This window comes from Haliotis asinina, chromosome 4, assembly GCF_037392515.1.
Source record: "Haliotis asinina isolate JCU_RB_2024 chromosome 4, JCU_Hal_asi_v2, whole genome shotgun sequence".
NCBI classification, from domain to species: domain Eukaryota; kingdom Metazoa; phylum Mollusca; class Gastropoda; order Lepetellida; family Haliotidae; genus Haliotis; species Haliotis asinina.
The window spans coordinates 11,997,248-12,248,798 of NC_090283.1; the positions used below are offsets into that span (position 1 = coordinate 11,997,248).

The window sequence follows — 251,551 nt, forward strand, 5'->3', positions numbered from 1 at the left end:
TATATAGTACCTTTGTTGACACTCGGTTCAAGGACTATTTCTCAGCAGCTGTTGAGGACTTGACTGCACAGGTTTACATGACATGGTTACACACAAACAAGAATCACTCTCACACTTAGTGACAGTACAGTTTGTAAGCGGAACCTGATATACCACAGTACACATCTGACCTTGAACAAACCTATAAAAATTCCCTTCAAACAAGAGCCCGTTTCACATCGGTGCTAGAACGTAAACAATCACATTACAAACTCTGCATGTGCTTCACATGCCCCTGGGCCCTGGCGGGCTGGTGGGTAGCCAAGTGGTTAAAGTGTTTGCCCGGGTTCCATTACCCATAGGGGCACCCATTTCTGGTGTCCCCCGCCATGATATTGATGGAATATTGCTAAAAGCTGTGTAAAACCAAACTCATTCACTCACTCTGGGCCCTGTTTCACAAAGATAATGAAGAGCTACGACTGTCATGAGTCTATGCTACAGTATAGGAGGTACAGCAGCAGTAGCACTACGATAGCTTTGTAAAACATGGAATAGAACTACAGGAAGCACTTGCAGAATTTGTCATGTAATGGCTACCAGTACACAATCACTGTCTCCATTAAAGCATTAGGTTTGAATCTCTTGGGTACAAAAAAAATTGCCTTGAGAAATTCCTCAGGACCACAGTATAACTGTGTGTTGTTACCCAGTGTAGGTTTTCAGCTTGTGACTACATACATGTCTTAACAGGTATTTTTGTATTGACTGAATGCATGCAACATAAAGGCCATAGCAGTGAATAAGGCATCCTCATGCTGTACCTTGTTGGTTTTTTTACTTTCACATACAGGGCCCAACTTAAGCATTTAGAACCTGCACTGGTGCAGCCTGAAACTGCAAGACCTTATATATACTTATATATACTTCTCATCAAAAGTTAAGACTCACCAATGTAAAAATAGCTATTTCTTCAGGCAACTGTTCTTACTTAAATTTTGCAAAATATGCCATGCAGTTTACAGGTAGTGTTTACACATGAACTGATGTATTGCAAAACGAGCTCATTATGTTGAAAACATTATTGTCTTGAGTTCAGTAAATGATAAAATCAATGAAAACTGGCGAATTCTTAACAAAACTTTATACAATAAGGCAGCTGTTCACATGCATGATGCATGATGCTTGAGCAACTAATCTGCTTGAAGTTTGCAGTTTGTTAGTGAAGAAATAAATCATATACTCAATGTTTTAAGTGAGTCTAAACTTTTGGAAAGAAGTACATGTATTTATTAACTTGCAGTAAGCGCATGTATATAGTAAGGGATACAAACAAGCAAATACATGAAAGCAAGGATCCCCTAGGTTACACTGCATCACTGATTGTGAATTGTAAACCCAAAGTCACTGTGTTCTGTAATCTGATCGGTTGAAAAACACGATCCAATGGTATCATATTCCCAGAAACTGCAAGACTATTCACTGCGTATTGACTTGTAGAAACCTCACAAACAATTGCTTTGTTGTGTCATCAACAGTGGTGACGTCATTCAAATCATATTGTGACATAAAGTTAGAATGATGTCACAAATGAGCAGCTCCAGATGCTACCTTGTGTGGAAACCAGCAGAAACGGCTAGCTGATGACACTTCACTGCCGTACTCGTAGTCAATGTAAACGAGTGCAGACAGTAAAACCCTTTAGTTTACATTTTTGTCTACAGTGTCAATAAACATCATGTGTTGGCCAATTTCCGGGTGTTATTGAGTACTTGAAGTACGGGAATGCATTTGGAACCGACGGCGTCAGCCAGAGGTTTCAAATGAAATATTCCTGTGCTTCAAATACTCAACAACACCCGGAAATTGGCCAATACATGATGTTTATCTCCTAACTCACTAACAGATGTACACACACAAACTGTCTGTTTGGATCTGCTTTATTTAATGGGTAAAGCGTTTGCTCAAAATGTCGAAGATACGGTTTCAATTCCCCACATGGGTACAATGCATGAGGCCTTTTTCTGAGGTCCCCTGCCATGTTATTGCTGGAATATTGCTAAAAGTGCCATAAAACTCATTCACTCACTTATTGTGTGCTGTTCATGAATGGTGCGAAACTACACTTAAGAGTTCACCACAACATCAGTTAGATTCATATCATGCTCTGCCTATTATGTAACCAAACATTAGATAAGGCCTGACCAATTTCTTGTTTTACGGATTCGTCTGCTGTATTTTTTCAAGAATAAGAAAAAAAATGAAAATTAATTTTCCCCGCTCAAAAAAGTTAAATCCTATTTGCTAAAAATGTAAACTCACAAGAAAATACTTTTTAGGTTTACCCATATTCACTTCATAAATTACCAAAAGTAAAATACTTTGAGTATTTAGAAGGAATATTACATTGATTGGAAATTTTATCTGTATTTTTTCCCCACCTGCCTTTAGGTTCTCAGAGGACAAAAATCCCTAAAATAACACTAGAACTAGAATACATAAAAAAATCAGCCGAAATCATCCCTGCTTCACTGTCTCAGAATGTCTTCTGTAACTGCCTTGGTAACTTGACACCTACAGAGAAATAGAATAATGCTTTCTATATAGTAAGACTCGATGCATTATGTTGTGTAGAAAGAAAAGCAGAAAAATTAACAAACATACTGTATTACATTTTAACATAGCTTGGGAGAAAAACCTCATGACAGTAACTAAGAACAGCTCCTCATCACTAACATTTGATGTGGGTAAGTAATAGCTGACTGGTGAATTCACTGAATAAATTGCAAATAAATTCTGAATGATGATCAAGCAATATTCAGCCAATCTCAAATATGGGTTAAAGATTTCTCCACAGTTAATTAGATCATATTTCAGTGAGATGTACTAATTACGGATGAGGCAAAGCAGGATTTTGCAGACCAGCAAAGGTGAACCAGCTTCTATAACACATGGCTGTGTAGTAATTAACTAATTATGTAATGATGCATAACTAGGAAGTGAAGATAGATTAAAGACAACTGATGGAGATACAATGTGTTATCAGATGCTGACTGAATGACAGCAGACACAAGGTTGGTATATTTAATGGAACTTCAGTTGGTGTCATTTGAGAAGCTGGTGCCTTCAGTAGATGGCTTGAGATGGTTTGTTCAAAGCAGATTTCCACAGGTTTGTGACTAGACCTCATACCTGACAGGTAGGTAGTAATCAAACAGTCCACCCAATCTGATGATGTTCAGGTGAGTGCAGAGAATACTTATCTAAATATCATTTACAGGCCCCCCTAAGTAATGGAAGGAATTACAGCAAATTTGAAGGAATTGCATCTCAAATGTAAACAAACGCAGCCCACTTGCGAAAAAATTGCAGTGATATCGGTAGTTTAGTGGTAATAACAGAAACACAACGCCCCTATCGGAAGCAATGTCGGTAATACTTGAAACAAGCTCGGCAATATTCAGAGATTTCTCAGCTCCATTCCGTGATTTGTCGGTTGCGCCCTGAAACTCATACAGCAAAACATGGCGTGACTGGAAGGAACAACCGTCTCAGTGAGTTTTGTTTTTAGTTTCTGTTTCAATTTTTATAATTATTCATCTTTGACCACCTGTGTTGAATGCGTTTAGGTGTGAGCTGTTGTCAGAGCTAGAGACTATTGTTTTAGGAAAAGATCGTCATTGCAGAACAGCGTTATAAGTCGGGGGTTGTTTACGACTGTCTGAAATTGGGAAGTTTCTGGGGACATGACTTGGCTAATTATAGAAATAAAAACAGTAGAAACTAAAAACAAAACTAACCGAGACGGGTGCTCCTTCCAGTGATGCCATGTTTTGCTGTGTGAGTTTCAGGACGTGACCGACAAATCATGGAACAGAGCCAAGAAATCTCCGAAGATTGCCGAGCTTGTTTCAAGTATTACCAACATTGTTTCTGATAGGGGCGTTGTGTTTCTGTTATTACCGCTAAACTACCGATATCACTGCAATTGTTTCGCGAGTTGGCTGCATTTGTTTACATTTGAGATGCAATTCCTTCAAATTTGCTGTAATTTCTTCCATTACTTAGGGGGGCCTGATTTAGAGATAGTTAGATATTGTGATTTCAGTGAGTTACACATTTCGTTTGTCTCTCTCAATGTGTATTAAGTGCATGCATTAGAGTAAGTTGATAGGGTTTTCTGGCCCTGTGATATCACGATGGGTAACATTGTTGAAACTGAGGCAGGTTCTAACATGACAAGCTGAGTTTTCAACCACAAGTCAGTATTAATCGCCTTGACCAGGAAAATATGCTTACCAGTAGCAATCTGGTCACAGAATATGATTGCTTTAAGGTGAGAACTGTAAACCTTGATTCATAATCTCCCCACAATCTGTTCTCCATGAAGGACTCTCCAGGTAAGTGGTATATTGTGGTCCTTAACAGTCCTAAGATTTGTTATCCATCTTTTCCGGAGTGCAAACAACATCAAGCAACTTTCCATCAAATGTGGGAATGCCATGTGGAGATACCACGAATAAATGCTGGAAGGGATGTCATACTTGGATGTCAAACAAGGATGTCACGTGAAGCTATCATGAGTGGATGTCACGTGAGGATATCATGAGTGGATGTCACGTGAGGATATGAGGGGATGTCACATGAGGATATCATGTGTGGATGTCACATGAGGATATCATGAGTGGATGTCGTGTGGATGTCACGTGAGGATGTCACATGAGGATATCATGAGTGGATGTCACGTGAGGGTATCATGAGTAGATCTCATGTGTGGATGTCACATGAGGATATCATGAGCAGATGTCATGTGGGGATGTCATGTGGAAGATGCCTTGTGTGGATGTCATGTGTGGATGCCATGTGGGAATGCCATGTTGGAATGTCATGAAGGGATGCCATGTTGGGATGTCATGTGGGATGACATGTGGAAATGCATGGATGCATGTGGAAGATGCCTTATGTGGATGTCATGTGGTGATGCCATGTTGGGATGTTATGTGTGGATGTCATGTGATGATGACATGTGGGAAAGCTGTGTGAAGACACCATGTGTGGGTGTCATGTGAGGATGCCGTGCAGGGAATGCTATGTGAATCATTGTGGCTTCCAAACGATCTGTTTAGTCACTCTCACAAACACCAAAGGTTGCTGGGAGTTACGAAACTGGTAAATGACAAGGGAGGTAGCTCACATGAGACAGTAATACAATACATGACGCAGTGAATCAAAATCTTTTCTCAAAGTTGGTACGGCATATTACAGCTGTTACCATCCGCAAAATTAAATTTTGCTTATTCTCAATACTCATATTTTCATAAATTTGCAGAATCATGTGATATCTTTTTTTATCTTTTCAGAATGTAACATTTCAGAGCTCAAGAAAATTGACAAACAAAACTAAGAAATCCAAATCAGAACTGTTCACGAGATGGAGCTGCTAAAGCTAGCTGTCACCTTGGTAGTATGTGGATTCTGTGCTCTCATCCATTCTGCTGTTGGGCAACATGAGACTGAGGGTCTTATCATCGGCCCACGTCCAGATCAATCAATCAAAGTAAATGAAAATGCTGCATTTTCATGTTCAATGGTAAACAAAACCATCGAATGGACATACGAAAACGGCACGAAAATATCGATGCTCAATACCTCCAGGATATATTTCAATGGCGGTGATCTCTACATCAACTCTGTCAACTTGAATGATACAGGAAATTATATATGTTGGACAACTGATCATGCTTTGAACAAAACAGTGGAATTCAGGGCGTACATTATGCCAACATATTTCACGGAAGGGATGATAATAGTTGGTGTGAACTGTGGACTTATCCTTCTGTTCATTGGCTGCGGGATTAACTCACTGATTCAATCGAAACGCCAGAGAAGGAAACGCAATGAAGACACCTACAGAAAACCAGCTCCGATTTAAAAAAATTACACCAATTAAAATCTAATGATATTTTATTCCTATCTCAAAGAGTTCAGATTTTCAAAAAATAAATGCTTGTCAGTAATTCGGCCATGAGCACCAGGTTCTATAGCTGCCAACATGTCCTATTTTGTATTAAATACCTAATGTTAACAGACACATGACAGTCTCATCCTAATGGGTACCCACAACTGAGTGAACATGCACATTTTGATTCATAGCTCACCTCTGAACATGCTCAAATATCAATTTGATAAATATCACACAATTCAGAATCTAAGGATATCCAATTCTCATCTCACAGTTTTTAAAAAAATAATCTGGTCAGCAATTTGGAAAGGTGAGCTACAGTATCCACTTCATACAAAATACCTGAAGATGATTACACTATATGATCTACTTACTTCCCCTAAAAGATATGAATGGAAGAAAGATAGATGTGTAAGAACCTGCCAGTAATTTAGGCCAGGTATTGTTCCAAACTGGGTGAAATGGTAAGCTTCTACCATTGTGCAGTACAAGACCTTTGGTTCATTTCGTTCCGGTTTGGTATATGAGATAATGATCCTATTGTCGAAAACTAGCAAGAACCAAACCCTTGTTTAATAACATGGGAAAGAAATAGCCATAATACTTTTTGTTTGAATGAACAAAACTGTCATTTTATGATGAGGCAGAAATGAAATAAGCAAAAACGAAAATACCGAAAGCTTTCATTGCATCATTGTGTGTGGAACCAAAGGCAAAATACCACAGTTCTACTATTACCATGATATACCATTTCACCCCTTATCAAATGCTTATGTGGCTTTTGGTGGTCTTAGTACTTGGATGGGGCCTAAAGTAAAATGAATTTAATCAAGTCTGAGGATGGCTGTTACAATGTGATCGTAGGCTTGGTTAGCTGTATAGATCTTAAACCAAGTCGTGGTTGTACCACTTATATTCCTTCACATAATGAAGGATCCTACAAGAGAAAAAATGCTACACAGAAGAGTTAATATTAACAGACAGTACATACCTGTGGTGTTTGCCCTTGGCATGACAACTTAGGAATCATCATGACTCCCTGGTGTCATGAGAGGAAGTCATGGACATGTTTTGGGGAGTCAACTTCAGTATGGAACTTTCATCACGACAACAACCGTGATTGTTTACTAATGATGAAAAACAAGGTAAAGCAGGTCAGGTATTTAATCAGCACTGAGCAATTAAATGGCAACTAAGTTTAGATTATCATAACTGAAGGCCAAGTAACACTGTGTCAACAATGACTGAAGCTTTTAAATTTACTGTGTATTTGAGACAATTCGTGTGTCAAGTATGCAGGTTTTCTATGTCAGGGCAAACACTGCTGGTTCATAAAATCATGTTCAGAAAATGCTACTTTGTAACTGGATGATACCAAACAAGTTAAAAGGAAGACTGTTTAGTGAATAAATGGTATCAATTTCAAACCATTTCCTCACAGGAGACAGAACAAGGTCATTTTACGCATCACTCGTTATTTTAACATGTTTGAGAGAGACAATGTAGAACATCAGCCAATGCTACATACCATATTTCCTCTAATAAGTGCCCGGGCACTTAATTTTTCCACAGCCTTCCAGACCTGGTGCTTTTAGTTTTAGAGGCCTGGCGCTTCCTGTGTTGACTGGATGTAACGAACTACTTCTTAACCGCTTTTTAGAGGAAATACTGCACTTTACTTTTGGTAAACTACCTTTGACCAATCAGTAATGTGAATCACTAAAATTAATGAGAAAGTGCAAATACCATATTCATTACAGGCAATCATTCAGTACTATCAGTACTATCAGTACTATAATATTTCCTTCTGCTGTTTTTGTTTAGGATCTAGTACTGCAACATTTGATAATCAGTATTTGATGGAGTTGTGAACTCACGGTGTGTATTGTGATATACTGTGAGATGGAGATTTTGGTTGTGATTGACGCAGACTGCACAGGCAGATGCTATTTTCCACATACTAATATAAATATTATATCACAGTAATTGTTTATGATTTTCACGTAACAGACACTGGGCAAATAATGACAGCAGACAAAAACAAATCTTTGACATTCATGCTTTTTTGTCAATTTGATTGAAAATATCAATGATTCAGTCAAGTGATAATAAGAAATATTGCGATACATGTCATTAGGAAAGCATATTTGGATATACAGGTAATATTGTGATGGCTTAGTAGATGTAGTTTCATAATTACCAGATGCATAATGAAGTCACACATGGCAATCAGTAGATGTTTATTTTGACTGCACATTCAATGCATAATTTTTTTTAAAAAATTTAAAATAAGAAAAAACATTTGTTTAGTAGCAGAAACTGTATAGCCTGCGATTGTGTTGTATCGCTGTACTTGACACATCTGTAATTGTAAATCAAATTGTGAACTTATGACTTATTTTATCATGAAATCCAATTAAAATGACATTTAATCAGCAAATTTGTGAACAACTTATTTCTTTAACTATGACACTGTTTCAGCGAAAGAAAAAAGAAAGAAAAAAAAGAAAACAATGATGCTTGTTAGTATTTACCAAAGGAGAGAACTGCCTCATATTGCGGTTAATAATAAACTGTATTGTATATATAAGTTGCCTAGACAAAGTTTTGTTGAAAAATGAACAAGAAAATTATGAAATGCATAATTCTCATGTTTCCTTAGAGGCAAGACACTGTATAACATCATGTTCCATTCTGCAATAATGTGAATACTAATCTAATGATATTCATACATGACATTTTTTTCAGATAAATACTCAGAATCATTTCAGATTTTAAATAAAGATATTTTTGTACATTTTAAAGCCTTTTGTGTTGTTTTTAAAATAACAGTTGCTAAGAAAAAAGAAAAGTGTGTTTATTACACACTATAATGAAAGCTAGAAGATATTAGCTCCACCTCAAAGTTGTTTATTTTTGTTTGCTTGTTTGATGTTTAATGCAGTAATGAATGATATATGGTAGCAGTTCACAAATAATGGGACTCCAACTCATACAGTGCAGTGATCAACAGCATGAGCATCGATCTATGCAAATGGTATGTGATGACGTGTCAACCATGTCAGTAAGCCTGACCATCCAATCCCATTGTCGATAGGCATGCATGCTAAGTAAGAGAATGAGTGAATGAGTGAGTGAGTGAGTGGGTGTATGGGTTGTAATATATGGACTATATTGCCAGCCACCTCACTACCCCCTTTGGTCAGTACCATTCCTGGTGTAGGAATATGGCACTACTTGTACCATGCTTGTAGATCAGTAAACATGTGACTTAACTTGCTCTCCAGTTCTCTGTGCATACAATACGGAATTCCAGGTTCATACAAAGTACCAATACATGAAGAATCATTACATGGTGGCAGCAGGGTACTAGCCTACGTTCCAAGGATGGACGTACACAAAAAAGTGGATATAGAGGGAGAAAAGGGCTACTGAGAACTGTAAGTTGGAAACTGGAGTAGACAAAGGAACTTTGCTGATTTCGTCACCCTGTGCCTTGGCTTAGGTTTAAAGTGTCGGTATCACATGCAAATATAAGGAATTGAAGTTAAAAGGAGAATAGATGCAGAGAAACTGGTGTTTATATGTTGGTGTGTCAATTATAAGAAGACAAAGACAAAGACCCCAGTTGTAATCCGATCAGCCTAAGCACATGTCCTAACCAAGATGACAGTGCCCATGCAGTAAACATCCTGTCTCCAGACTTACTGTTTACATCTCTTGGAGTAAAAGTGAAAGAAATAGGAAGATAATGGATCCATTAGCAATCCCTAAGCTTAACTGGGCAAGCCAAGACATTGGAAGTGAGTTTAAACTGTTCAAGCAGCGATGCCAGCTATACTTCTCAGTGAAGAATGTCAAAGCTGATAAACAAGTTGACCACATACTCCTGTTCACTGGTGATGAGGGCTTGAAAGCATTCAACTCGTGGTCACTTACTGATGAGGAAAGTAAAGACCCAGCTGTTATCTTCCAGAGATTTAGTACACACATACAGCCAAACACGAACTTCAGGGTGGAAAGATTCTACTTGCAACGATATAAACAGGACCCTACTGAATCAGTTGACACCTACATGACTAGATGCAAGTTGCAAGCATTCAAGTGTAAATTTACAGACGTTGAGCTGAAAGAAAGGCTGATCGAGCAACTAATTATTGGTACTAGAATACCGGAACTGCAAAAAGAATTGCTAGGAAAGGATGAAAAGCTTACCTTAGAAGCGGCTATAGACATAGCCAGGGTCCACGAGGCATCGATCACCGACATGGCCCAACTTCAGGGGGTACAGACAACACAGACCGATGTACACCACATAAGGAAGGAGCAGTCGTGTCGGTACTGTGGAAGATACCACCCACCCAACCGTTGTCCAGCTTATGGCAGTGAATGTGAAAATTGTGGACGTATGAACCATTGGAAATCTGTATGCAGACGGAATTATGGCAGTAACACCCAACAACAAGGTAGAGGTGGAAGTAACAGTCGCAGCTACAGCCGTGGCAGAGGACGAGGCGGAACACCTCCTACAAGACGGTACAGAGGTAGGAGCAGATCACGATCACGTGGTAAACAGTCGGTCAACTCTCTTACACAAGACCAATCGAACGATCTCGAGGCAAACTTTGAAACTCTGACCTTTGAATCCCTATCCTTCGATTCCATCAGTGATGACCAAAACAATGACACGCGGGACGAAGTATTCGCAACAATCAATATTAGCCTCGAGGATCGACCTCTACAACCGGCAACTCTTAAGGCGAAAGTCGACACTGGAGCCCAAGGGAACCTCCTACCACTTCATGTATTTCAACGCATGTAGCCAAGAAAAGTTGACAGCGTAGGAATCCCACTGCCAGGCACAACTAAGCCAAGCTCAACTGTACTCAGAGCATATAATGGTTCCAAGATTGCCCAATATGGAAGAATAACAATTCCGTGCAAATACAATGGTAACAACTGCCAAGATGAATTTTTCTTATCCGGAGCTGATGGACCGGTTATTCTTGGACTTCCTACATCCAGGCAACTCAGACTTGTAACCCTCAACTGCGAGATCACAAGCTCATCTCCCACATCAAAAATCAACCAGAGAGGAGACCTGGTCAGGCAATACCCTGACAGGTTCGAAGGGATCGGCAAGTTCAAGAAGGAATGCCACATCACAGTAGACTTATCCGTACCACCAGTAGTACATCCACCGAGACGGTGCCCTATTCACCTCAAGGAGGAAATAAAGGCAGAACTTGTGGATACGGAAAAAATGGGCGTGATTACCAGAGTTACTGAGCCTACAGATTGGGTGTCAAGCCTAGCTTACAGCAGAAAGTCTAGTGGGAAATTACGTGTATGCCTGGACCCAAAAGATTTGAATCAAGCTATTAAGAGGCCCCACTACAAAACACCCACTCTAGACGAGATCACCCACAAGTTCTCAGGAGCAAAACTGTTCTCCAAGTTGGATGCTAGACATGGATATTGGTCTGTTACCCTTGACAATAACTCTAGCAAGCTGACGACATTCAACAGCCCATTCGGACGATACAGATTCCTCAGACTCCCATTTGGACTCAGTCTGAGCCAGGATGTCTTTCAGCACAACAAGGATCTGATCCTCGAACAGTGCCCTGGGACAGTTGGCATAGCTGATGATATTGCTGTCTTTGGAAAGAACGAACAAGAACATGACGACAATCTGCACAATCTCATGCAGGTGGCCCGTCAAAATGGCCTTGTATTCAACCCAGGAAAATGTGAGATTAAGACCAATCAAATTAAGTTCTTTGGACTTGTATTTGACACGGAAGGCGTTCATCCAGACCCAGACAAAGTCAAAGCCATCAAGGAGATAGACACCCCCACTGATGCAAAGCAGCTTCAAGAATTCCTTGGCATTGCCACATACATGGGTCCATTCATACCTCATCTCTCTCAACACTCAGCACCCCTAAGAGAACTCATTAAAAAAGACGCAGAATTTACATGGTCAGAATCTCACCAGCTGGCGTTCAACAGCATCAAAGAACTCATCTGCAAGGAAGTGACACTCACCTACTTCGACCCTAGACTCGATTCCATCCTCAGAGTGGATGCCTCAACCAAAGGGTTGGGAGCCGTCCTCCTGCAGAAAGACAAGCCTATAGCCTTTGCCTCCAAATCCTTGAGTGAAACGGAGCAGAGGTATGCCAACATTGAGAGGGAGATGCTAGCAGTAGTGTATGGGTGTGAGCGCTTCCATACCTACTTATATGGCAAGCAGTTTACAGTCGAGTCTGATCACAAACCCTTAGAGATGATCCACCTAAAGAATCTATCAGCTGCACCACAGAGACTTCAAAGAATGCTTCTGCGCATACAGCCCTATGATCTGACAATTAAATACAGGCCAGGCAATATGATGCTGATAGCAGATGCACTGTCTCGTTCACCGACAAAGTACCAAGCAACAATTGATCTGGACATGAGAGTTGACATGGCCCAATTTTCTACAACCCAAATCCAGGCATTGAGAGATAAAACAAGCAAAGACAAAGAACTACAGGCCTTAAAGGAAATCATAATAAGAGGTTGGCCCGAAAGTCGAAAACAAGTTCCAGCACCCATGAGACCCTACTGGGCATACAGGGATGAGCTGTCAATAGAAAATGGCATACTCCTAAAAGGTGACAGTGTTATCATCCCAAGCAGCATGACAGAAGAAATCTTGGAAAGACTGCATGAAGCACACCAAGGGATTGTTAAGACAAAGCTAAGGGCCAAGTCATGTGTGTTTTGGTGCAACATGGGAGCTGACATTGAGAAAATGGTGAAAAACTGCCATGTGTGCCAAGAATTCCAACAGTGCCAACCATCAGAACCCTTGCTTCAGCACAAACTGCCTACTAGACCATGGCAAGTACTTGGAACTGACCTGTTCTACCTGGATGGAACAGAGTACATCATACTCAGCGATTATTTCTCCAAGTTCCCCATCATCAGAAAACTAAATGGAACCGGAAGTCAAGGAGTAATCAACATTCTGAAATCCATCCTCGCTGAACAGGGCATACCAGAGAAGATAGTAAGCGACAATGGGCCCCACTTCTCTTCCTCAAAATTCCAGGAATTTGCAGAATCATGGGGATTTGAACACACCACATCCAGCCCTCACTATCCCCAGTCCAACGGCTTTATCAAACGTCAAATTCAGACAGTCAAACGGACATTACAGAAAGCAAGGATCACCAACGCAGACCTCCATCTAGCCTTGCTCATCCTCCGGTCCACGCCAATTGATCACCATCTACCATCACCTGCAGAACTTCTCAACCGAAGGAAAATGATGACAAACTTGCCAACAAAGATCAGATCTGAAGAAAACGGGAAGGATGCTATAAAACAGCGGTTGGAGGAAAGACAACTACTACAAAAGCAAAACTTTGATAGACGAGCCGGAGATGAACTTGCACCACTCATCTCCAACCAACCTGTCCGAGTACGAGATCAGCAAACAGGTAGATGGAATGAGGCAACAGTCATTCAACCATCACCTGAGCCCCGTTCCTACCTTGTCAGAACACTAGATAGTTCGGTGCTCCGTCGGAATCGACGAGATCTGAGAGAAACATCTATACCAGAGACAAGTATCAGTACACAACCAACACGTACAAGTCCGCCAAACATGCCCACTCAACAACAAAGGCATGTAACCTTTAACTTGGACAGCTACCAAACCGACAACCAAGCCAACAACTGCAGACCACTGAAGTCCCCAGTCCCACAAGATGAAAGGCCAAAGCAGTGTAACTCTGGTTCTAGCTCCAACACCTACAGAACCAGATCTGGGAGAGAGGTTAGAAGACCAAGATACCTCACTGAGTGACATTAAAAGTGTAGCTCTAGTATTAAGTGACAAATTATAGTATAGTCTGTAGAATAGAACCCAGTGACTACAAACTCTCACTCGTGCCAAATATAGTATTAGCATCAGCTAAAAAGTGAATACTCATCTCTGTCCATTTGTAGCATAGCATGTGCATATTCCCTACATCCTTAATTCTTATTAAAATAAGGGGGATGTAATATATGGACTATATTGCCAGCCACCTCACTACCCCCTTTGGTCAGTACCATTCCTGGTGTAGGAATATGGCACTACTTGTACCATGCTTGTAGATCAGTAAACATGTGACTTAACTTGCTCTCCAGTTCTCTGTGCATACAATACGGAATTCCAGGTTCATACAAAGTACCAATACATGAAGAATCATTACATGGGTGAGTGACATCAGGCATTGTACATGAATATAAATTTCAACCTCATATTTTGTTATTATCCTAGATTACACATATCATAGATTGCATTGTAAGTTTATATAACACGTAAAAGCATGGACAAAGACAGTCAAGCACTACATGTTCCCCACGGAACAGTCTGTAACCAATTTATCATCCTCGGCAGATGATATAACCAGAGCTGCCTATCAGGTTAACAGACACATGACCATCTCATGCTACCAGGTACCCAGCCACTTTTGGGTGAACGGACATTTTGACCGAAGTCACTTCTGGAGAGGATCTTGTTAACATGGTGACTACCACTGGTATAATCTTCATTATCCTAAATCATCTATTTGGTCATGCATGACACCCATGTGCTAATTACATATCACGATGATCTGAAATTATAACCGATTTCAAGCACCATTAAATCAACAATGGACTGTACCAAGTACTTTACAAAAACTGACAGTTTGGATATATCTCGACCTGCACAAGGCTGAAATTTAAAATCCAGGGCTGATGCACGACACATATTTTAAAACTGGAATTAAAAAACTTGCCAATTCAGGTTGACATATATAACAAATAGATATGTTATGAATTTGCCAAAATACCTTGTATTTCACTGATAACAGACTAACTGAACAATAATTGTATTTCCCAGTTACATAATGCACATAATGCACATAATGCAGTATCTAAATACAAAGTCACAACAGCTACAAATGTAGGAAAATAGAGCTTCAAAAAGCCCAGTTTAGAACACAATAATTGTTATTTCCTAATTTTCCTGCCAGGCTTGCTCACTTTAGAATCCTTGTTAATATTAAATGTCATGACATGCAGTCTTGGGGCAAGCAAACGATTCTATATTAGGCACATTATCAATAACCTGCTACTTGCCTGTGGTCATGTCCTCATTATGAGTAAACATAGCTCTAATCAAAAATAATAATAAGCAACCAGGTCATGTGGATGTAGAGTGTTAGGTTGGTTGGTGTTCAGCGCCATAATTAGCAATATTCCAGCAACATGGTGGCAGTCTGAAAATAATCAAGTTTGGACCACTTATCATTGTATCCCATTTACGTAGATCGATGCTCATGCTGTTGATGACAGGGAAGTCTGCTCGAGAAGCGATTATTTACAGACAACTGTCAAATACCTGGAATATTGCTGAGTGTGGCATAGAGCTAAACTCATTCATTCACTCATCCACTCACACACACTCACTCAAGCAAAAAGTTAGCTCAGTCCCATTAGCCCATACATCTTTGCCACTCACTGATCAGTCAGTTGTTTACACCATTTTATTAACAGCAGGGGCAAAGCCAAAAGTAATGCAGGTATAGCACATTCATCACAATTGATGAAGATTCATTCTAACCAGGATCTTCAAGGATAGCTTGATGTGGAGGGAAAACCTAAAGTGATCACATTGATGAAACAGAAGCATAGGGACACTACCGACATATCGGTAAACCATAACGACAGACAACTGGGGATTCAATCCATGGGTTTGCTATTTGCTTGAAGGGATGAAATTCTACACACTAATCTGAGTCAGTGAACGAGTTTGGTTTATTGCCTCTCCAACTGTATTCCACTATTTCCAGCCATATCGTCTCGTGAGAGTATGATGGAAAGATGAGATAAAAGTTTCAGGCATTTGCTACTTCAGTGTAACCTTTAATCATGACTATGAGGCTGACAATTGCAGGAATTTAGAACTGAAACCATGTATACAGGGTTCTGGTATGCCCAAGGGAGGTAACTCCACACAGTACCTGTTAAACATGTCAAGTACTAAAAATAGAAACTTAACCAATCCCATCAAGATTCTGACATAAGTTCAAGGTTGTCCAAATTATATCATTCTGCTCATATTTGGACAGCACGTGCCATGTCATTCTATCATACTATTCAATCTGTCCATTCCAGGTACCTGTTCACACTTACTGGCAAACAAGAGTAAGTTGAGCGTCGACCTGACAATTGATCCATATTAGCATGTATGAGTGTCACCCACTGGCACTTGTCCTTGTGAGCAAAGGGGCTCCACGTTGCCCGTGATTAGGTATAGTGCAATGAGAGCATGCAGCTACACATGAAATCAATTATATCATCATGCACTGCACATGCTCTTGCCAACATCTGTTCTACCCTTCACATACCAAATGGGTTTGCTCACTGCCCTGCACCATCTACTGCTCGTAAACATATTTTCTGTGCCTGACCAACTTATCGTTGTTTGCCTGTAAAATATCATCAATTCAGGAAGCAATATCACAACTGTCTGTAAATATTCCAGCATGGACCAGAGAAACCAATGATCAGGAATGATACATGTCACCCAGATGGAACAAAGGATGAACAAAGGGCTTCTTACCTCTAGCAGATTTCATCTGGTTTGCATATCGGGAATTGCTGAAAAGAGATAAAATGATAATTATCTACATTTTTTCATTTGATCTTGCTGCATCAAAACTAGTCTGTCTCACAGTCCCTGAACCACATTATTTTGCCTACTTCCAAGCCTACTCGGCAATGCTAAAGCCCTAAACAAAGCACGTCTAGATTTCCTCAGGTACAGGGGATCTCTGGTCTCCCTGGGGTTTCTTTTCAATTAAAATGGGTTTGTTTGTTACAATCAAAATTACATATATTCACAGACTAAGAATTTCTCTACATGACAAGAGTCATCAGAAGATGACATATCCCCCCGGCCCCTACATATCTGAAAGGACAAATCATCTGACAGTTACTTATTGTGTTTTTTAGACCAAGTCTAAATTGTTCCCATGGAATTCATGAAAAATATACATGCCGTATATCTGTAATCAGAAAAAGTCACCATTTCAAGATTTGTCTCATATATCTGTCAAGATCTTTTGAAAGATATGAAATGGTTTTCGAGTTGTGCTCCAGAAACAAAGTCAGCAACATGTTCATGGAACCGAGAAAATAATACATCATAAAAACCTGTAAATAGCTAAAGGCACCACTCTGCTACCAAGTAACACTGACAGATATTAAGAAGTTTTTGAGTTCTGCTCCGGAAACAGAACACACCTCTCACTTTTGAGAGTAAGTCCGAAACGTTTCCATGGAAACCAATAAAACAATAAATCACAAAAACCTGTAAGTAGCAAAAGGCACCACTTTCGGTTCTGACTGATATATCTACCAAGTTTTGAAGAAAAATATTGAACGGTTTTTGAGTTCTGCTCCTGAAACGAAACGCATCCCTCCATTTTGAGACTATGTCCGAAACGTTTCCATAGAAACAGAGAAAATAATATATCACAAAAACATGTAACTACCAAAAGACACCACTTTGGGCGTCTGCCACACATATCTACCAAGTAACACTGACAGATATTAAGAAGATTTTGAGTTCTGCTCTGAAACATTTCCATGGAAACGAAGAAAATAATAAATCACAAAAACCTTTAAATAAGAAAAGGCACCACTATAGGTTCAGATTGATATATGTACCAAGTTTTGCAGAAAAACATTGAATGTTTTTTCAGTTCTGCTCCAGAAACGAAGCCCATCCCTCTATTTTGAGACTATGTCCGAAACGTTTCCATGGAAACCGAGAAAATAATAAATCACAAAAACCTGTAAGTAGCAAAAGGCACCACTTCAGCTTCTGACTGATATATCTACCAAGTTTTGCAGAAAAATATTGAACGGCTTTTGAGTTCTGCTCCAGAAACGAACCAAACCTCTCACTTTTCAGACTATGTCCGAAATGTTTCCATGGAAACCGATAAAATAATAAACCACAAAAACCTGTATATAGCAAAAGGCACCACTATAGGTTCTGATTGATATATCTACCAAGTTTTGCAGAAAAATATTGGACGGATTTTGAGTTCTGCTCCAGAAACGAAGCCCACCCCACCATAAGATTAACACCAAAATGTTCCATGGAAAAACAAAAAAAATAAAAATGCCAAAACTCAGTAAATAGCAAAGGCACAACAATAGGCTGAGATTACTATATCTATCAAGTTTGGTCTAAAAATATTGAACGGTTTCTGAGTTATGCTCCAGAAACAAAATGAGTACGGACAGACGGACAGACGAGGCATCAGCTATATCCCCCCGCATTACATTCTGGGGGGATAAAAATCATCAATGCATCACACTCATCATAAGGTCGTTTTTATCAAACACTACAGACTCACATCCTTCTACCAGGGTTTGTTCCGACTCAGAGTAGCAGTGTAACTAATAATACTGAGGCTTAGCTTCACTTAGACTGCTCTTAAGACCAGGACTGAATGCTGTGTACCTGTGGGGACATGGAACATACATGGATATACTGATGCTAACACTCTCTGGAGTGATCCCTTCTGGCTTACCTGGATTCAAGAGCCTGTATCTTCTTCTCCCTCTGTTTCTTGTCCTCCTCGTTAGACAGAATATCGTTAGATGCAATCAGGGCCTCGAACTGCCTCCTCATCATCTGCAGTCACAAACGAGTGAGTGAAAGAGAGTACGAGCGAGCAAAGCAAAGAGTAAGTCATTGAGAAGATGATGAAAAAAAATTACAGATATAACAAAAAAAATTTTCTCCAATCCACAATGATGAAACATACACTTGATGTACTTTGGTTATAACTGGGATGACAAGGCACATCACATCAGTATGGATTTAAAAAGCTGATAATTTAGTTTACCGAAAGTACAGGGCGAAAACACTTGCTTGAAGGGTTGTGTCCCCTTTGACCGAAAATTTGTTATAGCATTTCGTAAGAGAAAAGATGAATAACTGAACAATCTGACCTCAGAATGTGTTGTAAACAATTGTTTAAGGCCACCTTTCACACAAAAAAAGTAAATAAATATCATCAAACATCGAATAGTTGACAAAATGAAGAACGTGGCCTACTTCTGCTCCTTCCAGACTGTTCTTCAGGTTGAGGATCTCTCTGTCCTTGACCTTCAGCTTGGCCTCAAGGTCGACACGGGTCTGTTTGAGTGGCTCTGTGCTCTGCAGCGATGCCTTCAACTGCGTCTCCAACATCTCACAGTCTCTACAGAAACAACATCCACAACACATAAGACTGTATTTCCACTTTTGGTATTTGTGTCTCATTTCAGCAGGTGATAGAAGTTTTCTCCATGGCGTCTCAGGTCAACAGTAGCAATATTAATAGAACCATGGTATTTTGCCTCTGGTTTGTTATACAGTAATGCAATCCAAAACTTCAATATATTTCATACCATCATTTCTATCTACTCATAAAATGAGGGATTTTGTCCATGTTATTAAACATTGTAAGGTTTGGCTCTTGTCAATTTTCTGCACTTAAATTATATCACTTACACCTAACTGAAACAGACAAAACCAAACAAACCTGTATAGCAATACACACTGTACCATGGTAAGGAGTAAACCATATTACCCCCGAGTCAGAAGTTCAGCCATTGAAGCCATCAGTTCACTCATTCAGGATGTAAAGGCTAGTTCCATACCTATTTGCAGTCTGTATATAACCCAGTATGGACCTGACAGTCCAGTGATAAATATCATGGGCACTGATTCAAGTGAAAAAAAAAGGTACACAAGTCTGACAAATTGATCCCTGCAATATTCCAACAGCCTGTAAATAACCCTGCCTGCAAGAATGTCCAGCAGATAACTTTAGTTGTATCTCGCACCCAGCTGAAGTTGCTGAAGACCAATTCTCACAAGGATCCTGAAAAGAGGTGCTTAGACATTTAGAAAAATACTACTTTCCTACTCACAACTGAGATCGATCCAGTTTCCTTGATAAGTCCTCTAGTCGCTTGTTCTGGACATCATATTGTGGGATGGTTAAAGAAAAAATCATAGAATATTAATCATGCCACTACAATAATCTAAAACAATACAACAATCCTCAAAAGGTGAGAAACCCTGAACAAAAATTGAAAATGAACACACACAAAATACAGAGTGTATTCAATGAGACACAGAAATTGTACGTTTACATTAATGTTTAGGAATGAACGAGTTATGTCACTTTCAGCCATACTACAGCAATATCATGGCTGAGGACACCAGAAATGGGCTCCACACATTCTACCCAAGTGGGGAATCGAAAGCAGGTCTTCAGGGTGACAATGCTTTAACCACAAGACTACCAGTCAGCCCCTCACATTTAGGAATAAGCTCTGCCATCATTCACAGATGGCATGCATTTGGTATGCTTAAATTTCTGTGTGCATGTTTGGTCTCTGAGGGCTAAGTAAGGCCAACAAAAATCTGCATGGTTTGTTAGCAAAAACGCATGAACACCCAATGCCTTTTAACATGGTTAAATAATACTGAATCAGGGTGTTTTTAGGTCACACTTTTCTGTTCAAAAGTAAATGCACTATTGCAGTAAGAAATCTGACAAAGCACAATGAGACATGAGGACTTGGCGGTGAAAAGGACTTCAGTAAGTCTGACTGACCAGTGAGTGAGTGAGTGAGTGAGTGAGTGAGTGAGTGAGTGAGTGAGTGAGTGATATCACAGTAACGGGTCACCAGATATCGGCTTCACACATGAGTGGGGAATTAAACTCAAGTCTTCAGCATGATAAGTGAACACTTTATACCCAAGGCTATCCTCAATGAATAGATAGGATTAAAGGTTGGACCTTGCGTGTTTGTTGATGCCACATCCAGCAATATCTGACTAAGTGATTGCTGTCTGCAATACCAATCTGGACCAAACTATCCAGTGATCACCACTACGACCAGTGATCAACACTGTCAGGGTACAATAAAATACTATCAACCAAGTCACATCACAAACTCTGAGCACTCATTTGGACATTTGATCCATTTGGCTGCATCTTATGACCAGATTATTATTTGATGATTTTCACAAGGAATTCATATTTGCAATCATCACAACAACCTTCAAAAGGATATCTTCACACTTGGTTCTGTACTTCCTGATCAGCAAACTGAAAACAAGACAGAACAAGGTCAGTAATATTGCATAGAATTACAAACATATGTAACATAGAACTGCATAGTTCAACCCATTAGGGTGTGATCAAATGAAGTAAACAAATACTTAACATGCTTAACAGTTGTATGGTAGACATAAAGAATCTCACCCTAGTCTACTGATATCATTTATATCAATACCAGTTGATTAAGTCACAAATATCTGAGGTTTCCTCTTTTGATAATTAGTTCTATCAATAAGTGTTGACATACTTGATATCAGAAGACACACGGGTGTGATTCTATTAATCATCCAAAATCACTCATCATTAGATTTCAAAGAGTGAGTGAGTGAGTTTGGTTTTACGCCGCTTCTAGCAATATTCCAGTGATATCACGACAGGGGACACTAGAAAATGGGCTTCACACATTGTACCCATGTGGGGAATCAAACCCGGGTCTTCGGCATGACGAGCGAACGCTTTAACCACTAGGCTACCCCACCGCCCCTGATTTCAAGGAAAAATGTAAATCTCTCAATATGGTACTGTCATTAGACTTGCAGTGTGGCATTGTCAAAGCATTGTGATGTCATCAAGTTCATGACATCATAGCATTGTCAAGGCATTGTACATAATCTGAAGTCTCCTAAGAGATATGGTCTATCTAAAATTAGCAATATCTCCCAAGGAATAGCGTTTTGGATATAATGCTTTCAAATCAAAATCTGCCTTAAAATATGAAACAATGAATGAGTGAATTTATACTACCACTGATTATGATAACAATTAACATGCAGTCATTGAGTCTGACTACTCCATTCTATCTTCAGTCTCTGTATGTGAGAGTGAGTGTGAGAGTGAGTGAGTGAGTGAGTGAGTGAGTGAGGGTCCGTGCAATGTGCACATGCATATGTGGATGAGTGTTTGTACATGAGTGCATACATATGTGGGAGTATGCGAGTTTTAGTTTTTGTGTGTATTTATCTGTGTCTTTGTGCTTGTATCTATCTTTCTGTACTTCTGTGCATGTGTCTGCATGTGCTTGTCTGTTTGTCTCACTCAGACCTACCGAAGAAAACTCTCCCACTGTGAACAAAATGCAGAAAAGCCCACATCAATCAGTCGTGGAAACAGCAACATAAGGATTATCTCGCTACGCTCTCGATCAATGTGGGCTCTTCTGATTTTTTCTGCACAGTGGAAAAACTTTCTTTGGTAAGCCTGTCCCTGGTGCCTGTCCAGATATCTACTCACTCAGTGGAAATGATCTTCTGCTTCAAAGTCTGGTAGTTGATGGCGTGTTCCTCCTGCAGACGCTTCACCTCCTGAATACAGAAGTGGATCATCAGTATACAGATACAGGCAAATACATGTGTTAAAAGTACTGTAGCTCACCCATATTGATCATTTTTCTGATAATCGAACACAAACAATTTTGGCGCACTTGCTTGCATTGACAATATCTTTCACAAGGTTGGTTTTGTCTCTTACATTCATAAGCACTACTAGATCATTCCAAGTCATGACTGAACTTATCTTAACATTATGTTCCTAAAACACTAGTCATCCTGTAAAGATACGAGATTTGTAAATGCATTGTGTGCAATTTACAGAAAAAAAACAAACAAACTTGAAAGTACATGTTGTTTCTTCGTTTTTTCTGCACTAAGAAATACAACAAGGAAAATTTGACAAATTATGCAAACCAATAATTTTCGATGACTGGATAGGTGTAATGAACCAATCATGTATAATGAGATTTTGACCAATTCCCTACACTACACTTAGCAAAACTTGTTATCAGCAATGATGTTCAAACATCGCAATGGTGAGGACTGCTACCTAAAACTGTAAAGATTTTAAAAGGTTTATCATCATAAAAACAAACCAGAGTCATCAGAAGATGACATATCCCCCCGGCCCCCACATGTTTGAAAGGACAAATCATCTGACAGTTACATACTGTTTTTTAGACCAAGTCTGAATTGTTTCCATGGAATTCATGAAAAACATTAATGCCACATATCTGTAAAAAGGAAAAAGTCACCATTTGAAAATCTGTCTCATATATCTGCCAAGATCTTTTTGAAAGATTTGAAATGTTTTTCGAGTTTTGCGCCTGAAACAAAGTCAGCAACGTGTTCATGGAACCGAGAAAATAATCAATCACAAAAACTTGTAAGTACCAAAAGTCACCACTCTGAGGTCTGTCACACATATCTACAAAGTTACACTGACAGTTATTAAGAAGTGTCTGAGTTCTCCTCGGGAAATGAAACACACCTCTCACTTTTGAGACAAAGACTGAATCGTTTCCATGGAAATCGAGAAACTAAGACATCACAAAAACCTGTAAGTAGCAAAAGGCATCATTTTAGCTTCTGAATGGCATATCTACCAAGTTTTGCAGAAATATAATGAATTGATTTTGAGTTATGCTCCGGAAACGAAGCCCATCACTCCATTTTGAGACTGTGTCTGAAACGTTTCCATGGAAACCGAGAAAATAGGAAATCACACAAACCTGTAAGTACCAAAAGGCACAACTTTAGGTTCTGACTGATGTATGTAACAAGTTTTGCAGAAAAATAATGAACTGATTTTGAGTTATGCTCCAGAAATGAAGCCCATCCCTCCATTTTGAGACTAAGTCAGAAACTGAAAAAATAATAAATCACAAAAACCTGTAAATAGCAAAAGGCACCACTTTGGGGTCTGCCACACATATCTACCAAGTTCTGCAGAAAAATATTGAACAGTTTTTGAGTTTTGCTACGGAAACGAAGCCCAAGCCACCATTAAAGTATTTAGACTAACACCAAAATGTTCCATGGAAAAACCCAAAAAAATAAAAATGCCAAAACTGTGTAAAATGAAAAGGCACAACTATAGGTTGAGATTATCATATCTATCAAGTTTGGTCGAAAAATATTGAACGGTTTTTGAGTTATGATCCGGAAACAAAATGATTACGGACAGACAGACAGATGAGGCATCGACTATATCCCCCTGCACTACATGCTCCCTTCAAACAAATTATCAGCATGATTGGGAAAAATATTCAGATAAAAGCATGGTACACCGTACACCGTAAGAAAACAAACAAACTCAAAATGTGTGGAAAATATTTCATCCAACAGTTACCTGAGTTATGGCAATAAATAGTATTGTTGTCAACTTTGCAGCTGTGACAGAGTAATTTTGAAAAGCAATAATAATACTCTTTTTTTACTATTGAGAGACACAAAGTTGAAAAATAGCACAAGAAATTTCACGACACACTGTGTTTATGGCAGTGTGAGAAATAACTGCTGACCCACTGTCTGGCAGCTGCTGACTGGTTTGTTGTTATGTGCATTTCAGTCAACCTCAGTCTCACTAATTTCAAAGCCAGCTAGCTAATCTGGTCAGTGACATTTTGAAATTATTTTGCACATTGGTTCACGGTGATGCTAAATAACCCTTAGTAGCAGTAGAAACTGCTTGCTAATGGATGACGAGAAAGTGCATAAAGGCTCTTTCAACCACGAGGACGCTTGCAGTACTGAACACCCTTCAGGTCAGTGAGCCTGGAGAGCACATCATGGCAGTCACCTCTTACAAACTGTTATGGCAAACATGAGTTGCAGATGACAAACTCCAACACAGGTTCATTTACTGTTTAATGTTCTGAAATATGAATGATTTTTTTTAGTGTAAATGTATACGTTGTTTGAACTGTTTTTATTCAATATATTATATATATCTCCTCTGATCGATCAGTCTGAACCAATTTCTCTGCCTCTGGGCTTCATTGGGTATTTACCTTGCAACAACACACACAAACACTAATATTGTGTCGCAACATCACCTTGTTAACATTTCAAACAATGACAATTGATTTATCAAGATGGTTACATATTGTATGTAACAATGCATAGGGTAGATGACAGTTGATAATTCGGAAATAGAATAAACGATCACAATTAAAGCTACCAGTTCTGTTTAGCGCAGCAAGCTGAACCTACTAACCTGAAGCAGTCATATGACAGGTGTAACAATAACCTGTGACAATGATGTGGCAGTGACAACTACTGCAAGTATTGATTTATCTCTAATTGCATTACCTGACAGGTGAGGATAACTATCAGGCTAAAAGGAATGATGGTGTATTTTTCCAAAAGGATCTATGACATTAACTAACGAGGGAAAGATTAACTATCACTCGGATAACGAATAATTCTCAAGTTGTTCTAAGTCATCTCTAGATGCCATCCCTGACCACTTTCCAAATTTCTTTGGCTGTAACTATGGTAACCCAAAACCAGAGGTATCTCTACACAGCAGTAACCAAGCAACCCTTTCACAGCTCACTAGATTGTTGAAAAAAGGGCTTTTTGACCATTCAGATTAAGCATATGTGTGTCACTTACATCATGTACACTCACATTAAAACTTGAGGAAACGTGATGCTGCATTTAATTCCTTGGCACTAACACTAACAGCTACAATAAATGCCAGTCGTGGCGGTAACATTAGAGCGACTCAGTCAAGCATGTTTGAAGCTTTAAACATGAACACTCATGATCAAGTTGATCCAGTAGTGAGTAAATGGGGTAAAGAATTTGTCAGCCAAATACATTATAGCATCAATACAGTGACAGTTCTGTTGATATGGGACAGTAAAAAACAGTTGCATGGCATCTCACATTTCTGTTGCTAAAAACTAACCATTTCCTTTTAAAATTTTAGCTTTACACTCAACCTGTTCATCAATATTTCATTTATTAGGATAAAAAATGGCAGCCACAGGCCACTAGCAACCAGGACCACCTCACTCAGGATCAGGGTCCACATGCACAAAGCAATCTTAGTGCTAAGACCATCTTAAGCCTATGCTGGAGAATGGGAGTTACAACAATTGTAACGCTAAGATTGCCATGTGTAAGTCAGCCCTGGGCAGTTTGCCAGCAAATGATGAAATGTTAACAGAAAAAGCAAAACAAATGGTGCCAAACTGCAAATTTCTGACTTTGCCTATTCAAAGGCTGGTTCATGCTTTTCAAAGATTGTGCTAGTATCAACAAGACGACAAAGTCATCAATATCCCCCTCTATGGAAAAACATTCTTCATGAATATGTCTAAAAGTTATGATTATGCCAAATGTTTTGGTGTGTACGTGGAAAAGTGGAAGGAGAGTAATGAAAGGTTTTTAAAGTTCTGCTCTTGAAAAAAGCACAATCACAAATTTCTGTCAAAGTCAAACTTGTTGCCATGGAAATGCCAAAATATTTTCATCAGAATTCAAAAATGACTAAAAGGCACCAGCACACCTCTGGACCAAGCTATCTGGTAAAGAAATAGAGAACAGTTTTACTACTTTTAGAGTTCTGCTTTGGAAAAGAGCACTACCACCAATTTCAGTCGAAGTCAAATTTGTTGCCATGGAAACACCAAGAACATTTTATTCAGAATTCCAAAACCAAAACAACCAAAAGGCACCAGTACACCACCAGCTTTATCTGTGTGCCAAGAGTCAAAAAGAAATATTGACCGGTTTTAAAGTTCTGCTCTGGCAAAAATACATGTGACGGACGGATGCACAGAGTGCATTTTAATATCCCCCACAAAACGTGAAACAGATAATGCTGACGATTCTGTTGTAAAAGCCTAGAAGAATTGAAAAGTGTGCTAAATGAATATGACCCTGCAGATATATTCAACACTGACGAAACTGGACCGTTCTACAAACTGGGACCTAATGACACATTGGCGTCACAAAATATAAGTGGAATAAAGCGATCAAAGGAAAGGATCACAGAAGCATTGTCTGCTAATTTAACTGGAACTGCAGGGCTCTACATTGCGAGTGAAACAGTCGCATATGCGAGTGAATTTTCGAAGTAGCGACTAAAAATAATAAAACAGTTATGAAATGGCGACTGCTACATTTGGTGTCATTAACTTCCATCCTTAAACAGTTTGCCTGAGATAATAACAACACATTATTCTTAAAACGATTGCAGTTTTCATTCATCATGATAATCAGTTCATTTCCACGTTTCCAAAAATAGACATCTAGGTCACACAAAGGGAGGTAAGTGAATGCAAATGAGATCCCAAGATTCATTGCTCGAGCATGTGGAAAAATGCTAACCTAGTTTTTACACTCTATATATAGACATCTTGTCAAAAATAGGCTAAAGGCGTAAGCCATATCCAAAATAGGTTTCCCAAAACTCAATTCGTCTTGGTGAACATGCGCAAAGCTGCAACCTTATACTTCCGTGTTTAAACATGGCAACGAAGAAAACAAACACTAGACCGATATTGGCCTATGTTTCCAAACCCCAAACAACGAAAATCTTGAATGAACAAACTCAATTTGACAGTGAAAAGAAACAAAATGATAACCAGACTAATGTTGAAACACAGAAAGAAAGTAAGCCATCAGTTAATGTGCGTGAATTCAGACCACTTTGGCTGTCAATTTTTTCATGGCTTCGATATGACAAAGAACAAAATACAATGCATTGTGACTTTTGTCGACAGGCCGGAAGTCATTCTCAGGCAACACAGACTTTGTAGATGGAACTAACAAGTTCAAACGGGAAAACATTCACGCTAACAGCAACAGCGTGAGACATGGAAAGTGCCATGATCATATTGTTAATAAATCGGGCAAACTATCATTTGAAACCTCAGCCATTGCAAAACAATTTTTGGAGGCTGAAGTGAAGTCTAATGAAAAGGATCTCACAGATCTAACAATAAAGTTTAACACTGTGTATTGCATAGGGAAGGAAGAGATGTCTTTTACTAAACTAAAACCTTTGCTGTTGCTTCAGCATAAAAATGGGCTCCTGGTGACACCTGCTTACAGTAATGATGTTAGGTGTGGAGAAATATTGGCAACCATTGCAAGTACAATCAGAGATGAGACAATGGACTTTACCAATGACTCACATTACTTATCAGTTATGATTGATGGTGCCACAGACACTTCTGTGTCAGAAAATGAAGTGATCTATGTAAGAACAGTATTGAATGGCAAAGCAGAAAACAAACTTGTTGAAGTTATTGCCATCAAACATGGTCATGCTGAGGGTGTTATCTCTGCTACTAAATCAGCTCTTTCGAGAGTAGGAATCAGTGATGAAACATTGACATCTAGAATTGTTGGGTTTTGTGCAGATGGAGCGAATACCAATATGGGCCAGACGAATGGTGTTGTTTCACTGTTACGACATGATATTCCCCATTTAATAGATTTCCACTGCATGGCACACAGGCTGGAGTTAGCCCTTTTGAAGATTCAGAAACAATCCCCTATTATGCAGTCAGTCAACGACTGCCTACATCTCATTTGGAAGACTTACAACTTCAGTCCCAAAAGCAAAAGAGAACTCAAGATGATAGGAGAGGAACTTGAAGCCAGGATATATTCACCAGCCCCAGTGAAGGGTACCAGATGGGTTCCCCACTTAGACAGGGCAATGAGGGTCTTTCTACAAGGAAAGAAGGATGAAGATTTGGCCACAGGTCATGGACAGTATACAGCAGCCTGTACACATATGGAAAGTCTGGTAGCATCATCATCTAATGCAGACATAGCAGGAAGAGGAAAGAAAATACACAAACAAATGAAAGATTTGGTGTTCACAGGGTTTAGTCATTTCATGTCTGATCTCTTTGGTGAGGTGGCTTTGTTGAGCCTGAAACTACAGTCTAGTACTCTGATTCTTCCTACAGCAGTTGCATCCATCCAGGATTGTCTGGAAACCATCACAAGCATGAAACAGGATTACATTCCAGGGGGACTGTACGAGAAATTTGGGCTGTGTATTGAAAGCCAAGAAAATCTCCCGGTTCCAATCAAATTTCAAGGCATTGAAATGACTGGTAGTGTTGGTGTGGCCAAAGAAGAACTGAAGAAACATGTGGCATCTACCGTTGACATCACCATCAATGAGTTGGAGTCCAGGTTTGAGAATCTGCTTGGTTCAAATACAAATGAAGGGGCCAAAGGCGCTGTGAAGAGCTTCAAGGTGTTTAATCATGACACCTGGCCAGAGAATAAAAGGGAACTTGTACACTTTGGAAATCATGAAATAGATGTTCTATGTGATTGACCAATGTGACTGTCCATTTCCTGTCACCAAACACAACCACAAACATCCAACCAGTGGATGCAGGGATCATGCAGACTTTTAAAGCACATTACAGAAAATACGTTGTTTAATACTTCTTGGATTGAAAAGAACATGACGGCAACCCCACTGTGAATTTGAGACAAACATTGCACATGGTTAAGTTGGACTGGGAAACGGTCACTTGAAAGACAACTGGAAATTGTGACAGACATAAGCATCATTCAGTTGATGCTGGTGGGTTAAGTTTTAACACCAGATGCAAGCAACAGCAACAATGAACCAGAAGATGACACGGTATTGTCAGAATTGGTGGAAACGCTTTGGGCATGTGCTGACCAGAATGAGACCATGCCCATCACTGTATGTGAATATGTTGATGTCAAGCACAATGAAGAAACTGGCCAGAGCCTCTCACTCAGATGAGGACAGTACCAGCATTGTTTCACAAGAAAATCACAGTGGTAATAAGAGGAGGAAAACTGTGTGAGAATACACCAACCAGCCAGACATTAACCTCAACTCAGGGAAACCTCACACTGAAGATTGTATCTATCCCTCTGAAATTGTCGGCAACCTCACAAACCTGTTAAAATCCAAGCTGCAAATAACAACTCTGTCTATCAACAATCATCAATCAAAGACTTTTTCAAGCCAAAGTAATTTATATTATGTCATGTTAAGCAAAAAGATATGTTAAATAAAGATGCTCTTGTAGGTATGCTTCAATGTTACTTTTAGTTGTTTTGTTTTCAAGTGCATTCGACCATCTGTGTGCTGATTCAGATATTCAAATGATAAGTTTGTCCAAACAATTCAACAAAATACAAAGTGTTCGCATAAATGAGGTCTGACTGTTATACATGTACATCGATATATTGCTATGGTTACTGACTAACTTTGCCTTGTCCATTACTCAAACAAAATATACTGACTTCATCAGTTCTTAAGTCTTTTTTATGAGATATGATTGATGAAATTACCCTGTCGCGAACTAACTCTACAAGAATGGTAGGTGGTACCCACCCTGTGATCCTCAAAGCATGTTTGATCCGTAAAAGGGCACCAAGCTCTAATGATCATCAACAATCAAAGGGTGCTAACAACAGAGCTAGGGGTGACCTGCCCTAAACTGGGATGCGGTGGGCAAGCTGGCTAAAGCGCCAGGCTAGTGATCCAGCGAGGTTCAAGTTCAGACTCTTTCAGTGTTGTTACAACCTCTTGTGTGCAGTACACAACCCTGTGCACTTAAAAGAAGCAATGAATCTGTCTGCATATGACCAGATGGTGGCCACTTGAATACGTGCATACACCTAGTTGCGGGTACAGCAACGTGCAGTTTACTTGGACAAATAAGATTGAGAGAAGATTTAGACAAAAGCGACCCCCCCAACAGCAGTCTGATATCAAAGAGAATTGCCTTTGGCAACAACGTTTAACAAATTACATTATAAGGTATTGAGAACTAATTTGCAAGGATCGAAATTATATATTTTTCAATAGTGCCTCATGGGCACTGTCACGATAATTTAAGTGTGCCATTACAATTTCAGGTGTCATAAATTCATGGTGAATGTTAAAGTTGTAATTGTATTGCAACATTCATTAATAAATCATGAGTAATAAAACAATGCTAGGCATGTATTTTTCTTTATTTACTGACATCAAACTTTGAAAGGACATTGATGACTAGCTGGGTGTCTGACCTGTGCACTTTATCATTTCTCATTGTTCAAAATGTCACTTTAAATCATGAAAGCTAATAAGAGTGAAAATATGCTTTAATGCACTTCCACTAACAAATCAAGTGTGCCATAGGGACATGATCTTAAGAATTTAACTGTGCCATTTCAATTTTAGCCATGTCATCATTACGATGGCACTAATAATTTCAATCCCTGAATTTGTCAATTTGTAACATACACATGGACAATATTTTGCACGTGTCATTTTTTTTATCGAAACTATCATACTGTTATATTTGATAAATTTGATTGCATTATATAAGAAGTGACCATACACAGTAACAAATATTTTGCAGTTAACAACAACACTAGCATTAGTAGTATTAACTTAAGTGGAAACAACTACAGGGTTGTGATATATGAACTCATCTGCCATGTAGGGTAATGGATACATTTCTATATTTTCACTTTGTCTTGGGAACATTTCTGAATACAGAAACGGGTGCAGGCTAAAATGTCACCACAGCAAAACGGCACCTGGCGAAAACGTCACCGTTTGGACAGAACGGAACCTTCCCTTGGCGAAAACGGCTACAAATGTTATGGCGAAAACGTCACCATATACAATTTTAAAAAGGATGAACATTGATATGATGACTTTATTGTATTGTGAACTTTGGATAAACATTTAGTGTTTCGTAAATAGACTTTGTGAAATAAAAACAGATATATTAGGTAAGTAGACGTTATTGGATTGTGAACTTTGGATTGGGTGGTGGTGACGTAAGAAACAAAGGTGAGAGGCATTTGGTGTTTGCCACTGACCGGCAATTACAGCACTTGAGTGTGAGTAGGCAGTGGTTCATGGACGGTACTTTTAAGATTGTCAAGAGGCCGTTCCATCAGCTACTGACTATTCATGCTTTTGTGTGGGCTGGCAAGGACTTTAAGCTGGTGCCTCTTGTGTTTGTTATCATGTCAAGGCGGAGGACATCTGATTATGTCAAGATTTTCAAGACCATCCTAGAGGCTCTTCCGAAGAAACCAACAGTGAAAACAATAATCTTGGATTCTGAGTTGGCTGCCTGGAAAGCTGTACGGAAGTCTCTGCCCGACATCCGTATCCGTGGGTGTTTGTTCCACATGACCCAAGCAGTTTGGCGGAAATGTCAAGAACTGGGTCTACAGGTACGTTCATATATATAATATATTCGTTGCATTTGACATTTGATAATCTTTATGCGTTTTATATTCACGTTTTTCATGAATAATCATATTCATATGTTTATGTACTATTTCAGGTAGCTTACATGGAGGATGACAACATTCACAAGTTTGTGAGGAAGCTAATATGGCGCTCCCATTTCTTCCTGCGGCTGACGTGACAAGACTATTCCACAGAATATCGGATAGGGTTCAAGTGAATGAGATGTTGCGTCAACTCACTGACTATTTTGAAAGTCAATGGATCACCCACCCTATGTTCACCGCACGCACCTGGTCCGTCTTCAACATTGCAGTCAGGACTAACAACTTTGTTGAAGGTATACATTTCATTTCAAAATACATACACGTCGACATTATCATAATAATAAAAGTTACCGATATTCTTATCCCAACGGTCCTTTTCAGGACCACCAAACAACCCAAAAGAATGCTTGATAACTTGATAAATAAACATCTAAACATTACAAACAATTAAACAATAAAGTCAAAATAATAATAAAGTCAATATAACAATGTTTGATATATGGTGACGTTTTAGCCCTTTAATCAGTAGCCGTTTTCGCCAATTTGGTGCCGTTTTCACCAAACGATTTTGCTGCCGTTCTGCTGTGGTGCCGTTTTAGCTATAACCCACAGAAACATACCTGTTATATAGCGTCTGACCCTCTGACAAATCTGGCAGATTCACCAACTGTCAGATAGAAATCACCAACCTGCCAGCCCCAGTGTCTGACTGATTATTTCACAATGTCTTTGTGTGAAGTTGTTATTTGCATCATGTGACACTCGCTAGCTGTTTAAAAATTTTATGTTTGTTATCACATAATGTTAATAATTTCAATGCCATTGCCAATTATGAGAAATGTTAAATCTGAAATGTTTGTTTAAGTTTATTCTGTGGGTCCTGTGAATTTTCAGTGGGAAAATCTGGAACTTACAGGACCCAATGTCCTGTTACTTTGAAACACCATCGTATCGTGAACTCTGCATATCTGTACCTGTGCCCCTTCAGCTTAACTAACAGGTTGGGATCAAAGACAGACATAAGAATTCATAAAGCGAGCGCTACAGTCAACAATATCAGAGAATTACTGCTACAGTAATCGTTAGGTAAACTGCACTTTTGCAAACTATTTTGCAACTATTTATTGAGACAAGTCGGTTGAAGAAAACGAAAACAAATATTTATATTAGATTCTTGATAAGTGGAGAGATATTCAGATATTCAGATACAGGGCAGATGTTTGTTTAATCACTGGCAATTTGAAGACTTATTTGAAGTCCCCAAGCTTTTAGACATTTAACTGGCCATGATCACAGCCCTGATCACCATTATCACGAAATGTTAACCGCACCTTAGGGAAAGTAAATAAATACCTTTTTCAGTTTTCGACATCCTTCGCACCAAACCGTTTCCTCCACATCAAAGGGTGGTAGTCCTTCTTGGCGATCCATGTCACTCTCGGAAGTATACTCTAGAGCGTATTTAACTCAATATTCATCCATCCTTTTGATAAACATCATTCATCGTTGTTGACAGGTCGCTCAAACAATGTTTATGTTTAGGGGACCTCATTCTAATGTTTTCATTTCCCGTACCTACAACGTGGAGGAAATCAGGGGCATTGTGGGATAATTTGCATTAGACAGGACAGAGTTATTTCCCTTCAATCAGTACGTGTCTCCACCAGTGGCCAAGAAACCGGATTATAAGACTCACTTGTGACTAGACTATTTGTGATTTTTTATAAGTTATATTAATACCCCCCCCCCCCAATAATGTTTTAACAGAATGAAACCACGAGTGAATAAAAATATGATCGAAATTGTCAGAGACCGATTCTAATGTACACGTAAAATCGGTAGATGGAGATATTACGATGCTTCGCACAGTCGCTGTTCTAAGGTGTTTACAGCCGCGTGCGTTGAAAACTAGGAACAGTAAACGGTACAAATAGTAAACAGGTAATAGGAACAAATCCGGAATACGAACGGAGCAGACATAGATCTGTGAAGTTCGAAAGGCGTCACCTGCAAAATTTGAATGCATAGCTCAAGCGTCGACGTTGTCAGGACGTCGTCATTGTCACGACGGCACTGTGATTACTGCCGTGCATTCATTCGTCGACACGTCTTCCTTTTCCAATCACGTTGAAACAGTTCAAGGGACACGAGGCATATGCTAGTCTGTATCCGAAACACACTATTTTCCGTATTGCCGAGCCCTCTCTTTCATGAACCATTAAGTTTAGAGGCATTTAATGTACTGAGAATAGACTGTGTTTCTTGGTAGTTTGGGTTGTGTAATCGCCTACCCAATTAAACAATGGCGTACAGCCACCAGCCTAAAATTTCAGTGAAATGCCTCCCAAATTTACATTGACATTAACCAGTGGTGATTTTGTATATGGTGTTATCGTATCTACAGTACTGAACCTTGCTAATCCTACTCCAGCCATTACTCATACATCCGATGATTAGTTAAATAAAATTAAGTTTCATCTCTACGCCACATCATGGGTAAATCAGGCTAAACAGGAGTGCAAAGTTTGCATCGCGCAAAAATCCAAAATGCAAGGGGAGGTAATTACAACAAAGCCCACTATGTGGCGCTGACCACGTTGCCATGACGATTCCATCATTGTCACGACGCCATTGTGGTTTTTGACAGTTGTCACTTTTAATCGTCGACATATGTTTGCTTTCTGAACACATTTATACAGTTTTACGATCATGAGACCATTGCATCCTCCCGGTAAGACAATGAGGATATTTTCGGAGTACTGACTGGTTGTTTCTCCAGGCTTTTGAGTCTGTAGCCAATTGCAATATAAACAACAAGACATCACTATCCTATGGGATGCATCCCATCCTTTCATTTGTCACAACGTCGCTACATGATATGTTATGTACTAAATCAATATTATATACATTAATTTTGTGACTATAAAGGTGTATATTAGATTATCTAGTTGAGATTATATTGATTATCTCGGAACAGTCTCTGATGTCAGTACTTTAGGGTTAGGGTGACGTGACACAAGGCATCCGGCTATTCTGTAACTGTACTCTGACAGATGTGTCTACACCAGTGTTCACGAATGGTGTTTTAAAGTAACAGGCCATGGGGTCCTGTAAGTTTCAAATGTCTGTCTGACCCACTGAAAATTCACTGGACCCACAGAATAAAATTGAACACACATTTCAAATTTAACGTTTCTCATAATTGGCATTGAAATTATTAGCATTATATGATGACAAACATGATAAACATAAATTCATAAACAGTGAACAAGTGTCTCGTGCCACAAATAACAACTTCAGACAAAGTTATTGGGATATATTCAGTCTGACACCGGGGCCAGCAGGTTGGCGACTTCTGTCTGACTGTTGGCAAATCTGCCGGATTTGTCAGAGGGTCAGACACTATTCGTGAACACTGCTACACAATTTCTTCATCACATCTCTCAGTTCTACGAAAACGTCAACATCTCTCTTTCTCACTCTCTTTTTACCTCTCTCTCATTTTCTTTTATCTCTCCATCTCACTCTCTCTATTTTCTCACTTTCTCTGTCTCCCCCTCCCTCTCTCTCTAAAATGTTATAGTGAAGTAACTGTAGATCTTCTACTTCTTATTCCTTTGATATCCTTCAACAGAACCTAGTCGAAGGTCCGGTGGGCGATTGTCTGGATCGATTCAATATGCCAAGGATATGTCAAAGGTACTATCTGAATCACTGCTGACACATTACGATTAAAGCGTTGATCCACAATGTATCGAGATGGGGTATAACTAGACTGATACATGCGGCATAAAGCTCAACCAGAGACCATATAATAGATATATATTATACGGTCTCTGGCTTAACTAAGTGGATGACAATTGTAGATATTTTGAAAATATACATCTTGTTAAGTGAAACTAAAACAGTTGAACGTTTGAGATGAGATATTAAGATATACATTATTACATTAAGTTAGACAATATCCTCAACTGATTCACCCACGACTTGTTAATTCCTCTTCTCTCTATATCTTCAGTTGACCTGTGTCAACGAGATGCCAGACCAAACGGTTATTGTTGCTGGGGTGAGATCTATATTCATTACCTTTACCTCTTCATTTATCTTCTAGATTACATATCTATTATCACCTCCAAAATTTCAATAATAATTTGATTTCTACCATGACATTTAAGTATGCTCGTTTTTGATTGGCTGTTATTAAAAAATTAGAGAAGTGAAAAAATTACAGTATCCACTTCTGAGACCCGGTTTCTCTGCGCGTTCTAACATAATGCACTCATTAATGCTTACAAAGATAAATAAAATGTGTTCCGACAATTTTGCAAGGCAGTCAGCTTTAAAACTGGTAGACTCAACATATAAGTCGAATCACACAATCACTCCGGCTCCCTCATGGACGTCTGGTCTATTCAAAATTGACTACACTGAATCAGACAGTCATATACATCTACTTTCGGAACTAAGCAATTTAAAGCACTGACACGCATCCAGGACAGCCAGGTTTCAAAAATAGCACACGCCAATGAGAAAGAAGGTCATAGCAGAAAAATCAATTTCTGAAGTAAGTAAGAGGTGTTTCTTATTACACAACTCATTCCATTAAAGTTGTCCACAACATAAAAACTAGAATGCCCCTAGAAATGTTGCAGCTGGCAATGTATTTGAAAAAAAAATCATTGTGGAAATAATTAAAACGAACCTAAACGCGTTCGGTTTTAAATGGCATTTAACAGCGTCCAAACAACTAAAATCACTTCCTCCGTGTAAACATAACAGAATTATCTCCTGAGTACTTACAGAAAGCGTGTTTTGCTAGGTCCGTATACTAGAGGTCTTCCTTTAAAACCTCGGTTTAGAAAAAAAACCCAAAAATATTAATATAGATAAATGTTCTCAGCATATGCTTCCAACAAATCTAAATTTCCATAAACGTATTTGTGTACATTACCAACAATTTGTGGACCTGCAGTATAAACCTTTTAGTACTGCTGCAAAATATTACAATCCACAATAAAATTTTCTCTGTAATTAATAGATATATAATCAACCTCTTTTCTCCCTCTTATTCAGTGTCCTGTAGCTCAGCCCAAGGTTGGTGGTAAGAAGACCCGACGGGGCAAGAAAGGCGGACGGAGACACAGAAAACGGGTGAGTGGACCAGTCGGTATTTATTTGTCAAGGAAGATTCTGTGAGGATGCTATCCAACATCACTTTCGCCTTCCACGTACTCAAACTTGTTATGTACACGTTACGGAATTCAGGTAATGTCTGTCTGGTCTCTGTTGAACAAACCCCGCGTTGCTGAGGATCCTCAAAGCCGCTGCGAGATTATTCAGTAAAATATCTTAATTAAAATGTTTATACTGGTTTTACACACAGCACATTTTTCGTCATCACAATTTCCTTCCATCTTTCCACTAAGTTGTTAACGATGTTGTCTACGTTACAGCTGCAGGAGAAGTTGTTGCTGGGGTCGTTGGGGGATGAGCGAGTCCAGAACATCAGACGGGGCGTGGAAGGTAGAGTCTACATTGTCACAGGGTTACTCTGTATTCATACTATTCTGCACTGATACGGATCCTGCCACACATACTGACAAACTGATTTCCTACGCTAATATTTTTCTCTTTCTCGGTGATACTTTGACAGGGTATCTATGTCATCTTTTGTTCTGTCTATTCCAACGCATCCTTTGGCCAACGCTTCATCCATTGGCCAACGCTTCATCCAATATCTCCACATCTTTTAGACTTTTGAGTTTTATGTATTGTACTCTTTCACTCTGATTTCCGTCCTATCTTTTTATGTTTTGTTCGTTTATTTTCTTCTGTTCTGTACCACTTGCTTTACCCTCTCCTTAGCCTTGCACGTGGCCCGTTTGAGTGACGTCAGTGATGGTGCGGGTCATCACCTCATCAACACGTCTGTCCACACCAGGTAATACAAGCTGAAACAGGTGTCACGGTGCAGTGGTTCTTTGTTCTGTTACTGAGTCTTTAATAATCTACCGGTCTAAGCCACCTTACTCATATCTATGTACTAGTGTATGTCCCATTGTCCGGCATCCTAAATTGATTCACTGATGCAACATCTTTATAAGAACTAACTGAAACAGTGTGTACACTCTGCAATATTCCAGCTATATGGCGGTGGTCTGTAAATATAGACAATCCAGTGATCAACTGCACATATAGACAATCCAGTGATCAACAGCACGAGCATCGAGCTGTGAAACTGAGAACTGATGAAATGTGTCAACCAAGCCAGCGAGCCTGACCAACAGATCCTGTTAGTCGCCTCTTTCGACAAGCATGGTTACTGAAGATTATTTCTAACCTGGATCTTTACAGGTGGCATTTCGAACAGAGGTAGTAAGGTTAAAACCCATCCAACAATGTTTCAAGGCATCTATGTCTTTGTATGCTGGATCTTACAATCAGTGTACTTGCGCTCAGCTCACTCTGTCACTGGTCCTGGACGGAATTGTGGGGTCAGGCTTGCTGACTTGGTTGCCACTTGTCACTGTATCCCAGTTGCGTAGATCGATGCTCATGCTGTTGATCACTGGATATGGTCCAGATTCGATTAATTACTGACCATCGCCATATCGCTGAAATGTTGGTGAATGCTAAACTAAACTCATCCACTGTTCCTGGAGTGCTTTAGCACGCAACTATCCACCGTTTGTTTCAGCCATGCCGATAAGGCTGAACAGACTCGCCAGTTTGAATACACACAACAGGTTGGTCACAGTTTTTTCGCACAGAATAAATCCACGCTTGTCTTTAGACTCTGATCACACAATATTGTGCATAATTTAATAAACGCTTCACCTAGCGTCGTGTTGTTATTATATATTTGTAGTCCATCAGGTCGCACGATATATTTTCCGCGAAAGGAGTTTCCATTTTGCACACCATGTCAGACAAAATCATACTTTTAATCACATCCTCATCAAATATCAAGCGGTTGGTACCTTTTGTCAAAACTGACAACCTTTCAATGATGGCTTTTGACCTGCGCGTTTGGTCACATGCCGGTGTCACGTGTCCAAAACTACAGTCCGTTTGGTACCCATAAAACCTGCCATTTTGCTATCAAAATCAAACGAGGAGTGCAGCAAATCAGATTAGAGCTAACACTAATTGATGCCTCCTTAGCTTTAGTTTACGTAATGTCTGCATTATTTCACAGGTAGCTCTCCCCTGTGGCTACAACGCCACCTACAACATCAACGAATATGGATATTACCCAACTGAATACCGATGTGTCATTGACAACTGTGCATATGTCCATGCTGGATACGGATATGGAAATTACAACTGTGGATATGCTCAATATGAATTCGGGTATGGAAATGGCAACGATGGATTTGTTCAGTATGGCTATGGATATGACGATGGCAACTATGGATATACCCAGTATAGACACAGATATGGCTATTGATCGAACTGCCAGATTTCTCAGATATTTCCTCATGGTGCTTTCAATATGGAACGTTTTCGGACTCCGCTCGATGGAACTCGAATTTGATGCACACGAACTTGGATCTCAGTCGAAACTGTGTTTTCCTGATCACAGTTTTATATTTATATATTATCTGCCTATGCCCCAAAATATTTTGGCAGTTATTTTGATGTTATTTTGTTTTTGTAATAAATTGTATTTTATTTCCCCCAAATGGTCATTGTTATTGTATATAAGAACCTGTAAATAACGGTGAGTTCGGATACAGGTCCAAAACACTCACCGACACTGTCAACACTAGCACTCATCACCAAAGTCGTTTTATGTAAACTCCCCACGTTAACAATGGCATGGCAATGGTCGCTTGCAGAATGCCACCAAACACCACATGAACACGCTGTTCGTTACCATACGTGACCTAACATGTTGAGTATCTTTCGTAGCACGAAGACGTGCTCATGCTATCCACCACTGGCATGTCAGTTCAGGCTGAACCACACTGACAAAATGATACTGGGATTGTATACTGAAAGCCATTATAAACGCAATTTGACATACTTCCTTTACTCACACAAATGTCACCATATATAGATGTAACTGGCAGATATAACATCTGTGGATAACTTAATAGGAAATGTCCAATCAACAACAACGTCATTGATGCAATAACGACATCAAACAAAGGGGTCACTTGAAGTCAATATCGCATGTGTCCACCGTGTACTGCAAGTTTCTCAGAAACAGCTGTGGATGGTCTGCCAATAATGTTGAAAGGTCGGCGTCAATTCATCACTTGTTCTTGGTCATGGCACCACCCCTTCCAAAACGACCATGTTCAAAAACACGTCGTTGATAAATCCGTTGAAGTCCGTCTGCAAAGGGTACTTTAAACCTGCGTTAAGGCATCTTCGCACCGGTTTGGCACAGACATGACGTTGTCTTGTCCCAACTGCCCTCTTTGCAGTATCAGCAGCTGTCTTGAATTGATTTCGGAAGTGTAAGACTCGGATATTGCGGTCCTGTCGAGAACTTCCGGTGGCCCGAAAACGTTGTCTGAGTTGACCAATGGTGTACGGATGCACATCACAGTGCCTGACAATCATCACATCTGAAGAAACGCCGCTAACCGTAGCGAGAACCCGATTCTTGTCGTCATGTGTCAAGCGTGGCATTTTTTCAACGTGATTGAGTTTCACAATTCCTTGTGCTTTTATAGGGCCTGGGTGCAGGTAATGCGCGTGCACTACGTTTTTCATGAATGTGATCGTGTTTACGAGAAATGTCCAAGGTTCATTTTTAAGCATCGAAGTTCATTAATAAGGAAGTTTCTGACTCAAACTCGGAATGGGCAAGAATGTCAGCCTTTTATCCCTACATCCCTTGTATCGCAGGTGAAAACCTTTCAATAGAAGTTCTGAAAGTTCCGGGACAACAAATACCAACTGCGATTTTCATGACTTTCAGTATACATTTGCTCTTTTCTTTTGCTAACTAAAAGGCTATAAAGAGCGGGTTCAAATCCCACAGATTGGCGGCCTAACAGAAGCTAATGCTGTCACATGCATCAACCAAAGTGACCAGTCGTTACTGCCCAACCTCTACAGTCATGGTATTGCCTATGCGAAAATGACTGCTGGAGGCGAGTTCTAACCCCAATCATCACAATTTTAGCATAATACATGATTTGTGGGAAACAATACAAAAGACCTAGATGGTTTGGCAGTAACAAGATATTGAACACCCAGAAACTAGTCCAACCGACTGAAAATAAACATGCAGTCCATGTACATCCGTGCAAACATTTTATGCCATGGCTCACTGGATGAAAACATATTGAAACAGTCACTTGAACTGAAACTGGACAAGACAATCGGTCTACATTCATATATAGACCAGAAGACTTGCATGATCTGTTTGAACGTGGCTATAGTAAGAGGGTTTACAAAGATCTATTGAAGCAACGAAAACAAAAGACCCACACACATTTAGGTCGTTGATACATCGGATCATTGCTTGCACGCTGTTACTGAGGTCTGCACTTATTCCTGAGCTGTATATATACGTGTGTAGCGTAAGCTTCACGACACTGTGGGCTGTTTATCACAGTTCTTGGCGCTACAAGTGAGACGTTTGGAGTGGAAAAATTGAATACACAACTATATGCTCTATCCACATACCCACATACTTGTTCTATTTACACAATGCTACTACTGATAAGGAGATGAAAGAGTACAAAAAAACCAAACACCCCCCCAAAAAAAACAACAAAGAAAAAAACCAACAACAAAAAACCCAAAAAACCACACACACCCCACCCCACCCCACCCCCCCCCCCCCCCAAAAAAAAAAAAAAAAAAAAAAAAAAAAAACAACAACAAAAACCCAAACAAACGCAGAAAAGACGCAAAAGCAAATAATCGTTGAAAAAATTGGTCTTATTCAATCACAGGTGAAACAAGAAAAATCAACGGTTCCTCTGAGCTTCGTTCTCTCTTCTAATTATGAAATCTGAGCTGTGGGTTTTTACCGAAGTGAAGCAAAATTGAGGACCCTGCACTTTTACAGTGCTTTTTGTGCCTTCTTCACGTGCAGGCTATGCCTCAGTGGCTCAAAACGACAGCAGTTGCGTTTCTGTGATTTGTCACTGTTACCCGTCTGTGTTCAAAATCATCGATTTCCGAACGATTATTGCGATTAAAATTTATTTCGTAAGCTCCATAATACAATATATTTATATATGTGTGTGTGTATAATACAACACCGTTTATAACAGTGAATTTCAACATATCTACATTTATGAGGAAACTGACACTTCTGCGTTACTTTTCTTCAAGAGTATATGTTGGATTTGTCCGTTTTGGCGACTGTCCAGGGGAGATTGGCCAATAATACGTCCGTGGGGCTAGTCAGTCCAGACTGTAATCTGATCGTCTAAATCTTACACTGAGGTTGATTAGTGAGCTGTCAAAGGTTGTCAACTGACATTGTTACAACCTTTCTCCGATTTGCACAGATCAGACTTACAAATATTTGTTCATTTGGAGGTAACTGCGACCTCAGAAGATCAGAAGAGGTAAGTGCTATACCATACAGTATATACCTAAAGTCGTATTCCATTATGTTTGTTTGTTGTTTTGTTGTGCCACTTTGTGGCACGTTGTTACTGACCCGGATGTGTAAGGAAGATTATGTGCTCTCTTCGTTCAATAGTTTGATTGTTAGTCAGTTAACGTCACACCAAACAGTATTCCTGCTAACTGGTGGAGGTCTGTAAATGACGGAATCTTGACCAACTATTAGAAAATTATAAGGGAGCGGTGGACTAGGCAGGTAGTTAAAGCGTTTATTCGTCACGCCCACGACCCGTTTTAAATCCTCCGCATGGGGGGTACAATGTGTGAAGCCTATTTCTGGCATCCACGGATATTGCCGGAATCTTCCTGAAAGCGGCGTAAAACAATATTCATTCACTGATTAATTATAAACGAGAAATTGACTAAATGAGGAAACTAAATGTGACCTAACCTTCGTCTTGTCTGTACGGAATTCACCATCCATACGCCATGTCATGTCTCACCGACAGAGGCATGGGTTTATCAACTGAACAGTTCATGCAAGACAATGTTGTCATTGTGATCTACGTATCTCTTCTAAATACATATAATCAACCTGAACTCTCCACACTACTAGACACTAAGCTGCACTTAATAGAACCTCATGGGCAGATCAGTTGAAATGTGATGCTTTCATAATAGTAAACTCAGAGTCACACCTGAATACACCTTGAGTCAAAATGGTGTTCGTCACGTAATGAGTCAGTGGTATCCACTACGTGTATATTGCCAGTTAGCTTGTAACACTTGAATGAGATAGAAATGCGTTCCGTGATTATGCGTCACAAGACGTTACAGGCAATGGCACAGGGAATGATACACATTGCCCTTAAAGGCTGCACAACATTTACAGGTCGCATTTCAACCAAATGAGCATATTTCGGACACGCATCAATAGTGTCAATCACACTGCCATCAGATGCACTCAAACGTTTTGTCGAAGCTGAAGGACCGTCTACATGTCATCGTATCCCAATTGCGTAGGTCGACGTTCATGATGTTGACCACGGGATTATCTTGTCCAGACCCTATTACTTACATACCGCTGTCTAAGAGCTGGAAGTTGTACACGTGACAGTTAGTTCGTTAGGGTAGAATTAAAGAATGTTTGTTCCCGAGAACAGAGATTAGGCAACACATTATGTATTGTAGCTGTTGCACTACGTTTTTGTTTGTTCATTAGGAGTGGCGTTACCTCGAGTGTGGCGTATGAATACAGACACCTGCCGGAACTGCAACGTCGCACATGACACCTGAGACTGTTTTATTGTTTGTATTGTAGACATGGATCAAGAGAATGGAGCAAGTGGTAGGATGATGATTATTATATGCATAGATATATGATATATGATATAGCGCTCATATCCACGCACTAGTGCATGCTCAAGGCGCTATATAGAGATGGCCAAATTATTTTAGATTTAACGAAGTAGACTATCTGACTTATCAACATGAAGTGGTTACTTCCATCAGTGTTCTCTTCCATTGTAATCTCAACACTAACTATATGACAGCCAGATGACCATATTTCTGCTAAGATCAAACAAACATGTGATTGATATTACGAGTGAGCCATGCCGCCTGGGTAGATGACATACTATCAACCAAATTTAACGTGACCAGCGTAAATTGCTTGGGATTTATTTTACCCTTGAATCTCCCAGGGAAGTATGTTCACCTGAATTAGTATATGTTTGATGTCTGTGGAGGTCTGGGATTGTTATAAATGTAAGCACACGTCTTACGTGTTAATGGAAGCAGTTCTGGACATGCTGTAGGAAAGATAAACGAGATGTTTAAATATTCTGACAGAATTATTTGAACATCGCTTAGATTTTATTATGTTTCACGGAAGAACGTTCAAACATCTTTGTGTCGAAGGTGATAGGACTTGCGTTTTCATTTCGAGCTGTCCGAGGTTCGACACAACAAAATGGCGATAAATTAAGAGTAAGTGACCAAACGTTTAAATCGGTTCGAGACAAAGGTTTATTGACGGTGTGTTTTATAACACGAGTGTTGATGCTTTAAGGAACTTCAGATGGAGAAAGTCATGGGGCAACCAGCGAACCAAGCCACACAGCACAGCAACATGTGAGTATGTCTATATACTGTATATATACACGTATATAGAAAATCTGTGTTGTGTTATTTCGGAGACTAATTCTTATATCTACACGTATATATACTGACGTATATTACTCCCTCCTGTAGTAGGCAACCAGACAAGCTATGACTACAGAAACTCCGATAATTTCAGCCAACCGTGTGCAAGACTGCAGTTCTCAACATCATCTTTTATTCCATCAACAGATAAAATATGGAATAATATAATCCATTTAACTATAAGAAATTGCAACTCCGCTGCACTGTTTGAATCTTCTATCCAAGGGAAAGGAAAACGCGCACCTACATATTGTTCATATGGAATAAGGAAGTTACATGCTCTGCACACTAGATTAAGATATATGAGGAATACATTTAATTATGATTTATTTAGAATAAATGTGAAAAATGACGAATCATGTCAATGAGGCCACAGATGTGAGAATGTTTTGCATTACTTCCCTGAATTGTTTGTATACTATTCAGAGACGTAATCTGTTAAAATCTTTAAAAAATATTGTTAGCAATAGAACACTGATATTGAAACTGATATTAATCTGATTTTACATAGCAATGCAGGTCTCTTAATTACTGAAAATCAGAATGTTTTCAGATGTTTATATGTCTATATCTCTCAACAAAACAACCCGTGAAGGTCCCGGGGTAGAATAGGCCTTCAGCAACCCATGCTTGCCATAACAGGCGACTCAGCTTGTCGTAAGAGGCGACTAGCGGGATCGGGTGGTCAGACTCGCTGACTTGGTTGACACATGTCATCGGTTCCCAATTACGCAGATCGATGCTCATGTTGTTGATCACTGGATTGTCTGGTCCAGACTCGATTATTTACAGACCGCCGCCATATAGCTTTAATATTGCTAAGTGCGACGTTAAACTAAAACTCACTCACTCACTCACTCAACAAAACACTTCCTCACATCTGCTGTACATATCCCGGACTATGTGTGTCAAGTGTATCTACATTGTTGTAAGGGGAATTGTGGTTTAAACATATTTATTTCATGAAAAAGCAACGAAAGAATTTTCATGAACTGGATTGGTCAACAAGATGAATTGTGCAATTATCGGGAGAGAGCTTTTCTAAGTTGGGCAGCTTGTGCCCAATCCTTTCCTTAATGAATAAATATGTTTAATCCAAAATCATATATACTGAGGGAAACAAAATAAAGCTCACTTGAAAGGGCAAGTTTTCCTCTGTTTTTTTCCAGGTTTATTCACAGGCTTTGTATCACAGAGCTTGCGAAAAATAAAACTGGAAAAAATAAGGGAACACTTGCCTTTTGAAGTGATCCCTTATTTTTTTCATCAGTATATATATATGCATGTGGTGTAGGACACTCACTAAGTCAATTTCTTACGTAGATACTACTCGATGATGAAATTAGTTTCATGAACATTTTCTGAACGCTACACAAAATATACTTTACAGTAGTGAAAGTGTAATCGATGGGACATGGCGATTGTGTTTATTCGTATTTAGTCGACCTTCACCCCCAAAGAAGTTGTAGTAGTAGCAGCTGTAGTAGTAATTGTAGTTGTAGTCGTGGGGTACTTAGTAGCAGTAGCAGCAGCAGTAGTAGTAGTTGAAGGAGGGAGGGGGGGTTCTCAAAAACAACCGTAAGGGATTATTGCAAGAAAATCACAAAAACAAGCGACCATAAAAAGTATAGTGATTTGAGACAAGGTTGGGGATAAAGAGTGCTTTGAATAGAAGACATGTATCATTTGGTGATTATTCAAAGCAAGCGTTTTTGTAGCAATGTTATTTCAGTGAGGTTTAAAACAAAGGACAATCATGCTGTGAGCATAGGTAATAACACCACCAAAGATTATTGTATTGAAGGATTTAACACTTGGCGCAATTGTCTGATAGTACTCATACACTGAAGTGTGTTTATATTGACATGTGGCTGACACCAGGAGGGACAGGGTCTGTGGTCATCACGGAGTGATTGGCTGGAACAGGAAGTCAGAAGTCTGCGAAGAAGTAAGACCGTTTGATTATGAACAGGTCATCTAACAACTTGTATTCATAGGAGTCACATGTGCAGTTAATAACTATTAACGGAACATGACAATTAGTGGAAGTCTCGCATAATTATGAAATTGATTTGCACGTCGTATGCCATGAGGTGAGGTGAGGTGAGGTGAGGTGAGGTGAGGTGAGGTGAGGTCAACAAAAATGGACGTTTAGATTTCCATAAAAATGATTATGTCTTTGATATGAGATGAACTTGGACATATGTGCGTGCGTGTGTGCGTGTTTGCGTGCGTGCGTGCGTGCGTGCGTGTATGTATGATTGTACAATTCGTGACTAAAGTCTGTTTCTGGCGCTGACCATCTGTGATACCATTCCGCATGTTATCATGGATACTCCCCTCAATCACAGAATACTGACTCGGTCGTTTTTATAATAAACGTTTTCACAGATAAGATGTGCATAAATGGAAAAGCGAAAGTCTTCAAACTGAATCATATATGTATCATCTTGTTGACAGTGTTTCACTAACATATGATGTTCACAAGGTGGGAATCTGACGATGTTTCACTAACTATACCTTAACATCTAGATTTCGTATGGAGCGTTTTGTATTTACATTTCAGTTGTGGAGGATCTTCAGAAACACCCACAACTAACACCAAGGGGTTCCAAGAAAAGCAGAGTGAGGTTACTTCCGTGAGATGCAATCGTCGGATTTGTAGATGTTTTACCAAAGTCTTGATAGATCATATACATATGCATGATACCTATCTTATGGTGAGATGTACAGAAGTACTTCAAAATGTACTAAGTCTTCAAACAGAAAGTATTTTTTAAATGGTGAAGATTCCAAACAAAGGCATGTGTTCAAATATTATACATTAAAAATAACATTATTTTTCAAATTATGAAGATTTTTAATATACAACATCATTCTGAAAGTAGTCAGATGTAAGACATGTTGGATTTCACTGTCTTAGTAGTAAAGTATAGAATTCTATACGTTTTGTTGGGTTGAGTTCCGTCTGGAATTTCAGCCCACTCCCTCAGAGTCAGGCAGCTAATAGCTTTCACATAAAAGGACTAGAATCTGTACTTTACAGAGAAAGTGTTATTCCTGATATAACATGTATTATAAACAGCATGACAACGTAGATGTACTTTGTTATAAAGGACATAGTGACGGAGCTGAGATGTACTTTGTTATAAAGGACATAGTGACGGAGCTGAGATGTACTTTGTTATAAAGGACATAGTGACGGAGCTGAGATGTACTTTGTTATAAAGGACATAGTGACGGAGCTGGAGAGACGTGTGAGCGAGCTGGAACAGAACAGGTCGGCGCAACACGAGAAGCGTGCACAAGCACAACCCCGACAGCGTCCTGGAGGGAAAACAGTGTTTCCATATTTGGTAAGAATATAGAACAGGCGATCTTTTTTTAAAAATATATATTTATTTCAGACACACCTGTTACAGACCGGGGCTCCAGCCCAGGAAAGCAGAAACACCACTGAAAAAAACAGAGGTTGAAGCAGAAGGCTTGTGTTTGTTTTTTTCAAGACTTTAGACAAGCGCACTGCTTTCAGTCACACACTCACACTGACAGAATAGGTAGCAAATGACATGAATTATGTAGTATATAAGGAAACATGACTAGTACATGATGGTCGAAATGACACTTTGATGCTATATACTGTGATGTACATTGAACAAGCAATATTTCCAGGTTTACACCAGGGCCCACTTGTACAAAGCAGTCTTAGCACTACAATGATTGTAACTCCCGTTCTCCAACATAGGCTTAAGATAGTTGTAGCGTTAAGATTGCTTTGTGCAAGTGGGCCCAGGGGTCTAAAGTTTATGAATTTCATGGGAAATCTTTAAAATATTTTATAATCAGGATAGAACTGAATAGAACTTGATACCATTCATGTTCTCTGTATGAAAATATAGAATTGGCATTTTGCAAGATGCTAGACCGTGTAGTTTGGAAGTCACACATTTATCCTAGTGGTAGTGTCTCACAGCTTGTCCAGTGACGTTGGACTGGAAATCATCTGAGGGGAAACAAATGCAGTTTAGACACAGTGCCAGATTAGAGAGCTAATGATAAATGTACAAGACTCGGGTGGGACTGAGATTTTACGCCGGTGATGACAACCGGATTTGACAGACGCCAGTTCTGACAGATTCCTGTTTTGACGGCTGTACATGCTTTCGACCCTATGTCTCAGGATATAGAGAGGAGGGTGAAAGGAACGCTAGGGAAGATATCCGACCTGGAGATACGGGTGGGCAGACTGGAGGAGGCCCGATCTAAGATGGGGGATGCTGTAACACCACAGATGAAGGGTACCCGGGGACATCGTGCAACCAATAAACAAGAAATTAGCAATACCCGTCCGGTATGTCATAAAGATTTGAACCGTAGATGTGATGGTCAAAATATGTACAGTATACTGACACAAGTCGAAATGTTTTGTTATCGAAAAACCTGTTGTACTAATCCTGTCGTAGCCATCCTCCAATCATATCCCATCCCCGAACTGTTCAAAGGGGAGATGTTTAGACACATAGCCGACCAACTAAGCAATGGCATATGCAGTGTCCAAAAAATTGTTACAATTCGGTTCTTGAGACATTTAGAAGTTGGTATTCAAGTGAAAGGCAAACATTATGGTTGGCAATACAATAGAAAAGTAGTTTTCACCAACAATATTTGCCTTTTAAATTGATATGATACCGTTCGTGCAACATGTGGGTGATCATTGCAGTTCTTGCTGCAGTGTTCCGGCCCTTGGCCTAGATTTCGGAAGGTATCTTAGCGCTATGATAGTCGTAAGTGCCATATACATGTATTAACATCCACTTACGAGTATCTTAGCACCAAGAGAGCTTCGAAAATCTAGGCTCTTGATTATCACAGAGAGGAGAACCTGATTTTGAACTACCTCGACCCGGTAGTGTACGCCTCAGTATTAAAAGTTGTATGCTTCTCTTAATGGTAATACGGTCTGATGTACGCCTCTTTGTACCGTTAACCTCCTGGCAGGGTTGACACGGGAACTTGTTAAAGCATCATTGAGCAATGAAATTAAAATATATTTGATAAAGGTAAGATAAGCCACTGTGTTCTCTCATACGTTCTGATGACACCCTAAGACCAGAACACCCCCACCTGGAAATCGGCAACGGCGAGTAATGCTAGAGTTCCTATAACGTTCTCCTGGACGTCTGTAGATTCCTTGAGCAACCACCAGAGGAGGATGAAGTTCATTCTTAAGTAGTATACTGAAATAGTATCCCAGTTTTGTCCAGTGAATCCCAGATGCTGTCTATACCATGCTAGGATAGAATGGTATCAAGAGTGTACCAACAGCGTTGTTTTTTTAGCAAGCCTTAGCTCTCCGTAAACATTATTTACACTTTACAAACGTGTTTCCATGAGCGTGGCATCAACAGCGTGCCAACACTCACGTTGATTTTGGGCAAGTCGCGTTCCGTGAACATATCTTAGCTTCCGTATTTGCAGATACAGAAGAGTGCTTTCCAGGAGCATGTGAACGAAAACGTTATTGTATGATATTCACACTAAAACCGCGTGTGCATGCATCATGCATCTAACGAACTCCCCAAAGGTGAAATATGGTAAAAAAGATGACTCAGTATGATAAGCTAATGGTTTTATTTTATTCATTTAGTTTAATCTCGATAGGAAAACAAAAGGTCTCCTCATGTCATATTTTTTAAATCTGCATTTAATAAAATCAAACAATCAGTATTATTTTTTATGTCAATTCATATATCTTTCAGTTAAAACTTACACGTGTCCCAGGTTTCATCAAGAATCCTCAGTTTATGAACGTCATTTTGTCTCTTGGAATCTATTTCTGCAGATAGCTGATACTTGTTATTTTCTGGCGTTGAAGTTCTATGTATCTGTATGTATTTCAATGCATACGTTTTAAAAAAAAGCAACAACCGAGGAATGAGACAATGAGATTTTATCAAATGATGTTAGCAATATTGTTCCAAACGCATCAGGATCTAGGAGGAGAGGTCAAAGGCACATCAACAAGAGTATCTAAAATAGAAACACGAATGGTCAGACGGGAACCGCAAGTGAAAAGGACCGGTAAAACTGAGGGGAGACTTGGAGTGAGGCACTTTGGCCAGGTGAGCGGCGCCAAGAACGTATCTGTTAAAATGAAGGTCAATCTAAACGAACAATGTTTCATTTCAAGTTTGGTAAGGCCTTGAAATTTCTTCAGACTCAGTAGTATTCCAGCTTATATGGCAGTGGTCTGTGAATAATCGAGTCTGAACCAGTCAGTTCAGTGATCAACATCATGAGCATCGATCTACGCAACTGGGATACGATGACATGTGTCAACCAAGTCAGCGAGCCTGACCAACCAGTCCCGTTAGTCACCTGCTGCGACAAGAATGGGTTACTGAAGATCAGTTTTAACATGGAATTTAACGGGTCTGATAAATTTTGATTTTTATTGGACTTCAAAGTTTCATTGAATGGGAAGGACATTAATGTCCCTTTGACTTCTAGGGTTTTACGATGACATCAGCTGATATGTACATTTATCATTCAAGGGATAGTGTTCTCGTCAGGATAAAGCCAATGGATATATTCGATATCCGTCATATACGGATATCGATGCAAATTAGAGAGGTCATGTGCAAATTTTCGGGATTACTTTCACAGTGTAAACAAACATGACGTCAAGGGTCAGTGATCGTGTGATGTGAACTGAATACTGCGGATGAGAAGTGAATAAGAATATCAGTAAAAACAACATCAAAATGGCTGTAACTGAGTGATAGTGAACCACGACTTCAACGTACAGTGGGTGACATAGTGTTATCATCAAGAGTAAGCATTTAGATTTGTCTCCAAACCTTAAGGATTATGTTGTATTCTGTTAGATAGGTTGTCTTTATTTCCTCCACGATTGAAGATTACAGTTTATTGAATAATATTAAATATGGACACATATACGATTTATATAGCAGCATGAGGTGTGCACATGATATCTATACGAGGTTGCAAAAGATGATATCATGTCTTAACATACCGTGCTGTAAGGAACATACAGTCTCTCCAAGTTTCAAATGGAACATCCGAGAAACACTCAGGTACACCTCCAAGCATGAAAGACATAATGACATCGTCATCATTAGACCACCAGTCAACAAACGTATTCACATCAATTACATCACACAGGCTGTCAAACAGTTCATTTCTTTCATGCATTGTGTTACGGCAGAACATAAGGATGTGTTGACAATGTCGTTTGCTATTCTTCCACACTTACATTCACCAGATTTGATTTTGCTGACACCGAGTTTTGCAATTGTTAAGTTTCTAATTCTATCGGGAGCATGTATAGCTAGTTTCCATATACTCAGTGCACCATGTCCGATCAAGGAATATCTACTCAAATCCTGTCTGACAGATATTTGCCTCTGTAATGACTCAGTCTCCACTTGCTTTATCCGCCCGGTGATGAAGCGATTCGTAGCTAGTTTTGATGGTATGAATAATCTATGTAGTCGTCCAGCAGGTTACACATATCATATTTCTTAATGAGTCGGAGCACATTGAAGAGTGGAGATTTTTTACATTTAGAGGATTAAGGATTATGTTGTATTCTGTTATGTTCTGCCTTTTTCAGCTGTCACGTGATACAGCTGCGTTCAGATCTGCCAGCAGCAGCAGCAGCGGTAAGTGATATCATCCTTAAACATGTTGACAGAATACGAGCAAAAGTCTTGAAAAATCAAGACTGACTTTCAGTTCTTTCCCAGTGTTTAAAATTGCAAAATGTTATCCAGCCTCATGTAAGAATGTCTAGTTTTGATTGGTCCACGTGACTCTGATAAAATACCATGTATATTCATCACGATCCGCCAGCGGGAGTATAAAAGTCGTATACTCCCGCTGCGAAAGTCATATCCTCCCTCTACGCCTCGGTGACGACGCGAGAAGTGAGAAAAGCGTGCATCGACAAGCCTTTAGTAACGTGCGGTGCATTGAGGTCAAACGATCAGCTGGTGTCAACATGGCAGCAAGTCGATTCGATGCGTGTTGTTTTGTTTTGATTTAGTGAAAACATTCAGCTAGATAAATGCGTTATCACATCGTGTCTCGGTAAATACGGGGTTTTATCAGTCAAGAGTAAGGTTGTATTCCCCAAGCCTCCGGCACAACCTTACTCGGGACTGACAAAACCCCGTATTTCCCTCGACACGATGTGATAACTTATAATGCCCAACCCAGACTTTCTTCAGAGGCAGATTTCTTTAGGCGTTTGTAGGTTAGAATATACACATTCTTTTTTGAAAAAAAATAAAATAAAATTTTCCAAATGGTAAAATATCTTAATATTTTCAAACTTGTCTTTTAACATTTACACAAGTAAATGCAAGTATGAACAAGTACAGTTGCAAGTTGCTGTATATTTTGGTTATTTGGGGATCCGATTAGCCTCTTCATCCACGGGACATTGGGGTAACCCACTGGATAGAGCGTTCGTTCTTGACGCCGAGGAGCATGGAATATGTATTTATGTCATATTGATGAAACACATAACAATTAGTAGCTTGACATCCATACTCATTCACAATGTTACACATAGAGTGTTCCTATACACCTTGTTTTAAAGATGCTTCGGACAACGATGGAGGTGTGAGGGAGATATATCTTAGTGGCTCATCCAGACCAGTTCTCTGTGAGTACTCACTGGCATCACAGCCACTGCTAGCATCAAACCAGTATTTGTAGGTTTGAATAAATTACATCGGAATGCCGATGGATGCTCATGTGCTGGTCACTGGATTGTCTGGTCCGGACACTATTATCTAAAGATCACCTCCATATAGCTGGAATACTGCTGAGTCGGGCGTTAAACAAATGGACCCAACAACAACAACAGACAATATAAGGAACAGCAAAACAAAAAAAAGGTTTTTTTCGCCCATAGAAATTGTAAGTAAAAAGGAACTCAGCGTCTTTTGTTTCTTCACACAACAGACTTTACAGTCAGTTTGAATAATTATTTCATGTGTTTTCACATATTTCAATAATTATTTCCTTGTGATTTCTTAAATCTTGTGAGTGTTTGAAAAGTGCCATCTAAATTCCTCTTTCAACACATAGACTGGACGATTTCTTCATTTACAGGTCCATTACTCGACCTGAATGAACAAGAACACAGGAACAGGAAAGGAGAGCATAAATCGTTACTCAGACACAAAATGTCCCTCGACAAGCCCAAGAAGATGTGTGCTACCTCGGACATTCCCTATACTGACAGTCCACAGTACTGGGAGGTACAAGCCGCTGTCAAGCTCCTTGATGTTCTTAAGCCAGGACACACCATCTTTGAAATAACCTTGAGCCAACGAACCAAAGAGGCTCACAAGACCCTTAACCAACAGGAGGCTGTGAGGCTGAGCCTCTCCTACTGCAAGGACCATGAAAGGGTCTGCGTCATGACGACGACGGGGCGGGACGTATACGTGAAACATGACACTGATCTCATCAAGAATATCAAAGACGTACACACGTGGATCAGATTTGAAATTGGTGTTCTTGTCGACAGAAAGAGGAAAAGCGCAGTTTTTCTCAATCTCCGTCAAAATGCATCATTTGCGGTTGTCAAAGATATTGGTTTCCACGAGGATTTGTGGTCAGTGTTTGGTATCGTGATTTATACCACTGGAAACAGGTTCCTGGTGAATATGACACTTGTAAGTGGTTCAGATATTGAAATTACAGGTCGGAAAAAGAAACTGATTGAAAAAGTAGTTGAAAAATAAACGACCCTCTACCGTACGTGAAGATCCGGGGTAGATCTGTCTCCACCAGCCCATGGTTGTCGTAAGCGGGCTGGCGGGATCGGGATTCTGTTGGCAAGACCTGCTAGATTCTTGTTTATATATAGTTACATCTTGTATTATCTTGTGTCCGCACTATTTGTATACATACCTGTTGTGCTAACTGTTTGATAATTGACACTGAGATCTCAACAGTGCTGCAATAATATGATTGGGAAAATAGTGAGTGTGTTTGGTTTTACGCCGCTTTTAGCAATATTCCAGCAATATCACGGCGGAAGACACCAGACATGGGCTTCACACATAGTACGCATGTGGGGAATCGAAACCGGGCCTTCAACCTGACGAGCGAACGCTATAACCACCAGGCTACCCCAACCCTCCAGGAATATTACGTTTTGTACACGAATATTACGTTTGGTTTAAAAGAACTGTCTGCCCCTGAACAACACAACGCACCTGGCAATGAACTTTAAATATGATCAAGAAGAAACCTGGCCAATCAAGCTGGGGTATGACAGATAACGAAAGAAATATGAATTAGATAAGCAGTAAATATTAACTTCTATATGGGAAAACGGATCAGTCAATATGAGAATCTTAAATACTGTAAGAGCGAAACGAATAAAAATGTGATAAATGGTTGAAAATGTGATAAGGGATAAAAATGCGATAAATGGATAAAATTGAGAAAGCTCATGTTCTTGAGTGATATACACTATCAATAACCGATTAAAGTGGGTATTATATATACTACAATAGGAAATCGGACCAATCAAAATACTGAAAAATAGTCCAAAATTGTAGGGACGTTGGGAAACACGTATCAGTCATACATGGATGTGATAAATAAGAAGAAAGCGAAAAATACCCTCCGAACAAGATTTACTAAGCATGGCATCCCAAGAGGTCATAATATCTGATACCAAGACATCAGCCTGAAGCAACATCCTCTGGTGCAGAGTGAGTGTACTGGGCCAGTTTATTTTCACGCCGTTTTATGCGATGCTCCCGTAATGCCACAGCTGGGGACACCAGGGCCTAGATTTTCGAAGCTGTCACAGCACTGAGATAGTCGTAAGTCTATATTAATGTTTGGCACTTACGATTGTACGTCTTAGCGCTAAGAGAGCTTAGAAAATCTATGCCCAGAAATGGGCGTCACACCACAGGCCCTCGTGTCATTTTGTTTTAATATAAAAAAATTGAGATGACCCCCGACTTGAAAATATATCTAGATATATTGTACTGTGAAGCTTTTCAAGTCGGGGGTCATCTCAGAATTTTTATTTTTTTAAAAATCTTTAATCCTGGAAGTGGCACGAGGGCCTGTGCCTCACACTTGTATCCATGTGGGGAATCGTACCTTGGTGTTCGACGTGACCGTGACGGCGTGACGGCGTGACGGCGAAAGTTATATTCACCAGGCTCCCCCGCCACCCAGCAGTACATAGATTTGCACTGATCCACGGAGGAAGACACGCAGATAGCCACCAGTTATGCTCACCACATAACAGGCAATAGGTTGTAAACACTGGTTTTTGTTAAACACTGTCAGCTGATATAATACAAAATAAAAGACGAATTCACCGGTCGCATACACGAACGCAGGAAAGTGTAACACAGAGAGTCTAGTCCCTGATTCATGTCCATGACTTGCACAGGGCGACGAATTTCGTCTCAAGGCCGTTGTATTGAAACCCGACACTAAACTTGACCTTTATATCACGTTATCTCACACTGGTGGGTCGCTAGCTCGGACAGCCGCTCTTACGTGATTCACAGTCGTGTGTACATATCAACGGGCTGGTCAGGCAGGAGTGACCACAGACTGGACAGTGACGGGAAGCTGGAGCAATGGCTTGTTACTCCTACGGAAACATCTTCCTGACTGTTTTCTGTATTGTGGGAGTGTACCTTGGACTCCCGTGTGTTGAAGGTAAACATATTATCAGCTATATTCACACTGGTGTCTCGTGTTTAGAGGTCAGGTGACTGGTGTGATGTAGGCGTCCAAGTTTGTCCGTGCTCCTGTAAGATCATACAGAGTGTATGCATTACACGCCGTCGTGTTTAAAACATAAGGCTAGGTTTAATGCCCACAATCGTCACAATAGACTGAAAATTGACACCCATTTTTATGACAGTAAACGAACCACAACTTGCTTAGTGAGTGTGAAGTTATGTATAGCTGTTGACAACCATGTTCTGCAGCATGGGACAAATTATGAAGTGAATCCGTCGAGGTTGAGTTTGCTTTCAGGAACTCACGACCTCTCGCTTCCTAGATGGTTGGGTTGAGGTCGGTGGTTCGATTCCCGGGCTGCGTCCTAGAAAACGTGTCGGTGTAAGGCAGTTGAGGGTACAATGGGACGGGTCAAAATCTTCTACCTGGGTACCCCACTACTATTACCCTACCCGGATGTTAATTCCTGACATCAAATTTGGAAGAAATGGCAATATATTCTTCAGGTCTGTGGCTAAAGTTCCGAGCTTTTCAATACCTTAAGCATGAATATTATTCAAAAGAAGTTACTGCAGTTCTGTCAAAATCTTCACAGACAATACGACCTATTAATCATGAACGAATAACATAAAACTTTCCTTAATATGTTTTTCTAAACCTAAACCAAAGTTTAAAGAAAAACCATGTCGCATTTCAAAGGGAATGTACGGGCAAAAATCTAAGGTTGACATAAGATCATCTGAGATCTTCTCAAATCCACTACAGATGTCAACCAACTCCCTGATTTGTTCATCTCCACACTGTCAGATCTGCTGCATATACATGTGAAGTCGGGGTTGGTTCAGAAGGGTTCCAGGGTCAGACTGTTTATTCAATACATGGATTCAATGTCATACAAAATCATTCAACCACAATGATATAAAATGTCATCGATGCACTTGAGAAGAGTAGAATAAACATTTAAACCTTTTTTTATATAATAAATCATTATCAATTTAAGTTAAACTCAATACAATGTCCATTACCGTTACGACGGCGTAATACAAACAAATTTAAAGTTATAATTAACAACTGCATGTCTGTACTAACAATATCTGATAAAACATAATCTGTAATCATTTATCATGTACATTTTACTCATAAACATTCTTGAACAGCGACCACTTTTCGATATAGGGGTGTCCTTTACCTTAAATACGGTACGCCCGTACAGTGTTGAACGTGCACTGTTATAATCCGCTGTACGGTAAATTTAACATAATAATTATAGATGAGCTGTGATATATTTGACAAATAAAAATCTCTGGACCAGTTCAGAATATTCACTGACACACAGCTATATAAAGGCCTATGTGACTGATAATTAGAGCGCACTTAGACTGACTACGGTACGTTACGTCACAAGTAAACAATCTATCCGCGTAGTAGCTGTGCAGACCAGTGTGGCGGCATGCTAATGAACCGTGACCGTTGCGTTGCTGCACAGATTCTACAGCGTTAGCCTTTATTTATTAAATCCACTGAAGTGCTTTAAACTGACAAAGTAAACAACTCACTAAAATATTATACGACTAAACTGTTAGCAGGATAAATATAGAAAGTTATGAAGAATATATCTGTAAGTTTGGAAATCTGAAAAACCCTGGTTCTTTACGAACTGATCTACAATACACATAGACTAAATTTCGTAGCTTCCAAATGATTGCTATTTACCGGAGATTTTCCGAATTAACAAGTCACGATAGTGAGGGACAATAGCGTATATCAAATGGAAAATATATATTCACTTAGGCTTTGCTAATGCTGTACGCATTTAGTCAGAATAACTTAGCGTTCAAGTATTTCTTCCGAACATATATGCAGTCACAACGTTAACTTAGTTACCTAAAATTACAATATCTACGAAAGCAACTAGTCACAATATAAAACATATACTTGCGCTGACTTGGTTTTTGGTTTCGACAATATGCGATGGTAAAACATCTCAACTGAAGTGAACTAATAACTCTGTCTGTCAGGCAGGAATTGTACATGAAACTGAACAGTGAATTGACGCCGGAAAGTATGGGTAGAACTAGCGCTTCATGTTATTCAATATTTTCCATTATATTTGAAAAGATGAATTCTACACATATGAATATTACAATCAGTGCCAGAGTGGCGACTTAAACACATTCTCGCAGCGTGCAACCTGCACATATTCTAAATTACAGAACGCACGTATATACATTGTTAACGAAAAACTTCCAGGACACATATTGCGATAGTTTAAAAAAAATAATAGAAGCCTAACTTGTAAACCATATCTGTCATACAGCCGAATTGTGTGTTTAAGTTATAACTATGTTAGTCTTACAAAGTGACGGCATACAGATCTTACAAAGTGTCGGCATACAGATCTTACAAAGTGTCGGCATACAGAACTACAAAGTGACGGCATACAGAACTACCGTAGTAATGATACCAAATTACATTAATCATAACCACGCGGCCAAGGTACAAGATTAGAACATGACTTTGATAAAGTACAGCACTAGTTCATTGTTCAAGTAAGGCGCATTTTAAGCAAAAATATGAAAACAGAGAAGCATAAAGTAACTATGGCTTACCTTGATACAAACAGAAGGGTTCCAGGGTCAGACTGATGTATGTTTCAGACCCTGGTGCTTATATAGCTGAACCCTCTGCTTGTATGGTATAACCAGTTTCCCTAAAATGGAGACGACGCTTTGTCTATCTTTTGAAAAGTTATGGCACCGAGATATTACTCAATTTTGGCAGATAGCTTTCGAGATTCTAATTGCTTTGGCCGTGTGTTGTCGGAAAAGTTGAGTAATAACCAGTAATGTACGTGGTTAAGCCTCCACATCTACATCTGTCTAATTTGACAGTGTGTACAGGCGTGAATATTTGACCATTAAGTTGTGGTCGGAGCGGTCAGTACAAACACTGGAGTGTATACTCCATCAGGCTTTTAGCGGCATGGGGCGATGCCAGTAGCATAGACAGCTGTCAGTTACGCAAGTTACCGATAACAAGCCTGCTACAACGTGAATACTTTAACAAAATGTACAAAATATAACATTGACTTTGGTGAGAAATATCTGAATAATTTTAGGAAAGAATATGCACATTTTTGCAACTGTTATACATGCACCAACCAAACCTAGAAATGAGGTGAACAGGGACACATCAGAACCCCTGGTGTTCGGGTAAAGTTCATGAGGCTAAAAATTAAGAATATCAAGGCTGAAAGGCGGTGGCGAAAGATAAGACTGACAGACATATTTTCAATTCAGCTAAACTTGTGAACACACGTCTGAAAAGACTGAAATCTGATTATTTCAACCAACTGATTGTCTCCCAATTGCAGAATTCAAAGGCGCTTTTCTCTACCATGTCTTCTCTAATTGGTGAAACTGAAGAGGTTGTTCTTCTAGATTCTGGAAACTCTGATGAATCTCCAGTAGTTCAACGAGAAGTTCTTGCAAGATACGGAGTTCACGACTTGCAAGTGGTCCAAAGCCTTTGCCTCACACTGGCAGTGCCCCGGTAACCATGGGTGTATTCACCCCATATCACTCCACCGAAATACTTACGTTGATTCAGAGTTCGAAAACAACATCCTGTCAGCTTGATCCCATACTTACTACGGTGTTACCGGGAGTTCTGGATTGTCTTTTACCTGTTATGACAGATATTGTTAAACCTTAGTTCGACTTCAGAAGAAATCTCAAAATGCATGAAAACTGCTGTTATTACACCACTGTTTCAGAAGCCTAATCTTGATCACAACAAACTGCAAAGTTGCCGAACGGTATAAAATCTGAAATGTTCATACAAGATCATCATTCTCAGGGTCTGCTTGATAAGTATCAGTTGGCTTACAAGAGCGGATTCATCACAGAGACAGCTGTCAGCACTGTGGATGAGGGAAATGTTGCGCTGTTGCTCCTGTTAGAATTAACAGAAGTTTTTGATACTGTTGACCATATGTCGCTAATGAGACCGACTTCACAAAGAATATGGTTTAGACGACTTTGTATTGGACTGGTTCCACTCGTACCTAAAAGACCTTACTGCTATATTATCTGACAACACTCTTTGGACTTGTGTACCCCAGGGTTCAGTACTGGACCCAGTACTATTTACGCTTTACAGTAAACCTGTCTCTCAAATCGTTAGTAACTGTGCCTTCAATGATCATTTTTTATGGTGATGACACGCAACTGCACAATTGTTTTGCTGTTAATGACTAGTCACAGAGGTCAGGACTAAGTGCAATAGAAGACTGTACATCTAAAGTTAGTGCCTGGATAAACGCCAACCTGCTGAAGTTAAACAGCGATAAGACAGAGGCTTTGCTCATAGGACCTGGCAAAAGGCTGCAAAAGATGAAAGCAACTCATATCACAGTTGACAATGATGAGATTAGTTTTTCGACAGATGGTAGAAATTTGGATGTGAAGCTAGACTCATCAATTACGCAACATCGACAAGCACATCAATGACCTCGTCAAGAATTATTACTTTCACGTACGAAACACAGGTAACATAAGCCACATTCCCACAGACCAAACGACTGCAGCACTTTCACGTTCAATGGTCGTCGCCAGGATTGTTTATTGTAATAGTCTGCTTGCAAGGGTTCCAGCGCAACAAATCAGAAGACTGCGAAACATCCAGAACCCAGGTGGGGAGAACTGCCACAATGTCAAAAAGATCCTGTCGCATCACTCCAGTACTTAGGTATCTCCACTGGCTGCCTGTTGAGTGATCTAGCGGAAGACTATGATTCTACAAGAACTCCGTTTCAGAGATCAAAGGCTACTAAAGGTCACCAACACCAGGCTCAAGACATTTGGTGGAAGATCCTTTGCATATAAAGCTGTCGTTGAATGAAAGGACCGCTCTCACATTTGGTCAGGAGTCAGCTCCAACTCTAACTTATTTCAAGAGGCATCATAAGATCTTTTCTATCCATGAATCCATATTGAAACACAATCATGGGGTACTGGGGATCTTTTCTAGCCATGAATTCATATTGAAAGACAAACATGGGGTACTTGGGATCTTTCCTAGCCATGTATCCATATTGAAAGACAAACATGGGGTACTGGGGATCTTTTGTCACCAAATCTATGTTGGTAGACATGTATGACAGAACGGGGTTCTTTTCTGTCTCTGAATATTTGTGGGTAATGAAAAAAGATGACTGAAAACTGTGGCGCAATCGTCCCCCATCCCCATGGCCGTAGTTTGTTAAAGATGGACTAGTGTTGATCGGATTGTGTTCATAGCTCATTCATTCCATCACTGACTAGACGAGATGCAGTAGTGTTGATTCGGTCGTGGTCAGACCTCATCCATACAGACCGCCATGTTTTGCTTGTAGGTATCGGTGACAAGGGCGAAGTGTTTTGGGAGTCAAGAATAATATCCGACTTCCTCAGATCTGGTTATGTGAGGGAGGCCAGGCCTGTGACATCCCCCAACACAACAGTGGACGTCACGATGTATCCCATGCTGCTGAGCATCAACAATATCGTGAGTACCCGTATGTGACGGTGGTATTTCCGGTTACGGAATACTGACAAGTACTTTTCCTGCTGCTTTTAAAGCTAAACCTCTGTTTACCCGCTACCGGTAGACTAAACTAATGCTTACCCGTTACTCGAAAACTGGGTGGTACATCTTACTTTCAGTATTCCGTTCATATAATTGGCATATTTCTGCTGTCCCCCGCCGTGATGTTGCTGGAATATTGCTAAAGAGTCCGTTCAGTTTTATGCCGATTTTTAGCAATAATCCATTGACAGCAATGTCACGGTGGGGGACACCAGGAATGTCACATTCATATGGATGGAATACTGAAAATAAGCAGTGACACCGAATTTTCGTGTAAGGATACACTATACATGTGTGGGGAATCGAACCCGGGTCGGCGTGACGAGCGAACGCTTTGACCACTAGTCTTCTCCAAAGCGTCTTCTTTATTTATATACAGGTAGTACCAAATTTGTTGAGTGTGCGGATGTTAACGTAATGCTGTCAGAAATGAGCTTAAACTCCACATCCGTCAGATATGTACCGAGAACACGAGGCAGGTTCGCTCTGCGGTACATAGTGGAGTTGGGGCTTTGGGGTTAGTGGTTAAAGCGGACCCGGGTTCGAGTCGGCACAAGTGCGGAAGCCCATTTCTGGTGTTCCCCGCCGTGATATTACCGGAGTATTGCTAAAAGCGGCGTAAAACTAAACTCACTCAGTAAAGTGTTTGAACTAAATTCACTCAATCATAAGGTGGAACTAGGGTGCAAATCTGGCGAGTGATTAAAGTGTCTATCCGTCCATCCATCCATCTATTCCTTCATCCATCATTATTTATCTATTTAAAGTTGATGATGAAATTGCATAGTTATGTTAATTCCAGAATGAAGCGGAAAATACCCTGACGTCAAGGATTATCTTGTTCCAGGTGCGTTCCATGGTATTATTATAAAATAGAGGACAAATGTGTCTTGATACCTATTTGGATATGTGGAGCAATTTCATTTCCCGTGCTTAACCAAACATATCACCAAATATGTCTTTCTTGTCTTTCTTGATTGTTGCATTTGCTCTGATTAATAATTATAAATCATACATTTTCATTATAGTAGAATTGCATTGTAATAGAATTAGTTGCATGACACGATAAACTACGATTCCGTGTTCGTCTTGACCCCATTTTGGAATCTGTTTAGAAAAGTCGTTTTATCTTTTACTAAAACAGATATTTTGCAGCCTGTCCATATATACCTATTTTGTTTAAGCAATGGGTCGACATTCGACTGAAATGGAATGCATCAGATTATGGGGGTGTGACCAATGTCAAGCTTCCGTCAATGCGATTGTGGCTGCCAGATATTGTGCCTTTCAACGCGTAAGTTACTAAATAGGAAGGGCCTTTGTGTGGGGTAGTCTAATTGTTAAAGCGTTCACTCGTCACGCCAAATACACTATGTGAAGTCCAATTCTGGTGTCCCCGTGATAATGCCGGAGTATGGCTAAAAAGGGGGAAAACCATACTCAATCATTACACTGTGTAAGGATCAGTAGTGTAACAGATGAACGAAAACAAAGTATCGCGTCCGGTTTGCTGAGAAAAAATCGGGGACACACGAGGTACATTTTGACCTGCATTCAATAATCACACAAGATTACAAGCGATAGAAAAGCAGTTGCAAAACAAAGGAATATACGATAGGGATAAGCCCGTGAACCGTTAATCAAGGTAAGATTTGTTTTACAGTCAAACAATGATTTGGTAACTTTCAGATTTGACATGTCCAGTTGATCCAAGGGAAATAAACCCACTTCGTACTTTTCCGATTGTGATAGTTTCATGTACTTGTATTACAGAGATCCCACGCCGGTTTCAGATCCCGTATATGAAGTAACGGTTGACGTTTCCAATGACGGCACTGTACGATGGGGGCCATTGATGGTCGTGTCATCAAAATGTCCTCTTGATGTCACCAACTTTCCCTTCGATACCCAGTCCTGCACAATCGTATTTGGTTCTTGGTTACACTCACGAGAGCAGATGGACATGAAATTCTTCACGCCAGGAGCTAAAGAGATGGATGTTAATTATTCGGAAAACTTTGGGGGTATGCCGATTGCTGAACATCCATATTGGACCATCAAAGACAATAGGGTGAAGGCTAAACTCTCAGAGGTGAAGTATGGGACTTATGAGTTTTCTATACTAAGCGTTACAGTGGAGGCGGAGAGGAGACCTTCCTTCTTCAAGAACCTGGCCATAGGACCTGGGGCTCTTCTTGGGTTCCTGGTTCCCGTGTTGTTTCTACTACCTGCAAGATCCAGAGAAAAGAACACTTTTGGTAAGAGTGAGTTAGTGAGTGGGTGCTTGAAGGGGTGAGTGGATTGGTGGTTGAATGAGTGGATGAGTGAGTGAGTGAGTGAGGGAGTGGGAATTGTGGATGAGTGAGTGGATGGATGAGTGAGTGAGTAAATGGGTGAACGAGCGCATGGCCATGGGTAAGTGAGTGAGTGAGTGTAAATTGTGGACCAGTTAATGAATGAGTGAGTGAGTGAGTATGCATTTACGCTGTTTTTGAAAAATATTACAGTATCATGGAGGGGGACAATGGGCTTCACATATTGTACACATTTGAGGAATCGAACCCGTTTCTTCAGAATGAGGAGCGGGAGCTTTAACCATTAGACTATCCCATCGTCCCCGTTTGATAAGAATTTTAGGTGTTTGGGTGAATTGCGTGTTCTATTAGACCTCACAAATCTATAACACGGATATATGCGAATAAAAAAGTAGGGGATATTTGCGGGCACACCACTGGCCAGTGCCAATACATATGAAAAAAGTAATATTTATCCATTCAGATGAAGTATTTCCAAAGGAATGGTATACATTGTCACATTTTCACTTCATCGTCATTTCTCTTCATCATCTGTTTCCTTCTTCGCCTCATGGTGTCATCATTTGCATGTCATCAATCTTGTAAATGCAATGTCCCTTACTATATTTTAATGGGATATATAAACGGGAGGTGGGGAGGTAGAAACACGTGTTTTCAAAAACTGAAGTGTGTCTTTGGCATTGTTTCTATTCTCCGTGAAATCATTAGACTGTGTATGGGTAGACGCAGTGAATGGGGACTAGGCAGGAATGAAATGCGGAACCGTCAGGACACTCAGTAACTGTAATAACAATAATAGTTAAATGCACTTTATGGAGATTTTGTTTGGTGTTTAACACAGTTTATCACACGTCAAGCATGGGATGCTGAACACCTGGTGGTGCAGTAGCTTAGTGTTTAAAGTGTTGTGTCGTCACGCCGAAGACCCGGAGTTCGATTCTCCACATGGGTTCAATATCTGAATCCCATTTCTGGTGTTCCTCGATGTTATATAACTGGAATCTTGCTAAAAGTGGCCTTAAAACTGAACTCACTCGCCCCTGAAGATCAATTCTAACCGGGATTTTCCTAGATGTAAATGTGCCAGAGAGGTCTGTACATTGTCACACGGGCCATGACACTTGTTTTTGTGGTTGGGGTACACGGGATCCGAAACACCGGATTGTTCACAAAATGTCCTGTTGTCCGCAAGACATCGAGTTGCAGATGTTTTGCTTTACTCCTCCACTTTTGTTTATATTAGAGCAATACTTTCCCACAGGTATGCTGATAATCGTCGGACTCGTTCTTCTCATCTCAGTCCTAACTCAGGCTGTTCCCTTCAACCACAGCAGCACGCCACGTGTAGGTGAGTATCTGTCCTAACTCAGGCTGTTCCCTTCAACCACAGCAGCACGCCACGTGTAGGTGAGTATCTGTCCTAACTCAGGCTGTTCCCTTCAACCACAGCAGAACGCCACGTGTAGGTGAGTATCTGTCCTAACTCAGGCTGTTCCCTTCAACCACAGCAGAACGCCACGTGTAGGTGAGTATCTGTCCTAACTCAGGCTGTTCCCTTCAACCACAGCAGCCCGCCACGTGTAGGTGAGTATCTGTCCTAACTCAGGCTGTTCCCTTCAACCACAGCAGCACGCCACGTGTAGGTGAGTACCTGTCCTAACCCAGGCCATTCCCTTCAACCACAGGAACACGCCACGTCTATGTGAGTATCGGTCCTGGCCGTGGCTGTTCCCTTCAACCAAAGCAGCACACCACGTCTATGTGAGTATCGGTCCTGGCCGTGGCTGTTCCCTTCATCCACAGCATTACGCTTTGGGTGAGTATCGGTCCTATCTGTGGCCATTCCTCTCAACCACAGCAGCACACCAGGGGGTCACGTTGTACCAGATTGATTATAATGGTACAGGCATGCAGTATTGTTCTACCTTGCAGGTCACTTCTACTTGATCACCCTGCTGCTGACCTGCTGCAGCATAGCTATCTCTGTACTGGTCAACAACATCAGCTACAGGGGAGCCAGGCGACGACCTCTGCCCAAGTGGATTCACCAGGTGAGTGAGTGAGTGATGGTGTATGAGTAAGTGAGTGAGTTAATGAGCGAGTATTTTGGTGTATGATGTTGAGAGTGAGTGAGTGAGTGAGTGAGTTTATAGGTTGTGACTAAGCTAAATAATCAGCGGGTTAGTGAGCAAGTTTATGGGTGGCTGGCCGAGTTGGTGAACGGGTGGATGCGTGATACTTGTGAATGAGTGAGTTAGTTTGACGCTGCTTTAAACAACAAATCAGGACATGTCAGTTAGTGAAGGAGGAAGTAAACGGCCATACAACTTGCTCACCTGTTGATAATATTGTATATAAAATGTGTCAAGTTCCAAATATTAAAGAAAAACAACACTGCTTTAATTATCCCGCAACATATCAAATGCTAAAGCTTCTTGGATTTAACAAACCTTGTGAGTTCCGAGTTTTTTTCGACAGGCTTGTTTAAGCCGAAATGGTCTGCGGAGAATCTTGTGCATAGACAAGTACTCGCCCGTGGACAATTTGTTCGCGGAGACATTGCGGGAGACAGAGGACTTATCTACGCATGCGCAACCGGAAGCTGCAGCAGGGAGGGAAATGGATACACTACAGACGCGGGAAATGAGGGATGTTACCAGATATCTTAAATATATTTGTGGCAAACTGTCGGCAGACGACTCGTACAAGAACGTAAACCAGGACTGGGAGGAACTTGCACGTGTCGTCGACCGCGTCCTGTTCGTTATCTTCTTCATTATGTACGTGCTCACCGCAGTGTCGTTGCTGACGTAGGGGGACGCTGTAGAGACGCTGACTGGGAGGAGGGTCTGTTCTGGAGAACACGACACCACATTCACTAAGCACCATAAGAAACGTTACACTCGTTCCTAAATGAATTTCGCAAAAAATACTCTAAATGAAGTGACTGAAAACTTTCTGCTGCATTGTGATGCGTGAAGGTCGACTTCTAGGTCTGTCTACTGTGACTATGTGTTAGGACAGATTCTCACCTGTCTATCTGTAGCCCCGAATGAGTCTTATAATCGTGATGCGTTAACATCCGGGGGCGTGGGCAGCAGTGTTGTATGTCGACCCCATCTGCAACATTCCGTTGGCTCTTTCTCTACAGCTATTAATTGTGACAGATTTCTCTTACTTGTATATCACACCATGCATTCTAGGCCCTCTTTATCTGTTGCTAAGCTTTCGTGTAAACTAATACCTTCTAACATATGTTTGATAGTGTTAAGTAATTCATATAGGTATGCGGGTAACGTCACTTTTGATGTTTAGTGTGTACCTATCATGTTCAGCTGAGATCAGGCATGTCAATCAGAGATTAATCATGTAGTTTTCATTAATCACAGGAGACGCTGTTATCGTACATATTTCTCATTTGGACCACGTGATCACCTCCAGGGTATGCGTTATTATAAATCTCTACCGTGGAAATTTATCAGAAAGCATTCCCTGGAGATTATCGAGGATGTGACCACGTGGCCTCTTGGACTACATCTCGTGTATTTTTTCAAAGTGTCATCTTGCTTTCGTCATGGTGAAATGTACTTTGCATATTTCATATTTTGTCAATAAACAGATATTTACTAACAAGTTCTTATTTTATTGTTGTGTTTTGATCATTGCTGTAAAACTTTATCCACATGCACTTTATACAAATGCTGTATGATCTTTCTAGTGACTATATTGTCGTGTCACTGATGAAGATCCGGGTTAGAATTGGTCTTGAGTAACCCATGCATGTTTTAGATTACACTAACCCATGTTTGTTTCAAGAAGCCGCTCGCGGGATCGGTTGGTGCGGCTTGACGACTCAGTTGACTAGTCATAGGATTCAGCTGCGCAGATCGATGCGCATGTAGCTGATCACAGGATTGACTGGATCAGACTCGCTTATGCATAGACCACTGCTATATGTCTGAGATATTGCTGAGTACAAATGAAAGGTTGTCGTGCAAGTGTACACTATCCCGTTGATGAACAAACGTCAAACAGTTCACTCCCCTTTCCTAATGCATTCCACAACTCTATATATAAGACACAGACAAAGAAAGATATATTGCCGGGCCCATGCCTGATCTGATATCGAGACCTGCTGTCTAATTGGACCAAACAAAGAAAGCAGCACGTTAACGACTATTGACAAATGATATACATAATGTACACAGAGGACAAAGAACACACCAGCCTTCGAACTGATTTTAATCCATTTCGTCAATTATAACAATTTGAAAAAATAGAAACTCAGTACCAAAGTACATAGAATCAAATAATCGATACAATCAAGGATAATTACAAATACATGCCAAGTAAAGCAGTTGTCTCGTGGTAGTCTGTATTTCAAAATTTGTGGATGAATGGGCAACATCGTTCCAGAACAAGGAAACAATCAAAACGCAACCCCTGAACGGCAATTTACTGAAACTGAAATTACTTAAAATCAGATCAGGCCCCGATTTCTCGAAACAAACACAATTTCACAATTTGAATCAGCTGATTTTTTAAAACTCAACTGCATTTTTGAAATATAATAGCCCAAACAACTTAACTAATCTAACCATCAAACTCAAATTGTCCCATATATTTTGTGTTTTTATATTTTGTCAATTTCAGTTCAATCTGTGAAATGCATTTTCTCAAATTTGAGTGAAAAACTCAGACTTAAGTTTGTTTCGAATAATTGGGGCCAGATCCAGATATTCCTTTGAAATTAGAAACATAATGGTTGTGCATATAAACCCTCAGAAAACCTACAGAGAAAAGTTACTGAGCATAAAATATAAGGCATCACGTCGTGTCGAGGGAAATTTCCCTCGACACGATGTGATAACGCATTTATCTAGCTGAATGTTTTCACTAAATCAAAACAAAACAACACGCATCGAATCGACTTGCTGCCATGTTGACACCAGCTGATCGTTTGACCTCAATGCACCGCACGTTACTAAAGGCTTGTCGATGCACGCTTTTCTCACTTCTCGCGTCGTCACCGAGGCGTAGCAGGAGGATATGACTTTCGCAGCGGGAGTATAAAAGTCGTATACTCCCGCTGGCGGATCGTGATGGATGTACATGGTACTTTATCAGAGTCACGTGGACCAATCAAAACTCGACATTCTTACATGAGGCTAGATAAAGATTATTATATCATATTTAAGTAATTATTCGACTTAAGTTAGCTTCTTCTGAAGAAAATGCACACCAAGTACAAATATAAAAAGCCTCAATATTTCGTTACTCTTGCTGAGATATGACGGAGGAACAAACTGATTTGGCTGATCGTGAATCACAAAGAAAATGTTTCATTCTTCTACCCATCGAGAAATAAATACGTTTTATTTGACTGCCTCTAACTGTAGTAGGTATTAATTACCCAGTGACCATTTTATTACCCTTCCGTTGCATTACTCTGGTTTATAATTACCCTTTTGGTTCTATACACAGATACCCAATATCATAAAGACATACAACACGTTAAATGAGGGAGTGAATGTAGTTTTATGCCGCTCTTCCAGTAATATTACGACTGGGGACACCACAAATGGGCTTCACACACCGTACCCAGGTGGGACAGGTGATATGAAGTAAGAATGTGTCCCTGTTCACTACATCGCTCTGATATTACCTGTCAGGACACAAACAGGTGTAACCTGGTTCTAGGGGAATTCCAGGTGATCAGCCTTCGTGCCCACTGAACCAATGTAGAGGTAAAACATCGGCCATGTTGCTTGATCGGCAACACGATACACGAGTAATACCGGTCAAGAAGTAACAATACTGGTAAGAAGATAATAACGTAACATATACGAACATCAATCTTTACCAACGTTCATGCCATATTCATAATAATAATCTGGGCCCTTCTTCTCGAAACGTTCGTAGCCCTAAAACTTCTTAACTTTGATCGTAGTCAGTGTGTTAAGAATGGGCTTAAGAAGTTCGTAGTGTTACGTACGTTTCGAGAATAGCTAGCCTGGGCAATATCCCAGCCATTACGTAATCTCATCAGGTGAGCACGGTGATGGCTATAAGCTTACTTCATCCTGTGGGCCAGAGCATAACGTCTGTGTTCCAGCTTATTGGTCATCAATGTACTTAAGGCAATGGACCTAAACATAAAACTGATTCAACATGCATGTCAAGTGCACGCTTCAAATTGGCACACGCATTCTAGCAAACAAGCATCCTGATAGGTGAACATGGTCAAACATGAGTACAGCAAAGGTCAAGGTCAACCAGATCTGCACTGTTAAAGAAACAACTGACATAGAAATCGTTATGAAAAAAATTAAGAGATCTGTTGAGTGACCTTCTTCATGTCAACTCTTCCTTTTGATCTGTTGTTTATGATGATGTCAGAAATCCAAAAACGGCCAAGTATGGAAGGTTAAAAGATCGGTTCTTTGAACATTTCACACCAACTTCATTTTCGAAACTTCTTGTTAGGAATATAAATAGTCGTTCAGAGGAAAGATGTTTTTAGGTGAACTGGAAATGTCATACTGTCATGACCATGCCATTCTCCCATGCAGAATTTCTTTCAAGGAAGGTGTAAACATCAATATGATGATACATACATTTTTCTGTGATTAGTGTTCAGACAATGAGCCTTGCCATGAACTTGACAATCAGAGGTCCAAACTTCCATGTTTGAGAAAGAAAACAGACCAGCTGTCTGTAAATCTCATATAAATAATTTAAAGCACTTCATCACCAAAACTCTTCCAAACCTTAAGTAACCATGGCAGCGTATCCTATCTAAAAGATAAGTCACTGAGACTGTATACAGCTGTACAGAAATAAATGATTGCCAATTAATAAACAAATTGCAAAAAATAGAATATCAAAATTCTAACTAGGTCTTTTTCCAGTAGAGAAACCTCTGCAGAAAAAACAGGGAATATGTCTACCAAATTTAATGACAAAATGCTTTGATCTACTACAGATGAAGTAGTGCAAGGCATCCAGTCACAGAAAGATCAGAGTTCTTGTTTTGACACGCAATATTCAGCTGAACCTTAAAAGCTCCTTCATGCTTATTTCGAATTGACAGGAATCAAGGAGAATGAGCTAAAAATGATTTGAAGTGGCTTGCCTTTTTCATTCTCCTTCAAATGTGTTCATAATTCTTAGAACCCCAGTAAGAATTCTTAGACTGCAGTTAGAATGCTTTTCAAAAGCTATTTGATATTTGTCCACTTTGAATATACCTGGAAAGACTTGAACATTTGGGCATGTTACAAGAAGGAAAAGTTTTACAATGCAGTTCCAATTTCAAGGAATCTTCAGGAATTTTTATTCTGGTTCATTCTCCCTCAAGTGTGAAGGGAGCATGATACTTGAATTTGAACTGTAAATCAAGAATACCCAGTCTCACTTACTTAAAGGAGTGTATTGGGAATAAAAGTGCCAGTATTGAAAATCTAATAATAAATTATTGAAAAAAAGTGGAGACACCATGTGTTTAAAAAAAAGGCTGACTGGGTTAAAATATAAACTACCAGTCACCACCTCCCTTGTATATCACTTGTCAGCTTATTTCAGATAAATCAAATTCTTTCAAAAAGTATTTAATATATACAACAAAAAAACTTAGTCATAAAAATCTAAAAAAATATGACATGCATTAAAATATGATTAAATGTATTAAATTAAAGCAAATATATTAAACATCTTAAATTCAAAGAATGTAAACAAATATATTACATGCTTTAAAATATGTTCATACAATGAAAATAAGTCTATCACATCTCAGTTCAACCTGCCATATATTATGAGAGACAAAAACATTTTAGACATCAACATATACATCACACACAGTAGAAACATATTTATGTATAAAACACACAAGACTTCAGACTGATACACAATTTTTTGACATTGAGAAGAGTAACATCATAAAGTGTGGTTGCAAGAGAGCTCTAACACAACCATACTGATTGAATAGAATAGTTTTTATAGTAAATATACATTCTTTATTTAGCACATGTTTACTGTCCAACTCACAAAAGCTGAAAAATGAAATAATTGCAAATCTGTAGTGGTGTTGCCTCTCTCTGTCTTGTCAGGATTCACAGAATTAAACTATGAACCTTGATCCTGGTGTTCCAGTTATTAGGTTTTACCAGTCACATCTGTGACTGTAGTCACTTGTTTTTTCAGCATCAAGCTCACACGCACACTCAACTTGATCATGCTCAGGTCACCTACAAACCTGAGTCCTGGTACACACATTGTAGAAGACACTTAGCAATGGAGATTATATATACTTTATAACATGCTGTATATCACAGTAAGCTTTAGGCCTGGTTGACCAGAGGTCATATTATACAAACACAACCAAAGTTTATTTACAGATACACATAAACAAACCATTCTGAAAGACTTGAAAGAACAAAACTGGCATCCCTATTTCATATCTAGAAATGTATCCAGTCATCAGAGTGCTTTAAGACAAGAAACAAACTTGGGAGTTTCATATTACTTCTATAAATAATAAGTATACCCTTTCATATGTGTATATACATTTAACAACAGTTTCTGAGAACCAAATAAACAAGTTAAAACACTGTAATAGCATATATACACACAAACCTGGAATGCTGACACTGTTAATATCATATTAACTCTGAACCAGATTCAGCTAAAATGTATGGGTAATACTGGATAATGTCAACAGGAACAAAATATGCACAATCAGCACTATTACACACCATCACAACATGACATCCTTCTCATGTAGTATGTCTTCCGTATTCAGTACTAATGATTCAGTAACCAGAACTAGATTGTCATTTCACATGATTCATTATAATCATCAAGTATTGCAAGATAATTTATTCACAATGTAAATCCATTCCTGCTTGACAATAGGAAATACACAATATGAATTTAATCCTACCAAACCTTGATTTTCATGTTAGTCATATCTTGAGACAAAAGGTTTTGCTTTTTACCCAAAACACATTAAAACAGTTGAAATTTATTCCATCTCTACACTTTCTGGCAAAAATACACACATTTTTATTGTGAAATAATTGTAAGTTTAAACTTTCTAACATCTTTATATTGCTGTTATTTTCTTTGTTCTTGCTGGACTAACACAGATATACTGAACAGCAAAATAAAAGCAACACTAGATTTTAGTCAAGATTTGTAACAGAAGGCATAAACATGAACACTTGCTTTTACGAGATTTCAAGTTTTCGAAGCTGTTTCTTTTCATGTTCAGCATATTAACCACATACTCATGGACTCACAGTTAACCTCATACATCAATGTAAACGCTACATGACAATATTTGTTGGTGGAAAATTTCCCCATGAAAACACTTCCTAACTGGAGAGACTGCGCATCATGTTATTCTAACTTTGTCTCAGCATGACATCATACTTCTTATCAGCACATAATGTCTAACTTCACATTAAACTAAACATAATATTTGCACATTACACAGTTTCAGCATGACATTATTTTTGCATCATAATATTGCAATATCTCTGCATGACATTGTCTCTACTTGACACCATTGCGATTTGACAATATTTATGCAATATCTGCTCATTCTATCTCAGCATGACGCTTATTTTGCATGACATTCTGTCAGTCTCGATCTGACATTATCTCAGTCTCATACTTTTTCAACATGGCACACTCCTGGCATGACACAATGTTGGCATGAAGCTGTCTTGTCATGATGCTATTTCGTCATGACGTTATCATGGCATGATGCTATCTCAGCATGACATTATCTCTGCATATAATCTCAGTATGGCATTTAATTTGCATGACATTATGTCACAAGAGATGCTATAGAGATCTCAGTCTGACACTACCTCAACATGACACTACCTCAGCATGACACTACCTCAACATGATGCTGTCTCGGTTGATGCTGTCTTGTCATGACAACCTCCAGCTCTGTGATGTGTTTACTTTTTGTCTGCCTTGAACTTAGCCTCCCACTCCTTCTGTCTTTGTTTCTCCTTCTCTCGTTCCTTGGTCGCTTCCTGCACATACAAGATACATAGTTTTCAAACTTTACACCAAACCTATGACAAACAGAATGACTACCTAACTTACAATATCTGCACGATTTGAAAACTGTACTTCTGAACCTGTTTGTATTCCGTATTGAATATTATTGATAGTGAGTGAGTGAGTGAGTGAGTGAGTTTAGTTTTATGCCGCTTTCAACAATATTCCAGCAATATCACAGTGGGCGACATCAGAAACAGGCTACACACATTATTCCCATGTGAAGAATTGAATCTGAGTCTTTGGCATCACGAACAAAACTTTTAACCACAAGGCACCCTTACTGATACAGAGCTCACGACAACACTCTGTGGAAGTTACCAGTTCAGTTAACATTCACTTTAGTGAATGAATCTAGATCCCTTTCTGAATTCAATTCATTATTCGTCGCCAGTAGAATAAAATATTTACAACTATTTTAAGGGAGTGTTTTTACCTTGCTGTTAATTTGTTGTTTATCTTACTGTGCTACACAAAATGGAATAAATCAAGGGCAAGCAGTACAATAACTCATTTTGCCAAGGTTCCTGTAATAAAGTGATAAATGTCCTCTATGAGTTTCACTTTTTGCTTTACAGAAAATATTTAGCTTCAACTTCAAGGCACTGTTTCACACCATGTTTCTTTGAAAATCGATAATGCATTCCTCTCAGTAATACTATCAGCCCTCAGGGAGGCTTAGTAACCATTTAATTTATTCCCCCTGAAATTACATATTTAGGCTGCAATATTAAATTTAAAATTTTGAATGAATGAAAGAAAGCTGCATTGAACTGACTGGTGTCCTCTTCCAGCCGAACATTATTTCAAGCAGAAATCATTGAGTCATACCCCTAGGAACACTCTTCACGAACATCCGCCTTTGGAGACAGAACTGAGTCTTAGATAAAACATACGTGTAGATTTTGATTGAAATCAAAATCAAACACCAACAACACTGCCTGGGACAGTTTTTGATGTACGGAGCAAATTGTTTAAGATTCCATATATGCCAAGTGTTCTCTGTTTGGAAAATACATCCTTGTCATATTGATGTGATGTCATGAACAACGTTACATTTTTTTCCTGTGAATATTTTTCGTTCTATATGCGGCAGAGGCGGGAAGAAAGCCCATATTTGAAAGTAGATTTGGGTGTATTTTCCTTAATTCGTTGACTTTGATAATAAACAGAGTATCATATTTGTTACGATGTCATACTATGTCTACGACACTCATGACTAAACATCGGTATAACCCTTGCTTTTGCGAAATACCAACATTTAGGCACTCGTGTTATAAACACAGTATGACACGGGCACTCTGTTTTACGAATACGCCATGGTCCACATGATATGTAGCAGGAACAAACCTCCTCCTTCATCTTGTTGACGAGGTAGTCCACCTGGTCCATCAACGTCTCCAGCTTCTTCTCGTTACTGTCTTCTTCGTGGCGCAGGCTCATTGCACGGTTCAACGGGAAGAAGTCAAAATTGTTCTGCTCCAACTGAAACAACACAGCATAGACTAGATCGTTAAGTCTCATGACAAGTGGGAATGAGAAAATCTAACAAGACTGTCATGTTTAATGTCAAATGACAATACAAACCAGTGCTAGATCATTGCATCTCCTGTTACAATAACAATAAGACATACGTACACCAGATCATCAAGTCTTATGAATACAGGTAAAAACTTAACATCGTGTCTCATATCATGTGACAATAAGACATATCAACTGTAGATTATCATCTCTCATGTCATGTGACAATAAGACATATCCACTAGATCATCAAGTCTTATGAATACAATTAACAAGATAACACTAATGTCTGATACAAACATGAAAACAAAACAACTCAAATTCAAGTAAAACATGTGAGAACAACAAAGTCCAAATGCTAGTCCATCGCCTCCCTTGCTGTTGATAGGGGGCGGTTGGGTTAAAGTGTCTGCTCGTCATGCCGAAGTCCTGGGTTTAATTACCCACATGGGTACAACATGTGAAACCCGTTCCTGGTGTCCCCTGCCATGATATTGCTGGAATACTGCTAAAGGTGGCAAAAAAACATACTCACTCACTTCTACTGACAACAGTGAGTGAATTTAGTTTGTGCCATGAATTCTGCTGCCATAGAGAACTAGTGCTGGGACTACACATAACTCTGAACTGAACTACCATTGAACAATGCAGAAAAGTAATTACTAAAATAAACAAATGCAAAATGGGTAATATATAAGATTATTATGTAAGCATATATTACTGGCTACTCTTTTTGTCTATAGGCAGTCACATGACTATCGAGTCAAAGTGTACTGACGCCAATCCAGGTCCGACCAAAAGTCAGATTGACTACAAGTATCATAGACGTCATTCCATCGTTTACATGTCACATTATTGTTTACATAAAGTTTTCGGTTTGTAGGGAAAATCAAATGACTTTTCTTGATTAAATGGACATATTTTGATTTGTAGAAGCTTTTTTTGGTAATTACATAATAAAACAATTATAGACTGCTAAAGTTGGTCAAACCTTGTTTTCATGGGCCCGTTTAAAGTAATATTGCTTTTTGTGGGGCCATAAAACAGTTACTGACCCCATCACCAGTCTATAATTGTATAATGTGAAAGGAAAGCACTGCTCTGATATGTAGTGATGTCATCACCTACCAAATTTGCAATGTAAAGCTCCAGGGCGGTGTAATCATTGGGCCTTGTCTCATCCAGATGGATGAAGAAAAAGAGGTATGCCCACTGATTGTGTTCCATCTTTACATGCTTCTCGAAACCCTGAAACGACATTTTGAAATATACATATGAAACATACATGTAGCCTGCAAAGGTCACACCACAATTTTTTGAATACGTCTTCCACTGTAATACAGTCTTGGATGAGAACATACTTGATAATTTTTTCAAATAATGATCTTAGTCCAAAAGTACACAATATTGTCTGTCGACGTAAGAATCGGCATGTCGACCTGACAGCTATTGTGTGTTGACAGTTTCATAACTATGCAAAATCTGTGATTACACAATGGCATCTAGACAATAGTCAAATGTAACATACATCATATTTGGGATTGCACTTTCTTTGTGAAGTACAAATTCTCGAACTTTTGTGATTGAGTCCCATATGGGAACCTTACCGGCACCGCTTGAGCCAGGCTTCTAATCGCCAGCACACAAAATCATCTGAGCATGTTAGACAGCAAACTTTGTGTGCTGGCCGTTAGGTGTCTGACTCTATGGGTGTGGGACTCAACCACAAAAGTACTAGAATTTGTATTTCACTAAGAAAGTGTAATCCCAAATATGACACATGTAACACAAAATCTACACAGGGATACTTTCTGGAGTATGACCATAGTTCTTCTGCACAATGCAATTTTATCACAGTTGTGTACGGCACTCACCCCTGCTTGACGCTCAAAGTCGTAGCTTTCCCTGCTGCAGATGAAACAGTTCGACTTCATGTCATTGTCGATTTGCCACTGGAAAGAATACAAAGTTGTTCAAAGTCCTATGATGGAATAACATTTCATATGAAAAGTCCTGATTAATTATTACCACTAAAAGCAATATATTTCCCTAATATATGAATCCTAATATATATCGTATGAATTATTAATTATCATGGAATAGTTAAGCATATGACTAGTACAAATGAGCATAGAGTGGAACTGTTTGCTTGAAGCTGTTGATCTTGACATGCTAGATACTTCATTCACAGATTTATAAGAACAATTCCCAGATTGAAATTGGAAATTTCTTAATAATGTTCTCACTGTTTAGCCAAATGTTATGGCTAGAACAGATGACTTGAACTATGGTTACCTTATTGTCTCTAAGCTCAGAGAAGGTGTCCACAATGATACCGAAGATGATGTTGAGGCCAATGGTGGTGATGAGGATGAAGAAGACTGTGTCAAACACGGTCACACCCAGATGAAAATGGTAATCTCTTCCTGCCAAGGAAGGTTCCATCACCTAGTCAAACAAGAATGAGTAAGTTTACCTCCAGTGTCAAAATTAGCAGCATCATTTGAGAAACCATCCTGGGTTATCCTGGGGTTAAAAGTGTTTCTTTTTTATACATACCCTGGGCCATTTAACTATATGTTTGTTTAGAGTCTACTTAAATGACACAATGCTTGGTTCAAATGACTCATTACTAGATCAAATCACACAAAGTCTGATGGAAATAACACAATGCTGGATCTAAGTACTGTAAATAATGAGATTAATGCATCACACATTTAATGCAAATACAGGGTCCAGTCTAAAGTGTGTCAAGAAAATAATGCAAGCTCAGGTGATGATAAAATGTGACACCCTGAATATTTGATGCTGCTCATTTACTTTTCACACTTGTCATTTGCCATTTGAGTAACACAATATTTAATTCAAATGACACTTTGCTTGCTACAAATGACAGAATGCTATCAAACGACAATGTCTTTTCAATATGGAAAAAAATGGCATGACCAGTAATATACATTTCCAAGATGTCTTCAGTATAACTGGGAAGTCTTGTAACAAGAAAGCCTGACGCTACTTAAAACATTTTTCCAAGTCTCACTCAGATGGTTCATATCAGTGCAAAACATGATCAGCAGATTCTAATATAATGGCTATAATACACCAACATTTCACCTTTTGTAGAATCCATTTTACAATGAACAGGGGGAATAAGTGGGGTGGAGTGGGGTGGAGTGGGGTGGAAGTGGGTTGGAAGTGGGGTGGAGTGGGGTGGAGTGGAGTGGGGTGGAAGTGGGGTGGAGTGGAAGTGGGGTGGAGTGGGGTGGAAGTGGGGTGGAGTGGGGTGTCACTCAAACTGTACATGCCTCTCCATAAAAATCATCATCTATGCTCCCTAGCCATGAATTATGCTAAATTATGAACGTTCTGTTAGGGTCATGACTTGTGTAGATGCATGTACACATCCACATCTGAGCATGACAACCTCCATGACTTACGTTGTACACCCCTTCAATGAGGCCATGGTGAATCATGGTGGTGAGGCACTCGTAGATGGTGCGGCAGTGACGTCCCTCCGCTGCAGTGAGGACGTTTCTGTAGAAAGCGAAGGAGATGAGGGAGAAGATGTACATGATGGCGATCCCGAGCAGTGCTACCAGAACCAGAGACCAACCTGTAGTAAGACAATAACAAGGGGAGGTGAAATCATCGGGCATTCTGGGTTGTTATGATAGCATACGTAAATTTAGAGCTTACATGCAATGCAAAACACAACTTTGCAGATTCTTACACCTTTCAGTATGGACTTACAATAACAATTTGTCTGAAATGCAAATTCAATTTAAAAAGTTGAAAAATAACCCTTTGAAAAAAATCAAGTGAAACTGAGTTCAGATGATTCCCTTAAAAAAAAAACAGCTGGGGTGAAAAATGGTTTCAACAGCTGCACTCTGCAGAAAAGCGCACAATAGCTGCACATGCAGTGAATTGGTTTGCACAGCTAGAACCAGGATGCCTATACATACACGAAGAGCCCTGAAAGTATCATCAGCTGTGACTCAGCCAATGAAAGTCTTTGCTATACTTAATTTCATATCTACCCACTCCGACTGAGTTTGGTATCCTGGGTGCCTCTTTCTCGAGAGTAGTATTGATTTGTAAGTGCATGCATACAGTTTTGTTTATTTGTTTTTTCATAATCTGCAATGCATATTATATGTCATGAATTAATGATATGTGTGTTTTAATTAAGTTTATTTTGTTGGTTACATCTAAACTTAAGCTACTGCAACAAGTCATCATCAGCATTCAGTATGACAGGGTGCAACATGCACTGTCTGATGTAACTGTTCACAGTGGAAAGTATTTGCAATGAGTACTTCGTCCAGATGGTTCAAAGCACAACAAATGAACAGTACTTAGGGAAACAAAGACGCACTTCTACAGTGATATATACATTCACGTGTGTGTGCTTGTGTGTCCATGTGTTTTTGCCGTGGGTGTGGTGCTGCTTGACGTAACATTGAGTGAATGATTGTAAATTTAGTTGTATGCTGCTTTCAGCAATATTCAGTATCAAGGCGGGCACACCAGAAATGGGCTCCACACATGGTACCCATGTGGGGAATCACACCCAGATCTTCAGTGTGATAAGCAAACACTTTAACTACTTGAATGTGCCACCACGCCTTGACATAACACACTCAGAAAGGACAGCTCTTCAAGGCATTTAGCAATACAAAACAATATTACAAAGAGGAACACCAAAAATGAGCTGGATCTTCAGCCTTGACTCAACAAGACATGACTGTAAAACAAGTATCACATGTAGACCATCTGTAAAGTAAGTATAATGCATGCCAACCATTGCGTGTGACGGCCTGGATGACTCGCTTCAGCAGCTGGTTGAGCATCGCCATGTGGAGGAGATGCACGGAGAAGAAGTAGCCATACAGGGCGGTACCGCTCACAGAGAAGCCAAGGAAACACTGCAACAGAGGACTCATATGGAAATACTGACACTGGAGTAGTGACACTGGAATAGTGACACTGGAATAGTGACACTAAAATACACATACTAAAACACTGATACTAACAAACTGCAATACTGACAATATAAATAATAGTAATAAACTACTGACACGACAATATGTAACACATGTTATATTTGGGATTACACTTTCTTAGTAAAGTACAAATTCTAGTACTAGGACCCACACACTCCTAATTGCCACTGACAAAGTCAGCCGCCTAATCCGCTCATTAACCACGCTTTCCATGAAATGAAATTTGGACAACTGGTAGTCTAGACTGTAGGCTTTGTGTACCCCTCTGATTAGTGTTAATTGGCATGGCTCGCCCGACCGAAATGGCATTGTTTAATCATACTGACACTAAAACAAAATTAAACTGGAACATGGACACGATAATATTTATCAATGTCTCTTAAATGTAAGGCCAGTGCTGGAATTGATTCTATAATACTTTGTTACCAGAATACTTATAGCAAAGTGCACAGACAGCAGTATGATTACAATATGTAACTTATATATAATTAAATACCGATTATGAAATTCTAGACTATTGGCATCATATACAAATGTGAAGGACACATACTCATAATCTCATTAGACTGGTATAATGCTACAAAGTTGATACTTAAATACAGGTATACCAAATGTTAATTTGTAGACTCAAAAGTTAGATGACAACTGTGGATAAATACTCCACAAAAAACATGTTTAAAAGTGTAAAAGACATATTTTCTGCTGTGAAAAGAAAAATACAACTGAATACAAATACAAGCTAAATAAAATCCCTAAACAACAAAAGGCATAAGATGACATTCTGTTCTTTGTGCAAAGTTTCAAGAAAGAACACCACTTACTTTTTTTAATTTGATCTGTACAATATATAATGGAGAATAATAAGGTCAAAGTTCACACACTTACAATGTAGTAGAAAGTGAGAAACCCGAAAAACTTCACTTCAAGATGGCCGCCCTTCTTCTGTTCCTCATCCTCATTTTCTTCCTTTGCATGGCTCCGTTTGGGTGTGATCCGCCTAAAAGCAGAATGTTTCTCACATGTGACACACTGATAACATTCAACATCATGGCAAAGCTTTGTTTTCCACTTTGACCCAACCAAGGCTCTCGGCCTACTTTTCATTCAAATGTTCTTGATTTCCCCTACTCTACCAAACACAGCCTTACCTGCATGTGTCCACGACTACAACATCCAACATCACCAAAACCTAGCCTACAAGAGTCTACCACAAACCTATCCATGAAACCTTGCCTACAAGTGACTACCACCACGCGGCCCTCCCTTTAACTAACCTAGACATTGTTTGTCCCTACTGGCACATTCCCGTTTTCTATCTCATCCACCATTATTCCCTTCAGCTAGGCTGCTTCCCATTTCTCTAACTCCATCTAACTGTTGCTCTACTAGCTCTACTCTCACACATGACCTTTCTCACAAATACATATTTCCTCATTAAAAACCACTCTTCACAAACACCTCACTTCACAAACACCTCTCTTCACTAACCTCTCTCTTCACAAACAACTCTCTCTTCACAAACACCTCTCTTCACAAACGACTCTCTTCACAAACAACTCTCTCTTCACAAACAACTCTCTCTTCACAAACACCTCTCTTCACAAACACCTCTCTTCACAAACGGCTCTCTTCACAAACAACTCTCTCTTCACAAACACCTCTCTTCACAAACAACTCTCTCTTCACAAACACCTCTCTTCACAAACGACTCTCTTCACAAACAACTCTCTCTTCACAAACATCTCTTTCTCCACTAACCTCTTTCTTCACAAACAATTCTTTCTTCACTAACCTCTTTCTTCACAACCAGCTCCCTTCACAAACAACTCTCTCTTCACAAACACCTCTCTTCACAAACAACTCTCTTCACAAACACCTCTCTTCACAAACACCTCTCTTCACAACCCACAGTCCTGTCATACATAATGAACAAGCTACGTCTCATTTGTGAACCTACTTCCACAGCCTCTTGAAGTCCTTGATCCCAGGGAAGGTGGGGTGGTTGGAGAGGAAGTAACTGATGAGGATCATCAAGGAGAGGATGTTGTGGATGCCGCCCAGGATGAAGGTCATGTAGTAGGCCCCAGGCCATTTGTCCGTTTGGGGGACAGCACTGGAAGCGAATCAGTCAGTTAATAAACAGACATTCTGTGGGGACACACTTGTATCCACATTAAAATGAACATGTCCGCAGGCTCGCAGTAGAGCAAGAGATGGTATTGGCACGAGGTGATATTGGTAGAACCTCGAGTCTGTCTCACAGTCCCTCAACCACATTATCTTCTCTTTGACTCAGTCTCATCTGTAACACAGATGCTTTTTCTTTCTTTCTCATATTCCTACTGGACACTTGTATGTGTCAATGTTTAAAAGAAGAACATTAGAACCTGGCAGTCCTTGAACCACATTATCTTATCTTTAGCTCAGGTCTATTTGTAATGCAGATGTTTCCATTTTTATCTCCCATCTTAATGAGCTCCATTTCAAAGCAAATGAAATTATTGGTTTCTTACAAAATTATGTATTTACTCAGTGACTTTCATCCTACTTCATGAATGAGGTGACAGTTGTTTAAATTTCTCTGTAATATTTTAGGGTCAATGTATTTGTAAAATGGCATTAAAAATGTTACATTTGATTGTCTGTTTGAAAACAATCCCATGAAAATAAGGTTTTAATTACATTACCAAAAACATAATCATAAATGTGTCTCTTTCTTGCAATTTCAGACATTCAATTCAACTAGGAAATTTAGTTGATCAGGGTCCCTAAACACAAAGCTAAAGTAGCATGTCTAAGTCCAAACTGTCATAGCCTTAAGACTGTGTTGTGCAACTAGGCCTGGCTCCACTTACACAAAGCAGGTTTAGTTCAGGACTTTGGTAAGCCGATATATAGACACAGTTACACATAAAGGAACAAAGCTGAGGAGGTTTTCATCAAACTTACGAACCAACTGAAGATATACTTTAGGGTAGGGTGGGTGAGTTTAGTTTTACTCTGCACTCAGCAATATTCCAGCTATATGGCAGCGGTCTGTAAATAATCAAGTCTGGACCAGACAATCCAGTGATCAACAACACGCCCAGCGATCTGCGCAATTGGGAACCGATGACATGTGTCAACCAAGTCAGCAAGCCTGACCACCCGATCCCGTTAGGCGCCTCTTATGACAAGCAGTCGCCTTTTATAGCAAGCATGGGTTGCTGAAGGCCTATTCTACCCCGGGACCTTTACGTGTCAGATATACTTTAGATATGATTTCAATATTTGGTATTTACTGTTGAAATGATCTGGGGTGCGAAAGGTAGCTGACACTTTGCCTTGCATGCACAATACACGTGCTCTACATGTGCTACCCGTGTCCTCCACATGCGCTGCCCACACTACCTGTCTGACAGCAATCCATTGTAGCCTAATGGATAAAACTGCAAAGGGTTGCGGGCTTGAAACCAGGCATCGACAATAAGTATTGGAAGTTTTTATCAATGTGATAGCAAGTTATATCAATCTTAAAAACTAGTAGTAATTCAAAGTCAAGGGCTATTTCTTGGGAAATCCCTGGGAGGAGGGCAATTCTTTTGAAAATCCATGGGAGGGGGTCAGATTTGATGTGCAAGAAATGATTGTCTATGGACGAAACTGCTCGTAGAGGTTTACTTGGTAAAAGGAGAACCCGGTGAGACAAATGCATGACGTTACTGGAGTGGGTGAGTGAGTTTAGTTTTACGCCGCACTCAGCAATATTCTAGCTATATGTCTGTAAATAATTGAGTCTGGACCAGACAATCAAGTGATCAACAGCATGAGCATCGATCTGCGCAATTGGGAACCGATGGCATCAACCAAGTCCGTGATCCTGACCTTCCAATCCCGTTAGTCGCCTCTTACGACAAGCATAGTGGCCTTTTATGGCAAGCATGGATTGAAGAAGGTCTATTCTACCCCGGGACCTTCACCATTTTACATCACTGGAGGTTTATAAAGGACTGTAGTGCTAGGCTCCTGGGGAACATCACAGAATTAATATCTTTCATTGTAAAAAACAGACATAAAAACTGAGCAGTAGTAGTGCTAGGCTCCTGGGGAACATCACAGAATTAATATCTTTCATTGTAAAAAACAGACATAAAAACTGAGCAGTTACGCAGAGTACAGGAATCAAACTGCGACAGGTAGAGTTTTTTGGGCAACCATGGTAAAAGTGACACTTTTCACTTACTCTGCAGCATTGGCAGGGTTCTCGTGCCATGTGATCATGACAAGAAAGGCAATGGCGACAGTTACAATCATCACTAGTATGTTCACCCACGGCCTGCAAAGAAATAACAGTCAAAATATGAAGGGACTTTCAGGTAAGGACACAATAAAACATACATACATGCATGCAGTACCAGAAATATGCCATCAGACTTTGGATTGGCTGTTTGGCATGAGAGTGCAGGTGAAAAAATATGTGATGAGTCAGCAAATATCAGACTGACCCAGTGGGAAGAATTCATGTATATATAATCTGCTGACTTGGCACATTCAATATTGAGCTAATGGCAAGTATTCATGTATATCTGCTGACTTAGCAGTTTCAGTACCTAAACAATGGCAGGTAATCATGTATATCTCCTGCAATCAACAGTTTCAGTCTTTAGAAAATGGCAAGAATATACTGACCAGCTCTGGACAAAGAAACGGGCCAGTGGGTTTGCATGAACCTTCCGCTGGTACTTGATGTCTGCGATAATGTCTTGAGACCAATCCATGAAGTCTCGCAGCTTGTTGCTAGGCGATGACCTGTCCACATCATACTTGAACTTCTCCTTGATTTCCTCACGGAGTACATTCTATACACGGAAAAATAATGTGTAAAACAAATGTTCACATGGAATAATCAGGACAACATAGCAAATGGCTGGGCCAGACAATCCAGTGATCAACGCCATTTGGATATGATGACCTGTGTGTACCAAGCTGACCACTTGATCCTGTTAGCCACCTCTTACGAAAAGCGTGCGTTGCTGAAGGAAAATTCTCACTAGGATCTTCAGGGGTATTATCAAATACTGGAGAGGTATTATCAATCACTGAACAGGAAGCAGCATAACTAGCAGACATGAAATATAGATCAGTAGTTCAGCTGTTGTCTGTCTATACACTTCAATGACAAAGGGCAGATCTGAGATATGATCAGCATATGGCATGCTTCAAATACAATATGTCACTATCTTTGGCCTTCATCTTGTTTTGATCTGAAGATGACATTTTCAGATAAGGAGAACTGCCTGACCTTTACACTTGGATTCACTAATTGTTTGTCATAACTCTGAAAGTTGCCCATCTGAGATATGATCAAATACAATATGTCACTATCTTTGGCTTTCATCTTGTTTTGATCTGAAGTTGACATTTTCAGATAAGGAGAACTGCCTGACCTTTACACTTGGATTCACTAATTGTTTGTCATAACTCTGAAAGTTGCCCGTCTGAGATATGATCAAATACAATATGTCACTATCTTTGGCTTTCATCTTGTTTTGATCTGAAGTTGACATTTTCAGATAAGGAGAACTGCCTGACCTTTACATTTGGATTCACTAATTGTTTGTCATAACTCTGAAAGTTGCCTCTTACCTTGTCTTTGACATGGAAGTAGATTTTCTGGAGGATGTCCTCCTTCAGGACCTCAATGGAAAGAGTGTTGTTATAGAAGTACGTCCATGCAATCTCGCTCTCTGGTGTCTTGATCAGCACTGCAACCAGAAACACAGACATGTTGAGACAGATGCAATGATAAGCACGTAGACGATGACAACAAAGAATGTGTTTCAGGCATTAAGATATTCATCATGTGAGAGACACAAACAGGGAAATGGCAGACAAGGGGTTGACTTACTGGGTTTCGTGATCTCCTCGTGAAGATCCATCATACGACACAGGATGTGGTAGTATGCAAAGCCGACGTCACTCACCAGGTTGGCAAGCTGAGCTGTTTCTGTTGTCTTCTAGATAACAATGATGATAAAATAGTGATAGTTATGATTACAACCAAATTTCTCTCTTCTGCATTTTGTTTGGATCTGTAAAACACGATGATGATGATGATGATGATGATGATGGATACTTGTAGCAAAGCTTTTTTATTTGAAAAAATCTCTGCATATTCCTCCCACGAAACAATATCAAACAATGACTCAGTTGACAATGTTAGCCTCCATACAGAGGTCAGTGACACTTGTTAAGTCCATATAAGGTAATATTTGTGAAAGATGAACATTTATCATCTGAAATTATGATGTATTTCATGATAGAACATGATAGTGAACATGATAGTGAACATGATAGTGAACATGATAGTGAACATGCAATACACTTTTGACCATATTCCAGCAATACACATTGGTGGACATAAAAAATGGACTTCATACCATGTAACCATGTAAGAAATCAAACCCATGTCTTCAGTGACATAGGTGAACACTTGAACAAACTCTCCCACCCTTCATTGTAATGCAAACATCAGCGCTATATCTCACCTTTTAACAGATCTGAACTTATGAAGTTAGTTGTAATCAAACAGTAGCTGCATGCACTAGTAACACAAATAGTCTGAGGAGGTCAGGTTTGATGTACAAAAATGATCGTCTATTTCAGACTTCATTTGACTAATAATTTGCATAAAATATATGAATTTCTATGGTATTTTTTTATCAAACATTCAAATATGAATGATCATAGTAACTATTACCTAATATTATGATTTTCTAGCATATTTTAAAACACATTCGCAAACAAGCAAACAGATACATGTATCTCGGTAATCATCTCTCAAACAGACTATTTATGGTACAACCTATATACACTGATTTCACATGCTTTGTAAACTCCACACAACACGACAAATAGGAAAGGCACAGCAGAGAGTATCAGATTACAAGGAGGACTGGACCACTTTTGCATGTACAGCAAATGCATGACTGGACTAATGCTTAGTCTCTATATATATAAGTTTGATAAACAAAGCCATTTTAAATGAAAAGGAGCCCCAGAGATACCAGTGATTCTGACCCTGAACCTGGGGAAATCTAGACTTGCTTCATCTAAGGCTTTAGCACTGCCGAGAAGGCAGTAGGCCAAATAGTGTGGTTCAGGGACTGTGAGACAGACTAATGCATGACATACATTGATTCAACATTGATCAGTATATTGTGACTTCATGCAGTTATCAAAACAGTCACACAGTAGTATACAACTTCCCTGACCATATTTTCTGTAATCTTCTTTTAGAAAAGTTGTTTATGAAATACCTACAATAGTGCAAAGAAATAGAAAAAAAAAATCTCAGTAGGAATTTATTATTAACATGAAGAAAGATTGAACATTTGTAAGAATTTTAAGTTACAAAGAAGCTCATGTTTGCAGTATTTTCAGAACAAAGTTTTAGGATGTCTTTTAGCAGAATTTAGTTGTTATGCATGGCCAAGATATGTTATGGATTAATCTTCCTTTCAATTCATAAAATTTTAAGAGTTAAAAAGACGTTTAATCCATAACAGACCTTGGCGAAAGTTTTAGGAGTTAGCTGAGATCAAGACCAATTCTGTCAGTCCATCATTCCTCCTTGTAATACATGATGACTCTATCAATAGAAAAGGTGTCTCAGATTTTGTAAGGATTAAGTACAGCAATGACATGCAGGCTAAGTGGAGGCTAAGTGCAAGATAAGTGTACCAAAGGAGTATGCCAAACAGCATGTTGTGATGGCACAGTAGTTACAGGGAAGGTCATGCATCGTTGAAATATAAAGTCAATGAGTGAGTTCAGCAATATTCCAGCAATATCATGGCGGGGGACACCAGAGATGGGCTTCACATATTGTACCAATGACAGGATCGAACCTGAGGCTAATGGCATGATGCATGAACGCTCTAACCACTGGGTACCCTACAGCCCTTTTGACACATTAATATACTGAGACTCAGAGCATTTCAGGATTGTGATTTGAAAAAATGATTTTATGGTGCTTTTACTGAGAAAAATCTTTGATCAGTGAGTGAGTGAGTTGGGCTTTATTGGCTTGTAGCAATATTCCAGCAATATCATGCTTGGGGAACAGCAGAAATGGGCTTCACACATTGTACTCATGTGGGTATCATACCCGGGCCTTCAGCTACCCCATCTCCCCTTACTAGAAATGACTGGATCTAGTTTTGATGAGATGATGACAATCAGTAGAGGCTGACAATTCTCCAACAAAACAGACAACTTCATGGCATACACAAAGATGATGCTGACAAAGACAACATGAATGCTACAGGATGAATACTTCAGACGAGGACAGCGATTACAGGATGTAACACACAAACAAACATATATCTAGACACACGCCATTTTCATTTGGAACACTGGGATTAAACTGACATGTTCTTGTATCAACATGTGGTGGGGACAAAACATACTTTCTACATCTCCTTGACAGTTCCAATTTGTTGGAAAGTTGAAACACTGAAGATGGTTCAGACAAGTAACCCTTAATTCTCCATGCCACTGAAGACTACCACTGGATTTTCACTTTCCCCTAACACTATCAGTTGTCTTTGGCTAACAGACAAGCATGAATTTCAAGGGCTGTGGTATGACAAAAATATTATGAAGTATTTGACATTTAAGGTTTTCTTTAAGATAATAACCCCAAATCATACTGACATTTTCATTATTATTTTGTCGTCAATCAGATTATTGACACTGGAATTGTTTTCTGTAAACATGATATCCAGAGTTCCTAATGAAAGTGGCAACAATACACAGCTAAATGAATTAATATCTGTTTTTACCTCTCTGACATGCATGGCAGAAGTATCCTACATGATGGAAAAACATATACACAACGATCAATGATACAGTCAAGACAAGATAATGTTTCCTTCACAACTAACAATCCTGATGATGAAGTCATGACGTGTACACTTAGACTTACCACCACAAGTTCTAAATCCTACCAGCAACATGTATGGCCGACAAAAGGATATGTTAGTACAATTCACAAAAATACCACAAAATAGTCAACAGAATTAAAAAGTGACTCATTTCCAACTATTTCTGTGCCACGGCAAGAGTATTAAAATTAAAATTTCAGTCAATGTTTTTTAACAGTAAACTTTTATTTCAGTACTTACAACCTACACCAGAAGATGAAACAAAAGATAAATAGGATAAATACAACAGAATAAATAGTTAATAGAAACTATATTATTACATATATTCCTGTATAATACAATGTAATAAGCTTTCTGTAAGAACATTTTTATATATTTCATGTGAAAAGAGTACCGTATGCATGTGATTAAAAAAAAGTCTTAATTACTTCAATAACATTTAATTAATCATTAGATTGAGAAACCTCGAGCTCACCTTGATGTCGCCGTATGCTACCACCATGGCTTGTACAATGGAATCTCTGTCAAGGTACTCCATCACCTCCTGGAGAAGACGATCACATGATTATTTTAAAATAGGTTCAGTTAGAATACAGTGCACCAGCTTATGTGAAAGGAAAGACTAAGTGAAAAAAGTGAAATTTACCAAAAAGACTACATCATCAATTATATGGATAGGGTGCTGACAGACAAATGTATGAGTGAGTGAGTGACTCTGGCTCTATGCCACTTTAAGCAATTTTCCAGCAATACCAAAGCAGAAAACATCAGGAACGGCTAAATGACAAGAATTCTAATGAGTAAGAATCTGGGATTAGAAGCCATGATTATTAGATCCTGGAATGGTGATGGGAGGCAACTCTGCATACTACATGAAGAGGAACCCTTCAGCATTTCCGGAATCATATATTCAGTGCATGTGGCAGCTATTTGCTATGCCTCTATAGTTCTGTATAGGGAGGAAACAGTAATACTCAATACTACAGTAGTGTAGGTGAAACAGGTGACGCTTATGTAAGTTACACACATAATGTATATATAATTTCTAAAAATGACACACAAAGATTGTCATCCAAGCAATGAATCTTAAATATTTTGTCAATATGTTAACAACCAGTTACCATGGTAACTACTAATCAACTATAACCATGGTAACTGCCACTGAAATGCACAAAATTGATGTTTTGAAAAGATTAATTCAACAGAGAATCACAGAAACTTGGACATTTTATATCTTAACAACATTCTTTGTTCAGAAGAATTAAAATGAAAAAATATAGTGTTGCTCATTGTTTCTATGACAACCACATTGATATATTTTCTAGAAGAGAAAAAGTGTTAGTTACAGCTGACTGCCGTGTCACAAGCAGATTACTGTTGAACAACTAAACATCAGGAAAACCACCACAATATAATGTAAGTGTAAGTCAGTTTTAGTTTATTATTAAAGACATAATCTGCTCATGACACAATTGTTAGCAGTAAATACACAATAAAAACAATGTTTATTTGAAATGCAGAGAATCTCAATAGCGGTGACTTTTTGGTCTTCAGTATCTCAGAGTTAATTGTTGTAGTAGACTTATTTCCATCACAAATTATGGCCAGTGATTCAGAGTGAGTAAGTATGACAGCCTTTTTCCAATATTCCAGCAATATCATAACAGGGGACCCATGTTGAGAATCAAACCCAGGTCTTTGGTGTGGTGAGCAAGCACTTTAACCATTAGACTACCCTACCATCCCTTCAAGGCTTCTGCAACATGGAGTGCTCATCAGAGTTCTATGAGTGAGTGAGTGTAGTTTTACTCCACTTTTAGCAATATTTCAGCAATATCATGACTAGGGACACCAGAAATGGGCACCACACATTGTACATTGCAAGGTTTATGAGGCTGATTTGATTTGAAATAAGTCATAACATGAACTGTATCCAAAGCCATCCAAGCCAGGAGATTCTTGCATTCGTATTGAATCTAAAATACCACACAATTGACTGCAATTCTGAAGGACTGGAAGCAGGTAAGCATATAAACAATAAACCAAGTATGGTTAGAGAGGAAAAAACAGCTAACTACAAAGCTAACATCAAGAGGTCAATATACAAGCTATACACAACAACTGACTTCAGATACAGTGTCATACAAGCCTAACAGGATACAGTGAAAATGATTTACAGAAATGATTTAATTGTTTGGACAAAACAGTACAAAGCCACAACATCAATGATATTGAAATTTAGCGCAAGTAACATCAGCTACATTTCTTACACAGAAAACAAAGGACAAAGACATTTTAAGGATATTTTGTTCATGAAACAGGTCACAAAAATACACTGAATCATGGTAACTGAAGTCAATCATTCGACATGGAAACTAAGCGTAACATTTTCTGCAAAAGTAAGCAATTAGTAAACATTTCAAAATGCCATAACCAACAGATCCATGCCCAACATGGCAGATTATTTGCCCATCTCCAACATCAAAACATTGACACAAAATTTACCCAACACGTCGGCCGACGGAATCTAATGTCACTGCTCTGTAAGTGAACACAAGGAAATGTGTCATGGGGTGCATGATAACGGTGGAGGATACAATGATACTGTTAATGAATATTGCTTAGCCTTTCTGTTTTGCAGCTACTTGCAGCAAAACTAGTAACTGAGTGGCTGAATACTCATGTTGTGTTTGCTGTTCAGTGCAATATACCAGAAAAATTATTATTATCTGTAAATAACTGACTCTGAACTTGACAGTCCAGTGACTGACATCATGTCCTACACTATGAAGCTGAATACAACCACAGTCCTACTTGTCAGATGTTGCATGTTGTGTATTGCCTAACCAGCAATATATCATGAGGCTAAATAATTACTCCTGGACCAGACTATCTAGTGATTGACATCATGAGCATCAATCAACACTAGGAGGCTGAATACAATAGGAGTCATATCTATATGTAGTATTTGCTGTTCAGTGCCACTCAATACTCCAATTACATAATGATCAACTGTTTGAAACTGAGTCTGGACAAGATAATCCCGTGATTGAAATCAGGAGTACTGATCTACACAACTGAACTACCAGTGTTATCTTGACCAGGGCCTAGATTTTCGAAGATCTCCCAGCACTAAGATAGTCGTAAGTGCCATGCATTAACATTTACTTATTACTATCTTAGCACTAAGAGAGTTTTGAACATGTAGGCCCCGGTGAGGAAATCTCAGTAATCTGGACCCTGCTGTTACAGGTTGTATCATTTAGACTGATACACATGGGGAATAATGGAATCATAGACAGCTTGGTAATGGTCCTATCTACATACAAAGTTGTCTGGATGACTAGGTGTCCAACAGGGACCTGATTAACAAGGGTTCACTGTAAACTGTAGAAAGGACTGGAATCAAGATGGTTAAATATATACTCTTTTCCATTGACATGGTGTGTTCAAAATGCATGAAGACATCTGAAAACAGTCCATTTCCTGATTTTTTCTTTTTTTATTTCAGTTTTCCATTTTCATTGCATATTGATTGTTTTATGTCATCACTACAACCCTCAGACTTGCTGTGAGTGTTGTATTACACCATGATCTTGCATATATCATGGCAAACTGTCAACAATTGAGTCTGGACCAGACAAACCAGTGATTAACAGCATCAGCAATAATCCAAAGAGGAGGAAGAGGTGGAAGAAGATTTGTGTGAGTCATCACATGAGCATTGAAGGGGGAGAACTCGTAAATTATGTCACTTAAAGATTAAGGAACAGGTGATACTTTGGTGTTTCATCATTGACAAATTGTTACTTCCCTGAAAAGACAGATGCCATCACCTTTGTTTGTTTGGTAGTTGCACTCAGCAATATTCCAGCCAAATGGTAGCAGTCTGTAACAACTAAAACTGGACCAGACAATCCAGTGATTAACAGGACAAGCATTGATCTACTTTAGTAGATGACAAATTAACATAGTATGGTCAATGCTAAGTATGTAGGTGGTCACTTCATGTTTCAATCGTCAGCATGTATGTACATGTTTGTAAGAAGCTCAGTACTTGAGAAAAGTGATCTGTTACAGGTCTGGCAAAGTTGTGGAATAGTTGAGGGGTAGGTCTGGTGTAGTTGGAGGACAGATCAGGAACGGTTCGGGCATAGCTCTGGAACAGTCCATGTTGACAGGTCATGCCATCAATCCAAAATGGAGAGCGAACAGTGTAAGAGAAAAAGTATTCATGATTCATAACATCACTCCTAATTGATGGATAACAACAATCAACCCAAATCATCAAACCTTCGGCAAAAGACAATAATCAATCATCAACTTGTTGAGTAAATAATAAGCCAATCAATAAAACCAAACAAGCTCATTAACAATAAACATATTATCAACTTAGTTACTAAACAGGAAACCAACCATTAGATCATGCAACCAATCTTCAACCCATTGGGAAAATAGTAACTTATCTTCAACTTATTGGATAAATAATAAGGGTAAACAGTAAACCAATCATCACATAGGGTAAACAGTAAACCAATCATCACATAGGGTAAACAGTAAACCAGTCAACAACTATTGGGGGAAAAGTTAAACAAATCATCAATATTCATTGGGTAAACAGTAAGCATACCATCTCATAGGGTAAACAATAAACCAATCGTCAACTCAAGGAAACAGTAAACCAATCATCAACTCAAGGAAACAGGAAAACCAATCATCAACATGACAAGTCAAAAGGTAACCAATCATTACTTTCTCAGGTAGAAAAGTCAACCTTCGTGTACAACATCAAATACCACCTCAGTGGTTGTTCATCACTTTTCAATGAAGCCTCACTTTATCAATTGTTTGGGATACATAACTTTGACAGCCTCAAGTAGACTGACATAAACTGGCACATCAGAATATTTGATCTTTTAGTTTGACATGCCCTTTAGATATTATAGCTTGCATGTAAATATTTTATAATAGTTATCTCCCCTTTACAGTCCAAATCTTTCACACAATCTTTTCTTTTACAACCCAAACTACCAACAATGTGAGGCCTGATCTGGGAACACAACACCAAACCACATTACCTGGACATGTAGGAAAAACACTTAAGAATCAGTTCAGACATTCAATGTGACATGAGACAAAGAAAGCTACTGGTTGATTTATCACTTGAAAAGAGAATTTATCTACTGATTCCTTTTTTCAAACTGTATTTACAACATGTACAAATACTTACTACATGAAGTCCATATATCTGGGAAAACTATCTCAAGCATCTCGACCTCTAAACAATGTCTTACAATATATTCATGTTTGTGCATGAGATCTGTGGCTGGGCTGTAACGATCCCTAGGTAGTTGAAAAAGTATCGGAAAGTAGGATAGTCTCCTATGACTGGGCATGCTAATGTATGGTGTGAGCAGTCAGTGTGGCTGGATATGAGTGCCATGTAAGTGGACCATTATCATTACTATTGCTAATGCCATGTTCAAATTTGTAATAATTTAGTCACGCAATAATCATCAGTGTAAATTCCTTTGTCACTGACTTTTGTCTTCATTCTCAAACAGACTGAGCCAACTTTTTCCAAGGAGATATCAGTGCTCCCACCACTACAGTCCATGTTGAATAGTAGGAGTTGTAATAATCTAACACTGAGACTGTTGGTCAAGACACACACTGTTCCTCATTGCATCAATTAATCAGAACTAATGACATTAATTCTTTTTAACTTGATGTTTAATGGCAATCAACAATATTCAACCTAGGTGACGTCAATCTGTAAATAATGTAGTCTGAACCAGAACATCCAGTGATTAACATCAAGAGCATGCATCTACTTACATGGTGCAAGTCTGATCATCAAATCCTGATAGTCGGCTTTTTAGACAAGAATGTCTTTTTAAAGACCTATTCTAATTCAGGTCTTCCCGGATCTTAGAACCTGACAGTCATTGCTACGTTACTGTTGTTAAATAGAAATTTGTAATGTCTAGATACATGTAATGTGCAGGCTCATTAACTGACTGACTAGAGTACAGTTATTGTTAAAAGACACCCATAGTGACGCACTACAGATGACACTACAGATAACACTAAAACACTAAAAGCATGAAACTACCAGTAAACTAAACTGCACGTGTACACTGAAGTCGAGGTGCACAAAGTTTATCCACCTAACATTTTACGGAATGATCCTCTGTTTGAATTAATGGTTGCTGCTGTGGAAGATATATTTTCAAACATTGTCCACACTGGATTTTTAATGATATACTGAGGAAAAAAAAATAAGGGTTCACATGAAAGCACAAGTGTTCCTCTATGCTTTTTCCTGAGGTTTTCTATTTGATACACACCTTGTGAAGAAACCTTGGAAAAAAACAGAAGCACTTGTGCTTTAATGTGACCCCTTATTTTTTCCCTACGGTATATATCAATTTAAGGATAATAGGTGGAACAGATGCCAACCCCAATTGTTCAGAATTCAGGAAAATATGTACAATATATTTATGATAAGACCATATTGCAAGAGGCTAACTATCCTCTACACAAAACCATGTGACTTACACTTGCGAGAATATCCTCCTCATCGTCTTTCTCTGGTGGGTTTTCCTCGGTCAGAGATTTAATCAGAGTTGCGATTGACTTCTTCAAGGTGTACACCTGGACAGGGAAATAGAAATGGTACACATTATACAAATCTGGATTTGAACCCACTGATGGCAGATCTAAAGGGAGGCAACTCAGTGCAATACAACATTTGGTATGAGCATATGTGTGGTGTTTATGCTTGATAGTCTAGACCAATGGTAGTTTCATCATGCTAGTCCATGGAAATACCATGTTTCAGTTTAACATTATATCTAATTCAAACCACATGAGGTGATTACCTGAGAAAACTTGCCACTGCCACTCGGTTCGGCGAGATCTGTTCATTATGTGATGGAGGTATAATGAGAAAAATGTTAAGAGCTGTCAGGAAAGTATTACCTGTTCCAGTGGGCAGTTCTTGTACACCCCTACTCTGAGTATATGGTTGATGTACTCGCAGATCTTGTTGTCAAACACTATAGACTGGTTCTGGAAGTTACCCTGGAAACGTATCACAAGGTAAGTTACCATAGCAACACACAAATACTGAGACTAAGCAACAAAAATGATTAGTTACCCTGAACACAAATATGTTATATTTTGGGTACAGAATACATGGTTTACTTTTTTAAATTTTAAGATGAAAGAGGTCTTCACTTAAGTAATTTTGTCAAAAACATATTCCTCTTTTCTTCAACAAACATTTAAGTTTTCAAAAAATGTAGACCAGGTAATATATATGGTGGAGTACAAATTTTGCAATTTTGTTAAAGTTTCCAAATATTGCCTTCTAAATTTCACACATGTGGAGTTTCTGACTCCTTGAAAGAGTCTAGATTAATAGTTGTTTCATAGTGCTAGCCCACTGAGGGTGTGGGTTTTACACTGACCACTGACTCACCGATGTGTATTCCACAAGCGTGTCAAACAACTGCACTAAAAGTGGTGCTGTCTTGTCTGAAATACTTGAATATAGTATATTGAGAAACCTTGTTGTCTCAGCAACTAGATTCACAGACTTGATATTGTCCGGTTGTTCCCTGAGGTAGTTCTGAAGGCCCTTGTGTTGATTGTCACACATGAGTCCGAGCACACGTAGCACAAGTTCTATAAAACCATCATCCTTGAAATCCAGCTCATCTGACATTGAGATGGCAGCATTTGTCAATGCTGTAAGTTCCTCTTCATCCATGTCCTGTGAAGAATGGATGCAGGAATGAATGGCCATCAGAACAAATACACGAACAAAGGAATGACGGACCGAATGAATGAATTGGGTGTGAACTGCTGTTCTGAACAAATATGAGACAATTTGTTTTCAAACCTGACTTAAAGGCAAGATGTTGGTGTTGACACTTAACTTTAAGTCTAGTTTGAAAACACAAGCAGTGTTGTATATCTTCAAACATACAGTTTATTTGGGCATGGGGTTATCAAGACTCATATTTGAATTGTCTCGGGTGGAGATCAGCTTGAAAACACTAGCAGTGTTGTATATCTTCAAACATACAATTTGTTTGGACATGGGGTCATCAAGACTCGTATCTGAATTCCTCAGGTGGAGATCAGTTTGAAAACACAAGCAGTGTTGTATATCTTCAAACATCCAATTTGTTTGGACATGGGGTTATCAAGAGTCATATTTGAATTGCCTCAGGTGGAGATCAGTTTGAAAACACAAGCAGTGTTGTATATTATCTAACATATAATTTGTTTGGGCACTGGGCTATCAAGAGTCATATTTGAATTGCCTCAGGTGGAAATCAGTTTGAAAACACAAGCAGTGTTGTATATCATCTAACATATAATTTGTTTGGGCATGGGGTTATCAAGACTCATATTTGAATTGCCTCAGGTGGAGATCAGTTTGAAAACACAAGCAGTGTTGTATATCTTCAAACATCCAATTTGTTTGGGCATGGGTTTATCAAGACTCATATTTGAATTGCCTCAGGTGGAGATCAGTTTGAAAACACAAGCAGTGTTGTATATCTTCAAACATCCAATTTGTTTGGGCATGGGGTTATCAAGACTCATATTTGAATTGCCTCAGGTGGAGATCAGTTTGAAAACACAAGCAGTGTTGTATATCTTCAAACATACAATTTGTTTGGATTGCCTCAAGCGGAGATCAGTTTGCATATGGTACTAACATCTGCTCTGGTGCATGGTGTCTATGGCTACATCAAGCTCTGACCAGGGCATACCAAAGATATCAGGATGAACCATAATATAACATTTAAGAAGAGTAGGTGATTTTCCATTCTGTAAGCATACCACTTGCCAATGCCAATTCATATGATAAAAAATAATATATATCTACAAAGATGAAACATTTCCAACGGAAGGGAACAAAATTTTAACATTTCTCTTAGTTTCCCTTCATCATCTGTTTCCTCCTTGGCTTCATCATCTGCATTTTATCAATCTTGTAAATCCAGTATCCCCTACTTTTTATTTATGGTATATCATGCTGCCTCAGTGTTACTTGGTGCAGTACAACAGAACTAACCTCTATTTTGATGTCCACCTCATCAAGTGGCGCCACTTCTGACTTCTTCTTGGACTTGACCTTGCTGACTTCCATCTTGGTTGGTGGTGGACCACTTACCCCATTCATCATGCTACCATTGACAGCGACCTTGGGGGGTCCCAGACCCTGGGGGATCATCAGGGTGTTTCCCCCCTTCCCCCCACTCATACGACTTGCTCGACTGATTGGCCGCTTCATAGAGCCACGAGACCCCATCTGTAGCAATAACAGTCACTTTATACAACAGACATCTATTTACGCAAGAGGCAATGGCTGGTTATACATACCACTAAGGCAGCTAGAACAAGCAGACAACAAGGATTCTCTGTTCATCCAGATTCTCCAAAGGCAGAAGAGTAGGAACACTAGCATTCTCTGTTCCCCTCTAATCCCCATGGGAGGACCAGAAGGAACACTAGCATTCTCTATTCACCTCTAATCCCCATGGGAGGACCAGAAGGAACACTAGCATTCTCTATTCCCCTCTAATTCCAGTGAGAGGACCAGAAGGAATACTAGCATTCTCTGTTCCCCTCTAATTCCCGTGGGAGGACCAGAAGGAACACTAGCATTCTCTGTTCCCCTCTAATTCCAGTGAGAGGACCAGAAGGAACACTAGCATTCTCTGTTCCCCTATAATTCCTGTAGGAGGACCAGAAGGAACACTAGCATTCTCTATTCCCCTCTAACCCATGGGGAGGCCAAAAGGAACACTAACATTCTCTATTTCCTTCTAATCACCAATTGAAGATCAAAAGGAACTCTAGCATTCTCTGTTCCCCTATAATCCCCATGGGAAGACCAAAAGGAACACTAGCATTCTCTATTCCCCTCTAACCCATGGGGAGACCAAAAGGAACACTAACATTCTCTATTCCCTTCTAATCACCAAATGAAGACCAAAAGGAACTCTAGCATTCTCTAGTCCCCTCTAATCCCCATGGGGAGACTAAAAGGAACACTAGCATTCTCTATTCCCCATGGGAAGACCAGAAGGAACACTAGAATTCTCTATTCCCTTCTAATCCCCGTGGGAGGACCAGAAGGAACACTAGCATTCTCTATTCCCCTCTAACCCATGGGGAGACCAAAAGGAACACTAGCATTCTCTATTCCCTTCTAATCACCAAATGAAGACCAAAAGGAACTCTAGCATTCTCTAGTCCCCTCTAATCCCCATGGGGAGACCAAAAGGAACACTAGCATTCTCTATTCCCCTATAATCCCCATGGGAAGACCAGAAGGAACACTAGCATTCTCTATTCCCCTCTAACCCATGGGGAGACCAAAAGGAACACTAACATTCTCTATTCCCTTCTAATCACCAAGTGAAAACCAAAAGGAACATTAGCATTCTCTATTCCCCTCTAATCCCCATGGGAAGACCAGAAGGAGAACAGGACTCATTTCTTCCCATCAAATCCCCAGTGGAAAACTAGGAAGAGAACCGAAATCCTGTCTTCCCCTCAAACGCCCATGGGAAGACCAGAAGAAGAACAGGAGTCGTCTATTCCACTCAAATCCCCACTATGTGACAATATTAAACATTCATGTATAAGACAAACTCTGCAAGCAAATCTAAAGTCATTTGTATAATGTTTCTCAACATACAATTGTTAACACAGAAAAGATAAAATATAATAACATATGTATATCAGGAACAGTGATATATCTCCACACTGATGTAGAAGCTAGCAAAGTCTTGAATTGTCTCTAAGTTGACAAATTACAAGTGCAGGGGTTCAACTTTTTAAAAAGCCACTTGCCAGTGGAAAGCAAGAAAGTGTTTGTAACTTGTCTTGACTAATTTTCCACTTGCTCTGTTTTTTTTGACATAATCATAGCGCATATTGATGTAATTATGAAAGAATAAATCAAAACGGTATTTGAAGTTAATGTTTACTGGACTATTTATCGTGAAGAGATAAATAGCAAAGAAAGATAATCCTACTCTATTATCATTGTGTAAATTACTTCATTTCATTCTTGAATCATGTCATGTTTCAATAGCTACACTTTCAGCAGTTATGAAATGAAATCTAATTTTTCTTGCACCTTGAAACCGTAGCAGAAATTATGTAGTAATAATTTACCAATATCTGCTTGTGTAAAAATGAAAACTGACTTGTCCCAGGTGTCAGACCATGGGAATTTTTAACTCCTTCAGTGACTGATGATATGAGCAATGTCATATGTGATCAGGTTACAGTGAAATCATCCAGGTTTCCAATGCATTACAGTATTAAAGGTTTAAGTATTGTAAGGATCACAATTAAAAACATGATAATGTTTTTCATGAGAAATGACCTTAGAGACAACCCAGGGAGAAATGTAAGAAGAAAAGTTAAAGTACCGGATTTCGAAGGTTGACCATGGAATTTTTGGCAAGAGATAGCATAGATCCAAGCTGGTTGGCCATCATCAGGTCCTACAAAACATACAGTAAGCAAAGATTGTGCACACAATCACATGAAGATATAAAAAGACTAGGACATACAGAACACACACGAGTAAGCCAATTGGACACAGAACACAGATACATTGGCTGCAGACATACAGAACAAATATCAGGATAGTAAAATGTAAATGTGTAAATATAACAAATCTTTTCTGAAATCAAACAGCATCTTTTAAAACACATTATGAAGACAATTGTTAATGGCATTGTATAATGATTGGGTCCTTTCACGCCTTGGTTGTTTTTTGACATTGCACTCAGCAATATTCCAGCTATATGATGGCAGTCTGTAAACATTCACATCTGGACCAGATAATCAGTGATCAACAGCATGAACATCGATCTACATGACAGGGATGCAATGACATGTGTCAACCAAATCAGCGAGTCCAATCCCATCAGTCGCCTTTCATGACAAGCATGGGTTACTGAATACTTATTCTAACCCTGATTTTCTTGGGTTAAATTGCCTCATGTGGATGGTATTTAGATGACACTTTAACCATTAGTCTACTACACCACCCCAGGGAGGAAAGAGTTAAGTGATGGTGCATACAAACCAGGTTCCAGGTGTCTGGTCCATCCAAGGGACACAACTCCCTGAATCGCAGCACCCAAGCCACCATCTCCTCTAATTGACAACCAGATTTAGTACTTACCATGCCCTTCATATTGCCGGCCTTCATTGCCTTCTGGAGGGCCTTGGTTTGGGCCACCATCTCCTCAACCTTAGCTGTGTGCATCGCATGGAGCAGACGTCTGAAACAACAAGAAGCATTCAGAAAAACAGAGGTTTAACTGCATATTCTTATAATGAGTTGAAGTATAATGGGGAGATGAGGGTCCTGGCTGCATGCTTGCTATATACTGCTTCTTGATGACTTTTATGGATGAGATCTGCTGCTGTTAATGCTATACCCCCACAATAACAGACTTGAAAATACATGCCTGCCTGGGACAGGTTATATTCAACACAGACTGACAGATTCTTTAAAGGCACTTGGTGACGATCAGGTTGAAATTTACACAAAGTTTTGAAGATATTTTAGGCAGGTAATTTTTGGTTAAGGCTGGCAAGTTTTACATGTGTGGTCTGGCTGAAAGTTTGGGGAATTTCATTCCCTGACAATGACCATTGTATTGATGCCAGGCTGGGCCATCTGTTCATCCCATAACTATGACAAGGCCAAGGGAACAAATCACTGACTTTTCTCTCCCTAGGCACTCTATCACTACACCACTGCTGGGACCATGTCTACTTGTGAGATCTGGTGGGTGCTCGGCTGCCATTCCAGATGGACTTACAAATGGCAGAGGATGCACAGTTCAAATGGCACAGTTCATGCCTCAAGCTCATCTTTGTTTTGGTTGATGTTATTTTTGTCAAAAGGTTTTGTTTTAAATAAATTTTTGAATGCAGTCAAATGTTCTCAATAATTGTAGTTACATTCCACTTGTACTCTTTATATGAATGGAGATATGAACTTACTTTTCCCGAGTTGCAATGCTGGATAGCTGCATGCGGTTCTTGATGGCAAAAAAGAATGTTTCCTCTCGAGTGCCAGTGAAGTAAGCTATCAAGCTCATCTGAAACAAAACACATAAACCTCACAAAAACATGAACCTCACAAAACTGTCTCTGTCTAGATATTCCTTGTTTAGAGCATTTCAAGTGCACCAAGTTGCTGAGGTTTTGTGCAGAGCTGTGTCCCTTTATCAGTTGTTGTGTTCTTTTTTTTTTAAATCTGTACGAACAAACATCAATCTGGAATATCAATACATTTTCAAAGATAACAACTTCCTTTTATTCTTTACACAATATTTCAGAGATGAATTTTCAGCTTCTGAAGGCCTTTCAAGAATGGAATTAGTCTGCAAACTATGACTTCATCCTGCATCAAGCAAGGATAGAGTCTGGTTTTAAACAGTATGACAATCAAATACGTAAACTTGATTTATGAGGACTCTAGACCTCCAACAAAGCATCCATACCACTTAGACACAGGGCATAGCTGCAGGTCCACCAATGAGACCCTGGATCAGAAGTCCTGTATCGTCTGCTCACCTGAACTGCTTGGTTTCCCCCGAATAGTAGCGCCGCCAGGAAGGCTAGTAACTCTCGTATGATGTTGTCTTGGGGTCGAGACAGATGGTTCAGTGTGCTCTCTATCACATTGTAGGAGTTAAGGGCAAACTGGACCGACTCAATCACCTTCAGCTGCCTGTACAACAGAAGCAGAACGCTACCATATATATTTCCTGATACACCATTATGCCATGGAAGCACATACATGTCTTAACCTACTGCAGATGTCAGTGTATGAAAAATGAAAGACCTCTGGACTGGCAACTTCAAAATGTTACCAATCCAAAATGTAATCTAAACAGACAAGACACCAAGATTTAGTGAATGTAATACAGCATGTAAATGTTTTTACCAGACCATCGGGCTGGCTTGCTGTAAATTTTGACTGTCCATCAGAAATCTAGCCCTGTTGTGTGGTTGGATGGGTCTTGTTTCATACACTGCAGATGTGGATTTCAAGGCGAGATTGGATCAGAGTCACATTCTGAGAGTATTTCTTACAAGAATGATAGAAGCCTCATCAATATTTTCTAATGCACAGCATATTTGCAAATCACTTAACCGCTGAGCCACATACAGACAGGGATTTCAAGGCCAGACTGAGCTCCTGACACTCTAGATGTGTATTAAGTTGTCTGAGCGAAATTCCCTACAGGTTTCTCCTGTTACAAGTAGTTACACTTTAAATTATTCCCATCCAATCACGATTTTTAAGATTTTACATTGGTTTTATGGTTTGACATTCTGGCAGGAGAAATAAGTTGATGTCGGAGTTATCTATCCTTACCTTTTATTGCTCTTGGTGTTGAGCTCCCAGTCGAGGGGAAGCTTGATGATCTCATTGTGGATAAGGCCACGCAGAAGCTGCAGGCACTTCTCATCCAGCTCTGTCTGCTCTATCTTCTCCTTCTCGCTCAGGTTGTTCAACGTTGCCGAGATACTGTAAATAAAACACCTGTAGATGAACTAACCTGACTCTACAGAATGAGGCTGTTTGTCAACTGCATAGAGTTGAGTTGGGTTATACACAGCTTTTACAATACTCTAGCAATATAAATGTAGGGAACACCAGAAATGGTGTAAACACATTGTACCTAAGTAGGGAATCAAGTTTGGCTTTCAGCATCATAAGTTAACACTTAAACCACAAGGCTGTGTTCTGTGTATGTCCATTGCATAAAGTGATGTTGCTGTCAGCATCATTCTAGTGTCACAATTCACAGATGAGTGTACTGCCTTCTTCTCAGTAGAAATGATCTCATATCTCATGCCAGTTGTGATCCCTACATCTAACAAGTACTAAAACACTTCAAGACAATGTAAGACTGGCATCCCTTCATATCAACAGAACCTGCTGACCAAAGATTACTTTCAGATTCGTCACATGATGTTTTACATTTATTGGCTACTTACAACAGCTGTTTGACTAGTTTTTCTGCCATTCTGTACTTGGCCTCAGGGGTCCTTGCATGGGGGTCAATGAAACAGCGCAGGTGCTCCTGGAACTCTATCCCCAGTGGGAGCTCCTCATCTCCTCCAATCTCAGAGTACTCTGGAGTGGATGTAGTATGTTGTAGCAGACAGTGGTATCAAATGACTGAGGTGTTGTAAACTGCTGAGTGAGATAGCAAGTGATAGAAAACAGTGTGTGATACTGACAGTTATCACCCTTGTAAACATAAAGAAGACAGTGAGTGATATTGACAGTTATCACCCTTGTAAACATAAAGAAGACAGTGAGTGATATTGACAGTTATCACCCTTGTAAACATAAAGAAGACAGTGAGTGATATTGACAGTTATCACCCTTGTAAACATTAAGATGACAGCGAGTGGTATTTAGAGTTATCACCTCTGTAAACATAAAGATGGCAGACTTGATACTTCAGAACATTTGGGATGGGATAGTTTCCAGGAGGGTGACTATATTAATGTAGGGATGACAACAGAGCAATTTCAGCCACTTCACGACCTCATTGTGTGTTGTCTACTGACCATATGTTGATCCTAGGGCTGTGAACACCTCTAGCCTGCTTCTTACACTGCTATGGATTCAAGAATTGGCCCACATGTACTGCTGCTGTCAATTATTTGGCCCACATGTACTGCTGCTGTCAATTATTTGGCCCACATGTACTGCTGCTGTCAATTATTTGGCCCACATGTACTGCTGCTGTCAATTATTTGGCCCACATGTACTGCTGCTGTCAATTATTTGGCCCACATGTACTGCTGCTGTCAATTATTTGGCCCACATGTACTGCTGCTGTCAATTATTTGGCCCACATGTACTGCTGCTGTCAAATATTTGGCCCACATGTACTGCTGCTGTCAATTATTTGGCCCATATGTACTGCTGCTGTCAATTATTTGGCCCACATGTACTGCTGCTGTCAAATATTTGACCTCACTAAACTGCCTTGTTTGGTTGCAAACCTAAATCTTTCCATACAAGTTGATGACCATTCCTTGATCTGTAGGCAGTATGTTGATCCATCTTTTATAATTTTTCATCGATCTATCTGCACTTGTATCTTTCTTTCCTTCCATACTTTCATCTTTTGACTTCTTCCAACACCTACCTTCTCTGTTGGGAAAGCCAATCTGTGTCCATTCATCCACACCTTCAACACCTACCTTCTCTGTTGGGAAAGCCAATCTGTGTCCATTCATCCACACCTTGAACACCTACCTTCTCTACTGGGAAAGCCAATCTGTGTCCATTCATCCACACCTTCCAACACCTACCTTCTCTACTGGGAAAGCCAATCTGTGTCCATTCATCCACACCTTCCAACACCTACCTTCTCTACTGGGAAAGCCAATCTGTGTCTGGACATCATTAACTCCTCCGTAGGCCAGATGCATGTTGACGGCAAACACGTTCAGCTTTGTGTTGATATCCTCCTCTCCATCAAAGTAGTCCTCGTACCTCTGCACATACAGCACAGTTTGGTCACAAGCACTCAGGAAATAACACAAGAAAATGTTGGATATTCTCACTCCAGTAGCTGGACTGTACCTATTTCACAGTGTCCAAACCCTTTCTTAAGGATCTGGCTTTCACTTCAAATTTAACTATCCACAAGACAGTTGCTCAAGGATGTACATGTCTATGTTTGTCAGGTCCATGTGCAATACTCCAGCACTGTTCTTGTCAGTGATTTGTGTTAAGGGAGCCAAATATGGGCAGAAGGACCATACATATACAGCATATAGTAATGCATGTTCCTGACAAAGCACAGGCCTCATCATGCACTACTGGTGAGGTGGGATGGCAATAAAGATACAATGTTTCACCACACACCTAATGCATTTCTCCCAATAATACTACCTATTATCCCATGGGGAAGCTACCATATATATTATAAAAAATATTACATGTTCAGATTACAATATTATATCAAAACGTTTCAACGAATTAATGCAATGTTCCATTACATTGATCCTTGTGCCTTCTAAGCTCCCAGTAAAAAAATATAGGACAAAATATTGTCGAAAATGTATGCCATTGTTCTTTAAAACACTATCTTCGAGATTATTGCCGTAATAAACCCACAAGCATGTGTGCGATGCTTCACATACTATTCTGGACTCATGTTCCAGCAGTATCATGGTGGGGGACAACAGAAGTGAGGAACTGAACATGTGTTTTTGGTGTGACAACTGAGTGCTTTAACCACTAAGCTACCCACCACCTGGTCTGTTACTGAGGTTCATCCTGAGACGGTTACTTCCGACATCTTACCTTCCTGGCTTCACTGCGGACATCCTGAGATCCCAAGCCACCTCCGTACTTCTCATGAAACTCTTCCATTTTCTAAGTTCAAATATACATCTGTTTACTAGTCAATTCAACATTTGAACAACTTATGCAATGGCAAATAAGCAAATTTTGACAATCTTTGAAACGGTTTTAACCAGGAAAGATTTGGTACGTATAATGCATAATGTTTTGTACATAAGTTTAGAAAAAAGGCTTCAGAATGTCAACATTTGAAAGGACCTGTTTTCAGCGAATGAGTATATTTGTTAAATGCATCATGTTGCTCACATTGACCGAGATGGCGCCGGATGCTGTGATGATGGATGTCATGGCATTGATGAGAAGTTTCATTTGTCTTTGAATACTGATGTGTGGCGCCACAGCATCCAAGAACGCCTCCAAGGACTTGGTCAGCGTCGACAGCCTCTCTGGCTCCTTGGCCTCCTCTGGAAATGGGCAGGTGTCAGGTTGGAAGTAGCTTCGGCAGAACACCTGTAACAGAGTGTATCTTTAATATAGACAGGTGTGAGATTGGAAGTAGCTTCGGCAGAACACCTGCAACAGAGGGTATCTTTAATATAGACAGGTGTCAGGTTGGAAGTAGCTTCGGCAGAACACCTGTAACAGAGGGTATCTTTAAATAGACAGGTGTTGGGCTGGAAGTACAGGTGAACACCTGTAATAGATCTTGTCTTTAAAATAGACAGGTGTCAGGCTGAATATAGCTCCAGATGTAGCAGAGGTTGTCCTTATCAATGGAAATTCATATTTCAGAAGAGTTAAAGTGATTGATCAACAATCTTCGCAGCAACATCCATATATGTTTTTGATCATCATGAACATCAGAATCAACCATGTGGTGTTTGATGATGTACCTTTGGGAACAATAAAAATATTATGAAAAAATAGACACTGCCAAAAAAAAAAAAACATGTGGTGTTAATTTTGGATATCACTTACAGAACTGAACACAGGTAGAGTAGCTCACCTGCAGGAATGGCATGACAGCATCGAACAGATAGTGCAGACTTCCTCTCATCTCCTCAGCAGCAGACCGACTCCGTTCTCTGTTAAAACACAAACATGCATTCAAAAAACATTACATTTTAAAATACATGTGAAATAATACCACATAAATAATAAAAAATATGTTTTAAACATTAAAGTCAATTTATGAATTTGAGAACCACGTAGACAGAAAACAAATATTAATCCAAATAAGAAATACATTAATAACAATGAAAATTAAGAGAACGGAAAAGCCTTTTTAAAAATTTTCCAACGATGTATAGATTTAATGAATTAAAGAATTAACTTAAAAGAGAATTTTAGTAATAGCAATGAAAGCTGATGGTTAATTCTTTGACTTTTTTGTGTGATAAATATGAACGGGTTAATGATACTGATGTTATTCAAGAAGTTATCAACAAAAAAGACAAAACTTCAAGTAGGATTAGTACGGTAACTGCCATTAATACATCAACAGTGTTAATAGGTTAGAGTAAAGATAGATGAAGCATAAAGCAATTGACAAAATATTTCTATAGGTAGGGTCATGAATATTTAACTAGATTTCCAATTTTAGTTAAATAACTGATTACAGGACAAATGACGACTGATATCATTTCAGCCCTGTCTGTACATCAGTTTAAAGCATTTGTCAAAATATGTCACAATTATATTCTTGTCAGTACTTAACTGGTATTATATACACTGTCATAGACTGCATACACGCTACAGACAACTCATGCTAGGGTCAGCTTAGAATCACTTGTCTCATGACAAACAAGTGGTTGATGTTATGAGCAACATCTCAACACCACTTGGGGTATTATGACATATATCAAGCAAGTTAAATGATACCTACAGTTTTGGGTACTTATTCCACCCTCTAAAGGCCTCAGTCAACTGGAGAAGCCATCCATATCTACCCTTGACCTCCCTGACAAGACCTCACAACATTGCCTCAACTGGAGCAGCAATCCATATCTACCATCTATCCAAGACCACCCTAACAGGGCCTCACAGAGTGAGTTGTCATGCAGTGCTTGCATCACAGCAAGTGATCTGTTTACTATTAGTTAGGCCAGATTAGCAGTGCAAATTATCATTCTTCTCGAATCATTTTTCCCATTTTTTCTCTAAAAGATTTTGGTGGCAACAGCATTAGGCTAGATAATCTTTTCCATGAAAAGCGGTCCAAAGGTTAGAATAGGAAAACGAAGAAAATTTTTTTACCTCTGAACGCTACAGCCATGTATTGTTACAGTCATTCACAAACTAACAGCACCTTTGATTTGTAAAATTTGACTTATAGTTGCATATGCTGTACAAGCAATACATTGTCAGTATAATCAAGGTTATTTACTAAAAATGAATACCAGTGTATTTATTAGGAGTTAACTGGTGATTAAATGGTGCTTAAACCCTCAAAAGTGAAGTATTATAAGTACATCTGACAACTGCAGGGAATAGTGCATTAAGTTCTGTGAGTGTTATAGCCGGTTGTGGGTATGATTGTATGCAAGGGAAGACCATGTCAGCAGCTGCAAGTGGGCTCAATTCAAATTCAGTGAGCCCATTCTAAGTCTGATCTAAACTTAGTCATCTTTTAAAACACAAACAGGGATTGACTTGTTGATTAACAATTGGTTAGGCTGTCACACATATCATACAAAACATGGTTATTCAATGTTACCGTTCGTTCAAATCGTCTACAACCCCTTCACCTCCACTCCCAGCACTGAATCAGAGAAAGTCCACACATGGAAGTCGCAGATTTGAAGCAGAGGAAGAAACATGGGGATGCAGCTTGACATGAAACAGCCTGAACAGTGTCTGTCTGTATGCAGATTTCACCAGCCCTCAGACTACTTACATCAGACACTCTGAGTCAGTTTCGTTTTCTGCCACCTTTAGCAATATTCAAGCAATATCAAGACAGGGGACACCAAAAATGAGCTTCACACATTGTACCCATGTGGGGAATTGAACCCAGGCCTTCCGCATGATGAGCAAACACTTTAACTGCTAGACTACCCTGATTCTCTTAAAAGACTGAACTAGAATCAAGCTGCATCCCTTGAACAGCAAACAAAAATGTCTATACTACTCAATAATTCAATGAAATTGCCACGTTCCCCTGAGTTAGACATAAATGAATGAGAACAGTCATAGCCTAATGTCAATAATAAAAGCTTCGGGGAATCCTGGATTAAAATTAGAAAAGAAACCCTAAAAAACAAAGAAAATACGCTACAAAAAAGTTCTACATGGTGATTTTGGTATGGCATTTTGTGACAGTCTTAGCACGAAGTCATAGGGCCTGAAAACCTGAGGGCCTCTGATAGAATGCACAAGTTCTTCATATGACATTACTTCAAATTTGATCTTCGACAGGACATGTATTTTCTCGGGTTTCATTTCAAATCCACTTATTATTTTCATGGGATATTTAAATGAAGATGACATTTGCTACCCTATTAAGTGTAAGTTAGTTTTGGTCTCAGAGAACAAAAACGTCCGAAGGCACCACTTAAGGTTCTATTTGATATATCTGAGTTTTGTTGAAAAATATTGAATGTTTTTTTAGGTATGCTTCTGAAACAAAATGATTTCAGACAGATGGCCTGATGGATAATGTGTTAAATATATCATCCCCTGCATTACATGCTGGGTTGATAAAAAAAAAATATGTTTAATTACAAATCATGGAACACCATTTCAAAGATAAAGGGTAGTATTTTGAAAGCCTTGTTATTTTGGAAATGAATGAGGGTTGAGTGGGTTATGATGGTGGGTTATCTTGGATGGGTTATGTTGGATGGGTCAACTTCTGGATGGTGTTGGTACTCGAACACTATGTACTCGAACTAAAACTATCTAGCGTCCATTTCTATCCTCTAAACTCTTATTACCCTTTCGCTGTTTGAATTCTACCAGTTGTACTGTAATAAAAATCAAAAGAAAATAGAAACAAAACATAACATATGTGACGTGTTCATTAATTTAGATACTAAGAAAGAGCCATGTGCACGGAAAATGTGAACAACAATTCAATAAAATAACATGAATACACAATGCATTTTTGAAAGAGGTCAAACATTTTGTGGAAGCCTTGATTTTGAGAGGGTTACATTGCTGACTTTGTGATGCTAGTTTGGTGCCTCACCTCAAGAGTGTGGCTATAATCAAAGGTCTCTTAGTGTCAAGACATAATTTCCATTGACTAACATTAACTTAGTATTAACTATCTTAGTACTACGAGAACTTCGGAAACACATTATCCTCATTGTAACATCTGTTCCATTTAACCAGTTTCCAAAAGGCATATATCTATTTGTCATCAAATGAAAATGAAACATGCAACAGTACATTTCCCTGAATATTTGAAACTTAATGCAATCCAAAAATTAGTTATTTTCAGTTTTGGTATTGTTCTCCTAACTCGTCATGAAATGACAGTTTTGTTCATTCAAAGTAACAAAGCTTATGGTTATATTTTCCCCTTGTTTTACAGATTTTTGTCCTAAAAAAAAATTAAGGCAGGAGGAAATATTATTAGTCTGGCTTTTTGTTCAACAATGTAAGGAACTGACCCTTGTTGTCAGTTCCCAGATATTAGTTTTAAGATGATCCAAAATCCTTTCACAAAAGTTTCGCATTTGCTTGATGGTGCTAGAATTCACCCGCAAACAATGCATAGATTGTTGTGCATCCATGAAATTAACACCCTTGTCCCTTAACACAGCCTTCTTACTAAAGTTGCTTTTGACAATGGCAGCCAGATCTTCAAGAGGATCAGGTATACGTCCTTACATCAGTACTTCAAGGAAAGAAGAGTTCTGCAGGACAGATCTGTACCTCAATGCAAGGAGAGTTCTGCAGGACAGATCTGTATCTCAATGCAAGGAGAGTTCTGCAGGACAGATCTGTACCTCAAGGCAAGAAGAGTTCTGCAGGACAGATCTGTACCTCAATGCGAGGAGAGTTCTGCAGGACAGATCTGTACCTCAAGGTAAGCAGAGTTCCCAAGGACAGAGATACTGGGCTACAACTGCCAGGTTTTTATTGGGACCTCAAATTCCTAATCCAAATTGCATTTGTGTCATTAGTTCCAAACACTGGCATGATTCCACTTAAATCCTAACAGCTGAAGTATCTGTGAATCAATATAAAAACATTGTCGCTTTGTGGGATGCCATGAATGTTTGGCAGGTGTCAATGAGTTGCGGGGACATACCTCTTAGCTGGAGGACGTTTCAGTAGCTGCTTGACCAGGTCGGGGTTAGCAGTAGCATAGTCGGTGGCTTTCTTCAGAGTACCATTCAAACTGTCCAGGTATGCCCACAGATTCCTGAAGGTGGAGTAGGTGAGTGAGATGGGTTTGATGGGCAATTCAGTCACAAAAAAAAATAATCCTACAACACCCTGGTCCCACCCAGGTCCCATCCTTCAACACCCTTGCTAAAAGCTCTCACACCCAGACTTCATCATATAACACCTTTTTGCTCCTACCAAGCTCCTTCATACAACCTTGCCCAATCCTGGTCACACCCTGGTCACACCCTGGTCCAATCCTGACTCCATCCGGCAACACCCTGGCCCCACCTTGCTGTGCCCAGCCCCATCCTACAACACCTGCCACACCCATCTCTCCCCTGCCTACCCTGACCTGCCATCTGAGTCCCTCCCACAACCAGTAGAAGCTTGCCCTACCCTACCACACCCAGGCCCCACGCTACGACACCATCAGTGCTACCTTTTCAAATGAGATTGCTGATGTAAACCCCCTTCTCTCATTTTAAATGTCACCAGGCTAGTCAAGCCTCCGGACCCTGTCAATCTTCTCCTTTGACAACTGACCTGTCATGGGGCAGGTCTCCTGCTCCACTCTCTATCATTCCGCTGGCAGTGTTCATGTACACCCATAGCAGGAAACGGAGGAATGGCCTCTTGAGGTTGTTGTTGATCATGTTATTGTTGAGCACCTTCAGGAGGTCTGGGATCTTGAAGATGGTCTGACAGATGGACTCAATAAAGCGGTTCTCTCCCTGGAAGCAAAGGATTGACAAATCTGGAGAGGCACTACACAAAACATGGCCACACAAGGGAAGTTGTTTGAACCCTACAACTCAGGACTCATGAGCTGACAAGGAAAGAATTTCATCTGTGGGATTATTCCAACCTTCTAGGCATTCACAGGGCAAAGCCCAAAATAACCAATAAGGTTTAAATCCCAACACACAGAACTCGTAAACTGACAAGAAAAGGCTGTCGTCTGTTGGGATGGAGTCCCAACAGAAAATTTTGTTTCCACCTGGAGCAACAAGTAAGTGTTATAAACACTTGACCAAACCCCATCTCACCTCAGCACAGGTAGCCAGCAGGTCGACCATGGCGATCAGATAGTTCAGTTCCTCTGAAGCAGATGACACCAGAATCTTTTCTCTGTAACAAAATGACAATTATTTTAGGCTCTTCAAATTTGATGTTTGAAATGTGACAGATGATGTTACTGACTTTGCAAAAATATCACAAAGAACTGGTCACTCAAACCTGGAAATTTATTGACCTTAGAACAGAAACTGATGGTCTTCATTTTTCAGTCAATACCAACATAAATGGATAATGTCCAATACTTTTTGTCAGTAGTGGTTATCTGACTGAATTAAGAAACTTGAAAATTACACAAGAAATAAAATGCATCTGCAGTGTTGTCAGTGTTTGCCGAACTGGCCTCAATCACAAGTTGCATTATAGGATGTTCTGAAGGAGTGCATCAAGTGACATAATAAAGTTTGGTCAGAAGAAGGTGCAAGAGTCGACTTCATGCAATGTTGCATTAATTAATTAAAACTTTTTGACTTCATTTTGTAATCTAAATATGTTATTATTTTTGGAATATACTGTATGGTAGCTTTGCTCAGGGTCTGATGATTACTATTAATGAGAGCGATGCATAACTGATTTTTTTAAAGAAATGTGGCATGACAGAGTGCTTTTAACAGGGTAATTCTCACTTTATTCAAATAAGTTGATGTTCAAGGCAGACAACTCCTACCTTTCACTTTCAGACTGGTCTATGACAGTTGCAATGTCTGATCTGTGCTGCATGAAGTAAGTCATCACGTAACTTTGGTTCCGCTTCAAGGGAAGGTCAAGCTCCTCAACCTTAACGATTGCATTGAGAAGGTCAAGGAACTGTGGAACCCTAGATCGATGCCTTGCTACAAGACCCATGATCTTCTGTACCTGGTGACTGTAGATCTTCATACATGTGTTTGAGTTACCTGTAAACACCTGCAGGGAAGTGACATGGAGTAAGTTAGTGCAGGGGCAAAGTGTATTGCAAAGATCTAAATCAGAATATCTTAACAGCATCCTCATAAAACGGTCTGTCCACTTACCTCTGTGATGCAATCAGCCAGTTCTGCTGGGGCACCATCTTTTGACAGTAGCATCTCCAGACGGTCAAACAAGCGACCTTGAACCTGCTTGTTGTTGCGAGCCATGAACTTGAGAAGGGTGAAGGTCTTCTTGAAGACCTGTCTCAGTCCACCATACTGGTCCTGAAAAGTTGGGATGGACTTGGTGTAATGATAAGAAACATCGAACAAAGAATAACACAGACTGAATGAATACATATGGAAAACCTTTCCCAGAACTGGGTCAGTCGGACCACTGATTTCAGAACATGTGTAAACACCAATCTGAACATGGGCAACCTGTTTTATGATTATAATAACTTTATTATAATGCTAAAAGCAGTATTCAAGGAAAACGTGGTGCTCACTCACTAAATCCAAGAAGGTCATCAGAACATTTGATTTTGAGCAATGAGACCTTGGGGTATAATGATTATTGCTTCTGTTCAAGACACACAAATATATATAGGCTAATTATCCAGGATTGTTCATAATGTTAGTTTATATATGTTATTATCACACACTAGGTCAGCAAAGTGTCATCTCAGCTTTATTTGAGTAATCATATCTTGAACTCAAAAACAGCATATGCATATGTTGCTCAGGTGTAATTGATTGATTGATTGATTGATTGATTTTCAGTTGAGTTTATTTGAGTTTACTTGACTTTAGTTTTACACTACACTCAGAAATATTCCAGCAATATGGTGGCAGTCTGTAAATAGTAGAGTCTGGACCAGATAATCCCATGATCAACTGCATGAGCACCAATCAGCACAATTGGGTCTAATGTGTGAACCAAGGCAGTGAGTCTGAGCATTCAATCCTGTCAGTTGCCCTTTATGACAAGCATGGGCTCTAACCCAGATCTTCACATGTCACTATTACAAGGTCTAAAAATAGGTGTGCATTATGTTACCAGTAGTTTGACGTCAATCTCCTGGGACAGAATGGTGAGGCAATCCTCCAGCACTCCTGCAAGATCAAAGGAGTAACAGAATAACAAACCACAATATATTCAGACAACTGGGTGCTTACTTAATCACTGCAAATGATCGAGACCAAAAATATTTCAAAATGCAGACAATGATGGATGCTAGTGAACCATAGAAAATCAGAATCAAAGGCATGTACACTGATATGTAACATAATAATTAAATGGGAAAAAGGCAAGGTCAGTATGGTTTCCCTGAAATGTTGTCTGACCAATGACGTGTATATTTTCCAGAGTGAGGCGTCTACTGACCATGGTTGTAGAGGACATTCTGGTTCATCATGTGATTCTCCTCCGTCTCTCCCTCCAGGTGACACATCCTGCACAGGAAGAAGACACAGATCAGACTCAGGTGAGACACATATGAGACACAGATCAGACACACGTGAGACACATATCAGACACAGGTGAGACACAGATCAGAGACAGGTGAGACACAGATCAGAGACAGGTGAGACACATAACAGACACAGATTAGATACATATCATACACAGATAAGACAGATCAGACACAGGTGAGACACAGATCAGACACAGGTGAGACACATATCATACACAGATAAGACAGATCAGACACAGGTGAGACACAGATCAGACAGGTGAGACACAGATCAGACACAGGTGAGACACAGATCAGACACAGGTGAGACACATATCATACACAGATAAGACAGATCAGACACAGGTGAGACACATATCATACACAGATAAGACAGATCAGACACAGCTGAGACACAGATCAGACACAGGTGAGACACAGATCAGACACAGGTGAGACACATATCATACACAGATAAGACAGATCAGACACAGGTGAGACACAGATCAGACACCTGAAAACACATCAAAAGAAACACATCATATGCAAACCAAGCAGTTCCCCAGCATATTGCATATCTAGGCACCATTTGTTGTGCATTAGATGATGTTAGGCTTGGAACGGTCTAAAGGTTCTTTTGAGATGGGACAATTGAATTATCTTACTGAAAACAATACAGTGGTATTACTGAAACAAATAGAAGAGAAGCCATATTGAGATATATAACAGAGTGTCCTTATGGAGAGAAACAACAGACAGCCTTGATATGATGGACACAAAGTAGAAGTGATTACCCAGTAAGGATGTCAATGTATGCAGACAGTTCTTCTGTCTGTTCCATGGAGAGTTTGGCGGTGGCAAGACGGCGCAGCGTGGGTAACAACTTCTCCAGCTGCCTCACGATGTCCACTGACTTGTCTGTAATCAGCACCTGCATGGACAATGACATCACACAATATGTAATGTAGTCAAATAGAGATATTGTTACTACAACCAACAGTTAAGTTTTCATGGAAGCAAGTTATCTATCTGTAGTTCCATGATGAAGAAAGATGTCACATCTATTGCAAATGCCATGTTTACGGAAACACCATTCTAAGGGCAAACCAGGATTTGAAACCATTATAGGTGCCTGAGTGAATCCTAAGCTATTATTTATTAAATTATTTGGAAATTTGTTTCCATTATGCAACCTAGGTTATGGAATAAAAATTGAATAAATTATCAAATATCTAAAAATGACACTACTTAAATTAAAAATAAAAGCAGCCTATCGCAAACAACATGAGTTCTATTGGACTGCCGATTTATCATGTTGTGCCAAATACCAAGCTGCCATGCTTGTTTGTAATACTGCTGATATAACAGGAAAGCATTTCCAAACATGTCTGGGAATGCCAGGAGCCTTTGTATGATAGCAGAGATGTACATAGAAGTTTTGTTCTTACCTGTGCCTGCACAGCGCGGCTAAACAGATTGTGATGGGCTGAAAAATATCTGTTGAGGAGGTGCATGGACTTTCTGACAATCTCATCATATTCGTAGTGAGATAAATCCTGTAACAGACGGTCAAACATGAAGCACTACCTGTCAGTGGAAGTGTACAGTGATTGTTGCTCAACAGTATTCCAGGTATTTGACAGCAACCTTTAAATAATGAAATTTGGACATGGTAATCCTGTGATTGATGATCAACACTTCGGGTACATGACACGGTAACCTGGTAACCCATCCTGACTATCTGAAACATTCAGCTACTTCCTACAACCAGCTGAGGCTGCCTATAGTCTGTTTGATTCCTTCGGAGACTGATGAATTGTTCACTAAAATCTAAGAATTGCAACAAGACCAAATTTTGCACCGGCACATGAATCCACATACCAACCTAGATGATGTGTCTCATAATTTTGGACCCCTGAATAAAAAAGTTGTTTAACAAACGATCACTTGTCGCAATATTTCTTACAGAGGGGCACTTACTGGTAGAACAGCCCAGTAACCAACAAACGTGTAGTGAAAATGGGGGTCATCTCAAAAGGCTGGTTACCACTTTGGATGTTTAATCAGAGTCAGTGTTGCCACTGTCAGAAGCCGTCTGGCATCTACACATACATGATGGAATTGCATGGCTTTATAAATATCTGTACTGCAAGATAATAAATACAATACACAGACATAATAGCCATCACAGTTGCCTAGCAACTAATCAAACTGATTCTTACATTATTTGTGTTTTCTGGCATTACTTATACACATGATTTGTCAGCAGTTACCATACCAATGCAGGTGCTTGGTGCAGTACATTTCCTCAAATGGCAGATTCAAACATAAATGTTCTCATTCGCAACATCCATGGGGTTACCATCAAAACTGGTCAAAACTGTTCCATCTTACCAATAAAATCTCTGTCATTTCATAATTCTTGAAGAAGGCGGTTTCATCAAAAATTTCTTTCAGCTTCTTCAAAGCTGATTTTGAAACGCTGAAAAACAAAAGACAGGGGTAAAACAATCAAGCTTGTAATTATTTATTGACATATTCTTGATGAGCCAGTTCTATACCAATATGAATATTTAAGAGATAACTCTCTCCTATATGAATGTTAGAGGAACTACTTTCTTACCTCCCCCAATGATGGCAGTGGCTAGTGAGGCCTGAGACCATATCGGTATCAAAGTTCTCTTGGTGCTAAGATAGTCTTTGTGCCATACATTAATGCTAACTTATGACTATCTTAGTAACTGGCTCACATGAATCACATGTTTTTATCCAAAGTGTTTCAATAACTCACAAGAGAAATGAATACCAGGCTGTGGATTCTCATGTTTGTGATATGGAAGGTGATACATGGACTCATACATGGTTACACAGGGCACTTTTCACTAAAAGACACATTTTGCTCTATTTTCCTGCCAGTCACTCACTCCCTGCAGCTGACTGATCTGTTTCATTGTGTTCTGTTTGATTGGCATTCGCACATGCGGATATGTGAGCCGATCAGGTATGGTATCTTCTTTTCAAATGCTTGTCTTTATTACAAGATATCGACCTATATGACTCGAGGTGAATGTACAAGTATTAAATGAGTGAAATTCACATTGAAAACCGTGTAAGTACTTACTCGCTTACACTGTACAGATATGTAGATACATACTAACCAATCAAAATTGATCACAGATATTATGATTTATTCCTTGATTATTATTATTATTACTTGATTAAATCAATTAATCAGAATGCCACTAGTACAAAGAATTCATAAACAGTATTGGCTACATCGTATGATTGAATGAACATGCTGAGTACTGGAAGCACAAAATTGAGATTTTATGCTTTGCGTCATGTGGAATCAAATGACGGCCAGATAACATTTTTAATAACTCACAATATATGTTGAGTAATAAATCAAGATGGATTCAGATGGATGCAAGATTGGACAAACACATGTAAAACTGAACTTTGATGTGGATTATTTCCATGCAAAGACATCAAGAAACCGAAGGGCTATGTGGAGGCATTTGCCATGTCAAAAAACCCAAAGACTGCAGTTTCATCAACCGAAATGACTGACAATACTGGCCAATCAGAAAAAATAGAAAAGACATCAAACAGACATTGAACCAAAAATTCATGGCACTCTGCACGAATAAGATAACACATTTAACAAAAAATATATAACAGAAAATGATTGCAGCCTTGACGGAAATGTTGCTGAACATAACAATAAAATGTCAAAATGGTATGTCTGTGAATGTGAGAACTGAAGGTACCAAACAGCGTGCATTGCTGGAGACATCCATACATTACCTGGGCGGCATGGTACTGTTTAAGACATAACACAGACATAATCAGGAAACTCTGGCGGCAGCGCTCGTAAATATTTGGTTTGGTTGGTTGTTATTGACCCCCGATAAGAGAGCAATATTGAAGCTATATGGGGCAGTTTGTAAATAATCAAGTCTGGTTCAAACAATAAAGTGATCAACAGCATGAGCATCAATCCATTCAATTTTGATACAATGACATGTGTCAACTATGTCAGTTGGTCTGACCACATGATCCCATCAAGTGGCTTTGTACAAGCATGTGTGGCTGAAGATGATCATCAGTCTTAATCTGGATCTTCACGGGTAATTTTTTAAAGACCTGTGTAAATTCTTTCCACATTTGCAAAAGATCAGTTAATATTATTATATCTTTGCAACTTGGGAAAAGCTGGTCCAATCTTCAAATTATGTTATAATTCATAACTATGCAATTTGTCACAAGTTTGTGGCTCATTTTGATGGAGGGTAATGATATATGGAAAATATTGTATGCATATATGTTAATCTCAGAGGTCAGAATTTTTAACCATTAACACAGATGTAGACAACCACAACATTAAACAGACTTTGTACGATAGGACCCTGGACAAGTTAGTTCCTGGTATCAACGCTTGTTCCATTCTGTGGACTGACCTGTGGTTGCCTTCAAGTTGAAACGACTCATTCAGCAAGGGCCATAACTCTGGTTGGGGCATGCTTGGGTGGACTGACTGCTGGTGTGTCACTTTGAACATGTTCATGAATTTCTGAAAATGAGAATCATATAATGAGTATGATGTTAACATGTGCCAGTATCGGCCAACAAAAGTTAACTTGTGTCAGTCAAAGTCAACGTGTTTTCAAATTGAAAAACAGAACAAACTTTAGCACTGATTTGTGGCACTGCTGCCTGCTGGGTTACACAACAACACGTACCTCCATTCTCAAGTTGAATATGAAGTTGAAGAACAGGTTCAACACTTCCAGGGCTCTGAAACAACAGACATAATGTCCTCATTCCATCGATAAATAATAACAATAGATATCAACAACAATAATATTTCAAATGTAAATAATAACGATAATAATGAGCCATATTTCTGGTGGACAAAACATAAGCTGTGACCTGACATGTCAAACTGATGCCAAGATACAATCTTCCTCATGACTTACTGTATTTTGGCATCTACGATGGCCTTGGTCTCAGGACTTCTTTTGAATCGTTCAATTTTCTTGAAATACTTCAAAACTTCTTCTGCTTCTTTGCCTAAAAAGAAACCATAGATTTTGTGATACATACCAATAAACCTATTGCATGGATATCTATTAATTTGATGCCGTATTAATGATCCACATAAATGACCAATGAAAGTTGCATTGAGTAAATTTCTTACTCAACGGACAATATCATGGATTTGACCAAAATTTGATTTCCCAGTCAGAATGGGTCAGCAGAAACTATGTTTGTTGAAAGATGCAATGATTGATCAATATTGTGACTTTATTCATTGCATTTTATGTACTGGGAATGCGAAAGTTTTTTTCGACAAAGGTCGATAAAATATATAGACATCAGGTAACAATTCGACTGTGTGATATATTCATGAGACATAACTGCCCACCTCGCATGTTGGGGTACGGCTTGTCGTTGCGTCCATCCAGCAGACTCATGAGCGGCACCAGGAGCTTCTCGATGTCCGCGGACTTGTGGTAGAAGCCATATTTGACCAGGAAGTGCACTAAGCACAGTACCTGCAACAGTCACTCTTCATGGTGAACATCATCAAACAGGGGGGTTATCAGTGGTTGGGGGATGCATGTGAATTTTCAAGTCAAGTAGATTTTAGGTGATGTTTACAAATAATTTTGGTTGGGGTGGGTGAGTACAAAAGTCAAAGACAAACTAATGCCTTTCTAGCGCATGTAACAAGGTGTTACCTTTCTCCAAACATTTATTAAACTTTTACTACTGTTTACTTTTACATGAATGGAAAATGTTTGCACCTGTTCAACCAGTAGGTTGTTTCCAACCTCGGATGCCGTCATGTCGCCATTGGTGCCCAGGAAATGAGAGATCCAGTCTCGCAGTTTGGGGAAATACTTGTACGTTGGAGAACCAGACTTGTCGTATGTGTCCTATAACATAAGTAGTTGACACTACATCATCATCACTTTGGGAAACACTGTCTCCTAGCAACACTATAGGAGACATCCATGTATCCGGTACTGGAACAATGTACAATGGAAGTGACTCCTAGCAACAATATATAATAAGATGTCAAACTCAGAAAACAGTGGATATAGAGTGAAAACATGTTAAATCAAAGCCCTGTGAGCCATAATAATACAGCAAAATGTCTAGTTTGCAGTAGGAGGATCTTTGGTCATCTGCTTGATGTTGAATTTAACAGAATCAATACATTGCATACTCTACAATTACTAGTCAAGTAGAGTGTGAATTATCATTAACCTCTATCAAATCAGACTGTCAGGGACAAGAACATAAATTGTCTCCAATACAATTGATAAACTGGAATTGAGTTAACAAGGTCTCATTGTGTTTTTTCATACACAGAAAATTGTCCCTATTTTTGTTTAGGATAATCTGTTGTTTGTAATTGTTATTCTCTTGAATAAAGTGCTTATATTTCAGTCTATACATTTCTGAGTTTATAAATATGTTTGTTTAAAGTTACATTCTGCAAAACATATACAGGAAAACACAAAAAAGACAAACATTCACAATTGCTCAATTTTACACAAGGAAATTTATGAATTTAATGAAATTTCATGAAAGACATCTCGCATAGACACTCAAGATGAGTTACTGTTTAATGCGGCACTCAGCAATATTCCAGCTATATGGCAGAGGTCTGTAAATATTCAAGTCTGGACAAAACAATCCGGTGATTGACATCATGATCTCAACCACATGATAGTTGTCTCTTACAACAACTGTCGATAGATGAAAACCAATTCTTACTCAGACCTTCACTATTGTCAAGACTAGGATAGGTTGCTTCCAGCATTGATAGGTGACGACTGATTCAAACCAAGACCTTCATTAGTTTCAAGACCACCATACATTATGATACGCTCTGTACCTTACATTTTTTACATTTCAGCTGAACACGTACATCAAATCTGACTTTTTCTTCAAAATATCAAAATAAAAATTTTCTATTACTAAAAAAGTTGTGATAATGTGAGTATTTGAGTTTCCTGATCAGCTAAGTGGCAGTTTCTACATTCTAATTCTAAATGATGCGTCATATAGCTATTCTCTGGTTGGCTTTAAGGAACCAGGGCGTCTGCAGAAACTCAGGAGAAACTGTTAGTAGATTAAACTACAGAGGAATCAATAAGAAAAAAACCAATCAGCCGTAGACTTATCACTGAAACTATCATACTGCCTTAGACTATTGAAACAACAGCTGAGACAGCAAGATGACCTGTGATGCATCAGCGAAGTTGCTCAATGGTATTACCATGGTTACATCATCAGAGTTGGATAAAGAAGTCTTTCCGCACCTCTAGTTTGGTGTGGTACCTTAAGTGTGACCTGGGTCAATCGCGGTTGGTAATGATACTGTATTATCCAGTATGACGTGACTGGTCAACTAACTTATGTGTCGAATAGAATATTTATTGGATGAGTAGTTGACCAGTTTGTACAGAGACTAGACAGTTAGCAGGATTTTGACTGCACAACTTGGTCGCGTGCTGACCCAATAACAATAAACTATCATTCATAATTCGTAGCACTGACATCTTTCCAGAAGAGTCAAAAGATTCCTGACCTACAGTTTGTCAGGCATTTTCTTGCCTGATGGTGTACAGTCTACAGAATGTAATTTCTCACAGGCAAACAATAACTAATAAACAATTCATCCAACATAAACCAGGCATTCTTCATTGTCTCAACAACATGGATGACAAATAGGGGACAACATCAACATGTGGTGAACAACTTCTGTTCCTTCTATCATGCCAGTGAGAATTCCAGTACATCATGCATCACCATGGCAACAAGACAACAACACACACGCAAGCTCTTCAACAGGTCAGCTAATGCAGGCCCATGCAACTATCACTAGTTTTCAGAGTGTTGACCTTGATTTTAACCAAAATATGACAAGACCAAATCCATGCTTGATTGTTGCTAGTTTATAGGAACAGGCAGGCCCCTAATCAGAACTTCCTTTTCATATTTTAATTAATTTATTGGTGAATATGTATAACTGACAAATATATCAAAATCAAAGCAAACCAAAGATGTTTTCAGTTTTATTCACTGTTTCAGTCTATGTTTCTGAGAATAAATTGAGCGGATTTGAACACTAAGTAAAAGAAAAATATGATTTGTGTTCATTTCAGTGCTTCCAAAGTATCAATGAATATAGTTATCATGAATACAGCATCTTTGTATTGCCTCTTGGGATACACTGTTTGCTTCCAATAAACTGAATACACTTTGTCTAAAAAAAATAGAAACTACACACTTTTATCGTACAATTAGACATAGATTTGGACATAAATAATCACTTAGGCTGTTTTCTTCTGGAGCTGGTAGACTAGATCAGACGAATGCACTGAACCCTCCATATGACTACAGAACTAGTTGTACCCAAAGCAATATCAATATGTGGGCAATGTGCATTTGTATAACCTCTCTACCTTGTACTAATGTAATGTGAGTGGTGGTTGAAGTATATCTGCACTATCAAAATTTATAAAGCACTTTGTTTCTAACTGCCTAAACATGATCCAAAGCACTTTTAATGATCAAAATACCTATGCAGAACCACTAATGACTCTACATAAAGCATATCAGAAAATGTTGCTGCGAGATACTAATATTAGCAGCAATTATTTCATCTTTCATAAAGTAGCAATTATTTTTTTTTCATATAGTAACAATGCTTTCATCATTCATAAATAAAACACAAGGTGAGAAAAGGGCACTTGTTGGCACAGATAGACCTACACTATCGCAAGTGATGTTTTTGGTGAAATTAACCCATTCACTGTAAATTAACTTACAACATATCATTTCTTTAAGATTATTATTCAATTCAAAGGCAACAACCATTGATATCATTCCTATTTCTGTGAAAAAAGTTCTGTTATAATAGGTGGTATTTACCAGAAACTTGATTTTTTCAATTCATTTTTAACAATATGGAATACAGATTTTACATTTGAACTGATACCGTTTTCCTAACAACAAGCAGCAAGCCAGCACATGCTCATTTGATTGTGTGTATTGTTTCTTCCTACCTTTTTCGACTTTTTGACTCCCTGAGAAAACAATTACAACTGAGGATGATTAGTATTCAGGAGTTTATTATCTACCGCGACTACATCTACATGTTCATGAAATTAGCAGGAGAAATCACAATGTTGTTATATATGAGGGATAAAACATGATGCTGAGGTTTGTGCTGACATAGTGAAACATGAAGGAAGCATAAGTGAATGACAGTTGTACTGTCAGCCAAAACCGATTCTGTTTTATACCTTGGGATTCTGTTTTATACCTTTGGTAAAACCAAAACTGAAACAACATCTTATAATTATTTGTGCAATATAATTTTTAACTTTGTGCTAAGAAAGGGGGAAAAAAAGAAGATAAATAAAACATTTGAGGTAAATGATATTAATAAAACATGGTCCCTTTCTTATATATGACATATCTTTAACAGTGATGATGTGGTGCAGATGTGGTTAGATAGTCTGACAAATGGTTCCAATCATTTGGTCATCACAGGTCAGCATCAGATCTACCCATTCACACAGTCATATTAAAAAACTTTAAAGAGATAGAAATGTTTTCCTGACAACCAGACTTTTTATTGTTAGTTTGCTTCGGGGAGGTGAGGAGTATTTACCGAAACAGAGAAAGAATCAAAGTAACAGAATGAGTTTCCCCCAAAAAGTATGAAATAAAATACCCAAATAAACTGGGTAGATTTTGGGGTTATATCTTTATCAGGCATGAACAATATAAATTAAATTTTAAAATTAGACCTTTAAAGAGAATACTGCAAGTATATGATTATTTATATAATCTTGGAAATGTTAATGACTAAATAATGGAAATGGCATGATTCTTCTGTCTTAGATTGTCTAGTAGAGTCAGGGATGATTATTGCACTGAGGTGACTGTCCCACATGTCCTTACCAGGTGAACATTTGACAACCATAAAAAGATTACAAGCAGTTTAATATACAGGGAAAATAAGATTTGAGATTAAGGTTTGAGATTTGATAGATTTAGTACCATCATAAAGGTTTAGACATCAAAGTCTGGAGTAGACACATGACTGAAAACACAAACTCAGATTGATGAGTTCATGACCCAGGTGTGCTTGACGAGTCATCAGGAACGACAAAGGTACGCAGGACAGGTAACCATCTATGAAGCAGTGCGGATGCAGGATCGTTACTTACCTTATCATGCTTTTCCTTTCAATACAATAATTGGGCACACACATTAAATACTACTATAGCATTTGTGACACAATCATGTCCAAGCCATGCAGTCTCCTAATAAACAATCCGTTCAATGTAACAGCCATTAACATATTGCAAATAAAAATCTATGCATAAATTAACATGTTCCTTATCAACATTTTTGCATTTCGACACATCCATATATGTAATACAACATGCTACTTTTTACCGAGTTAGCAAAAAATCGATCCTGCAATTGAGTCAAGGACAAACATATTTTGTAACTATTAACCAAAAAAACAGTATATCACTGAAATAGAGTTGTAATTGTACATTAGGCCAGACCAATTTTATTTCTTGTTTTATGTCAAAACAAAAATTAATTCCCCCACTCAAAAAACAATACCCTAATATTTTTATTGGCTAAAAATGTAAACCCACATATATAAATTGCCAAAAGTAAAATACTTTGAGTACTTAGAAGGAATATTATTTTGATTGGAAGTTTTATGTGGGTTTTTTTCCCTCCTGCTTATAGGTTTTCAGTGGACAAAAATCCGTAAAAGAAGACATAGACTTGGTCTGGCATTAGGAAGTTTTTCCTTTTTGTTATGCTCAGCAATATTCCAGCTACATGATCTTCATTACAACAGTGTGTGTAGATACTAGTGTCTGGATCAAACAATCCAGTGACTGAGGTCTTGAGCTGTCATTGTCATCAAACATGTTGCTACACTGGACCACCTAATCCACACTAAGTGACCGAAGGGAACACTGCTATTATCTAGATCACACTTGCCAGAGATGCCACACAATAAAGTAGCCTGTGATTTTCTGTATGATTTTAAGGCATCAAGGATTATGACATTTGTGTTCACATTGTCATATGATTTCCTTGGGGACAGGCTGAGGCAAACCTGCATGGAGGCTGGATAGAAATCATATTGAAAATGTATAGAGATCTTATGGTGGCCGCATGGTGATCTTGCAATGGCCACAGGGACATCTCTTGATCCTACGAAGCTTTAGTTTTAAGAAATCATGCATTTAAGTGACAATCACCATGCAGCCTCCATGTGGTGCTGATGCAATGCCAGCTATGGGCTGTGGGCTTATGAGTTTTTCAAATTTGTCAAACTTTGCTGTATTAAAGATTCAAACCAATACAGGTTTACATTTGTTTTACCTGATTTAAACTGAGTTGATACTGGAGGTCACAAACAATGTTTTATATAAAAATTTGCATTTTATTAATTCTGTGGGAAAGTCATTTCTGTCATGGCAGTTTGAAATGGAGATATTTACAGAAATATATGTATATGACAGTGCTGATTATTCTACAACACTTTTGCTTTGCAAAATGAGATGGTGTGAATATATGAATCTTGTGTTGCGTGGCTTACCTCTGTCTGGTCAATGTCGTCATAGATATAGGACAGTTTGACGCGGTCCACCACTGAGATGTTGTCGCCAATGTCAACAAACAGAGCTGGAAAGAGGGATTAATATAACTAGTGGTATGAAAATACTGTCTCTGTCAAATGGGATGAAATAATGCCATTGATCCTGAGACCATAGGAAAACATGTTGATAAAATGGGGGGAAAAGACTGTAAACCATGAAACGATTCAACATTTTCAATGAAAAGACAAAGTAACTAGTTATTCAAAAACAAAACAGAGCTATTATTCATTACAAGAACATGAGTTTAACTGCAAGACTATATTCATGAGTTGAAGTCTTCATGAAGAAAATTCATGAAGTCTTCAAGATTAATTGAGGATCTGTTCAACAGGGTTTTCAAAAGAGTTTGTTTGATTGTTGTTTAAAGACCTGTGATCAACAGCATGAGCATCGATCAACACAGTTGTGTTGCCATGACAATTGTCAACGAAGCCTGACCACCAGTAGTCACTTCTAACAACACGCATCGGTTACAATTCTAACCCAGATCTTCAAGGGTGTTTCAATAAATGATGAAATTTAGTTATCATTAGACAAAACAATTCTTTTAGTCATTTGACAGAAACTCAAAACGAAAGTGCCTTTGAAAACTTATAACTAACGATGCTCATTCAAACAATTAAAGCCATTTACTGCAATACCAAAAAGAACACTGATGGTCAAAGAAACTGGTAACTTCTCTAACATCCAATCTCGATCAGCCATCTTTGTGTATTTTTCATTTGAAGGCTGCTGAAACCACAAAACGCAAAATCTGTTGTCTCAATTGTAACATAAAGCAACATCAGATGAGAACTTACTGATGATAAGCTCGCAATACTTGGCCCGGAGTCTGTCTGGGAGACTCTCGTCACAGAGGCAGGTGAAGGCCTCCTCCCATGTGAGATAGTTGAGCTTGTTTGTGATCACATCTATAGCAAAATCATTCTGACCCTACAAGAAAACAACAGCAAAAATAAATGAGTTGAATCCAAACTATCTTATATGTACTCCCTATTAGTACAAGTTCATGCCTCATAACTACAATTTTTTTTAAACAAATGTCAATACCAGACAACGGTCAGCTTTGACTATACGTCAAAACAGATTTCACTGGGCATAAAACGCAAAATAGTCCTAAACAATTTATGATTGGATCCTTGAAAATGACACCTGGTGTTTAAGAATGTGTCACACAATTAGAGAGAACTTGCTTTATAGGATACTGCTATTTTCTGATGTATACATATACCAAGTGAGGCACTTCAATGTTTACTTAAGAAATGACCTCAAGATTATTCTTGCTTTGTAAGTTGTCAAGGCCAGATCAATTTCAGTTCTTTTTTTATGGATACACTGGTCATATATTTTCAAGAATAAGAAAAAATAGATAATATTTTCCCACTACAAAGAAAATATCCTAATGTTTTTATTTGCAAGACATGTGAACAAACAAAAATTTTAGACTGTACTTTGCCTCAAATACACTTCATAAATTGCCAAAAGTAAAATACTTTAAGCATTTAAAAGGACTGGAGATTTTTTCCTTATAGCCTTCGGGTATTCTGAGAAAAAATCTGTAAAACAAGAAATAAAATTACTCTGGCCTAAAACAAAACAAACAAGAACAAAGAAACCAAGCCAAAATTACAAAATCAGTGACAAAGTTTAGCTTGATACTGCAACCAGACGAGTCCTTATCCTGATGTTCCACCAAAGACATCACTCACTTAGTGACTCACTCACTTAGTGACTCACTGACTCACTCACTGACTCACGCACAGCCCAGGTATGAGAACACTGATGTTTGTTCAGACACTCACATGACACAGCATCCCGAACAGTTCCAGCTGGTGCTCCAGAAACAGGTACTTCTCCTCTGCTGATTCCTGGAAACAAACATAAACACAATCATTCTCCGACTGACACCGACCAATATTCATAGATCTCAGATTAGTATTTTAATAGTACCCTGTTTTAGCATATTTGTTTGCATTTACTTTTTTATGGTACTTACACTGGCAAAGTCCCTAAGCTTCTCCCACAGCCTCCCGTTGTTTGTGGACACATACACGATGCCCCGATCCTTCTGGATCTTCTCCCCGAGGTCGGTCAGGTAACAATTCTGAAGGAACAAAGAAATCTTGGTGAATCTCCAACACCGAGCTGGGTATGACAACATGCCACTGAGTCACCAAGTTGGACTAACTGATCGCTTTAGTCCCTTCTTACCCCACTACAAACATTGCTGCAGACTATTTCTAATCTGGAATCCCCACAAAGAGTCAACAATAAAACATGACTTAGGATCAATGTTTGAAGGAAATCATGATTTCTGATCACGGCTTTGATTTAGGATCAATGCATTTAGATGAGCATCAGTTTCAGTGAAAACTCCACTGAAATTATGATTGCTAACAGGAACTGATGATTTATGATAATTGCTAATGAGAGTGATGACTGAGGCTTGTTGGTAAAAGGAAGTGATGATTGAGGATTGCTGGTAATAGGAAGTGATGACTGAGGATTGATGCTAATAGGAAGTGATGATTGAGGAATGTTGGTAAATAGGAAAGGATTGCTGAGGATTGATGCTTATAGGAAGTGATGATTGAGGATTGTTGGCAAAGAGGAAGGGCAACTGAGGATTGATGCTTAAAGGAAGTGATGACTGAGACTAGATGCTAATAGGAAGTGATGATAAGGGATTGATGCTCACAGGAAGTGATGATTGAGGACTGCTGCTAATAGGAAGTGATGACTGAAGATCAATATGTAAAGGAACTAGATGTAAGCCATGGATAATGAATCTGCCACAAAAACATTGGACAATGAAACCTTGTTAGTCCAGACCCTGTCATCATGGTTACTGTTGAAAATATCCATAAATGCAACATTACTCTGTATCCACATAGCTTTAATTTACAAATTAACAAATTTACAAATGTTACTGCCTGCAATGGGCCTCCACATCCAAACCAAAACACACATACTGACAAAGAATATTACATAATAAAAAATGCACTGACTACTTCAAACTAATAAAACTACAGCCACATACATATCACAATAGTTGACAAAAAATATATCTAATAAAACTAAGACATTTACAAGACTCCTCCTGAACTAGGAAAACTAAGAAAGACGACGCTATCATATTTGTTTTCACTAACGTGTTGTTTAAAGATGGCTGATTATAAAGCAGCAAAAAATAGTCGCTGTCATCAGACATGACCTTCTGCCAAAATGATCGAACTAGAGTTACCTCCCTTTTGACCGGACATCTACGGTATCTTTTGATGCAAGCGATTAACAAGCGCTAATGATAATGTCTCTGAACTCAGCAGATACTGAAGTCACGCTGAAAGCGCCAATGGTTGATGGTGGAGCAACAAGTCTGGTTGTCATGGTGACACACACAATGACTCCCAGTTCTGTCTAACACCATTGTGCAAAAGGGGTTGTTTGCCTGGTTAACACTCCTCTGCTTTGAATGGTATGTCAGTTTTATCATAACCATTCAAATCATTTAGAAGATTTTCAAAGAGGTTTTCTCAATATAGTGCTGCTCATTTTCGGAGCATTTTGAGTATCCAGGGAAAATTTGAAATGAAGTGATGAAAAAGTAAAATGACAATTCTTAAAGAAAGAAAATGGCGATGCCTACAAGCTGGCAACATATTTTTCATTGCACAAGATGATATTACACAGGTTTTTCGAACATCAGTTATGGCAATGCATGTGACGATAATTTCCCCCACCTGACCAAAAGTATCATATGTATGTATGTATGTATGTATGTATGTATGTATGTATGTATGTATGTATGTATGTATGTATGTATGTATGTATGTATGTATGTATGTATGTATGCATGTATGTATGCATGTATGCATGCATGTATGTAATTCCCCATTATAAAAATAGAATGCTAACATTGTTAATGGTCAAAAATGTAAATTACAAGAATTTTCTTTCTAGATTGTTTTCTGCCCTACATACACTCCATGAATAAAACTAATCTACTCTGAGTGTTCAGAAGGAATAATACTTTGACTGCTGATTTTATTTTGAATTTTTAGGTTTTCTGTAGACAAGAAAATACAACTGGTCTGGCGTTATCACCAGTATTCTATTCTGACAAACATATGTAGCAAACAGTCATTTTTGATACGATAGTGGAGTTTTGATAACTCACTAATAATTATTCTAAATGAATGTGGGTGATGGAATAACAGCCTTATATAAAAAAAATATTCTGGACAACTGTCAATCAATCCTTAATGAATTTCAGGTAATGTGTTTTACAAATTCTGGTCTCCTTATCATTCTCTGTTCATGTCAATGTATTCTGTGATCAATACCTGTAGTTTGAATTAAAAAAAATAAAAAATAAAACCTCAGGTAATTAATTAATTTTTACTATACGCACCGCTTAAATCAAGCAAAACTCAAATATATAAATAATGTGACTGTGTGTATGTGTGTGTGTCTGTTTTTGCATTTCAACTTTATTTGCATACACCCTTGATGTTGATGATGATGATGATGATGATAATGACAACGATGATGATGATGTACTTAAAAAACACACAACACCACACGCAATGAATGCTTGAAGCGCACAAGAAGAGTTATCAAAGCTGGAATATTTGAGAAACTCCTGGACTTTGATTGTTTACTGTTCAGATTGGCAGCACCAAAGATAAGGGACCAAAGGCCATAACTTAATATGTCTGCTTTTGGAAGTGAGATGAGATGGTAAGCTCTGAGTGTGCACACTGATATTTAAAAAAAAATACAGCCTGCATTATCTAGCAAAAGATTCTTGCAAATGGAAAATGAATGCATTACTATGCCTGTAGCAAACAATTTATTGAAAAAGCCATAAGTGTCTTTAAATTGTAAAGAATTTGGAAATTAGTTTTCCTTCAAATGGACCAATACTGGTTAAACATTACACTTGGTATTTCAATTCTTGTGCTGACAAAAATATTTTGTTATCATGAATCACTCAGCCATTAAAAAATCTCATGCATTATGATAACAAATCATCCCAGACCATGGTGGGTATATCTTTATAGGCTGAAACAATTAAGGATATTGTCGGGTATGTGAGATATCACTGTATAATGTATTTCAATATCAAACTGCAACAATCCCATCCTATAAATATGCAAATGAGGAGTATGATGCCATGTACTGAGGTTATTTAATCAGCTCTATATATAGTATGAAATGACTATGTCCGTGCACCATATAGAACAATTTTGATGTCATTTCAGATTTTACATGAATTTTACTTTAGAACTTAGACTAAACAATAAAGTTTGAGGTAAATACTCTTTTTGTTCAATAAATGCATTCATGTACTAAGAACATTTTGCAGCCATGTATTAGTGTGTCAGGGAGACATGTCTCCAGTTTGCCAGTCTAACAACATAGCTGACAATAAAGTGACATTTTATCACACAAAATATCAGTATTCAGTACCAACAAATCCACAATATCAGAACACCATTAGATAATAAAAGCATTAAAGAGTGCTGAGTGTGCTGAGAAATATCTCAAGAACTCAAGTGTACCATCATACTCATAGGAGCTACAGTAGAGAACTACACGTACTGTAGTTCACCTTTACACATAGATAACTTAAACATGTAACGTCATGTTTTCTTGACACGTGTAAATCAACGTCAGTTTGACTTTCATTGGTTAACAGTTTTTCTAAACTCTTTCCTTCACACTATAAATGTACAATATAGATATTCTGTTCTTGAGAAACATAACGACAACATATATCACTGTAATTAGTAAAGCTCATCAAGACAAAAATTAATTTCAGATCTGACTTTCATAAATTAGCTTGCTTATGAAACACTATAATAATGAGAATATTTATTCCTCTGAATAATAACACCATGTCAGCGTTAACTTATTGAATTTATGCAGTGTTTTTAACAAACAAAAGTACAGTTTCAAAAATAAATATTAATTCATACCATCTGATACCAAAATGCTATTATTTTTCAGTGCTAAAATTACAGCATTTCTGCAAAAATATTTTAAATTCAAACCTTTAATTAATAATTGACTCCTGGGATGCTGATCTTGCTACTATGAGAATGGATGACACAGATACGTCCATGAGTTCTTGAGAAGCTTAACACGAAACTGCAGACTCGGCTAAAATAATTACAAAACTCAAAGTCTTACCCCCTTTGTGGAATTAGAATAGGACTGAAAACACAATGTTAGAGACAAATGCCATCACCAGGATACATCATTTGTGGCCTTAGCAGTGACAACTTGTGGATCAACTGACCACAATATAGAAGCAGCATCAGAATTGTTTGGGTTCACTTATGCTCCTGACAGAACTGGAGACTTCCGGTCTGGGTGTGGGTGTACAAAACAACATTAGCGCTGTGACTGTTGCAGGTGTGTGCTACCATTTCAGAGTTCAGAGTCACCTTAGCCCTTGGATTGCTTTGTACAAAGGCACCTTGCTACTATAAGTACTCTGGGTGGTTCTGGGGTTTTTGTTAGATGGAGCACAGTTGTACTTGACAACTGTCAACAAAACAATTTCATAGAAAGGAAGGCTTTTGACTAGATAACATTTTCTTCAACATCTTCAGCTTGTCTTCAGAGTTTCTTTAAAAATTGGCATGAAAATTGTTTTGGGGGAGATTTTTTTTAATAAACAAATTCCAGCACCCAAGAATATTAAATGGTTGTCCACCTGGCATTTTGGAATGTTTGCATAAAGATAGATGTGTGTTCCATGTCATTGTCACAACTTTTATCATTGATTCAGGAAGAGAGATGGATGTTAAAATTCATTTTCAAGTTAGTGTTTTTATTTTCCCGTTTGCTGTTTTAATAGCTGCAAAAACATTTGCTGGACACAATGTACCGTTCTGATGAATGTTTTTTATATGGTACCACAGACGATGGATGATGGCAAATTGTAATGTTGTCGAACAGTGCAGCAGTAGTCAGTGAGTGAGTGAGTGAGTTTATTTTATGCCACTGTCAGCAATATACCAGTTACATGGCAAAGGTCTGTAAATAATATAGTCTGGGAGAGACAATCCAGTGATCAACAGTATGAGCATCGATCTGCGCAAGGGGGAACTGATGACACATGTCAACCAAGCCATCAAGCCTGACTGCACGATCCCATTTGTCACCTCTTGCGAAAAGTGTGGGTTACTGAAGACCAGATCTTCACGGGTACAGATCTTCACAGGTACAGTGCAGCAGCAAATGTTCAAATGAAAATATTTGAAAACTCTTACACTTTCCACCATTACAGGTGATATTGTCCCATATTTTAATCACTGTCAGGTTCTGTAAGCCATGATCTTAACATGTTAGACATCAAGTACATTTCTCTGGAATAACAAGCATTTTCTCAATAAAATGATCACTTCACATATAAACCTCAGATGTCATATTTACATCATTTTGGAGATTATTTTTTCTACCTCATGGCTACTGAGCTGACGAAACTGTTGGTGTTAAATTATCTATTTATAGTTAGGCCTACGGTCATCACATGGTTTTACTGTTATGTAGCTCCGGCTCTCTGGTTTTCCCTCGCCTTCATATTTACATTTTCAATCAAAACCTTGGGATTGTGTTATATCTTTTACATAATCATTGATGTTGCTGGATTTGCATCAAGGTCAAACCAATGGAATTTGAAAAATAAATTTTGCATTCAAAAAGTGATAAAACTGAGAGTGCAAATCTTGAGTCTTAAAATAGAGAAATAAAATGAATGATAGGTCTTAATATTCATATTCATTCAATAACATTCAGGTGCTTCTTAAGTGTCAAGTCAAAAGTGTACCACACAGATTTGGAACACGTGGTTTCCACGGCAATGAGAAGACACAAAAGTTTGGCTTCCTGTCCAACTGACCTGTCCCTTTTTAATAGATTTCTGCCTGTTCCCACTCGTTCCTTCTGGTTTCTGTTATCATTAACACAATAGGAATATCTGACCAAAGAGTTGAGAGATCACACAATGGTTAGAATGTGATACAATTTCCAATACCAATGTGGTCAAACTAACACAGATTAGAATAATTTAGAAAATTTGGCCAAAAACTTACATGTGGATTTAAGAAACTTTCTGACTAAAATTTAAAACAATCTTTCAGACTGTTGTAAAAAAAGCGCAAAAATGGACATGTATACTTTCTCATGTTACCATGGATACAAGAATAGAAATGTTATCCCACCAAATTTAGTTTTGTCAAATTATTCTTGGGTCTTGAGATACATATGGACTTTCCTTATTTCAAACGTAAGTCCTTAAATTAAGCATCAATCATGTAAATATATTCAAGTAAGAAATAATTTTTCCCTGACATTCATCAGAAAATGTTAAAGTCTTTTCAAAATGAAAGAAAAAGCATGACTGATTTTACCTTAAGAAATTGTGAATTGCGTACACCACAACCTGTAACTGCAGGGACAGTTCCCTAAAAGTATGTCATCTGTCTTTATTGGAATTTTGAACTGTGGCTCCCAAGCAAACAAGAAGATCATTGAGTATCTTTCATATGTCACAGTACTGCAGGACAACTAATCAGCTTTAAAATCATAACCTTACAGAATTATCACAGAATTCATAAAAGGCTTTAATGGTGAATTAATATTTGTTCAAGTTCAAGTTGAAAACCAAAAACTGAAAACTTAGTCATTAATCTATCTAAAATCATTAACAGAGTTCTAATAAATAATAATGCACAAAATCTGTAACATTTGTGCCATTTCCATGGGAACCAGATGTACCTTGTCTTGCCTCATGAGCCAAACTTCAGTGATGTACTTCTGGTTGTCTGCTATGGAGACTCCATCACACACACACAGAACACTCAGCAGATCCAGGTATCGGTAATTCTGGAAACAGAACCAACACAATGTCATGTTCCATCTGTGTCTAACGCTTCAATAACTGCAGCCCCACTTACAATTTACATCTGTATATATACACGTCCATCTGTATCAATGTACACAAATAATCACAATATACAATACAGGTTAATATGGATAAAGTAGGTAAAGGGAGGGGAGGGAGTGAGTGAGTTTGGTTTTATGCCGCTTTTAGCAATATTCAGCTATATCACGGTGGGGGACACCAGAAAATGGGCCTTACACATTGTTCCCATGTGGGGAATCGAACTCGGGTCTTCGGCGTGACGAGCGAACGCTTTAACCACTAGGCCAAAGTAGGTAAAGGTATGTTAGAATAATACAAAAGTATAATATGGTATTGTCGTTGTCATTCTTGTCATATAAAATAAATTAATATTAATAAACAAAACAAATAATTACATCTTCATTCATAAGAATATGTTATATATAGGCTGAGCATTTCCATGCTTTGCACGTTATTTGTAATAAGTAGTTTCGTGAAGTCATACATATTAGTTTTGAAGTGAGTTGGTAAATATTTAGAACTTAAGTCATCATATCTAGAACAAATGAAAGTAACATGATACATGTCTTCTACACCTTTGTAACAGACAGGACATGTACAAGACAGTCAACCATCCATAAGACAAATCCAGAGAAATACTGGATGCCAAACTGTTTTCAACAGAATACACATAAAATTTGAAACTATGAAATGAAACATTGAGTAGCATTTCCTTTGTCACAAGAGGGAAACGGTGTCCAACATCATGCTGAAGATTATTTCACTCAAATGATGATGTGCCTGCTTCTAAAGTACTAGCTCACTGTGATACCATGCTACAATTAAACATTAATACCCCCACTAAGACACATTATACTGACTCAAAGCTGACCAGTTCTTGTCTACCCATTAATGCTAAGCAAAAGGCAGGGACCAACAAGTACCATATTATAATGTCTTTTCGTTGGTGTGATGAGGACGGGGATTGAACCCGCGACCTTCCACTCTCTGACCAGATGCTCTAAACACTACACCATGAAGGTGGTTCAAGACAACGGCATACATCAGTTTGTTTTGAGAATCACATCCAATAATACCAACCTTGTCAGTGCGGAGAAGATCTATGAACTTGTCGATGTGTTCGTGAGTAATTCTGTCCACAATCTTCCGGTTGTCTCGGATCAGTTCCATCACCATGTGGGCGGCGTTCAGGCCAATCTTGCCCTGAACAAACCAGGGAAATTAGAGAATGCTAACTAGAGATACACATGCTATTATGACGGGATACTATTTAAATAATAAATTTTATTTTTGTCCAAAATAATGTTGAGTCAGCTACACATCATCCTTTCAGCCAGTTTGCAATTGCACTTTCAGTTTTCTAGGCAAAAGAGGAATAAATTTCATTTCCAATGAGAATGAACAGAAATCATTTAGTCTCTGGTGTGAATGAGTTTATTGTGGTGTTCATCAGGTGCTTTGCTTCTTATCAAATGAATGATTTCATACATCTTGATGATGACCTGCTTTTTCATTTACAAATATTATTGAGTTGCTTGTAGCCACACAGATATTTGAAAAAGGATCAACTACTCACACATGCCATCCCGACGGACCTAGAGTTTATTGTAAGTTACTTGGTGAAATTCTTTTAATATGTCACCATACAGTTGGGAAAATGAAATGGTCTACCCTAGCAGTGTCTGTATATAAAACCCAAGCTGCATGTGAGGTGCTAAAAGGTTTAAGTCATATATGACGTATCACCCTGGATACTCATTTCCCAGGACCCAGATCTTCCCAGTTACAAGTGATGCAAGCACGGCATGCAGCACACTGCAAACTACATGCTCCCACAATGCTCAGTTTGATGACAGTAGTGTTACATGCCTTAACAATGAACTGTATAATCTATGATATGTTTGGTTGGTTTGTTGTTTAACATGGCACTCAACAATATTCCAGTAATATGGCAGAAGTTGGTAAATAATTGAATTTGGACCAGACAATCCACTGATCAGCATCATAAGCGTTGATCTTTGTAACTGGGATTTGATGACATGCTATAACTGTATTAAACAAATAACTGCAGTATACAAGTGCAGTGGACTGCAGTAATACCAATTGTTTGTTATATATGAACATATTACCATATATGCACTGTAAGTAACAGGAACTGAACTGCCGTCTGTAGGTTCAATGTAAGCATGTTCATTATAAACTTGGGACTGAATGAGTGAATGAGTGAATTTAGTTTTCTGCCTCACTCGGCAATATTCCATCATTATGGTAGCAGTCTATAAATAATTGAGTGTGGACCAAACAATCCAGTGATCAACATCATGAGCATCAATCCACACAATGGTTTACTGTCAGAAGGTTGTACATGATCACACACTGCTGATAATTGTTAAGTCCCCATGCTTACAAGACTACCAGATTTTTTCATGGTAAATCTTACAGGGTGTCACAGATAGTTGTGTAGCATAAAGAGGCACATGTGCATGGCGCTCACATCAGTTTCAGTCACTGAGGTAACAAATCACTATTTTTTTTATGATGAACTTACGGTCAATTTGTGTGGAACTTTCTATGTTTTAAAGAAGATATTCAATACATATGTTGATAAGCCTTAACTAACATTGAGATTCTTTCTTTTCAAACTTAAAACTAGAAAGTAATACTTTTCACTTAATGTGAATTATGTCTTCAAGTGTCCTCATGATATAAAAAATCACACAAAAAATTTGTTGCTCACAGTCCAGTGGCAGATCATTTCATTTATTCACAGACCAGAAATTTTGAATACATGTGTGAAATCTCACAGTCCAGTGGCAGATCATTTCATTTATTCACAGACCAGAAATTTTGAATACATGTGTGAAATCTCACAGTCCAGTGGCAGATCATTTCATTTATTCACAGACCAGAAATTTTGAATACATGTGTGAAATCTCACAGTCCAGTGGCAGATCATTTCATTTATTCACAGACCAGAAATTTTGAATACATGTGTGAAATCTCATTTTATTTTCAATCAACATCTTCATGGATGGAATACTAATAAAAAAATCACGACTTGAGAAAATTATGTTGCACAGCTAAACCTGTAGGTCTGATGAATGTGTATTAGCCCTACACTTGGTTAAACAAACGAACCCAGATCAGATGCTGGATGATAAACCTACCTCCTTGTACTCGAACTGCGTGAGGAAGAAGTCGATGTACTTGGCTATGTATAGCTCATTTTTGCGACTGTCCCCCATGAGGTACGTGTACAGAACATCGTACGCCTCCACGAAGATGTTAGTCAGATGCCTGTATGGTAGAAGGGTCATACCAGATAAAATGAAACAGGTTGAATGTCAATTCTTTGTACATACAGTCTGTTTGGCTCAAATGTGGACCAATGAACTGCAATCTAACTTGAGAACTAACAAACATGAAATACTCAATAAAACGTTGATCTTAATCAAAACGTCAGACCAACTTGTGAGTTTTTAGCAGAATTTATGTCCTGAAAATAGAAAGGTTGTTTAACAAACTATCATATCAATATTGACACAGTTCACTATATGTTATGAGGGTATGAGGTAGGAGTGTAGAGAAAGGAACAGCCAGGTGTTTGAGAAGCATGTGCACAAGTGCTGCCAAAGTTATTGATTCATTAACCTGTGCTATGACATGTCTATCCTTTCTCGCACACCTGACTGTCCCTTTCTTTGCATTCCTTCCTTCTTACAAATAGTGAACTGTGTAAGTAATTTAAAGTCCATGTTTGTTAAACATTGTTAAACGTATAAGAATGAAGATTTTTATGGATATCAACTTCTTTATGAGAGAACACAACGTTTCGGAGTTAATGCTTACTCCTTCATCAGGTGATTGAGAAAGGGATACAGAGGTGTATTTATATGTACAGTTAAAACAATAACAAAGTAACAAGTGGAATGAGTTAATGAAAGCTAGTATAAACAAGCACTGATGGGAAGCCGATAGTTAAGATAACAATGATGGAAGCCAATGGTAATGCATTACAGTTGATTGGATATGTTTACATAACATGATTGGGGATAAGGATGGAAGCCAATGGTGATACATTACGCATGATAGGATGATGTACATAACACACGATAGGGGGTGAGCATGTTACATGAGGGTTGGTGATGTACAAACACAAGTATGTACTCGGGTAGATAGGCTATACATGAATTACATAGATAGAATGTACACAGGTAGATGAGATTAATTTATCAATAAGTCCCAGGCACTTGGTAGGTACACTCCTTGGTCGCGGTTGATGGCTGTGTGGTGTGCTTATGAGGGGACTGCTATACCATTTTTAATCATTACTAGAATATTGCTAGTATAGTGTGTTGTTTTTTTGTTCAAAGACACACTCAGAAACATTCCAGCTACATTGCTTGCATGGTATTACAGTTATAACAGATATCATGAAACGGGGATGGATTTTCCACCTTAATTACACTTTGAAAGCAATATAGTATGTTTATAAGGCTGCTGCTTATACTATTTTCACAGACTGCTAGAATATTTGTTGTTTATTGCAGTACTCAGCAACATTGTGGCTATATGGTCAATAATCTGCAAATAATCTGCAAATAATTCAGTCTGGGCCATACAATAAAGTGATCAATGTCATGAGCATCTGTCTACACAACTAGGATGCAATGACATGTGTCAGCCAAATCAGCAAGTCTGCTAACCTGCTTGCATATTGCTTGCCCACTGTGATACCATAGCTTCATATGAATTTAGTCACTTTTATACTGGTGGACAGTGGTCTGTCTCAACCAGTGCTGCTTGAATATTGCCAGCCCATAATGACAACATGCCACAGTTTCATATGAAATTACACTGATACTGGTTTCAAGTAGCTTTAACTCCTTGCTTTAAGCTCTTTAGTCTGAGCACCAGGCAGGGCAACAACAAGTGACACTGTTTTTTGTCTTAATGCAAGACTTGGGTGGGGATAAAACCACTCATATGTGGATAGACACTCTATATTCATATTGCTGAACACCCAAATTGAAATTCTGAAATTTAATTTTCTTTATATTATTCAGAAGGAATGGTGGAATAAAAAACAAATCATTTAACACAAAAGCTGTATAGCAACGCAAATGCAAAGAGAATCCATTGCAGCATATTCATGATTTTAGCATATCTTAACTTACGCTCTGTCATCTTTTCCACGGTACGGAATCTGGAGGAGACTCACAAGCAGCTCCACAATCTGTCAACACACACGGCCACGGGTTGTAACGAAAGTTAAGCTCATGTGCCATACAAAAGAACACTTGTATTAAGAATACAACCACAAGTTCGTCACTACTAAAGAAATTGGAAATCCTAATCAATGCCTATACAAATTTTACAAAGAATCTTGACAATTTCCAAATAATTTCTTTCATTTCCTGATACCTCTATTATTAGTACTGCTGAAACATTATGTATCAAACTACTGACGCATTGCAATTGTTGAGTCTCTTATACCGATGCATCAGTAGTATTTGTGACTATTGATAGTTTAGTAATCGACTTTCGTAGATAAATGTGCAGCACAAAATACAGGATGTTTGGGTGCAGACTTATATATATATTTTTTTAACTGTTTACTTGATCTGGTTTCAAGTTTCTTGCCAGGCATTAAAAGAGACTGAAACTACTTCAACTTATTTTTGTTTCATATCATCTAGAAATTCATGTGGAAAATGGCCTCAAATGAGACAATTCATGGAGAAAACGACTATTGCAAAGAGGGGTTGCAAAAGACTATCACTATCACAATAGCTGTTTCCCTTCAATAGTCAACGTATGCACAAACTGGCATGAGTGATATACATATATATATAACAAAAACACAGAGAACATGGAACCTGCATTAAAAATATGATCGTGTAGCTCTCGGATCACCATACTTCACTATTTCAAAAGCCACTGTGTCAACATGTATATTTCTACAGCATTTAAGACAAAGAAAAGTGAGTGATATTGCACTTTCTGAGGTGAAACATGGAAGTACTGTTTTCCTACAAACTCACCCTGAGATTTCTCATCAGCTTCTGCCGACGCTTGTTTGGCACACTATCCACAACCATAAACTGTTTCATCTCTGACAGTGCCTACAACAGAAGCAATTAAAATATTCACTCATCACACAAAATAATGAATATAAACACATTTTCTGCAAAGAGGGCTGTGTCATTTCTCTTGTTTCTTACAGTTTCATTACTGAACATGGAACAACTTTAAATTAGAAAAAAATCAAATGAACTTTGACAATTAGCCTTGAGATCAACAGGACAAAAACTACAACTTACAGTTAAGAAAGCAGAGCCCTGGTCATCAAGTGTTTTTTTTAACTTTCACACCAGACATTTATGGTACATAAAAAGACTACAACCTGGACTATTGACACAAAATTCTTTTTCAGCATTTACATTGAATAAAGAGCTAAACAGTTTGTACAACAACTAACAGAAATTAAGATACTTAAAGGTCACATGCAACCAAAAAATCAAACATTATTAAAACACATTTATCACTTATTCATGACATATAATATACATTGCTGCTTTTTAAAAAACGAATAAACAAAATTATAAGCGTACAATCGCGATTCAAAAGTGCAATATTTTGTACTTGGGCTTACTTCCCTCGAAACGAAGCCTGCGGGAGACCGAACCTAGTCATACCGGGTGGATATGCACTCAAGTGTAACGACGGTTTCCGATTGGCTGGTTCATTTGCTGATATGCTGAGGGCTCATTGTGTGTACAGAAAGATGATCTGTTTGATGGGCATTTTAGAAGTATAGCCAGTAACAAGAAAGTAAGATTCTGTATGGATAACAACTTCTTTTTGTGTACTTGATGCGTCGTTTCAGTGTGGATTCATATACTGTTGTCAAACAAAATCATATACACTAAAAGAAGTCGTTATCCATGAAGAATGTACAGAGAGATGTTGGGTTTGGAAAATACATGTTCTCTGAATTTGCGCTCGATCCAATTAAAAATCATGTCAGTAGAGATGGTCAACTACTGCGTGGCTGGAATCTGTCATTACAGAATCTGTCAAGTACAAAGCAGGACTTGAAACTGACAAGAGTTTGCACCAGTTTCCGTCAGATCCAGTCATCCGAAAAAAATGAATGTAGTATGTTTGCAACCCACAGACATAAAACCTGTCATGTGTATCACATGTGCCTAATTACATAATGTGGCAGACACGGGACTTGGGTGCACGAGTCATAAATCAACTTATTTTCTTTATGTCGTATAGTCTGATAGGTGTTAAGTTCAAATTGCACGTGGTCAATGATTGAAGCTGTGTATTGCATGTTGTCTTTAGCAGACAGGCAGGCAGGCAGACATATAGGTGTGAATAAACCAGACACTGAGCTTTCTCTGTGGCAGAGACTGCTTACCACAATCAACAAGTTTTTTTACGTAACGAGAAGATTATTTAATTGTTTGTGTACACAACCAAGATTAGACTACTGCTCACAACCTCAGACACTGGGCATGCATACTGTTTCGAGCTCCACGAACCTATTCACTGCGCATGCGTCACCGGCGCAGCGCAGCACAGCTGTTGAAACCAGTTTTCCCCCCAGCGCTGGGGGGAATTTAGTGAAACGTTTGAACTCCGATTTCGCGGGCTTTTTTTTCATCGCGTTTTTTTCAACTTTATAGGTTGAATTGGCATTTTTTATGATTTGTTTCGGTAAATGCATACTGAAAGGTACCAGAATCTGCAAAGTTGTGTTTTACGTTGCATGTGACCTTTAATGAGATTTATTCTAATAAATTTTATGCAAATCAGGTTTCATTGAGTGTAAAAGGGAAATAACTTATGAATATTATATGAATAGATCATTGAAAATCAGATGTTGTTAAACGCCACACTTGGCAACAATACAGCAACATGATGACAGTCTAGCAGCTGTATGAACCAGATAATCCAGTGATAAACAGCATGAGCATCAAACACCACAACTGAGATATGATGACATGTGTCAGTCAAGTCAGAGAGCCTCACCAACTGCTCCCATTAGTCGCCTCTTACAGCAAGCATGGGTTACTGAAGATCAATTCTAATCTGGATCTTCACAGGTTACTGGAAATCAGAGATGTCAACAGGTGCTCAATAAAGAAACGGTAATCAGGTTGCCTAAACTGCTACAGATTCAGGCAGAATTCTGTACTTACCATTATAACAGTGTGGGCCGACTTGGCATTCAGGATAACATCCTCTTTCTTCTGGAAAATCAATTCAGTCGATAATTTAGTTATTTAGGATGGAAATACATTAATATATTTATTGTACTTCAGCATGTCTGTAAATCAAGATTTCAGATAATAAATCATTTTCAAATGTATGACCAACTTTCCTAGATGAAGGTCACACATAAAATGCGATTCCATTACATAAGAAATTGGTCATAGTGCCATCCTGATTTTCTACCATGTTAAGATTGGTTTTCATTCGCATGGGACTACTCAACAAACTGCCATGTAAGGATTAAAGTCACATTACTGCCTCATTCCATTGGGTATAATCCATCTAGTCCAGGGTAAAAAGACCCATTTACAAACCTACTACAATTTCATCCTACTGGGTACCCATGCCATGCACCCATTTCCCTGATTTCAAACAGTCTTTTGCCTAAGATTAACCCACATGTGATGGAAAGTACAGAAACTTCAGACACTGATGAATCACTCCTGAAAACTGCCCCCATCAGAAGTAGTCGGCAACACATAGACTTCATTCTAGAAATGTGAAAAATGTCCGCTGCACTCACATCCTTGACTAGTTTCTGGATGAAAGGCACCATTCCTGCCATGTAGTGGAAGATGTCGACAAGTTCAGTGTCCACTGCTTGTAACGTGAAGGCGTCATCATACTGCTTCTCTCGAATAGCCTCGATCTGAACAGTCACGCGACAACAAGGAGATATTAACATTCACATTTCAGCATCAGCATCTACCAGTTCCTAAATGCTTCCAGTTACAACTATAAGAAACTGGCTGCTATAGTTACATGACCGGGAAAGCCTCATGTTTAGCACCTAGTCAATAGTCTGGACCAAACAAAAATGAAACCCCATATTATTTTGCCAGTAGTTGGCTGGTTGTTGTTTGTGGCAAATTCAGCAATATTCCAATGATATGATGGTGGTCTGTAAATAAATCGAATCTGGACCGGGCAACCTGGTGATCAACAGCATGAGCATTGACCTTTGCAATATGGATATGGCGACAATTCTGTCAACCATGTCAGAGAGCCTGACCACCCGATCCCGTTAGTAGACATCACAGGTCCTTTTTGGCAGTAACCCATATGGGGAATCTTGTCAATTTCTAATCTCTTTCACTGGGTCTTTACTGATACAAAATGGTTGGTTATCAACACAATGAATCCAAATTTGAAAATTCCAGTGATATACGAACAGCAGTCTATCTCATCAAAGTCCTGAATTTGATACCCCTGTCATAAAGATCTGACAAAACATCCACCAAATATAACGTCACATGAAGTCTCTAATGGTCTCATCAATGTGGACTTCAAAACTTTCAGATAAATACATGATTTTTCTATCAAACACACAGGTTGTTCAAAATGGAGAAAAACACCTACGTTAAATGAAGACATATCATTTTAGGAAGACATTTGATTGGCTGAAAACCCAATATTACATGGGTGTCAAAGTCTGCTCTGAGCATAATATAATGAGGGGCCTTTGTCAGGATGATGACAGAAGCATCAAGTCAAAAGAAAGGTATCTCTTTATGACATTGTACTTACACACATGGATACACAGCCTAACATAAATATACTTACACACATGGATACACAGCCTAACATAAATATACTTACACACATGGATACACAGCCTAACATAAATATACTTACACACATGGATACACAGCCTAACATAAATATACTTATACACATGGATACACAGCCTAACATAAATATACTTATACACATGGATACACAGCCTAACATAAAAAAAATTACACACATGGATACAGAGCCTAACATAAAAGTACTTATACACATGGATACAGAGCCTAACATAAATATACTTATACACATGGATCCAGAGCCTAACATAAATATACTTATACACATGGATACATTATCTACACAGAAAAACATAAATATCATACTAATTCCATGGCCAGGATGTTTTTTTCAACTCAAATATGCATTTTGTCATATTAACAATAGTTGCAATAGTTGCCAGCTGCCACAATACTATTGCAATAGTTGACAGCTGCCACAATACTATTGCAATAGTTGACAGCTGCCACAATACCATTGCAATAGTTGACAGCTACCACAATGCTACTGCAATAGTTGACAGCTGCCACAATACTATTGCAATAGTTGACAGCTACCACAATACTACTGCAATAGTTGACAGCTACCACAATACTACTGCAATAGTTGACAGCTGCCACAATACTATTGCAATAGTTGACAGCTGCCACAAAACTGTCGCAATAGTCGACAGTAACCACAATACTGTTGCAATAGTTGACAGCTACCACAATACTACTGCAAAAGTTGACAGCTACCACAATACCATTGCAATAGTTGACAGCTACCACAATACTATTGCAATAGTTAACAGCTACCACAATACTATTGCAATAGCTGACAGCTGCCACAATACCATTGCAATAGTTGACAGCTACCACAATACTATTGCAATAGTTGACAGCTGCCACAATACTACTGCAATAGTTGACAGCTACCACAATACTATTGCAATAGTTGACAGCTGCCACAATACTACTGGAATAGTTGACAGCTACCACAATACTATTGCAATAGTTGACAGCTGCCACAATAACATTGCAATAGTTGACAATTACCACAATACCATTGCAATAGTTGACAGCTGCCACAATGCAACTGCAATAGTTGACAGCTACCACAATACTATTGCAATAGTTGACAGCTGCCACAATACTGTCGCAATAGTTGACAGCTACCATAATACTATTGCAATAGTTGACAGCTACCACAATACTATTGCAATAGTTGACAGCTACCACAATACTATTGCAATAGTTGACAGCTGCCACAATACTATTGCAATAGTTGACAGCTGCCACAATACTATTGCAATAGTTGACAGCTGCCACAATACGATTGCAATAGCTGACAGCTACCACAATACTATTGCAATAGTTGACAGCTGCCACAATACCATTGCAATAGTTGACAGCTACCACAATGCTACTGCAATAGTTGACAGCTGCCACAATACCATTGCAATAGTTGACAGCTGCCACAATGCTACTGCAATAGTTGACAGCTGCCACAATACTATTGCAATAGTTGACAGCTGCCACAACACTATTGCAATAGTTGACAGCTACCACAATACTGTCGCAATAGTTGACAGCTACCACAATACTATTGCAATAGTTGACAGCTACCACAATACTTTGGCAATAGTTGACAGCTACCACAATACTATTGCAATAATTGACAGCTACGAAAATACTATTGCAATAGTTGACAGTTACCACAATACTGTCGCAATAGTTGACAGCTACCACAATACTATTGCAATAGTTGACAGCTACCACAATACTACTGCAATAGTTGACAGCTACCACAATGCTACTGCAATAGTTGACAGCTGCCACAATACTATTGCAATAGTTGACAGCTACCACAATACTAGTGCAATAGTTGACAGCTACCACAATACTACTGCAATAGTTGACAGCTGCCACAATACTATTGCAATAGTTGACAGCTGCCACAATACTGTCGCAATAGTTGACAGTTACCACAATACTGTTGCAATAGTTGACAGCTACCACAATACTACTGCAATAGTTGACAGCTACCACAATACTATTGCCATAGTTGACAGCTACCACAATACTACTGCAATAGTTGACAGCTACCACAATACTATTGCCATAGTTGACAGCTACCACAATGCTACTGCAATAGTTGACAGCTACCACAATACCATTGCAACAGTTGACAGCTACCACAATACTATTGCAATAGTTGACAGCTGCCACAATACTACTGCAATAGTTGACAGCTACCACAATACTATTGCAATAGTTGACAGCTGCCACAATACCATTGCAATAGTTGACAGCTGCCACAATACCATTGCAATAGTTGACAGCTACCACAATGCTACTGCAATAGTTCACAGCTACCACAATACTATTGCAATAGTTGACAGCTACCACAATAACATTGCTATAGTTGACAGCTACCACAAAACCATTGCAATAGTTGACAGCTACCACAATGCTACTGCAATAGTTGACAGCTACCACAATACTTTGGCAATAGTTGACAGCTGCCACAATACTGTCGCAATAGTTGACAGCTACCACAATACTATTGCAATAGTTGACAGCTACCACAATACTACTGCAATAGTTGACAGCTACCACAATACTATTGCAATAGTTGACAGCTACCACAATACTATTGCAATAGTTGACAGCTGCCACAATAATATTGCAATAGTTGACAGCTGCCACAATACCATTGCAATAGTTGACAGCTACCACAATACTATTGCAATAGTTGACAGCTACCACAATACTATTGCAATAGTTGACAGCTGGCACAATACTACTGCAATAGTTGACAGCTGCCACAATACTACTGCAATAGTTGACAGCTGCCACAATACTATTGCAATAGTTGACAGCTGCCACAAAACTGTCGCAATAGTTGACAGTTACCACAATACTGTTGCAATAGTTGACAGCTACCACAATACTACTGCAAAAGTTGACAGCTACCACAATACCATTGCAATAGTTGACAGCTACCACAATGCTACTGCAATAGTTGACAGCTACCACAATACTATTGCAATAGTTGACAGCTGCCACAATAACATTGCAATAGTTGACAGCTACCACAATACCATTGCAATAGTTGACAGCTACCACAATGCTATTGCAATAGTTGACAATTACCACAATACTAGTGCAATAGTTGACAGCTACCACAATACTACTGCAATAGTTGACAGCTGCCACTATACTAGTGCAATAGTTGACAGCAACCACAATACTATTGCAATAGTTGACAGCTGCCACAATACTACTGCAATAGTTGACAGCTACCACAATACTATTGCAATACTTGACAGCTGCCACAATACTATTGCAATAGTTGACAGTTACCACAATACTACTGCAATAGTTGACAGCTACCACAATACCATTGCAATAGTTGACAGCTACCACAATGCTACTGCAATAGTTGACAGCTGCCACAATACCATTGCAATAGTTGACAGCTGCCACAATGCTACTGCAATAGTTGACAGCTGCCACAATGCTACTGCAATAGTTGACAGCTGCCACAATACTATTGCAATAGTTGACAGCTGCCACAATACTATTGCAATAGTTGACAGTTACCACAATACTACTGTAATAGTTGACAGCTACCACAATGTTATTGCACTAGTTGACAGCTACCACAGTACTAGTGCAATAGTCGACAGCTACCACAATACTAGTGCAATAGTTGACAGCTGCCACAATACTATTGCAATAGTTGACAGCTGCCACAATACTAGTGCACTAGTTGACAGCTGCCACAATACTATTGCAATAGTTGACAATTACCACAATACTAGTGCAATAGTTGACAGCTACCACAATACTACTGCAATAGTTGACAGCTGCCACTATACTAGTGCAATAGTTGACAGCTACCACAATACTATTGCAATAGTTGACAGCTGCCACAATACTACTGCAATAGTTGACAGCTACCACAATACTATTGCAATAGTTGACAGCTGCCACAATTCTATTGCAATAGTTGACAGTTACCACAATACTACTGCAATAGTTGACAGCTACCACAATATTATTGCACTAGTTGACAGCTACCACAATATTACTGCAATAGTTGACAGCTACCACAATATTTTTGCACTAGTTGACAGCTACCACAATATTACTGCAATATTACAACTACCACAATACTGTTGTAACATTTTATGTTACTATGGCAATAGTGCAAAAAGCCCAAATAGTCATCGATAGTCATGCTGTTCACAAACAACATCAATGATAGAGACTACTGCTAAAAGTCCAGAATGACAACATTTACAACAAAAAAAAACAAACAGAAAAACACAGTAACAATAAAATAGGTAAAAATGTACACAATCAAGTAACACTGGCACACAACCATCTCAGTAATTCCAGAGCTTGTCAAAAATGTCCAAGTAAGATAATGAAATCACAAATGTACAATAGATAAAAGAAATATCCCAACGTGTTCATTTCAGTAACTTTCCAAGGTTTCATTCATGTGTCATTATAAAAAAATAAGAAAACTTAAGAACTTAAACTATTCTTATTATTATTCTGTGATAATCAACAGGTCCCCGCAGAATAACCATGTCTTGTGTGTGATCATAATTCACCAACACTCGGAGATATATACTAATACTAGTATATCTGGCATAATGATATAAATAAAAATGATTTGAATATACAAACAACTAATCAAACAAACAATGAGGAAGATGAGACAACTTCAGACTTGCCTCAATTTTCTTTTCCTGTGATTGTGAAGTGCATGGTGGAAAGAAGGGTGAAAGTGAAGGATTGTGGGTTTGTTACAACGTCATCAGACAGACTGATGACAAATATCAGACTGAACAAGTTGCTGCATTGCTTTAAGATGAAATTGTGAATTGAGGAAGATAAAAAGGTCCAGTTTCTATACATACATTCACATATTAAGAAAGTATTTCAAAGTGTAGTGTTATCATAAATAAAAATAATGCAACTGAACCTGTCCTTACAATTCATTAAGAAATCTCATTGTTGCTAAACTTGAACCTTGCAATAGTAATTTTAAGTGCATGAAAAAAAAAATGTTTATGAAACAGCAATTTCACAATAAGGAAACTAAACACTCTTATTCTGTCCCAAACTGATAAATTACAGCTTGCATAACAATAAGCATAACGACATATCCACAGAAAAGTCTGCTCATTAGTTCGATTGATCAAACATTCTTGAAAAAAAAATGACTGCAAAATATGCACCATAAAACATTCTTCGAGCTATGAAATGATTTAAAAACATTTGCAAGAATGAAGAAAGAATAAGGTCATTCTGAAATCAGTTGAGATGAAATGATGACATATAGCAAAAATGACAGAACATGTATATGAGCACTGGGAGTTGTCTCCCCCTTACTTTCATCTTTGTTCCGCTCTGCTGCTGCTCTCAAGAAATTGTCATTACATTATTTAAAAGCTTCTTTTATTATTATTGAATACCCCAAAGAATAGACTTAATGTGTGTGCAATACTTATATTACAACAAAACTATATCTAATGTAATGCTGATTTTACTACCAAAGAACATAGAAAGTGTTTTAGTATCTTTAGACCCCCAGTATTTGTTTGACAAAAAAGGTTTGACTTTCTATAACTCAGTCTAATAGCTAATCCTTAGTGATAACTACATAAATGTGAAGTTGTGATCTAAATTCTTTCCTCTAAACTTTGACATGCTTTCCTAAAATACTCATCTAACTAAAACACACACTTATTTTTCGACACAGTATGCAGAATACAAGGTCTTTATATCATCCTATGCTGGAACACTGGTTCATATATTTATTAATTTGTTTTACAAGTTCATGATAGTGTTCATGACTACTGGTCCAACTGTTACCTTCTTGAGCTGAGCTGTGCTGTACTTGAGGGCACCCATGGAGTTATCCTTGTCCTCCTTCAGCTTGGCTCGTTGCTTCCACATGTACTCCTCTGTAAAACAGACACTGCAGAATACACAATCCTGATACGTGACCACATAATACATGTATATAACCCACATAGACACCTCAGTAACAAAGACACTGCTTGCCAAAATGGACACAATCTACTCTGTAAAACAGACACTGCAGAATACACATGGTGAGGAAATGTCATACTAAGTCCTCATGTACATTTAATACAAGGCACTGTGGTGTATACACAACCCTGACAATCAAGACACCTCAGATTCAAGTCTACGTTTACTCCCTGAAAGACACGTCACTGTGATACTTCAGAATCCAGCCTACATATACCACCCTTAAAAGCATTAGGCAGTGTGATATACAAAACCCTCATAATTAGGACACTTCAGAATCCAGCCTACATATACCACCCTTAAAAGCATTAGGCAGTGTGATATATAAAACCCTCATAATTAGGACACTTAAGAATCCAGCCTACATATACTCTCTTAAAATCATTAGGCAGTGTGATATACAAAACCCTCATAATTAGGACACTTCAGAATCCAGCCTTCATTTACTACCCTTAAAAGCATTAGGCAGTGTGATATACAAAACCCTCATAATTAGGACACTTCAGAATCCAGCCTTCATTTACTACCCTTAAAAGCATTAGGCAGTGTGATATACGCAACCCTGTTAACATCTCAAAACTAAGCCAACAGTAAACCTTATAAATAAAAAATTAACACATGACATTGTTTGTACTCACCAGTTAGAGCATGGAGCCAGTGCCCTGTGACCACATGTTCGATACGGCAATAGCTTTCAAAAGGAATATCATCACTGTCCTGCAAAACAACATCACTGACTTACAGAATGTGTAACACACATGTCCATTTTATGCAAAGTAACAGCAGAATCATATTTTATTTATCCAATATGAAGTAGGTCAAAAGATAATATACTGTTTTCAAATTTTAATAATTAAAAAACTTTTGAATGCTTTACCATCTCTAAATAGAAGTTTTCACTATTGTCTTAAGTTAAATACAAAGGTAATATAAAAATATAAAACTTTATTCTTTGAGTCGTTTACTTTTTAGTTACAAATGAAAATAACAATATGGCATCAGGTAAAACAGCTGTGATATAAAATAAAGGTTAAACAAGAAGAAGAAATAACCAAAAAAACTGACACTTTCTTCCCTCAAACCAAACAATGAAAAAATAAAAACAAAAGACAAATATTCTTCCCACTGTAGACTCAAGGCAGACAACTCTGGGTGGTTTCACTGAAATCATTGGCCCATATGACTACTCCAATGGCTGGTATCAGTATACCAGGTAGACTTGATAAAGAATTGGTTGAGTCAAATTTGATTACTTAAGGCACATCAACTAAATCAAAATTTACATTTCATTTCCACCTGATTTCTTGTTTGGAATTTTATCTTCTCACAATCGATGACAAGTTCAGGAATTCATATTTTCTTAATATTTTTTCTGTTTTTTCCTTACTCCTCAATATGGACATTCACCCTGATCACCAATAAAAAATATTTACGATAAGATAATCCCATAAGAACCATCATCTCTTCACTGTCATCTTAGAAATTATTATTTATAAATAGTTTGCTGTTTTTCACAAAGCTGATATTCACATTGATCATCATAAACAAACAAAAAGGATTTTCACACAAAAACATTTCAACCATGTTCCCAGCATTGATGCTGCACACACTAGGCAGTGTAACACGTGCGCTCAGATACCCTTTCTTCAAAAACATTATTGTACCAACCTGTACTGTATATTTCAAAATTTTCTTCACATATATGTGTATCGCCCTCCAGGCGTTTTCACTTTTGTTTTTTTCGTAAACAGAACTCTGACTTCCATAACCATTTCATGACCATTTTCTTTTTCAGCTTACAGTCAATAAAAAACAGTTGTCACAGAATAAGAAAAAGAAAAAAAAGGCTCATATCTAAACATTTAAAGTGACAAGAATGCTCAAAAGAGCAATCACAGCATACAAAATGAATTAGTGAGTGAGTGTTGTTTTATGACACTTGTAGAAATATTCAAGCAATATCAAAGAGGGGAACTGGAGAAATGGGCTTAACACATTGTACCCACTGGGGCGCCAAATCAAGGATGAGGACTAGTTTTATGGACTTACAACTTCTTTATTCTGTATAGGCAATGTTTTGGCATAGATCCTAATGTCGTCAAGAAAGTGATCATCCGTTAAAATAGTCCTCATCCTTCACCTAACCAATTTCTCGAATGCCATTCAAAGGTGTAACACCAAATCCAGGTCTTATGCATAACAGATCAACACCTTAAGTACTAGCCTACCCTGCCACTTAATGACATAACGGTGATACGGAGTTACTGGTTTGTAAGAAAATAAATTGTAGCACCATGAGTCAAGTACTGGGAACAACAGCACCACATCAAAGGAATATACTGATAAACAAACAGGTGAACAGCAAAAATTACAATGACAACAACAACAACAATTACAACAACAAGAAGCAAGCCACAATGAAAAATACAGTAAAAACTTAATTCCTGTTTGTTTTTCTGAATAATAAATTCAATACCAAATCTCAAAGTTACTTGTTAAATAACCATTAAAAGTGGGTGAAAATGAAGTGTGCACACCCCTTTTCTCAATAGTCTGCATCCCCGCTTTCTCAAAAAGTTGTATCTGCCCCTGATGTAATTCTTGAGTGAGTGAGTGAGTAATATTTCAAAGCCGTATCTGTGTCCCCCAGAAATGGAGTTAGCACAATGTACCTATGAGGAACTGAACCCAGACAAATGGCATGAAGAGCAAATTTAGATTAGAAACCCCATTGAGATAACATTGTATAAGGAGATGATAAAATAGAAACAAAATTCAAAATAAAATGCATTTTGCCCTCAACACAAGATGACATACAGAAATAAAGAAAATATTGTAGTAATAAAAAGCAACATTCCCACAAAAAACAGTTATAGACTGTCAATGGTACACCTACCATAAGCTGTTGATGGAGGAGGGAATAAAACATAAGATGTTAATCATTGACAATATGCTAAAAAAGGATGGAATACGTGCACATATCCAACCTGAACTTTAAACTGGTGAAAAAAGGCAAAAACTACAACCATTCATCACTAAGATATGTTACAAGGAGAATATTATATTTGTTTCTTCAGCATTGTTTGCATAAATGTATTCAAATATGGTGTCTGAAACAAGATCTAAGATCTGCAAAAGATACTTTAAGTGAACATGTTGTTATTTTCAAAATTGCTTTGAAAAATAGTTAAGTTTATTACTAATATAAGACTGAAATTTGAGACATAAAAAAGCATACATATAAAGGCCACATATTTTCATCCTGAATCTGAATGTGACTTGGAGTGTGAGTCAGTTGTCACACAAGTAGTCTCCAACATGTTCATGTCAGAATAATTTTCGTATACATTTTCACAAAGTCCACTTTTGTCCTGCTTCATACTGACACAAACTTTCTTTCTCTAATATTGGGTATGGCACATGCAACCATTTTCCATAGAAGAACAATGTTCTAAAGATATATTTTTTGAACAAATTTAAAATAATCGTCAAATTAGACTGACAAAATTTCAGATTTCATTAAGATTTTAACAGAAATACAGTGATACATATGAATGCACAAAAAGGTAATATTGTCAGGACCGATACGAAATCAATCTATCACGAAACTACATGTATGTACACTTAGATTATGAACTCACAATATCCCCCAAAACATGATAACATGTGTTACAGTCTGTCTTCATCATGCTCAATCCCATACAGATGGGGTGTTTTTTATGTTACTGGGGAAAGCTTTTCCATAAAACATGAAAATAACTTGCTCCAGAGAAAAATACATTACATGCATACAAATTGGTGTAAAAATCCATACACTGCATAAATGTGAAAAGAAATTCGTAAACAAAATACAAAGACAATTGGAATGTTGTGTCATCATCAATCATGTACACCAATCAAATATCACGATCTTCATCACCCATCGTTATGGGAGCTCAATATAATGCCAGGCAATATGAACACTTTGACAAAAACATCAATAATCATTTCATCAACATTGATTGACAGGGGGAACTAACGACACAATCTGCACTGAATGTCGGGACATTATTGGAGCACTGCTTTCTCTGTTGTGCTGATATTTGGAAAATGGTAAATACCAGGACTAAACAATTCAGTGCATGCACACGATTCCCCTAGCAACTTATTTGATATTACATATTTACATATTTATTTATTCCATATTGTTGATTTGAAATATGTAATAAGTGATATTATTTTAAAAACCTAGCTAAATATGTACATTATATAAACATTTAAAACAGGAACGAGAATCATGTAGGAAATGTCCAAATGTGTAAACAATTTGGAATCATGCCAGACAATGCCAATCCCATGCACATACCGAGGGCTTTAACAGACATGCAGTAACAATCATAAGATAGTAAAAGGCTGCAATTTACAGGTACACGTACAAGTTTTTACCCAACTTTGAAATCGCACACAAACACAGATCTTTTAAATTTTTCATTCATCTGAATACGGTTTTCACTGAAAATACCACTATCATATAAACATGTTTCCATAATTTAAAACACATGTTCGTCCATGTATACAACTAAATTTTGAAGTTTCTGAAAAAGAACCATGCATACAAATTTCATGTCAAATTTATCTGAAATTCTACATCAAAGATGTCAACCTTTAAATAACAGTCAACATATTGTACTAGACATAAAGACCACCCCTGTTGGTACAAGAATGTGCAGGCGTAGCGATACCTCAACAGTCCAAATAATCTCAGTCACTGTCCATGTAAATTGTCATCATTCTGTGAAACCAGTGCCAATGAAACAACCCTAATGACCAATCAAACCAAGTAATGTACGAGGCACCTGTCAATCTCTCAGCTTTCAATCTGACAGCTGTCTCTCAAATAAAATCAGCTGTTCGATGTTTCAGCAACTTGGCAGGTTTACTACGCTGTTAGTTTTGAGCTGTATCTCCAATACGATCATCAATAATGTCAGGGGCAAGCAGGATCAAATCAACTGACTCTGATGCCTAATTTGATGTTAAGGTCAAGGTCACACACTTTGCCATGCAACATAGTGGCTCACACCATGGTATTCATGTCTTAAATATATATGTGTCATAATTACATTCATTATGAAATGATTTATTCACTGATTTACCTAGGACGTTATTTTCTAAAAGATATGAAGTGCTAATAGTCAGCAAAGAAACTGTAAGTGTCCATGACTTACACACTAATATATATTCTCTAAATCAGTTGCATTGATCTATTTGTGGACTTGTGTCACAAACTTAAACAGTGGCCCAAAAGCGTTGTAATGTCAGATCCACCAAGTTTCTATCTGAAAGATCATTCCCTTAACCAATTCTGGACCAAATGGCTATGACACACGCAAAAGACATTTCACTTCTACAACACTATTTCCTGCATTGTTGAACTTTAAGCATGCTCACGATACCACTCACAAAATTCACTTACAACGATAATTATGGATAATTGCTCATATTTTTCATGCATTATTTAAGTATACAAATAGTTTCCATTGAATCATTTATTTTCAACAAAAAAAAACTAACAGTAACTAAAAACTAATAGTACATTATACCACAGCTAAGATCAGCAAGCTAGTTTACTGCAACTTTCAAGCAAATGTTTCACTGAATCATGCTGTCTGATTTTCAAAACCTCTATTTGTGAATGTTCCTGACATGCATCAGTGTCTGTATACGTACTTACTTGAATCACAAATCCTGTTGGGAGGGACACCCCACTTATCTAGCCAGGAATCACAACAATTTACCAATGAATACAGTTTTCTTTACACAGGTTCCAGAAAAAAATGAAAAACTTGGAATCTAATTCTCACTTAAAGGAATTTCCATTTTTAGAACATTGTAGCATCCGAATTTCTTCTTCTTCCTATGGGGATAGGAAAAACATTTATCTACCAGGGAATAAAAGAATGTTCTTCCATGTTAACAACTAAAATTCATCTTTTAGATTCCATGAAAACATACTCCCCTAAACCCTAAAGTCTTTCAGTATTACCAGTTTCTGTGAATTTCTTATTATATTGTTCTTTGCCAGAATATACAAGACATGTTCTCTGTGATACAAAACAAATACTAGTAATGTATGCATGAGTACAATTATGAAGAAACATAGATTTGCACTACTAAGGATAGTGGGTTATCTTAAAAAAAAAATGATGATCACAATAATTAGAAGATTCTCGTTATTGGTCTTCCTAACAATGGGAGGCATCTCTGTAGGTACTTCTGGTCTACAGTGCCAAAAAATGTGGCAGGGATAAAAATGTAATAAGTCGCTACAGTTCCAGACCCAAAATTGATGTGTCTTCAAAATGTTAAGGGGCTCTGGTGAAACGTTTTGTTGCCTTCAACCCCATCATGAATACCAGTCTAGTCCTTAATGTTTTATCTCAGTTATCATTACGTTTATTCCAAAAAGGCCATTTCTAATTTTGAGCAGTTTGTTATTATTATTATTAACACTGGAAACATAATACATCCAATGAGATATGGGGGACATCAATTTGATCACATCTGTCACTGGACAAAGACAAACTTCATTATCAAAGTTAATATTTTATGAAAATAAAAACAAATTCCATATCATAAAACTTACCCTGATAACGGCATGTAACCTGAACACAGTGTTGGGGTCAAGGTAATCCGAGGTCAAGGTCACTTGACTCTTGTCGTTTACTGTGAGGTACTTCCGGGTGCACATGTGGATGATGCGACACTGCTGTTCCCACTTCAGTACTCCACCTGGTGGCAACAAATGACATCAACAAATGAATGTTGTACATACTAAGACAATGACCTACTAAACCGACTAAACAACCAATTCATTAAGAGAGTGAGAGAGTGTGGTTTTATGCTGTTTTTAGCAATATTTCAGCAATATCACAGCTGGGGACACCAGAAATGGGCTTCACATGTTGTACGCATGCAACCATATATGAGCATATGCCTATTTATACCAGCTTGAATGAATGCTTGGGCTTACATTTAGTGCTAGCCTACTCAAGATTCCTTGGTGCAGTTTGTACAGACCACTCCACAGAGTCATAAATTCCACTAACTGATGAGACACCACTTTCACTACACAAGATGTCAGCAAACTGTGATTTACACACACTTAAACAAAATCTGATCATAATTTATTACGGTCAAAATGGGGGAGTACAGTTATTATTTACCATAATAATGGCTGATCTTTCCTGAGTTTGATTGGCCAGTTACAGGTTGCTGCAGAACTGTAATGGAACAAGTTACCATGGCTACTCACCTGTGATTGGCCCTTCCTGAAGTTCAATCTGCCAGTAGGTCACCGCTGAGCTGCTGGGGAACATGGTCTTTGGGTTTGCCTGGTCAATCGGACGCATCCTGAGATGAACTGGTGAAAAATGAAAACAGTGTAAGATGTATCTAATTATAACATCTAACATGTAGAAGACCAATTCAACAACAAGGATGCAGTAGTTCCAGGTTAACATTTATAGAAATGAAACAAGTGAGAGACAACCTGGCAGTTAAACCATGAATTTTATATAACTCACCATCTTCTGTGAGTTCATCATTAAACAGGCCCTCAGCAACAAGGTAGGCTTCCATCTCCTTGTGGTAGAACCGTACGAGGTCACCCACCTGAAACAATACAATCATACAGGTGCTGATCTGTTCACGTAGTTCTTTAAAAACTGAGCCAAAATACTAGCAGTTGCACATTCTTTAATCATGTTACTGGCATCAGTCGGTTCTGCTGTGTACAAAATATGTACTAGTATTATTATAATGATTTTCTGTCAAACATATCTATGATGATGTGTGTCAACCAAGTCAGCGAGCCAGAGCACCCAATATTGTTGGTCACCTCAGTTCTAACCTGGATCTTCATGAATCTGTTTTTGGGAATTAGAAGAAAGGAGGTTCTTACCTTGACCTTGTTTTCATCCTCAGTGGAGGGCTTGTACTTCCTGTACACAGTGAAGCCGGACTGACGCACAGACAGGTTCAACTCATAGCTGTCATATACACAGGAGACATGCATCGTTACTTCAGAACAACAAAAACAACAAATCTTGGTCAAACAACAAAACTAACATCATCCATGTAAGGTGACAAGGTAAGGTTGTTATCTGTGGGATAAACTGTTATAATACTGGTCATGAGTTGTTAATGATTAGTAAGATAAGCCATGTTTGCTATGTAATCGGAGTGTTAATTGGTCAAAACCAGGCTTCTATTCATGGAAGTCAGGGTCTGCACTTATAATAAACCAAACCTGATGAGTCTTATTCTGACAAGTATGGTGAGTCTATTCTGACAAGTAGGGGGAGTCTATTCTGACAAGTATGGTGAGTCTATTCTGACAAGTATGGTGAGTCTATTCTGATAAGTACGGTGAGTCTATTCTGACAAGTATGATGAGTCTATTCTGATGAGTATGATGAGTCTTATTCTAACAAGTATGGTGAGTCTATTCTGACAAGTATGGTGAGTCTATCGTGACCAGTATGGTGAGTCCATTGTGACAAGTATGGCGTGTCTAGAATCACCACAGTTCGTAACAAGACTGATATGTGACACAAATATTCCTCACTGTGAAAGACATTTGAACTTAATGAATAACATCTTTTTTATGACACTACTTTTAAGCTTTCCACATATTTCAGAATTCATTTGTAACGGAGAATAAGCTTTCTTGTGTTTTTGCTTGTATTTTCTCAGCATTTTGTGATTTATGAATTCCTGTGGAAATGCAAGATCAGTGAAAACATTATTTCATATTTAATGAAACATCAAAATGGTACGTAAAAAACCCCACAAAAACACCTATTTTGACACATATAATGAGTGAAAAATTCCAATGAGTCAAGACAATGATCAAGAGTGTGCTGAAGTCAACATGAAACTAATGCCAACACTAAACAAGACACTAACACTAACACTGAACAGGAAACTAACCTAAGAATAGCAAAAAAAAACAAAACAAAAAGAGCAAAAAAGTGAATTTGATGTAATTCCATATCGAGCAGAATTTCCATAATAAATCAAAGTCTGTCAACATTTTACCATGGCAAAACAAAACTTAACAAGAAAGAGGTAGTCATTGTAACATAGGTAAAAGCATAGCTAGCAAATCCAGGTGTGGGTAAGGGAGACAACTCTACATAGTCCACTGTGTTCATAAACAATTTTGGATTCTATCTGTGCAAAATGAAAATTATATAGTGATAGTATGTAAAAATATACAGACTATTTAAAAGGGCATTATTTTCATTCTGTTGCCAAATTTATCATGAAAGGTTCTGAAAAACAGAAAACGGTGAAAATACAGGATAAGGAAGTTTGAAAGTCTAACATTCTTGAATAAAGAAAAAAAGTCTTGAAAAGTCTTTGGCAGCATGGTTGAGCTGAGTCAGTACAAGGATTCTGCCTGCGCTACAGTGTGCAGATGTTTACAATTGGGATGAAGGCACAAAGCATGAACAACAAGAGATGTACAAGTGTAGTCTGGAGACATACACGCTACATACCTCTCCGACACTTTGGTCAAGGCACTAGCAACAACATGTGTATGTCAGGATAATGGCTTTTATGGCATAATAGCATATGGTCCTACCTATCACAACTTCTGTACAGAACCAGGTCTTGATGGGGCATCAAATTAATCTGTATTTTTAGTTCTCTCAATGTTTGAAGAAGTATAAAAATGGCAATATTATCTCCAAGAATATACAATAGAGTCTAGCAAGTTTCAAAAACAAGGGAAGCAAGATGGAATAATTTTACTGCAAAGCCAAACTATTCACTCAATGCATATTGATGAAGGCAGTTAGTAATAAGCATTAGAATATCAACTCTAGAAGATTCAGTCATAGAAAGTACATAAAGACTTAGAAATCCACTATCGCTACTGTATGTTACTCATTTAGATATGTCCTGATAGGATACACTCCTTTCAGCATAATTATGGAGTAACCAATTATACAAGGATTCCAGTTGCAAAAGTGTTGCGTATGCTTAAAAATTGTCAAATACTTTTGTCTGCAGAATTTCTGTTACATTTCATTTTGTTCTTCTTTAACCTACAAACAACTACTTTGAAACCATGTACAAAATGTATCAGGTAAAACTGAATTGAAATTAATAGAGTGTTCTTAAATTATTAAATTTTGTTTACTTTAGGACAAATTTAACCTTCAGTGTTACAGAGAACCTTTCGAAAATTTGAACTTTAAGTTTCACAGATAAACCTGTCTAATTCTAAACAACATCTGGTAACTGTTAAACAAAATGCCACAATATATCATGTTGTTTAACAGAATATACATAACAGGGTTTTCATAATTTTGTTATGTGTATTTTGGAGTTTCTATGATATTTTTAACGTTTGCATTTGCAACAGCAACTTTGTCGGACCAACTGGTCAAGGTACTGACCTGTTATGGTAGACAGAGGTGACCCCCAGCAAAATCCGACTGACGTGTAAGAACTGGCCGGAAGATTTGATGCTGTCCAACACAATCTGGTCATCAATTTGAACCTAAAAATAAATGCACAATCTTAACTTTGTACACATCTGGCAGTCATCTTCATTAAGATGAAATCAAAATTTTATCTAATTTTCAATTCAACACATCTTAGAATAAACTGAAATGGCAATAAAAGCATTAAAAATAAATTGCTTGTATTGGTTTAGTGCCTTTGTGAGCTTAGAGGTGTTATGTACAGACTTGAACAATCATGTCACGCTCACGTGCAGATGTGCGCGAATGCAGATCACATTACATAACAAGAGGGGTTAAAAACAAACAATGACATAACAAACACACTGTTTTCTTGAAAACAGCTTCAGCTGACAAGTGTTCAAGGACACGACACATACCACATCACCCTCAGCCTTGACCTTGTATCTGGGCATGATCCGGAACTGAGCATGTTTGGCATTACCATTTAACAGGTCAACCTGGAACATCAAACACAGATTGTTTAGATACTTTATAAATCTCATGAACAAGCTGTGTTGAATTATTCTATGGACACTTGATAAGTTATATGTGGGGAAATGAAATAGGAAAAAATACACTCTTAACCCAAATAAATACCTAAAAAAATGTTCCATTACATTCCTTGAGACCAAAATTTCCACTTATATCATAATTCTATAAGACATTTTCTGTTGTTTAACAACTAAGCATGAAAGTCATAATCCTAAATTAAACACTGAAGACCTAAGATATTTCCATCTTCAAATGTTAAACACACAAAAGGAACTAATAAAGAATTAATACCATAGGAAATATGAAAGGAACCCACATGTAAACAGTTTATGGTGTATTGTAAAAAATCTAAAAACTAAAATGCAAATGAAAACCATAAACATGGAAAGATGAATCATACTTAAAAAAAAATTAAAAGTATTTATTTCACACATAAATTCTTACTGTATATGCCTTTCCATAAAAATTATCATCACCCCTCACCCCATACATAAATAATGAATGGTCCCTTACCGCCATGTTGTTGCTCTCAGTCTGGGAGGTCTTGGTGGTGCTGACGTGAACATACTTCCCCGTGAACAGGTGGCGCAGCTGAAACAGTAACACAGGAAAAGTCTTGTCTCTTGTTCTTTGCAACAGTTGCCTGCCCTTGTCATGGTTTATACACCATTACTTCCTGACTCAATCGGACATTCAGTAACCATGGTAACACATGTTACAGCATATACTATTACACTATAAACACTTTCCTACAGCTGTATCTCAGATTAGGCCCATAATATGTATAGACTACAAATGCTTTCTTCAAGGTAATTTACTGAGATCTTCACCCAAGCATTTTTGGAGATCATATATGCAGACAAGCTGATAAAAGTTCAAATATCAGGGGGCCAAGAATATTATTACTTATCACTTATTAATACTTAGAAGAGACAAGGATAAAACAATATCTAATGCAAAATTATACTTCCAAATTGTTTTGTTTGTGAACAGTTTCAGAAGCAGAGAATTTAATGATTCTATTTGATTGTGTTGTCATGGTATCCAGTGATGTCACAATCATACAGAACTATAGGCACTAGTTTAATTGTAATGATATCCTCCAAGAAATGTTCTGAGCCCTTGTGGAAGCCATCTTTGATGATCTGAGACATTTTTCAAGTACATGGCAACAAAATACAGCCATGCATTAAAAAATTAAAACATTCCCTGACAGAAGTCACCTGTGGACAAATCCCTTTTGTTTAACCATTTGATTTACTCAGTATTTGATGGCACCAACATTGGAGATAACTTTAATAGTAATCAGCACATATGTATGGCTGGGTACTTTAGGACAAAAAATATACACATTGGAGTCAATACATTTAGTCCATCATTTTGAGACATCAAGAACCCTAATGAAAACTAATATGGGCAAAGTCTACTGATTTACCTAAAGAAGTTACTGTGAATAAACAAATTATTACAATTTGTTAAGAATGCAAATGTTACACAGACATAAGAGGCTTTAAATGTTTACAAAAATCAAAGTCCTGTGACATGCTGTTCAAAGTCCCAGCTCCTCCATTTACGCTATTGGTTTAGTCCTGTCTGTTTCCCCATTAAATTGAGTCTTTTGATACTTTACACCCAACGCTGGGAGTTTTACCAGCATGTCTGTTATGGGGATAGCTGTCTTTCATTACATGCTAGGTTATTATGTGCAGTTTTACAATGGTATCAAACTTCACAGCTTCACTGTGTGTGTTGTTATTAAAATATCAACAACAGAACAAGGCTCTGTCTAGTGCTCTGTAACTTGCACTGGTGCAGCCTAGTCATTAGCCAACTTGCACCGGGTGCAAGTCAATTCTTGAGTGGGTAAACTTCTCAATTTAACATCTAAATAATTCAAAAGCATATTTCTTTCATTACACTCTGCAATAAAAGCAGTGCATCTGGTATTTATCTGGTGCAACTAGTTTTTTATCTTAGGTAGCACCTGATGCATGTAGATTAACACATCTTAAATTGAACCCTGCAGAAAAATAATCTTCCTAGCCAAAATAAATCAACGAAGAATTATTAAGAAAATATTCACTGATCTAATTCAAACTGTATCCATTCCCAGAACCCGGTATAGTTCTTGATATTAAAGCCTAGCAAACATGTCTCCCGTGAATGGATGACCTTTGCTGTCTAAACACTTCATGTATGATAAAGACTACATCACTGATTAGTTTGTTTGGTGTTTCACAATAAACAAGATCAATACATTCTTTCAGTGCCTTGAGTACATTCTACAAATGTTTTCAAGCATGGAGGCTTTGCCATACATTGCCTTGTCTGGAATCATTGAGGGACCATCTCAAACTATTTCTGAGCTATATTTTTAACCCATATGAATCTTTCATAAAAGTAAGTCCACTCATAATAACAGAATATATTTTCAAAACACCTTAATGACATTAAGAATCCCTTTTCAAGATGTGTGAGTCTTAAATAGTTTATTCAATAATGAATGCAATTTCACTGATACCTATTGAACTTATGGATTTTGAAATGGTCCCCACTCCTTTCTGTTCCTCAGGTACATCTATCACCATTCTGAAAGGACCCTGTCACCATGGTCACAAGAGACACCATGTAATCTTCCAGGTCATCAATCAAGCAATCACTGTCCACTTTAAACACTGACTGTGCCATCTGCTTATAACAGTCTGAACAGGAAATTCTCATCTCACCATGGGGACACACAAACAAAATAAACAGAACAAACAGGTCAAGGTTTTGTAAACAGCCACAAAGTACATGCTGTAGTGAGTTCCTAGAACTCATAAGCTTTCAGTCTCAATAAATGGCATAATCATGAAGTGAGCTGTTATTGCCTTGTGGACAACAGTGACAAGCCTTTGCTTTTTTAATTAAAGGAAGTTTTGTAAGAGATGTAATATGTTGTTTTGTTACAGCTTCAGATATACATGTTTTTTTGTTTGAATTTACATAACATGAAACATTTTTATTTCCTGTGGGACTCTCTCTTCCATGTGCTTTCGCTGGGTGGCCCTTGAGGACCTGAAACTTTATGACTGCTCTGTACTCTAGCTTATCTATTTCTTCCCTTTCAAGAGAGGCAAATGTGGCTAGGGGACATGTGCATATCAATTTTATGTTTATGACACTGTTGATCTGTCATCAATATAACTTGTCTTCAGCAACCCTTGCTTGTCAGAGGCAACTACAGGGTCTGGTGGTCAAACTCGCTGACTTGTTTGGTGCATGTCAGTGCATCCTACATAAATGTTAATGATCGCAATCACTGGATTGTCTGGTTCAGACTGATATTTACATACTGTTATTGTATAGATGGGATGTATTTCAAATGAAACATCGTTCCTCTCCTGTTCATTATACCAACTTTGAAATGTCACTGAAAGATGAAACAAATTGTTACAAAAAGAGACTGATTCAAGACACCTCCACATTACCTGTATAACTTGTCCATACAGAACCTTCTTGCCCAGTTGCCTCTTCTGTTCCAGTGCATTGTCCTCTTCTTCGGCTTGAGCTGCTATCTGTCAACACATCAATAATTTACACCTGTAATTAGCTTCATAATCAGACAACAAATACAGGTTTGACATTAATCTTCCAACAGATACCTGGTTCATGTATTTAATTATCTATTAATGTATCTTGTATGCTTACCTGACAGACAATAAGCCTGTCTGAAACTGTTGACTTAGATGTCAGTTACTTATGTTTCATATATTACCAAAAAAGCAAAGGAATTTGAGATCAACTAATTTTTTAAATACAACATCTCTAAAAATAACCCCTCAAATTGAAATGCTCCATTCTCAAGATTTCTACAGCAACACTGACATTAACATAATATTTCCTATTATTAGAATAATTCTTCAAAAACATTTACAAATTATCATGGTTTAGAAATAAAACAACAAACATTTCTTAAAACCCTATCAACAAGTACTGTTCCAGATACTTCTTTGAAAACATGTTTCAAAACTGTCATGGTTTCAAAATAAAACAAAAATTTAATAAAACCAAATTAAATAGTATTGTTCCTTTATCATAAGAACTGAAATCCATAAGATTTCTCTGCACTGCGATGACAGACAAATGCTCATATTGCTGATGTTTCAACATGTCTATTTTTGACATCCATCAAGAGGCACCAGACACTATGTAATCTCAACGCAGCAACAATATTTATTCAAATCATTATTTGTTACCCTTCTGTCCATATAGAAAATGGACCAATAACTTCTGTATTGACATAACCAAATCTTTGGTGAAGCTTGTAATGTTGTTGAAAAGGTGGTGTAGAAGTCTGTATATCCTGTGATGTAGTGGGTGGGGAGTGAGCGGGAGTTTGTGGGTTCATTGGAGAGGGGAGAGGAGAGGGTGGTGTGTGCGTGCATGTGTGCGTGCATGCGTTTTGGAGGTAATAGGGCCAGATATGCATCAAACTTAGTTATTTTTCAACCCAAACCTACCTGATGTGAACTTTGCCTGGAGCAACCATTGTCTGTGTTTCTGTTTGAAGGATTTGGGGGTTGTGTGGAGAAGGGGGTTAAGATTGTGAGGTTAAAAACCTTCCCTGGCCTTTGCAACATAGTAATTGTTAAAATGGTTCCGGTATGGAGAAGTGAAGGGGTAGAGGTTATCAGGAAGTGAACTTTATATAGTAATTGTTAAAATGGTTCCGGTATGGAGAAGTGAAGGGGTAGAGGTTATCAGGAAGTGAACTTTATATAGTAATTGTTAAAATGGTTCCGGTATGGAGAAGTGAAGGGGTAGAGGTTATCAGGAAGTGAACTTTATATAGTAATTGTTAAAATGGTTCCGGTATGGAGAAGTGAAGGGGTAGAGGTTATCAGGAAGTGAACTTTATATAGTAATTGTTAAAATGGTTCCGGTATGGAGAAGTGAAGGGGTAGAGGTTATCAGGAAGTGAACTTTATATAGTAATTGTTAAAATGGTTCCGGTATGGAGAAGTGAAGGGGTAGAGGTTATCAGGAAGTGAACTTTATATAGTAATTGTTAAAATGGTTCCGGTATGGAGAAGTGAAGGGGTAGAGGTTATCAGGAAGTGAACTTTATATAGTAATTGTTAAAATGGTTCCGGTATGGAGAAGTGAAGGGGTAGAGGTTATCAGGAAGTGAACTTTATATGGAGCTACCATTGTCTGTATGTCTGTGGGAAGGATTTGGGGTATAGTGTAGGGTTAGGGGTAGAGGTTCTCCAGCTGGAAACTCACCTTTGGTCTGTGTAAAACGGTTATTGTAGGAATGGAATGAGGTATGGTGTAGAGAAACGGGCTAGAGGTTCTCAAGCTAAGAACTCACATCGACCTGTGTAAAGCGTAGTATTTGTATAAATGGTTTGAGGTATGGTGCAGGGAAAGGGACAGAGGTTGACAGGCTAAGAACTTACTTTGGCCTGTGTAAAACATGTTTATTATATAAATGGTTAGAGATATGGTGTAGGGAAAGGGGTAGAGGTTTGTCAGGGTATGAACCTACCTTGGCTTGTGCAACAGAGTTTTTGAGGGAGAGGTTTTCTGGATCCTCATCAGACTTGCTCTGAAGTTTGCGATATTTCTTGTTTAGCTTGTATCTGTTGGCAACACATACTTCAAAAGAAACGACTGAAACAAACATGGAAAAAATATAGTTAATAACGGTTTCATTATTGCTCCGAACGGTGTCTACTTGTTCTTACATTAATACCACAATTACAGCAACAACATGTTGACTTCAGTTCTTTAATATCTAATTCTTGTGACCTCATGAATGTATTTCAATTCAATAAATGAAATTGAATTAAAAAACACATTTAAATTCAAATTGTAATTATTTTGTGAATAATGCTTACTAGTAGGCTGAACAATTTTATTTTGATGTTTAACACATTCTTGATTTCTTACTGCTTCTTGAAAAGTTTTCAAATATCAGAATTTTTCAAAGCTATTCTCTTTGTTTTTGTAGTCTAGCATACTTAATATGACGCTATATAGAGGTCCGAAACATCTTGGGCCACAATCTGGATGAAGTTCCGATATCTGACCCATAATCACTGGTTTCTAGCATGCCTAAGGGAGGTACATGAACATATATAAACTGCCAAGCCTGTAGTCATCTCATTCACAGATATCATGCCTGGCATTTATCATACCACCAAGTTATATGCTTGGCACTTAGTCAGGAGTGATATTTCATCCAATTTGGGCCTTCACTGAAGAGTGAAGTCATTCTATACTATCTATAATCCAGTCTGAGGGTGATAATGCACCACCATGCACTATCACTTTGTATGAACTTGGAGGGGATAACTATGACAGTTCCTGTGGTACAGTCTCTATATAACACATGTGGCAGGATGATATGCCCAGTGGGACTAGTTCCTTGATGAATTTGAACTTTTGTGTAAATATATTGTTTCAGTGTCTGTTCTTAGGATTCAAAGTTAGCTGATATGTCTGGTGACAATGTGAGCTGGGTTTTAAACACCTTGAGCAATATTCCAGCAATATCATGGCTGGAGACACCAGAAATGGGCTTCACACATTATACTAATGTGGGGAATTGAACACAGTTCTTTTCACACTAAATTTAGACTTGCTTCATTTAGAGATTTTCCATTGCATCTTGGGATTGGCACTCGGGGAAAATGATGTGGTTCAGGGACTGTGAGACGAACTAGGTTCTTAGCTACAAACAGCAAACTTAAACCATGAGGCTGCTGTGAAGGCTTTTGTTAAAGATCTAATTTCTTTCAGCAGGGTGGGACAGAATGGTGTTCGGGAAAAAGGTCCTTGGTAAACAACCAGCAGTGAAAAAGATATTTAATTCATAAGCACATCATGGTTATTTAGATGTCATTTAAAAGATAAAACAACACTGCAAAACTTTTTGAAGCTGTGAAAATGAAGACGAAGTAAGGACTGTCAGCTTCTTTATTGCAATATTATAAGAGTTACGTTTCGGTCTGGGTACTAATACTGCTACAATTCGAAAAATTAATTTGTCATTAAATGTGATTCCTTCATGTGTTTTTAAACAAACTCATCAAATAAATACATAAATCAGTTTCTAACATAAAAACGTTTTCTTCAACGAGGATTTTTCTCTACAACCGGGTAGAATAAGTCACACTGAAAAAAGAATTCAACATATCACGAACGTTTGACTTCTTTGACGTCTCATAAAAAATGTTAAAAAGAATTATAGCTCTGGTGAGGGTGTGGGTTGTGAAATCTTGCAGAACTACTCACTGTGTTGGTCTGGAATTTCTGGTCTAACTCTGTCTTGCCTGGACCCCACTGCTATTTCGGAGTGGAGAGTACTGGAAAGCAAATATTATCAGAATATTCAAAATAGCTCCAAAACAACATGGTCTGTGATCAAAACTACTCCTGAGTATTTTACATGCGCTTCTATTGGTTACGATTGCAGGGCAGACAACCTTACAAAATGGCCCCATAACAATAATGAATATTATGTATGTCTACTTCTATATTGTGCAACTGACGAAATTATGGTCATCATAAAAAGATAGTTAACATCCGTAAAACCTCATTCGAAACATAAAGCGTATAATTATCACTTTTCATAGACATTCAAACATTCTCAACAAATTAGGCCAAAAATCGTCTCCAAACGCAAATGCGAAATAAGGTAGAAAAACCCCAACAAACCCGCTGATCTGAAGCATTAACATGACGGCCTCATAGTATCGTGTCCTCGTCAAATTGGTAAATTAAATAGATTTAGGATAAACAATTTAACAAAACTGTTCATTAAAAGAGGCAAGTTCAACACGACGAGGACAATTCCGATTTCAGTTCATTCCCTGTTTTACACTGACAAACTGTTCTTAACTACAACGCGATTACGTCAATGCATACTGAAATTGATAATCACGGTATCTTCATAGCAAGTGAGCGTGTGGTAGCTTATTCAGGCCACACTTTTTTGTTTGTTTGCTTGTTTGTATTTTTTCTTCTTGTACCCTGCTGGCACATCGGCACCTTCCTAATTTCCTTATTGATGTGAGGTTTCCAACGTAAGACGAGCAGTGAAAAGGAGGTTTGGGTTTTTTCTATTTCTAGAGAGAGGGAGGGAGGGAGGGAGGGAGAGAGAGAGAGAGAGAGAGAGAGAGAGAGAGAGAGAGAGAGAGAGAGAGAGAGAGAGAGAGAGAGAGAGAGAGAGAGAGAGAGAGAGAGAGAGAGAGAGAGAGAGAGAGAGAGAGAGAGAGAGAAATGTGTTCTGCCTGAAAATACTCGTTTAAAAGCAATATGCGTTTAGACGATGCAAACTTTTACCCGGGTCTTAAAAACCCTTCCATTGATGTGACTACCTTGAGTTGACAAGCATTGACACGCGCTGACTAATAGTAGAGCAATAAACTTTTGTTAATGCAAAGGTTTATATATATAAAACCGAACAACTAGTGCTGTGAGAAGCCCATATAACAAAACTGAGTTGTCGCAGACAATTGAGGACAAACCTTTTCTTTAAAATTACCTATCAACCCACAAAAGACTATATACGGACCTGCTATAATAGCACCATAGCAGAATGGTAAAATACACAACATACAAAATATAGTTGCACATGGCAATGTATTCACACACAGACGTGTTATGTAACAACATATCACACTCAACAATGGCCGATGTATTGGCACATCAAGCCGAATAATGGTTGTTATATTGTAATGCACATGACGCTTAAATGGCCGTTGTACCGTCATCGCGTATTCCTTGAAGCCACGACTGTTTCAGTCCGGGCGTCTTTTCTTCATGAGAAACTGACCTGCACGCTTTTCGATTACCCTATGTGAATATAGATTTAGCTTTCGAGTTGCAAACGCCACTTAATTTCCGCCATGAGCGATCTCGCCACACCGTCGAGCCATAATGTGGACATTCGGAACTAGTTGTCTGGTGATGACGCTTTAAATCAAAAGTCTAAAATGATCTTTTCCCAGTTGCATAAATATGTTATGTATTTCATAGATCGCCCATCACGTACGTTTTGTTGCATTTTCATTATGAGAGTACGGGACTGTAGGGTAGCCTAGTTGTTAAAGCGTTCACCCGTCCTGCAGAAGACCCGGGTTCGATTTCCCACAATGTGTGAAGCCCACATATTGTGTCCCCGCCGTGATATTGCTGGATTATTGCTAAAAGCGACGTAAAACAATACTCATCCAGTAACCCCATAATAGGGGTTAATACGCCCTATATACGTCTTTATAAAGTGACTGAGTTTCTGTTGTGTTTACTGAGATGTGTCCACGTGTATAGTATTCATTTATACAAAGAATGGATGTTTTCTTTCACTCACAAGTCAGGCGAGCCGCGCTACCAAGCACCCAATTCCCCAGATACCAAGGTCCATATTGAAAATTAATAACTGTATTGCCAAGATCTTGAGAAAGAAGTCTTTGAGAACAAAACCTGACTTGCGTTATTGATCTCGCTGACAAGTTGATCTGCAACGTGATATATCAGTCTTTAGAAATAAATATCAATAAGCTATAGAAGTTATTTTGGTGGTCATAGAAACAAAAAATGAAAACACAATTCTTGTACACACACAACATGCAGTTTGTTTCTTGAAACAACAATAATGCCTTATTTGTTTGATACGACGACAAACACTGATTAAAAGGCAGAACGATTGTACAGAAAGTGAACTGACTAAACAGGAATAAGAATGAAACAATTTATGTCCGATATGGCAAGTATTGGTGTCGTTGTCACCATCTGGATACCTGTAATAACATACCTATCGTGAAAAGGTATCTTAGTCAAAGCGCTGTTAAAAATAATACGTTGTTACATGTAAAGTTTCATAGCTAGATCCATTCACCCCAAACGCTAGAATGACAGTCAAACAAACCTATATGCTGTCAGTTGACATCAAAGACATAACCAGATAATAATATATTTTCATCATCAGAAAAAAACGCTTTTTGTCTCTTGTATTTGATTATTTCGGAAACATGGAAATGTTCTCGATTGAAAGTGAACTTTGAAAGAAGTCATATGGGCGATTGTTTGTTGGGAGGGGCGATAACTCTCCTTACGAACTATAAAGGGAGATGATTACAACAAATATGTCGCCATGTGGCGCTGACCACGTTGCCATGACATCGTCTTTATTGTCACCACGCCATATTGTGGTTATTGATAGCTGTGATATTACTCGTCGACAAAGTTTTGTTTTCTGAACAAAATTAGATAGTTTTACGATCATGAGGCCCTTCCATCTTTCCGGTAAGACAGTGCAGTCATGTTGGTAGTTTTGAGTGTTTTGTGTCTCGATAACTACGTTAGATCTACCATTCATAAAAGAAATATAAATATAGGGCCGTCTCCTATTCTCGCGGTAAACACATTTTCTGCCGAGGTCGCCGATGCGTGTTACTTAGCTGTATTGACCAGTAACTAGGAAGTGACCCAAGTCTGCGAATTATCAAAATTTTGCAATGTAACGAATATTCGTGAGTTTTAAACAACTTGGAAAAATCGTAACTATTCCCCACCCTTCCCGATAAGATTCCCCTTCCTTACACCTAATAACGTTAGTTTCTCGTTGTACCGCGAGAATAGGAGACGAATCGAAAAGTCAGCGGCGGACGACCATGTTTTTCATCGAGCTCAAGTGAGATAATTCACTTGATGGATCAAGCAGTTGATAGATGCAGATGTTAGAGGGGTAATCTCTTCATTTAAAAACAACAAGCATACATACGAAAAGAACTGTTTATATTATTTTTTCAGCTGATATTCGTAAGTACCGCGAGAATAGGAGACGCCAGTATACAAAGTATAGCAGGCATATTGATATCTACGTGCTACCGGTTTTCGGGCAGCTAACGCATCCGTTTATTCACTTCTCCCGAACAACACATTTGGTACACCTACAGAATACCGGATACCTGGCAGCCATATTGTTTAGTGTCGCGGCATCCTAACCCTTACCCCAACCCTAACCGAAACAAAACTCGGTATTCGGTAATCTTACCCGATCTGAAAACGTCTATTCCACGTTTGTAAGCAGAATACGCGAAACGTAGGAATTTTAAACATTTGTGGCTTGTTTACGTTTACAAGTGAATGGATCTGAGGTTATAAAGCTGGTCAAATGTTGCATTAAAATTGCCCCCGCCCAGCGAAAAAAGCTTCAGATCTATAGCCAGACGCCATCTACAGATGTAATATTTTCAACGTGAAAGTGTGCGTAGTTAATATAGTGCGGAGTACATTACATTACCCTAGATCCAGTTGGTTGGTCCTATTGTTAGTACAGAACTTAGTTGATAGAATCGCGATGTCCCAGGGTTCCATTGTACATATGTAAAATGAGACTCGGAACAAACGTTTCTGGTAATGAATGTAATATTGATTCTCATGTTATTGTTATTCTTTCTTTATTGACCCTTTCTTGATAACAGAATATAACAAGTTTTGTGATTATCTCTACAGTTTAAGTTATACTCTACCCATTTCTTTCACAACTAGTTTACACATTATAAATTCTTATTAAATTGTATGAAAATGAAAAACAATTCTTAACTATCCACTGCAACCTAGTTTTGATATTTTTATGTTCTTAGTATGCAGAAAATAGGATCTGTTTGTAACATCAGTCAGTGACAAGCAGTTCATCTCCCAATTTATCGCAATACCGGTACCTAAATCGCAATATAATGCAAAACAATCATTTGTCAGTACACAGTCCTAATCTCTATATTACACAGAAACACCCTGGGCAATGCCTGTTTTAACACAACACGTTAAAAGTTAAAACATTACAAAATGTTTTTAAACTTCTGTCTGCTTCCTGAGTTTGTCTCTGCAGGTCACTTTCACATTCACAGTTTTTTTCAGCTCGGACTGAATTACCTTTTAAATATAACTTTTCTGATAGATCAAGACTCTGTAATCATTCGTATTTTTCATGTATAGGATAGACTTTTTTATGTTATTCTGAATGTTAGTCCTACACAGAGTAATATCAATATATGCTTTTACTTCAGTTAGATACATTTCAAAAACTCTTCTTACTATATCGAAATAGAATTTAGCATTTCCAAAGCATCTGTATTCTGGTCTGAATGATGTATAGTGTCCGCCAGCGATGAGAAAAATACATTCTGTTGTATCTGGCCTTGTGCACTTGTCACTCATGTTATTAGAAAATAAACTATGTATAATGCATCAAAGGCTCTCCGGTGAGTTATAAATTGTACATTTTCGTCTCGAGTTATTATACTATATAATCTTCCTGCATTTCAACAGATTCTGGTCGGAAGTCCGGTATGCGACTGTCTGGATCGATTCAGTCTGGCAAGGTAGTGACCAATTATTATCACTGCGGCTAGATAAATAGATGACTGTACCTTGGGGATTTTCCTTGAGACATACATCTCTGTCTGCCATTAAATGTAATTATGTATAAGATTGTCTGTATATAACATGAACTGGTTTGTTGTGAACTCGGTAATTTGATGCCGCCTGCTGTGTTTCAAATTTGGTCAGTATCTAGGGCATTGACTGACATTCAAAATATCCAATGCATATTTATAGTTTTTATTGAAAATTGTCCCGTGAAAGTTGCAGAAGTCACTAGAAAGTCACAATGAAATCACTAAATTTTGATTTTGACTCTTCACCACAGTATTTTGCTTACAGTTAGGGGAGATGCATTGGCAGGCATGTGTCGAAGTGGTAATACATCTGACTTCCTAAAAGGATTATCGGCATAGCTTCATCAAAGAGCACACTAACAAATCGACATAGCTTCACCAAACAACACACTAACGTATCGGCATAGTTTCACCAAACAACACACTAACGTATCGGCATAGTTTCACCAAACAACACACTAACTTATCGGCATAGTTTCAACCAAACAACACACTACCTTATCGTAAAATTTTACCAAACAACACACTAACGTATCGGCATAGCTTCATCAAAGAATACACTAACTTATCGGCATAGCTTCAAAGAATACAGTAACTTATCGGCATAGCTTCAACAAACAACACACTAACCTATCGGCATAGCTTCCCCAAACAACACACTAACTCATCGGCATAGCTTCCATCAAAGAACACACTAACAACTTCGACAGATGAACATTTGTTTAAAGTATATATCTGTTAATGCAAAATGAAATCTACCTCTTTGAAAGACACATTTTATTTTCATAAAAAAGAGTTCGGGACTATCCACATAAACTGACGAATCCCAAATATGTAATTCCCTTTCTCCCTCCTCCATCTTCAGCTGATCTGTGTCCAGGAGATGTCAGAACAAACGGACATTGTTGCTGGGGTGAGATCTTTATTCAGTCCTCAAACAAATGACTTTCAATTCTTAATAACTCCCTTCAAACCAAGACATCGGTTGTATTTTCTATACTATGTCTTATGTCATAGTAATAAGGCATTGTTTTGTAGGGAACGATATAGAAAGAATAATTTTTAATTAATGACAACTTCGTCTTTCCATAAATACTTCAAGAAAACTCCATAATATCAAATACTTGTTTATTGGTTATATCCATGTATTCGATATGATGTTATTTCGGTAAGTTTTGGACCTATGCCTTAAAACCTTTTACATTCCATGAATATATCACCAACTACGAAAAGTGTGTTGTACTGAAAAGTGTGCTCAAAAGCTGACCTCCCTCTTATTTAGTGTCCTGTAGCTCTACCCAAGGCTGGTGGTAAGAAGACCCGACGGGGCAAGAAAGGCGGACGGAGACACAGAAAGCGGGTGAGTTGAGCTGTCGGTATTTATTTGTCAAAATTGCTGTGCTGCATTTGCGATCTCTTTGGTTTCTGAACTTTGTCTACAGCTGTGTATTGCTGATTAAACAAGTTGTCTGTAAACATTGTCTTGCTGATTTTAAACCGATAAGAATTGAAATCATTGATCAGTATGTGGGTATTACAGTTATACTCTCTGATTAATGCAGACAGTGGACACTAATTTGGTGTGTAACCCTCCTTCTAGGCAGAATGTATAAATCACATCTATTGACCAGTACCGGGAGTAGATTGAGCATTTCCTAGCCCTGAAGTGGTTAAAAAATCCCACCACTCGACGCCCGGGACAAGTCAGTTTTCATTTAGGGCAATCAAGTAATGATATCTCATTGGTCCGTGTGCTACTAGATAGTTCCCACATATGGTTTAAAACTGCAAATACACTTCGATTTCATTTCATATCTGCTCAAAATGTAGCTAATAAATTTCGCAATAATAATAATGTAGTTATCGTCCTGTGCTGTTTATCACTCTTGATTATGTCCTGAAATCAGGGCAAGTGGAAAATTAGACAGAACAAGTAACTTTTTTAGAGTAATCTGCCCTGAGGCAAGTGCCTTTTTCAAAACAAAATTGAATCCCTGCCTTGTTCGTAATGTGGGTTCTCTCTTAACGATGTTGTCAAACGCTACAGCTGCAGAAGTCGTTGACGATGTTGTCTACGTTGCAGCTGCAGGAGAAGTTGTTTCTGGAGACGTTGGGGGATGAGCGAGTCCAGGACATCAGACGGGGCGTGGAAGGTAGAGTCTACATTGTGACATGGTCCATGTTTGATAGAGAAACATCAACATTAGAACTGTTAAGTTGTTACTCTGCTACTCAGGCTAAAGAAGTTTGACTTGGGGAGCAAGGGCTAATCGGAGCCCATTTTCAGTGATGTCTTTTTCCCCTTTGATCCTGGTATCGATGTGTCTTTATCATCTTCAGTTTCGTCTATGTGTTATAACAACTATTACTTGACCCAATTCTGTTGAGCTAGTCGGTTCTTTGGCACATGGCTCACACACATCTGTCGGGATTAAACCCTCTGCTTTCTCTGCTGTATCTATTTTAACTTTATATAATTTCTCTTTCACTATAATTTCCGTCTTATATTTTTTGTGTTTTGTTTGTTTATTTTCTTCTGTTCTGTATCACTTGCTTTACCCTCTCTTTAGCTTTGCACGTGGTCTGTTTGAGTGACGTCAGTGAGGGGGCGGGTCTTCACTTCACCAACATGTCCGTCCACACCAGGTAATACAGACCGCCACAGGTGTCTCAGGATGCAATGGTGCTTTGTTCTCTTATTGACTTGACGATAAGCCATTGGACTTTGTATCATTAATGCATACTGAGTGACATGAAAGGTCTCCTTGACAACTATAGAGTTTGTGTTTTCTGTTTATATGCCATAGATGTTGCTTCAAAGATGAAGCGTTATTGTCATGGAAACAAACACCAGATTTCCCCGCAACATGCCTTAGATCACACAACAGGTTCTGTGACTGTATCATTAGACAAGATACTTCAGAATGTAGCTGTAGGTATTGAATTAGTGATACCGTTTGTCCGAGTGATATCTGACGCATTTGGTCAGGACAACGCCACCTTTAGGGCGATTATGGGGAAGTGTTAATATCCACGGGAACATTGTTTTGTTTATGATTCGTGTGTGGTGCTCGGCAATACGAACATCTTTATTGATAATGTTTATATATAAGAAATAAATACTCATCAGAACATTATAGACCCGTTACCCGTGTAATTGACCGGCCGATCATATCAATCACATTACAACGACGTAAATACGGCAACAGTGTTGTGAAAAGTGTTACTCAACTGGAGCTAAACCATACTGTATAGGATTGTTGACTGAGGCCGACTGATATAGAGGACAAAATGGCGGATCTCTTGTGTAAACATGTCGGTCAGACCCGGCAAACACTACATAAGCCAACAAGAGAAGGCCACAGCCTCATTGTCAAATGCGAGTTCTCCTTTAAATACGCTACGATAGAACATTTTCATGACAAATAAATGCTAGGGTGGTTGAACATATACGAAGTACCTACGCTGTTGTGACATAGCTGAAATATTGCAGAGTGCGATGTTATGCAACACACAAAGCAGGTGTTGACTTTACCACGAACCTAATGGATTAGATCAGCTTAGAGAATAGTGACCAGAGAAGCATGCAAGACTTTAAGTAGGTCTGTATCCCGTCAACATTGGTAACCGAACATGCAGTTTAGCATGCTTGAACACAGGCTTTACATTGATTCACGGCCACTTCAATCCTTTCCCCGTATTTTTATGCCTTTCTCATCTTCAGCCCGAGTTGGCAAAACAAATAATCAGAAGTATACAAATAAAACCCGATTAGTTTTCAGTGATTAGTAACGTATTTTTTACAATTCTAAATCTAAATCACGTGGTAATAAACTTTAATTTATCAGTGATATGGATTGAGTCGCTTTGTTTTTGAAACAATTTGTAAAAAAAATATAGATGAAAAAATATCAAGGTGACCTGCATTTTCATGAGTGTTCAAGGATTATAGTATTTTTGTTATCAAATCTGGGTATAAAGTTGCACCTCTGCGGCTGAAGTTCAGATAAGAAAGCATAATACAACAATTCAGGGTGGGCAGGAGACGGGAACCACTGGAAAAGTACGGGCAATCATATAGCTTACTTGCAAATAGTTGCAGACATTAGAACTGTAGGCACTGTTCTCTAGAGCAGTGGGTTACCAGATTGGCAGTGTCCGGTTTTACGGGTTTCGTTGCACACAGTTTGTAACATTTTACTGACTCAAATGTTTTGGTATGTACGTCTCTTGTTTCAGCCAAACTGGTAGCACTGAACAGACTCCTCAGTGCGACTTTATACAGCAACAGGTTGGTTATAGTTCACTTCTTCGGGAAATCAGATATAACTGTCTTTAGCTGACACTGGCAGAGGAGCAGCCAGCGTGCTTTAACGTTTGTTTTGACGAACACTTTACCTGACGGAGGGTCCGTAAACTGAATATATTTAGTGACCCTGTTTTAATTGGTAACACTATTTTAGCGATCCTGAAGCTACAACTATTTCAAGCCAAAAGATTCGGCCATTGTGCGATATGCCCAGCCATGAATCACTATTATATGTAAATGATACCCCAACCCCTTCGAATAAAACAAAGTCGTCAGAACATATCGTAATTCCGACTCTATGAGATGTTCAACCTTTCGTGTATTCCTATGAAAAGAAAACGAAACCAGGACTATACAGTTAAATTAGTCTACCGCTAACGCTTGTTTCACCACAACGGCGACTCTTTAACACTGATTTAGGTAGAGTCTGGGAGCTGATCACGCCGCCATTGTTTTACAGGTAGCTCTACCCTATGGCTACAGCACCACCTACAACGAATATGGACACCACCCAACTGGATGTAGATATGTCAGTGACAACTATGCATATGCCCAGAGTGGACGTGGATATAGAAATTACGACTGTGGATATGTTGAGTGTGGATGTGGACATGCCAGTGACAACGACGGATATTCTCTGCATGGATGTGGATATGGCGATGACAACTTCGGATATGTACATTATGGCTACGGATATGTCGATGACAACTTCGGATATGTACATTATGGCTACGGATATGGCGATGACAACTGTGGATATGCTCAATATGGACACAGATATGGCTATTGATCAAATTGTCATATTTCTCAGATTTTTCCTCATGGTGCTTTCAGTATGGAATGTTTTTGGACTCTGCTTTATGGAACTCGGATTTGATACAAACGAACTTGAATCTCAGTCGAATCATGGTTTTCCTGATCTACCTTTACCTCAAAAATATTTTGGCAGTTGTTCTGATGTGATTGTTTTTAGTTTTTATGATAAATTTTATATTTATTTCAAAACAGGTTCATTGTTTTCATTTTATCTTCCAGAGCAATGTCAAGGTAGCATGAAAAGAAAAGTGACACTAGATATATGTGTCAATTACAGTGGAAGCTGTCATAACCGGCAACTGTCCAATCTGGCAAGTTGTCAACACCGGCACAAAATCTCAGTCCCAAACGTGGCTTGTACATTTATCATCAGCTCTAAATTCTACAATCCGGCACCTTGTGTAAACAGGATTATAGCTTCAGTCCCAGTGAGTGCCACTTTAGACAGCTTACATTGTAGTGGACAATCCCTAGACTATAAACCGACAGTACAATATTATAGGTATATGACGCTAGCCTTAAGTTATCGAACTGGGACCATTATGAGCAAAGAGGTCTGCTGCGTTGGTGTGGGGGCACCAACTGGTTATGCTGTGGTGCTGTGAAGACACCGAGTTAAGACTTGCTGGTGTGACAACACCAACGAGATATGCCATGCTGGTGTGACAACACCAACGAGATATGCCATGCTGGTGTAATAACACCAAAGAGATATGCCGTGCTGGTGTGAAGACATCAGATCAACAAAATCAACGAGCCTGACTGGCATTTCTCGAAACGTTCGTAGAACTAAGAATTTCTAAAACACGTTCTTAACACATTGGCTAAGATCAAAATGAAAAATTCTTAGAGCTACGGACATTTCGAGAATATGGGCCCTGTCTTCCGGCCAGCACGGGTTGTTGGGGACACAGAATCCCCACCGGATCTCTTTGCTATGAACCAGTGACAACACAGAGTAATATAAACCGAGAGATAAAGAGTGAGGTGATAATAATCGGAGTAGTATTGTTTTTGCAATTTCATCAAGTGTCTACAGCTTGCAGCATGCGAAACTATGCGTCATATATGCTGACCACCATAAATAACATGACATTTGTGTTTAGGTGACATTGATGGGGTTGTGTTTGACATCGGAACACCCACGTGAGACGTACTATAATGTCACACGTGTCTGACATTTCTTATTTTTAATCTGATAACTACAAACAATTTTTAAAGTTTTCCCTTGATTGAAATCCGCTGGCTGTAGTATGTCCCAGTGCTGCCATTGGCATTTGTGTTGTCGGTAAAGTGAAACGTACATTCATTCTATACTATTAGCATTGAAGTTATGATGGAATTTTCCTTCTTCGTGTTTGGTTGGGAGTATAGAATTACAAGTAGCATATTGATGAAAATGAAAACGTTACCAAAGCGGGACATATAACAAAATGTGTAAAACACAATCTCACTAACGTTAAGAGTGAGTGAGTTTAGTTTTACGTCGCATTCAGCAATATTCCATTTTTATGGCGGCGGTCTGTAAATATAAATCGAGTCTGGACCAGACAATCCAGTGATTAACAACATGAGCATCGATCTGTGCAATTGGGAACCGATGACATATGTCAACCAAGTCAGCGAGTCTGACCACCCGTCCCGTTAGTCGCCTCTTGCGACAAGCACAGTCGCTTAGTATGGCAATCATGTGTTGCTGAAAGGCCTAGTCTACCCCGGGACCTTCACGGGTCCACAAGCTTTATGCTTGAACATGATCTCATTGTGGTGTCATATGGGCCACTGAAAGTACTCATTGTTTATCTCTGTAGAATTTGCACTTGTTTAAGTATTGATACAATCAGTAGATAGCAAACGTCAAAAGTATGGTGGGACGTTAAGGAAAGTGATGTGGAAACACCTTGGTCGATTTCTTGGGTCATTTTTGAATTGAATTGAATTCGAACTTTACAAAAGTTTTCCGTCGTTAAGACGCCACTAATTTAAACAAAGGTTCAAGCATGAAATGGGAACAACGTAGCTTATGTCGACGGTTTTTCTTGAATATTTGCTTTCAGATGTTACTTTCAATATATTTACTATAAATCGACCTTTTATTTATCATCATACCTGACAAAGTTATAATATATTTCAACAGGAGATGTATTTTCTAACATTGGATCCTATAGTTTCACAACGAAATATATGTCCTCCTCCCAATGCGGCATAGCCAGTTCATAATAGAATATGAACTAGATAGTTATATAGATGGTTTGACATCTGTGGTAATACTGCAATTCTCTAACGAAGCGATTTCTTCTTTTCCAGTGTGGCGTGCTCTTAAATCACATAAGCTATATATCGCCGTCCGATCTGCTTGAACGGATCATTACCCCGTGTCATCGCATAACACAACTCATATTCCAAACACAATGTGCAAACATACAGGGCTAATAATCCCTATCTATCTAGTCTAGCTTCAACTAGGACACAATGGTAATTGACTGTGTTTGAATACAGAAGAGAAAACTTTGGCATTTATCTCATTTTGTTCAGAGGGTATGCTTGTGATGTTTATCATGGTGATTGTATTTCACACATAATGTTCACGTGACACGCTGTGCAGATGAAAGAAAGACAGAAATGCAGAGTTTTCTGAGGCGTTGAAATATAACTATGTTGAAATATGATAACTATAATGAGTTGCGTGCCCTTGCTATGACAGAATCCGGGGCGTTCCTTGTGATGTTGCGGTATAAGTTCCTTACAGTTCAAGACCATCCAGTGTGCGAGATAGCCACTGGCTCGCGAGCCTGTGGCTAGTACAAAATCCTGTCGTACCAGTAAATATCGATAGTCACTCCTCTGACTGACTGGTGAATTTTCATGTGGTCATTTTGTAAACACGTTACTCTCTCCGCCCTGTCAAGTTACAATACACTTATGGACTGATAAAATTCATCATATGATCAGCTTTATGATGAAAAACGCGTCGACAACAGCTTATTCTCTTCTATGTTTGTAATCCTTACTTAGTTCCTGCATTTCAATTTCGGGCTGGTGAATCATTTTATGAGCTGGTCACATTCAGCCATATCTAGTTTACAGAAACTATATCGCACACTGAGACCAAGCCATTTATAATGTATAGGTCGCTGGAAAGTTACAATGAGCGTTATTAAAATATACAAAAGCAGCAGCAACAACAACAAAATCAACAACAACAACAACAACAACAACAGCAGCAACAACAACAACAGCAACAGCTTTAACAAAATGTTCCAGTTACAATTTACACCTCTAGTTCTAAAGGCTTGAAGTTACTTAGGTTGGAAAGACTAGTAGTAATCACAGAATTGAAAACTAGTAAAGGGTTGTAACTAGATTTTCGAAGCTCTCATCGCGCTAAGATAGTCAAATTTAGTGCCATTCATTAACATTAACTTGCGACTATCTTAGCGCTAAGTGAGCTTCGAAAATCTAGGTCCTGGCCATGGAACGTTATTGATTATTAACAGTTCACTTGTCCTCGTCACAAGTTATATGTCTCGGGTAAGACCTAAAGTGAATTTCGAGCCTCAAATACAAAGGGAATTTTCAACCACTTATGGTTTGTGTTGGTGTTCTGGTTTATGTCAAATAAAAAAAAACAATACATGCTTCAAGATAAAACTGTACCAGCCTACTGCATGTTCCACAAAGGCAGGTACTTCGGTTTAAGTCCTTATCTCAATAACATACTTCAGAATATATTCTCTTCCACAGTCTGCTACATGTTGCATGTTCTGTTGCTAGAAACAACTATGCAAACATCTCATCTTTGTTATGGGATTTACTAGACCATCACACACACTGTGTTTGACATACTAACGCGCGCGTCACAAGACATAATGTAACGTACTAACTAACCCGTTCCTCTAATGGCGGAAAGTATACACAAATTCATGCTTGACTTCCCGCGGGCTGTAGTCCCAGATGCTTTAGAACCAGACGAAACTGACCAAACTGATGACCCGTATACGACAGTACGTCGTCGGGACTACCACGTTCACATCACATACGACGTCAAGGCTGTAGATATTCAGTTTAGTATTTTCCTACGTCAGTTTTGGACATGAAACATATTTTTATTTTTAGGTCCAAATGCTATACATTCATATTGGTTACCAAGTATATTTTCATCACCTAAGGTCCAGTCTAACGGTGCGGTGGGTAGCCTGGCGGTTAAAGCGTCCGTCCGTCACGCCAAAGACCCGGGTTCTATTCCCCACATGAGTACAATGTGTGAGGCCCACTTCTGGTGTCCCCCGCTTTGATATTGCTGGAATATTGCCAAGAAAACAAAAACAAACTTACTCAGTTTAATGGGTATTTTACACCACCAAGTCAACATTTGCTCAAACAATTTTGAATCAACTGCCGTATCAACTTTTCAACTTTCCCCAAAACACAATGTCGTCTGCAGGACAAAGAGTCTCCTTGAAGCCGCCATATTCCCCAAGGTATGACAGTACTGCTCTGACACATAAAGCATGAACTTTGAGATCCAGCTTGTATGTTGTTTATTGATGTATTGACAGACACGGTACAGTCACACCTACAGCTCTTTCACCCAGAAGGGGAAGTGACAACAGGTTCACCCCCATAGTCAGTGTGAAATGGTCTGTTGTCATTTGGCTTAGGCCTTAGTTGGCAGTCACCTATGAGGGAAAGTGTTTATGACATTGTAGACTTGGATCAGCACACTTTAAGCCTGCGTGCTCGTAGGCGTCGATTGTGTTGGAAAAGTCAGACGTCTGAATACTTGTAGGGAGTTACCTGGAGGGAAGGAGAATCAAGTTTCCTTTGAACAGTGAACTTATACACCTGGATGTTTTAGAAAATATGTCATTTACAAAGTTCAAAGAGATAACGGTCCATGCATATGAACGAGGCATCTCTAAAATCTATGGCAAATTGTAAAGCAAAAGTCACTGTAATCTGATTGGTTGAAAATCATGATCGAATGGTATTCGATTCTCGGAAACTACAAGACTGTTCGCTGTGTATTGACATGTAGAAACAATTGTTATGTTGTGTATTCAGCAGTGGTGACGTCATTAAAATCATATTGCGTGTGTGTGTGAGAGAGAGAGAGAGAGAAAGAAAGAGAGAGAAAGAGAGAGAGTGAGGGTGTGTGTGTGTGTGAGAGAGAGAGAGAGAGAGAGAGAGCTTTGTAATCAAAGTAGTAAAATGACAATGTCAAGCGCTGCGTAACTTGACGGTTCACCCTGTTGTCGACAGTCTTGGACGGGAGGCATTGAGATACACGGACATTCCTACATATACAATAAACTGTGATTGAATATTCTTATTCATCTAATCAAACTGTTTTCTGATATGACCATATCAAGGTTTATGGTGTTATGAAGCAAATGTTCGCTTGAAGCAGTAGGTTTATAGTGGGGTAATATATGACACGACAGTAAGGTCTTTATACCTCAGTATTGCCCAATGTTCACGTGCTTACACCTGACATAAGCTTTATGCCACGTATTTATACCAGATATTCTTCAGAAATAGGAATTACTTTACGTGTTTTCTTTTTCTTTGGCAAAAAATTAAAACTGAAAGTAATTACAATATTCTTTCAGTGCAAACCTGGGACTCGGTCCACAAAGCGAGTGTCGGTAAATGTAAAGAATAGGGGGATTACGATCGTTTAGTAGAGAGAAAACATTATGGAAGGGAATTTGGAGAAAATTCAAAACACTTGCAATAAGAGGCGTCAGCCCTATATGTTAAGTTACTGATTATGTGTGTTTCGGTCATGTATTATCGCACTTTAATCAAATGTCAGTAGTTGGTTTACATGAATCCTTCAGTGAATTCGAAAATTTCTTCAGTCTGTCGTGTGTGTGTGCCTGAGTGGTGTGTGTGTGTGTGTGCCTGAGTGATGTGTGTGTGGGGGTGGGTGGGTGGTGATTGATGTGTGTGTAGTGAGTGAGTGTGTGTGTGGTGATCGTTGCGCGTGATGAGTGTGTGTGTGTTGCGTGTGTGTGCGGTGAGTGTGAGAGTGTTGTGATTGTTGAGCGTGATGAGTGTGTGTGTGTGGTGATTGTGTAATTGTGTGTGTGTGAGTGTGTGTGTGGTGATTTTTGTGTGTTTAGTGAGTGAGTGTGTGTGGTGATTGTTACGTGTGATGAGTATGTGTGTGGTGCGTGTGTGGTGAATGAGTGGTGACGCGAATGTGTGGTGACGCAGATCACAGCCACCGGTCTGCGCATTAGGACCCCATAAAGGACACCACTTCCACCGGTCAGCGTCTCCTCGCCACACCAACTCTTATCGATTCCCCGAACCCTGCATACAGACACCTCCCTCCCTCGACAATCATGGTGCACAGTAACCTCCACCATGTCGAAACGTTCACAAGTAAAAACCTGTAGTCGGGGGAATTTATTACCAGAATTACACAAAAGTCATGAATATTCCAATGTCTGAGATCACATCCAAATGAGCATGCAGCGTTGCACATTCTGAATTATTTGGGAATTGAAGACAGAATACCGATGAGTGTTTAAGACCTTGTCGATTACGTCACTGTCCGTTAAAATGGATCTTCTTGGAGTAGAAACCTGCCAAAACTGCAAACATGGAACAGTGCCAGACTGCGATCAATATATTCCACGTGGGCATTGCACAATATTGCATCAGTTCTAAAATAGATTTTGAATAGTTGCGCTAAATTCGTGCAACTCTCCTGAAAAACCTACGGTCGTTTTCAGACTGTGGAGCCATATGAATGAGAGACGTGTGGCATTGTCGTTATAACATAGACGGGAAGACAATGTAATAATTATAATAACCTGTTGTGTTGGTCGATAGTCATGTTGTCAATCACTTGATATTCCTGTAAAGAACTTATCATTTACAGAGCGACAACATAGTGTCCCATCAACTAACTCAGCGGACGGTGTCTCTCAACCTAAACGTTATCAGGCAGGATTTAAAATATCCACAACAATCGAAGATGATACATTTTAGATGAAAAAAAATCTGGTCTAAATCGACCATTGTATCAGGGTGAAAATGGAGAAAAATAAGAATCTATAGAAATGGAAAAATAAATAGACAATGAAAATAATAAAGAATAATAGTAAAATAATACATGAAAACATCGTAGATGGTAGATTAGAGTTAGATTGGTAGTCAACAAAGGTAGAACCAATACGTGTCTTCTCAGAATTACTGGCATGTCGAATGATTGTTTTCAGTTTTTTTGCATTCATTTTGGTTTTCTGTTTGGGGCTGTGTAGGTTGGAGGATGCATTTTCAATCACCGATCCAGGAGTTACATTGGTTTGTTCTCAAAGAAGCGGGCGGTGTGACTCGTCACGCCGAAGACCTGGGTTCTTTTCTACATATGGGTATAATGTGTGAAGCCCATTTCTGGTGTCCCCGCTGTGATATTGCTGAAATGTTGTAAAACTAAACTCTCTCACTCAAAGAAGTCTTCTAGTGTACGAGTTTTGTTTATGAGCAAATTCTTGCTCCTAACAAAGAGACAAGTCTGAGGGGCCACGAATTACGATATTGATTTTGTAGTTGAATCTCCAGTCTACCACTTAGCATTGTCTTATACTTCCCTAACACGTAGAAACTATCGATTGGGCTGCTGGTAGAGATACAGAAGGGGCACTGAATCATTGTGAGAAGACAACTAGGCTGCCGTAGGCAGTTTGGGTAGCCGCCTACTTGTTACAGCGTTTGCTTCACATCAAAGACCGGGTTTGATTCCCAACATGGATAACATATGTGAAGTCATTCTGGATCCCGCCGTTTATTTCTGGAATTCGCCCATACACGGCGTTATACATTTATTTTCAATGCCACTATGATCTTTTACAAATGTAAATTACAAAAGGAAAAATAAAACCAAACATCGTAAGTCAATCGTAACTGTATTTCTGTTGGAGCATGAAACAATCCAACGATACCCTTAATCGATTACTTTAAGAAAAGTACTTTCTGTACCATTTTATTTTTAACAATAACATACCTTGTGATCTAGAAATAAAAATCATTTTGAATATCGACGCCGAACGTTAAAAGGCACGTATACAAGACGTTCTCGACAGCCACAATGTCAGTTGTCTCAGAACAGTGTAAACAATATATAGTCGGGAGACGTTTGACTGAAACATGTCACTCGCTGAATATTCGGTTTCATGTAATAACAGGTATTGTTTAGAAACCAGCTGGAATTGTCAGAGGTGAGCGCACAAAACCTAACTTTCCTAAAGCACAGGTATATATGGAAGTGATATTTTACGGTTGAACTGTAACGAAGAGAACAAGATTTCTCATTAAGATCCTGACACATATCTTCCATGTGTTGAAAGAATATTGATTTTAAACGCCCCTGGGTATGGAAAACAACTTTGGTCCAAGCTTGTATTTGTTATCTTTTAATTACAAACCATAAATTCCGTCTTATGTATACCTGCCATACCTTCGTCCAGTAGAAGGCGTACAGAATCAGGGTACAGTGGCACCATTCGATGCAGATAACAAGAGTCTTCCGAGGTTAACATCTTTTTTGTGTCAGAAGACAGCATGGACGTGCCAAAGTGCGATTAATGTTTGTTAGTTCATTCGTCCGTCTTAAATATGGCAGAAACATATTGATTTTATGGTTGAACGCATGGTAAATGTATATTGTAAACACGCTGTTACATAAACAGTTATTCAGTGAAAGGAATTTCCTAATTAAGGAGGATTAAGGATTGGTGTCCTGATTTTGCACAGTAGAGTATAGAGATAACTGTATCATTATCATAGGGGAAGTGTGGCTTTTTTTAAAATTATGAATTTGCGACTGACGAACTAGAGAACATTTCAAGCTTTAGGAATATTGGAAATTTGTACAATGGCGGCTGTGACGGCCATCTTGAATAATGGCCATTAAGGTAATCTCGTGATCCAATAGAAATCTGACGCATGTGTTTAGAAACGTTACAGCTTGCTTATTAAGGGCTATCGCCTAATTTCTTACAACAGATGATGTTCTCTATATCCTGCCTTTGACAGACAATAGATCTGTAGAATGCCATATGACACCATATAAGGAAATATGAAAGTAGCATTCGATGGTAAAGAAGACAAAAGTTAAAGTATTACTTGTTGATTGTGGAATATGACCTCGATAGACGTATGCGCGATGGAGAGTGGTTATGTATTTCCGGGTCGTCAGGCCGATTCCCCACAAGGGCAAAATGCATGAAGCCCATATCTGGCGTCCGTCACGGTGATATTGCTGGAACGTTGCTACACGCGGCGTAAAACTAAACTCACTCACATGCGTACACCCTTACAACACTAACGCTCACACGTATCACTTTCGATCACTCCTGTTGTCATTTAACCATAAACTGTGCATCGTTCACATAACCGTCAAACTGATGACGAAAGGCTTACACATAGTTTATCAATGGCTAACTGTTTACAGCATCATTAGACGTAGAAACTACATTGGTTCATCGATTCCCGCAACCAAATTACCCTCTGTTTAATCTCATTGCATTAATTAGTTATATATAGATGAGATTAGAAACGGAATGCCACCATCAGTTTCCTGGTGTATCACATATCCATTCCGATAACTACCCTGGACACTTTGGCTTCACCGTGAAGATCCGGGTTACAATTGGTCTTCAGTAACCCATGATTGTCTCCTTATCCGTGAAGATCCAGGTCAGAATGGTCTTCAGTAACACATGCTTGTCGTATAAGGCGACTAACGGGATCGGGTGGTAGGGCTCGCTGAATTGGTTGACACACGTTATCGGTTCCCGATTGCATAGGTTGATGCTCATGATTTTGACCACTGGATGGTCTGGTCCAGACTCGATTATTTACTTACCGTTATCACATAGCTGGAATATTGTCGAGTGCGACGTAATCTAAACTCACTCACTCACCTTTGGTTCGTTTTAAACCGAATTCGAAATACACATATCTAAATCAACTCGAATGGCACATGTTATCGTTAAGCAGTGACCGCTATCTGTTTGTAGGTTAGCGCCACACTCTTCAATCATTCGGGCTGTATGATTGCGAGTCTAAATAATTGAGTGTGGACCAGACAGTCTAGTAATTGACATCATCAGCTTCAGTTTAGTCTACGACAACAGCATGTGAGTCCACGGACGTGACTGCCCGACCATCGCAGTCGTCACCTACAATACTTGCTTGTTGAAAACCAATTCGTCCAGGTTCATTACGACTAGGCAAAGTTAGAGAAACAATGATGTCATTTATGAACATTTTCGTGGTGAATACTTCTTGAGTATCACGTTTATTGGATTACTTTACTCTAGATAAATGAAGATGAAAGGATTCAATTCTCACCAAATACAGCCACGCACCTACCGTTTTCAACGAAAAAAAAACTCTGGAAAAGATTAATTATATAACTTCATCGCGAAGCTATGGAATATTCCAATCTAACTGCTATTACCGATGTATGTTGTGGGGTACACAACCAGCTACAACCTGTAAATAACTTGGATTGTTCTGTTAATCAATAACCAGATCAATTATGGCGGCACCCTCGGGTATCTGTCCTTCGTTCGAGGCAGCTCGTGTTGGGTATACTCGATCGGGGCTGATGATATTTATTGTTAATATTGGATTGGGATGAATCATCTAAGATCGGTGGCAAATCACCGTCGGTGTTGATTATCGTTGATGATGCGTGAGTAGGTGGTTAGTCCATGGTGAACCCAGATATAACTGGGGCAGCGTAGGTGAATATGGATTGTACGTATCCGTCATTGAATGAAACTACATGTGTATGAAAAAAACCCATTGTTTTGTGTTTTTACGTACGTTTGTTTGTTTGTTTGTTGGTTATGCATCGTTGCATTAAAGAAGTTTGGTATTTGTTTGCCGTTTGACGCCGCACTCCAAAAATATTCCACCCATATGGCGGCGGTCTGTAAACAATACATCTGGACTAGACACTCCACTGAAAAACAACAGCATAAGCATCGATAAACACAGTACGTTTACATGTATCAATCAACCTAGTCATTGAACCTGATCACCTGGTCCCGTTTTAGCCGCCTCTTACATCAACATGGGTAGCTGAAGATCACTTCTAACCCGGATCTTCACAAGTAGGATGGATCAAGGGTTTGGGACAATTTTGTTTAAAATAATAAATATTAGCTTAAAGAACGAACAAACAAGCAAAAATACTACATCCGGCTACTTAGGTTCATAACAAGAAACACCTTTCAGTTATTTAATGAATTTGATTCTAAAGGCATCTTCGACTAGAGTTTAACGTTTTTACCACGTTTTACAACACGTGCAGTGCAGGCATGGGGAGACAATCGTGACAGCGACATTCAGGACAACAATGCATGAAATCCGATACCCGATTACCTGGTTTCCGCAAAGATAGCGTCTTGTCAGTAGTGCTATCAACTACCCGATCTTTACCTACATACCTCCAAAGTCCCAGTTAACGCTCATGGTAACATAATACACCTATCCACCTGTAATTAACTTAACTACCTTTGATGGCAATGGTTGTCTGTCGGGCTAAGAGCGTGTCAGCATCGACTTACGATACAATCCAGGATCTCATAGTTCTCAAATATGCTCGTTCTAGGATGGTCATTCTGAAAACTAGTGTGAAAGACGGTCGACATCGTGTGATAGAAATGCGACGGGTAGATTATATCACAAAGAGCTGTCGTAAAAGTCGCCTCCTTTGGAACGAACCCTGTTTTGAAAAGAAACCCGTGTATTTTAATGCCTTTGTTGAATAAACACATATACTCGCTTTAGCTGAACAAACGCCTACCTTGAATTAACAATCTAGAATATTAATAAATAATATTTTGATAAACACCTCGAATGCTAAACGATTGTTGTCATTTGTATACCACTCAGTTAAATGTTTGCATATTATCACAATTCAACCTCGATAAAGTACGTTGGCGGAGTTATCTTGAATGGCGTATGAATACACCATTTGTTGGTGATTCGACCATGGACTGTACACTCAGAGCGCAAACGGGTAAAAATCTGCCAAGTTTCTCCAACATGGTTATTAGAGGTAGCATGACATCAGTTATTCAGGAGAAAAAACATTCAAATGCTCAAATATATAAGAAAGATGGATATATTTGACTGTCACGTAAAATCTGTCTTGGAATTCGGTTCAACGTAAGAGAAAGGACCCCACGAGTCATGGAATGTCCCGCATGTCCATCCTTATCAGAGTGAGCAGATGGTGTATACGCTTTGGAAGTACTTGGATCAGAATACCGCTACTTGAAAAATTCACGACACGAGATTCCATCGGCTACATGAAAACAACCCATTAACGACTGTCCAGGGGGCGCCACTCTCATTTACATGCGAAGTTCAAGGACGTTAGTGTAATCAGTGATGAATGATCTTTCGACATGATAAATTGAAGTACAAAAGAAAGTGCACACTTGGTGCTTTGGGATCATTTGAAACACTGTAAAACATTTATACTTATTTCACTCTTTACATACTTGCTTAATTCTCTCTGGCTTCATGTATATAACTAGCATATATATCTTCAAGTTGTATATCTGTTTCTTAGCATTCACCTGAAGAAGAGGCAGGAAAAGCCTACAGACGTCGTGTATAGAATATAGAACAAGTTGACATCCACAACGCTTTGTCTTATACTTAAATACCAACTTCTATGTGCCTTTCAAGAACTGGCAGTTGATTGTCATCTTGCGAGTTGGTCACTTCGCTCTTGCAGCTCTGAGACTTGTCTTGAAGTGGGTCAGTAGTGTGTTGATGGTCTGTCTTGTACAGCCGAACATTCTGGCGACATTCTCTCATCTTGGTTCGTTCTCTCACGACTTCTGATACTCTTGGCAATGTGTGTACCTTTAGCAAGTTTTCCACTATTTATTTCAATCGAGAAACTGTTTCTGGTGCATTACAGGTACTTTGAAGGCAACAAACTCACAGCTTTGTAAAAGATATACGCGGTGTTTTGCTATTTGTACACAATGTTTGTGTCTTGTAAGTAACAATCAAAACACTTTTCAAAATATTTGCTTTGTTCTTCAAAATAGAATTCCCAAACAGCTGCATTTACTTTCTTTTGTACGTCAGTTTTTGTATGTCAGTGAATTTAACATTTTTATACTACCGCGTACTACTAACTACAACACAAAGACGAGAGTCCACACGCGCTATGTTAAACGTATACTGAGCGAATACAAAAATGGATAACATGAAAGCACGAGTGTTCACTTTGTTTCCAGGTTTCTTCACAAGCTTTATTGCTTTCGTGTAACCCCTTACCTTTTCCCCTCAGTATGTGTCCCCGTGAGTTCTGCGACTGTCTACTACCTAAAACTCATGACTCGACTCTCGCCGTGATGCCCCCATCTGAATAGTCTTCACATGATGTCAAACCAAAAATGTAAAGGTGTACTGTTCAAGTGGTTTATCCCTTCTCGAGTTGGGAATAAAACAGTTTAAAATGCATTAACATCAATACAACCCTGGCCAATAGTTGAAACAACAGCCAATAAATCACGAGAGGCCATAAACTAGGTATATCAGTGATACTGGAGTCAAAAAGCAGGGAGATAAAACGTAATCGATTGCGTTGAGTACAGTATGAAATTGAGATTATTATCATTGCACAGAGGAGCAGGTCAGATGTAGCTGACATTCTGGGAAAACTGGGGTGGGATTTTACGAGTAGCGAGGGGACTTCAGGCAAGGAAGTGCTCACTAAACACTTGAAACACTTAAGAAACTATTAAGAATGCATATATTCAAAGACTGGGAGCACAGATGATTTCCGTCAGTAGAGGGATTGAGTGAGTATTGTTTTACGCCGCTTTTACCAGTATACCAACATCACGACGGGGGACACCGGGAAAGAGACATTTGAACCATGTCGGGAATCAAACCCGGCTGTTTGGCGTGACGAGCGAACGTTACTGTCCCTGCTAGTAGAAACTGCTCTCGTGAGTCAAATACTAGAATTTGATTTTGTTTGATGCTGAAAGCTGCTCTTAGCAATAACGCAGCTATATAATGTGGCTCGTTCGTGCGTGAGTATATATGTACATTATACATGAGGTAATTAATTGTTGTAAAAGAGAATCACAGATGTAATTAAAATGATCTAGAGAAGATATTTAACCCGAACATAAACCTTCACCCAACTGTTCATCATTTGTTTTCCTAGTGACGTTTGTCTTAACGTAGGGGGCTGACACGTCAAAAGAACAGCGTGTCAGTTAGCCCTGTGCGAGGATTCTTAATTTTGGTCACAGACACCGTCGATTGTTTTCTGCCATAGATTAATCGAAATTAGGCTTGGAAATACGGCATCTTAGGAAAGAAATACAGTTCGCTCTACAACCATGTACAGTGTAATAAAGTACACTTTCGCTTGTCCTCGTGCTTTAACTATAATAGTTCAGGGCGAAAGTGTGCTTTATTACACTGTACACGGTGGTAGAGCGAACTGTAATTTCTTAAGTACAACAACCCTGTATCCGACATATTGCTGAGTGCGGCGTAATTCATCAGTATGGTGTGATCAACTGTTTACCGACTTCACACTGATTACTTAGAAAAGTATAATCCTTCACATCTGTTATTTGAAAACCATAAGGGATGCATACCCTCGCTTAAGTGTAGACTGCCTCCAGATTGCCAGCGCAACCCAGCGCAATGCCTACATGCATGGGATGTACATTTGTACTTGTAAAGTATACTTGTAACGTATGTACTTGTAAAATATACTGGTATACGCTTTCACCCTCTGGAGGTATAGGGTTACACACAGAAAAGATAACTATTACCGTGTTTCTTAGACCCCGTGGAGATCTTTTGAACACCACGGTGAGCGAGGGAGTGAGTTTAGTATTAACAACGTCACATCAATTTCACAGATACGGACACCAGAAATGGGTATTACATATTGTACCCATGTGAGGTATCGGGTCATCGGCGTGACGCAACGCTGTGATCACTAGGTAACCATATCGCCCCGTGAACACTATAAACTCTCATAGAAGTCTCCTGAAGTTAAATCTGCCTCGAGGTGGACATTGACCGGAACCTTAAGGCTGGAAGACCTGTGATAACACATGTCCCACGTTCGTCGCACAGGAACCATTTCTTCGGTCGACACATACGTGTCAAAGTTCGTCTAGCCTATCCATTGAAAAACCTAGTGACGTTCAATACTCTACAATATAAGACTTGGGATCGATGTTAGATCAATACTTTGCACGTTTAGGACAATGCACTACGTATATCTAGTTTCACGGTAACTAGAGATTCACAAGTGGAACTTGCTGAATGTGTGTATCTCAAATCCAGCCAGATAGTTTGGCTAAAACGTTTCCTGCTACAGGGACTATTAATAATCTTTTTCAGATCTTGTAAGCGACGTTTTGATTGGCTGGATGAACGCCGCTCATTCTAAAGTCACGGAATGCCCTAAATCTTCGTTTACCAGTAGAGATTACCTTTTCGGCCATTGTGAAATATATTGGTACGTTTTCACTGTAAACCGACTATACGAGAAAACTGCCATGTCATGTCATGATTTTGAGATTTTCCAAAGCTACATTAATCTTCCTAATTCTGCAAGAAGGTTTGTGCACCGTGTTTCTGGACAAATAGCATCCGGTTTCAAAGGTTTTGGCAGCTGCTGCGTGCAGCATTCGGCACCCGTCGTCCATTTCCGGAACCTGCGTTTTTTCTCTGAATGACTAGGGCGTAAAACGAGGTATGTATCGAAGGATATCGCTTGCAACGATTTGCCGAAAACCAGAGACAAAAGCCTGTGGCGACATGAAGGTATTTCATGTAATGTGACAAGCCCTACAGATATCCGGGCACACAAGGTCTGCACTCCAGTGTCCACTCAAACACGGATAGTAGCTGTTGGCAATGGTGGCATGGCTGGGGAAGAGTGATGTCATTAGTAACCTTCAAGATTTAACAAGTGTAAAATATGGAATGCTAAGGTTTCTTGGTGGTGGTTCTTAGTCAAATTTTGGCTTAACAGTTCCACTGTCGGACATAAAATATACCTCTTTGATACTGCAGATTACTGAATCCGGGGTCCCGGCCACAAGGAGTTCGTAATTTTAAGACGTAACTCCACGCTTAATCATAGGCTAACTAATGGCATAGTACTGCTAATGGTCTGTGGATAGGGTCCCAGAGTCTCCATCTACAAAGCGTTCGTAGTGATACGACAGTCATAAGTCTATGTTAAAGTGTAGTGATACGACAGTCGTAAGTCTATGTTAAAGTGTAGTGATACGACACCTGTAAGTCTTTGTTAAAGTGTAGAGTTACGGCAGTTGTAAGTCTAAGTTAAAGTGTAAAATTACGACAGACGTAAGTCTATGTTAAACTGTAGGGTTACGACAGTCGTGAGTCTATGTTAAAGTGTTGAGTTACGACAGTCGTAAGTCCATGTTATACTGTAGATTTAAGACAGGTCGTAAATCTATGTTATAGTGTAGACTTAAGACAGGTCGTAAGTCTATGTTAAAGTGTAGTGATACGACAGTCGTATGTCTATGTTAAAGTGTAGAGTTACGACAGGTCGTAACTAATGCTTTGGGGATTAGGACAAGGGAATTCAAGGGAATTAAATGAAAAAAGAACTAGCATCACTGAGGATTTTGCGATGAAACAGTCCGATACGCCGTGATGTAAATCAAAGTTCAAAGCCCGACTCAGTCCTTGTCAGCTTGTTATTTATATCAAGGTACGAGAGGCATATTGCATATATTAAGTTTGATATTTCTTTAACACCTGTACAGGAATAGGAAAAATGCGTAAGGCCACTGGTACTTGTCGTCAGTCTGAAAATTAATTCCAAGTGATTTCGTACCTTTTGATTGGTCTAATAACCATAGAGAACGACGCCACACATGTCTGATTGTAAAGTGCGCACTGTCCACGTACTATAGTTCAACACGTTTCATAGTAAAATGAAGGAAAAATATTGAATTCAATGGTGTACTTTTTGCAGCATTCGTAACGTGGCCGTGACTTTGTAATTTACATGGGACTGCGAATGTCTTAGCGCTACAAACACTTTGTGGATCGAGATCCCGAGCTCCAAATCCCGATCCGATCCCAGTGACGCCCAAATGTGCAGCGAACTAAGCTATTGGTTTTAGTTTCCATCACCGCGCACACATTACTGCGGTTTACCGACAGCCTACTTATAAGGGATATAACCGATAAACCGTAATAAGTTGATCCAAACAAAAGGGCATACTCCAATCAGCATTGTTCTGTTGTGTCAGGATGGTGCCTGGCACTCAGCAATTTTCTATCCGAGAGAACATAGTACAATTATACCAGTCGATCTGGTTTAGGCAACACACATTTCACTCGGAGGTTCGGAGTAGTGTTGGTTTGTTTGCTGTTTAACGTTGGACTAAGCAATATTGAAGCCATATAGTGGCGGTTTGTAAATAACCAAGCCTGGATTAGACAATCCAATGGTCAACAGCATGAGCATCGACCTTCGCAATTAGCATACGAGCCTGAACACCTGTCGCTTGGGTTGCAGGGCCTAGATTTTCGAAGCTCTCTTAGCGCTATGATAGTCGTAAATTATTGTTAATGTATGGCACTTACGACAATCTTAGCGCTAAGAGAGCTTCGAAAATCTGGGCTCAGAAGATCAATTGTACCAAGATCTTCACAGGTAATGCACAAACTGTAATAAAGGTTAAAGTACACGAGTGAAGCGGTAAACAGGCATTAACATCAATGTCTTCCTATTTAATAGTTCAAACAACAGCCAATAAGAGTGAGTGAGTGAGTGAGTGGGTTTACCGGCACTCTGAACGCTCTGAACTCGGTGAATAGGTCAATCGGTGAATGTCAGTTCGGGATAGGAAAGAGTTAGTGAGTGACACCCAGTGTTGGCCGTTTTGATTGAAGCTTTTAGGTCCCGAAATCGAGAACCTTTCTAACATCAACGTAAATATATTAACCTGCGATACTTTTATCTACTATGACGATACGCACATTATCGTAATGCAATCTCTGCCTGAATTAATGTCGTGGGGGTAACCTAGTTGTTCTAGGAACGCTTGTAACGCATGGGGACAATGTGTGAAGCCCATTTTGGTGTCCCCAGCAATGACATTGTTGGAATAAAAGCAAAAAGCTGTGTAAAACCCAACTCACTCACTCACTCACTCACTCACTCACTCACTCACTCACTTACTCAATTAACTATTTGATTTGTTTGACTTCATCCTTGATGCGTGTGTGCAGTGGTTACCAGGACATGTATCAACTTAACTCTTCATTAAAATTTAAGGTGTTTTCCTCGAAGGTTTGACTGATGCTTCTGAATAATTTCATTAGTACGTAGATATGAAGTGTATTAGGCTGTAGGCACCAGTAGGATTCCATACCATACAAACCAACATTCGACAAGACTAAATATGTGCTAGACAGCCTTATAAGCTGTGCATTTTCGTCAGAAAATCACGAGTGTGATTATACCTCACAGACTGAGCCAAATGGAGATCAACATAATGTCGCCAAGAAATCTATCAATACCCAGTGTGAATTGCAATTGCGGGTAAATACTCAACTACTCTGAACTTCAACTTGTTCACTTAGAAGTTGATGAGATAAAGAAAGGGGATAGTTTTATGGCTTCCAGGTGCTCATTTTGTTCAGTTCATGTTATTTATGGGAACAAACACATCACACCCCAACCTTTGCTAAAACAAAATCTCGAACAGTTTCCAAAAAGATTTATCCACGTTTCAACCTGATCTGACACGTCTCCATAAAGCCGTCAGCTTTCGCAGAAATTCTGACTCAGCAAACCACAGGTTATCTCAACCTCACCTGGCAGAACACATGCACAGAGCTACCTGCAAGGTGTCTACCTGATTACAGGTAGATGACACAGGTTTGTTTTCTGTCCCAGCTCACTGGAATGTGATATGCTATAGCCGAACATTCCTACACCGGAAACAGCGAACTAGCACGCACATGCGTAAACCGAGTAATGCCATATGCTTGACCCGTTCAGCGTCGAAGCTTCTTGCTATTATCGATCAAGAATGAATACATTTGTCAGGATGTAGTTTTGTTCGTACAAGTCATTGAACACAAGGCTTGGTCTGTGTGTTGGTTGTTTGGCTGTTGTTTTCCGCTGCACCCAGCAATTTATTCCAGCTATTTGGCGGTAAATAATCGAGTCTGGACCAGACAATCTAGTGATCAGCATCATGAGCATCGATCTAGGCAGTTGGGATACAATGACATGCCACAAACAACTCGGTGTGCATGACCACCCGATCCTGCTAGTCGCATACATAGTCCGATATCGCCGTGTGTGAAGGAAAGCAACATACATACTCCACACAAATAGCTCTGATCTGACCAGGCCTTGTGTTATATCCGTCATGATGACCGGCAGGCCTGGTAACATAAAGTACCGTCTCTTGGTATGACGCAACGCGGATTCGAACCACTCTGCTACCACTCTACGGACCACTAGAACTGGTGTTCAACTAAAATTTCTCTCTCTATATATATATGTAAAGGAGTGGCGGATCTAAAACACACCATAATGAAATCAGTTACACATATTTTTTGGCCATTTTGACAAATTATATTCTTGCAATAAAAGCAAATAGACCTCATCTGAAACACCACAACATTCGACGTTGTTATGAATAAGAATCGCGGACAATGAATGTACATCAAGTTCCAAAGGGAATAGTAACCGAAAATAATCTGACACCAGACACATGCCGATAAGGGACCGATACACAACGCTATAAAATGTGATAAGCTTGCATTCTCCTAAAGGGATATCCGATACGTCCAAATTGTAATTACCTAATTGCATAGCCATGGAAACTAATCCATATGTTAACAAAAGAGACGCCAACGATGTGTTTGTGTGCTTTTTCCTGGAAATTTGGCTCGAAAATTTCCTTTAAAAATATATTTTGAAAGGATCAAAACTAATCAAATACGTTGTGGCTCTGTGTTTGAAAAAGATATTTAATCGCGTCGTGACGTGTTCGCGATGTTGGCCATTTAATGAAGCTATTCACAGCTAGTTTATATTCATTGGATTCGTTAAGATCCCTGGGTGAGGACGATCAAATGGCGAACAGATCATTGTAAACACAGAGCTAGATGACCCAGAGCTAATCAACAGCGGTCATCCAGCGGTCATCCCATAAACTCTAGGATTTAGGTGGATTAAGGTGAAAATACTCGAATGCAAAACGTAATCCTTTGTTACATGATCTTACCTCGAATAGTTTTCTTGTTTTCTTCGACACCGTTAAAGAAGACGTACCCCTGACGTAGACGGAGCGAATGACATTGTGGCATATCTGAGCCTCCTGTTAATTGAGGTCTTTCAGTCTTTAAGTGCCACTCGATGACTATCTCTAATAATTGAGATTGTGAATTGCGTTGAACTCCCATTTGAACGGTATTTTACCGATAATTCATAGAAATGTTATTCAGAAACTGATTCAGATCTTGGCGGTATGAGTGTGAGTATATGACAAGCTGTGTCTAGTTTCTAGTCGGATTTCCGAATCGCCCAGTTCGAATCTGGACCAGGAACCTAATGACTGACTGCATGAGCACCAATCCACTTTTGGGGGCACGGTGACATTATCAGCGTTATAATTACGTCATTCCATAAAGTGAATAAAGAATGTCCGTAACTCATTATGACTCATTATCATTATTATCGTCATCATCATTGTCGTCGTCAGCCCCACCCATAATCGTCATCGTAGTCATCGTCATCACCATTCATCATCATCATCATCATCGTCGTCGTCGTCGTCGTCACTGTTAATATTGCTGTAATCGACGTTACTATAGCGACGACAAAAACAACCAACATATCAATACAAAGCGTAAATGTTTAAAATTAAGATCAATTTAAATGCAAATTTTAAGAATATCAAAAAACTGAAGAAGTAGTTTCAAAAGAAAATTAGGTTAAAGCCCATTAACATACTCTCCAAACAGACAAAAGACAAGGCGGCATTCATCCTACTATAGTCTTGAGCGATCGATCAAACCGCTTAACCTTCGCGTGATCTAACGATTGGAATGAAAAATATATACTAGTAGTTAATCCATCAAAATAGGCGTATTTACCCTGTCCAGGGTCAGATAAACCTGGCCATGCATAATATTTGTCCAGCTATGACAACAAGACCTCGTGGGCGTTCCGAGCAAGGACATGTCCCCTGTGCTCGTTGTTTCGGGCGACCGAATACACGGGTGGTGAGGTTCGGTGACTCGGTTGTGTGATGTCATTGTTGGGGAATGGACGTTGGGTATAAACATCAATCACGGGTTTGTGTGGCCCAGACTCAGTTATTTACATGCTCTTTAGAGAAGCTTGAATATTGCCGACTGTGTCATTACACGACGTTTAACATCAGGCTGAATTCTGTTATTTATGTTTGTGTTTGCAATGAGTAATATTCCATCTCTATGAAGGGCGGTGGGGTAGCCTAGTGGTTAAAGCGTTCGCTTGTCACGCCGATTCCCCACATGGATACAGTGTGAAGCCCATTTCTGGTGTACCCCGTTGTAATATTGCTGGAGTAATGCTAAAGGTGTGGTGTAACACTCACTCACTCACTCACTCACTCACTCACTCACTACAGCTGTAGGATGGCGGATGTAAAACATCCGACGAGACAATACCGTGATGGACGACAGCAGTCGTACACGATACCATGCAGTTGGCATTTTAAAGGGCAAAACCACCCGATCCACTCAGTCTCCTTGGCGAGTCCGGGAAAGCGACATTGCAATTCTTTGCATATCTGGTAAAGCGTCAAACCAGGTTCTGTCGGGTATTTCCTGAGAAAGCGTCATACCAGGTTCTGTCGGGTATCCCTGAGAAAGCGTCATACCAGGTTCTGTCGGGTATTCCTGAGAAAGCGTCAAACCAGGTTCTGTCGGGTATTTCCTGAGAAAGCGTCATACCAGGTTCTGTCGGGTATCCCTGAGAAAGCGTCATACCAGGTTCTGTCGGGTATTCCTGAGAAAGCGTCAAACCAGGTTCTGTCGGGTATTCCTGAGAAAGCGTCATACCAGGTTCTGTCGGGTATCCCTGAGAAAGCGTCAAACCAGGTTCTGTCGGGTATTTCCTGAGAAAGCGTCAAATCAGCTCTGTGAGGTATTTCCTGAGAAAGCGTCATACCAGGTTCTGTCGGGTATCCCTGAGAAAGCGTCATACCAGGTTCTGTCGGGTATTCCTGAGAAAGCGTCAAACCAGGTTCTGTCGGGTATTTCCTGAGAAAGCGTCAAACCAGGTTCTGTCGGGTATTCCCGAGAAAGCGTCAAACCAGGTTCTGTCGGGTATTCCTGAGAAAGCGTCATACCAGGTTCTGTCGGGTATCCCTGAGAAAGCGTCAAACCAGGTTCTGTCGGGTATTTCCTGAGAAAGCGTCATACCAGGTTCTGTCGGGTATCCCTGAGAAAGCGTCATACCAGGTTCTGTCGGGTATTTCCTGAGAAAGCGTCAAATCAGCTCTGTGGGGTATTTCCTGAGAAAGCGTCATACCAGGTTCTGTCGGGTATCCCTGAGAAAGCGTCAAACCAGGTTCTGTCGGGTATTTCCTGAGAAAGCGTCAAATCAGCTCTGTGGGGTATTTCCTGAGAAAGCGTCATACCAGGTTCTGTCGGGTATCCCTGAGAAAGCGTCATACCAGGTTCTGTCGGGTATTCCTGAGAAAGCGTCATACCAGGTTCTGTCGGGTATTTCCTGAGAAAGCGTCAAACCAGGTTCTGTCGGGTATTTCCTGAGAAAGCGTCATACCAGGTTCTGTCGGGTATCCCTGAGAAAGCGTCAAACCAGGTTCTGTCGGGTATTTCCAGAGAAAGCGTCATACCAGGTTCTGTCGGGTAATTCCCAAGAAAGCGTCAAACCAGGTTCTGTCGGGTATTCCTGAGAAAGCGTCAAAGAAAGCGTCAAACCAGGTTCTGGCGAGTATCCATGAGAAAGCGTCAACGTGATAATTGCAAAGAACCCCAACACCGTCGTTGTTGAAGTTACGGCAACGAGGCGCTGTAGCTGTTACGTAACACAGACATGCCGAGAGATGCTCGTACGCTGTGCATTGCCGTATAACAAATGGGTGGTGTCGGTGTGTTTGATAATACCAGATGTGAATCCGTTCACAGTGATAACTGACCTGCAACTTCGATCTGTTATTGATGGATGCGGTGATGACCAGCAGGTGTACGGGGAGTTCAGATACCGTTGTTATTAGTAGTAGTAGCAGTGGTATTATGGCATTATCGCCATGACTATGATTAATATTTGTTATAATGCTTATAAAAGCGTGACTATTGATCTCATTCATACGTTTAGACAAGAGTGGTCATGACTGTCATCATCATAATCATAATCGTAATCATCATAACATCACCACACCACCACCATCATCATCAACATCATCATCACCACCATGATCATCATCATGATCATCATCATCATCATGATCATCCTCCACAGAGATAATTATATGGAAAAAATAACATCAATATACACTGGGGTTACCGTTCTTTCTAATAAAAGACAAACACACTAACATAGATAGTCTACAAGTCTGTCATTTGTCGTTTCTCCTCGCTTTGACAGGTATAGCTAGCTATACCTTAATTTTTAAAGCATTTGAAAAGGAAATCTGACCATTTTGAAAACCAACTACATAAAATATATAGTGTATGTGCACTACCCCATTGAAGTATTTTTATTTTTCATGTTTTCGTTCACATATCCTAATTTTATCCTAATCTGAGCACAAAGCGGTTTCTTCCTAAAGCGGATTTAAGATCAACGCTTGAATTATGAGGTACAAACTTACAAACGTTTAGTGTGATAAGTACTGCAATGATCTGCCGAAACTTCAAAATCCAGGGTTTAACGCCTTTGCTGAAAATATTGTTGCAAATATCTGTTATTCGTGATATAAGAGGGTTTTTAAATAGTTAAAAAATGTCTTAACAATGATCACAGAAGTCCATTATGCAACGTAATATGCGTTATATATCTGTCTTCGTTTCCATAAAGATCTGAAAATCCCATCTACGTACATTACACTTACACATTCATATTTCATTCATAATGTTGTTGCCTGCGTCTGACAATAAAACCCACCACAGACATGCAAAGTTGAATATCGGGTCTAAATATCGTGACAAGCTTACCTTGTTTGTGAAGAGTAAACAAATCCGAGCGATTCCTCCGAATAGAGACACACAATGTCACCGATACTTAAAGTATCGTCCATATTGCTGAATTATCTCGGTTACTTCGAGATTCTCTTGCTAAATGCACATACTCCTTAAAAAGAAAAAGAAAAACACCTTTACTCCTGCACTAGGGTATGGGGACTGGCTAACCGAGATCGCTTAAGCGCATTGTGAAGGATTTCCTTAATGCTATATTTGTTGTAGATACGACAAGCATGTGCTCGTTGAGACTACCCCCGAATGTATGAAAACAGAACGTAGCGCGCTCACGCTTGGTGTTATCGTATTGGTGTGACAACTAGCTATACTCATAAATTATTACTGACGCACTCAGACGTTGCTCTTTCGTGATCGATATTTACAAATCATTTTAGACTGGTTTAAAAGTTGTTTTCTTTTCGAGATTAGTGAAGTGGAATCCAAGTAAGTTAGTAATGTCTTAATGTCAACAACATGAGATGTGTTATAATGCGAAATGTCATTGAATATAAATTTCAAGAAGGATTATATCTGTATATTGAAGATCAAGAGATCAATGAAAGAAACGTATTTAAGCTGATGTCGTAACGGTGATTTAAGTTTCAATAATCATATGCTTTTACTGTGTTCAAGTTTAATTTGTGATAGTATCAACTAAGAATCTATTAAAATTACATTCCTGTGCTGTTTGGTGCTGCATGCCGGATTATCGCAGTTTATTGGCAGCGGTCAGTAAATAATCGAATCAAGACCAGACAATCTGGTGATGGATATCATGCGCAATGGACATATGATGACATTCAACCAACCAAATCAGCGAGCCTGACCACCTGCCAGGCCAGCTCTATCCTGTATCTTTGTGAGTCTCCGGGCGATATGAACACTGCTCACTGAAATATTCCTCTAGACACGTTTCACTCGCACTTCCTATTATTCTGACTCGTGAAGGTCCGCTACAGAACAGACCTTTAGCAACCTATGCTCGCCATTAAAGGCGAATATGCTTGTCGTAAGAGGCGACTAACGGGTTCGGGTGGTCAGGCTCGCTGACTTGGTTGACACATGTCTTCGGTTCCCAGTTGCGTAGATCAGTGCTCATGCTGTTCATCACTGGATTGTCTGGTTCTGGTCGATTATTATCAGACCGCTGCCATATAGCTGGAATGTTACTGGTTGCGGTGTAAACCTACACTCATTCAGTCTGTCACTCACTCACTCAGTCACTCACTCACTCACTCACTCACCCGTATTATTTGAATGATGTTCGCTAAATCAAAACTCTGGATTAAGAATATGACAATGTACTCTCTGAAGGAAATTAATCTCTGTTCAGTCTACTTTGTGATAAAGGTGCGGTTTTGATTGTTGATAACAACAATGATAATAATAGTAATATATGCATCCTCTTTTCAAAACCGGCACGGTGGAGGTGGCTTAATGGTTAAAGCGACCGCTTGTCGTGTCGAAGACACGGGTTCGATTCCCCACATGGGAATGTTGTCTGAAGCCCATTGCTGACGTCTGCAGCCGTGATATTGCTGGAATATTGCTGTGATATTGCTGGAATATTGCTAAACGCGGAGTAAAACAATACTCTTTCTTTTAAGAACCATCTTTATGTCGTTTACCACAATTATATGACATAGCCATAAAATTAAGGGTTTTACCAATTCTAAAAGACAAAGATGTACACGTTTTAGTGTGCATAGCTCGACTGATCACTTAGATGTTCACTAAGTACCTATGAATAATTCATTAGTTTTCAATGAACGAAATGAATGTCCATAAGAAAAACGTAAGCACTGTTGTTAGTTGCGAGGGAACTCGTTCATACACATGGCTGAAGGGATCAGGCTCTTGCGGACGGCATTATGTTGTCATGGAGTCAGTCACATGATCTGTCAATCGGCACGGAGAGCGTGTACACTAAAACCTCTGAACCGTAACGGGTTTTTGCTGGATCAACAACACAGTCATTGTCCTTCCCTCAGTTACCTCCCTTGACAAAACAGATTCGCACAATGGATATGCACGGTCTGCTCAGTTCAAAACTCAGGAAAATGAAATTAATTGTTAGTTTCTTTTTTTAACGCTCCGCGTTCAGTTAATAAGACGTGATACTAGGTGATTGTTTTTCGTTTTTTGTTTCGTATATCGACGAGAAAGGTCGGAAGATATCTCGGTTCCGAAGGGGATAAACCGGAGTGTTTCACGGGTGACTGACTACTCATAATAACAGTCGACAGTGTGTGGGTTTTACTCGGCTTCAACACAGTGTGAGCATCTGAGTGTTGAAACGGGGCTGCACAATGACAAGACGGAGTGGAGTTAATTAAAAGGCCAACACTGCCGCTCAATATTGTCAAACTGACAAAATAGTTTGCTAGTTGGTTGGATGTTAAATACCATACTTGGCAATTTTCCAGTGACGGTGGTGTGGAACGAATGAGTTTAGTTTTAAGCCGCTTTTAGCAATATACAGCAAGATCATGGCGGGGGACACCAGACATAGGCTTCTCACATTGTACCTATGTGGGGAGTCAAACCCAGGTCTTCGGCGTGACGAGTGAATGTCTATCCCTCCGCTAGAAAATAAATTCAAACAACTAAATTTTTAAATTTTATAATGTTTATTTCATAACCTTAACATTAAGAATACTGATAAATGTGAGAAGTGTGAGTTAACTGATACTGTTAATCATTACATGTTTTAGTGTTCCATCAGTTATAGCTCTTTGGTTAAAGTTTACTGATTCTCAAAGTCATATTTTTTGTAAACATTTCAAAGTACAAAGTTAAAGAGAAGAATGCATTGCTTGGATGTTAGGAGACAAATTCATTCAGCAGCCAAAGTTTTTTCTCCAGTGCATTGTGACAAATACTGCTCCATCAGTCAAAGTTGGTAAAAGGGAATTTATTAAACAATTACACGCAATATACCGTAGTTCTTATTAATTTAAACCATAATGTTATCCACTTTTGATTTTATGTTACAGTAAATGATCAATAATCTTGTATTCAAAGTATGCGGTGAAGGTGTGTAATGAAGACGACACCGGGGCCCTGACCACGTGACACGTGGAGGCCGACATGTACCAATCGTGGTCTTTCTTTTATATGTGTTAATAATGAGTCAGGCGTAGATAAAGATTGTCCTCTGCGGCTCTTTCTGCTCCATCCAAGGTCACGTTGTAACAGCCACATGATGTGTCAATTTTTATCTATTGTCAGGAAAAAACAAATATCCCATTTCTCTGACGGTATGTAAAATTAATTGAGTCTGGACCAGACAATCCAGTGACTGGTATTATGTGCAATATGAATATGATGACATTCAACCAAGTCAGCGAACGTGACCAACTGATTCCGTTAATCGAACCAGTTCTATCGTGTATCTTCCCGGATCTCAGGTCGATATAAATGTTGGTCACAAATGAGTCCATGTGCACCGATCTGGACAACTGGGGCAATATGACCAAGTAACGGTGGTCTGATGAACTGAAATAATCGAATATTGTTGTAGTGACCATGCAATCGATCGTGTTTTCTCATAATCGAACACCAGCAATTTTGGAATTCTTGTTTGTTTCCACAATATTCTTCACAGGGGTGGCTTTGTCGCTTGCATTAAATTCACATTTCATAAGTATTATAAGCTGGTACACAGTCACGTCTGAATTTATCTTAAAGACTTCAGGAAAATTACTTTTCCAGCATAGTAGTAATCCTTTAAGGATAGGAAGCATCTTGTGCAATTTGCTAAAAAATCCTCAAAAACGTTTTGTGACTTAACAAGCATGAAAAGAGAATTTGGCAAAAACCTTTCACCAATCATTTTCAGTGATTGATCGGTTGAAATGAACCGATCATCAACTGTGCGATTTTAATCAACTCCCAACAGAATAACCAAGTGCGACGTTAAACGAACAAATTAAACAGACAAATAAACAGGCAGTTAGATTGACCCTGGTCTGATGTCCATTTCGATGTCTTCAGACACGACAACCAAAGAGAACTGCGACTCGTCTGAAAACAGAACACGTGAGAGTGTTACGCTTCGTAACTCGACTGGTTTCCGAACAATCGGTTCTGAGCTATGGTGGTTAACAATAGGGACCTAAATTGGATCAATCATCGCCATTTGGTGTTTGCTGGTACCTGCTCCACAGTCTGTCAATCATGGAAACAGTCTATAAAACATTGACCACTGCACGCTCACTTTGGCTTGTTACTTGCTCGTAGACGCTCCACCTGTACGGTTCATCGGGTACCCATACGCATACAAACAGTGACTGAGGTGACGTAAATAAATGCTTTGTGAAAATCAGAAACAATACGATTAACAGGAATAGGTCACGTTACTTCGGGAGACTTTAGTACTTCCGGTGCCAAACAACGTTTCACGCCTGTTCGAAAGGTCTCACGATTTTCAGTTGACAGTAAGGAACAATAAACGTTGTAGGAATGACACATTTCCTTTCTATATAGTAACTGTCCCCAAATTAACCAACTATTCAGACTACCAACAGCTATGACAGAAAAACATGGTTCTACACTTGGTCCGGTCTGATAATAAATTAAAGTTATATTTGGCGGTCGCGCAATTTGGAACCAGACCTGGTTCTTGAATATTGTCACTGAAAATCTGGTACTGGAGGTAAGATTCGCCCCGTCTCGCATATCGCAAAGGGTGCTGGGAAGTAGCTCAACATAGGAAGTAGTTCTCCCGAGACTTACAGGCCCCCTTGGTTACCAGATGCATGTAGACCTTCTTTGAAAGTGTCAAAATGAGACTGAAACCTTTAACAACTGCATGGCGCTACTGTCTGCTGTATGTGCAAATTATTGGGTGTGTTTTGGTGTTTGACAGACAAAAGTGTTTTTGCATATTTTTTTATTATGATGTTTGTGGTTAAGAACAGGTCTTAGATTTACCCTTGTCATTTATATCTCATGATCTCCTTGTTTTAATACTAGATTCTCGATTCGACCATTTTCGATTCGATTCTTCATGCAGGTAAAAACATCATTTTATTTAATTCTCACAGAAGGGCCTTTTAAGTGTGAAATCCATCGTCACCCGGGGTTGTCTATTGTCTACTTACAACAAATTCTCGTTGGACAATTAGCCGGCGTCAACAGATCATGGTCCGGCTTATTCCGGCGCTTGAAACTGCTCGAGTTTCAGTCAATATTACGTTCTGTCTGTGTGTGGAAATAATTTAAATAGGTACTCAAATATTGAATCGAAATAGTGGGAATGGTTATCGAAAATCGAAACTAAAGAGTCAGATTCGATTTTCGATGAATCGAACAGAATCTTTGCAGCCCAAGGCATGGTATGTTTGAAAATAAATAAACCGGTTTTCTTCGATACAAACTTGGAAAGATTTACTTGATTGCAAATGCAATTCCCGTATGGTATTCACGGAGTCAGTTTCTGTATGAACAAGATTACCCAACCAGAGCTTACGTGTGCACACTGTTGCAGGAACGAGTGATGGTTAAAGAGAAATAATCACGTTTGTTATACATATATTAGACGTTTGTATAGCGCCCACATCCAGTTAGCCGGTTCAGCTCCATAAGGGCACTTTGGTTTTCCCTTGATCACTGGATGTCCATCATAACGGCACATAGTATTTTCAATCTCAGCTCCCTGGGGATCATACAACTCTTGCAGCGCACCGAGTAAATGGGGCTTTCCCATCCTTACGAGGTACCCATTCACAGCTTGGTGGACTGGGACACATAGTCACAGTGCTTTGTCCGTGTTTACTGCACGTTGCTGTACTAGGTGTTTGCACGTATTCGTGTGACCACCATCTGGTCATATACCAATGGATTCGTGGGTTCTTTCAGTGCACAGGGTTGTGTACCCAAAACCCAAATTCACCCAAATTGAAAAAAAGAAACATTTTTCTTTGTTTTGATCCTTATTGTTGAAGTCACATTAGAGGAGTCACACATTGATCATATTGCTTAATGGTGAAGCACCGTGTACCTTTCCAACATGTAATGGTAGAATTGGTATTGTATTGGTGTTCGTTAGCACCTTGTCGAACACGTGCTCTCGGCTAAATGTTCCACCTGATTCCTTCGTCTTTAGACCGGAACCGACTTAAGTTATTAGTATGAACAACAGTAGTTAATGACTAGTGACATGGTTGCTTTGGTCGTTCAGGTTGACTGACAGTTAATGTACGATACAACAGTGATGTGGATTAACAATAGGGATTAACGTCTTATAAGTAATTTCAGTTAAGTGACCTTAGTCATATACGCGTCGTGACTACATGCATGGTAAGCAGCCTTTGGAAATGGATGTCAGTCGCTGTGGCAACTGGCTTTGTCCCTCCTTTATAATTGAAAAAATAAGAATGCGTGCTTGATTTCTCGGAAGGTGAACTTTGAACCAGGATTCCAATCAAAAACACCGTGGAGACTCCAGATGAAATTTGTCGTTTGGATGCCATTGGTTGAAGTAAAAGGTGACTGTATCAGGAACCGGGCAATCAACACCTATACTATCGTTAAGGGCCACGGAATGAATCGGCCGGTCAGGTTCAGACACTTGGCTACTGACGAGCACGGATCAATATTTTATCACCGCTTCCATTAGTATACAGTTGGTTAGTATGGTTTAATGTCGCTTTTAGCAATATTCCAGCAATATTTCAGCAGGGGACACCGCAAATGGGTGTCAGACATTGTGCCCATGCGGATAGTCGAACCCGGGACTTCGGCGTGACGAGCCTAGACTACCCCACCGCCCTCAAACAGTCGAGGAATTCATTTCAGATTTTGTAAACTGCTATGCATACATTACAGATATGTGTGTCAGTTTGACGATGCAGAAAAGCAGCAGGTGATGCAGGCCCTTAACCATTTCCCCATCAGGGAAATACACAATCAGACTGTACCGAGATTAGAACCCAATATCCCTGGTTTTTGATTTAGACTACAGATCTAATTCCGGCGCCTAATACAAATGAACTAAATGTGTCCGCTCTGAAAATCGATTTGCATGTTTGCCTATTCACGCATTTGAACTATAACGGTTAACGAAATAAAAAATATTCTCACGCCAAAGATAAAAACGGACCGGTCAAAGAAATTAACTTCAAACGTTGCAGCTCTGTACATAAAACCGTCTGGGTGACCTTTGTTCGAAGAAACCTTTCCTGGCTCTGCTGTTTGTCTATAAACTGCGTTATTTGCCATTCTTGCAATTTCTGTTTCATTCTAACTTTTAAACAGGATAAGGACAATTTTCAAGGAATCTGAGGCTAAATCTGCCAGAAAACTACAGAATGAAATGTAAACTTCACTTGAAAAACTACAAATCTAACCTTTCAATTGACGAAGATAATATACAAGAAATATTTTCTCTCCCGTATTGTTCTAGATTGTATTTGAGAATAAGGGAAAAAGGCTCATACATCACACATGAAAGGACTTCAGAACTACAGATGCCTTTTTAATCAGGCATAATGCACTTCGATTAATTAGAGCAAATATGTAGACAACGTTTCACAAAGGTTAAACACAAAGGTTAAAGGTTTATTCGAAAATATCAGTTACAGATTTAGCTCGCTCTGGTTCCTTGTGTAAATTTGTGTCCAAAATTCCGACAGCCGACAGCAGTCTTAGCATGGTGGATACAGCCCCTGCCTAAAGAGATACGTGGTTCGATCCCCGACTGCACTGTACAAATAGATTTTAGGAGATGGTTTTTGCTATGCACTTGGCATTATAATGACAAAACCGAGACGGGCGACTCTGATTATACTGTGACCGACATGACTTTGCAAGACGTTCACTTTATTTCAGGAATTAGAAATTAGGTACTAATATGACATTTGTAAATTGTCACACATAAGTGAGAATAAACTGCTTCATATTATTGTGTAAATTGTCACAGGTAAGTTAGAATCAACTGCTTCATATTATTGTGTTTATCCATTAAACCACGATATGGCAAAGCTGTACGTCTACATCTATATTAAACATCTGTTACAATAGCTGCAGCCACTCCTGCACACGTAGGACGTGCACGATGTCCACGTGGACGGGGAGACTCCCACATGCTTGGTGAACACCGAGATGACATTGTAAATTGCATTTTATTAAAACAAAATATAAGCAATATTTTGACACAACCTTGATGAAGAAATACAGGTAGATGCGGAAACAATATTGCAAGGTACATTTCTGAGTACAGTTGTCAAGATATGTAATGTCCTTGACATTGCAATTCATGCGCATGCGCAGATGGTATTGGGGCTAGTATTTGGAGAGGCGCTGTGCGCACCTTCGATGTGATGTGAAACATAACTGTGAAATCTGGAACAGATTCAGTATCAGCTATCATACAATTCATAACCAGTTTCATATATACACATAATTAGTCAAACAGATACACAGTCATGACAGTATTTCTCACACAGTGTTGGGTTAAAGGAACTTTAACACTCGTTTTTGAAATACCAGCCTACTGTATTTTCAAGTAAACACTGTCTCGGATATTGCATTCTGCACGCACTGCCAAAGACACAAACTTGCAGATACATATTGGAACTATGTGTGCATGAATGTGTACCTTAGTCTCACTTCAAGCCTGAGTCAGTTGTGCAGTGTCACGTTTAACAGACTGAGGTACAAAAGAAAATACACACCTTGTGCTTTGTGTACGTCACAATCAAACATTTGTAAAATCAAAACATTTGTATTGACGTTTCCCCCGTAACTTCACCCACCCACCCCTCCCCAAACAAGTTGTGTAGTTTCTTTCGTACGTAAGCAGATATAGTGCATATCAGATACAAAGTCATCGCACACTCTGCACACAGATTTCTAAAAATGCAGCTCATCTGAATACGTTGTCAGTAGTTTATGACGGCAAAAGTTTTGGTGCCGTCAAGATGCTGATGAAATAACAGAAAGATTTGACTCCATACCAAACTAATGAACTGAAACAATAACAGTGATTGTCGTCAGTTAAATGGGAAGTATAGCACATACTTCCCGCTTTTCAGGGCACTCAGTAATGTCGGGTGTAACTGCCAAAGTTATCTTTCTTTCTTTCCTTGAACTCAGCTACTCGTCTCTTTCCGGAACTAACAAGAACATATATCCCGAAATGACACGAGTTGGTCAAAACCCGACGGGTTCCCTGTACTACGCAAGCGCAGACAACCATCGTAACCAGTCTATATGCTAGTCTTCACTACACACGTCACTGCATTCGTGAACTACTCGTGTTCCTCCGTGACAAGGAGGTTAGCGTCTAACTGGCCATGTAACTAGTATATAGGCGACGGCATAAGAAAGGAAAACATTTCCTGGTGACATAACCAGGCCATTTTCACAAAAGCTGCTGATACGAAAGCGACTCAAGTGGCACCGTTATTTAAGTCGCATTCACCAGGTTTAGTTGTGTCATGTGATAGTCACGAGACTGAAAACAATTCCAGCATGGATTCCTCTCAGTGCTGGCCGAGATGTCCTGTAAGATGGCAACGATCCGAGTGATCATGTCAGGAAGTTGACAGCAAAAAGAACATACAGAACAAGGAAGACAACAAACAGGATCCGGTCAAAGACGAGCGCAAGTTCCACCCAGTCCTGACGCACGTTTCTTGACGTCACATCCGCTGACTGCTTGCCCACAAGGTAGTGCAAACATTTCCTAATATCATCCATGTCAGACACTGCTTCCGGTTGCGCAGAACTCTCCGGGTCTAAAGATGGCTGCGTGGTTCTTTCCGGTGTGCACAGGCTCTTGAGGCTGACGGAGTACACGTTGTCGACGGGCTCGTAGTTGTCGATACAGAAGAACCGTCGGAATCCATACCGACTGAGGCACAGCTGAAAGTGTGAGAAGAACAATAAAGGAGACTACGCATTTTCAGGGTTTTAAGAGCAGTGGTAGACAAGACTAATCTAATTAGTGTGTGTGTGTGTGTGTGTGTGTGTGTGTGTGAGAGAGAGAGAGAGAGAGAGAGAGAGAGAGAGAGGTGTGGGATGGAATGGGGCGGGGTAGATGCCAGTCAGTGTGTACTGGGGGGCATTAAATCTAATTTGACGATTGTGATACGCTCCCCAAGCAATTTCTTAAGTTATGTCTTATGTCCCTTCCTTTATTAAGCATGTCCTTAACCCCCATGCTTTATGAAAAGACTCACATATCATTAAGACCCTGTCTACTCCATGATGATAAAATGTCTGAATCTAAAAAAGGGAATACTTGATAAATTATCTTTTCTCATACACCGATCATATTAAGTGACCTATATTTGAAAACTCCGAGTATCAGTTCAGGGTGACCTTTTTCCCTTGTTCTCACCCATTTGAGCCACCCAGGAAGAGGCTTGTGTCGCACCCCTGGTTGTCCCATGTTGCTGACAAATATGGACAGCATCACGCTGCACGCACACAGAGCCATGGTGCCCAGGTAGAAATAGCCTACAACGAGAAAACATAAGAAGCTCCGAATCAGATCTGAAACGCTTGAAAAGCCGCTGATTATTAACAGATATAAAATCACGTGATTACTGCGGCGATGCACGATAACCTGAACTGATCGTCATGAGTTCGTTTCCGAGATACTTCGACCACTCGTACCGAAGTATTCCTGCCTTTCTGTACCAGCAAAGGGCACACGAGTCGGTATTCGGCATGTCCCGGTTTGTCACGAATCATTCGTAACTACTCGTCTCTTTCCATGACCTAAAAGAAGACTTGTACCCCTCTCGTACGCCATCATTGCCAAGAATCGTGGCAAACCAATCAAATCGCGCGTAGTAAAACGCATTTCAAACCATAAAAATGGCGGGACCGTTGAACTTTGAAACTTCGCTAAACTATACCAAGCACAATTTAAACATAAACTCTGAGCTTAAGGATGAACAACTTTCAACACTGAAAAATATATGCAAAAGTAATGAAGGTATTGCTGTTTTGTCCACGGGATGTTGGATATTGTAAGAGCCATGTTTGGAAATTCAGAGTTATCTTTCCTGGAAATAGTGCTAGACAATTTTTATCTCCATGCCCGTTTGCGCTTGGACAGGATCCAGTCGTAAATATGGCCACGAGAGGGGTATGAGACGCCATCCGGCATGCCGGAATGACACGAGTACTTACGAATGGTCACGAATGTGCTTGGGATGAACAAGGTTTTCCTGATTGGCTGAATGTTCAACTACCACGACTGCCACTGAAATACTGTCTTCACACAAAACGACGTGGGACTGGTCCAAAACATTTGATCTGAACGGGATTGTTAGAATGAAGAGCGATCTCGTTAAAATTACAAATGTTCAAGTGAGAGAGTTTGTAGCAGCAGTTAAAACTAAAGCGAAGTTGTAGCATGAGGTGAGCAATTTACGCCTTGGTTCTATGACAGTTTTCAACATTTTAACAGAAAAACGTCCGGAAAGTAACAGATCGATTGATAAATATTCACAGCAGCAATGGAGAACTAAACTCGCATTCATTATGAAAGAACGTTGAGACGACTTGGGCAATTAAGGTCTATTTATGCGAGAAAGCCACTCTACATAAGGGTTGTCTCCCTTTCTTCTTAAACAGTTCTTATAAGAAAGCACTCATAAAAGAGCATGTCAGAATCCATAGACATCTAGTACAGGACCCGGGTGTAACCAGGAGATCCACGCTACCAACTCACCAATTTTCGGGACGTTGTTATGGCTGAAGGGAATCGCTTCTTCCAGAGCGAGAATCAGAACCGTCAGGCCAAGCATTATCAACATACCTGAAACATTAAACAACCTCAAGAACGTCTGCCTGTGGTTATAGCAGCATGTTAATATTTGCCTCTTTCCCAAGAGAAGTTTGGATCCTTTTCTTACAAGCATCCTGGGCGACTATCGTACATCTTAAAGATGTACTGTGAATATAAGATCTGGGTTAGAATTGGTCTTCAGCAACCTACACGACTAACGAGGATGTGGCTGAGCGGACTCGCGGCGGCTGACTAGCGATTAGGTGCCTGACTCTGACCGTGCGGGTTCGAATCCCGGATGGGACGCAACCAAAAAAGTACTAGAATTTGTACTTTACTGAGAAAGTGAAATCCTAAATATGACATATGTAGTAACGAGGATGGGGTTGTCAGGCTCGTTGACTTAGTTGACAGGCTAGCTATTCTCGAAACGTTCGTAACCCTACGAACGTCATAAGCCCATTCTTAACACATTGGCTACGATCAAAGTAATGAAATCTTAGGGCTACGAACGTTTCGAGAATCAGGGCTCAGGTCATCGTATCCCAGGTCAATACTCATGATGCTGATCGCTAGACTATTTATAGACCACTGCCATATAGCTGGTATATTGCTCAGTATGGCGTTAAATTCCAACCAACCAACTTCATGCCGTGTTTGTGTCTGTTGATTGACGCCTCACACAACACATATATTCCATATCTCCTCAAGGTGTGAATAAGTATATAATCTAGTGATTAACGTCTAGACCATCGCTTTTGTGACCGAGTCTGCCCAGCCGATCTATAAAATCGGGTGCGGTGGGCTAGCCTAATGCTTAAAGCGTTCGCTTGTCACGCCGAAGACCCCGGTTCATTTGGGCACAATGTGTGAAACCCATTTCTAGTGTCCCCGCCATGGCATTGCTGGAATGTTGCTAGATGCGGCGTAAAACCATACTCACTCACTAACTAACTATCAAATCGATTCTTACCACCTGCACTGTGTCTTGAGCATATGCTGACAAGGAAATCGCACGCTACAAACACGCGTGTGGAGATTCTCATTGTGGACAGCGTGGTGACATTTGCCCAATATTGTGTAAATGTTTAGTGTCAACAAAAGAAAAGGAGCCAACTTTCGATTAATCAAACATACATATTTAACCTGTTCAAGAGCCCTATTGACAGGGCATTTGCCTGTGCGAACGACGCCTTGCAAGTGATTCCGATATAACAATATCTAACTCGCGGTAAGACCTTTAACTCGTTGACGTCAGTAGACTTCACTTACTGGATTTCTAGCCCTCTGACCTCGAAATACGAGTGGAACTCATGGGTTGTCTCCCCTCTGACGTCGAAGTACCTGTAGCACTCACCGTAGGTTGTCTCCCCTCTGACCTTGAACTACCAATAGAATTCACCATTGGCTGTCTCCCCTCTAACCTCGGAATACGAACAGAACTCACCATAAGTGTCTCCCCTCTCCCCTCGCTGTACCAGTAAAACTCACCATAAGTTGTCTTCCCCTCTGATCTGGATGGAATGAGGAACAACAAGGGCACCAGGAGCCCAAACACAGCAGCAGGTCCTATTGCAAGAAATCGGTAGAACGTCGACCTTCGGGTGATCTGCACCTTCACAGTTAACGTCTCGTACGAGTCTTCACAGCAGGCGTACTTAACAGTCTTGATGCTGGCCACAGCTTTGATGAGTTCCCATGTAGGGTGCGAAGGTGAGTTGAAGTCCGTGCTGGACAAGGTGAGGTCTTTGTCAAGGTTTGAGCTTTCCATGAACGACAAAGTCATCTCCGAGGTTGAATGCACCCACGAGCCCAGCACCATCGGACAGTGCTGCGTGTCAAAGGGAAAGTTACTCACGTCCATTGGGCATTTGCTGGCGATGGTCCAAAGGGGCACCCAGAAGACGCTGCCGTCGTTGAGCACGTGGGCGACCTCGTCATAACGTGTCTGGCGTCCATACATTCCTGCTCTGGAGAAGAAAAGATCGTGTCAAAATGAAACCATCCTCAAGCAGCAGTCAAGAAATATCTTATATTTTACTTGGTTACGTTTAAAAGTTCGCAGCCCCACATCCCTGCTTGTAGGTCTGAGAACATTCCTTCGGGATTTCCTCCCACATTAGGTTGGAAAATACTGTTCAAAGCGGGGTCTGTTCTGCTTCGAGAAAAAGATCCGGGTTACAATTGGTCTTCAGTAACCTCAGTATGCTTGTCGTAAGGGGCTACTAACGGGATCAGGTGGTCAGACTACTTGACTTGGTTGACACATGTCATCGTTTCCCAATTGCGTAGATCGATGATCATGGTGTTGATCACTGGATTGTGTGGTCCAGGGTCGATTATATACAGACCGTCGCCAAATAGCTGGGATATTGCTGAGTGCGGCGTAAAACTAAACTCACTCGTTGTTCTGATTCCAAACACTGTTGATCATTACTTATGCCATGCTGGTCCCTTAATGAATAGGTTTACTGAATGTCGAACACCTGCGGGTATGGAGTGGTAGGTTGTTGGCTGTGAAATTGAATTTGGGGACTATCTGTTTCTTTCTGACACTCTCTTTACATGGAACACCACTTCTCGTATCCACCCTTCCTCTTCCGTAACCCACAGCACCATCCACTGTCATGTAATACCTTCACTCTGTTATGTGCGGCCTCGACCTGATTCTCATTTACCAGGGAGACACAAAGGGCGGCCCAAATCGCCGTCAGCAGAGCAACGTGATCTCGGCGACGTGTTTGACTACATCGAGGTTATGCATGTATTCAAACGAAGTAGAGTTATTTGACATTTGACCGATGATATATTCAAATTGGGCAATCACTGTTCGCGCTGCTCGGTGCAGCAACACTTCCAGGACAAGGCACGTGACACCAATCAGCGGTATTTAGCCGGAAAATGTGGAGTGGTGTAAATCCACTTGATTCAAGGGCACAATAGTCTACGTGTAGCGTGAAGTGACCTTTAAGGTATTTGGAATATTGACCGTACTGACCATCTCGCTTCATACGTATACTGACGTTCTGACGATATTCTGGTTTTCAAATATTTTACCGATATCTAAATATTTCATAATACTCCGCTAAAATGTGTTATCACAAGGACGCTTTGAATATTCTCACAGGATTAAGGTCCTCGTTGATTCTGAAAAGTATAGACTAAAGATACACTGATGCTTCATTTTGAAAGGAAACACTGTCACTCTCAGGAGCACGTGGATATAATTTCCACAATACAAATGGCGTTGCTATGCTGAAAATATTCTGGAATGATCGGTTTCACTCACTTTAGTGATAAAAAAATCTGACACACTGGTGAAAAACTTTAACGCTGTTAAACTGATTGCAGAGATCGCTGCCGCGACCGTATGTGGAGTTGTTCTCAGATCTTCACAAAGGTATCACAGGATTATACTTTATGAAAAAGGACTTGACAAGTATTAGATGAGCCAGCGCAGTGAACACCTTTGTGACAAGCAGGCGGGGCATGAAATCTGGACGAATACACTTGGTTGCTACAGGTAGACTGGCGATGAAGCACGTGCAATACCTGCTGACCGTGGCGTGAAATCAATACCGCTACTGTTTAACACGTGTCTCGTAGAGCGATTTAGTTCAGCAAACCACCATCATGACACGATTCATATGAGGAAATTGAACTTTTCAATATTTAGACAACAACCTGTTTCCCTAGTTTCAAATGGACTGCTCTGGAGGGCGTTCCCATATGTACAAATTGGGGTCATTTGTCAGGTCGTGGCTCATCTAATACTTGTCAAGCAGTAATGAGTAATACTGAAATACTCACGTGTTGTACGGTACAATATCCGGGATCCACAACTTGTCCACGGGCAGACGGATCATACTCATACCGCCATACTCGCTGGCGTTCCAGGCCAGACGTGGGTCCTGCCATAGCTGAACAACAAGCAGAGTCTAGTAGCTACCTAACTGTCTTATAAACAAACAAAGATATGATACTACATTACGGTCAGGTTATGATTCAAATATGTACTGGTGTAACGATATGGCGAGACCACGACGCGTACACGCTGCCAAGCTGGGCTACAATACGTGATACGATTAACATCTTGGCACTATAGATGCGGCACAATACGTACCCCGGCACTGTGGATGCGATAGGATACGTATCCCCGCGGTGTGGATGCGATAAGCCACGTATCGCGATACTGTACCCATTCACGTTTCCCCAAAAAGTGAGCCTTAAAAAGGTTTTAAACATTTCATGTGTCAGGAACGCTTGTTTTGGTATGTTCAAGGCGTGTTATGTTGTAGTGTGCTTTATATGACCAGGACCAGTATCACCTGGGGCTGTTCTTATTTGCGTCAAAATCTGACAAAAATTAAAGACTATCGTTGTACATTTGTATGCTGATATAAGTTGTAAATTATTTTGTCTGACAGTACGAACCTGCGCTAACAGAAGCGTGGCAGTGAAGACGTTCTTGTTCTCATCCTGAAAAAAAGAGCCCGTGTCATCATCATCATCATCATCATCATCATCATCCTCATCCTTACACTTGAGGACAATGGCCAATTGGTCTTTAGTAACCCTTGTTGATGAGGAGACTATAAGGAGATTGGGTGGTGAGGCTCGCTGACTTGATTGACGCATGTCATCGTATGACGTACATCTAGTCTCATGCTGTTGATCAGTGGACTGTCTAGTCTCATGCTGTTGATCAGTGGACTGTCTAGTCTCATGCTGTTGATCAGTGGACTGTCTAGTCTCATGCTGTTGATCAGTGGACTGTCTAGTCTCATGCTGTTGATCAGTGGACTGTCTAGTCTCATGCTGTTGATCAATGGACTGTCTAGTCTCATGCTGTTGATCAGTGGACTGTCTAGTCTCATGCTGTTGATCACTGGATTGTCTAGTCTCATGCTGTTGATCAGTGGACTGTCTAGTCTCATGCTGTTGTTCAGTGGACTGTCTAGTCTCATGATGTTGTTCAGTGGACTGTCTAGTCCATGCTGTTGATCACTGGACTGTCTAGTCTCATGCTGTTGATCAGTGGACTGTCTAGTCTCATGCTGTTGATCAGTGGACTGTCTAGTCTCATGCTGTTGATCAGTGGACTGTCTAGTCTCATGCTGTTGATTACTGGACTGTCTAGTCTCATGCTGTTGATCAGTGGACTGTCTAGTTTCATGCTGTTGATCAGTGGATTGTCTAGTCTCATGCTGTTGATCACTGGACTGTTTAGTCTCATGCTGTTGATCAGTGGACTGTCTAGTCTCATGCTGCTGATCAGTGGATTGTCTAGTCTCATGCTGTTGATTACTGGACTGTCTAGTCTCATGCTGTTGATCAGTGGACTGTCTAGTCTCATGCTGTTGATCAGTGGACTGTCTAGTCTCATGCTGTTGATTACTGGACTGTCTAGTCTCATGCTGTTGATCAGTGGACTGTCTAGTCTCATGCTGTTGATCAGTGGACTGTCTAGTCTCATGCTGTTGATCAGTGCGCTGTCTAGTCTCATGCTGTTGATCAGTGGACTGTCTAGTCTCATGCTGTTGATCAGTGGACTGTCTAGTCTCATGCTGTTGATTACTGGACTGTCTAGTCTCATGCTGTTGATCAGTGGACTGTCTAGTCTCATGCTGTTGATCAGTGCGCTGTCTAGTCTCATGCTGTTGATCAGTGGACTGTCTAGTCTCATGCTGTTGTTCAGTGGACTGTCTAGTCTCATGCTGTTCATCAGTGGACTGTCTAGTCTCATGCTGTTGATCACTGGACTGTCTAGTCTCATGCTGTTGATCAGTGGACTGTCTAGACTCATGCTGTTGATCAGTGGACTGTCTAGTCTCATGCTGTTGATCAGTGGACTGTCTAGTCTCATGCTGTTGATCAGTGGACTGTCTAGTCTCATGCTGTTGATCAGTGGACTGTCTAGTCTCATGCTGTTGATCAGTGGACTGTCTAGTCTCATGCTGTTCATCAGTGGACTGTCTAGTCTCATGCTGCTGATCAGTGGACTGTCTAGTCTCATGCTGTTGATCAGTGGACTGTCTAGTCCATGATGTTGTTCAATGGACTGTCTAGTCTCATGCTGTTGATCACTGGACTGTCTAGTCTCATGCTGTTGATCACTGGACTGTCTAGTCCATGATATTGTTTAGTGGACTGTCTAGTCTCATGCTGTTGATCAGTGCACTGTCTAGTCTCATGCTGTTGATCAGTGGACTGTCTAGTCTCATGCTGTTGATCAGTGGACTGTCTAGTCCATGATGTTGTTCAATGGACTGTCTAGTCTCATGCAGACTGTCTAGTCTCATGCTGTTGATCAGTGGACTGTCTAGTCTCATGCTGTTGATCAGTGGACTGTCTAGTCTCATGCTGTTGATCAGTGGACTGTCTAGTCTCATGCTGTTGATCAGTGGACTGTCTAGTCTCATGCTGTTGATCAGTGGACTGTCTAGTCTCATGCTGTTGATCAGTGGACTGTCTAGTCTCATGCTGTTGATCAGTGGACTGTCTAGTCTCATGCTGTTGATCAGTGGACTGTCTAGTCTCATGCTGTTGATCAGTGGACTGTCTAGTCTCATGCTGCTGATCAGTGGACTGTCTAGTCTCATGCTGTTGATCACTGGACTGTCTAGTCTCATGCTGTTGGTCAGTGGACTGTCTAGTCCATGATGTTGTTCAGTGGACTGTCTAGTCTCATGCTGTTGATCACTGGACTGTCTAGTCTCATGCTGTTGATCAGTGGACTGTCTAGTCTCATGCTGTTGATCAGTGGACTGTCTAGTCCATGATGTTGTTCAGTGGACTGTCTAGTCTCATGCTGTTGATCAGTGGACTGTCTAGTCTCATGCTGTTGATCAGTGGACTGTCTAGTCTCATGCTGTTGATCAGTGGACTGTCTAGTCTCATGTTGTTGATCAGTGGACTGTCTAGTCCATGCTGTTGATCAGTGGACTGTCTAGTCTCATGCTGTTGATCAGTGGACTGTCTAGTCTCATGCTGTTGATCAGTGGACTGTCTAGTCTCATGCTGTTGATCACTGGACTGTCTAGTCTCATGCTGTTGATCACTGGACTGTCTAGTCCATGATGTTGTTCAGTGGACTGTCTAGTCTCATGCTGTTGATCACTGGACTGTCTAGTCTCATGCTGTTCATCACTGGACTGTCTAGTCCATGATGTTGTTCAGTGGACTGTCTAGTCTATGCTGTTGATCAGTGGACTGTCTAGTCTTATGCTGTTGATCACTGGACTGTCTAGTCTCATGCTGTTGATCACTGGACTGTCTAGTCCATGCTGTTGATCACTGGACTGTCTAGTCCATGCTGTCGATCACTGCACTGTCTAGTCCATGATTGTAATCTCATTAGTAATTATTGATAGCACTAGTACTAGTACATGTTCTGCCGAACTGGAATTTACCTTACGTTTAACCTATATTAAACCCGGATACACAGGGGCTTGTAACGCTGAAAACTGCCATCAAGGTATATATTGTCTCTAATGGTGTATGAGTGCTATAAAAAAGGTCCCTCATGGGGTATTACTACTATAAAAAGGTCCTTTTTTATAGGAGTAATACCCCATTAAGCACAATATATACCTTGATGGCAGTTTTCAGCGTTACCAGCCCCTGTGCCCGGAGACGGGAAAGCATAAAGAAGATGTTACGCTCAGCAAATAAATATAACACGTTAGATCTGCTGTTGTTATCAACAAGCTACGGGTGTTAATAACGTGACAACGTCTACTCACGACATCATCAATACCGACGAAGCTGACTTGCATGGAGACGTTGACGCTTGATTTGAGTTTGAGGACGGGCAGCGCTTCCTTGGCGTAGTCGCGCATCAGTTGTTTCACCAGTCTGGTCTCCATAGCAACGCTGCTACGAGGCGACACTGAGGGCAGAGACGTGGTTGGCATTGACTGACATGTCAACAAGGGTTATATGCCCATGGAGAGTGAGTTGCGGTGGCATTATTGGGAGAGACATTGATAGGTCAGGTAGGTCAGGTCACAGAGACTGTAGTCTCTTTACTGAGTAAGTGTACCAAGTATACACTACTTTTAGCAAATTTCCAGTGAAATTCGCAGGGTGGCCAAGGGTCATCTGAAACCCGGCCTGAGAGGCAAAGAGTCGCGTCATTCGCACTGATAAACAGGGAAAGTTGTGCGTGGCATCTGAGTGACATTGACCATACGTCTGTGACTGTGTCGGGGAAAGGGTGCGTTAGAATTGAAGATTAGAATTTCCTACTCTCATAAACGTGAAAGATAGGATGAGAGAAATCATTGCACGCATTTAAAAAAAACGATCACGTCCAAACAGTCGTACTAAATATAATATGATAGTCGTCCACACCTGCGTCACAGTGGGCGAGTGAGTGAGTGAGTGAGTGAGTTATTATTTATCATCACATTGGATGATTTCAGACATATCGTTACGAGAGTGAATGAGTTTACTTCTAAGCCGCACTCAGCAATATTCAAGCTATATGACGACGGTCTGTACCAGACAATCCAGTGATCAAAGGTCTGAGCATCGATCTGCGCAATATGGGAACCGATGACATGTGTCAACCAAGTCAGCGAGCCCTTCACGAGTCGGCGAGAACAATTTATAGACTAAAAGATAAAGCCAGTCCGTAATGGAAAAGAACGCCACAGGTGGTGAGGTAAAACCAGTCTGCGATTTACTGTCGTACGACAAGAACGTCACAGATGTTGAGGTAAAACCAGTCTGCGATGGACTGTAATACGACTAGAATGTCACAGATGGTGAGGTAAAACCAGTCTGTGATGGGCTGCAATACGACGAGAACGTCACAGATGGTGAGGTAAAACCAGTCTGCGATGGGCTGCAATACGACGAGAACGTCACAGATGGTGAGGTAAACCAGTCTGTCATTATATAAAGATGTTCTCGTGTTCTGCCATTTGTGACCTCTATGTTAGATAACAAATGGTCCCTTTGCTGCACACTAACTGGTCCGTATGTTGGATACAATAATGCACCTTATGTTGAATACTAACTGTCCCTTTGCAGCATTCAAACTGGTCACTGTGTTAGGTACTAACTGGTCCCTTTGTTTGATACTGTCCGTTTGCTGCATACTAATTGGTCTTTATGTTGGATTCAGAATGATTCCTTTGTTCGATACTAACTGGTCCCTTTGCTGCATACTAATTGGTCCTTTCGCTACATACTAACTGGTCTCTTTGCTGCATACTAATTGGTCCTTTCGCTACATACTAACTGGTCCCTTTGCTGCATACTAATTGGTCCTTTCGCTACATACTAACTGGTCTCTTTGCTGCATACTAATTGGTCCTTTCGCTACATACTAACTGGTCTCTTTGCTGCATACTAATTGGTCCTTTCGCTACATACTAACTGGTCCCTTTGCTGCATACTAATTGGTCTTTTCGCTACATACTAACTGGTCCCTTTGCTGCATACTAATTGGTCCTTTCGCTACATACTAACTGGTCTCTTTGCTGCATACTAATTGGTCCTTTCGCTACATACTAACTGGTCCCTTTGCTGCATACTAATTGGTCCTTTCGCTACATACTAACTGGTCCCTTTGCTGCATACTAATTGGTCCTTTCGCTACATACTAACTGGTTCCTTTGCTGCATACTAATTGGTCCTTTCGCTACATACTAACTGGTCTCTTTGCTGCATACTAATTGGTCTTTTCGCTACATACTAACTGCTCCCTTTGCTGCATACTAATTGGTCCTTTCGCTACATACTAACTGGTCCCTTTGCTGCATACTAATTGGTCCTTTCGCTACATACTAACTGGTCTCTTTGCTGCATACTAATTGGTCTTTTCGCTACATACTAACTGCTCCCTTTGCTGCACACTAATTGCTCCTTTAGCTACATACTAACTGGTCCCTTTGCTGCATACTAATTGGTCCTTTCGCTACATACTAACTGGTCTCTTTGCTGCATACTAATTGGTCCTTTCGCTACATACTAACTGGTCCCTTTGCTGCATACTAATTGGTCTTTTCGCTACATACTAACTGGTCCCTTTGCTGCATACTAATTGGTCCTTTCGCTACATACTAACTGGTCTCTTTGCTGCATACTAATTGGTCTTTTCGCTACATACTAACTGGTCCCTTTGCTGCATACTAATTGGTCCTTTCGCTAGATACTAACTGGTCCCTTTGCTGCATACTAATTGGTCCTTTCGCTACATACTAACTGCTCCCTTTGCTGCATACTAATTGGTCCTTTCGCTACATACTAACTGGTCTCTTTGCTGCATACTAATTGGTCCTTTCGCTACATACTAACTGGTCTCTTTGCTGCATACTAATTGGTCCTTTCGCTACATACTAACTGGTCCCTTTGCTGCATACTAATTGGTCCTTTCGCTACATACTAACTGGTCCCTTTGCTGCATACTAATTGGTCCTTTCGCTACATACTAACTGGTCCCTTTGCTGCATACTAATTGGTCCTTTCGCTACATACTAACTGGTCTCTTTGCTGCATACTAATTGGTCTTATCGCTACATACTAACTGGTCCCTTTGCTGCATACTAATTGGTCCTTTCGCTACATACTAACTGGTCTCTTTGCTGCATACTAATTGGTCCTTTCGCTACATACTAACTGGTCTCTTTGCTGCATACTAATTGGTCTTTTCGCTACATACTAACTGGTCCCTTTGCTGCATACTAATTGGTCTTTTCGCTACATACTAACTGGTCCCTTTGCTGCATACTATTTGGTCCTTTCGCTACATACTAACTGGTCTCTTTGCTGCATACTAATTGGTCCTTTCGCTACATACTAACTGGTCCCTTTGCTGCATACTAATTGGTCTTTTCGCTACATACTAACTGGTCCCTTTGCTGCATACTAATTGGTCCTTTCGCTACATACTAACTGGTCCCTTTGCTGCATACTAATTGGTCTTTTTGCTACATACTAACTGGTCCCTTTGCTGCATACTAATTGGTCCTTTCGCTACATACTAACTGGTCTCTTTGCTGCATACTAATTGGTCCTTTCGCTACATACTAACTGGTCCCTTTGCTGCATACTAATTGGTCCTTTCGCTACATACTAACTGGTCCCTTTGCTGCATACTAATTGGTCCTTTCGCTACATACTATCTGGTCCCTTTGCTGCATACTAATTGGTCCTTTCGCTACATACTAACTGGTCCCTTTGCTGCATACTAATTGGTCCTTTCGCTACATACTAACTGGTCCCTTTGCTGCATACTAATTGGTCCTTTCGCTACATACTAACTGGTCTCTTTGCTGCATACTAATTGGTCTTTTCGCTACATACTAACTGCTCCCTTTGCTGCATACTAATTGGTCCTTTCGCTAGATACTAACTGGTCTCTTTGCTGCATACTAATTGGTCTTTTCGCTACATACTAACTGCTCCCTTTGCTGCATACTAATTGGTCCTTTCGCTACATACTAACTGGTCTCTTTGCTGCATACTAATTGGTCCTTTCGCTACATACTAACTGGTCTCTTTGCTGCATACTAATTGGTCCTTTCGCTACATACTAACTGGTCTCTTTGCTGCATACTAATTGGTCCTTTCGCTACATACTAACTGGTCTCTTTGCTGCATACTAATTGGTCTTTATGTTGGATTCAGAATGATTCCTATGTTCGATACTAACTGCCCCTTCGGTGCACACTAACTGGTCCCCATGTTGGATACTAAATGGTGGCCATGCTTGATTCCACTCCTGCTGTGTTGTGTAAATTACCGGATGTGGTCGGAGCCTGCTACCGCTGCCCCTCCCGCCCCAGCAGATGGATGACCCATCCCAATTGTAATCTCGCATCTCTCGTATCGCTGTAATGACGCTCCGAATCTTCCTGTCTATGACGCTTCGCCTATCAGTCGTAATTTGTTTACCTTTAACGCGGACATTGCAGCAATCGTCATTGCCTAAGCGAGATTATGATCTGTTAAATGGGACAGATTTCCACATTTTGAAAGCTCTGTTAAATGATTGATTTTACGGGTTTTTTTTTCCTGAAATCGAGTTCAGTATTTTAGTTTTCTACAGTCAGATTACAGTTCAACCAAACTGTCGGGTGATAGAATGTTGGGAACCATGTGTGTGGCGCTTGAAATGCAAAAGGAACTTGGTATTTTGATGTGATGCATTTGATACGAGCAACACAGCTGTATTTGAAGGATTCGGCAACTGTTGTACATAATAACACTGGTACATTTTGGGCACCGGCCACTTATAAAGTGTACACTTTCTTTTGTTTGTCATTAATATATATGTACAGTCAAAATGTTAATTCACATATATGTACAGTCAAAATGTTAACTCTTTCCACAAAGTTAATTTTGAAAAATAATCTGAAAGTTGAGACCTTTTGAAACACTGGGCTTGTAGAATCGCTTTAATAATGACTGATAGACGACCATATAAAATTACACCAGCATTGGGCGACATGACAAGACTGTTAGTGACCTTGGTATGAGAGAGAGAGAGAGAGAGAGAGAGAGAGAGAGAGAGAGAGAGAGAGAGAGAGAGAGAGAGAGAGAGAGAGAGAGAGAGAGAGAGAGAGAGAGAGAGAGAGAGAGAGAGAGAGAGAGAGAGAGAGAGAGAGAGAGAGAGAGATTCCACCCTGCCGCCATTTGCCTTTGTTAGACGAAAACTTTAAACATATAAACGTAACATGAAGGGAAAAACGTTATCATTTTTAAACACCGCCTTACACCTCGAGTACGCACAACCGACACAAGACTGACTGGGATGAAACGGCACAAGATAACAACATAGGAGCATGGGCGATAGGATGCTGGGCTCCTCGCCCAAACCAAGCCCATGCATGTGCGTTATAGTGAAACACTGTGGGAAGGACATTGTTATAGTTCTCAAAAAGTTACCGAAAACAAGTAAACGTAAGAATTGTGTAAGATTATGAACTATTCACTCTACAAGAACAATTACGCTTCCGCACGTGTGATTCAGCTGATAGATGCGGCAGACATTCCATAATGTGTGACGAGAACATCCTAGATTGGTTCTGCAACTACGACGTCAGAAAGTTTACTAAAACTTACCACAATCGGCAAAAGATGCAGTAGCCGCTGCCACTAACATCCACGTGAGGAGAGAGGCCATGGTGGTTCTGGTAGTGTTCAACAACAGCCAGAAGGTGTTGGTCCGTGTGTGCTTTCAATGGATATGGCTGGCGGGTTCAAATAATTATACGCGTTACAGCGATCGACTTTCCATCGTTCGGGGCAGCCTTGAGGAGTTATCGTTCTTGAGTAGATGAGCTCACATGTGTGGAATGTGAAAGAAGCGCTAGGAAAAGATTTCTCTTTTTCAATCTGGCGTGCTTCATGTCCGAGAGTTAGAGCATCGCTGGGGAAGATAAAGAACCACCTGATCGCAGGACGCAGATTAGTGAGGGACGAGAGGGATGACTGGGGAAAGCATGGTATAGGAAGGACAGCATACAGGAGTAAAGGGGAGGTGGTTAACGGAGGAAAGAGAACTAGCACATACATCACAGAGGCCCTCGTGTCATTGCGAGGTTTAAAGATTTTGTTTAAATATATATTTTTTAGATGTATCTAGACGTCTAGATATATTGTACTGTGAAGCGTTTCAAGTTGGGGGTCATCTAAAAAAATATTTATTAATTAATTAAAATATTTTAAACAACCCCAAACTAATCCTTGCAATGACACGTGGGCCTGTGATGCGTCATGGATGAAGGGGGATATGAGGGGGATATTAGTCTGTCATATAGACCCTGAAACAAAAATATCCAGGATAGCCCATGCATCTCTAGAATATGTGGTAAGTCTCGATTACCATAGTTTCAGGAAAATGAAGCGAGACTCTGGGTTCCTTATCATTGTTCATTTCAGACAGTAGATGTTATTCACATGTCTTCGATTCAAATTTGCTCAGATCGATACGTTTATTTACAGACCGCTGCACCATATAACCAGACCATTGTTGAATACGGCGTAAATCTATACTCACTCACTAGTTGAATGACCACTCCAAATTCTGCTGGGAACCGGGGGGATAGCCTAGAACCTGTCACGCTGAAAACCCGCGTTCGATTCCTCACATAGGTACAATGTGTGATGCCCATTTCTGGTGATCCCGCCGCGATATCGCTGGACAATTGCTAAATCAAACCTTATTCTCAATTTCTCCGACTCCATGTGGCTGCGTCTTGCTTTAAGTGTGGGGATCATCACAACCATTAAGAGAATTACAAATGATAAACGCTAGACACTCCATCATATACCTTGATGCCAACTATGTTGCGTTACAGTTCCCTGAACAGCGATCTACGGAAGCGCGGAAACGGGATACGATGAAGCCACCGTCCTTGCATATACAATTGACCTGTTATGCCATGTGGTTTTATGCCGCATACAGTAATGTTCCAGCAGTGCTGAGGGGTGATTTACAACAAACAGGTTTAACGAATTGCACCCATATGAATGGAACCAGTACCGTTAGTGAGATGTGCTTAGCCAACGACGCTAACTGCATGCTCCATTACCCATCAGTATGCCTGGAAAATTACTTGACCTTAAACATGAGTAAGCTAACACGCATCGGAAGACGCGAGTTGGGATAGAGGTAGTAAATGTTAACGTGATGCTTTCAACTTTGATCAGTATGATCAGTATGTACAGACACTCGCCATGCGTGACTTAAGTCAAACCACCGACTCTTCCGTAGTCTGTCGTACAGACCCTGAAGTATAAATATCCAAGAAAGCCTACGCAAGTCTAGAAAATGTGGCAAGTGTAGATTTCCATAGCTTCTGAACATGAAGAAAGGCTCAGGGCTCCATTTCATTATATTATTTTTTGTTCACTATGGACGTTTTTTCAGTAAACTATGGTCATTTCAGAGACTAGCTGTTAGTCTAACTCTTCTGCAGACCCTCTTAATATAGTCATGTAAGAGTTGCGTCCCTTCAATGAAATCCGGTTCTGCATGAACGGCACATAACATACCGTATAACACTGCAAAACCATAACCCTGGATAGCGCAGTGGTTACAGTGTAAGCTCGTGACGCGTAGGACTCGAGTTTGGTTCCCTTACCGGTTACAGCATGTGATATTTGTATCTGGTTCTCTCTCCCCACCAAGAGACATTGCAAAGCGGTGGAAACCCATGATGATATTTGGTTAAACTGATCAGGATCGTGTCAGTAACCTTGGTTGATACAGAGCACATCAAGGACGTGTACAACTGTTTGAGACAGGTGGGTAGGGTGGTGAGTGTGCACACCCTTGAGAAAAGCAAGGAGCACACTTCATTTTCACCCGTTTTCACGGGTCATTTGTTAAACTTTCAGGAAACCTCCCATATCTGAGAAACAGATCGGGTGTCATCGCACCCCGAGGACCGTCACTCATGCCATCAACCACAAGTTCTACCGGACACGTACTTATTTATCTTATACCACCACCGCCGCCACCACCACGTAGCTGGGGTGACCGTTATAAATGTGGTGTAAACTAACATTCACCCAGCGTTCGCTCGTCACGCCGAAGACTGGTTTTCAATTTCCCACATGAGTACAATGTGTGAAGCCCATTTATGGCATACTCAGCGGCTTGATATTGCTGGAGTATTGCTAAAAGCGGCGTAGATTTTAACTCATTGATTCATTGGTCTCAAAATCTTGTGAACCTATTTTTAGCTGTACAAAACATGAACAAATTTCTGGAACTATAAAGGTTGTTTTTTAAATATTGCGACCTTGCCTCAGAGCCATTCTCAGGTTGAAGGGCGGTAGGGTAGCCTGGTTGTTAAAGCGTTAGCTCGACATGCTGAAGACCCGCGTTCGATTCCCCATAAGCGTGTGATGTTTGAACTGATTTCGACCCGTGAAGGTCCCGGGGTAGAACAGGCCTTCAGCAACCCATGCTTGCCATAAAAGGTGACTATGCTTGTCGTAAGAGGCGACTAACGGGATCGGGTGGTCAGACTAGCTGACTTGGTTGACACATGTCATCGGTTCCCCATTGTTCAGATCGATGCTCATGTTGTTGATCACTGGATTGTCTGGTCCAGACTCGATTATTTACAGACCGTCGCCATATAGCTGGAATATTGCTAAGTGCGACGTAAAACTAAACTCACTCACTCACTCACTTGAACTGATTTCACTGGTGTCCCCCGACGTAATATTGATAAAGGCGGCTTAAAATCATATATTACTCAATGTTTTCACCACTATATATCGTGGGATCAATATTAACTACTTTTAATTCATACGTTTATTCAAAACACGGCAACGGATACGTGAAATTAAATACTCGAGTTAATCGAAGCCCAGAAAAAACTTGGACGGGAGAGCGACCACTTTCTCACCAGGAGCAAGTGTGCCGTGTGCAAACGACTCGAGCAGGGAGCGTTTCTTCGGCAGGGTGCAGGTCCCAGTCGCATCCGTTGTTTTCAACCATTCATCTTTGCTTGCAGGTACGATTTTACATGCGGTAGTTTTACCCCAAACCAAACCGACCCAGAGTGGGGCATGTACTGAACCAGGCTTATTAGACCGAGAATCTTGTTCGATAGACGATGCGACGGCGGCCATTTTGTCTAGTTGATTTTATCACAGCAGTAGAGCGCTCGCCCAAATTGAAGCCACGCATATTCATTCCGTGAGGCTATATATGTTACCGGCTATTTGCACGGGACTGTTGGCAACATTTTTAGGTGATTTAAGTCTATCCTGCCTTTAGCCTCCACTAGAGCGTGGATTATGTTTTGTGTCAAAGGTCAATATGTTTGTCGGTAGCGTGATGTGTAAACATGCGTTGTCTGCCGCCCTTTCGGAAGCCATGTTAGATTTTACGGACGCTTCTTTTTATGTCCGTTCCATTTGATTTATAGTCGTAGATATATATATTGTTCATATAAATTTACATGAATCAGCATTTCGGGTGAAATCCATACGAAAATTCATAATTATAATAGAAATAGTGATATAATTCCAATTTTTGTAGCATGTATTTACGTATTTTGAATAACATTTTCTTAGTAAAGTGCTTATTGTTCTATTGTTGAGTCCCAGGAGGGGTTCGAACACTAAATCGGGGTGTGAGGTACCAAATTGCCAGCACACAAAGTCGCGATCAAACCTACTCAGCCACCATGTCTACTTTACTGAGAAACAGATAACATATTTTTGCTGACTGTTTGATCTTGCTGAATGGGCAGAGTGTATGAAGCCCATATCTGGTGTCCCCCATGATGATATTGCAGGTATATTGCTAAAAGTTAAACTCACTCACTAGTAACTCACTTTCTAAAGAGCATAGTTTGATGATTAACTGCACATTAAATATTTAGTGTGGAGAGAAAAGATCACAAAGGTCTACTTACTTTTACAAAGAAACATCTAGACCAGTAACAATATTTAATACATAGATTTTATATTAACAAAGTTAATAAAATAAATCTGTCATTAAGTGATAATATCTGCAAGCCTTGCTACAAAGTTTGTGTTTTGATCTAATAGCAAGCTAACTCACTACTGTAGGTGTGCAACCCAAATACGAAAAGGTTTGCTGATGATGTGGCATGTCCAGCAGACATGATATTTCTGATAAAATCTTAAGACTTAATTCATTTCTTACACATGTGTACAAATAAATCTTTATATGATATTGTTTCAACTCTGCATAGAGTGTGTCCCAGCGACATGGAGTTCAGCACTATATAGGGGCAAGTGATGATACTTATTATCGTGGTCAGTAGCTAGATAGTGCTAGTAGAGTTATATAGTGAGATTGCCTTGTATAACACCTTTTGCTAACTTACTATCGGCATGAGACATTTTGATTATAGTTTCACTCTGTGTACATGATGTAAAGGTATGCACTGATTCTATTGGCTGATGTTCAGGTCTTAACTTATCAAAAATATGTGACGAAATTCTGATTTTCAAATCAGACAATTTTAAGACATGAATTGTACTTTGGGAATGATCATTTAATATGATTTATTAGAATGATATGGTGATCATAGTAAAAGTTACATGTACCTTTTTGTGTCACACAGTGTGTGTTTGTTGTTTGGGGTGGCGGAATGGAGGGGATGAACTGAAATAAGGTACCCGAAATGTTGGACTTCAGCATATTATCATGATTATGAAACAGTCTTGAGGTAGTTCCATCAGCCCTGTTACTGGTACCCTATTTATTTTACAGCAACTGTTCTTAAATAATATGTCACTGCTTTAAGGGTTGTTGCTGTGACCTTGAGTTTTGCTTGTCCAAGATTTGATTTCCACCTGGTCTTTCAGATCCATGGAAAACAGGTCAGGGTTTGGGTAGCCAAATGGTTAAAGTTTTTCACTTAGCACACCTGACACCTTGGTTTGATTCCCTTTATGGTGCAGTGTATTAAGGCCATTTCTGGTGATGCCTGCTGGCTGTTGCTAAAACTGAAAGTGGTGTAAGACCATGCTCACTTCATTGGGTTGGTGGCACCATCCATTTTACGGCCCATCTTTACTACATGCCAATGAATATTTGACAATGGCATTATTTTGACAATGCTATATTACATCAGTAATTTTAAAAGTGGATGGTGGGGCACCCCAGTGGTTAAACCATTTGCTCATCATGCAGAAGACCCAGCCAGGTTCAGTTCCCCTCATGGGTACATTGTGTGAAGCCCGTTTCTCGTGTCCCCCACAGTGATGTTGCAAGAATATTGCAAAAAGTGGCACAAAACTAACTTACTCAGTTAGATGTCATGTTTCACTTCATCTTTCTCTGTTATGACTGTTTTATCAGAATTGCCTCACTCAGTGTTGTATATGTTCCAGGCAGCTGTAAAAAGCTATCCAGCATGAGCTTGGATGACAAAAGCACCCAAACAGCTGCAGCTGACTGGATCTTCTCTGAGGGGTCAGTCTGCAACTTCATCATCAAACGCCGACCCAAGACTTATGGCAACAAGACTTTCATCCAGCCCAAACCCGCAACACCCAGTCCCATACGGGAACACAAGATCTTCAAGACCAAGAACCTTCGGCAGGAACAGGATAAGAAAAAAGATGAAAAAACCTTGCATTTGTCAGTGACTCTCAAGGATAATCCTCTTAAAAACTCTTTACCTAGCAATGACAGCCAGTTAATGAACCAGATTAGCTACAGTTCTGAGAAGACCAATGCATCATCCCAGGTTGACAGTGCTGAGCTCACTGCGAAGGTGGATCAGGGCACATCCACAGCCAAGCCCAAACCAACCAGGCCCCACTGGTCAACTGAGCCAGGGTATCCGAAAATGCCTGTTCCTCTGGCTGGCAACCCAAACCCATTCACCCCAATCATCAAGAAGGTCAACCGAGTGGCTGACTTTGTAAGTGATAACACTAATGTGACATCAGCTGGGCCTCATCTGGTGACAGGACGTTCCAAAATACCAGGACAAGCTTCTGAAAGTGTTTCCCCACAGTCTGCTGCTACTGCTGATGCTTCTGATCCTCCTGAAGAACCTGCAGAGGTTCAGGATGAAGAACAAGATGATACTGAGGAGGAACAACCTCAGCCTGAAGGCAGTGCACCTAAACGGCGTGGACGACTAAGGAAAAAGAAGGGTGTGGGTGCCAAGAAAAAACACAAAGCGAAAAACGATGATTCTGATGAAGAAACTACAGAACAGACTCCTGGTCGAAAAATTTTGCCCAAAGTGCTGAAATGTAAAATTTGTTCAAGGAAGTTTTCCACGAAAAAGAATCTGAAAAATCATTCCAATGTTCACCTTGATAAGAAACCCTTCAAATGTGATGCCTGTGGTGCTGAATTTACTTTGAAGCGAACATTGGTAATCCACACCAGACGCCACACTGGCTACAAGCCATTCAAGTGTAACAGCTGTGAGAAGTCATTCACAAGGTCCACGGATCTCACCAAGCATGTGCGTATTCACACAGGAGAGAAACCATTTGAATGTGAAATATGTCACAAGAAGTTTACCTTAAACAGTCATTTGCGAGCTCACAATTTTATACACAATGGCAATAAGCCATACAAGTGTGAGCAGTGTGGTGAGACATTCATCTACCCTAGTCATCTGAGCAGGCATATGATAAGCCACACAGACAACCGCCCGTTTAAGTGCAAGCAATGTAGTAAGAGTTTCAACAGAATGGATTCCCTGAAGAAGCACATGTGGACTCATGAAACAGACCGACCACACACCTGTAAACATTGTAAAAACACCTTTACTCGCCCGGAATACCTGAAGTCGCACATGCGTGTACACACACGGGAACAGATGTGTCAGTGTTCTTATTGCAGCAAGGAGTTCACATGTGTAAGTAGCTTGAAGCGCCATCTGTTGTCACACACAGAGGAGAAGGTGTATCAGTGTTCTGTGTGTTCGCAGGAGTTCACTCGTCTGTATGATTGGACCAAACACTCAATCATACACACTGGAGTCAAACCGTTTGAATGCACTGTCTGTGGGAAGGGCTTCACAGTGAAGGGTGCTCTAACTATACACTACAGAGCTCATTTTAAACCAAGGAAAATCGATGAAGTTCGACATTAGTCAATGTTGTGTGAGATGAAGTTAGTTGATGCCAATTTTAACCTGTTTAAGAATCTCAGTGCCTCAGTTCACATGTAAGTGATATAAGCATGGTAGGCGGCAAATATATTATTCTTTGTTCTGTGCAATTTCAGTATCTACTCTAGGTATCAGTAATCAGAAAACAACTGTACATTTTCATTATGGATCTAATATATTTATTTGCAGCATTAACTTTGGTGGCATATGGAATTAGGAAGCATGGAATATCACACCAGGATCAGTATGTGCAAACATTTTGCACTCTAGTCACAAGAGTTTAAATTTATTGTTGGTATTCAAATTCTGTTGAGAACACTGTTTATGGATATGCACTCAATGTTGTATATGTGTGATTCTATTGTTAATAAATGGGCCAGATTATAACTTGAGCATGTTGTATATCAGTTGTATCAAAAAAGTGTTTGTTTCACTGACACTTGAATTAAGTCGGTGAAAAACTTTTTGAGCAGCTTTCTTTGTCAAAGATAAAGAGACCTGTTTACATCAAATATGACACACCACAGGAGCCCTGTTTGAAGTAAGGGATGATTTACATCAAAAGCCCTCTCACTCCTGTTAGTATTGGGAAGGGTGTCAAGTTTAAGTTTCTTGAATGGTTCAGATTTTCATCATTTTAATCATATTGTTTTGCTGTAACTGACAACCCAGTTTAGGATTTGAACTAACCCCAGGGTTGCACCTGACACCCTTATAGATGCTTTGAAGTGAAGGCCAGACCAGTTTTGTTTCTTGATTTGTGGATCCATTGGTCATATTTTTTTGAAAAGCAAGAATAAAAAAAATCCTGCTAAAAAATACAATTATAATGATTTTATTGGGCAAAACTGTAAACTTACAAGAAAATTCTTTCTTGGTTTTGCCCCCCATAAACACTTCATAAATTCCCAAAAGTAGAATACTTTTATTATTTAGAAGGAATATTACTGTGTTGATTTTATTTATATTTTTTTCCTCATGTCTTTTGGCTTTCTGAGGACAGAAATCTGCAAAACAAGAAAACAATGTTTTCTGACATCAAAATCATTGGTTCACACAAACACCATACTCAGCAATATTAATTCCTGCAATGTTGCAACAGTCTGTAAATAGTCAAGTCTGGACTAGACAATCCAATGATCATGCATCATGATCAACAGCATGAGTATTGATCTACGATATGTGTCTGCCAAATCTGTTTGACAACCTGATCCCAACAGTTCCTCAAGCAGTTACATTGTGTGAAGCCCATTTCTGTTGTCCTCGATCCTGATAGTGCTTTAATATTACTAAAAGTGGCATAAAACGCAACTCACTCTTCACTTAATAGTCTAGCAACCTGTCGACATCTTTGACATGTACTGCTTGAGTTAGACAAGGTTGTTTTTAGAGTCCCTTATTGTTTTCTGAATATAGCAATGAGCAGTATGAGTTAACCTTAGATACATTTGGTTATGGATTATAGTTATTACTTAATTCTCGCCATGTTCGTTGGTGTAAACATCCAACCACTTTGGTCCAGAGGAACGAAAGAAGGTCTCTCCAATAGTTTAGGTGATTCATTGCCACAAGTCACAGATACATATAAAACATTATGGGGCTATTTTCAGAAACATATCACATTTGGGACTATGCCTTGAAACAACTCCAGCAATTATGTATGGATATACTTATAATTTCATATTGACAGACGTTATGATGGAAAGAAAACTACATAGATTTAGTAACTCAGTTTCAAATAGAGCTGATATTTTACAATAGTTACTATTATGTACAAAGTAATTCTTGAAATGCTTATTTCTAAGACAGTAAATTTAGTGCATTGAAATTCGTCTCTCTCCGATTTGTGAGGGACATGAACGAAATCGTTTATTAGTGGAATCCTTCCCCAGCGATCTGTTTCAATCGGTAGGTTATGGTTGACGGTTGTAGATTTGATTAAAATACTTCAGTGCTTTGTTCTTAATTTATGTTCCAGGAAAGAAATATTAAATGAAATTTCATATATTCACAGCTAACAGCTTTAGAGGATGATAAGGGCTTGTTCAGCAATTGAAGCAATTGATCTGAAATTCTGAAAGTTTTTCAGCATTTTTGAACCAAGAAATGTAAACTGCATTTTAAGAGTGCCATATATTGGATGTACATTTATCAATATTATCTGATATGGTTTTAATACAGTCGAACCACTTATAGCTATGGTTGTATTTCACTGACTTTGTTAGTGATATTTGATATAATGGTGTTAACACAAAATGATATTTTCCTGATGCTATTCTTGACCAGAAATAAGGGGTTTCATCAATAAGGGGTGATCTGCCTGATTAACTATACAGCATATATGTTGTGGCAATGCATCTTAATGATATATCAAATAAAATTAGTTTGAATCCTTTCAGTTGCTTTAAAGTTTTCGATCCCCATATTTCGCTTCCTTAGAGCAAAACAGGGCAGCTAGTACAATCAAATAAGTAAGCTTGACATCCTGACATCCTCTATAAAAATTTCTTAAACGCCTGTACACAAATGTATTGCTTGCCCGTGTAATATTAGATTATTTGGCATTTTAATAAGAACGATAGTTACTGAAAACAGCAACAAGCTATTTATACTGGTTTACAAGCCCGATGCTATATTGGTCAGTCCTAGAATTTTATTGTCTGCCGGCCTCTTCTTACTGAAGATTACGATTTTGGTCTTTTGAGTATTTATGGAGAAATTGTTTTACAATAGTTGTAAAGCGAATTTTGTAACGAATTTTGTAATTCTGTTGGATCATCTGATGGCATGACTGTACAGTATTACAGTAAAACAAGAAGTCGATCAAATATATACATGTACATATTATTGTCATAGAGTGTAAGTGTTGCACCATCAACATTATTTCTAAGAAGCGAAATTTCTAAATCATTTATTTAAGTATAGTCTAAAAAGGACGGGGATAAATTTTCTCCTTGTCTTACACCATTTTTGCAGTGAAAATACTGAGAGTGTTGGAAATTGTGTTGGACACTAGATTTGATACCTTTGTACATCTGTTTGATCACATTGAATATATTACTATTGATATTGTATTTAATGGTTTTCTTCTATACTAAAATCTATAAAGGCCCCAAATAGTTTACGCTTATTTTTTCGCAGTATATATGGAAGTATATATATGATCAATAGTGGAGACACCTTTCCTAAAGCCAGTTTGATTGTCTAGCTGTAACCTTCGTGTTTTCTACAAAATTGGTTCGTCTAGCGTTGATAATGGACGTATACAGTTTACTGATACAGCTTAAGAGCGTTATAGAACGGTAATTTAATGGGTGATCTTGGCCCCCTTTATTTTTCAAATATAGGTTTTGCCCACTGACACGTGAAAGTCCAGTGGTCGTGTCGGCCTTCAGCAACCCATGCTTGCCATAAAAGGCGAATCTGCTCTTCGTAAGAGGCGACTAACGGGATCGGGTGGTCAGGCTATCTGACTTGGTTGACACATGTCATCGGTTCCCAATTTCGCAGATCGTTGTTCATGCTGTTGATCATTGGATTGTCTGGTCCACACTCGATTATTTACAGACCGTCGCCATATAGCTGGAATATTGTTGAGTGCGGCGTAAAAATAAACTCACTCACTATAATGCCCACTACAACCTATCAGGAAACACATCCAGCTGTAGGACAAAATTTGAAAGGCTTCCATTCATGGGGACAAGTATACATTTTGAAGACTTAGGAATAATAATACGCATGGTCATTTTAAAGACTATCAATTGCTTTTAACATTTCTTCTTGTGTGATGATTGCGTTGATATCTTCGTCGAAGTCATTCACTGCTTCCTCATCGACTGCATCGTCAGCACCGTTGATAATTTTCCTTGAAATAAGCAAAAACATCTTATACATGGAGTTACACATACAGTAAATACATGAGACTCGATCAACGTAGATACCACCAGTAGACCTTCCAGTCTATATAACGGTGTTTCGATGATCGATCTGATGCACAGTTTCTTGAAAACATTCTGTTCTTACTTTTAAGAGCCGATATTGATCACCTTATGTAAGATTTTTTCATACGACTCTGTATTTCTATTTTAATGTTACTTTCATCCGTAGTCACAATGAATTAGTAACAATTAGTTGATGGCATTAACCCGACCGTAAGGTACATCGTGTTTAGATATGACTGATCTTTAGTAATACAGATGATGTTATCAGTCATGTAATCATGCTAAATGTCTTGGAAATAGGCTTTTCTACCGAAGCCTCAAGTGTTGTTATTAAAGGAAAGTGTAGGTGAGGCGTCAGTTGTGCGTTAAAAATTAACTGTAGAGGTAGTGGTGCTTGCTGATGAAAGGGCCGCAACTCTTGCCAGTCAGATCAGCATGCATGATGACAGTTCGGTTTTTCTGTTTGTTTACCTGAAATGAACTTTATTTACACTTCGGCATCGTTCTGCGGCATTTTACAGGTATATTAAACATGAAATGGTCACATATACATATCGCTTGATTGCAAGAATGAGCCGTGCAAACATTTAACCAGTTAATAAATAATTTAACGCTGCATCCAGAAATATTCCAGCTCTATGGCGACGGTCTGCAAATAATCGATCCTGGACCGACAAGCCAGGGACAGTCAACGTCATGAGTATCGATCTACGCATTTTACAGGCTAATATAGTAAAATATATAAATTGTCCTATGTAGTCTTGATACGAGCATCCGACAAGCATCATGCACAAAATTAAGCACGAAAATACGTTTGACTTGAGTATTCATCGTTCTTTCCCTATTTCTCCGAGACAAGACTGGTGAAAAAGACGAAGCAAAGAATAAATCAACACAGAGAAAATTAAAAAGATTAAACTCTTTCCATCAGTTTGAGGGTAATATTATTCAAACATTTAGAATATATTTATTTAAATAATTTAATAATCTTCATATATGTGAGCTCTTCTTTGACATTATTGATGGAGGTTTGGTCAGTGCTGAAGCTGTATCTCCTCCATCATGTCAGTGTTCGCTGAAGAAGCACGCGTCGATGTCATTTTCTTTTGAATATATGTTCTGTCATTATAGGTACAAATATTAGCCCTGTTATCCGGTATTAAAGAATATTAATCATGCAGTAAGGCATCATGCAGATGATGGTTGAGCCTTATGTTATGGGTAATAAATGTATATATACCCACACTTTGTACTGACTTAGCATTCTACCGGTGAAGGAGCAAGAATTAGCTCTGAAACGTCGTGTAAAGAATAAAGAGAAGTTGCTATCCATAAAACGGGACATACATTCATGTTCGTTCAGCTTCTAAATGCCTTTCAAAAACTTCTGTATGAAATAGTGCTGATACCAGGTGTCGGCAAAAGGGTGAGCGCATGAGTGACTGGGTGCATTTTCTTGATACGACTAATTCATTTAGAAAACAGCAATATTTTCTATCCAAGAATTATTCCCCAAACTGCACAATTCCCACCCATAAAGACGAACAGGGGCACTTAAACACTCACATAATCGTAACAGAAATCACAAGTTGAATAACGAGCCTTTGGAACTATAATGTCATATATTCGAATCAGACTCCAGAGTTTGTTTACAGTACTGCTAGACACATATTAGATGATCCTGCGCACTAAACGCATTTGTGAATTGGGCGAGTGCACTTGGCTGCTACAGGCAGCTTGACGATTATGCACGTGCAATCATGCTAACCGTGACATGAAATCAACACCGCATATTCCTTCGAATGATAAGACTGCAATTTCAGGCATGAGATACTGATATTCCACATTAACCTTTAGTTAAAACGAAGACAAATAGATGATTGGAGCATTGACAAGCATTTTAGATATTCAACAATTTTGTTAAAAAAAACCCAGGAAAATGTCATTTACTTCGTGAAATGGATCGGTGGTCCTAAACATATTTGCTCAGTATATTGTGTTGATTCAAATCGTTGGGATTGTACCTGATCCCAAATCGAGTGTGCTATAACAATTCATGCGTGAAACGCACGGGGAAAATGAACTTCTCGATATTTATCAGACAACCTGTTTGTGTTTACCAGTAGTTGTGTGGGTGACGTCATAAAGTGTGACGTCACGAGTAGAGTTTTTAGAGGTCGGTGCGAAAAACAAAGATGGCGAACTACACAAACACTTTGCTCGCCTCCGATTCCCAGAACACGAGCGTGCCGTATGTCCAAAAATCCCCCAAACGTGCAATAGGTTTGTAGGGCGTCGATTCTACAAGGATTTCTTGTCACTACTTGGGAATACAATTTCATAAAAACTGTTATGACATGCGCATCTAGTAAGAGTCATCCTAGAACGAGGAACTAGGTAGCTTTTCGATATCTATTAAAAACCTTAAGAAGATAATTACTTTGGGCATAGAATTTGTACACTTCCGATAGAATTGCCCCCTGTACTACTCGAGAACACCATAACATGTACAATACCTGACGCCCGTGTATCTACAGTATACCCTGGATATAATGCCACCGTTCCTCCAGTAAAAATATGGCATTATAACCATGGGCACTCCACGGCAAAAGACTTTATTCAGCCATGGTTTTAGTTACGTGTGGATCAATCAGAATATTACAGGAATTTATATCTCTGTTTCAGGACAGAGGCATAGCCATTGATAGACAAACATGGATGGAACAGGTTGGAGTTTATCCTAAACTTGAATTATATTCCAGTATAAAATTTTGTATTAAATTAGAAGAATGCTTATCCCTTGTTAAGGCGCCCGTATATCGTATAGCACTATGTACATATCTAACCACAGTTTACTACTTGAAAAAGGACGAAAGTGTAACATTTTTCGCTACGAAAGATTATATCCATTATTTTTCATTCCTTATGCTGAATACCACTTTTGTATGCTTTTGCCTTTTTATGATATTCTGACAAACACCATTTTACCAGTATACAATAATACACTACCTACCCATGATTTGACTAGCTTATTAACCTATTATCATCTACAAAAGTCGATGTCACCAACACCCTTGTACGATTCGTATTTCTTGGCATGAAAATGAGTGTACGGTTTTTAAAAACGTAACATGTAACAACGATGGCGCTCCACATCTCTGTAATATGTCTGTATGTATTTGTATAATGGGCCTGTGGCCCCTTACTGAAATAAACATATCCCTCTCTCTCACCAGGGGCATTTTAGCCAGGGTATACTGTACTTGGTTAAGTCACACACTGTCAGATCTTTCAACAGCGGGATCTCGGAAGCACTTCTACCACCCCATAATTTGAAACATGTTGGTTTGTTTCATCTGTCGACAAAAATACTGAAAGTGTTTTGTTTCATATTGAGAAATGGCGAAGCAAACATGGTCGACATTACGCTAAAATGTTCCATCAGTAAACTGTTATTCTTCAGTTAAAGAGAAATAACATCAGTCCATCAATAAATTGTTGTCAAACCTTTGTAAAGCCATCACTCTGCCCAGTCATCATCTGCTCAGACTGCCACCATGACGTCACAGTTTCTGTCGCAAGACGTAAATCTTCGTTCTTTAGATAGAATATTCTCAGTTCCAATTTATGGCGGTGTATTTCACTTCTTTGTCAGTCGACCTCCTGCACCAAAGAGGCGTATTCTTCCCCACCACTCTGATTTCAACTAGAGTTAACCTTCTTGGACTGAGGTGAGTGTAGCACGCCTTCCACAGAAATATTGATTAATCTTCTAACTTGCTGAGTTTCTTGACAGATAGCTTTTTCTGGGTGTATTCGTGTGATGGTTTTCTATTAAATTTCCCAACTTTTAACCGTTGACTTTCCCTAACATTGACAGGCTTTTGCCTTGATCAAATAACGTTTCAGTTGTCATTAAGTTCAATGATATTGCATATAAAAGATAATATTAACAAAAGTTTATAAATTATTCCCTAAAATATATGTTTGCTGTATTTCAAACCGATTTTACGAAGTACTATTTGTCGTAGCGTAGTTATGTTATCGCTGGAGACGTTACGTTTAATACGCGCAGGAATACGAACCAGCTGTTTGAGGCCTCAAGTCCTGTCTCCGGGTGGTTTGTAATTCTCGTTTTTTCTTTTTAAATTACATTTGAAAGGCTCGACACTGTGAACCTTATTTCAACTCGACCATGTTTCCCGTAATCACTCGTAGCTCATTGGTTATTCTCTAAGATTTTGCCTATGCCCATTTATTCCTGGAATACAACGTTAGGCCGTCTCGTGCCGTCATCACCCTTTTGAAAATCAATTCCAACATTACCATAGCTGGGAAGGAGCCCTGACTTCATTGAACATCATGTTAAATGCCGAGTTCGAACTAGACCGTTCAAAGTTAAGAATTGAGGCGTAAACTGTATCAGGATATTGCAGAGGAATCATATACCAATAACATGATGCCTAAATGGCAGTATGAGGACGCGACAGGCAGATGTTATAAGGCCGGGGGATGGCTACACATTACACTGATGCAGTGGCCTGCCGTGGTCCATACAGTCAGAACAGCCACAGTTTATAAACTCTGGGACAATCAGACTTGTTGTTTTGTCATGGTGACCATAGTTTGAACCATTGTTGTTCACATTTCAGTTCATTCTTCTCAGATTGAAGTAACATACGTTCCATGTTTCGATTTCGGTTTTGATTTAGCTGAAATCAGAGTAAAATGTGTTACCATTCTAGTCCTTGTAATTTTCAAAGCATATGCACCAGCATGTGATTACTCACTCATTTTAAAAAGATGGGCTATCGCATGATGGATGCCCATGGATATATTTCATTATTCAAATTCAGTATGGTAACTTGTCATTTGTAGTATAACCGCCCCGGGTCTGTAAGCGAAGAGGCGTAATGTGTCACCGTAACTTTTTATATTCTAATAAAATATTTTATGAACATAAACTTAGTTCATTATTATTAACCACCCTGAAACCAAAACCCCACGTCTTAATTATGCTTAAATGGTATTTTCTAATGGAAACATATAGACAAAAAATATGTGACACTTGTAAAATCGGATTAGGCACTACATCGCAATGATATACTGGGATTTTATAAAAAATATTAAACAATACAAGTGCGGTTTAGCGATGTTTACTGGAATACAACATTGATAAAAAGTGACTGCTCCCTTGCGAAAGACAAATCCGGATTGTTTGCCACACTTGCCCGGAGTCTAGCACCTTCAAGATTTTACTTCACATACTACTGGAATGATGCAGCCGTGCATCATTTCATGTCATGCCATATATTAATGCAAAAAGATGCCGTGTGGTGTTATCTTTAATCATTGTTTAACTGTTGACAGGAAACGTTCGAAATCTGTCTGATTTGACACTCAGCATCACCCTTGAAAAGATGTAATATTCAAAGTCAGATCACAAATTCAGCATTGTGTGTGTCCAACAATGCATTTTTGACAACGACGACGCATAGATGACACTGAGCGTTTGACGAAAGCTTTGTGAATGATATTCCATGTTTGGACTACACCTCGTCCAATCCAGCTTGGTCACTGGGTACGACCAGAGACCATATACCGATATATGGTCTCAGGTACGACTTAAACGTTGCCCCTTTTCGTCCGAAACAGGCTCAATAGGGAACGGGTCCACAGAAACAAGGCAAGGGAAGTACATGAATGGTCCTCTATCTAAGGAAATCACACAAACAACATGTGGACAACACAAACAACATGTGGACTTGCATTAGCTTACTGAAGCGTGATGTCCTTGAACAGATGACTTTATTACTCGCCCGTTGAAGATACTGCAGTGTAATATTTTTACGGCAATATTGCACTAGTGTAATACCGCTTGACGTATGACGTCAAAGTGGTTCAAAGTTGTGACGTCACAATGCTAATGCCGATGTCGCAATTTTACTAGACCTTGCTTGACACTCGGAAAACTGCGAGTCCTCACACTGTAGGGAATTTCGCGGCAGTTTCTGTCAATTTATGTTGGCGAGTAATAAACATAATACTAAACTCGCTTCTGTGAAATATAATTTTTATTAAACTCGTTAAGGATTTAGTATCAAACTCGCTTTCGCTCGTTTAATACCAAATCATTAACTCGTTTAATAAAAATGGTATTACACCGAAGGTCGTTTAGTATCCTCTATGCACATGTCGCCCAATAATCTCATCTCTATATCGCAGTCAAATTGCCACGGACAATGACAAGCTGTGTTAAACCATGAGATTCCGCTCCATACCTCAACGCTTTTCTACCTTACCGTCAACTGTCAACCACTTCTCAGCATACTGCTCAACATCGTCGCATATGAACCTTTGCCCTGCCATCGGAGCTGTCCAGCAGAAATCTCTACTGGTCAGTGAACAAACACCGTCCCAGTTCTGTCTCATGTGCCGTAGATGCTGTCTTCACCCGGCTTTTTGGTGACGTTGGAACAAAATTGGACATATTGCAGGACGTCGGGGCCGGATGTTGCGCTCCGTCAATAGCTTCCGTACAGTCCTAGATTTGATTGGACATAAACCGGTAATAGCCTGAGCACCGTGGTTGTCTTATAAAGTGATATACAGTGGAAGCTGTCTAAACCGGCACTAATTGGAACTGAAGAAATACTAATTCTGTTTAGACAAAGTGCTGGATTCTAGAGTGATGGTAAATGTACAAGCCATGAATGGGGCTGAGATTATATGCCGGTGTTGATAACTTGCTGGATTGGCCAGATGCCGGTTTTGACAGCTTCCACTGTAAAGTGACCACGAAGCGGGTTTCCAGTCCCGATCTTGGTGTTTTGTGTGGTTTCTCTCTGTAGGTGAAGTGTTTAACTCAACTGCAGATGTTGTTGCATATTATCTGGCCTAGCTGCAAGTTCCAGTGTTAAAAGAATCTATAAATTAATACTGAAGGAGTTTCTCGTCAGTTGCATATGTTCATCAGGGAAAACATATTCTACTGAACTCAATAAATATTATAATATTGGTGTTGTTGTACACGACGTGAGCCTCTGTCAAGCATGATCAGTTAGACTCCACTATATTCAGCTCAAGTAATACATGTAGTAGTGCATCGGAGGCGTGAATTTTTAATTAAATATTTGAGCGTTCATATGTTCTTAAAATATGTTCTTGCTGATGGAAGGGTCGCAATTCCTGACAGTCAGGTCAGCCTGTATGATGATTGCATTTTACAGACTAATATACATGGTCTTGATACGATCATCTATCACGCCTCTGTGAAGCTTCATGCACAAAACCTAACATGAAAAGACTTCAGTCTTCATCGTTCTTTCCCATATTTCTCCGAGGTATAACAATAAAACAATATCTAAAAAAATGGACTAGAGTGCAGTTTGGGGTAGAAAAGGCCTTCAGCAACCCATGCTTGCCATAAAACGCGACTATGCTTGTCGTAAGAGGCGACGAACGGGATCGCGTGGTCAGGATCGTTGACTTGGTTGACACATGTCATCGGTTCCCAATTGCGCAGATAAGGGAGACTATATAGAGAGGGAGAAGAAACTCACCGAAAAGCCCTTGAATGTGTGCCTCGGGCCGTTAGGTAACCAGTGTAGCCAATATGGCGGTAGCTTTGTATTCAAGATTGAGCCGGGTTCATTTTCAACAGCTGATTAAATTCGGTGAGTGTTGTGACAACTGAAAACCTATATGCAGGAGATAAGTTAACTGTTTTGTCACTTCAGTTTAAGTCAAATAATTGTGATTAATGTCAGTATTGGGACAGCAGATTTGTAATCGGTATGTTATAGCTCACTGGCTTCCATTCTCGATTCACGGCGAAAATTAAGTCGATAAAAACATTCATTTAATTTTTAGAGGGAAACATACCTTTAATTGAAAAGTCTTTCCAAGTAATAGTGATAGCTTTATGACGTAAAATAATTACGGTGTATTTGAGGAGTGTGAAAAATATGACATGTCGCCGATCTGTTCTGATCCGCCATTGAAACACTACACGACGTTGTTTGAGTGGTCCTAGTCCTTGTTCCAAAACCTCTCTCACATATACCTTTCATTCTTATGAGGGGAATATACGATCAGGTGACATGTGTTTGCATGAAATAGTGATAGTTTCATCATCTGAAAAAAACATGATTCTGATTTGATTTGATCAAACATACATTACGCTGCGTTGTTCGAGTGTTTCACATAGACCTTTAATTTTAATGAAGGGAATATACCGTCAGGTAAAAGTTGTTTGCAAGTAATAGTGATAGTTTTGTGATTTTAGAAAGATTGTTATGGCGTATGACATATGTGTGAAAGATATGACGATCTGATCTGAGCCGCCATTGATGTTGGTGATACTTTAGGGCTACATTTTTGTAACTTCTTTCTTGTTGATCTTTTTAAATGACAAAACTGGAAAGGTGTTTATAAAACTTTGTGACAGTTTAACACTTACTGTTTTTGAGGGCAGTGTGACAGTGTCAGTTAACATGTTTGTTAATATCCATGCCTTTCCCCACATGCAAAAAGATATATTGAATTATTAATTTAAACAAAAATGTCTCAAAGTAGATTTTTTAGAAGGACAGCTGTTCTTTAACATGTTCTTTAACATGTTTTGGGAGGGATGGTCGAGATGTATCTTGTATTCTTTCATTCATTCATATATGTACTTCTTTCTTTCATTCATTCACTTACAATTCATGCTCTTAATTCTTACTATAATCCATTCATTCATTGTAAAATTCCAACTGATAAAATAAACTGGCTGAAGTTCTGTTTAACACAACTGGAAACGAGCCAAGTCACTGTGTGCGTTGGGGCATGACAAGGCAAACGTTAATTAGTACAAATGTTAAAGAAAGCAAGGAAGTGAGAGGGATTAGATTATCTCTGCGTCGATCGGTGCTCATGCTGTTGAGCACTGGATTGTCTGTTCTAAACTCGATTATTTACAGACCGCCGCAATATAGCTTACTCTCCAGCTCTCTCTTAAACTTTAAACTCTTTTTACTTTCCCAGTACATATAAAATGTATGTTTCATGTAAGTCAGACTGACATTGCCGGTACACGATAACAGGTGGGTCATCGTGACCTTGGAACAAATGCACCTATGCTTGGTTGTCTCGAATCACTGCGTGTGGTGATACCGGATTTCTCCCGACCTACTTTCGTATTGCTTGTTCACTGACTACTGCAACCAACGCAAACGTATTTAAACAGGTAATATTTTTCTCGTGAAAATGAAACACCACGGGGTTTGTTTATTGTTTCGTTTTAGGCTACTGAAGCAATGCAGTTATGCAATATATAGAATGGCAAACAATAACCGTAACAATAATAGGTAATTGATAAAGAGTGTCACATGAATGTGGCCATGTGGAAAGTATAAGTACAAGTTTGGTTTGAATGGCACTCTAGATGTT

The 251,551-nt window shown here is 39.2% G+C and overlaps 6 protein-coding genes, 2 long non-coding RNA genes and 1 pseudogene across 9 annotated transcripts in view; 6 read left to right on the forward strand and 3 right to left on the reverse strand.

Moving 5' to 3' along the window:
* LOC137281284 (uncharacterized) overlaps positions 1–8,745 on the forward strand; it is a 12,301-nt gene extending 3,556 nt beyond the window's left edge. Inside the window, exon 2 of the long non-coding RNA XR_010956720.1 lies at positions 5,340–8,745. This is a non-coding gene — a long non-coding RNA (uncharacterized lncRNA). The remainder of the gene's footprint in view (positions 1–5,339) is intronic.
* LOC137281282 (serine-rich adhesin for platelets-like) overlaps positions 1–33,813 on the reverse strand; it is a 68,129-nt gene extending 34,316 nt beyond the window's left edge. The window contains exons 1-7 of the mRNA XM_067812445.1: positions 33,564–33,813; positions 22,399–22,469; positions 21,122–21,156; positions 19,967–20,027; positions 19,107–19,251; positions 18,577–18,680; positions 16,593–16,630 (exon numbers count right to left, since the gene is read on the reverse strand). Coding sequence (XP_067668546.1) covers positions 16,593–16,630; positions 18,577–18,680; positions 19,107–19,251; positions 19,967–20,027; positions 21,122–21,156; positions 22,399–22,469; positions 33,564–33,641 — 532 coding nt within the window. The 5' untranslated portion in view covers positions 33,642–33,813. The remainder of the gene's footprint in view (positions 1–16,592; positions 16,631–18,576; positions 18,681–19,106; positions 19,252–19,966; positions 20,028–21,121; positions 21,157–22,398; positions 22,470–33,563) is intronic.
* LOC137282054 (uncharacterized) lies at positions 29,666–33,203 on the forward strand (annotated as a pseudogene).
* An 8,712-nt stretch (positions 33,814–42,525) lies between the features above and the next one.
* Positions 42,526–54,920, forward strand: LOC137282570 (uncharacterized). 2 transcript variants are annotated; one of them, XM_067814342.1, is made up of 9 exons: positions 42,526–42,754; positions 43,978–44,103; positions 44,827–44,888; positions 46,842–46,908; positions 47,527–47,585; positions 48,191–48,316; positions 52,597–52,645; positions 53,587–53,652; positions 54,105–54,920. In XM_067814342.1, the coding sequence occupies exons 2-9, from the start codon at positions 44,079–44,081 to the stop codon at positions 54,740–54,742; spliced, it is 1,092 nt and encodes a 363-aa protein (XP_067670443.1). In that variant the 5' UTR covers positions 42,526–42,754; positions 43,978–44,078; the 3' UTR covers positions 54,743–54,920. The 2 variants fall into 2 exon arrangements, with proteins under 2 accessions (XP_067670443.1, XP_067670444.1); XM_067814343.1 differs by lacking the exon at positions 53,587–53,652 and having other exon boundaries at positions 42,555–42,754.
* Positions 54,921–56,393: 1,473 nt separating this feature from the next.
* On the forward strand, positions 56,394–68,302 carry LOC137281285 (neuronal acetylcholine receptor subunit beta-3-like). Its single transcript, XM_067812449.1, has 8 exons — positions 56,394–56,699; positions 62,122–62,273; positions 63,157–63,201; positions 63,539–63,648; positions 64,128–64,612; positions 65,931–66,017; positions 66,602–66,720; positions 67,148–68,302. Exons 1-8 carry the CDS (start codon positions 56,618–56,620, stop codon positions 67,481–67,483), a joined length of 1,416 nt encoding a protein of 471 aa, XP_067668550.1. The 5' UTR covers positions 56,394–56,617; the 3' UTR covers positions 67,484–68,302.
* A 6,338-nt stretch (positions 68,303–74,640) lies between these two features.
* On the reverse strand, positions 74,641–205,894 carry LOC137280769 (inositol 1,4,5-trisphosphate-gated calcium channel ITPR2-like). Its single transcript, XM_067811983.1, has 77 exons — positions 205,812–205,894; positions 171,243–171,313; positions 169,492–169,616; positions 167,429–167,515; positions 164,472–164,549; positions 163,844–163,924; positions 163,398–163,501; positions 162,492–162,515; positions 160,889–160,976; positions 160,512–160,599; positions 160,241–160,348; positions 159,572–159,717; positions 155,843–155,848; positions 153,585–153,663; positions 152,767–152,858; positions 152,284–152,307; positions 145,845–145,970; positions 145,249–145,299; positions 143,077–143,157; positions 142,210–142,268; positions 140,200–140,329; positions 138,113–138,235; positions 136,885–136,992; positions 134,290–134,313; positions 130,091–130,198; positions 129,897–129,962; positions 128,895–129,027; positions 128,034–128,119; positions 125,455–125,475; positions 122,179–122,310; positions 121,797–121,926; positions 121,348–121,441; positions 121,111–121,165; positions 120,829–120,941; positions 118,763–118,850; positions 117,817–117,924; positions 117,163–117,299; positions 116,302–116,369; positions 115,975–116,030; positions 115,038–115,199; positions 114,692–114,930; positions 113,997–114,078; positions 113,494–113,681; positions 112,871–112,984; positions 111,546–111,575; positions 108,617–108,695; positions 107,917–108,120; positions 107,611–107,682; positions 106,667–106,796; positions 105,276–105,414; positions 104,650–104,802; positions 103,842–103,998; positions 103,266–103,363; positions 102,436–102,535; positions 101,672–101,746; positions 99,298–99,534; positions 97,687–97,980; positions 97,185–97,286; positions 96,762–96,857; positions 94,279–94,359; positions 92,858–92,878; positions 92,706–92,741; positions 90,676–90,744; positions 90,099–90,125; positions 87,161–87,269; positions 86,899–87,017; positions 85,942–86,111; positions 85,496–85,588; positions 83,231–83,386; positions 82,159–82,270; positions 81,072–81,195; positions 79,705–79,880; positions 78,563–78,715; positions 78,142–78,219; positions 77,396–77,515; positions 76,097–76,231; positions 74,641–74,718 (listed from the first exon to the last, which is right to left on the reverse strand). Exons 1-77 carry the CDS (start codon positions 205,892–205,894, stop codon positions 74,641–74,643), a joined length of 7,989 nt encoding a protein of 2,662 aa, XP_067668084.1.
* On the forward strand, positions 177,695–180,661 carry LOC137282003 (uncharacterized). The gene is made up of 3 exons (XR_010956782.1): positions 177,695–177,770; positions 178,494–178,563; positions 180,650–180,661. It is a non-coding gene; the product is annotated as an uncharacterized lncRNA (long non-coding RNA).
* Positions 205,895–214,626: 8,732 nt separating the features above from the next.
* Positions 214,627–230,809, reverse strand: LOC137282272 (neuronal acetylcholine receptor subunit alpha-10-like). Its single transcript, XM_067814004.1, has 8 exons — positions 230,662–230,809; positions 225,330–225,475; positions 222,019–222,063; positions 221,395–221,504; positions 219,076–219,554; positions 217,528–217,614; positions 216,184–216,302; positions 214,627–215,705 (listed from the first exon to the last, which is right to left on the reverse strand). The coding sequence occupies exons 1-8, from the start codon at positions 230,720–230,722 to the stop codon at positions 215,370–215,372; spliced, it is 1,383 nt and encodes a 460-aa protein (XP_067670105.1). The 5' UTR covers positions 230,723–230,809; the 3' UTR covers positions 214,627–215,369.
* Positions 230,810–233,970: 3,161 nt separating this feature from the next.
* On the forward strand, positions 233,971–238,562 carry LOC137282273 (zinc finger protein ZFP2-like). The gene is made up of 2 exons (XM_067814006.1): positions 233,971–234,071; positions 236,431–238,562. The coding sequence occupies exon 2, from the start codon at positions 236,454–236,456 to the stop codon at positions 238,158–238,160; it is 1,707 nt and encodes a 568-aa protein (XP_067670107.1). The 5' UTR covers positions 233,971–234,071; positions 236,431–236,453; the 3' UTR covers positions 238,161–238,562.
* The last annotated feature ends 12,989 nt before the right edge of the window (positions 238,563–251,551 follow it).

What these genes read in the sequence shown, in the direction of transcription:
- LOC137282570 (XM_067814342.1), top strand. Translation starts at nt 44,079, where the DNA reads ATGGATCAAGAGAATGGAGCAAGTG. An exon ending in GGGGTTCCAAGAAAAGCAGA is followed by an intron (nt 47,586 to 48,190) that starts GTGAGGTTACTT and finishes TTTGTTATAAAG; the next exon opens with GACATAGTGACGGAGCTGGA. An exon ending in AAACAGTGTTTCCATATTTG is followed by an intron (nt 48,317 to 52,596) that starts GTAAGAATATAG and finishes TGCCTTTTTCAG; the next exon opens with CTGTCACGTGATACAGCTGC.
- LOC137281285 (XM_067812449.1), top strand. Translation starts at nt 56,618, where the DNA reads ATGGCTTGTTACTCCTACGGAAACATCTTCCTGACTGTTTTCTGTATT. An exon ending in TGGACTCCCGTGTGTTGAAG is followed by an intron (nt 56,700 to 62,121) that starts GTAAACATATTA and finishes TTTTGCTTGTAG; the next exon opens with GTATCGGTGACAAGGGCGAA. An exon ending in TGCTGAGCATCAACAATATC is followed by an intron (nt 62,274 to 63,156) that starts GTGAGTACCCGT and finishes TGTTAATTCCAG; the next exon opens with AATGAAGCGGAAAATACCCT.
- LOC137280769 (XM_067811983.1), bottom strand. Translation starts at nt 205,894, where the DNA reads ATGGACGATACTTTAAGTATCGGTGACATTGTGTGTCTCTATTCGGAG. An exon ending in GGAGACCTGCCCCATGACAG is followed by an intron (nt 112,985 to 113,493) that starts GTCAGTTGTCAA and finishes CTCCACCTTCAG; the next exon opens with GAATCTGTGGGCATACCTGG. An exon ending in TGGTCAACCTTCGAAATCCG is followed by an intron (nt 99,535 to 101,671) that starts GTACTTTAACTT and finishes TTATTGCTACAG; the next exon opens with ATGGGGTCTCGTGGCTCTAT.
- LOC137282272 (XM_067814004.1), bottom strand. Translation starts at nt 230,722, where the DNA reads ATGGCCTCTCTCCTCACGTGGATGTTAGTGGCAGCGGCTACTGCATCT. An exon ending in TCGTCGGTATTGATGATGTC is followed by an intron (nt 222,064 to 225,329) that starts GTGAGTAGACGT and finishes TCTTTTTTTCAG; the next exon opens with GATGAGAACAAGAACGTCTT. An exon ending in TAACAACGTCCCGAAAATTG is followed by an intron (nt 216,303 to 217,527) that starts GTGAGTTGGTAG and finishes TTCTCGTTGTAG; the next exon opens with GCTATTTCTACCTGGGCACC.
- LOC137282273 (XM_067814006.1), top strand. Translation starts at nt 236,454, where the DNA reads ATGAGCTTGGATGACAAAAGCACCCAAACAGCTGCAGCTGACTGGATC.